At 38.8% G+C, this 288,358-nt stretch overlaps 5 protein-coding genes, 1 long non-coding RNA gene and 1 other non-coding gene across 18 annotated transcripts in view; 3 read left to right on the top strand and 4 right to left on the bottom strand.

The window, feature by feature from the left end:
* ARID4A (AT-rich interaction domain 4A) overlaps positions 1-31,412 on the bottom strand; it is a 57,325-nt gene extending 25,913 nt beyond the window's left edge. Inside the window, exons 1-12 of the mRNA XM_059914314.1 lie at positions 31,264-31,412; positions 30,115-30,171; positions 28,207-28,317; positions 26,076-26,141; positions 24,963-25,053; positions 17,211-17,290; positions 17,027-17,121; positions 15,650-15,782; positions 12,349-12,428; positions 10,638-10,714; positions 10,085-10,251; positions 1-16 (exon numbers count right to left, since the gene is read on the bottom strand). The exon at positions 1-16 is cut by the window's left edge and continues 57 nt beyond it. Of these exons, the coding sequence (XP_059770297.1) occupies positions 1-16; positions 10,085-10,251; positions 10,638-10,714; positions 12,349-12,428; positions 15,650-15,782; positions 17,027-17,121; positions 17,211-17,290; positions 24,963-25,053; positions 26,076-26,141; positions 28,207-28,317; positions 30,115-30,120 (922 nt within the window). The 5' untranslated portion in view covers positions 30,121-30,171; positions 31,264-31,412. The remainder of the gene's footprint in view (positions 17-10,084; positions 10,252-10,637; positions 10,715-12,348; positions 12,429-15,649; positions 15,783-17,026; positions 17,122-17,210; positions 17,291-24,962; positions 25,054-26,075; positions 26,142-28,206; positions 28,318-30,114; positions 30,172-31,263) is intronic.
* Positions 31,413-49,548: 18,136 nt separating this feature from the next.
* Positions 49,549-72,349, bottom strand: PSMA3 (proteasome 20S subunit alpha 3). Its single transcript, XM_059914312.1, has 11 exons — positions 72,228-72,349; positions 69,013-69,095; positions 62,568-62,691; positions 59,786-59,887; positions 59,635-59,708; positions 57,522-57,594; positions 56,103-56,168; positions 53,158-53,204; positions 51,263-51,330; positions 50,093-50,157; positions 49,549-49,687 (listed from the first exon to the last, which is right to left on the bottom strand). Exons 1-11 carry the CDS (start codon positions 72,246-72,248, stop codon positions 49,643-49,645), a joined length of 768 nt encoding a protein of 255 aa, XP_059770295.1. The 5' UTR covers positions 72,249-72,349; the 3' UTR covers positions 49,549-49,642.
* LOC132359755 (uncharacterized) lies at positions 56,240-68,138 on the top strand. 3 transcript variants are annotated; one of them, XR_009500925.1, is made up of 3 exons: positions 56,240-59,948; positions 64,709-64,761; positions 67,813-68,138. It is a non-coding gene; the product is annotated as an uncharacterized LOC132359755 (long non-coding RNA). The 3 variants fall into 3 exon arrangements; XR_009500926.1 differs by lacking the exon at positions 67,813-68,138 and adding an exon at positions 66,888-66,975; XR_009500927.1 differs by lacking the exon at positions 67,813-68,138 and adding an exon at positions 65,191-65,321.
* Positions 72,350-76,079: 3,730 nt separating the features above from the next.
* Positions 76,080-76,152, top strand: TRNAK-CUU (transfer RNA lysine (anticodon CUU)). Its single transcript has one exon. It is a non-coding gene; the product is annotated as a tRNA-Lys (tRNA).
* A 3,755-nt stretch (positions 76,153-79,907) lies between these two features.
* ACTR10 (actin related protein 10) lies at positions 79,908-104,674 on the bottom strand. The gene is made up of 13 exons (XM_059914311.1): positions 104,504-104,674; positions 102,293-102,365; positions 100,299-100,381; positions 98,933-99,041; positions 97,179-97,286; positions 95,038-95,105; positions 94,685-94,764; positions 90,646-90,681; positions 87,242-87,321; positions 87,089-87,162; positions 84,440-84,521; positions 82,778-82,979; positions 79,908-81,474 (listed from the first exon to the last, which is right to left on the bottom strand). The coding sequence occupies exons 1-13, from the start codon at positions 104,578-104,580 to the stop codon at positions 81,293-81,295; spliced, it is 1,254 nt and encodes a 417-aa protein (XP_059770294.1). The 5' UTR covers positions 104,581-104,674; the 3' UTR covers positions 79,908-81,292.
* Positions 104,675-118,393: 13,719 nt separating this feature from the next.
* LOC132359752 (small ribosomal subunit protein uS5-like) lies at positions 118,394-130,736 on the bottom strand. Of its 9 annotated transcripts, XR_009500919.1 has the most exons (6): positions 130,489-130,735; positions 129,699-129,740; positions 128,429-128,469; positions 121,089-121,144; positions 119,759-119,988; positions 118,394-119,653 (listed from the first exon to the last, which is right to left on the bottom strand). XR_009500919.1 is itself a non-coding variant. In XM_059914309.1 (3 exons), exons 1-3 carry the CDS (start codon positions 130,493-130,495, stop codon positions 119,393-119,395), a joined length of 324 nt encoding a protein of 107 aa, XP_059770292.1. In that variant the 5' UTR covers positions 130,496-130,693; the 3' UTR covers positions 118,394-119,392. The 9 variants fall into 9 exon arrangements, 1 of the variants encoding a protein (XP_059770292.1); XR_009500922.1 differs by lacking the exon at positions 128,429-128,469 and having other exon boundaries at positions 130,489-130,736; XR_009500921.1 differs by lacking the exon at positions 119,759-119,988 and having other exon boundaries at positions 129,699-129,736; positions 130,489-130,733.
* A 3,647-nt stretch (positions 130,737-134,383) lies between these two features.
* ARMH4 (armadillo like helical domain containing 4) lies at positions 134,384-286,721 on the top strand. Of its 2 annotated transcripts, none has more exons than XM_059914307.1 (8): positions 134,384-134,479; positions 155,416-156,808; positions 165,787-166,041; positions 168,476-168,688; positions 195,933-196,163; positions 278,195-278,226; positions 285,044-285,178; positions 285,422-286,721. In XM_059914307.1, exons 1-8 carry the CDS (start codon positions 134,477-134,479, stop codon positions 285,488-285,490), a joined length of 2,331 nt encoding a protein of 776 aa, XP_059770290.1. In that variant the 5' UTR covers positions 134,384-134,476; the 3' UTR covers positions 285,491-286,721. The 2 variants fall into 2 exon arrangements, with proteins under 2 accessions (XP_059770290.1, XP_059770291.1); XM_059914308.1 differs by lacking the exon at positions 134,384-134,479 and adding an exon at positions 146,913-147,028.
* The last annotated feature ends 1,637 nt before the right edge of the window (positions 286,722-288,358 follow it).

Here is a 288,358-nt window from a genome sequence, read left to right as displayed (position 1 = left end):
CAGGTTCTTCCTCAGGCTGTAAAGATAAAATATATAAATATACAGAACAATGAATAGGAGACACACTGTCTTCTTTGTTTTTCGTTTTGGGAACCCAAGGTAAGGGGATAAGATTTTAATGAAGCCAGAAAATATGAATTTTTCTCAAAATCCTACAACACCATATTTTAATTCATATTTTGATAGAGCTGGTTTGATGCGATTGTCAAGATATACAATCTCTACTCTCCACTCCATTTATCACTCGAACCTTCCCGTTAATTATCACTGTGGGGACGAAGATTAGCCATGAGGAAAAGCTTTAGGAATGGGGTGAGTGTTTTCACCTCATCTGGTGTTTTTTAAAAAATCCTCAAAATACCATGTGGCCCATAGGAATATACTGATAGATGAGTGTAATAATTACAAATGTATTTATTATTTTAAAATAATTCACATACCAATATTAAAATGTTGTTACTGTTGAATGAATATAAACCAGAGGCTGCGAAGTCGCATGGCAAAGGTTTTTTGTTTGGATAGCACAATGTTTTAAAGAAATTTAAATGCATGTAAATGAGCCATATAAATTTTATTTTATCCCAGACTCCACCAGCCCCTCTTGCATCATAGTAGCCTGCTTTTCTCATTTGCCTTTCTTGCAGGGCCTCTGTAGTTTGACTTTGCAACCCCTTAAAATAGAACAATGAAAATTATTTCTTAGGGAAGGAAACTAGATACATAACTACAATTTAGTTCTATGGAAAAAAAAAAAACTAATGGAAACATTCATACAGAAACAACTATTCCTACAAATACCTATTTGTGTGTTACATTTTACTAATTATATAAACCTAATGATTTTTTCTTAGGCAAACAAATGGATTTTGGGTTTTTTTTTTGTTTGTTTTGTTTTTTTGTTTTGTTTTGTTTTTAATTTTTTATTATTTATTTATTATTTATTTTTCACTGTGTTGGGTCTTCGTTTCTGTGCGAGGGCTTTCTCTAGTTGAGGAGAGCGGGGGCCACTCTTCATCGCGGTGCGCGGGCCTCTCACTCTCGCGGCCTCTCTTGTTGCGGAGCACGGGCTCCAGACGCGCAGGCTCAGTAATTGTGGCTCACGGGCTTAGTTGCTCCTCGGCATGTGGGATCTTCCCAGACCAGGGCTCGAACCCGTGTCCCCCGCATTGGCAGGCAGATTCTCAACCACTGCACCACCAGGGAAGCCCGGATTTTGGGTTTTAATAAAATATTTCCTTTTCTAATAGACTACTTATAAATTAATATTTGGGAAAATTCTTAAAGTTTAACAATACTATGGAGAGACAAAGAAAACACTGATATATTTCTTTCATATAAATTATCATAATTTAATTTCAGAGTACTACTTTTTTTTTTTAATAGATTTATTTATTTATTTATTTATTTATTTATTGGCTGTGTTGGGTCTTCGTTGCTGCCCACGGGCTTTCTCTAGTTGCAGCGAGCAGGGGCTGCTCTTCGTTGCAGTGCGTGGGCTTCTCATTGTGGTGGCCTCTCTTGTTGCGGAGCACGGGCTCTAGGCGCACGGGCTTCAGTAGTTGTGGCGCGTGGGCTCAGTAGTTGTGGCTCGTATGCTCTGGAGCGCAGGCTAAGTAGTTGTGGCACACGGGCTCAGTTGCTCCACGGCATGTGGGATCTTCCCAGACCAGGGCTCGAACCCGTGTCCCCTGCATTGGCAGGCAGATTCTTAACCACTGCACCACCAGGGAAGACCCAGAGTACTACTATTTTTCCATGTTCCAAAACAAGAATTCAGACTTTTGTCTTGCAAAGCCATATTCAAAGCAAAGGCAACTGTCAAGCAATAAATATTGAGTGCTCACAAATCCAGAGAGCAAAAAAATTTTTTTAAGTTTTTAACAGCTAATAATATAGCCAAGATCAATAAACATGTAGTTAATTAAAATATATTAAAAAAAATGAGGCAATCAAGGTCGATTAAAATATATAATAAAAAAAGCATGAGGCAATCAAGGGAAAAGTCTTTCCCTCAGTACAGTCTTTTTTTTTTCTTTCAGTACATTCATTAAGAATGAGTTATAGGGCTTCCCTGGTGGCGCAGTGGTTGAGAGTCTGCCTGCCGATGCAGGGGACACGGGTTCGAGCCCTGGTCTGGGAAGATCCCACATGCCGCCGAGCAACTAGGCCCGTGAGCCACAATTACTGAGCCTGCGCGTCTGGAGCCTGTGCTCCGCAACAAGAGAGGCCGCGATAGTGAGAGGCCCGCGCACCGCGATGAGGAGGGGCCCCCGCTTGCCACAACTAGAGAAAGCCCTCGCACAGAAACGAAGACCCAACACAGCCATAAATTAATTAATTAATTAATTTAAAAAAAAAAAAAAAAGAATGACTTATAGCATCGGAGTACTTTCAGTTTAACAAAATATAAAGAAACTTAAGTCGAAGTTCTAGTAAGCCTCAAAAGTTAGCAATATACAGACTTAATAGTTAGCAATATACATACAGACTTAATAATCACTACAGAGTTAATAGAGGTCTTTACTAAATACTCAGATCAAGAGATGGCAATTTTTTCCCCAAGTGAATTAAAAAATTTTGCTTTTACAAGGTTGTGAAAACAACTGCCAATGAGTTAACTCAAGAAAGGAGTAATCTGGTAGTCTAAGAATCATTTCAGATACTAATTTTAAGGACTTCTGGTATGGGGAAAAAAACAAAAACAACTTATACCAGACTGGCTCTATGCTTTGCCTGTCCCTCATAATCACAATAGTCTCTCCTCAGACTAACACCTCATTTTTAGTATTTATGATCTTACAGAATTCAAAGAAGACTGTTGTATCCAGTATATGTAAAAGCAATTTTTTTTAAAAAGCACTAGTTTGAAATCAAAGTTTCTTCCTAAAGCAAGTAAACAAAATGAACCCATCAATTGCAAATTAGGTATTTATTAAGGTTTTACCAAACATTTGATAAATTCTTAATGATTAAGAATATAGTTTTATAGATAAAAATTGGTAGTTTAAATTCACTGGAATTAAGTTAGTGGATGTCAAGAGTGTTTTAAGTACCATGAGAAATTATGGCCATAAAATTTTAAGTTCAGAATGCAGTTATCAGGTGTGAAAACAAGATATAAATGAATAAAGAATTCTACTTAAAAACAACTGCCTGCTTGAAAGGAAATTTATTTTGATTAAAAATTTTAAAAAGATGACGCTATAAACAAAGTTTTAAATTTACCTGATGGTCTTCGCAAAACTCAAAATTGCTTTATCTCTTACAATAAGTAATTCTTCACAATCATTTTATTTTTTAAAATAGCTCTCTTGTTAGTCACCTTAGAGTAAAATTGCACATGGTAGAAAATGCCTCCAACTAGAAGACTCTGCCTTTATGACTTTTGTATGGGGGCTGTGCTTGCTATCACAATACCTGCAGGGTCTCTTCTCCTGGTTGGGAGCCAAGAGAGTTTTTCATCCCTCAAGGGTTTTGAAGTGGGAGAGGGCTATAATAATGGGAGGTAGAGCCCACTAGACTGCTGATGAGCCTTCTTTCCTTCGTTTAGTCAAGGATGTGAAGAGTAACTATGCACCCAGTAAAATGCCAGGGCAGGGAAGGGGGCTAAGGATATAGAAGAGGCATGAATATGATCATAATTTTAAGAAACTTACAATTTTAGTTAGCAGGAGTATAACTTCCTAATATTATAGTAGTTGTATACCTATCTACTACTAGATTATGTATTTTCTGACTTTGGACACTATGTCTTCAAATACAGCTCAAACATTTTTGATAGTTACCACGAATCACAGACTTTTGCAAAAGTATTGCAATTCAAATCAGAAGACGCTTTTGGCCCTCAAGTCTGGCAGGAGGTGTAGAAATGTAAAACCAGCCAATTCGACAAAATGTGCTAAGTGTTGTAAAATACATAAAAGAATACAGGAGCAAGGTGAGGGGATGAATGGTTCTGCTGGGGGTGCGGTGATGGTGGTAATAGTAGGGAAAGCCTCAGAATGTGAAGAGCATACAGCCCGGGAACAAGAGCAAACAGCATAAACATGAGGCTGGCAAAGGCAGGCTGTGATCAGGAAAGGACTTTGGAATGATATGTTAGAGAATCAGAACTGGACACTCTGGGTAGATGTGAGGTTTGAGAGAGCTAGAGAGGAATTAGGTCAGATTTGTATTTTTAAAAGTTCTCTGAGTTTGATGGATTGGAAGGGAAAGGGGAGCTACTGCCACAGTCCACAAAGAGAGGATCAATGCCTGAATTAGTCTTGCCACCTGATGATGGAAAGATGACCCCTCCCCCTGAAGGAGAGAGAAAGAGAGCATGGGAGAGTGAGAGAGAGGTGTTAATGCTGAGTTTTTTTTTTAGTTTAGGTTATTCATGTTTGTAGTCCTCAAAGTTTCAACATGTTATAAGTGCTCAATAAGTTCCATGAAGTTAAAGACACGCTGATTTTAGTCACAGTTTTATCGTCAATGACTGGATTTTTATTTTTATTTCTGTGCCCTAAAATTAATTTATTCCAAGAGGAATCTCGTTTTTATATTTCTAGTTTTAAAAAACCTACTTCGATGCAGTACAGAGGAACAGACTGGAGTAGCGAAAGCATGGACATGGAAAGAACAAGTTGCTACTGCACCAGTCTAGCTAGGTGAAAGAGAAGAGTGGCTTGAACTAAGGTGACAGAGAGTAGAAAGTGAGGGAAGTGGGCAAATTTGAGAGCTATAAAGTAAGTAGAAGAGACAGGATCTGATGTCTCATTGGATAGGGAGGCAAGAGTGAGAGGATTATCTCATTTATCTCATTTATCTAGCTTGAGGAATTGGGTGGATGGTGCTTCTATTCAAGTGAATTAGGAACAAACAGGGAAAGGACAGGTTTGGGGGAAAAGATGAGTGCAGTCTTGCCCATATAGAGTTTGAGGACTTACAAAATATGAAGAAATCCTAATTGGAAGTTTAATATAAATGTCTGGAGTTAACAAGAGACATAAGAGACATCTTTGATGCACATATAGATTTGGAGTCATTACATCATTTAGTTAGGAAGTAAACCAGAAAAAATGTAATGTCATGTATGTCAGGTGATTTAAGAAGGTAGGCATGTCAAAGATACTGAATACCTACTAAGGAGACAAATGAAATCATGACAAAAATTTGTTGGACTTAGCACAAAAATTTGTTGGAGGTCACTGGTGACCTTAGTAGTTTTAGGTGTGGTGGAAGTACAAGATGCACTACAGTGAATTAAGAGTGAACGGGGGGCAGGGTGGTGGTGTCTGGAAATAGAACGGTGTATATACCTCTGAGCAATCTGGCCATAAGGTGGAGGGGTTGGTGGAAGGAATCTGGACAGGTTGCCAGAAGGTTGGAAGAGATGTAAGCATGTTTTTAAAAGCTGATAAGAAGGATACAACAGAAAGGAATAGATTAAAGATGCTGGAAAGAAAAGAGATACTTCACAGTCTAAGACAAGAAAGAAGGGAATGAGATCCAGAGCCTAAAAAGAGGGACTCATCTTACAGAAGAGGACAACATACTATTAATTGTACATTAAGGGAAGGAGAGCAGGCAGGTGGGGTTTAGAGCTGGCTCCCAATTTGAAGCTCCTAGTTTCTTTCCAAAGTGAGTGGAGTGGGGGTAGGGTTGTTGGCTTAATGGAGGAGATAATGATTAGATTGTAGTAACTGAGAACCGACCAATAGTACTGAAGGCCCAGTGAAATTTGTTAATCATAAAATTTAGAGTGGTACCATTCTTACCTGTTGTGTACACTTAAACAGAAAATTTCAGAAACCACATGTCATGCCTAATATATTCATTATGTGGTAAGACACTGTTTTATAATTTCACAAAACAGTTTACAAACAACCTGCCTATAACAAATTAGTAATTCCCCCCCCACTATTTTAAAAGGTACACACATCTTACTTTCAGTCATCAAGCTGTGGTTCACATGCTATCAAATCTAAGGTTTTAAAATCAGTCTTACTACCACAACTATAAAATACCTTTTTCTATAAATACATAAAAATGTAGGTGTTATTTGTGTGTACAGATGTGCAATCCTCATTAATCTGATTAGGTGATCCTAATTTGGTTAGAGCCTTGTGCTAACACTGTGAAGAAAGGTTTTGCTAAAGACATTAGGACATTTTTGCTTGCTTATTTAACAGGCTACACTTTAAGACCTTAGCAGATAAGTTATCACATTTGAATGCAAGCTAAAGTCTCAGTTATTCATTGAAGGTTGCCTTTATAGGGTCTGCTTAGAAACACCTGATTGGCAGCTGGAGTTATTAGATATACCTAAAATACTAACATTACCTTAAATTTTTCTGTAAATGTTATTGACTTAACATGATTTTCCTGAGTTATCAAGCATTTACTATAGGTTTATACCCAAAGTGATCTTGAATGATCACTAACAAATGCCTTTATGGTTGATCTACAAAAAGTCATAAATACACAAAAATAACACTTGATTTAAACATTAAAAAAAATTCACATTTCGATGAATTAAAAAGTTCAAGCACTTATGATTTTTATAATAGGGGAATGTAATCCTAGGAATTAAATGTAACAGTGATCCCTAGAAATTCAACGACTGGAGAAAAGGCTGTCAATACTTCTAAACAAAAAAGAGCATTTCTTATAAAAATTCACTAAATTCTAATTTTCATTACTAAATATGAAATTAGAGGAGATTTTTGAAAGGGCCCAACATATAAGCCTACCTATAGCAAACCAAAAGGATAAAAGAACTAAGACTAGTCAAATTCCCACCTGATATTCAGTCTTCTAAACATTCACCTATTTATTTTACCCTTAGACAACTCTCCTACATTCATCCAAAGTGAATATAAGTCAGGAGTAAATGAATACCTGACATCATTGTTTATGTTTACATGAACTTTTCAAACAATTTCAAAGCTAAAAAGGAAATTCAGTAATATCTTTTCTAATATAAAAATGTCCTAACAAAAGACATTTAAGTAATACCCACAAAAATATTCTCCAGAACCTTTTTCAATATAATTGTCAATGACTTAAAATGTAGAGTCATCAATATAGGTAGGACCTACTTCCTGTCAGACTCTCAAGTCTCTTCCTACCCAGTAATAGTATGAAATATATTTCTTGTACTCAAATCCTGAACTACCAATGCTTAGGAATTCAAAATAATATTAAGTATAAAAGATGCTCCTCCACAGTAAATCTCAAATCTCCTTATTAAGGCTATGTTAGGGTACTCAAAGTATCAAATATAAAAACAATGTACACTGCCCATTAGTACTGCAGGAGTATCTAACACTTGTATGATTCTACTGCATAAAATTTACAAACACCAAATGGCTGGCTAAAGTATTGTTACAGTGGTTTACAGAATATTATAAAAGATCTTTTTGATCATTGTCAAGCAACATTAAATCCTCACGGAAAGCATAGCATAATTACATTTTGGGAAGAATATGATCTGTAATGTAAATACAACAGCTTAGCTTCACTTATATAGTAAAGGCCTGTAATGACTAAGCCAGGTAGGCCCTGGCTTATCAGATTTTAATTCATTTTATACCATATCCATTTTTTTCCTTTGCTAAATATAGATTAAACTGCTTTTCAGTTTTACAATATATCAAATTTTTTAAAATTACTATCCAAGACAGGTTAGAATGATTCAGCATCTAAATCTTAAATCCAAGAGCAAGAAATGCAGCTAATTTTTTTTTTCTAAAGCAACCAAATCTCACTCAAGAAAATCTACTTGTACAGCCAGAGAAAAAGAGGAAATTAGTTTCTATTAGGTAATTCAATAAAGTATATGCATGAAAATGAATATCTGAAAAATAGTTTTAAATAATCTTATAATCAGTGACTACATTTTGCGATTGTGCTTTTTTTTTCTTTAGTAGATGAAAAGCATCTTGGTTCACTTAATTTTAACAGTTCATAATTTAAGTAATACATTTTAAGAAGATACTATCCTTACAAAGGTCCTTCCCTTTTTAAATTTCTTTACTTACTACCTGCAAACAATAGGTAAAAGAGCTTGCCTCTGCTCTTCATTCTTTTTTACTAACATTTACTCACAGCTTAAATAAAACATTATGACTTTTACAAAATTAATAGCTATAATAAGACCACTATTTACTACTTACTATTTTACAGGCATCCTCTCTAACCTTACTACACAGCCTTTTTAACCCTCTTTGTTTAAAATTTCAGGTTTTTTTGGGGGGGTGGGGATCAGGGAAAATGCATTTTGAAAGGGATACAAATTAAAAGTATTAGCAAAAATTAAGAGACTATGTGTTTCAGTATTTGGCAATATAAGATCCTAACTTCAATGTTAATTTAAAAAAAAAAAAAAAGAAGCAAAACCAGACTGCAACAGTTCACACCCTGAAAATGTGGCCTATTTACCCTGAAAACATATAATCTATAAATAAATACAGATAAAATACAAAAATCACATTTAATATTTAGACTTTAAATCCCAAATTTTTCCAAAGTGTCATTATCATTTTCATTTCAAAATCTATCTTATGTTTCAGAAAAATAGCCTTCATCCTCTGATATTCTAAAAATAGACTCCTACTGTCTCTTTTACATGAAACAATTACGCTTGGTTACGAGTCCTACCATATCAGCCAAATCATCAATACCTAAAATTCTTATTTAACCTCATTTTTGGCAATCAAAATGGTAATATATAGAAAAAATCTTACCTATATGCTGCATTTTCTTTCACATGTAAAATGGTTAGATTCCCCTTCTACTTAATCAGTACAGTATCTGAACATTTTTCGGTCTGACTTGCAATATTTGCTTTCCCTCTTAGGGCACAGCATCCGCAGGGTTATACAGCACTACTTACATTCTCTTCCACATAAAAATCAGACATTACATGAAAGGAAAAGAAAGACAGCCCATTTCAAAGCATCTGGCAAACCTCCATTGGCAACCCGCCAAGCCTCTGCAAAACCTTCCTGTCTTTCCGAGCATGCTCACTTAAAACCAACAGCACGTTACTATGGCAACTCTGTAGGCAGCCTGTAAGTATGAACCGCCATTCTGATTTCAGAGTGCAAAAAGCCAAATACTGCAGGGGAAGTAAAAGGGAAGAAATACCCTATGCCCTATATCACATACAAGTACACTCATTTTGTTTCAAGAATTCTTATTTGTGTATGTAAAACGGAAACAAACATTCCACATTTTCCAAGCAAATATTTTTCATGCTCAAATAGGTCTTTTTCAGTAAACTCATTCTCTTTGTCTGCCCTGAAGCCCCTTTACCTCATAACAACCAAAACTATACTGGACAGTTTATCTCACTTGACAAAACACTGCTGAAAAAATAGACAGCAATATTCAAGTAAGCAATTATGCGGTACTTCATGAATGATTTCCTACAATTACATATACATTCTTAACAACACAGTGGTATTACAAAGAAAACCATTAGCACTTATAAAATACAATCTAAATCTTTTCTATGATTTATCCAACTACCAAATGAAATATTCTTCCATTTAGATAGGATTTTTTTAATCCTCATTATCCTTGAGATACTGTGAAATGTCTTTTAAAAGAGGTGAGATTTCAAAGTTAAGACAGACCAGACCTGGGTTCAAATTCCTGCTCTCCACATTTGAGCTGTGTCATCTTTGGAAAGTTATTTAACCTTTCTGACCCTCACTTTTCTCTTTAAAGTAGAATAATAACAATTACTCCATCTGGCAATAATTTAAATGAGTTAACACATGTAATATACCTAAAAGTTACATTTCCTTCCTCCTTGGTTATTTGGAAAAGATGTTAAAAAAAAAAAAAAAGTTTGCACTTGCTGCTCATTTAACCTGAAAAGTTCTTCTTTGTAATCTCTTACCCACTAAAAATTAGTTCTGATTTGCCCACTAAGCTAAAAGCCAGAAAGCTCCCCCTTCCCCAAATAAAGCTGAGCTAGAAAAAGACAGCAACAAATAATATAAAGAATCTAAACACAGGGAAAATATATGAAGGTATTATTTTTAGAGTATTAAAATGTTTTCATATGTTACAAACATGAAATTTCACCTACCATCTCTTCTTCTTCCTTTTTGGCCTCCTTTTCCTTCTCTTCATCATTTTCTTCAGCTGGGCCAACTTCATCATCACTACTGGATGACTCAAGGATTTCACTTATATCCATTTTCCAATTATCAGGAACAACTCTAGTTTTTAAGAAGATGCTTGCTTTCTGCAGCCCTAAAAGTAAAAATGTACTTCAGCAGTTGTTATGGAATTAGCACCATAGAATAATACAAAGCCACGACATTCAGAGTCAGAAGATCTGGATTCAAATTCAGCTGTCATTTCTACAATGATACAGTAAATTTGAACATATAAGTTATAATATTATATTAATGTTTATTTTTCTCTAGGGAATACTGTCAGAAATGTTAGTGATAAAACACACAAAGAATTAAGGTCAAATACTTTATCTAGATATTAAAAAAAGGCATTAAAGAAGAGTGGATATCAACTCTAAACAGTTAAAATGGCACCAGAAAATATTCAGTCTTGCTTTTGCCACTAAATTTGCCATTTAGAGTCACATCATGAAATAATGGATTGATTCATCCTTATTTTACCTGGTTTAGCAGAGAGCTCAGATTCAGGTAGATCGAGAATGTCTACTTCCTTGATATCCTTTCTTGCTATAGAATAACTAATTATAGAGAAGAATAAATAGGAGGGAAACCATTATTAAATAAGAATTATCACTTAAAGAGTCATGTTAACACACAGAAAATACAAATCTCAAAATCAAAATTATTTTACCTATAAATTGTTTTAAAAAGACCATGTATATCCTAATCCTTAATAAAGGGTAAGAGGTAATATAGGCAAAGCTAATATCTTAATTCTAAAGATTCACATACTCAAAGCACACTAATTTGAGAGCCTCACATTTGTAATATTTCAATTTATGCAACCCTCTTACCTACAATATGGGGTAGTTTATATCAGCATAGTGTTTTCCTTATAGTGTCTATTTTGATCTTTCATATTTCTCAAATTTACTATTCAGTTCAGTATGAAAAATTTAATAGATGGTAACATTAAAATATTTTTATCATTGTAAGATATACTATGGTATCAAATTTTTCACAGAGAATCACAACTCAATAAATACATAATTTTACAGTTTTTGGAAACAAAGCAAAGTTGAAGTGAAGGAAGGTTTCTAAAACTCTGACCTTTTTTTAAATTAATTTTTATTGGAGTTCAAAATCTGACTTTTAATCAGAAAAAAAGTCAAAATAATTATTCTAGTAATATAAATTCTATTAAAAGTAAATTTCATGTTTTTTAATATGAAATAGTACACATAATAAAAATAAAGAAGTCTTACAATTAGGGCTTCCTTGGTGGCTCAGTGGTTAAGAATCTGCCTGCCAATGCAGGGGACACGGGTTCGAGCCCTGGTCCGGGAAGATCCCACATGCCATGGAGCAATTAAGCCCGTGCACCACAACTACTGAGCCTGGTCTCTAGAGCCCGTGAGCCACAACTGCTGAAGCCTGCACACCTAGAGCCCTTGCTCCGCAACAAGAGAAGCAACCGCAATGAGAAGCCCACGCACCGCAAAGATGAGTAGCCCCTGCTCGCCACAACTAGAAAGCCCGCACGCAGCAACAAAGACCCAACGCAGCCAAAAATAAATAAATAAATAAAATAAATGAAAAGAAAAAAAGAATTCTTACAATTAAAGAGAAAATCAATACTATGCTTTATTTTAAAACTTTTTAAATATTATTCTCACATATTGTTGTTCAGTTTTTATATAAAAATTTTAGGGACTTCCCTGGTGGCGCAGTGGCTAAGAATCTGCCTGCCAATGCAGGGGACACGGGTTCAAGCCCGGGTCCGGGAAGATCCCATGTGCCGCAGAGCAACTAAGCCCATGAGCCACAGCAACTGAGCCTGCACTCTAGAGCCCGCGAGCCACAGCTACTGAGCCCACGTGCTGCAACTACTGACGCCTGTGTGCCTAGAGCCCGTGCTCCGCAACAAGAGAAGCCACTGGAATGAGAAGCCCGCGCACGACAATGAAGAGTAGCCCCCACTCGCCGCAACTGGAGAAAGCCCACGCACAGCAACTGAAGACCCAATGCAGCCAAAAATAAAATAAATAAATTTATTAAAAAAAAAATTTTTTTTAATAACCTATATTACAAAAAGTCAAAACATATTAGGTAACAACTTCTCAGTTCATGAAATGATTAAACTTCAAAAAATAAAGCCTTGATTTCCATTTTTTTCTCCCAATGTAACACTATTAAGTGATTCATTACTCACAATTTAGAATCGATAAATGACCGAATTAAACATTGGTCTTTTTTCACTGTGATATCATCATTACAACTGGGAGATACTACCTGAAATATAAAATAAAAGCAGATTGATTACTACTTTCCCTACTCAAAGAAAGAATATATTTTTTATAATAACAATTCTGGATCCCCTAACTTCTTGAAATGATTATATTTGAAAAGAAACAGGTTCATTGTCAACAGCTTCCATACCATAATAAATTACTTACAAAAGATTGCCTTCTAATTTTTCTTTAGCATATTGGCTTTCTAGATATTTAATATACGCAGTCATTAGATAATAAAATGAATAATTAATGAAATATAAACCATAATGTGACCACTTTAAAAATATTAGGATTTATTCTAAGCCAAATAATAATAACTCATTTACTGTCCAAAAAAAATGTATGATCTATGATGAAAATATGCCATATTATAATTTTTTTTAAATGCACTTAAATCAGGATCAATTTTGAAATCTGCCTATTTGATTAAAATAAGCACTTAAGTTCCCATTCTTACCAAGGCATGTACAATTTTTAGTAATTAAACAAATCAGAGAAAATCTGAGTGAAGAACTTTTAAATTTCTTAACTTTTAAAAATAACAAATGTCTTAACATTAGTAACTAACCAATCTCTGTATATTCTTTACAGAATTTAATATTTAAAAAACATTAAAGGCTACTAATAAATTGCTGAACTGTACCTGCTCAACATTAGCCCCTCTGTGGTAATCTAGCACCAACCACAGAACTTTATGCAATGATGGAAATGTTCTCTGTCGGCACTGACCAATATAGCAGCAATGAATCACATGGGGCTGAGCATCTGAAATGTGGCCAGTTCAACTGAGAGACTGAATTTTTAATTCTATTTAATATTAATTAAGTTACAATTTAAACTTAAATAGCCACACATGGTCATGACTATCATATTAAACAGCATTATGTCCAGACAATCAAAAATTCTTGGCAGTTGTATCAGCTGTCTTAACATCAGATGGTATTAAATGTTTTTTTGTTTGTTTGTTTGTTAGGTGCTGGTAATTACTAGACTAATAATATAGTTGTGTCTGCCCTCAAGAAGCTAACACTGAAATGGAAAGGTAAGTACAAAAAGATATACAAAAAGAACATAACGAAGGAAAAGTACAGTGATACCAACTAGGCATAAGATAAAGTATCAATAAAAACACCTAGGAAGAAGATTTAACCAAACCTGGGAAGGGAAAATGTGTGGCAGCTAAGGCTTAAGGTAAGTCTTAAAGGATGAGTAGACAGAACCCAGGGCTTAATTACCTCACCTGTGAACCACTCTAATGGCCTCCAAATTGATTCCTATCACCTCCACTGCTTTCAACAACAATCCATCCACCATACCACTGTGTCATTAACATTCCTAAATATGCTGCTCAAATAATATCACTCTTCTGCAAAATTCTATGCAGAATTATGTCCAGATTCTTTAGATGAAATTTTAAAGACCCTTCTGCCCTTGATCCAAATTATCTTCCCAGTCTTCTTTCCTATTATGCCTCTATTCACATCTAATATTTAGCCAAAATGGATTCCCACAGCACACAGTTTCATGAACAAACCCCCTTCTTTCCTATTACTTATTCTGTTTCTTCTAAGAAAGTTCTCTAGTGAAGCTCTGCTAACTAACTTTAAATCCTTCAAGGCTCAGCTCAAAAGCTTCATGAAGGCTTTTTCTTTATTTTTCTTTTTGGATTTCCTTCAAATAAATGCAAGGTCTCAGGACAAGAAGTCCTAATATTGAATGTATACTATTTTATATTACAGTTACTTGGATTATTCTCTGCAGTACACTAAAATCATCAAATGTAAGATTGATTCTTACACTGACTCTTACTCATCTTTTATCACCTGGGAAATGATAAACCTGTTGAGTAAATAAAGGCATTTTTTTTTTTTTAATCTCTTGACAAATTATGACCTGAGTATTCTGAATCCAAACCCATTTACTTGTTGGCCTATACAGCTGAAAGGTTCAAAGGATTTTCAGACTTTTCCTATGTAAAGTAAATCTACTACATAGGAATTGAGTAATGTATTTATATGCACACAGAAACCTAAAAAAAAAAAAAAAAAAAAAAAGGCCTCAGTTCTTTAAAGGAGTCTAACCTAATTTGGGAGGTATTTTGTGCCAAAATTATTATTAGAGATATAAGTGATATCAAAACTCAGAGAAGAAGGGGCATACTTATGTTAAAGTGGTTAGGGGAGAATCTGCAGGAAAGGTAGGACCTGAGCTGAGCCTTAAGACATATTTAAGAGGAGAGGAGTAGGAAGAAGAGAAAGGGGAGATAGGTATTACCAAGTACTATTGATTCCTCTTGTGAAGTAATTCTCTTGCCCATACCTTCTCATTCCTTTCCCAAGTAAGCAAAGGTTAGTTTTCTCTACCAACCTACCCAAGATTTGCCATTTCTAAAGCCTAGGTATACCCTTCCTTTCCCTAAAACTCTTTGTCCTATTCCAGTGTCTGCACCAAACGTTTTTTAAATTACTATATAATTTTTAACTACTACACCGTCTTTGAGATGTGTATAGTAAACTCCTTGAGGGCAATGTGTTATGTCTCATACCTCTTTCTTTTCTTAAGGAGCTTAGAGCAAAGCTGAAGTCACTGCAAATCCTTAGTAAATACTAATTGATTTAAGGGGTAAAGGACTGGAGGAGTGAAGTGTCTTACACAGGGAGCAGTTAAGAAAGAGCCTAAGTAGACAGCTTACACTGAAAATGAGAAACAAACTAAGAGCTAGGGATGACCACAGATATCAGCTAAAAATGCAGAATTGACTCATTAGGCAGAGTCAGTGCAGGTTTTTTTTTTTTTTGAGAATGGGACTATCATGATTAAATCAATGTTTTAAAATTTCTCTATAAAAGTTACTTCTAGAAAATAAGTCTGAATTTAGTAAAGAAAGCATTCAGGCATCAAGTTAAGAGAAGTTGTTGGTAGGTGCTATATATCAGGTGAAAAAAGGTGATGGGAACAGAGTAAAAACAGACCACTGGACACATTTTGAAGGAAAAACTGAAAGATCTCAATAAATACTTGGTTACAGAGAAGTAAAGAAAGGAAATAACAAAAGAAGACAGTGAAGTATGCGGGACCTGAGTAGGATTGCTCAATTTTGCAATAAAGTCCAAACTAAATTTGCGTAACACTCTCAAAATATTTTAAATGCTTTCTTAAAATCCATGTTAAACAAATACTTTAAATGGTTAATTAACTCTGCAAAGAAACTATACTTACCAAAGCAGGATACCATTCACTCTTCTCAGATGTAGATACCACACTTACAACTTTTCCTAATAATTCATCATTGAGACGTCGCTTATCTTCATCTTCCTCTTCACTACTTTCTTCTTCTTTTTCATCTTCGTTACTAAAAGTTAGAATAACTTTATCATGATCTTAACATCAACCATTTTTGATACAGTCATTTACCCCAGGGTAGTAGCCTCTTCATTCAAGTTGGAATTGAAGAAACAGATACTTCCCTAGCCCCAAAGAAGTAGTCCTGCGCTGTCCATGGTAACCCTGAGTGCACTTCACTAGATCAGTGAGGACCTGGACTTAGACTCTCATGCCAACCACTGGCTGGGAGAGAAAAGCTATATCACCAGGAAGTACTCACTGTGCCAAATACAGTTTAAGAGACTGCCCTTCCACTTTTTATGAAGGCCAGGTTCCAGATAATGTAACTCTAATTCTCCAACAGGTTAGGAAAAGATCTCACCAAACACATCAGGAGGTTTATTTAGATAACCTATCTGGATAACTAAACAATCAAACAAGGCCACAATGAGGAAAAATCTACAAAACAATTGGCCTGTACTCTTCAAAAATGTCACTGTCATGAAGACAAAAAAAGGCTGAGGAACTTTTCTAGATTAAAGGAGACTTAAGAACCACATAAACTAAATGCAATGCATGATCTTGGATTGAATCCTGGAATCAGGCGATGGTATAAAGGCTATTATTGGGACAACTGGCAAAATCTGAAATATGTATTATATATTATCAGATAATAGCATTCTATCAGTGTTATATGTTCTGAATTTGATAACCATACTTTGATTATATAAGAGAATGTCCTTGTTCTTACATAAACTATTTAGGGATAAGAAGTCATGATGCTTGCAACTTCCTCTTAAATGGTTCAGCCAATTAAAATTATTATTAAATAAAAAATAATTATAATATATGTATATAAAGACAGGAAATGATAAAGCAAATGTGTTCAAAAGTTTTAATAATTTAGTGAATCTGGATGAGTATATGAAAGTTTATTGTATTCTTCTTACAATTTTTAAACTTGAAATGTTTTTGAAATAAAAAGGCTAAAAAAACACATATATGCACATAACATAGCAAAATAATCCTATCAATTAAGGAATTTGGCAAAGTAACTCAAAAAAAAAAATAGCCTTTTTTAAAAAGGGGTTGAGATCATTATTCCTATTACTTTGTCCAAGAATTAAGAACAAAGTCTACTCAGGGTAAAATGTCTAAAACAAGGATACAAGATGCTGTGGAAAGGCCACCCAAACAAATTTCGCCACCGTAGAAAAACCACTTATTTAATGTTGTGATAATTGTAATGTTACTGTACATGAAAACACTCACACAGGCAGAGAGGACCTCCTTCCTCTGTTCGTCTTCTTTGCAATTACTGGAGTTCCAAAATGCTCTGGATTTGTTAATGGAAGCTGGTCAAGAGTCTGGATAAGAAACAGACAAATTAAATCACTTTTTGCCTCTACATTAGTAGCTGTTGTTCAATTTAAAAAGTCCATCCATGCTACCCTACCTCACTCTCAGCAAAATGTCTCTCTCCTTTCAGGCATAGTGAGGTACGTCTCAGTGTTCTCTCATCACCATCATCGAACACTGCAATAGGCAAAAGATATCAGAGAATTTATGCACACTTATTGCTATTTACCTGGGGCTTAAGAACCATTATTTGTTAGTTACGCTTCAAAACCTTTTAAAATATACACACAGTTTTCATTCTATAGATACCAAACAAACACAGGTTAATGGCTGCCCCAAACTGCTTAAGTGTCTCCATTCACTTTTTCAATCTCTAACACTACAGAATGACCTTCTTAAACCATTAGCAACCTAGTCAAAGCACAGATATTAAATTACCTTTAATCTTAGAAGAACGAGCAAAAACCTGGTTTAAAAAAAAGAAGTATTATGGGTTTTTTCACAACAGTTATCAATGGAGCATCTCTAATGTCCAGAAACTGTCTGACTGCTCGTAATGCTGTTGGTTCACTCTACTGCTTCTACTTATTTGCATGATAACCTAATACAACAGAAGTACTGGCTGCCAAATTCTAAAGTCGTAAGATTCAACTTGTTTCTTTTGCTAGAGAAGGATGCAAGAAGTTTAGAAATAAAAGTTGAAACACCAGAAAGAAGAAAATTTTTTTAATTCTAAAAAATAAGTCGTAATTGCACAGAAGCTTTCTCAAGTTTTTATTTCTACTACATTTAAAAGAAATCAGGGCTTCCCTGGTGGCGCAGTGGTTGAGAATCTGCCTGCTAATGCAGAGGACACGGGTTCGAGCCCTGGTCTGGGAAGATCCCACATGCCACGGAGCAACTGGGCCCGTGAGCCACAACTGCTGAGCCTGCGCGTCTGGAGCCTGCGCTCCGCGGCGGGAGAGGCCGCGATAGTGAGAGGCCCGTGCACCGCGATGAAGAGTGGCCCCCACTTGCCGCAACTGGAGAAAGCCCTCGCACAGAAACGAAGACCCAACACAGCCAAAATAAATAAATAAATAAATAAATAAACCTTATAAATAAATCTGTCCAATCTTAGCCAGCTTTAAAAAAAAAGAAAAAAAAAAGAAATCATACTACTTGGAAACTATGTGTAAAATATTTCAAGAAAATGCGGGCAAGGAATTTAACAATTTACCACCAATGCTCTTCATATATCTAGCTATATATATTATTTTGATAATTTTATAGGTTTAATTTTCTAGAAAGGTACTCTGATTTTACCATCTAATATTCACAAAGAAAATGTTCTCAGAAGATACCTGATGCCCAGCATTATGAAAAAATAAAATACAAGAAGATAGAATCCTTACCTCTGATACTTAAAACACGTATACACATCAACAAATGTTTATATATATTATGGAAAAAGCACATACACAGGAAAGCATACATAAACAAAAGTGATTATTATTTTAAGATTTAATCCTAGTTTTTATAATTCTACATGTTTTTCAATTTTTTAATGTTTTTCCAATTTAACAGAATAGATTAATGTTAAAGGAAAATTCTACATTATCTTGATTTAATATCTTAAAATCTTTACCTTGTTATCTATATAATTACAATCATGAATTTTTTTTAAAGGGCTGCTTTATTAGCAAAAACTTTGCCTTTGAATCACAAACATTTTTCATGGTAGAAACTTAACTATGTAAGAGTACTCAACTTCTTCAATATTTATCCACCTCAGTCAGTTCCTTCTCTTAGACTAAAGACACCTAGTTTAGATTCTCTTACATGCAGGAGACAATGCAGAGAATATTAAAAGCTCCTGACGCACATATTTAAAGAACCATAATAATTCTGCAAAATCATCTGTTATACACTGTCAATGATGCAGAAATTAATGACCACCTGCAGACACAATGACAGGATAAAACACAATATCCTCCAACAATTATATCACTAATCTACACTTGATTAACACTAGTTTAAATATTTGTATCACAATTATGATTTATATGGTGTCATCGAGTCTGATAAATAAACCACTGCTCTTTGAAAAATTCAAAATCATGAAATTATCATACCAAACTTAAAATAATTTTCATGTTATTATTAATGTCCATAAGTATGCTAAAGAATAAAACTTAAAAGTTCCAATTTTCCTTAATGCCTACAATACCAAAGATGGTGACACTGGACACACACATATACACTATATACACCACATTTAAGTGGTGGAGATGTGAGGAAGGAAAATGAGAATATAAGACAAATCACTAATATCAAATTTATGAAACAAAATCTTTTCCACAATGTTTTATTATTAATCAATGGCAGCCCCAAATCAAAATGCTCTGATGAGAAATTTCAACAATTTAACATTCTGAGTTCTTGTTCTTGTTTTTTTAAAATATTCACCTTGAAATATATCAGATTTTTGAAGGAAAAAATTAATCTCACTTCAACACAATTTTACCATGGTTAGAAATAAGGTAAGGACCAAAGTCAATTGTGGTACAAATAACCCATTTACATTTTTTACAGGAACCGAACCCCTTCCAACTTCAAGTGAACAAAGAGAAACAGAATTTTCTCTGTTTCTCTTAAAAAATACTTTTAAGAATTTTTTTTAATTCATAAAACTATATAAAGGTATGTATTTGAGTACTTTATACAAGTTTGTTGAGCCATATAACTTCTCAAGACTTTCTGAAAGACAAACAGAAAACTTAACAACATAGTGGACCTATTTAATCATGACATCCCTGATTATCAAAATCATTAAGAAGTTCCATCTAGGGCTTCCCTGGTGGCGCAGTGGTTAAGAATCCGCCTGCCAATGCAGGGGACACTGAATCGAGCCCTGGGCCGGGAAGATCCCACATGCCGCGTAGCGACTAAGCCCGTGCGCCACAACTACTGAGCCTGTGCTCTAGAGCCCACGAGCCACAACTACTGAAACCCGTGCGCCTAGAGCCCGTGCTTCGCAACAAGAGAAGCCACTGCAATGAGAAACCCGCGCACCACAACAGAGAGTAGCCCCCGCTCGCCACAACTAGAGAAAGCCCGCGCACAGCAAGGAAGACCCAACGCAGCCAAAAATAAGTAAATAAAATTTATTTTAAAAAAGTTTCCTCTAGGGAATTCCCTGGCAGTCCAGTGGTTAGGACTCTGCACTCTCACTGCCAAGGGCCCAGGTTCAATCCCAGGTTGGGGATCTATCCCACAAGCCACGCGGTGCGGCCAAAAAAAAAAGTTTCCTCTATAACTTCCATGTTAGAAATATCATCTTAAAGAACACATAATTTGAAGGCATTGAACACTGACTCTGGCATTTTGATAAGAGTGAAATAATTAACTGGTGTGTGTATAGTATATTAAGCTTATTTTTGGTTCAAGGTGTATACTACAGCACGCCAAGAGAAAAAAAGTCAGAGTATAAGGATCTAGTAATTATAAGATATGAAATGTCTTATACTTGCCAAAAATGGCATTTGAATAGATCATTCACTGAGTGCAAGAGAACAGATACTACTAAAATTGTATCCCTGTTAGTATATTACATATAAATTCTAAAACCGAATTTGAGGACAATGATGAAGCTAAGACTCTCTCTATAACATTAATCACACGAGACAAAATAATGCTAATGCAAACAAATACACAAAGCCTGACCCTAAACTGTTAGAATTCAAAGAAACAAAAGTAACAGGGATCTAATCTAACTACTAAATACAAAAGATTTACCTGTTATCATAGCACTGTTAGATGCTGGAGAATAATAAGATAATAACAACAGTAAACTAACTTTATCCAAAGATACAATTGGCTATTACTTATTAAGCTTCTACTATGCCCTAATCCTCACAGCAGCCTCTACAGGGTCGGAATCACTATCTTCCTTTTATAGATAAAGAAATTGAGAATTAGAAGGTTCATCTATGAGCTACAATTTAGTCAAGGGGGGATCAAAATGAATTAAGAAACAGGTAAGAAACAGAGGCATAAAATGAACACTGGGAAGAGAGTTAAGAATTCTGACTTGATAAACAACAAGGTCCTACTGTATAGAACAGGGAACTATATTCAATATCCTGTGATAAACCATAATAGAAAAGAATATGAAAAAGAATATATACATATGTATAACTGAATCACTTTGCTATACAGCAGAAATTAACACAACACTGTAAAGCAACTATATTTCAATAATAAAAATTAATTTTTTTAAAACCCTCAAACTTTATCTTGTTAATAAACAAAAAATAAACAAAAAAAAGAATTCTGACTTAGTGAAAATAAGTATTATTGTTATATCTGTTTATACCGGTAACAACAAAACATTTCACGTGATACAGTAAAAACTTTAAAATTAAAAATATATGCATACCCTAGGTAAAACCAATAGTTCTGTTGCTCATAAAATTATCTGTGATAACTATAGAAGCCCCTCAGCAGCTAAGATCAAAAACTTCAGGACTCTGGAAATTTAAGAAATTAACATTCAAATGTATAATTATGTTAACAAAATATCATGAGAATGTTAAGTCTTACAGAAGGCTATTTCAACAATGGGTTAAAGCCTATCACAGGACTAAATAGATTTGTTACTTAGTACTTTTTTTCTTAGTATTTTTTTTCTTACTGAATGATTTTCTAGTCAGGGGAATAACCACTTGGCTTTGAAAACATTTTGTGGTTGATTCTGGTTACAACAACATTCGTCATAAGCTGTTCTAATCAAATTAAAAGCCTTATAAGCCTACAGCACATTCTACAAAAGTCAGTCCATTCACCAGGTTAATGTAACCCTCCTCTACTCCTTTAACTTAGAATTTCCATGAGATCTGATATAACTGATGTGCAAAATAATAAGAAGGTATGAAAAAATCCAGAAACTTAAAAAGCATTTGTCACAAAAATATATCAATGATCGAAAAGATTTTAGTGTTAAACTTGATATATGATGTATGTGTTTACGTACATTTATATATAAATTATTTAAATTAAAAGCAACTTTCTCCTTTACATTTTTCTTATTTTTCAAATACAATGTGTTATTTTTATATTCTAACAAAGCAAAAGAAGAACAGTTTTAGAATGTCTTACTGACAGTTATATCTGTCAGGAATTAAAGGCAACATTCAAGTGGAGATATGAATTCTAATCCCAATTTTGGTATCTTCTGAATGGCTGGACAGATAACAATACACTTCCATACATTACAGATTCCTTATCTTTAATGCAAGGAAAAGAACTGCCAAATGAATAAACTGCTAGGAAGCACTGTTTTATGATAGGAAGGGGAAATATTTCAAAGTCTCAAAAAACATAAAAATCCATGAACTGGTGCTATTTATTGTTCAACATTGGAGGTCAAGGTATTATTAGATTTTTTTTAATTGAGTTATGTTAGATCCATAATCTTTTTCAAAATTGGTCATTCAGCTGTAATATGAAAAATTAATACCTATATTATAAAAGGAGTTAATAACAGTTTCTCAGATAACTTTTGATCACTGATAATTATAACTCCTATTTAATCCAAATCAGCAGTGTGGTATCCCCTTTTGTTTCATTTTTAATAGCCTGACATAATTTCAAGTTCTTTTAAAATCTAAAAACATCATTGAGACCATTAACAATACTTTGAATACTTTCTGATTCTACCTATATAACACTTTGCTAGGAATTAGAAATCAAGAAAAATTCCAGAAAAGAGCAATTAAGTAGTCACTCAATTAAAGAAAATTATAGAAAGTTCGTGACCTGTGAGAGATCACACATTTTATTTTGCCATCTTTTAATAAGGATCATTCTTTATGTGGCCTACATCCTTCAATACCTAAACATTCTTTATCGCAGAATGCTATACTGAGTATACTTAAGAGAATACTGCCTCTTAACATCTTAAAATTTTTTGGTCACTGTCTCTCATTACACAGATGCAAAAATCTTAAATATTTTGGATTCTTCTCCCCTAATTATTCTCTGTTTCTACAAATGTGGTCTGTTTTTCTAAGTGTGTACTAACTGCATTAGATTCAGCCAATGTGCTTATAAAAAAGAAAGACTCTTGGGTTGCCATCCCAGACCTACTAAATTAGAGAGATTTGGGGTCCTCAAATCCTTGTTTTTTCAAATGAGCACCAAGTGATTCTTATGTACACTAATGCTTAATATATGAACCATATGCAATTAAGATTCTAAGCTCTTTGAGAACAAGAATTATACAATTTTTTCTGTTATTATCTATCAAAGAAACTCACCACAGAGAATGCTCAGTAGCAACTAGTTTTCATCAATACTGAAGTGCCATTCATGTAAAGGACAGAGATTGCTATTAATAATTGAAGGATTATTCTGGGGTGCAGAAAATCCAAAATGTGAAAACCTGAAAAGTATTGCTGCTGCAGAAGTATAAGCATTACATCAGTAAAACTTCACAAGTATTGTGAATGTAACCTTGATATTGGGCACCAAATAGGATGCATATTAGTATTCAAACATGCATCATATTATTTCCCATGATTCTGCACACATCAACTCCTGTAATTTTTACCACTGCTTTGTTTAATATAGCAAAATTGTATCCACTTAAAATCTAAGAGTTAATTTTAAGCTTAGTTTTTAAATCTCTAACAACTATCAACAGTCACAATTAAGCCTCCTAAAAATATATAGTTCAGAATAATAGCACCATTGTGAACCAACACCAACTTGCAGGAGGTCTAAGAATAAAAATGGTTAGAAAATATTAGGTACATACAGCACATTGCTACTACTAATAGAAGCCACAGAGTAAGACACAGGAAGCACAATTTTCAACCAAAGCATGTTCTTCACAGCTTTGAGCATCAACTACAGATGAGTGATGTTTACCCAAAGCAACAAATCAAGTAAACTAAAAATAAACCTAAAGGGTCATTTCTTTACCTTCTGCAAGGAAACCACAACACTATAATTACATCTTTTATACCAAGACATAAATGTAAAAGCCAAATAATGCTATAGATGTTCAGTGTAAAGCCAACGATTGGATGTTATCCACAAGACTGTGTAGTCTGAAAGTAATGAGAGGAGACTTGGAAATCTTAATTATTGCTATTCTCATCAACATAATGACAGCAACTATATAGGTACTACATTTAGGTTTTCATTTACATGCACTGTGACACTTGTTGCTACTCACTAAAGTTTTTTAAAGCCAGTATAAGCTTATGCATGAAATGTTAAGAATGAATTCACATTAGCAGCATATATATCTTTCGTGAAAGGTGTTACTAAGAGAGTCCTGACTGCACTGAAAATCAAAAATTAAGCTATGATCACCTAGGCTTGAATCTACTCTGGCCCGAATTTTTTTAGTCTGAAAATTCTGTGGTAACATCTATAGTGCCCTTATATAAAATAGGCAGCAATACAATAAAAGACTGCAACTATGCAATTTTAATTGTAATTCCAGAAAAAGTTTAAAAGTCTGATGACTTACAATACTAAGTTGTATTGACTTTTCTAACGGAAGAAAAATAACCATATAATTTAACTTTCTTGAAGGGAAATAGCAAGATAACCTAAAAAAGAAGTACATTCTTGGATGAAATAGCCATAAGTGGCCAAGTTACTATAAGGAGATAATTGGTTTTTTTTTTTTACCATCAGGGTGTCATTAAAGTTTTAGCTGTCTATATCAAGTAAATTGACAGGAAAGAATACATATTTCTCTGCCAAGGTAATGATTCAATGTATTTACAAAACAGAGAGATAGATATGAAACCCACAAATTAAATCCTCTATATTAAATTACCTAACTACCTACCCACAGTATACCAACTAGCATCTGTCAACTTGCTGATAACAGCTTCCTGAAAGGATCCATCAGATGTCCTTGTTTCTACAATGGCTCCAACCTAAAACAAAAAATCGAAATTTCATCATCAAATGTAAACAAACAAACCAAATCACTCGTACCAACTATATGACCTGGGTTAAAAAAAATATATCTATTTATGGTAATTCTACCTTACATTGGCTTAGATCTTTATCATTTATAGTGTTCATACATTTACCATGCAATTCAAGTCTCAAAATGCTTAGGCTTAAGTAAGATAGCTATTATTACCCCTATTTTACATGTTGAAAATTGTGGTTCAGGAAGAGAGAATAATTTGCAAAGAGTCCAGGATGAGAACCCAGTCTTTTAAGTCTCATTTCAGAGCTTTTTTTACTACATGATACTGCCTTCAAGAAAATTGTGGAATGTTAAGAACCAAAAAAACCATAGGACAGCAAAAACAGCTTCAATTTTCTTTCATGTAAATATTGAATATTGGATTCAGCATTTGTATTTAAGGGACCTTTTAGATAAAGGTTCACCTGGAGAGAGAGGGATGGACCAGGTGACCTTCTTTCAGCTTCCAGACCTTTGTATATCAGATATTAACCGAAGTGGTACTCTGACAGAACAAAGATTTATAACATAAACAAATGGCCAGAAATGGATGGAAAACATAATGTAGGTATTCATTAAATTGAACTATTAAGTCAACATAGTTTACTTGGTAAGTTAGAAAAACAGAAGATTCAGACTTATGATACTGGTATATTACACTTATCAAGCTAAACATCTGTGGCAACAATATGAAAAACAAAATGTAGTATTCAGTCCAAGGATTCAAAACAAAAGGTAGCTGAAACTCATGTTCACATATATTAAATTACCCTTCTGTAAGATGTTTAACATTCTTAAACTAAGGATACAGCCATTGTAATATTGTAATTTATCCTAACTCTACAACACCTTATTTGTATTTTTGTTTTGATTAACATTTTTTAACATTTTAAAAGCGTATCTACAAATATAAAATCCAATAAATCACTGTATGAATTTACGATTCATCATGTCAGATTGTAAACTGTACAAAATACGTACTCTTAAAGGACCCTTTACTTGGTCATCTTGCACCAATTGTGTAGTATTATCCTGTTTCAGGAGTACCTAAAAAACATTTTTGCACAATAGTTTGCATGTTACTTTTAAAACAGTACATTTATGGTAACACTGTAACAAAAATGTCTTTATACTTTCTTAGCATCCTGTGGTTACCTCTGGTATAATACTTACTCCATTGTATTTATGTTTATTGTCTCTCTCATTAACTGTGAGCTCCTTGAGTGCTAGAGTCCTTCTCACTATACCCCCAGCAGTTAGCAAGTGTCAATACATATTACAGGCACTTAATAAATGTTTGCTGAATTAACTATAGAAGGTTTATAATCTGTAGTGATTATTGTAAAACCTTAAAATTGCCTTCATTGCTTTTTATCAACTAGTCATAAAGGTTCTGCTGCCAAGTGTATTTAAAAAAAAAAAAAAAAGAACAGCATCAAACTTTACTGCTTACACGCAAGGTAAACAAATTAAAACCAGAAGTCTTCTGGTCCTTTATAAAGTAAACCTAAAAAATAATCTGAGATGGAATTCAGTCACAAATAAGTGCTCCCTTCCACTACAGATCTTCCCGCATATATAAGGTAACCTGCTCTATTAAGAGAGAGGGAGAATGGGAGAGGGAGACGGAAAGGGAGCATGTACCCAAATAAGGGGAAACTTCAAATTCTAGATAATTTATGTATAAGACCTCCCCAGACAATCATTGTATTGATTTTAAATTAAATAAATTAATCTACAAAGAGCCACAATACTAACAAAAAGTTAAAATTCTCAAAGAATTCCAAGTAAATATTTAGTAAGGAAATCCTGTATAGCTGACATAGTAAAAAGGCTATAGGAAACACAGAAGAAATGAATGTCAAATGATATCCTAAGAATACTCGAAGAAAAGTTTCACCAGCAGATGAAAATTTAAACAGAAAGTTTGTAATAATCATAGATAAATCTATTTGTCTACCACACAAATCACACTCCTCTAGTTCAATGGTTCTCAAACTTCAACATGCATCAGAACCACCTGAAGGGCTTGTTATAACACAATCATAGCACCCCATCCTCAGCGTTTCTGATTCAGTTTGTCTGGGGTGGGGGCCTGAGAATTTGCATTTTAAACAAGTTCTCAGGTGAGACTGATGCTGCTGGTCCTGGGTCCACTGTTCACTTATTCATTCAACACATTCTGAGCACCCCCTGTTTATAAGGCACTGCTCTAGGTACTGCGAACAGAACAAGGCAAACATTTCCTCTTTCCGGGGTGCTTAATTTTTGCAGGAAAGGATCACATATATAAGTGAAAAGCAAATTGCAAAACTGAAAGTACAGAATGATCCAATGATAATAATAACATCAACAGTGTTACTGAAAGGCACAGCACAAAATTTGGTAGAACACATCAAGGTTCTTTGGAGTAATATCACAGAGGACCTCCATGAACTTTATTATACAGTTCTACAATATTAAAAAGTTCATACTAAGCATGGATTACCTCTGTAGTCTAAGTAACTAAGATTATTAAAAGCATTTATGTAGAAAAATTACTAGGAGGAAACACAAAATGATAATAGTAGTATTTCTGAAGTCAACTATGGCTTTTAATCCTTCAGTACTTTTCTGTACTTCCAAATATTGTATAACAATAAATAACTTTTTTTCTGGTCACAAAAGCATCTTAAAATTTTCTTAAGATAAAATTCTTAAGTCATTTTTATCGCTGTCTTGAAATGATAATTTCCACTGTTTTGTTTTTAGTAATTTATTTTTTTTCTAATCACTTGAAATCGTTGCTACCTGAATATGAAAGGAGAGAAAACAGATTATAGCCTAAGTAAGCATGCTACCGCAAACAGGAAAGATCCAAATGATGGGAAGTATCATGAGTATGGTATTTCATGGAAGCAGGTGCAATAATTTCTCATCTTGAGTTCTTTATTTCCCAATTCTTAATGTGCTTTTCCTATAGTTTTGTATATAACAGTGCTTTCACAGAGTAATGATTCACGAAGTGAACTAACAGTTCAATAAATAAAATGTTGATTTGCAGTCTCCTAATTCCATCACTAATTCTCTTCAATCAAGTTAACAAAGCTGTGGCATTAAAAAAAAAAATTACCTTAACTTTTACCAGCCTTTTCACAGTCTTAATTTTTGCCTCACAGAAGGCACCTCGGTACTTGGCACTGACATCAGTTCCCACTGTCAGGTAGGCAGGCTCATCCGCCGCCTGATGAAAGGAACATACGATATGAATGTCACTACTATTTTCCCTACTCCAATCCCAAGTCTCATCAAAAGGTTCTGTATTTCAAGTAATAAGAACGTTAACATTATTTGCTTATTAATATCATCGATATTTTGAAAAACACCCCTAAAGCAAACACTTTATTAGCAATCCTTTACTTTATAAACTACATCCTGATAACATAAAACAATTTAAATTGTAACTAGAAAGTATCAGTAGGAAAAATAATGTTTTTTCATTCAGGTACAAAATGATTCAACAATTTTATAATATATTTAAGAAATGAAAAAACTTAAAAATCCAGAAAAGGTATATTTAAGTGTCTCATAAAACTTTAAGTTAGCCAGTTATGGCCTCCTGAAATTTTGTTTTCAAATTAAAAGAAATATTGCTATTACAATTAACACTAACAAATACATAATTAAATGTTTATTAATATAGCTACGTAAATGCAACATTTTTTTGGATACACAATAACTGTACAGATAATAAATGAAGCCAACCCTTTTGATAAGGAGAGTATTATTTAGAAAAATCATTGGCTAAATATTGCATTTTAAAGCTTTAAATCTAAATTAACTGATGAATGCAGAGATGTGAACTGATGGTGGCCGTACCTAGTTTATCAACACTAATCTTCTTGGTATATTTAAAAAAAAAAGTTTCACAAAGAAATATCTACTTTTAGCAAATGGACGTGATCAGAATGATACATGGAAAGATGTGAAAAATTTCACTCCACCATTCATTTTAATCTTGACAGGAACAGAATGATTGCTATCTCAATCTGTCATTTTACGAATGTTTTCCAAAAGTTAAGTGTATTCATACAAGCTCAACTCAACAATGCTAAGTGCAAAGGTGACAGTGTATACTTTGGAGAAATACTTTCAAGTAGAAAATGATTTTTCATTAAGTTTTCCCAACTAACATTAAAGAAGGTACACTGTCACTTCAAGGAGATAGGAAAGCAAGAGGAAGTTTGGGAAAATCCTGTATTTCAGAGCTTAATACACTGAAACAGTAAATGAGTAAGGAATCAAGTTTAAGGTTAGTGCATTTACGAATAACGCAAATTGAAGAGAAATACTTTTTACAAATAAATATCTGACCTGAAACATTCAATGCCACAGAACTGCAGGATGCTCCTTCCTTTCCCTTTAAACATCACATACGATGTTTGCAATATTAGTTGTCTTCAGGAGAATTTTTTTTAGGTCGGATATACATTTAAAATATTTACTATAAGGACTGAACTAAAATTAAGTATTATTAGTTATAATAACAATATATAATAATACTTAGTTTTAATTCACCTTCAAATATTTTACCCACAAAATTTCACTTTATCCCCAGAAGAAATGGTATCTCCCTTACACAATCCACACATTCCTTCCTTAGAAAATCGCATTGGCACTGGGGAAGAAAAAAAAAAAAATCAAAAAATCCCCCAAAGAACCAAAGCAGGACAAAAGCTTTACTTCTGCAAAGGTCGCTGCCAACACAGGAAGTGTTTAAAAATACTAGCCCAATGGACAACAATGGAAAGGCTGCAGCAGCCTTTCCAAAGTGCTAACTGCTTCGGAGAGGGGCCCAACTGACCGCATTTAGACACAATGATCATCTCTCACCCATTCAACACGTCCTCATTTTCAGAAAGCGCTGCTTAGCAGACGAATCAATTTTGAGTAGCAAAAAAAAAATGACATTCCATAGCACTGGCCTCACGACAGTCAGTGTCCAGGGCACGAGGTTCCGAGCAGCGTCGACTCTACTTACCTTCATTTTCACTGGTGATCTGTGGGGTTCCAGCTCAACGAGCTATCTTCTCCGTCGCTGGAACCAAGGGGAGGGGAAAGACAGGCACAGAATCAGTCAACGAGGGGAGCGACCCGGGGAAAGAAAGTAAACAAACGCCAGCGGGGAGGGGCAGAACCCTCACCAGGGAAGGGATAAGATCCCCTCCGAGGGCAGCCAGGACGCAGGAGCCGAGGGGGTGGCAAGAACCCCACGGGCGCCAACGGGCAGTGGGTTCCGCCGCGGAGTTCGCCAGCGGCCCACCGCGCCCCCGCCTCGCTCGCCACTTTGACCCGGAATGCTCAACTCAGAGCCCCAGGACGGGTCGCTCTGGAGAAGGGCAGAGCGCCGTTTGGGCTTCCCCGGGCCCCCCACAGGCGCGGTCGCCGAGCCTTGGCTCAGCCGCCCCCCGGATACCCCGACTTCGGCCCGCGCCCCGCCTCCGCCGATCGGCCCCCTCCGCCCGCCCCGGGCCCGCGGTGGCGGCAGCGGAGTGTCACGGCGCCATTGCTCTCCTTCCTCCGCTCTGCACCATATCAGAAAGGAGAAGCACTTCTTCACCCGAAGGGGCAGGGGCCGTGGCCTTCAGCCCCGAGGCGCGCGAGGGAGGGAAGACCCCCGAGGGGAAGAAGGCTGGGGGGGCGGAGAGAAGGAGGGGAGGTGGCCCGGACAGGGTGTGGGAGGGGAGGGGAGCCGCACAGCGGCAGCCGCCGCCTCCTCCCCGCGCCCGCCTCAACTTTTTGTACAGCCCAGAGCGGTACCAGCCCCCAGTCCCTCGGGTCCAACCACGGACTCCACGGGGGAGGACGCGCCGCGGAGTTGGGGGCCGGCTGCCCCAAGCAGCCCGCTCCTCGCCTCGCGGAAGCAAACTTAAGCGGCGCGGCCAGCCCACAGCCATTTTCCCGGGGAACCCGGGGAAGCGGCCGAGGAGGCAGCTGCGACGGCTGTTCCCGCAGTTGCTGCCGCTGCTCCACGACTTGCCCCTTCTCCTGCGCTCGCCGCCCCGCTTGCCAAGCATCCCCCCTCCCCACCTCCAAAGCTTCCAACTGCACCGGGACCCCGGGCAGCAGCACCAGCTGCTAGTGCCGCTTCGTCCATTCAGTATCCCCTGCTTCTCTTCTCCCCACCTACCAACTGCGAGTGAAGTGCGCGCTGTCAGCCCCCGAGTCCTCCGCCCCACTGACCCCCGTGGGCCCCAGTCCGGGCAGCACCACTCCCGGCCGCGGCGGCAGTTCCTGCGCCCGGTTCCCCACTCGCCCGATTTACTGCCACAATCCACCAAATAACAAGCTGTTGAGCAGACTCGCTTCTACACGAACTCCTATTGGCTGCTCATGACGCCGAAGAGTTTCGGATTGGAGCTCGCTACCTGCCGTCCTCATTGGATGCAGCTCTGAAACTTCACGGATTGGTGCGAAAAACAGCAGGTAGGACATCTGCCACTTATGATTGGCTGCCTCCGAAGACTAACGTTACTGGAGAATCAGGTATTGAGTAAGCAAGTCCTGAAAAATGATTGGTAAAGACGACTCCGGATGTACTTAACTGAGCACTGATTGGTCAATTGAGGGGTCAGGAAGAGCAGTTCGGCACGAGGATTGGCGGTGGGGTGTCCCATGGAAACCGAACCCGGAGCTGTGGCCAGGACTTGCACGGGGGCGGGGCAGGGTCTTTCCAAAGCGCCTGCGCCGAACCAGTTTCTCGGCGCCATTTTGTCTGGGCAGTGGTGGACGCAGGTCTACCGCATTTTATGTTTCTGGCGAGAGGAGAGCGGAATCTTCATCCCGTGGATTCATTTAACTGCGGCAACCATCCACCGTTCCCTCCAGGACAGCACCTAGTGAAGATCGGAAGAGTAGCGATCTGTCAGAAAGGTCAGTTGGAAGCGGTAGTTGTCCGGTGGACTGGGGGATGGCGCAGCTCTAGCGGCACCGGCACCGGAAGTGAGGGGGCCGCGCGGCAGCCATGGCCGAGTAAGTTCTCCCTGCGGCTGGGTGGGGAGCTGGGGGCGGGCTGAGAGGGGGCGAGGCTTCTTCTCTCGCGGCCCCAGAGAAAGAGGCGGAGGGGACGTGCACGTCTCTTTTCTCCGGGCTGATCCTTTGGACTTCTCTCGGGAGTGTGAGAGATGTTCGGGATGCCGCTCCTCTTAGAGCAGTGCTTCCTCCCTTTGGAAGTGGATTTCGGCAGCTTGTCACGTTCTGCGACCAAGGCCACCGGCTGTGGGCTCCTCCTTAATTAAGGCAGGGAGGGCAGGGTTCTGAGGCAAACCGGTCCTGCGTGGGGAGGGGTTTCCGCGTGCTGCTCATGCGTTTAAGCAGTGAGGAAACTGAAGGAAACAGTGGGCTTGGGGTGCTGAGGAATTCCCTTGCTAGCACAGACGCTGCCGCTCTGGCCTTAGACAAGTAGCTGTGCCACGCTGCACGAGGCTTAGGCTGCTTTTTGAAAGGAGCGAGCAGTGGTTTTTCAGGGACGGAAAACACCTTAGGTAAAAATAAAAAAGGACTTCCCCGATAGGATTTTGTTCAGGGCAGCCATTGATCTCGTTCCATTAGCACGATCTTGTGTTCTGTTAAAGAAAACAAAACCACATTTGAAATGGTGGAAATAGAGTATTGATTGGCAAGTTGTTTTAAAGAATGAAATAATTAAGAAAATGTAAAATATCGACGGTGATCCACGTTGACTAAACTTATTCTTTAAGAGGACATCTTAACTAAGGCTGCAGCGATTTTTCATTCGTAACAGTGATTTTTTCAGCATTGTTAAGAAAATGAAATGCATGTTAGTATTTCTGCTGAGTGACCTAGTCACACTGATCTGAATAGCTGCTTAAAATTATCCTCATAATACTTATGTTTTGAACCCTATTGCTGTATTGGTGGGGCTGCAGACTAGAAAATGATCGAGTGATTTAATGATTTGTTGGGGTTTTTTTTGGCAGTTGGTCTGAAGAAAACAGGACAGTTAAGTGACAAACATCCGGAAGTATTACTGAGGTGAGTTCTAATGTCTGTAAAAATCTTTAGAATTGGGGAGACCAGTAAGTAGAGCCATAAATAGCAAGATGGAAGAATGGTAGTTGAAAGGTCTTTGGTCAAGGGTTCAAATGAGTCTGTAATTAGCTTCCTGATATGATACTTTAGAATGAAGTCTCAAAATTAGGACATACTTACAAATTTGTTTACCCATTCATGCTGGTCCCATTTCTAGATTTTTAAGTACTTAATGTTTTTATCAAGGAATAATATGGACATTTTCATGATTTTTTTCTCAATATTTAAAAATGTGGGATGTAGAAAAGATATTTCAGTAAGAGTTTAGAAGTTAAACGATTTGTTTCTTCTTCAGGAAATTATAGGACATGTAATACTACTTAACTTCCCGGGGCTGGGGGGTGGGTAATCACCTATAATTCCACTACCCGACTTAAAACTGTTATTATCTGATCCAAATAATGTATGTCAGTGGGCATTTGGAAATTACCAAAAAGCCAAAAGAAGAAAACAAAATCTCTTGTATCACCACCACCAAAAGGTGATTGCAGTTTGTACTGTACCTATACGTTATTCAGAGGGGTTTCTCTTTCGCTGGTTTTGTTTTACAAAATAGAGATCATTCTAGTCATGCTCATTTTGTCACTCAGGTTTTTTTCCTTTTTGGAAAATATTGGGAACATGCTGCACGTTTTTCATGGCTGCATAGTGTCCTGTAGGATAGATGTACCGTATTTTATGTAACCAGATCTCTTAATTTTTATAATGGCAGTAATATGTCTGAATATCCTTGTGCATGGTTTACAAAAGATTTTCTCTCAGAACTGACATCTATGCCTAAAATTTCTAGGCATCTTGATATTCCCTCACATGCCTGATTACTTCTCTAGAATAAATTTCTAGAAGTAGAAATACAAGGCCAAACAATACCATTGTTCATCAGAAAGCTTTTGCTCTTACTTTTTTTGTTATCCTTTTTCCTTTTATTACTCTCCTCCCCCCTCCACCCCCATTTTTAAAATTTAATTTAGCTTTATTTTTGAGCTTTTTCTCCTGGGTCTCTGTTTATTCAGGTAAAATTATCAGTCTTTCAATTCACACATATAGTAAAATAAACTTGAGAATTTTTTTGGACCTTAAGAGTAATTTCTTAAAATTAATTTATTTTTTGATCTAGAATAATCAGGCGTTTGTACAGTGAAACATTTTGCTATGCAGAAGTGACACTTAGAGGATACTAAAAACAAATTGTTTTTATGGTAGAGTTAGTTGAGTTTAACTATTGTTTCCTTGTAGCCTGGCTTAAAGTTTTCCATCTTTATGTGCATTCTCAAGGTGCTTTTGTACTCTCATAGGACCCTTTACATGCCTCTCTTCATCACATTTACTTTGCATTTGTTTGGCTCTTCCCCAGTTTGAGACTTTACTCCCAGAGGGTAGCAATTGCTGTTTTACTCACTCTTATGTTTCCTTACCTGATACATGGTATGTGCTCTGTCACTGTTTCTTATGAATCCTTATGTACTTTTATATACAAAATATGTGAAATAAGCTAACTTATGTTTTCTTTAACAGCAGTTCTCTTCTGAAAATTCATGATATTCCACAAATGCTGTCTTAACTTTGAAATTTTTTTTAGTGTTCCAAATAACTTGATTTAATACTGAGTTGATTTCTTTCTTTTTTTTTTTTTTGAAGGGAGCAAAGTTGGTTTTTTTTTATTTTGGCTGCATTGGGTCTTCGTTGCTACACGCAGGCTTTCTCTAGTTGTGGCGAGCAGGGGCCACTCTTCATTGCAGTGTGTGGGCTTCTCATTGCGGTGGCTTCTCTTGTTGTGGAGCATGGGCTCTAGGCTCAAGGGCTTCAGTAGTTGTAGCACGAGGGCTCCAGAGCGCAGGCTCAGTAGTTGTGGAACACGGGCTCAGTTGCTCCACAGCATGTGGAATCCTCCCAGACCAGGGATTGAACCCGTGTCCCCTGCCTTGGCAGGCAGACTCTTCAACAACTGCGCCACCAGGGAAGTCCCAATGCTGACTTGATTTCTAATTGCTATTATAATGTGGGTTTAGAGAACTCATTGAGAATAGTTATTCTTGACTTTTTTCCTCAATTCTTTTTTTTTTTTTTTAAGATTTTATGATACCTTAGTGGAAGGCAACTATAGATGAATATTAATTGAACACTTATTAAATCATCTCTTAGGAATAAATGAATGAAAATTAATTTTGATAAAATTGATTTTTGTAACCTATTTTAACGAGCCCAAACTAGTAGAATAATGTTTCTACAAAATCAAAATTGTCAAATTTTTACTAATGTTTTTATGAAAAAAAGCTATTTTGAAAGCAGAATGTTTTATTTATTTGGTCAAGGATTCAAATGAGGGCATGAAATTAGCTTCCCGTCATGGTATCTTAGACTGAAATCTCAAAATTAGAACATCCCTATGAATTTTTTTTACCCATTCATATGGTTCCCACTTTTGGATTTTTAATCACAGAACACCGTGAACATTTTCATGATTTTTTTTTTCTTTAACCCATGGTAAAATACTTGACATATAAAGATCTCATCAGAAAAGTGTTTAGAAGTGAAGCAGAACTGTCTGTTCTGAGTGCAGGCTATATAACATACTCAAAACTTTAAAAAGTCTTTGTCTTCTAGAGGAAGCCTCGCTTTGTGGAAATATGAAGGAAAGTGTTCCAGTTTTTAAATGACTTGGATCTGCTCTCTGTTGAAATTGTATTTCTGGTATGCAATTTTACTTAACTATTCTGTAGTAATCGAGATTGGCCATGTTGCCATTACATGTACATCTCTTTTAAAAAATGATAGAATTTGTTCCACTGTACAGTTATTTCTGTAAATGTCTGTGTATGTTGAAAAGCAGAACAGATTGTTGTGTTGAATGTAGCTGCTTTCCTGATGGTTTTGTTTTTTTGGAAAGTGACTAAATTTGCTTATTTGCAACCAAAGCAACCTTTGTAATCTCTGTATGGTCTTTTGCCCTCGTAGATGTCACTGCTTATTTTATGGCCACATGGAGTCATAGATAACTGGTTTTCCTTCATATATAATGCAAACAAGAGCGTAATTTTAGGATTTGGTAGGTTACCTAGTGGTATTCCTACTAGGATCTGTCCTCAAAAGCTTACTGTCAATAAAAAGAAAACCATAATTAAACATGTGGATATTAATATAGTTATTTCAAAAGATTCCATCAGTTTAGATTGGTTTAACTTTTTAAAGATTTAAATCATGGCACACGAGAAAAACAGATTTGTCAAAGTTCAGTGTACAGTTGGATCTAATTGTTTTTAAAAACAAATTGTTTTGTAATACAGAACAAAAAGAAATTTATTTAGCCATCATTGAAGGCTTTTCAAGGTTAATGATATGTAATATGTAAAATTAGAAGAAGGGAAGTCATTCTAAGTGGATGTAGGTTGTGAGCAAGGATGCAGTTATTTGGGTTGGCCAAAAAGTTTGTTCGGTTAGTGAATACATTATTCAATAAAATTCTTGGCGAAAATGAAAAATGTGTCTTTTATTGTTACTTAAAACTGAAGGAACTTCTTGGCCAACCCAATATATAAGAAAAGCTATGTTTGGGACAGTAAGTAAACCAGTTTGGAGAGGATGACTGATTAAAGATTACATTGGGAAAGTTGTGTGAAGCCAGCTTGTCAAGGTTTCTAGAATTAGCTGCACATCAGAATTATGTAGAGTGCTTGTCTTTTATAGGTTTGGGAGCTTCCAGAGGGCCTTGAAAGCTGGGATATGAGCAGAAAATGAAGGTTATTTTTTGTTTTGTTTTCAAATTTTACAAATCAAAATGGAATTAAACAAACAAAAACTTACTTCTAATCCCACCCTAACATTGGATTTTTAAAATTTTCTTTTTCCTTAGAGAAATTTTTATTTTTCTTTGTTACTTAACGTTGTAATAGGCATTCAATGTGACTGCATGGTCTCCACAGTAATTTTTTATATATATATAAATTTATTTATTTATATTTTTGGCTGCATTCGGTCTTCATTGCTGTGCGCAGGCTCTCTAGTTGCGGCGAGCAGGGGCTATTCTTTGTTGCAGTGCACGGGCTTCTCATTGCGGTGGCTTTTCTTGTTGCGGAACACGGGCTCTAGGTACGCGGGCTCAGTAGTTGTGGCTCACGGGCTCTAGAGCACAGGCTCTGTAGTTGTGGCACACGGGCTTAGTTGCTCTGCGGCATGTGGGATCTTCCCAGCCCAGAGCTCGAACCCATGTCCCCTGCATTGACAGGTGGATTCTTAACCACTGTGCCACCAGGGAAGTCCTCCACAGTAATTTTAATGTCTGAAAATATTCCATCAAACTGTGTTATCTCTGACTTTATTTTCCTATTGCTTGACCATTTAGGTTTCTAGTTCTTAAATATTGTGCTGTAATTATCATCTATGTACATACAGTATTTTCTGTTTTTTTGCACTGTTCTTTTAGGATTGATTTAAAAGGTCATTGTATGAACATTTTTATGACTCTTTGAAATGTTGCCATGTTGTTTTCCAAAAGAGTTATGATTTACACTACCTTCCCTGTGAGTTTAGTTACCAACATTGGGTAGCCTGTAATTATAATTTTTGCCAAGTTACTAGGTACAAAATATGTTGAGCTCTCTTTTTCTTTGTAATATTTTTGTTAACTTGTGAAGTGGAACCTCTTTCCATAATTTAAGTTACTGATTCTTAGTAGTAGACAAGTTGTCTATTCAAGACTTTTGTCCATTTATATATTAGAGTTTTGATATTCCTTAATTTTTTGAGCTTATTATATAATATTTAGTAGTAATTTGCTGCAGATATTTTTCCATAAAGACTTCCCTTTTGATTTTCTTTTTTTTTTTTTTTTTTTTTTAAGATTTAATTCTTTTTTTTTTTTAATTATTTATTTATTTATTTATTTATTTATGGCTGTGTTGGGTCTTCGTTTCTGTGCGAGGGCTTTCTCTAGTTGCGGCGAGCGGGGGCCACTCTTCATCGCGGTGCGCGGGCCTCTCACTGTCGCGGCCTCTCTTGTTGCGGAGCACAGGCTCCAGACGCACAGGATCGGTAGTTGTGGCTCACGGGCCCAGTTGCTCCGCGGCACGTGGGATCTTCCCAGACCAGGGCTCGAACCCGTGTGCCCTGCATTGGCAGGCAGATTCTAAACCACTGCGCCACCAGGGAAGCCCAATTTTCATTATTTTTGTTGAGGGTTTTTTTTTTTTTTTTTTTTTTTTATAGCTACTTTATTTATTTATTTTATTTTATTTTTGGCTGTGTTGGGTCTTCGGTTCATGCGAGGGCTTTCTCTAGTTGAGGCAAGTGGGGGCCACTCTTCATTGCGGTGCAGGGACCGCTCTTCATCGCGGTGCGCGGGCCTTTCACTATCGCGGCCCCTCCCGTCGCGGGGCACAGACTCCAGACGCGCAGGCTCAGTAGTTGTGGCTCACGGGCCCAGCTGCTCCGTGGCATGTGGGATCTTCCCAGACCAGGGCTCGAACCCGTGTCCCCTGCATTAGCAGGCAGATTCTCAACCACTGCGCCACCAGGGAAGCCCCTGTTGAGGGTTTTTGAATAGACAAAATGTATTCCTGGAAGATTACTTGGAAACAGTGTCCAGTATGACTGAAGAAGTGACAGGAATTGGAGGTGGGGAGACAATTAAGATACTCTTGCAGTGGTGTCAGCATGAGGTGAAACTAGAGTGAGTAAGGCCTGGAGGGAGGGGAAGGAAGGATAGGTGAGCAAGAGACTGTGAGAAAAAAAGAGTTGATAGCATTTGATTTCTAATTGATTATAGATGTAAAGAAGAAAGAAAACTCAGGATTTTAAAAAATGGGAAATAGATCATGCCATTAATCAACTTGGAAAGTCAGGAGAGGCTACTGGTTGGTAAGGAAAGTGAAATCAGTTTTAAACATGCTAGTTAGAGCTTGAAATGTCCGGTAAGCATCTGTTCTTACTTTTGTGAAAATGCCTATAAGGTCCCTAACTGGGTTAAGGCATATGCTGGACTGTATACTGTTTTCTGTATTCCAACTTTTGTGGCTGCGTGGCGTGGCATGTGGGATCTTAGTTCCCCGACCAGAGATCGAACCCAGGCCCTTGGCAGTGAAAGCGTGGAGTACTAACCACTGGACTGCCAGGGAATTCCTTGCATTCTGACTTTTTTTTTTTTTTCTTTTTCTTTTTTTTTTTTTTAAATTTTATTTATTTATTTATTTATTCATGGCTGTGTTGGGTCTTCGTTTCTGTGCGAGGGCTTTCTCTAGTTGCGGCAAGCGGGGGCCACTCTTCATCGCGGTGCGTGGGCCTCTCACTATCGCGGCCTCTCTTGTTGCGGAGCACAGGCTCCAGACGCGCAGGCTCAGCAATTGTGGCTCACGGGCCCAGCCGCTCCGCGGCATGTGGGATCCTCCCAGACCAGGGCTCGAACCCGTGTCCCCTGCATTGGCAGGCAGATTCTCAACCACTGCGCCACCAGGGAAGCCCCATTCTGACTTTTAATTCCATTCTTCCATTAGACTTTTTGGTGCTTCTTTAGGGCTTTCTTATTTCTGATTTTAACTTGAAAAGTTAAAGTGGATTATTAAGTAAAATAAATGCAGGAAAACCAGATGATTCCTGAACTAAGTTAAAGAAAGTTTAGTTTTTCATTCTTTTTTTTCTTCCAGTTTTATTGAGATATTAACATATAGTAGTGTATAAGTTTGTGTACAGCATAGTGATTTGACATACATCATGAAATGATGACCACAGTTTAGTGAATATCCAGGGAATTACTCAGGGATAGCAAAGAAGATACTTAAGCTTTAGAATGTGTGGGTGTGGCCAGGCTTTTTGTGGGGATGGGTGGCTTAGGGCAGATTTAATCTCTGCCTCATCTGTAAAATAGGGATAGTAATAGAACTGACCTGGTTAGGATTAGTATTAGATGAATTAATATATGTAAAGTGCTTAGAATGATTCCAGATATTATGTGGTGGTGTTAGTATGTGTCGTGCTGTTTCATAATATCTGTCATTCAAGAGAGTTTTAAGGAAATGTTATATTTATATACAGAAATAAAGCATCTAGACTCTTTGCCTCTCCCTTCCTGAAGGTCATATCGACCTCTCTCCAAACTAATTTCATACTTCTTCTCTTCGGGTATTATTTGCTGCAGTCACACTAAAACTATCATGGCTCCACCGCACAAGCTCTGTATTTTCCCAGTTCTTTGTTTTTATTCATACTTTTCCCACCATCTGGATTGTTGCCCTATTGCCACATATTCAAAAGCTGCTTTTTAAGTGATGCTTTCCTTGATACCTCTGCAACTATAGGTAATCTGTCCGTATGAATTTCATATATTTCCTTTTATGTGATTTCTACCACTTTCTGTATTGCATTTTAGCTTTTTGTCCACTAATATGTCCTTCACTAAGTTATGACATCTTACAGAGAACTGTACCTTATTCACTTTTGTAGGTTTAGAACCTGTCACAGGCCTTGGCACTTACTACGCACTCATTTGTAGAGTGACAGTTTATAAAAGGTATAGCAAGCTAAAAGGTGACATTTAATGGACAAATGCATGCCAGTAAAAACGTGCTTTGTCAGTTTTTGTACAAGAGGAACGTCTTGCCTGATGAGTTGCTTAAAATGAGATCGCTTGAGGTTTAGGAATTGGGTCAGATTCCAGAATGTGTAGTGGGGTAGGTCACTCTGGGGACTATCCACAGGTCAGGAATTTTCATTAGAATGATTTCCTATTGTTTTATAAAGGCTAGTATGTCTAATTAACCACCAGAGGGATTGTTTTTCTGACAGCTGATTTTTCACAGATCTGCCCGCGCACCAATCTTCTCATCCTCAGTGGTCCAAATTTGTGAAAAGTTGGGCCAGTACTAAGGGTACATCTGCCAATAACAGAATCTACAAACCACCTGGCTCGATTGGTTATTGAACCCATAATCTCACTCTGTACATACATTTTTCTTTTCACAATACCATAATGCCTCTAGGCATGAAAATAGGAGTAGGCTGAAAATAGGAACTGGGTGAGACATTTCATGAGGACACTTACTTGATCTTTAGTTACTGTAAGATTGACGGGGTCTATGCCTCTAGATTTAGAGGAAATGGAAATGTTGGGAAATGGGGAGATAAGTTAAAAAATCAGGCTCATAGTAGGCATTTTTAGAGCTAAAGCAGCAATTATGTACTCTTAGCTCGAAAATTCTCAGACTTTTTACAATAGTTCAATGGGATGTTGGTTTGAGTAAGTATCCTACTGTAGAAACACTGGATTTGAAGACCAGGTGTTCTGTGTTCTGATCATAAGCCTGTTCTCATTGGTTGGGATACATTACTCTACATGAGTGTTTGCTTTTAAAGTATAAGGGACATGGGGCTAGGTATTTACAGCTCTTAACACTTAACGGTTCTAATCCAGCACCATATTTTTCTAATAAGAATTCCTAAGCATATTTCTAATATTTATGTATCCCTGAAAGGTTAAATGATACTTAACCTCTGAAAATCAGAAGTATCAGACACTGACTTGATAATTTTAGCACTTACGGAAGTTGCTGCTATTATCAAATTGACAGAAGCTTTAATGTCCTTACCTACCTCACTGTTTTATATAACAAGTGTTCTAGTAAAACAGATATTTGAAATAATAGCTAAGCAAGGTCATTGATTAATTTCTTTATAGTGAAGTTTCTATTCTGTGTATGTGTGTATACTGCTCATACACACAACAAATGAAAGTACGGTGCCCTCCAGTATTTTCTCCTGTAGTTCACTTTTTAAAAAAATCTGTTGTGACCCACAAATTGATTTTATGACTTACTGTGGGTCTGAACCTGCTTTTGAGGGGTAGGAAAATGGACTAGATAACAATGCTTTACATTTGTTTGGTAGTTTTTAACATTTACTGGGCACTTTGATATACTGCTGTACCCTTAAGTGTGATAGCTTAAAAGTGAAGATACAAACTAACTGTTACCTGAAAATGCTTCTAGTTGTTTCAACAACAGTAGAATTGGGGCTGGGGGTGGCAGCTGGAAGGAGTCATGGGGAAGGGATTCTTTTTTCCTTAGTATGTTTGCTAGTGTGTTATTGACTCTGCTAATCCTAACATCCCATTTAAGGGTGTATATTTATATTTGTATTTATTTGTAGTTAGGATACTGTATTTATACTCAGATCCTTTGGCAAGCATAGACCAAAGATTTTCCCCAAGTAGGTTCTCTCAAACGAAACCAGAAATCTTTGTTTTGTTTTGTTTTGAATCTTTGTGTTTCTTAGTTTTTATATACAGTCACAAAACTCTTTTCAGTGTTTGTATAATTTTGGTGGCTTACATCTTGGTCAGACAGGGTAGGGAGAGGGATTCTTATATGAAGTACCATAACAAAAAGAAAAGCCATCTTCCTGTTTCTTACTCCTCTATGTATCATGTGATACTATCTTTTTAAGGCCTTTAAATTGCCAAGGGAAGCTTGGTAACCAAGGCAAGTTTTTGCTGTTTTCTTCTCAAGTTTGTAGTTCTGCATTTTATTACACAGTCATGAAGAACTTAGTCTGTTACCAGTAAATACTTAAGCTGCAAGACTTGCTTCTCTATCCTGCCAAGTACTTCCTGTTTTGTCAGATTTCCATTTAGGGAAAAGAATGGATTTAGAGTAGACAAGCTTGAGTTTCATGTTTAAAGCATCTCTTCTGAAATTCTTTTTGGAAGCTGTCCAAATACCTAGATTGGGGGATGGGGGTGGCACGTCATGTCTACACATGAAGTCATCTGTCAGAAAGTTTCATTTGGCTTCATATCATGAAAGCCAGGGTTGCCGACAAGGAAGAAAAACTTAGTTGTCAGAAATAATTACTAATGTATGACTTGCCAACATTGGTGGCTTGCCTTTTAGACTTTCCATGTCAAACGTGTTTCAGTTTGTGAATGAATCATTGTATTGCCTCTGAAGGAAGTGTTATCTGTGTTTACTTCTAGTAGACCTTTCCTCTAGAAATACATAAGAACTGCATTCAGCCACATTTACTCCGTTTTCAGTAGGGCCAGGTGAAAGGTCAAATGGTGATTAGAATAGAAATGGGCTACCTTGTGAATATTGAATATCTTTGGGGGAAAGTTTGCAGTAAAATGATGTTAACTCTTTTGTTAGTAAAATAGTGAGTAAATACAACATTTATCTAAACAATGAATTATCTGTCACGTATTTTTATCCTATGAAATGAACTTCGAATTAGGTGTTAGTAGAACGTGTCAGTAGAAGATACTTTCAGTGTAAACCTGAATCCCTTCATATTGCTGGTAAGGGAATCTTGTGTTAAGGTTCTTTTGCAGTGGCAGAACTGAGCCCTTAACATAAAATTTTCTTTGGCCATACTGACCTGGCCTGTCTTAAGTCAGAGCTATTTTTCTCTCTTGACCTGTCAGTAAAATATAAAAGATGCTTTTTAATCTCTGAATTCATATGCATTTTCTTCTTTATCAGCTCCCTGGCTCTTTGTCCACCCTCATGTTGGAAATGGTGAGAGAACTGATGCTGAATCATAAGGTATTAGAAACCATCTATTATAAAGTTTCTACCAGATACTTCTCTTTTTATCATCTAGTTATGTGCTCCGATTTCTGAGACATGTATTTCTTTGAAAATCCAATGGAAAAAAAAGTTTTCCCAAGTACCCATCATGCCCTACAGCTTCATCCTCCATTTTGCTATATATCAGAAATCTCTTCTCTTGAAACCCTTCAATAAACATTCTGTTGCCATATTCTCCTTTTAATAAGCTGTGTCCAAATCAGTGATTCTCAAATTTTAGTGTATTCATAAGCATTACATCGGGTGTTTGTTCAAAATATAGATTCCTGGGCGTCACTTTACATCTGGTGAATTAAAATCCATGGAGAATTCTTATGCGGGTGGTCTCTGAACAAGATGGAGAAACAGTTATCTACTTAACGTGCACGCCCATCTAAATTCTGTTCTTCATATTCTTATATGGATTAGTCTTTTTACTTTGTTTCAATTATTGACATCTCAGATTTTTTCCTATTAATTATTGTCATCCTTAGTTTTTCATCCAGTTCACTGAATTGGAGAGCTTATGCACCGGATATCCAGGAAACTGTCCAAAATTCCTTATTTGTCAGGATTTATCTCCTCCCCTGCTCCCCCCTTCTCAGAGTACACATTTGTAGGTCAGTATATACATACAGGCTATGTATACATAATAATACATGAACATGTATTTCTTTTTTTTTAATGGATAAGAAATATAGTATTTTCTAAAATTTTATTATTTATATCGGTTGTGCCAGGTCTTAGTTGCAGCCGGCAGGCCCCTTAGTTGTGGCATGCGAACTCTTAGTTGCAGCATGCATGTGGGATCTAGTTCCCTGACCAGGGATCAAACCCACGTCTCCTGCATTGAAAGGCAAATTCTTAACCACTGTGCCACCAGGGAAGTCCCCATGTATTTCTAATATACTTTCCTAGTGATTTTTTTTTTTTTTTAATATTTTATTTATTTATTTATTTATTTATGGCTGTCTTGGGTCTTCGTTTCTGTGTGAGGGCTTTCTCCATTTGCGCCAAGTGGGGGCCATTCTTCATCGCAGTGCGCGGGCCTCTCACTATCGCGGCCTCTCTTGTGGAGCACAGGCTCCAGACGCGCAGGCTCAGTAATTGTGGCTCACGGGCCCAGTCACTCCGCGGCATGTGGGATCTTCCCAGACCAGGGTTCGAACCCGTGTCCCCTGCATTGGCAGGCAGATTCTCAACCACTGCGCCACCAGGGAAGCCCTCCTAGTGATTTTTAAATGTGTCTGTTTTTCCCACTGGGAAAAGAATTGCATATTATTTAACTTTTTTTTTTTAATCTTTCCTGGCAGTATGATCCATTGTAGACATCTAAATTTTTGCATTGAATCTTTACTATCACTTGGTTGCTGCTGACTCTTAAACCAGTCGGTCTACTAAAGGTAGGTTATCATCTTTATATGTCAAATTCTCCCATATTATATCAGTCTTGAAGCCTATTGGCTTTTCCTAAAAAAATTAAAAAGTTTTAATAAATCCCATATGGATCATATAGTTAAACTTCTTATTTAAATGACTTTTTCCTAAAATTCCACTTCATGGTTCCACAGAGTAAAAATCAAATCTAATTCCAAATCATACACTTCAAACACAGACTCAAGGTGTGTGAGGACCCTTGCTCTTCAACATCTTTATAGTTACACCAGCATTTACTCTTTTAAAGAATTGTTATTTATTGGCTGGAAGGATATACATAATATGGTGATTACCTCTTGCAGGGTTAGGATGGTTAAGGAAGGAACATTAGTTTTATTTGTAATGTGAATTTTCTGAGTCTTTTGCCCATTTTTAAATATTGGGTTGTTGAATTTTGAGAGTTCTTTATACATTCTGGACAAATATCCTTTGTCAAATATGTGATTTGCAAATATTTTGTCTAGAGTTTTTTTCCATTCTCTTAAAGGAGAGCAGAAGCTTTTAATTTTGGTGAAATTCACTGTCAGTTTTTTTCACTTATGTATCATGCTTTTGGTGTAGTATCTGAGAGCTCTTTTTTAAACCAGGGTCACAGAGGTTTTCTGTTTTCATCCAAAGTTTAGACTTTGAGGTACATTTTGACTTACCACTTTGAGTTAATTTTTGTATATGGTACAAGGTATGGTTTGGTGTTTGGTGTTGGTTTCTCTTTTTGTATACACACGTTCAGTTGTTCAAGCACCATTTGTGGAAAAACACTATCTTTGTGCATTGATTTGCCTTTTCACCTTTGTCAGTCAATTAACCATATACTTCTATTTCTATTTCTAGACTATTCTTTTCCATTAATAGTATTACATTAATTTTATAGTAAGTCTTGAAATCAGATGGCATAGGCCTTGTAACTATTTCTCTTGAAATTGTTTTGGCTATTCTAATTTCTTTTCCCAAATAAATTTTAGAAATAGCTTGTTGATTTCTTTCCACAAACACACCCCTCCCCCCCCCAAAAAAAACCTCTTGCAAATTTGATTGGGTTTTACATTGAATCTATAAATCAGTTTAAGGAGAACTGACAACAATACTGAGTCTTCTGATCAGTTTGTTTATTTAGTTCATTTTCTCACCAACATTTTATAATTTTCAACACAAAATATTATACAAATTTAAATTTATATCTAAGTATTCCTGTTTTTGATGTCATTTTAAGTGGTGTATAATCCTCATTTTATAGACCAGGGAATAAGTAACTTGCCCAAGGTGACACAATTATTAAGTGACAAAGCCAGTATGAAACCTACGTTAGCTTATAAACCACTATCCTGGTTTTAATTATGATGCTGGTTTTCTTATTCTGAAATTGTGGTTACAATGGTGACAGAGAGGAAGCCCTAACTTTTTTTAACAAGAAAAATCCCGTTATCATGATGGTATAAAAGAATTGATTTCCCCCAAGTATATTTCCTGAGCTTAGGTTTTCCAGATCTGTTCGAATCATAAACCACGCTTGTCTTAATTTAGAAGCCTCTGGATCAATACAGTAGTGAACCAGTGTTTTTAAATATATTGAATATCTCACCCTGTAGTTAACTAGTATGAGTTATTTTAGTTTTAAAAATACATACCTTTAGCATTTGATTACATACTGTGTGCTCACCAGTAGAGATAAAGATGATTTCTTGAACAACTCCCAAGGGAGGGTGGGGGAGGAGGAATACATTTATATTATTATAGTAGATTTTACTATAGTAAACACTGTAATAGATATGTACACATGGTCAATGGTGGAACAAAAGCTTCTACTTGGTTGGGGTTAAGAGTAGGCTGCACTCATTTCATATTTCGGAGTTCCTTTAAAAAAAAAAGTTTGAAAACTATGAAGTGGGAAACGTGTAAAGGGCTTTGAGAGGGAGAAATCTGTCAATCATTTCAGAAGGCTTGCTTTTGCAGGTGGTGGGAGTCCTTCAGAAAGACCAGTTAAGAGATAGCCTAGGCACGGTAAATACAATATGGATGTGGCAGAGCGCAGGAAAGTAAAAGGTTCAGCCTGGGTTTCATTTCCAAGGTGAGGAACAGCATTAGAATTGTTTTAAATTAAGACTTCATTTTTTTCATTTGTGGATTTCTTCTGATTTCTTAGTAGCATTTTGATAGTTTTTTTTTAATGAGAAATAATTTGTAATCTTAATTTGCTTTTCAAATCTTAATTTGAAGAGTATTTTAATGTTTCAATCAGTTTAAACATATTGAGGACCTACAACTTTATTTTTCTCATTTATTTTTCAGGTTCCTTTGAGAATGACAGAAATGAAAGCAAATGGATAGTCTTATCAGATAAGTGCTTTTTTATCTGAAGGTATTCGGTTTTTTCCATAAGATGGCTTTAGTAGCACTTAGTTGTCTTTAACTTCATTCGAAACAATTTTGTTAGATTGTATTGTGACAGCTGTCATATCAGCGTGCATTTTTAAAAAAAAACATCAAAATTGGTGAATTTTTGTGTAGCCATTTTAATATTGAAGATGGAAGGAAAAAAAGCAACAACATATTATGCTTTATTATTTCAAGAAAGGTAAAAACACAACTGAAAGGCAAAAAAAGATTTGTGCAGTGTATGGAAAAGGTGCTGTGACTGAATGTGTCAAAAGTGGTTTGCAAAGTTTTGTGGTAGAGATTTCTGGCTGGGCGATGCTCCATGGTTGGGGAGACCAGTTCAAGTTGATAGCAGTCAAATCGAGACATAAATTTCAAAACAGTCAACATTATACCACGCAGGAGATAAGCCGACACAATCAAAATCTCCAAATCAGGTGTTGAAAATCATTTGCACCAGCTTGGTTATGTTAATCGCTTTGATGTTTGGGTTCCACGTAAGTTAAGCGAAAGAAACCTTCTTGACCATATTTCCGCATTGCGATTCTCTACTTAAACATAACGAAAACATTCCGTTTTTAAAAACAAATTGTGACGGGCAATGAAAATTGGATACTGTACAATAATGTGGAATAGAAGAGATGTTACAGAAGAACCCGAACAAACATTTTTGGCCAACCCAATATTATTTGTAATGTCTAAACCAAAATTCTATTCTTTAAAACGTTTGTAATTTTTTTTCCTAGGTACCAGTATCGAGGTTTACAGTAATAAGGTATTAAGTCTTTGCTGAAAATAAATTTGTAATCTTGTCAAAGTAAAATGTGCCAGCCATTTTTTTCCCCCAGAGGCTAATCATGCCTCAGTGGTGCAGTTACAAAGTGCCCCTACAGTTGAACCTAGATTATTTATTAATTCTTTGTATAGTATGTATGAAAATCAATTGCTTTTCTTTTATAATAGCTGAAAAGTTTAGTTTTAGATTTATCTGATATATGTTTTTGAGGTGGCTTAGCTGCTCAGATTTAAGTTTGTTTAGAACCATTGTCTGTTCTTTTAAAGAGGATTATTAGCTATTCCAATGTGAATTTAAGAACAGATGTACTCACAGTACAATGAAAACAGAAGATTCATGTGCCATTCATACTTTGGAAGTTGGAAAAGTATAGAATGGTCAGACTGGCTTAGGGATACTCAGCTTATTATCCATCCAGCTTAAGTTGTTTAGGTGTCTGCCCAAGGCCACTGGTGTCTGAGTTAAATATATGAGTTGTAAGATGTAGCAGGTAATTTTACATAAAAGCAGCCATGGTAATGAGATACTGGTTTTGAGTTGTTTGTATAGTAGTTAAGTATTCTGGTATAATGATTTGCTGTTTAAACTATAATGATTTGCTGTTTAAACTATACAGATGCTCAAAGTCCGGCAACACCCTGCTGCTAAACTCAGTGACCTCAGGAAAGCATGACAGTTGAATGGAGTGATACTGGCATGAGGCCAATAAAGGGTGTGTGTATACCTGGCATGCTTGGCCTGAGTTCACACTGTTTCTTCCAATACTCATTCTTCCACTCACTAATTTATGTTTAAGCATAAAAGGTGGGTATTTTTATTTCAACTTTACAGATCAAGAAATTCTTTAAGTGACAGGACAGGGACTTTGTGAATCCTTAAATCCACTCCTCAGAGTAAAAAACAAAATTCTAAAGGTTAACAGTGGCTGATGATCAACAGTCATCTCACTAAATACAAAACTGGGCAGTGGCATCAATCGCCTATGAAGTTGGTAGGTACTTTTTACACAACAGCCCAGCAGGATATGATCTTTAGGTTATAGATGAGTGAAGAAATGGAGTTTTGCATTTATCTGATTCCAAAGCATCTGTCTGCAGTATTTTAATAAGGAATTTTACAACAGGCATAAAGCAACATCCTAATGCTGAATAAATATGTGCTCAGCTACCCCCACCAATTTTGTCAAGCAGATATTAACCAAACTTCAGTCGTTACAAGACAAAGATTTAATGAAAGTTGGTCAGTGGGTATGTATTAATCCGAAGGGCTAAATAGTTAAATAGAAGTAAATGAAGTAAATGTTACATGTTATCATCATCTGATTCGTCTTCTTCCTTCAAAGATTCCTGTTAAAGAGAAAAGTGTTTAAAATCAATTTTTAGCATTGCTGTAACAGCCTGAATCTAATTAAGCACCTGTCATTAAAATTCTTTGTAAGTGAAAATGAACACTGGTTTAGAATAAGACATTCAAGTAAAGAAAAGGGTAACTAAGTACATCTTGCTGTAACAATCAATGTCTATATTCTTGATAGGATACACACAATATGAAAGCATTAAATGTCCTGAAAAAACTTTGCCATTTTCACATGCACAAAAAAAATTTTTTTGGAACCAGGGCAACTTTATCCCCATTGAGGATAACCTAGAAAGTTTTCATCCTTTAGTTCAGCTCAATGCTTAAGGGTTATTTAATAGAATTCAACGTATCTCCATATCTTCAGCTAGAATCGTTTTCATGCTGTGGCTTACCTTGGCATATTTCTCTGCCTCTTCCCTTATATCTTTTGGAACAATTTCATGTCTTCCGTTAGTTACTGTAAATTAAGCCATATATTTAAGTGAATTAAAAACGAGGACTGTAATTGTGATTTGCAACTACCATATAATCTAGCCAATCTACAAGTGTAATACCAGATTCTTTGAACTCATCTTTGTGTGTTTTCCCTACATAAGATATTAAATCTGCCCAAATTTAGCTCTTATAAAGAACACATTATGCTAAGATTTATCCTGATGCTGTAAGTCCTGAGCATTCATTCACAGCATGGTTAGATTTTAAAACCTGTCCTTGAAGCCCTACAGTTGCCATGCTAGAAAGAAAAAAGGTGATTTCCCAGTAATTCTTTTTTAAAATATGCAATGGATGTTTCAAAAAAAGTAAACAAACTACTCACAACTTTAGTCAATTATTAAGCAGAGCTTTTCCTTCAAAAAGAGAGTACCTCCTAAATTTGTTCTGCCTCTGTTTGTATTAGAAGGGCACCCAGTGGTCAGAACACATTGTGGCCAATATTGCAGTTGAATGTGTGCATATTTCATGACCCAGCAATTCCACTCTTAACATATATTTCTAAAATGCTACTACATATGTGTACCACAGTAGATGTACAAGATGTCCACAGCTGCACTGTTCATTTTACAGTAAACAAACACTGGAAAGTGCCTAACGAACGGTGTAACAATAGAAGAGGAGATGAATAAAGTGTTATTTTCAGACAACAGAACACTGTACAGCAAGTCAAATGAACAAAAATACTACTGTATGTAACAACACAACTGACTTACACAAATATAATTTTGTGAAAAGAAATGAACAAAAGAATCCATAATGTCTAATTCCATTTATATAAAATTCAACAACAGGCCAAGAACTATGGTGTTTTCAGGATAGTGGTTACCTCTGGGGAGAAGCCTAAGGGGTGATCTGGGGGGCTGGTCTACTTGTTGACCAAAGCAGTATTTACAAGAATGTATCCATGTTGTGACAGTTATCAATTCATTTGTTATTTGTGTACTCTTATATGTGTATACACCATTACTAATTTTTTTTTTTTTTAAAGAAAAAATAAGGCACCCAGTAGTAAATTAGGTTTGGTACAGATGACTCTGAGAGCAAATAAATGTAGAAAAATAACTTACTTTCACCAACCCAGCTGAGCTCTAGTTCAAAAGCTTTATCCTTAACTTCATCATGTACTATGTAAATTCTAGAACAGAAAGAGGACATTAACATTCATTTGGTCTACATACATAGTTCATGCACCCAGCTCAGCAAATTAGAACAGCCATCCCTAATATAAGTATCTATAAAATTATACACACATTATAGTCTATATTATGAAAATTACACTAGGACTGATAAAAAAATTAAACACTCACTACAAAGGATTCAATATACCTTACACCTTTACAACCCAAGTTGTTTATTTTGATACATTCTTTTAGAGACATACCTGAAAAAGATACCTCCTAAGGAACATATATTCAAATGGGAAAAGGCCATCATTCCCTGTGCGCCTTTTCAGTATATTTTTTTCCATTCATTAACTTGATTTTTTTAAAAAACAAACTAATCCATTAGTTTACAATTAGTGGTCTCTTCGTTCTGCACCTTCTTGGCAGGAATATTTTTAAACCCCTTAAGGTATGTCCCTTAACCTGGCCTCCAAACAGCACACGACAAATTGCCGCCAACAAGGAGGCACTGTCACACAACATATTAAAGTAGAAGTAAAAACAAAGTATCAGAGCAAAGCTTTCTTATTTTATACTTTCCACCATCTTACACAACAAAGTAACACAAGTAATTTGGAGAGTATTCCTAAAGCCTTGCTTTGAGAAAGCACCTTAAAATTGCTAGAACTAAGTAAAAGAAGCATAGTGCTCCGTTTTATTAAATGATAAAGGGATGGCTTTCCTACACGGAACAAATTAGTCTAGTGTTACATCTAAACATAAAAGGTGCGGGAAGAACTGATTTCCAGAAGACTTCTCAGCGAAGGAAATTGAGTTATCGTGTTAAACTGCTGTGCAATTCAATGAGGATTATTTACTTTTTAACTAGTTGTATTATATGTTAGTTGCCAGTGTCCCCTAGGTTGTTATTAACTGACAGTCATAGAATGGAATGGATTCTGCTTCTTCACAACTGGAATGGGGGGAAGGGTCTCATGGTAAAGGGGGGGTGGGGAGTGAGGGTAGCAGGAGTGGTGGAAGGTTAGTACAAAATTATAAAACACTTGTGATTTTAATACTTTGCTACAACCATCAGTATTGAGATTAAGGGTACCATTCAAATAGTGTATTTATTATTATATAATAGAGCCCTCCAAGACTTTTTTTTCCTTGCATGTGTTATTAGATGTAAAACCTGAGACGTGCACAAAATGCTGACTAGACCGTGTTCATGTAGTTCTAATGTGGAATAGTTAGAATTCTCTGGAATATTACATTTATTACTTTTAACTCTGAAAAGCTGGCTGCAACACCATCATTTTATTAGATTTTTTGAAATACCAAATGCCTGCATTCTTTGATGTAAAAAAAATCATGGACTTTGAAGCACGGTCACTGAGCTTTACTGGCTTTGTTGTTGCTTACTGTTACTGTAATATGAACTACTTCAGGCTTTCTTCAGCTATTTCTAGATGTTTTGAAATACTGCTCTTCTCATCTTGTTACAACTTTAGCTGTAGACCTTAAAGTTGTAAGCTAAGGTTAATATTATTGGGACTTCTGAGACTTAAGAAGTCGGGAGCTATCAAATGAAGTCCCTAGAGGTTCACTATATCCTCCTATTCTGGAATTCTGCCACCTGAACAGGAGTATATTTGTCAGAAGCTATTTTTCCCCATCCTATTCACTGTCACCTGAAATATGGATATTCTCCTTAATGAGCCTTCTGAGAATGTTGGATTCACCTTCTAAAACTTACGCAACAAGTTATTTCCAAACAAAATGGCCTCTTAGGATTAATGTATAAGGTAAGGTCAAGTGAAATATTTTTGTCAATGCTAAGGAAAATTTCAACTTACATTTTTGCAACTTCTTTAACAACATCACGGCAGGTCATTTCTTTCATCTACAGAAAATAAAATATATATTCATTATGTTATGATTCAAAGAAGAACGCTTTCCACTTGTGTTAACTTTTCAGATTCTTTCTACAACTTTTATCAGTAACCCCATGCTCCTGAGATAGATTCTCAGATATAAAACCAAGGAAAATAACCTGAAATACAAAAAGACCAGAACCAAAGTTTTTTATTCACAGTGTAATGTTTTTTAATGATCATGCCAAAACATATTCTGGACAACCCTTGGGCACCACTAATTTTGTGAAAAATATTAAAGTTTATAAAAATCTAGATTCCTTTATGAATTTATTCACAGGCAGACCCTGACATTTAAAACATTAGCAAAGAAATGTTTTTTCTTTTCTTCTTTATAGCCAATTCAGGATAATAAAATGCAAACAAACCACGAATACCTTCTATATTCTAGAGGGGGGTGAAGGAGTGAAATAAATTGTCCCTCATGAAACTGTTCAAGACAGAAATACAAAATGTCAGGGAAAGCTTTGAAGAACCAAGATCTGAGTGGAGTCTTAGAACATAGTTGGATTTGATTTGATTTTGAGGAAGATAAATGAACTGCACAAAGCAAAAGTGAACATTTTGGAAATCAGGGTAGAAAAACAGCCCTTAAATGCCCAGCAGAAAAGTCTGCTGTACTACAGGTACTGGAAGTAACCAATGCAAAATTTATTTTAGGTATATGTGTTTCTGAACACAATTGACAAAATCAAACAAAGAGCAAACTGGTGTTCATATTCTGGATATGTGGAGGAGAATGGAAAATGGCAAAAAATAATGAATAGTCATACAGCAGTCCAGACTTCAGGTGATTCAATTACTGTGTATCTAGGCTTTTTTTTTTTTTTTTTAGTATTTTTTTTATATTTAGAAATCTTGATGCCCCAGCTCATACAAATAGGTAAAATATTGGAAAATAACAACTGTTCACTCAATCTAGATGGAGATATTTTGTTGTACTTTTGCCCTTACAAGTTAAGTTCTATATTTAGTATATTAATTGTAACACACAAAGACAAACTTAAACAAACTTGAAAAGATACATCTTAAATGTCAAAAATATTTTACATATGTTGGTAAAGTTTATTTCATAAAATTATATTCTTGGTAAACAGAACACAAGCAGAAAAGCAGACCAGAGTAATGCAGGGGTTGGCAAACTCTTTTTGTAAAGAGCCAAGTAGTAAATATTTTATTAGACTTATTGGGATATGGTCTTTGGTCCCCATCACCAACTAAACTCCACTGTTGTACTAGGGCAAAAGCCAGAGACTGAATGTGGCTGGGTTTCAATAAAACTTTAAAAAGCACTGCAACTAGAGATTATCAAAGTGAAGTTAAGTCAGAGAAAGACAAATAACCATATGACATCACTTATATGTGCAATCTAAAATATGACACAAATGAACTTATCTATGAAACAAAAACAGACTCAGACACAGAGAACAGAGTTGTGGTTGCCAAGGGGGAGGGGACTGGGGGAGGGATGGAGTGGGAGGTTGGGGTTGGCAGATGTAACTATTATATACAGAATGGATAAACAAGGTTCTGCTGTACAGCACAAGGAACTATATTCAATATCCTATGATAAACCATAATAGAAAAGAATATAAAAAAAGAATGTATGTATTTGTATAACTGAATCACTTTGCTGTACAGCAGAAATTAGCACAACATTGTAAATCAACTATACTTCACTTTAAAAAAAAAAAAATGCAGGCAGTGGGCCAGTTTGCTAACCTCTGATTTAGAGCATATGTTTTCATCATTAAGTGTATATGTTCCTCAATAGAAGTAATCGTTCTCAATTCTTAGGTACGATTTGTTAGTATTCCCATTCCTTGCTAGGATTTAACCACAGACAAAAGGATAATTGTACTAAACACTCTATTTTCAAATTTCCACATAATACTAAGGAGAGATGAAAGCAAAAGAGAAGAGAGTAGAAGACAGGAACTTAGCACAAACCAGGGAGTGTATGATGGAAAAGAACAATGGTCTAAGAGTTATTAGGTCTGTGAATTGTTCATAAGCAATATTCTATGACTCTAGCCAGTGTGTTTAACCCAGGGCTGGACTTGGGCTAAGTGATCCCAAGGTCCTTTTGTCAATTTTATCAATACTAAAATACCAAACATAAATTAGGCTTTTATAGGTCTAGAACTTGGCATTAAATTCCAAGCACTAAAAAAATGTTTTCTAGGACCTAGCCTTAAATAAGCTGAATAAGTTAATTAGTTGAGCAAGGCTCCAGTACAGCATTAATATTTAAATGTATATAAAATTTTTTCTCACTGTGGTTTACCAAAATGCTGATGAATCATACGCCTGTCTTTTAGGGAAGTTTCTGATAAGCAATGAAGAGTTGGTACTGTTTCAATATTAAGTTGATCAATTTATGGCTAAAAGGAAAGCCAGCAAATTTTTAAGAAACCTTTTTCACACTAGTAGATGATGGGTTCCCATGCCCTATTTAGCTAGGAACAAAAAGGAAAGAGAAGCAAAGGAGCACAGACTCTTAATGTGTAAGACTTCCATAGACAAAAGCTGTTTTCCAGATGGAAGAAATGATACAGTAAAAGAGCAGAGTTCTCAGCCTAAGGGTCACAGGGCTCCACGAATGGGCTTCAAGGATTTTGTGACATGACATGAAAATTTGTTAGCATTTTTTTTGGATTAAGCCAAAATCATAAAGGGATCCATGACCCAACTGTACAGGTAATATGCTAGCAGCTTTCCTACTCAGCCACCTAGCAGCTTCAGAAAGCTCTACTCAAAACGGCAAACCAGACTTGGAGTAAAAGGTTTAGTTTGTGGCGATAAAACTTCACCACATGAGGATAATGCTGTAGCAAAATTTCAAGCAGTAAATATGTATGTATTACCTGAAGCTTTTCAATTTCTGTCTTTGCAGCTTGTCTGGCTTTGCCAATGGCACAGCCCCAATAACCCTATTTAAAAAGAACATACACCAGAAATACATATGTAGTATTAAATTAATATACTATCATAAGTCATTAATGACTACTGTTTTTATTTAAAGGTTAATGAAATGAAAGGTTGTTAAATGACATTCAAAAGCACATCTGGAGAAATATAGTCAAAAGACATTCTAATGACCACCAAGGGACTCAAAAAAATTAAAATATCTAACTTAAATCTAGAATAATCTGTATTATTTTCAAGAAGTATATCCAAAGAGAAACAAATTATGTCATTTTATATATATACACTTCATGAACCAGAAGCATTTCTGAGGACAGGAATAGAAAAAATTTTAGCATTCTGACAATGGAAATGAAGTTATTTCTGAGAGAAAGAAATAATTCCTAAGAGTTAAATAAGCCTTTTTTAAATTGATATATACATATGAATTGTGTGTGTGTGTGTGTGTATATATATATATATATATACTTTTTTTTTTTTTTTTTTTTTGCCACACCAGCACGACTTGTGGGATTTTAGTTTCCCAACGAGGGACTGAACCTGGGGCCTCAGCAGTGAGAGCACGGAGTCCTTAACCATTGGACAGCCAGGGAATCCCCTAATTTATACTGTAAAGGTTTTTTTAACTTGTGTAACCTGTGTATAATGACAAAACATAAAGAGCCTTCATTTTTTTTAATGAGTATAATAAAAACCATAAAAATCTCAGAAGACACTTAAGAAAAGGTAATTAGAGAAAGGTCCAAGAAATCCCACTTGAAATCCTTTTTTAAAAGGGAATTGGGGAATTCCCTGGTGGCGCAGCGGTTAGGACATAGGCTTTCACTGCCATGGACCTGGGTTAGATCCCTGGGTGGGAAACTTAAGATCCCACAAGCCACGTGGCACAGCCAAAAAAAACCAACAAAAACAAAACTTTAAAAGGGACGGCATTACATTCACTTTTACATTCATTTTTAAGATACTGCTAATATTTGTAATAAAGGAAATGGCACATATTCAAAATTTTATGTTCACTATGCAGTTTCTATAATAGCGTATTAAAAGCCACAAATCTGGGACTTCCCTGATGGTCCAGTGGTTAAGACTCCACACTCCCAATGCAGGGGGCGATCCCTGCTGGGTGAACTAAGATCCTGCATGTGGCATGGCTCGGCCAGAAAACAAACAAAAAAGCCACAGATCTTTCCTCTGCCTCATATCCATAGGTTATTGTCATTAATGTTAAAACAAGAAAAATTGTTACCTTCCTTGAATGAATATTAAAGAAACCTCATATAAGCCAAATATATGATTTAAGTGCTAATGAGAGACCATTAAACTAGAAATAGAATTTCAGATGACTCAAAACTACTCACATATGAAACACCCGATGGGTCAATCATGTAGAGTTGTGCACCATCATTCACACTGTAAGACCCTAACATGAAACTACATAAAAGTAAATTAGTAATTTTAAACCATGGTTCTTAATACCAGAAAAGTATTAAAAAGTACAGTGATAAGGCTTCTCTGGTGGCACAGTGGTTAAGAATCTGCCTGCCAATGCAGGAGACCCGGGTTCGAGCCCTGGTCCGGGAAGATCCCACATGCCACGGAGCAACTAAGCAACTAAGCCCATGTGCCACAACTACTGAGCCTGCGCTCTAGAGCCCGCAAGCCACAACTACTTAAGCCCACGCGCCTAGAGCCCATGCTCTGCAGCAATAGAAGCCACCGCAGTAAGAAGCCCGCGCTCTGCAACACAGAGCAGCCCCCGCTCGCCGCAACTACAGAAAGCCCGCGCGCAGCAACGAAGACCCAATGCAGCCAAAAATAAATAAATTTATTAAAAAATAAATAAAATTTAAAAAATAAAAAGTACTGTGATAAAAATGCAATTGTACTTTCTAAGACAAACATTTACTAATACCCATATAACTCATAGTAAGCACTTTGATAATGTAATTTGGATAAAAACTAGTATATACTTTAAAATGTTCAAAATTCATGTGCCTTTGCTTAGTATTAAACCTTCTGATGAAACTTTCCTGAGAGGATAGCAGTGGAGAGAAAGGAGTACTGATAGATGGACAAGTAATAAGGGGGCCCAAAAGCTAAAGGAATAAACATGAAAAAGCCAAGGGGACAAAATTCCTGATGTGAATACACTGAAACTACCTAAAACTCTTGTTCCACCCTTCATTCTTTTCTGGCTATTCCCCGGTACTCCTCCATTTATTTTCCTGCAATAAAAATTGCAGGAAAATTGGTTCAATGAATTTTTTTATGCTCAACAAATTAAAATTAGGGTATTAAAAAATCATATGAATTACTGATTTTTTTGAAATTACAAGTAGAAAAGAAACCAGCCTTATCATTTCATGTGCAGAATACTGTAACAGCCACATCCCATTTAAGAACATCTGACCTACTGCTTAAAGTGTATTAGATGGAAACTAATGAGAAAACTGAAGTGTCAGTATAATTGGCTACTAAATAGTAACAACATGGAATATATTTAAAATCAGTTTGCCATTTCCTGAAAATGTTTGCGTTTAGTTCCAGAGAATTTTTTCCCCCAGTTTTATTGGGAAATAATTGACATACATCACTATATAAATGTAAGGTGCACAGCATGATGGTCTGATTTACATACACTGTGAAATGATTAGCACAATAGGTTTAGTTAACATGCATCATCTCATATAGATACAATTAAAAGAAAAAGAACTCCCTCCTTTTGTTGAGAACTCTAAGGGATCTACTATATTAAAAATTTTCCTTTTTATCACACATCAGTGTTAACTATAGTCATCATGTTATACATTACATCCCTAGTACTTACTTATCTTAAACTAAAAGTTTATATACCTTTTGGGACTTACCTGGTGGGACAGTGGTTGGGAATCCGCCTGCCAATGCAGGGGACACGGGTTTGAGCCCTGTCCTGGAAGATCCCACATGCCACGGAGCAGCAACTAAGCCCGTGCGGCACAACTACTGAGCCTGCACTCTAGAGCCCGCGAGCCACAACTACTGAGCCCACGCACCGCAACTACTAAAGCCCACGTGCCTAGAGCCCGTGCTCCACAACAAAGAGAAGCCACCGCAATGAGAAGCCCATGCACTGCAACGAAGAGTAGCCCCCTCTCGCTGCATCTAGAGAAAGCCCGTGCACAGCAACGAAGACCCAACGCAGCCAAAAATAATTTTAAAAAAAGTTTATATACCTTTTGACCACCTTCCTCCAGAGAATTTATTATAATTAGATTAAAATATTACTATGAGTTCTGTGTTTTATCCTGTCCAAATCTGCATAGTCGTTCATTTTTCAAAGTTTTTATTTTTATGTACATCATTTTATTTAATCACTGCCCTAATACTTCTTGATGATACTTCATTTTTTAAGGGTATAAAAGGCTAATTTGATTCTGAGAAAACAAATACCTACAGTACAGATATCACTGAATATCTCAGTAAATTTCATACCTGCAGCCAAAAGGTCTAACAGCACTGTAGAGTGTATAGGCATGTACATACATGGCCACTCTGTCTGCAAGATGCTGTGGGGAAAACAGAAAAGCTTATTAATACTCCTCTCTTTCTGTTCCAAAGGCTCTTCAACATGTTATCAGCTTACTTTTAGTGGAATGTTATATCCAAAGTTAGATCTAAAGTTGGAAGCCTCTTCTCTCGCAATGTCTGCTAAAGAACGAGCATCTGCCAACAAACCTGCTACTGCCTGAAAAAAAAAAAAAAAGTACCAATTCAGTAGATAACATTCCTATCACAAATCAAGGAAAGTATGTAATTATTACAGGCTTATTTGATATTTTTAACAAGTATCACCATTAGAATAAATCTGTTTGGCTTAAAGGTCTTTCTTTACAAGGCATTCTGGCATTTTGATGCTTGAGTACGGGATTACAGTTTGGAAATTTCCCAAGTGTGACTACATTGTTTTGTCCATTGATCACATTCAGAAAAACCTCCATGTCTCCCCATTCGCCACTTCATTATAAAGAACAAAACAACAACAAAAAAGAATAAAACCATTCATTTTGGTTAGAACTGATCCTTTATTTAAAGCCATTCTGTGTTCAAAAAGTTATTAAAAGTTTTCATCTAAAAGGCACAAGCTCAAATTCCTTTTTCAGCTTACTAATAAATTGTAATGCCAAACCAAAACATGACAAACCACAAATCTGGTGGCTTAGAACTGCAATTACCAACCCACGTGCTGAGACATCCCAGGGCACTATAGTGAACTCAGAGTTGTGGGGCATTTTAAGTTTGGGGGAAACATATGTTGAAGTAGTTAACGGTTTCAACATTAGATCATTCTACATTCCTTTTACTGCCATCCGCTCGTTGAAAAGCTGGGTTGCCGTGATATAAAATAAGTACTGTGCAAAAAACAATGCGGAACAGGAAATGGGGTGGAGGTGGGGGGCGGCATCTAATCTAATTCCAAAGTTTAAGAAGTTGTGCAGTACACATTAGTTAACTGTGATTGTTTAAAAATAAAAATATTTTTATTTTGCTGTATGTGGTGAGTTTGTTTTTGTTTTGTTTTTACAGCTACTAAGTTTTTAGGACACAACCACTTAGTTGTTAGACCTACATATATAATAAACAGAACCACTGGGTATTTCTTTTGGTCTAGGGAAGCCATGAAAACAGAAAAAACTACTCAAACACTTATGGGTACTTGGAATCAGTGGCACAGAAGATTTGCAGAATTTAAAAATAAGTACTATCAAAAATTTTAATAGCCTTTTTTCTACTACTACCTAGTAATAGTAATAATGATGAAAATCCTTAACATATTATTGATCATTCATTACATGCTAAGCATTTTACATAATTATACATGAAAGTAGGTACTATTACCACCATAGTTTTGCAGGTTAGAAAACTGTTGTTTAGAATAACTTCCACAAGGATACCCAGGTAGTAATTTTCACCATTTAAACAATCTTCCATTGCTTTGGATAAAACCCACTGTGAAGTCTAAAAATTTATCAAATCACGTGGAGACAGAGCATTAACCCTTCATTTTCTCCAGCCCTGTTCAATGTCTAATGTTTTGCCAATTTCCAGCTATAACGAATGCCATCAGTTTCCTGGCTTTAAATAACAAATGGGACAAATGTGAAAATTCTAGGATGATAAAATTCTTTCCATCACTAAAGTGCTTATAAGCATATATGATTTTTTTCCAAAATATACCTATCTAAAGTTTTTTTCAGTGAAAGAAAGCAGGATTCACTACCTCATACCAGCTAGGTTACAATCTGGCAAGTTTCAAGAAAACATACCAGTTTCACTGGCAATAATAAATTTGTTCAGGAGAGAAAACAAGTTCAGAAAAAAATATCTGAAGAAGCAAAAAAAAAAAAAAAAAAAATTTATCTGTAGCTTCATAGTTTACTGGCTATATTTTGCTAGTCCTTTTTGTGTTTGTAACACATCTCATTTAGAAATAACAAAGCTACTGGTATTTCAGCAGAATGAGTGGATCCTATAGGATCTCACCCTGCAGAATGGGCTCTAGAGTAACACATAGACCATGCAGACCCAAGTATGAATCCCAGCATATTTCTTTACCACCTGTGAGTCTTTTTCTCATCTGTAAAAATGGGATTAATATTACTTGCACTGGGTTGTCAGGATTAAATGAGATAATTTATGTAAAGAACTAGCATAGTACCTAGCACACAGGTGTTCTCTTTTCTTCCTTGACTTTTCAGTAAGCAAAGTTAAAAATCATTTCTTTTCTTTTTTTTGGATTGTTGTTCTTACTGAAGAAAGTCTGACATCTATATAGGATGACTTCAGTATATACCAGTAATGTATCTGTCTTGGCCTGCAACTGTGCAAAGCAGTCACTCAAGATACCAGCTGCATGAAATAAATACAGTGATGCTTATGAAGCTACTAAAAAGCATGTGTTCACTTTTCCCTTCATCAGACATCCTTTCCTGATGCTCCACCTTACTATAAAGGTCTTCTCTTTCTGATAACATCTTCAGTGTAACACTGATCCCCAGAAAGGATACAAAAAGCCAAAGATTCATTGCCTCTCAAGCATGTACCTTCATTGATCTATGCTGCCAAGATTTCTTTTTTACCCATACTTCTCACCCCATCCCCCCTCCCCTCCTTTTCTTAAGGCAACTTGGTTTTTCATATCTATCTCCTATCAGGTTATACAATAAGAATGCTACCTTCCTTTTAGACAGTGAGCTGTTCACAAACCAGTAACTTTCTGATTACTTCTGTAGCTGCTCTCTGCTGTTTCTGCCTCAATGCTAAAGTATTAAATGGGTTCTTAACAATCACATTTTAATATATTCCAATTAGTTACTTCACAAGAAACTGGACAAGGCAAAAAGGAACATTTTTAAATGTAACCTTACCATTCCGACATGCCGATCAACATTAAAAAGTCGTTTGTTAGAACCTTCTTCATAAAGTTTAGAAAGGACTAATTTTTCTACCCCAAAGACAACGCCATCTTTACATCTGATTCCAATAGCTGTACTGAAACAAGCAGAAGAAAATCAATTTTTTTAACTGAAAATAAAAGAAACTTTGTAAACCCAAGTTTTAAAAAAAAAACCCACAAAAACAGGCAAATTTGTTTCTTAAAGCATATCAAGTCTTTAAAATAAATACATTTGAAAACTAGAAAGGGCAAACAGCCTAAAATGTGATGAATTAGATCCATATAAATAATCATGTGACCAAAAAAAATCTCATATCATGACATGGAAAGATATTAATACGTAAATGAAAAAAGATGTCAACAAAATATGTACCAAATGGCACAGTGTCTAGCATGTATTAGCCATCTTATAACAAATGCCGACTAAAGTCATGTGCATTAAAAATGGTATGTAAGGGCTTCCCTGGTGGCGCAGTGGCTAAGAATCCTCCTGCCAATGCAGGGGACATGGGTTCGAGCCCTGGGTGGGGAAGATCCTGCATGCCGCGGAGCAACTAAGCCCGTGTGCCACAACTACTGAGCCTGCGCTCTAGGGCTCGCAAGCCACAACTACTGAGCCCATGTGCCACAACTTGAAACCCATGTGCCTAGAGCCCGTGCTCCACAACAAAGAGAAGCCACGGCAATGAGAAGCCTGCGCACCGCAACAAAGAGTAGCCCCCGCTGACCACACTAGAGAAAGCCTGCATGCAGCAACGAAGACCCAACGCAGCCAAAAAAATAAATTTATTAAAAAAAAAAAAATGGTGCATAATATGCATACAAAAGACGGGCTACATACAAACTAAAAAGTTACCAGTGACTAATCTTGGTGGAAAGATTATAATTCTTTTTCTTTCTTTTGCTTTTTCTGCAATAACCATGTGTTGCTTACAATAAGTTTAAAAGAATAAACATTTTGTACAACTGTTTAAAACAAAGTAAATCAAAAAATAATCTGAAGTAAAATGTGGAGAAATTATACATTGCCATTTCAAGATGAAAATACATGAATTACTTTAATCTTCTAATTCTTTTAACAAAGAGAAACAACCAGAAAAATGAGCTGAGCCACAAGCACAAATATGTAAAGAATTTCAGACACTCCTTCCCCCACACTTCAGGTATCTTTTCAAGTTTAAACTCCTTGGCCCAGCTTTCAGAACTCCCCAAGAATCTGCAAAGCCCATCTAGCGAATTCAGTTTCCTGTTATAGAGGTCTTGTGCTCTACCAAATTCAACCTCACTGTCACCCCTCAAACACCTTAATGTTCAAATTTGCTTTTCTGTCTTTACTGCGGTTATCCTGGGTACTAGAATACACTTCCTCCTCACCACTGCCCATTTAAATAAATTTCCAAAAACTTTTGCAAATTCACGTGAATAGCCTCAGGTAGCCGTTCCCAGTTATTCCAACTCATCATCTTCCTCACCTTTCAGAATCTAAAACATTTTTTCTAAACTAAAAGTTCTAAAAGTGTGGTTTGTGAGGTCAAAATTATTTTCATAAAAATACAAAGACGGGACCTTCCCGGCAGTCCAGTGGTTAAGATTCCACGCTTCCACTGCAGGGGGCACAGGTTCGATCCCTAGTCAGGGAAGTATAAGATCCCACATGCCACAGCCAAAAAATTAAAAAAAATATATATATATATAAAGACATCATTTGCCTTTTTCCACTGTGTGGATGTTTGCACCAATGGTACAGAAGCACTGGTGGGTAAAACCGCTGGCACTTTAACACAAATAGGGCAGTAACAGCAAATGGCAGCAGTAAACTACTAATCATTGTATTTTTCATTGCTACGCTCTCACAGTTTAAAAAAAAGCCATTTTTAGTTAAGAATGTCCTGATAAAGCAGTAATTAATTTTATTGGGTATCAATCCTTGAGTACCTGTCTTTTTATTATCCTAACGAAATGCAAGGTAGTCAAAGTACTTCTGCTGTACATCAAAATACAATGGTTGCCTAAAGGAGTAAGCACTGATAAAACTGTTTTGAGTTGTGAATTTTTTCATGGAACATCTGTTTTTATCATCAAAGAATAATAACTATGGTTATTTCCACTTAGGTGTGTGGCAGACTTTTTTTCTAAAATGAACAAAGTGAGCCTGTTGCTTCAAGGTAAACAAATGACAAAATTTTCTTGCCAGTGATAAAATTTGAGTTTTCAAGCATAAATTGGAATTTTAGAAAACATATTCACCACTGTGAGCTTGTCTGCTTCCCAAAACTTTAATAAACAGATTGGTGGTGATATTAACAATTGTGATGCTTCTGATAGTTTATAATGAAATATGTCTAATTTGGAAGCTCTGTTATAACTCAGTGAACCAGTATTTTCCAAATGACCAACTCACAATGCTGAGGGGTAAAACATGCAAAGTGTAAGACAGCCCAACAGATTTTAATGTAAAAGTAGAAAAAGTTCATTGTTATGTTTTCAGACTCCACTCTGCAACTAATCTTTAAGAAACTAACATTTGTCCAGTTTTGGTATAGTATCAAAAAACAACATGCATAATGCTATTAAAATACTCCTCACTTTTCCAGCTACTATCCAAATGAAGCCTGTTTGTTTCACAAGCTCCAACAAAAGTAACAACATATTGAAGCAGAAGGAGATATGAGACTCTCTTTTATTAAGATTCAATTAATTATTGAGATTTACAAAAATGTAAAACAATGCCACTCTTCTCACTACATTTTTTTCTATGTTTTGGGAAAGTAATTTGCATTAAAAATGTTATTAATGTTACTCAAATATTTTAATAAATGTTAATTTAAATTATTTGTTAACATGCAACTGTGCTTATTACTGTTACTTAAATGAATTTATAAGTATTTTTAATTTTTCAGTTTTAATTTCTAATATGGTAAATATTGATGAACCTGCATAAATAAATGCTCTTTGGGGTGATGTTAAATATTGATAGAACCTACAGCCTACATAATTAAATGTTCTTCAAGGTCCTCAGTGATTTTTTTCCCCAAGTATAAAGGGGTCCTAAGGCCAAAATTTTGTGTACATTTTTGTTCCAAACAATCTAGGCTTTCAATTATGTTGCACAATCTTCCTTTCATATATTGTCTCCTCAATGAGGCTAAAGGGAAATATTATAATTTTACCCCTTTTTTTCCTTTTGCATATTACCTTCTAGGAGCGTACTTTTATAAAATAGTTTTGATCATGATATATATATATTTTTTTTAATAAAATGTTTTTAAGTATTCACTTATATGTCAATTATTTGTTTTGGTAGTTCCTATGCTTAACGTAACAGGTACTCAAAAGTATTTGCCTTCTAAATTCCTGAGATTGAATTTCTACCTCCAGGACTTCCCTGGCAGTCCAGTGGTTAAGACTCCACGCTTCCATTGTAGGGGGCACGGGTTTGATCCCTGGTTAGAGAACTAAGATCTGACATGCTGTACAGGCATGGCCAAAAAATAATAATAATAAAATAAATAAATAAATTTTTTAAAAGAATTTATCTCTTTTTAATGCAGGAATATAATCATATCAAATTATTTGGTTAAATGTTTTCTAACCATCAGTTTATATGCCAGACTCGTAAGAAAATTCATATGTAATTTTTCTATTTTCTACTTTCTGTGCCCACAAAACAAACATTTTCAAATTTCATTCTTATAGTAAGGTATGTGAGGTAGTTAGGTTAGATGTCCACATCCCAATTTTACAGACAGAAAAGTAACATTCAGAGGACTGAATAGTGGAAACCTATATAATATTACCATTAGGCAGCAGCTAGGAGAAAAATTCACATCTTCTGATCCTCATCCAGTATTCCATCATACCAAGTTACACAGATCCCTTTAAAAGAGGAACTTTCCTAGTAATTTTTCTTTATGCAGAAAAAAATACATTCATTTTTAATGTTTCCATTTTTTAAAATTATATTTCTTCAAGTTTGCTTAAATGTAACTGTTTTAAACCATATTTAGAAATACTTTATAGAAAACAAATTGCTAAGATACACAGATCCTCACAGCCTAGTCTCAATTTTCTGGGTTACAGATGACTTCAAAATGTATCTCCAGTTTTTCTCTTAGTCAAGACATCTCCCACCAGTTTTTTACACCAATGAAAATGCAAGAATGCAAAGGAGGAAGAGAAAAACAATGACTTCCTCAAGTCTTTCTCCAGCTCCTTGGCCTATGAGCCTGTCTTCTTTTACCAACAGGAAAAAAAATGTGTCAACTTATTTTTTTCTTTTTTTTTCTTTTAGGTCTTTAATCCATTTTGAGTTTACTTTTGTGCCTGGTGTGAAAAAATGTTTTAATTTCACTCTCTTACATGTAGCTGTCCAGTTTTCCCAGCACACTTATTTGCTTTCATTTTTTTTTTAATTTTTAAATTTTTTTATTGTCAACTTTTTTCTTGAATTTGACTCTCTTCTGAACTCTTTCAGGCCTTGTACACAACGACAAATACAGTGCAGCCTAAAATTCTTAACAGCCTTACTTCTATTATATTATCAGATACTGACAGTTTGTAAGTAACAATATCTATAATAATACATTTAAACACAGAATCTACTAGCTTCATTAACAAATCCTGTAAGAAGACTTAAAATATATTTTTGCTCAAAAACTTTAAAATACTATTTCATAAACCATTAGAAATCCACATACCTTCTTTCTACCACCCAGAAAATGGAACAAAAAATGAACATTTATTTATTCAGTAACTACTGAGGGCTACGTGCTAGCACATGCAAAGCCCAGTTACAGTCTCTACCCTCATGAAACTTCCATAATCAAATATCGAAGATACTAGTAGAAAGTGAAAAAACTACATCTACATGTGGACTTTTCTAAAATTCTGGAAACATTTCCCTACTACACAGGTTTTCATTATAATGAAAACACCGAGCCCAAACACCAACACCATTTGTTTAGTAGGCCTAAAAAAAATTTTTTGAGAGATCTGAATGAGATGTCATGAACAAAATTTTTTAAGTCCTTTATTTCATCCCAAAGCTGCTTTAGAATCAAAAATACAATGATTATTTATATATATATATATAACTGAATCACTGAGCTGTACACTTGAAACTAACACAACATTGTAAATTAACTATACCTCAATAAAAAAAAATTAAAGGGGCTTCCCTGATGGCTCAGTGGTTAAGAATCTGCCTGCCAATGCAGGGGACACGGGTTCGAGCCCTGGCGCGGGAAGATCCCACATGCCACAGAGCAACTAAGCAACTCAGCCCATGCACCACAACTACTGAGCCTGTGCTCTAGAGCCCGTGAGCAACAGCTACTGAAGCCCCCATGCCACAACTACTGAAGCCTGCACGCCTAGAGCCTGTGCTCCACAACAAGAGAAGCCACCGCAACAAGAAGCCCAGGCACCGCAATGAAGAGTTGCTCCCGCTCGCCACAACTAGAGAAAGCCTGTGCGCAGCAACGAAGACCCAATGCAGCCATAAATAAATAAATAAACCCTATTAAAAAAATTAAAAATGAAACCAGTTTGTGCAGACTATGTTCAATTAGAAATGATTTTTTTTTAAATGATCATATATGAGAAACAGATGTAGAGAACAAACGTATGGACACCAAGGGAGGAAAGCGGCGGAGGGTGGGCGTGGTGGTGTGATGGATTGGGAGATTGGGATTGACATGTATACACTGATGTGTATAAAATGGATGACTAGTAAGAACCTGCTGTATAAAAAAATTAAAAATTTTTTTTAAAAATGATCATATAAGTATAACTGATTGCAAATATTCTTCAATATAAGACTCAGAGAATTTGTCAATAAGCCAGTAATTCAACTAAGATGTTATAGTGGTGGCAAGGGATCATTTTAGTGAATTACTCTAAACAAAAAAAGACAGAGTGAAGGAAGTAAGTCCAACAGGAAAATATCTTAGTGATCCTACACCTTTTGGAGTATGGCAGCAGAAGAGAAAAATAAAAAACATCCCTGCTGAGATGATCATATGACCACCTGCACAGGACATTTAAAACACAAGGAAATAAAAGATCAGACAGTAAAGTCACAATCCTAATGGCCAAGGAAAACAATGATATATATCAGGAATTTGAAAAAGGAAAAAAGGGCTAGCAAAGATGATGAATTTGGTTTTATGCACTTCATTTGAGACTTGGCAGAATGTCTAAGTGGATAATTCTGGAGTCAACTGGAAATACAGGCACATGGAAAGATCTGACCTAAAGAGAGATCTGGAAATGACTAATAAATGGAGATTATTTTAGGGCATATATTATTCTGTGCCAAAGTAACATAACAAACCCTAATTACCAAAAATACAGAAAAGAAGACATTTAATACTTGGTTAAAACATGCTAATTTCAAGTAAAACAATGTTTCTTACCTACTATTTTCCACAGCCTTCATAGCATACTCAACTTGAAAAACTCTTCCATCAGGAGAGAATGTAGAGGCTGACAGGTCATACTAGGAGGAAAAGGCAATAATAAGCTTATAATGATGTATCTTTGGCAGTAATAACCTTACACTTTTTTTCCTAAATGGCTTACACATCAGAAATGTGTGTTAAATCTCAACAAAGATTTTGCTTTAAAGAGAAAGGGGAAGCATGTCAGAGCAGCAACAGAAGCTAAGACAAAGTTATACACTTTAGATTTCTGCTAGAAAAGCAATGGATACAAGTCCTGCATCAACTCAGAACTTTTCCTACACAGAACATGGCTCATTTCTGAAAAAACTGCTATGGTAGAAACAGCATTGGAGCATTTTAATTCATAGCTGTGGCACTAAGAAACTGAGGGACCTTGGACACATCATTTAGCATTTAGACATTTAATAAGCATCTATTATATGTTAGTCACTATAAGGAAATACAAAGACTACTCATTCTAGAAGTCCTTCATCTTCAAAAATCAGACCATGAACAAATCTAGGAGCTGAAGGCACAGCAGTAAATCAGAAAAGGTACTATGATGAAAATAAGACAGGGTGAAGTGATAGTCTCAGGGACTACCACAGACTACCTGATCAAGTAAGGCATTGCGGGGGCAATTATATTAAGTTATTTAGGCTAAGCTAGAATTAATAACAAGTAATTAGTCATTTAGGATATGGAGGAGGAGCGTCCTGGTATTTGGCATAAAAGACCTTAGGGTACCTAAGTGTACATCATCAGATGAATGGATAAAGAAGATGTGGCACATATATACAATGGAATATTACTCAGCCATAAAAAGAAACGAAATTGAGTTATTTGTAGTGAGGTGGATGGAGTTAGAGTCTGTCATACAGAGTGAAGTAAGTCAGAAAGAGAAAAAAAAATACAGTATGCTAACACATATATATGGAATCTAAGGGAAAAAAAAAAAGTCAGGAAGAACCTAGTGGTAAGACGGGAATAAAGACACAGACCCACTAGAGAATGGACTTGAGGATATGGGGAGGGGGAAGGGTAAGCTGTGACAAAGTGAGAGAGTGGCATGGACATATATACACTACCAAACGTAAAATAGCTAGTGGGAAGCAGCCGCATAGCACAGGGAGATCAGCTCGGTGCTTTGCGACCACCTAGAGGGGTGGGATAGGGAGGGTGGGAGGGAGGGAGATGCAAGAGGGAAGAGATATGGGAACATATGTATAACTGATTCACTTCGTTATAAAGCAGAAACTAACACAACATTGTAAAGCAATTATACTGCAATAAAGATGTTTAAAAAAAAAAAAAAAAGACCTTAGGGTAGAAATAAGCTGAGCACAATAAGAAAAAGAAATAAGGCCACTGTATATTGAGCACCATAAGTGGTAAACAGAAGAGTAAACTATATCAGAGGCATATAAGGGCCAAGCTATGTTAAGTCTTTTAGGCTGGAGCAGGAAGTTTACATTTCTTTTCCAAATCCAACAGAAAGTCATTGGAGTTTGGGGGGAAGAGGGGAGAGGTTATGTCTAATTTTTTTAAAACGTTGTTCATCTGGAAAATTAATTATAGAGGGAACAAGAGTGGAAGCAGAGATTAAGTATTCCAAAGGTAGTGTCTTAGACTAGAGAAAAAGAGGTGGAAGGTGTTCTCGTTGGAGGGTACAATCAAAAAAACCTTGCTAATGGATTGGCTCTAGTAGAGTAAAAAAGAAATTAAAAGTGCATCATAGATTTTTTTTCATTTGCGCAACTAGAACTGGCCCATTCACCGAAATGAAAATTGTAGGAGATGCAAAAAGGCAAGGGAAAAAGAAAACCCAGAGATCTACTTTGGACATGTCATTTGAAATGGCTATTAATCAAGTGGAGAGAAATGTCAAGAAGACAGGTCTTCATATCCGGAGTTCTTGGGACAAGTAAAGACAGGAGATAAGTCTTCAACAGTGGTGCTTCCTGGTCTCAGTTTGTTATTTGTTAAATGAAGATCCTTAACTCTACCACTGTAATACCGAAATATCTCACCTGGTTATATTATCAAATATTTTTAAAGGGTTTGTAGAACCCTTTAGAACACTATTAATCTAAGATAATATTAATGTAGTTGCAAAGTCAATTTGCTACAACAGGCATTACTGAGCATCAACTAATCCAAAAACGGTATGACAATCTTAGCATCTCATAACCGAATGGATTAAACCATTCCAAGTATAAGTTGCGTATTATCAAACTCGGAAAACCAGTATTTGGGCCTAATGGTGAGTATAAAAGTCTTGTGCACAGTAGGAGTATAAAATGAACTGAGAAACCCATTATTCAATGCCTCCAGTGGAAACCACCAATAAATATTTCTAAACAAAAACTGTATTTTCTACATGGAGAAATACATAAAAGGAGTAAGCAGAAGATTGCATATATGCAGTACGTTTGACAAAGGAAAGTAGTAGGCCGAAAAAGTTAACAAATCCAACTCCAAAATCCTGAACTGTCTGTCCCTTCAAAGTCAGAAGCGGTTAAGCCTGCAGCTAACCATTTAAAGGCTTAACGGTATTGACAACTCATAGTGCTGTTAAGTAATTTGTACAGGAAAAGCTGAGACAAAGGAAAAATGGAAAGGATTCTTCCGATTCCGCTTTTTAGACTGTGTTTCTTATCAGTTCTGAGAAGGCTCCAGGGACTCATACAGAGCGGTCCATCACCACACTCGAAGGAAAGACAGAGAATCCCCGTGAGGCAGCAGCACCCCAGGAACTGCAAAGGGGTTCCCTGGAAAGCGGCGTCTCAGATCCTGGACTCTCAAGCCGCCTTGCCTCAGTGGTTCTCAAGAGGCTGTCGCCCGAACCCTTCACTCACACAATTTCAGGCCCCACGAGTTTCCACTTTCGGTTTCCCTAAGCGACTAAAGAAAGTGACTCAGCAACCCAAAGCGGCTCCAAATCTAACTGCTGCGCGGCAAGCCCGCCACACCTGAGCTGAGAAGCTTCAAGCCACGGTCACTGCAGACGCGGGCCTAGCAATCAGCGTCGGAAAGACCGCCGGTCCACCGCGCAACTGGAAGCGGCCCACCTGCCTCCAGGAAGTACCAGCGCACCCCGAGTCGGCGCACCCCTCGCGGTCCATCCGCGTTCCCTTCCCACGCTAATCCTTATGCTAGACTATCACGCCGAGAGACAACGAACTCACCCCGGTGCCGATTGAGCTCATCGTGCTTAAAACCACTGGGACGCCTAGGTCTTCAGGGTCTAAAGCGATTCCCCCTACACCGCAGCACGCAGACTAGTAACAGGCTCTCTCATTGGCTGTTCTTTCCACCAATAGCCTTCTCTGTGGCTCGTTCCTGTGGCCTCAGCCCAGGAACAGAGGATTGTGGGAAAAGGAAGGGGATGCGAGTCTGGGGCAACGCGCATGTGCAGAAGCATTAGAAGTGGGGTTAGGTAGGATACTGCTTCTTACTTCTTCTGACAGTCAGGTTTCGATCCTGAGTGTCGTTGAGAAACTAAGTTTTCGGGTGGCTTGAGGAGCGGCGCCATTCCTTTTCCTAGGAATTATTGTTTATCTTTTATCCCTCTCTTTCGCTGCCTAATTCTTTCTTAGAGCAAAGCAGAGAGATGTTCTTATACTCTTACAAAGACCAGAGAAAACGGTAGGGGAGAGGGTTTCCCTCCACCCTTGGCGGCCTGGTTCTAAACCAGTATATTGATGGCATCCCCTTCATCCACCTATTCTAACAAAAAAGAAGGAACTTGCGCTCTAAGGGTTTCACCTTTAAGCTCAGGTCGGAATTTTACAGAAGCATTAGTACTCTTTTTGAGTGTGACTCTATTTACTGGAATTAAGGATAAGACTGATTAACTATTATTTGTTGAGCTCTATATGTCCCAAGTACTCAGTTAAATACTGCTGGCTGATAAAGCGGTGAAGGAGACATTTACATTCAGTGGGAAGAAATAGGCAACAAAGAGTAAATAGGCAAATAGTTGCATCTTGTGGTAAAAAAGAAGAGACAATGGAAGTTTGAACTTTAGACCTATTATTGATACTTGAGGAATGACTTTCTGAATGGGTGATATTTAAACTGAAACTTGGGATTGTTATCGGAATATAAACTTGGCTTGTTATAGGAACTGTCAGATCAGTGTGACCTGTCATAGAGATTAAGTGGGGGAGAGTGACAGGAAGTGAAATCAGAGAGGTGGACGTGGGATCAGAACTTGTAGTGGTTTGGATTTTAATCTGATTTTAAATGGAAAGCCATCAGCGTTTTTTTTTTTTTTTAACTGCTAAATACTTCAGTGTGTATTTCCCCAAAATCAAGAACATCATTTTACATATCCATAGTAAAACTATGAAAATCAGAAAATTAACAATACTTTTTTCTGATCTGCAGACTTCATTTAGATTTTGGCAAATCTCTCAGTAATACCCTTCATAGCAAAAGAAAATCCAAGATCACACATTGCATTCAGTTGTCATGTCTCTAGTCTCCTTTAATCTGGAAAATTGTTTCTTAATATTTCTTTAGGTTTCATGGCATTAACACTTTTGAAGAATACAAAACATTTACTTTGTAGAATATTCTGCAGTTTAGGTTTGTGTGACTTTTTTCATGATTAGATTCGGGTGATGAATTTTTTGTCAGGAATGCCACAAAAGTTACCTTGTATTCATATTAGAATCTTATATTAGGAGGCACATGATGTCAGTTTGTTCCACTACAGATGATGTTAACTTTGATCACTTACTTAAGATTTCTCCACTATAGTTTCAATTTTGCCCTTTGTAATTAATAAATATCTTGTGAAGAAACACCTTGAAACTATGTAAATATCCTGCAACTCCTTCACCTTTCACCCACTAATTATAGTATCCCATGATTCATATTTGAATCAATTATTATGATAATGGTTGCCAAATGGTGATTTTCTAATTCCGTCATTCCTTCCACAGTTAATGATTGGCTTTCTACCATGAGGTCATCAGCAGTTTTTTAAGCAGAATGATATGATCTAATTTATTAAATGATCTCTCTTGCTTCTGTGTGAAGAATGATAAATACACGGAAGAACAGAAGCACAGAGACTAGTTGGAAAGCTATTGCAGTCCGGTGGGCAAGCAGTAATGGAGAATGAGCAGAGTGGCAGCAGTGGAGGTGGAAATACGTGGATGGATTTTAGAAGTGTAGGGCTTGCTGAAAAATTAGATGTAGAAAGTGAGAGAGAAAGAGGAAATTCAATTGCTTCTTTCTGCTAATGAAGCATTATAATTAAAGGTTAGTTTTTATTCTTGAACAAATGGATAAAGAAAGGATTTGGATATACTTGGAAGAGTAGCCATTTAATTTGCCTAACCCTCACTGAAATATTCTAGTTGCAATTTTTTCATGAAGGGTCCTGAGTTAGACCAGGGTAGGCCAAGAAAGTGCTGAAGAAAGCTGAAGAGTATAGTCCTAGGAGGGTTCACCTTGAAAGTAAACTACAAGTACTCCAAACTTGTTTAGGGATCCAGTTAAACTCTTAATTAACTTTCCTGCTTGTGTGTGATAAATACAATTTGAATGTCTAACGCCTACTGTGTATTCATTAATAATTATGAATTTGGAGCTCTTTCTGAACTCGATGAACTGCCTATTTTGGGGCTGGATTGTTGATATATCTCGTGTCTTGGAAGAATACATTGAATTGTGGTCTAAGGTTCGTGATTGTTTGCCTGATTCATTAGAAGACTTAAAAGGTGTGAGTATGGATGTGTTTGTTTTAATTACTTTAAATTACTTTGGAAGTAGTGCATATAAAATTGGTATGTAATCTACACGTTTTTCTTATAGGGTGATAAGGTTTTTCTGGTTAACAGAGTCTGGTTTATACTTCCATCTATTAGAATACATAACACAGTGCTTTGCACATGATAGGTACTTATTAAATGTGTTGAAAATGCAAATAAATACAAATTCACTTCCCAGTTACGTTCTGCCAAGTTATAAAATAGTCAAAATAAGCCAGAATTTGCAGCTGCAGGAAAAAATTGTTGGTGAATAATTGCATTAATATTTCAAGCTTGGAAATTTTAAATATTCTACTTAAATCCTAGGTGCACTTTGAGGAATCTAAACATATTTTTGCCATAGCTTATTATTATGTGTTAATTAAGTAGCTCGGAAATGTGATGCCCAATGTGTTTAACTTCTAAATACTGTGTTTTAGGGTTTCAGGGATAGTATCCTAAGGATTCTGTTACTCCCAGGTTTACAATTAGGCTTTAGCGTGCTGTTCTGAGCAGTAGGATAGACACCACTCCCATCACAGAAATCTGCAGAGTGCCTTATCTAGAGAACTTCACTAGTATCTCAGAATATATGTATTTCCATAAAAGATTATTCCATTGTCTCAGCTTGTCATAATTTGGTCAGAATCAGTTCTTCTCCTTTTCTCTTAGAATTAACTTTCTTTGCCATAAGACTCACAAGTCTCTACAATCCTTTCCTCTCAGCTTGTCTCTTGAGATGGATGGTAATGCCAACCTCTCAGGGTCCTATCTTTCAATTGTCAGGCAGTTACCGGAAAGAGGAGTTATTTTAACTGAACCAGTATCCCATTCCTCAATTTAACTTTCCTTGACTAGATCCTATTAAAGGAAAATTGCTAAACTCCAATTTTCTTCAGTGTGTGTAACTAACTTCATTAAAAACTTTGTTTTTTAACGCCGCGCCCAAAATTGTAGGAATCCATTATGCCATTTGATAGAAAGTGAACAGTCTTGATACATGTTTATGTAAAGAAGATAACGTATTGGGCAGTAAATATTTTAAAACACTTCAGAAAAAGAGATTCAGTGATTCTGTAATGAGAAACGCGTGTTTTCAGTGCCTTTGGGATACACACACACTAAAAATTATTAAATCTAAGTACAATTAAAGACCTGTTTCAAAGAATTTAAGAAACTAATTTGGAGGTTATAGTATGACAAAGAATTAAAGGAAAACAAAATCGAATATATTGAACACTTGAAGGGAAGAGAAAAGAAACATGCTATCGAAGTGCCCGGCTAGCTCAGTCGGTAGAGCATGGGACTCTTAATCCCAGGGTCGTGGGTTCGAGCCCCACGTTGGGCGCAGCACACTTTTTGTTACAGCACTTCATTTGCCTTGAATATTTTGAGGTCTCTCCACAGCAGTATAATTGAGAAGGGTTTGGTGTTTTTTTTTTAACCGGATTAATTTAGATACTGTCGATATTAACCAGATCTTCGGAAAAAAGACCAGTTTGCAAACGAAACAGTTCTCAAACGGCGCTTGCGCACTTAAAAGCACAAGTTTTTCTTCCTTTCCCGGATCCCTCGCCTACCTCCTCCGTAAAGCACAGAAGAAACTGAAAAGGCCACTGTTTAAAGTTGAATTTGATTTTCTGTGTTACTGTGCATACCTGCATGATTGCTGATAGAGGGCAGTGTTTTATTTTATCGGAACAAAATTATGAGCCTCAATATTGGCAGCTTTTCTAAAACAAGCGATCCTATGTAAAAGCAGTTAGAGAGTCGGAGGACTTCGAAGAAAGTGCTTTCTTGTTTATTTTACTTTTTTTCTTTTCAATATAGGGCTTGTCCTGGGGTGGAGGTGGGGGAATGTCTTGTGGAGAAATACACAGTGAGAAATGTTTCATTCTGTTGTGAGATCTAGACAACCAGGGCACAATCAGGTTTTCTCCCGTTGTTCGTGGGACTGTTTGGAATCTAACCATCCAATTGGATAGATATTAGGGAAATTAATATTCCGGTAGAGGGGAGGCTCTTTGAAACAGAAGCACAAAACAACTGAGACGTGAAATTTCGAATAGGCAATTAGATATTGTGGGAGGCAGGACTTCCGCCTTTTTCGCCTCTTCACGGAGAACTTTGAAGTAATCAGGAAGAGAATGTCCACATCACAGCCAGGCACGTTCCAGGATCTCACTCACCTGACCCTGCAGGTGAACGACGCATGCTCCTACCTAAAGCACTAGTTCCTGTACTCGGCGTGTTACCCACTAGCTTTTCTCCTACTAAACGACCCATTTGTCTCTCCTCGGTTTTTCCCTTCAACGTACAAACATGCTGTTAATTCTCTATCTTAAAACAAAACGAAAACTTTGACCTAGTTTCCCTGCAGGCTACCGTTCTACTGTATTTCTCTGTTCCTCTTTGGGGCAAGTTACCCCACAGTCGCCTAAGGTCACATTCCTCTCCTCCCATCTCTTAAACCTGACAATGCCCTTCAGCCAAAAAAAAAAAAAAATCCTTGCAGCGAGGGAGACCTGTGGGGTGTCTCAGTAAGAGGGAGTTAGAAAGAACCTATTATAGGATTGGGGCTATAGTTGTGGAATTTTGCGGAGGGTTCCTTCTGGATTGGGTGTTCTCAGAAAGCAAGGGCAATTCTATCATCTAAATAAATCTTACCTATAGGGAAAGCCGACTAAAGGATGGATAAAGCTGAAACTGGTAAAGTCACTCATTTAGCAGGAGAGGATGATGTTTGGTGTTTTGAGTTGGACAGGGACCAACTTGTCTAAAGTGAATGGTTCTGTGAGATGCCAATTCCAAGTCCAGGCCTCCCCACTTGTGACAAACCCACTATAAATCAGGGGTTCCCACAATCTCTCCTGAGGTTTGTTAATTTCCTAGAATAGCTCACAGAACTCCGGAAAACAGTTTACTTATTCCTGGTTTATTATAAAGGATACAACTCAGGAGCAGCCAAATGGGAGAGATGCATAGGGCAAGGTATGGGGAAGGAGCGTGGAACTCCCACATCCTCTCCTTGGCATGGCACTCTCCCAGCACCTGAATATGTTCCCCATCCTGGAAGCTCTGTGAACCCTGTATTTTAAGGATTTTTATGGAGGCTTAATCACACAGGCATGATCAGTTATTGATCAATTTCCAAGTTCTGTTTCTAATCATGACTTAGACTTTCTGGCGACCAGACCTCATCCAGAAGTCATCCAGGAGCCCTCCAAGAGTTGCCTCATTAGAACAAGACACTCCTACTACCCAGGAAACTCCAAGGGATTTAGAATCTCTAAGATGCTCCTAACACCCCCATCACGCAGTAATTGACAAGGATTTTAGGAGCTCTGTGTCAGAAACTAGGGGCAGACACCAAATATATATTTCTTATTATGTCACACTTGCCTAATTTGTCTTTGAGTCACTATAAGCCCAACCACAATCACCCTGACAACTACCCCACCATCGACTTTATCCTACACTATTTTTTCTATAGAAGGTATCATCTTCTTTTATTATTACCTCTCTTCACTTTCACCCACACGCTTGGAATGTTGGTCCACAAAGGCAGGATTTTTGTCTTCGCTCACGAATGTATCTCAAGCACCTAAATTAGTGTCTGGCAGATGTCCAGTAAGTATGTGTTGAATTAGTGAATTAAGAAGGGTGTATTAGTTTCCTAGGGCTGCCATAAACAAAGTACCCCAAACTGAGTTACTTAAAAGAAATGTATTGTCTCACAATTCTGGAGGCTAGAAGCTTGAAATCAAGGTGTAGGCAGAGTCATGCTCTCAAAGGCTGTCTTGAAAAACCTGTTCTTTGCTTCTTTCTGTTAGCTTTCTGCTGTCATCAGCAACCCTTGGTATTCCTTGGTTTGCAGGTGCCTAACTCCAATCTCTGCCTCCGTTGTTACATGCTTTCTCTTTGTGTTTCTGTCTCACATGGCATTTTCCTTTTCGTATAAGGACACCAGTCATAGTGCCTGATTAGGGCTCACCCTAATAACCCCATCTTAATTTGATTACATCTGCAAAGACTTTATTTCCAAGTAAGGCCACGTTCACAGGTTAGGAGTTAGGACTTCAACATACCTCTCTGGGGCACACAATTCAACCCTTAAAAGAGGGCTCCATTCCTTAACCTCAGCCACTGGGTGTCTGCCACTTTATAGCTTTCTATAAAGCTATTATTTCAGCTTATATTTTGTATTATTCAATAATGACAATCTTTAATAAATAATTCAAATTCTACAAAAGACAATTTTATGTTTACTATAAGAGATAATGTTAATAACATACTGAATCCATAAAACTGACAATGAGTACACCTATTCCTGGCCATCCCACTGGTTGGTTTCAAAGTTAAGAAATGGAGCTTTGTTCTTACGGAACTTATATTCCAGAAAGGAAGATAAAACCTGTATAGAAACAAATACAAGGTGAAATTTTAAGTGCCTCAGTTACAGATAATGTGCTTATGGGAAAGATCACTACCTTGGGGGAAAGGGTGCTGTGGAAAGCAGTAAGTCCCAGAGGACAGAGGGGTCTCACTTTAGGAATGAATATATTGGGAAACTGAATGGTAAAACTGAATTTTCATAGTTTTATTCACTGGTTTAATATGGCTTTCAAGTTCTTTGTGATTTAATCCTAAATTATAATTTGCAATGCCTCATCTCAATGCAATGCTTTAAGATTTTGTGTCGAGAATTCAGTTCACATAGCCTGGAGTAACCCCCAGTTATTGAAATTCTCCTCATCTTTCAGGAACAAGGTCAAAAGCCTCCTCTATGAAGGCTTCCTTGGCTCCCTGGTCAGAACTAACTACATCAGCAATAAGCAATTGATCCCTTTATGGCACACACCACACTGTTTTGTATTGTCACTTGTGTACACATCCACTTCTGCTAACCTGTAACCCCTCTAAGGGCAAAGGTCCATGTCTTCCTGTTGCAGCATTTATAGAATCTAAAACTATACTAGGTACACAGCAGAGAGTCAATAAATACTGAATGAATCTTAGTTTGGGGCTACTAAAGTAGTATTACATGGTGACAAAGTAGAGCTAGAAGTATTTTAAAAAGTAATACACACACACACAAATGAATCCTTTCCTATTCTTTCTTTTTTTTTAATATATTTATTTTTGGCTGCGTTGGGTCTTCGTTACTGCACACAGGCTTTCTCTAGTTGTGGCGAGCGGGGGCTACTCTTTGTTGTGGTGCCTGGGCTTCTCATTGCAGTGGCTTCTCTTGTTGCGGAGCACAGGCTCTAGGTGCACAGGCTTCAGCAGTTGTGGCTCGCGGGTTCTAGAGCGCAGGCTCAGTAGTTGTGGCGCACAGGCTTAGCTATTCTGCAGCATGTGGGATCTTCCCAGACCAGGGCTCGAACCCGTGTCCCCTGCATTGGCAGGCGGATTCTCAACCACTGCGCCACCAGGGAAGCCCCAATCCTTTCCTATTCTTAATGCCAGGAACCAGCTCTTTCAACTGTGACTTGGTGTTGGTATCTTCATACATAAAGCATATAGCAAAAGTAGGAAGGATCCAGAAAAAGGACAATCAAAATGATTAAACTATGAGTAAAAATGGACTTGGGATATATAGTCTAGAAAATGTATAAATTCATACTCGGTCTTCAGGACTATGAGCATACATATGCATATACTTCCCATCTTCACAGGTACTTAGAAAGAATGAAACCAGCAAAATTCTAGTAAGAGGCAGTTCATTAGAAACAAAGGAAGAAAAACAAACAAAAATAAAAATTAAATAATGACTGAGTACATATTTCAAACAACCCCTGCCTTAGAAGATAAAAAGCACAAAAGAGAAGATTAAAGACATTATGAATACATGTTTATAAAGCAGTTTCATAAAAATGCATAAAATGAGTATCTCCGCATAAAAATGAAATACCTTTTTTCTTAGAAATTCATAAAATAAACTGTAAAGTTAAAAAGTGAACATTTCCCCATTTTCCTTACCAAATGCTTAACTATGCTACCCAACATTCTCAGCCCAAAAGTAGCATTATTATAACATGGACACAAACATCAAAGCAAAAGGATTTTGAGACACAGACCCATGTTAATATTTGAAATAACTGGAAATGGTAACATTATTCTTTAAATAAAATAATTGTTGAACACAATGAAATTAATGAAGTCTCCAATGCCCAGGACAGATTATGTGAATTGTGGAGGGACAATGTTTTTATTCTTTTTGAAAAATGAACTATGTAACAAACTTCCAAAATTAACTGCTTTACTATATTTTATTGATATAAATACAACTAATTTCAATAAGCATCAGCTACCATTCTACCATTACACCAAAGGCAAAATGATTAAATACTAATGTGAAGTATAATTACAGAAACGCTTTCACTTCTACTAAAGTCGTCTCTAACACCATCCTATATACTTTGTACAGTTTGCTTGTAATTGATGAGATATTTGAAATGAAGCAAAGTTGAATTTTAATCAAACTTTCATTTCTCAGTGGAAAATGCTCTCTTCATCAGAGGTGGTTGAGCCTTCCCGACATCAAACATCATTTCCAAAGGTGGGTTATTAAGAGAACACCAATCAGGTATACGGCCTGTCTGGTTATAATATTCCTTTGAGACTGAACGGCTCCCAAGTATGTCTTGCAGTGCTCCAAAAATAGCTCCTGTGTGGTAAACATATTTTTATAGCTGATATGGAAACTTTTACTGGAACATTTTATGTACACATACATCCACTTCATTATATGACAAGAGAGAATAGGTAAAATTCAGTAATGCATATTCACAGTCTTCAAATTAATTCCGGTTAAGTTGTTCTATATCCTGTATTTTGAAAAACAGGGTAAGCCATAACTCCTATGTTGAAAATAACTTAAATGGCTTAAACTACATTATAGTGAAAATGATAAGTATTAATGTGTTTAAATGCAGGGAGAGTGAGGTTGAATAAGGTGGAAAGTATTTTCAACTCTGTGTAAACACAATAAATAACAATCTTAGTTTTCTTTGCCACACTCTAAGATTATATGTCAGTAAAAAAACAGCAGTGCAAAACTCAATAAGCCAACCATAATATCCTAAGAGTCTATGCTGAAGACCTTATAAAGACCCACAAGGCAGTTTCAAAAAAAATAACTTAGTGACTAAATCCATTCTTCCTAGATCAAAATTACATTTTGACCAAATTCTACTTTACAAGAAATATAATACGTATCAATTTAAAATCTCAAGACTTGGTTTTTCTCTCTAAATGATCCTGATACCTATGAGCTGTAACTGCATCATAAGACACATATCAGAACTTACAGATATACACATCCATGATTGTTCTCTCTTCAAAGTAGTCTCTTTATTTGGCTATTGCCTTATTTCAATAAAACTATCATTTCCTAAAACATTCAATAAACTCAGTCACAAAATATAGTGTAATTATAAAACAAAGAGATCAATTTTCATATATGGCTCACAAATTAGCTTTGTAAGGAATTAAAACAAGTGTTTTAAGCAATGGTTGCATAATTAAAATAAATGCATAGCTATCACTATCATTATGCGGGATGACTTTAATTGAACAGAGTTCACTAAAAAAAAATATAAGTGCAAATGATAAGAGAAATAAGTATACAATTCTGAAAACTAATAATTTAAGGAAAAGTAAATGTTCAAAGAAAATTATTTAATAATTCTATTAGTTTACTATGTACACAATTTCAAACAATGAATCGTCTATTCTAATATAACCATTAGTAATGTCATTCAGGAACCAATTACTATATAATCATTATTTTTAAAAGTGAAATTCTTGGGAATTCCCTGGCAGTCCAGTGGTTAGGACTCCACACTTCCACTGCTGGGGTGCGTGGATTCGATCCCTGGTTGGGGAACTAAGATCCCGCAAGCCACGTGGTATGGACAAAAAAAAAAACAAAAACACAAAAACAAAAAAGAAAAAACAGAAATTCTTACCTCCCAACCAGGCTACACAATTAGCCTTTGCAGGTGGAGTATGAATTCGGAATGTCTTGGTGCCAAGTGTTTTTTTATATTTTGGTTTTTCTACCAAATACCTTATTTCTGCAAGTAGTCTGTGGAGGAATCCTGGCAACATAGACGTGCCACCTATGACTACCAAATTCTCTGCTAGTTGCTTCCTGGTGTCTATTGGGCACTGTTATTAAAGAGAAAGAAAAAAAGAATTAACTATAAATAATGCTTGATTGAATTTAAGAAAACATACAGATTATTAGGTGATCATTTGTATTACAAAAAAGGGCCACAGCAAGGTTTCTTTTTTTAAATTAATTAATTTATCTATTTATCTATCTATCTATCTATCTTCGGCTGCATTGGGACCTCGCTGCTGTGTGTGGGCTTTCTCTAGTTGTGGCGAGCGGGGGTTACTCTTCATTGCAGTGTGTGGTCTTCTCATTGCAGTGGCTTCTCTTGCTGCAGAGCACGGGCTCTAGGCGCGTGGGCTTCAGTAGTTGTGGCACGCAGGCTCAGTAGTTGTGACGCATGGGCTTAGTTGCTCCACTGCATGTGGGATCTTCCCAGACCAGGGCTCGAACCCGTGTCCTCTGCATTGGCAGGAGGATTCTTAACCACTGCGCCACCAGGGAAGCCCTTTTATTTTTTTTCTTTTTGTTTTTTTAATTGGGGTATAATTGTTGTACAATGTTGTGTTAGTTTCCACTGTACAGCTAAGTGGAGTTCCCTGTGCTATACAGCAGGTTCTTATTAGTTATCTATTTTATAATATTAGTGTATATATGTCAATCCCAATCTCCTAATTCATCCCACCCTCCAAAAAGGGCCACAGCAAGGTTTCTTTAACAAGAGAGTTTTTCAGGTGGCAAATAAACCCCATGATGATATTACCACGTACTTATATAAATCCTTAAAGATTTAAAAAGCTAATATTGTAGACTTTTAAATTCCACAGGGAATATAGTAGTAATATGGGAGTATTCTCATTTTCAGGGTAGAATGACTGAGCTGAGCAAAGAACATGAGAAGAAATAACTTTTCGTTTCTTTTTTAGTAAGGAAAACATGTGGAAACCTAATTTTTCTAAGGTACTATATCCACTATATCCAGAGCCAGTTATCAAGTGGGAAGATAACATTCTTAGAAAAATTATGTTTCCACATCAGTTCTCTCTAAGCATCAGGAATGTTACAGTCCTTCAATGATGTTATGTTTTTCATAAAGTCCCCAAGTAGAGCCATAGAGGTAGACAATATCTCCCAAAGTGATAGTATTTTACAGGAGTTCTATGGTCCCACAGTCATTAAACAAGAGAGACATATACCTTGTGGAATGAAAAACTTAATACTACACAAACCTGCATTTGAAGAAACTACAAGCCATACTAGGTACAAAATAAAAATGTTATTGTTGTCAGGGAAAAAATGCATGATGTGTTTATAGAACATATTACCCCGGGTTTGAAATGTTGTGGGTACCATATATAAGTGCCAAAGTAAAACTCATTAACCATAAAACTTCATATAAAAGCTAAAAAATGTAACTAATGGCTAAAATTAAAAATACAGACAATATGATTTTAAAATTTTCTCTATAAAGGGCTGTATTCATAAATTGAAACCTTTTACAAAATAAAAGTACCTGCATAAGGGAATCCAATATTAAAGTGGCAACTGATTTCTCTTCATTATCTTGTTCAAAAAGGATTTCCACAACTGAATCTCTAATGAGATTAAAAACAGAGAGTGTTTTGTTGGCATCACATAATATGACATAGTACATACCATTAGTTCTACTGACATATTTTTAGGTACCAGTACTATATTAATGTAGAGTAATGGTTAAAACACAAGGTGTTTGCATTTGTAAATGAGAAAAATAATAGCACTTGCCTCACAGGTGTTGCGATAGAGATTCAATGAGTTAATAGAACAGTGCCTGGCACATAGGAGGTACTCCCTAAGTACTAGCTATAATTATTATTATGTATAGATTTACAAATATTTTGTCCACCTTAAACCTAATAACAGAAAAGGAGCAGAATTCTGTAATAGTCGGTAGAATTCAACAAGCAGATCAGTAGTGATACAACAGATTTAAAACCAAACAAGACCCTCCCCCACCCAGCCCACAGTATTTCTTTGTTTTTAAAAACAATACATGGCAAAGATGGCTAGTTGCCTAATAAAATATTCATGTGCCTGTTCATTTTCAAATTAAAAGATATAGAACTATTAGGGTTATTTTTGGTAGCACAAGGAAGATCTTTGTTGTGATGGAATAGTTCTATATCTTGATTGTGGTGGTGCTGATTATGGAAAGCTACATGTGATACAATTACACAGAACAATATATACACATTGCACCAATGCCAATTTACTGGTTTTGATATTGTACTATAGTTACATAAGATGTATCCATTGGGAGAAACTGGGTGAAGAGTACATGGGACCTCTCTATATTATCTTAGCAACTTCCTGCGAATCTGTAATTATTTGAAAATAAAAAAAAGATAAAACTCCTATAAGCTGGATACAATGCCCCTCCCCAGTTGAAACACTGTATTTATCAGCCTCCCTTGCAGCTAGATGTAGCTAAGTACCAGACAATGAGATGGAGGCAAAAGTAGTATGTGGGACTGCTAGAAAGTCTCCTTTAAAAGGAGAGGAAGCATTTTTCTCTTTTCCTTCCCAGGATTGCATGCTTGAAACACGGATGGAGTAGCTAACTCCACCAACCACCCTGGACCCCAAGGACAAGGGCTACACCTCAAAGATGATAGATGGAAGGAAGCTTGGGTCACTGGTGGCAGTTATCATACCATCCTTGGACTATCTACCTCTGAACTTCTTTTAAATGATAGATAAATTCTATCTTGTTGAAGCCACTATTTTCAGGTTTGTATAACTGGTAACCAAACTGAACCCTAACCAATGCAATATAAAACTATACATATAAATATACATACACATACAATATCTTTTAAAATAAAACTGGGACCATACTATGCATACTACTTTAAAGTTTTTTTGAATCTTTTTCAAAACATAAAATTCTCTTCCTGATATTCAACCTACTTGTGCTAAGTGTCGATTTCATTAGTACAGTATACTGAGGTCTACAGTATGCTGAACACTCACTCACTCATAGTTAGTTAGCCACTTGCCTCTATGCCTGTGTACTTCTCCTTCTACCAGTTGAGCTAAATACTCACAAAGCATCAGTTTTCTTTTTCCAAATCTTTGTCAGTTAATTTGATATTGAAATGACATAATTTAACAATTATCACTTAAGCAATGAAACATTACGGTAGAAAATAAACACTTATTTTCTTCTTCTCTTATTCTGGGCTCCACTAAACAATCAGGAGAAATTTTTAAGTAGTAAATTAGTGAATATAACTTAAATAAAAGGTAAAACGATAAAAACTTACTACCAAAAAGTGTTACATTCTTACTTTTTTGTTTCCCCAACCTACTATCTTTAACATCTGTATATTTATGTTAATCCTTCTAGTATCTCAACCTCTACATTAATTATCTCAAAATCTAACAGGATCTTCTATATTTATATAATTCTTTTCTGTTCATCTTCTGATCTAATATTTTACAGATGAAACTTTTATAATACAAATTTTATATAGCTTGGGTATAAACAAAAATTATATTGTTACCAATATAATCATGTAAGTCCTTGACAACTTATATTGCATCATCAGACCGAATAATGAATAATAAAAAAGTGAATTACTAACTGGTCCTAAAGATTTAGTATATTTGGAAGAATGCATTCTTTCTAACAAGACAATGTTTTAAAGCAGGAGTCAGCAAACTATGGCCTGCAAGCCAAATCCAGCCCACTGTCTGTTTTTGCAAATAAAGTTTTATTGGAACACAAGTCATGCTCACTCATTTACACATTGCCTATGGCTGATTCTGCACTCCAACTGTAGAGCTGAGTAGCTGCAACAGAGACCATATGGCCCACCAAGCCTAAGGTATTTACCATTTGGTCCTTTACAGAAAAAGTTTGATGAATCCTGTTTTAAAGTATCATACTTTATTCTCCATCTCAAAGAATGGTTGATTCTGAATTACTTTGAAGAACAGAAAAAAAAATTTTTTTAAGTTTTAAAACATTAAAAAGTTGAATGATAAAAATAATCATGAATGATGAGGCTTAATGAAAAACACATAATTATTAAATCAATAATACTAAAGGTTTATACAAATATTAAGGCCAAAAATTTATTTTAGTTCATTATTTTGCTCATAAAAATTAAGGTCTAACCTGATTGATCCAAGGACATGTAAAATCTTCTCTCCATCTAATGGGTAGTCAACATTTGGTGGTGGTGAGGGACGCTGAAATATAAATATCATAAGCATAAGTATACAAATTACAACCTCTGAAAAAAAAAATATACATTTATTTTTAGCTTACCTCAGTATTCCCATCAATATTAAATTTTGCTTCTTGGATTTTTAGTCCACGCTTCAGATCACTAACAAAGCAAGTGCGCACTTAAAAGAAAAGGAGACATTGTTACGGTTTGTGATTGAATCAATGTCCCAGTTAAAACAATTCTATTCAAGTGGACATGTTAATCATCTGTTCCTTCCGATTTTATAAACTATCTCCGTCTTTAGTTAGCTTATGACAATTTATACACATATAAAAAACTTTTCATTCACTGAGGAATCATAAGACATGTTCCATGTTCGTCTTCCACAAAGCCACATTAAAAAAAAACAAAACCACATTTGAGGAAACTTATGTTCTTTGATATTCCTTGTATAAAGAGTACCATAATAAAAATAAATTTTAGCATCATGAAAATGTAGCCATTCTAACTGAACAGCATATCTCTTTGAACCAGACTGATTTATATCTAATCTTATTTATCTATCTTATTCTTTTTTAAAAATGTTGGTTGGTCAGAACACAAAGCTAAATTTTGGTCTTAGTTACAGTAACACTCCTTAGTTTAGGGTTTTCTGGCATGATTATTTTCTCCCTCTTGCACACTATATCTTTTTTCTCACTTTGAACATTTATTCTTTTAAAGATTATTTCTGTTGCAAAATATCTTTTATAATAAGCGGGTGCAAATTATTTTCAGAAATAGGTAAGGAATAAAAAATTTTTTCAAGTAGAGACAAAATTGATGTTGAGGGACTTCCCTGGTGGCTCAGTGGTTAAGAATCTGCCTGCCATTGCAGGGGACATGGGTTCCAGCCGTGGTCCGGGAAGATCCCACATGCCACGGAGCAACTAAGCCCGTGCACCACAACTACTGGGCCTGCGCTCTAGAGTCCGCGTGCCACAACTACTGAAGCCCGTGCACCTAGAGCCCGTGCTCCACAACAAGAGAAGGCATTGCAATGAGAAGCCAGTGCACTGCAACGAAGAGTAGCCCTCGCTCGCCGCAAATAGAGAAAGCCCATGCGCAGCAATGAAGACCCAACGCAGCCAAATAAATAAAATAAATATATTAATTAATTAAAAAAATTGATGTTGAGAGCAAGAAATCTAATGATTTGATTAATGACTTGCAAAACATGCTGACATAAACTTATATATCATACAAAATTCTTTTCATTTACTAATTCAAAATATATTTGTTAAGAATCTACAATATGCCAAAAACTGTATAGCGCAGGAAACTATATTCAATAAAATCTTGTAATAACCTATAATGGAAAAGATTCTGAAAAAGAATATATATAACTGGGGACTTCCCTGGCAGTCCAGTGGTTAAGACTCTGTGCTCCAGCGCATGGGTTTGATCCCTGGTTGGGGAACTAAGATCCCATAGACCGCATGGCACAGCCAATTAAAAAAAAAAAAAAAAAGAGTATATATAACTGAATCAGTTTGCTGTACCCTAAGACACTGTAAATCAACTATACTTCAATTTAAAAAAAAAGAGTTTACAATATGCTAATATGCTAGACAGTAAGCTATGTGCTCGTTACTTACATATTTTATACTTTAAGTCCTCATAACTAAGCAACGTAAATACTTAGACTTCAACATCTTACATACTTGGCATATGAAGGTGTTCTTTAAGGAAACCAAATTCACTGAATTAAAAATCCAAGAACAGATAAATTACACTTAAGGATTTTAAAATAATTGAAAAAAATGTAGGTACTACATAAGTAACTAATATAAATGAGCGTGCAAGAGTATGTGTACGTATTGCATATTTGTTTTTAATAGAAACGGGTTCCTACTGTACATATTATTCAGCAACATGCTTTTTCCCTTAATACATTATGGATACCCTTCCAAATCAATACATCTAGCTCCTCCTTTTAAAAAGCTATATGGTGGGACTTCCCTGGTGGTCCAGTGGTTAAGAATCCACCTTGCAATGCAGGGGCAACTAAGCCTGTGCACCACAACTAGAGAGAACCCACGCGCCGCAACAAAAGATCCTGTGTGCCGCAACTAAGATCCGATGCAGCCAAAAATTAAATAAATAAATATTTTAAAAAACAAATAAATAAAAGCTATATGATATTCCTTATTATGAAGTCACCAAACTTCATTCAACATACCCTCTTAGATAGGATGCACACTTTTCAATTTTTATATATATGCCAGAATGCTTTCCAAAAAGGTTAGTTTTCAATTCTTACTAATAGCAACATATTAATTTTCCCATAATTTCACGAATACTAAAGGTCTATCTTTCAAATTTTTGCCAATCTGACGTCTCCCTGGGTAATGGGAAAGTTAAACATCTTTTCACAAGATGGAAGCTATATGGAAAGAAACATTCCAAGGAATTATCAACTGTTACATCATGGGGGATAGGACTGGAAGAACGAAAGGGAAACTATTTCACTTGAGGTATTTCTGTATTATTTGAGCTTTTGCAATAAGCGTGTACAAATGACTGAAATTTTATAATAACTGAAGAGATTTTAGGTAATTATACAACATAAGTTAGCAATATAATGAAGAACAAGATCCATTTTGCAGCCCTAGGTCTAACCCCACCTATTGTGTGACACTGAACAAATCATTTAATATTTCAGGGACCCAATTGTACCAGATTATCTCCAGGTCCCATTTAACTCTAAAATCCATTATTGTCTAATTCTCTATTAAATATTCTAGAGTATTAATTTTACATGACACTTTCAGTAATGAAGAACTTTACATTACAGTTTAACTGCTTTTCCTTTTAGTGAATCGAAATACCAGAAAACTCAATTTAAACATTATCATAAAAATACACTCTAGCAAAGGAGAAGTAATATATCTTATTAAAGTGAATCTAATATACTTTACCCAACTGTAGAATTTCTGAAGTCAGTAAAATGACTGACCTTATAAAAATGACCTTTAAAATACTAGAGCTTAAAAAAATGCTAAACAACATAAAATCAGTGGCTTTCATAAGCAATGTAACTGTTAATTCATACTGTGAAAACTACTAATTCCTTAGTAACTCTCTATACTCTATCTATCATTGAGAAGTTTCTTCAATAATACATCAAAAGTAATGCCAAAAGGGAATTCTCTGGTGGTCGAGTGGTTAGGACTCCGTACTTTCACTGCCGAGGGCCTGGGTTCAATTCCTGGTCGGGGAACTAAGATCTCACAAGCCGCATGGTGTGGCCAAAAAAAAAAAAAGGAATACCAAAAGCTTCCATAAATCTGATGAAATACCAAAATTTTATTTACGTTATTCCATAGCCTAAATGTTAAATATTTTTAGGATATTACATTATGAATTTAATATATTTTATATCTGTGTAAATACTTAGAAACACTTGCCCTCCAAATGAATACTTAATGATGAAGGGGACAAAAATGGGAACTTAGTTTACCTTTAATGTCCTCCAAGATACCTTCTGGAATTGAACCTAAAACAGAAACTTTATTTAGAACTACAGAACTTTATAAGCAGAAACAGTCTGTAAAATTGCATTCACATTTCCATTTTCCATTTCAGCAAACTAAAAAAAATTAAAAGGTACCATAATTTTTTAAAAGCCAAATAAAAAAATCAACTTTGCTTTTAGGGAAGAAACTTCAGCATTCGAAGCCAAGCCAAAGCACGGAAGTTGAAGCCAGATGTGCACAAGGTGCTGAAGAATGTCACTAATACTCATAAATTTGATAAAAATAAGACCTTAAAAATATCATAGAATAATGGGCACTAGATAGGAATTGACCAAGAAAATATTTTCTACCATAAAAAGATTTGCTGGTTATCTGTGTTAAAGTACTTAGAAGAAATGGTAGGGCTTAAACATGAGCTATTTACTTTTCTTTTACAAAAAGTGAAGTTTCAAGTTTGCTTATCTTTTCTGTGATAATAAATGACTGTCAGTGACATGCTAACCTAATACATATTTGTAAAAAGGATCACACACAGACTTTTAATTTTTTTCAAGGTAAACATGACATTTTAAAAAATGAGTGAGAAAGTACCTATTCAAAGAAACCTATATAATACAGGAAGACTTTAGAAGATAATATTTGCATATGTTACCACTGTTATGTGATTTTGTTGCCAATAAATCTAGTTTTCCAAGTCAGACTCAGAAACAACGTTTTCTAAGTTTAGAATCTTCTAAACTCAGAATTTTTAACTCATTGTTAAGTATGTAAAAATATTCTGATTGATCTGTAAGAACAAATTATTTATATCAATGAAGACAGAAATTTATAGCTACAAAAGGAATCATGATTTAATAAGGGTAATCAAGCACTTCTTCCATCTGGAGCTACATATCTTGTTAGCTACATCTTTACGTTATGACAGCTGCTGAAACTAAGAATTAAGATAAAGTTAATACCACACTTTCAAAATGTTAAGCCATAACCTTTAAAAAGTAATAAACAATATTTAATCACATGGCTTTTCTGAGAGGGAGCAAAACAAATTTACCATTAGTAAGTATGGCTTTAGAATTATTATTTTACCTTTATTATATTTTTCTTTCTAAATTCTTACCTTTGTGTTTTGTAATACAGTAATAATGATACATATAGTTTATAAATAAATATAGACATAAATATGTATTGCAGGTACATGCTCAAAATTTTTTACTGATGTGGCCAGTGTGTGATCAAAAAGTTTGAAGATTCCTATTGTTAAATGTTAAAATTTATCTCACAGGGGGATAAAGATTTCCAAAATGATTTAAACCTGGCTATGAACAGATAAATGTAACTAGATTATAAGAACCTACAAATTTAAGAATAAGTGCTAAAAACCATAACATTTCACATGTGCTAACCTCTCTCTAGGAATATTCAAATAAATTCCAACATGTGCCAGAGACATTTGGTAATATGAAAAACAGTTTTCTTTAGGCAACATGGAAGGCAGGCTTCAAAATAAAGGGCTTATTTTAGCTGGGCATAGATGGTGCTTTGGGAAGGGGCTTTTCAATCTTAGGGAATAATCACAGCCATTTAAACTTTGCAAATGAGGAGTAGAAATAAGAGGCATTCACTGGCTCTGGTTTTGAAAAACCATATTTAAATTTCAGCTAATTTAGGAGAATAAGAAGTATAATATTTTATATATAATTTACTTTTCAACTGTACACTTTTCAAATCAATGTACTTAGGTTAGTCTCTGTAAGTTTTAAGTTAGTATATTCATTCTTTTTTGAACTAGGTTCTAAATACTAAATGAAAGCGGCTCATTCAAAGTTCACTTAAGGATATCCGAGTATATGTAAGACTTATATCTAATCTTTGCTAAGGACCTCGACAAGAGATATTTAAAATACATTTGCATTTCTGATCCTCCTAAGTGGATCCTTCAGCAAACAGTGATATGATTTAATTCCTCAATTATCAGGATTGCAGACTCAAGATTTTTGGGGCGTATGAGAGGGAAAGATTAGAATCAGAGTCCAAGACAGTTGGTTAAAGAAAGGGATGTCCAAGAACATACAGTTTAGAATTTTAAGGAAATGTCATAGTTTTAGTGAAGAGCTTTATTAAAAACATCTGGGAGACTTCCCCGGCGGTCCAGTGGTTAAGACTCTGCACTTCCATTGCAGGGGGCATGGGTTCGATCCCTGGTCGGGGAACTAAGATCCCGCATGCCGTGGCATGGCCACAAAAAAAAAAAAAAAAGAAAACAAACTTGGGATGCTACACTAAACTTATTATCTTTGGATATCTTTTATTAACTAACTGTCATCATGATATACTAAAAAGGTAACAAAGTTTATCTGGAATAGAAAAATAATAATCTGATCTACAAAATGAAGAATGTGCTATTATCTTAACTACCTAAAGAACAACAGGAAAACAATATATGCAAGGATAAATGTCCTAACAACCCACCTTTCTCTTTCCAACATTTATTCAGTGCCCAGGCACTTGAAAAATAAATAAGACAGGGATTCTCAGTCTATTGAGGGAAACAGTTATCAGGTAAATGAGGCTGTTATATGTACTATAATAAATACTGCTGAGGGTGTAACAGAGAGGGGAGCAATTTATTCTGCTTAGGGAAAATGAGGAAGGTTTCACAATTAAGATGACCTTTCAGCTGAGTCATGTAGGGGGATCAAAAACCCAAATAGGTAAAGAAAAACATCCCAGGTAAAGAAATAGTATAAATGAAGGCACAGGGTTGTTGAAGAACAATGGTGCCAGGAAGATGTATGAAATTTACTGTAGCTGAAATAAGGTGCAAAGGGTTGAGTTTAGTAGTTAAAGCTAAGAGGTAGAATAAAGTTGGATTGTGAAGAAACATGCATATCAAACAGATAATCTGGATTTTAACCTGTGGGGGCCAGCAAAAATTCTCAAGCAAAAGAGCAATGTAATAGGATTAATTTTGTGAAAGTTATTCCTGCCAACAGTGTGAAATAGACTAAATGGGTCCAAAAAGTAGGTTCCTGTAATAATCCAAGCAAGAAGCAATGAGGGCCTAGTTGACAACGTCTTTGTTTTCAGATGTTCTGTGTTGTGGAGGACAGAAAAAAAGAGATGAAAAAGAGATTTCTGAGGGAGAATTCAAAGGACTGATAAACTCTGTTATCTAAAATGGGAGCTCAGTAAGATGTTATCTTTATCTAACCATGATTTGTTAAAATGAATTTAGGGAAAGAGATAATGTATTTACTTCTGGAAGTCTTAAGTTTGAGGTGTCAAGAGGGATGCGTAGTTTATATCCAGTAATCAATTGGAAATATGAATATGAAGTTTAGAAGAAGGGTTGGGCCCAGTGATACACTTAAGAATCAACAGCATACTGATGTAGCTGAAGTTATGGGAACACAAGAGATCACTTTTAAAAAGACAGCAGGAGGAAAAAAAGGAACAAAAAATAAATCCCTAGAAGAATATCAGCAGAGAAAGCAAGAGCAGAGGAAATTAAGAAGGAATACTTGGAGAAATAATAAGAGAAAACCATAAAAGAAGAAAAGTCCTGAAAGCCAAGGGAAGAGATAATATCAAGAGTATACGATAATCCAGATGCGAACTATTATATATAGGATGGATAAACAACAAGGTCCTACTGTATAGCACAGGGAACTACATTCAATATCCTGTGATAAATCATAATGGAAAAGAATACGAAAAAAGTATATATATGTATAACTGAGTCACTTTGCTATGCAGCAGAAATTAACAACATTGTAATTCAACTATACTTCAATACAATTTTTAAAAAAAGAGTATATGATAATCCATAATGTCAAAAGTTCTGGAAAGAATGAATAAAATTCAACTACTGGATTTGGTGATTAACAGCTCAATGATGACCTTATAATTGGAGCCATGTCATCAGAGTGATGTGAGAAAAAGAGAATAACTATGCAATGGGGGGAAAAAAATGAGTTGAACAAAAAGGGAATGTAAACCACTCAAAGTTTATAATGATTTTACCCATCACAGAGGGAAGGCTCTGTTCTTTAGCAGCACCTGTGTCAACAGTACATTGTTCCAATAGTTGAGTTTCCAACTCCCTGAAGATTAAAAAAAAAAAAAAAAAGTCACTGGAATTACAATAATGCAACTGATACCCTTTTCTTATTTAATACTTTTACTTCATAACAGATCATGATGCTTTAAATAAAAGTGGTTTTACCCTTAAAAGATGAATATACTCAAGGCTAGTAAAGAATGGAATAAATAACATTAAATGTCCATATTACAAGTCCTCTATTGATCACTGTAAAAAAATTTGCATTTTTTTTTGGCACAGGTGAAGCAAATGTGCTAAATGCCAAGAAACTTACTTGTGAAGAGCTTTTCCTCCTAGGGGGAGTGCTCCCCAACAATTTAGTACTGGGATTCCTTCATATATCTATAAGGTAGTCAAGGGTATTACTATTTTAGGAGGTAAAATGTGTTTCCCTCAGTATTTTCCTCACCTCTGCATTATTGTTCTAAATCAGCTTGGCTGGCAAATTCTTATTTCTTTTTTTAAAAAGAGTTACAGAAAAATCAAAGAGTCTTTTTCCTTCTCCAAAGAAAACAGTTAAACATATACGTACACACATATATACACACATACACAGAATTCATTTGTTAGAGCTTGGGTGTCCAACAATGTAGCCACTGACCACATGTGGCTATTGAGCACTTGAAATATGGCTGGTCCGAACTGAGATGTGCTGTAAGAATAACCTCCACAGTAAACACAGAAAACTTAGTAATTAAAAAAAAAAAACCTGTAAAATATCTCATTATAATTTATTATATTGACTATATATTGAAATGATAGTATTTTAAATACATTGGGCTAAATAAAATACACTACTAATTTCATCTCTTTCATTTGAACTTTTAAAATTTGTAGCTCTTAGAAAAATTTTAAATTACATATGTCTCACACTGTATTTCTATCAGAGCTGAGAGGACAGTGGACAATACTGTACTGCGGGTTTGCTACCTTATTTTACATATTGTTTTTGCTGATGTTTCATAAGTACATTATTTATGAAAAAGAAAAAAGTATATTGGTAAGAGCACTGGCTTTGGAGACAAACATGGGTTTATATCTTGGCTATACACTTCTATTAACTTGGGTCAACTACCATCACAACTTTCAATCATCTTATTCATATATTGAAGAGAATAATACTTTTGTTGCAGGGTTGTTATGAGACTAACACACAAAATACTTTATATTTAAAAAAGCTATTGCCTAATTTAGTTCTTTAGGAGCTAATGATTCTTGATTTCCTTCCCATGAGTACTTCTTCTAATAAATACACACATAGGTCTCAAAATTGCAAGAGTCTTGCATTTATGTACTTCAAACTCCTTTTCAAATGTAGCAAATGTCTACTGTAACATTTCTAAGAGATGTTTACCTATACTCTACTTAAATTCTTCTAATGATGGGGAATGGACCAGTTTATAGTCAGTAATTTCATTTTGGAACAGCTTAAATTATTAGGGAGTTCCTCCCAATGGCAAATGATATAAAAACTACAGCACTTACTGTGCAATTTATGTGCTAGGTCTTATGCTAAATATTTCACATACATTATCTCACTCAAGTCACACAATGCCCCTATGAGGTGGAATTATTATAATTCCCATTTTACAGATGAGGAAACTAAGCCCAAAAGAGATTAAGCTACTTGACCAAAATCATACAACTAGAAAGAAGCTTAGCTGTCATACTGCCCCCATCATAGCCTCAGGAAATAGAAGAAAAAATCTATTTACTTTTCCACAGTGAGCCCTTCAGCTATTTGAAGGCAGATTTCACGTTGCCATTTAAGTTTTATCTTTTCTTGATTTAACTTTCTCATTTATTTTTTTAAATTTTTAACTTTTTATTTATTTTTCATTCCCCTATTCTACACTCCCTCTAGCCCCTGGTAACCACTAATCTACATCTGCCTTTTTTTTTTTTTTTTTTTTGATGTGGACCATTTTTAAAGTCTTTATTGAATGTTACAATATTGCTTCTGTTTTATGTTTTGGCTTTTTGGCCGTGAGGCATGTCAGATCTTAGCTCCCCAACCAGGGATAGAACCCGCACCCTCTGCACTGGAAGGCAAAGTCTCAACCACTGGACTGCCAGGGAAGTCCCTAACTTTCTCATTTCTGTTTCCAGTTATTCTTCATATGATCTTTTCTTAGAACTTGACTATCCTACCCATCTTCTAATTAGCTGATGTTCCTCTTAAAAACTGAACATAATAGGTCTGATCTCTGGAGTTTATACTGGGACCAAGTCATAATGACAATTTCTACAAAAAGTAAATTTAAGTCTCACAATCCTGTGAATTTTTTCCACACATGTCATATTTGTACATGATAACCCAAAATAGCTTGATGCAATAAAAACAATTTGTAGTAAGCCTAATTATTCTAAAGTAGAGTAAAAACTGCAAAATTAGCTGGTTTACAAAAAAGATACAGGTAACACCAGGCTTTCCCTATATCCACAATCCAGGACCATGGCAGAGTTTATCCCAAGTGTAAGAAGAGCCATTAGATGACTTGGAGCAAGCAAGACAGATGGAACCTAGAAAACAACAAATCCAAAACAACAACAACAAAACCAGAATGAATGTCAGTAGTTGAAGGTGTTTCCCTTACATTTCAAATATATTTGAAAAAATTCATAATTATGATACCTACTCAACCATTTTACAGCACTAAATTAAGAATTAGTTGATTTATTTGAATTTACACAATAAACAAAATACACTGTAATAAATAGAAACACTCTTTAAGTTCTCTAAGTCTTTTCATTCTGAAATGACAATTATGAAGCATTTTTATTAATTCAGTTCTCTCTCTTTTGGAGGGAAAACTGAAAAGGATAAAAGAAGAGGTCCAGAAACATACATTCAAAGGAAGATGCTAAATTTAAAAAATAAAGAGATGCCTTTATCATCAAAATAGAAATAGAGAAAAAGAATTCTTGATTGTCCTCATTCACAAAGTTCACAATATGAACTATATTCTAAAAATATTATAATATAGCGGTTAAAATTAAATTGAAGAACTACAAAAATCCTTAGCTCTAAGTGACATTTTTCAGTGAAAATTTGCCAGATCTGGTGACATCCCAAATATCAGGTAAATATTCAATCAAAATATGGAAGTCCATAATAACCAAGCGGCAAACAAAATAATGGCTGTATTTCCTTTATCTAAGTACAGCAGGTATTCTGGTTATATACCAGATAAGGATACTAACATAAATATAACTAAAATGCTAAGTTCAAGTAAAAATACAGAAAATCATCTATTTTATTCAGATAAGAGCTAAAGTGACTTCCTGCTGTGTTTTGTGTTCTCCCTATTGCAAACCAAATTCCTGAATTAGTGACATCAGTAAGTACAGGAGGGTATGTAACCTGTTTCTCTGTGCCTGTCTTACTAAATTATAACTTAGAAATATTAACTGCCCTTATCTCATAAATACATTGTGATTTTTGATATATTTTGTGTGCAGTAGAATGTATGAAAATTACATTTACATGTGCTTAATTTCTTATATACTATACACATTTTATACACTCTTCTAAAATTGCTGAAAAACTCTAAATTCCTAAGGCAGAGATTTTTTTAAAAAGTTAAATAATAAAGATTCTGGCCTACTATGAAACGTAATCATTTAAGTCATAATTTTGGTCTTTAAAATAATCTTGACTCCTATAAAATGAAAGCTACAAGTAATATAACTAATATCAAGATGTAAGAGTCACTCCTGGCATTGCCCACTTACTCTATGGGAGACATTATTTGAATACTCCATTTAATGGGAATTTAAAGCCTAAAATGAAAGAATTGGAGAATTTAGAACAGTCAGCATAACTAAGCAATGAAAACTAGAAAGACCTGGAAGAAAAACATCATTAACTTCACAGCACAGAATATAACTTTTAATTTCAGAAAAAAGTCCCAAAACTTAAAACCTGTACTAAAATAAACAAACAAGGGAAACAGCAATAAAAATAAACCTTCAATTATCTAAGTATTAGATGAAATGCTTAATACGCATGAAATAACCACACAAAAAAAGAAAATAAACGGTCAATTTGTAGAGAATTCAGTTTATTTTATCATCCAATTCCTCTTTCCAATGAAGGAAATAAAATGAGGACCTTTTAGTTTAAGCTTTGAGTACCTACTAAAAACAACAACATAAAAAACAGGTACCTCAAAATACTTGAAAAGAACACGAGTGAGTGTCTCTCTGAAGTGGGAAGGACATAATACCGACTCAATAACCACAACTCTGCGGTCTCTGGGATTCACCAATAGATGCCTGAAAAGTGATAGTTTTGTTTTTAAAAGTAAATAAAAGTTTGTATTTATTTTGGTACATAATGCAGTTTGTTAAGATTAGAGAAATTGTACCACCTTCACTTAAGAAGCTTTACAACAAAAAGACATCTTCATTTTATTATCCGTGAAAGATAACGTTTTCATTTTTTAAATTTTTAAATGTTTTTAAATTTTTTATTCAATTTTGAAAGGGTATTTTCTATTTACAGTTATTACAAAATATTGGCTCTATCCCTGTGTTGTACAATACAGCCCCGAGCCTATCGTACACCCAGTAGTTTGTGCCTCCCACTCCCTCACCCCTATGTTGCCCCCGGTAGCCCTTAGTTTGCTCTCTATATCTGTGAGTCTGCTTCTTCTTTGTTATATTCACTAGTTTGTAGTATTTTTTAGATTCCACAAAGAAGTGATATCATATAGTGTTTGTCCGTCTCTGTCTGACTTGTTTCACTTAGCATAATGCCCTCCAAATCCATCCATGTTGCTGCAAATGGCAAAATTTCTGGTTTTTTTTAATGGCTGAGTAGTATTCCATGGTATATATCAATATATATGCCACAGAAAGATAACATTTTTGACCTCTTACTACGTGCCATGCACTGTCTCAGGAAATTTACATCTATTAACTCATTTATCTCAGAAAACAAAAACTATAGCCTATTATGAATACTAACTTGAGCCATTAAAAAGATATTTTCTTTTTTTAAGCTACAAAAGTAGTATATGCTCACAAGGCTCCAAATATTATAGAAGCTTATAACTTGGAAAGTACAAAAATACCATATACCTCTACTACCCAGAAACTTCCACTTACAGCAGTTTATAGATTTTCATTATTGTGTATGTATATGCATATATTTTAACAGAAATATTCATTCCATAGATGTTGTTCTGCAACATGCTTTTTTCAATTATCAGAATATCTAAGACATCTTTCTGTATCAGTACATAAAGATACAGAACTTTTTAAATGACAATATAGTGTTTCACTATATGGATGTACAATAATTAAATTATCCAATCCCCTTTATTAATGGACATTTGACTTATTTTCAATATTTCCTTATGCTTGCTAGTTTCCTAGTCTTCAAATATATTTTTGAAAAGATTGAAAATAAGAAAGTTAAAATGGCAATGGAAATTAACCTTTTTTTTGCATTAGAAATAATACAACCAAATATCAGTATGACGAGCACTAGGAAAAGCTGGGGGAGGGGAAAACACAATTGCATTTTACCTGAAATACAGTATGTGGATGAATTCCTTTAGGTAGGAATATAATTCTTCTGTATTGATATTATATTGTACAACTTGAATAGGCTATAAAAAATTAAAATGATTTATTAATTTATAATCATAAAATAATCTCAAACTAAAACATGCTTATTTATTTTTCTAATGGATTTTCTGGTAATAAGTCAAAAGCAATTTGTATTGAGAATAGATACAAACATCAAAAATAGATTAATCACTTAAATTAGAAATGTTTAAGAACTGGCATGTCCAAGATGACAAAATGTTTTGGTTTATGCAATGAAAATCTGTGTCCACAGTAAGTAAAGAGCTGTGCTCATCACATTTTTCTTCCATCTGACATTATTTTGGCATCACCGATAAAAAGCAGCATCAATTAAAAGGCATCAAAGGCTTCCTCAAATACTCCAGGCTTGGTTCAGTCCCTGTTATTTACTCCCAAAGCATTGACACTTTGCCTTTTGTAATATCACCCCACTTAATTACTTGTAAAATGTCTACCTTCCCATTAGACTACAAACTCCATGGGGCAAGAACTACTTCTGGCTTGCTTATGATATATCCTCCTTCAACTGATACAGTGCCAGGAACAAAGTAAACAGCTCATAAATATGTGTGGCAAAAATGAAAACATGCACCATTAGCACTAAAGTAAACACTACCAAACCATGGGTGCTAAGTCAACACTAACACATCACAAGGGCTCCATTTACTGTATCCTGCTCCAACATGTGCTTTTATGAAAACAAATATGTTCGTATTTGTTAAATAAGGGAATAATGTCTATATAATATGAAGGTTGTACAGTTCATATTAGGCAAGAGGAGCTGAAATGATGATAGCAGAGTTATAACCTTCATCAAGGTAAAGAAAGTCATCAACTCAGTGGTCACACAAATCAGCATTCTTTCAGATCTATTTTTAAAAAGTTTAAATGATCCCATGCACCAGGGACTCCCGTACCAGAGTGGACCCTTTCAAGACTCTTTATTGGGCTGCATTTCTTCCTGGTCCCCCCTTAACAATAGCCAGAGAGGCTCAGAGCTCACTTTTATATCTGCATTGTCTCAGCACCCACCAACCAACAGTTTCAATTATTTCATTTTATTTTAAATATCCCCAAGAGAGCTTCCAGCCACACTCAATCGCAACTCAAAGCTATTCCAATTTTTTCCTGAGGTATTAATTTTTGTTTTTGCTGATGCTCGGATTACAAAGTTCCATGGGTTTTAAATAATCTACCCCAACCTATTTTTCCCCAAAACCTGTTTTTGTTTGCTATCAAGGAGAGGTTTTTCAGGAATGCAAATACTAAGTTATGGTAGAAAAATCTGTGTTTGATTTTAACAGGCAAATTTTATGGCATGTAAAATTATTCTTTCTATTGTTCTACAATTCCTACTCTGCAAAATTAACTTTGGCAAGACTTTCTTTTTAAAAATGTGTTTTTCACAGGTCTTTTGAATTACAGATAAAGAAATGAGGACCTGGCTCATATTCTGAACAGGGTAAGAATAAAATGATTCTATAATTACATTACAAGGCTCAGGCAATTATTTTATTGAGCTCAAAAACTTTCTCTTAATGTTATATAATTTCATTTATATAAATTAAATAGAAAAAGCAAATCTATAAAGACAAAGAACATCCGTGGTGGGCTCGGGGTGGGAATGGGGATTAACGATAAGCAGGCATTAGCGATCTTACTGGAATGACAAAAATGTTCTAAAACTGAACTGTGGTGATGGCTGCACAACTTGATATATTTACTAAAAATCACTGAATCGCACACTTAAAATAGGTGAATTTTGTGGTATGAAAAATTAAACCTAAATAAAGAATCAAAAAAGTTTTCTTGGAATACAGTCTAAGCTATACATTTAGCACTGTTCTAATCAGTCCTACTTAAAGTCACATTTAAAAATATTTTACAGTACAGCATTTATTTTGCTAATTTGTTATAAAAAAAAAAATTACCTTAGGCATGCCAGCTTTTTTTATCACACTAGGAATTATGCATCTTGGACCAGTTTCTCCAGCAAATCCACACCTACAAATAAATAGAAAATTGAAACAATTCAACTTATTTTAACATTCTTTTTATATATTTGTCACAGAAACAAGTTTTTCTGTATTTTTTTCAAAGCAGTGGTCACAAAAACATCTAGAAACATCTCTGATGTATTCAAAGGGACAAAAAAACTAAGGAAAAGTTAATACCATCTATTCATAATTATGTATTAAAGGTAAAAAATAAAATTGTTTCAAATTAGTGACAGTGAAATAAACCAGTGTATTATTTTAGGGTAGCACTTACTTTTCTTTCTGTTTTTAATTTTACTTGAATTTTAGGTAACACATCTCTACAGTCCTGAATCTGTACTCCATTATCTGACTTCATGCCTATAATTCATGTTACTCATAATTCCATCATTCTAATATTAGCTTCCATACTGATGCACTTCCTTTGGTCTAGTTTTTAAACTATGCATATGTGACATAATTATAATCACACTGTTCGCACATCATGAATTCATAAGATTCTGCCCATATTGTTAGTCTTCACTGCTATCATTTTTTAAATTGCATAAAATATTTCATCCTTTTTAAAAAACTATTCTCCTTTCTAGAGTATTTAAGTATTTCCATTTCTGTTTCACGTAAAACAAAACTTTGCTAAAAATGTTGTTAAAAAGGATTGCCATGTAAGTTTAGTCTTAATATTATCTTTTCTTGTCCTGTCTGGTTTTCAGTACTGCTCTCCTCCTATTCCTAAATAGCTCTCTCCATCTTCTTTTAGTCACATCCCCATGTTTATTTGACTTGTACCAGTGCTCCTGAAATTCCCCAGGATGCATAAACTCATCTTATCACCCTCCTGTTGTCTCTGTCAATAACCATCCTCCTATATAGTAGTTCCATTTCTCATTTCCGCAACATACCTAAAATAATTATCTTTGGGTGTCAGCCTCAAGGTACTTACTATGGTATTTAAATAAACCTTTAAAAATAAATAAAAAATATAATTATGGGAGGATCTTGCTTAGAACAGTAAGAGAATATCATGAACTAAGGACTATGTTTAACCCAATTCTGGAGCACCTGAAGCCCAATTTTCCTGTTTTTTTTTTTTTGTTTGTTTTCTTTGGCAGCACTGGGCGTCTTGTGGGATCTTAGTTCCCCAGCCAGGGATTGAACCTGGCCCTCGGCAGTGAAAATGCCCAGTCATAACCACTGGAGAGCCAGGGAATTCCCTCCAATTCTTAAATAGGCTCTTTTGACCACTTGTTCAACAAATAGTTATTAAATACATACTACATGTCATGCACTGTTCAGAGATATACAAAGTTTTTTCAAATGTTTCCATTTCAGATAGAAGATGCAATTCTGGCTGTCACGTTCCTTTTTCTTGAGCGCAGTATAAGGGCTCTCAATCTGGAATCCAAGGACCACTGCGATGGTCCACCAACCCCTGAAATTGTGTGCAAATATTTTAAGGTTTGTGTATTTGTGGCTTTCTTTCGGTCGTCAAAGGGATCTATGCCATCCAAAAGGTTGAGAACCACTGCTCTAGTGTTTACAAGTTGCCTTTTAAAATGTTAAATTTCCTAATCTAAGAGTTGGTGGGTGGGAGCAACGAAGACTCTCTAGAGAATTATCTATAGGGTTTCAGTTTTTCATGCATTCAGCCTTCCTAATTCGACTTCCTACTCTTGGGAAGCAGTAGCCCTGTCTTAAACATATTTGAATTTCCAACACCAATAGCATCTCTTTTCAATAAATGCTTAATAACGGAGGTCGTCATCAAGCATTACAGTTCGGTTGCCACCTCCCTAAGCAGATAAAGCCAGATAAGCGGGGCCTAGGTCATCGCTGTCATCCCCTGCATAGATGACCCCAAAGGGTCCGTTCAGTTTGGGGTGACGACCGGGGCGGCAATGAAGGCAATTTTCCCGAAGCCTCCTGGGCCTCTCTAGGAGTCAGAACCTGACCGCTCCACCGGATTCCCGGGATCTGCATCGCCCACCGTGCAAGTAACAAGGGCTGTCATTTGAGGAGGTCCTGGGGGAAGAACTGGAGACGGAACAAGCCGCCTCTGGAGCCTGCGACGAGGACCCGGGCTGGGCCTGGGGCTCGGCTACCCGCCCTCCCCTCGGGACAACGGCAGCTGGCGCCGCGGCCACTCACTTGGTAAAAGCCTCTCCCAGGTCTATCACGACCGCCGTTTTCTCTCCGCCGCTCCCCAGGCCCTCGTACAGCGGCATGGTAGCAAACAAGCCGGTAAGGAGATGGGCACGGACAGACCTCGGCTGCCGACAGCCCTCGGCTCTCGGGGGGCGGGGCCGGGGCGACGGCGCGCGGGCGGTGGCGACGGCGGGGGCCTCGCGTGGCCGCGGCGCACGGGGCCCGGGCTGTCCCTGGCTGTGCCTCACTCCGCGTAGGGCCTTGAACCCTCGCAGGACCCCGCGTCCCGGGGACTAGGAAGGTACGGGTGCAGGCAGCTGCTGATCTGGATGCGGGGGACGCTGAGGACCGAGGCGATCAGGCGCGCCGGGTGCCCCGAGTTGGGGCGGGGCCAACCCCCGGGTCCTTCCCTCCGGACACGCCCTCAAGTGGCGCCGGGGCTGGGGTCCTTTTTAGAGCTTCGGTGGTTAGATGTCTGAGCCTTTCCATTGCAGGCGACGGTGAGAGGAGACACAACCCCAAAAGCTTTGATTCCTGCAGTCTTGGGACAAAATTTGCTGTGCCAGGTGTTTTGCCTATCATTTATTCTTCGCAAGAAATACCGGAAGTAGGTGTTACCTCCTTACGTGTTTGAACCGAAGTAATGTTCCCAGTGCCCCACCGCCAAGCCAGGATTGGACCCCAAGACTTTCTGATTTCAAAGCCTGTACTACTGATGCCTTAGAGAAGAACACGTACAGACAAATTTTTATTTCGTGGTCATTCTGCTGAAAGTTAATTTTAATCTAAAAGAAAGCAGTTAGTAGCATCTACAGATCTGTCTGTGGAGGAACAATCAAGGTGGTTTAATGGAAGGATCATTGAATCGGGTTCCTGTTTACTCTAAAACTGAGGAACTGTGTAACCTGAGAAAAGTTAAGTTAGGTCTATTTTCTTTCTGCTGAAATTGCCCGTGAAAACTGGAGTCAGTGGCGTAGGTTGCTGCCTTGTCTCTATGACTGTAGAAAGGGGAATGACCTGTTTTTCCCCAGTGCGTCTTTCTTACCTACTGTACGTGCCTGAACCTCCCCACCGAAGGATAAGGTCCGTCTGTAATAAGAGTTAAAGCTATACAATGCATAAGCTTGGAAAATGTGACGTTAGTAGAATTCACTGATCAGTGGTCTTCCTGAAATTGAGTTGCCGGAGGTAAGAGGATGATGTTGGAGTTGTGATGGGGAAGGAAACTTCAAAAAGGTTGAGAAAGGATGAAGCATTTTGCTAACTAGGATCAGTGTTTGAACAGGACTCATCTCTCAAATTCTGTTTCTGCCACGTTCTGTCAAGTCTCTGATACTTTTGATCATCCATTTACTTATCTATAAACTGCCCTGCTACTTCTCAAGGTAGTTGTGAGGATCAATTGACATTGTATTTTGAAACTATAAAGTATTATTATCCATTCTGTGTTTTCCCTGACTGCTCACCAGCTATATTAGTTTCCTAGGGATGCCATAACCAAGTACCACAAACAGAGTGGCTGAAAGCAATAGAAATGTATCCTCTCATAGTTGTGGCGGCTAGAAGTTTGAGATTAAGGTGTCAGCAAGGTCATGCTCTCTGTGAAGGCTCTAGGGGGATACTTCCTTTCTTCTTTCTAGCTTCTGGTAGTTGCTGGCAACCCTTGGTCTTCCTTTGTTTGTGGATGCATCACTCCAATCTCTTGTCTCTGTTGTCACCTGGTCTTGTGTCTCTGTGCCTTCATATGACGTTCTCTTCCCAGCGTTTTCACAACATTTTCTTTCTGCGTAGCTCTCTGTGTCCAAATTTCCCTCTTACAAGAAAACCAGGACTTCCTTGGTGGTCCAGTGGTTAAGACTCCGTCTTCCACTGCAGGGGGCATGGGTTCAATCCCTGGTTGGGGAAGTTCCGCATGCTGAGCCGTGCGGCCAAAAAAGAAAAGAAAACCAGTCATTGGATTAGGGCCCCAATCCTAATCCACTATGATCTCATTTTAACTTGATTATATCTACAAAGACTCTATTTCCAAAAAAGATCATATTTTAAGGTTCCCAGTGGACAAGAAATGGGGGGAATACTGTGCAACCCAGCACAACAGCTAAATGTTGTTCTCCACAGCCCTGCCCTCAGACCTCTTTTCTTCTTACTGTATACCCTCTCCTTTAATAATCTCTTTCACTCCCCTGCATATACCTAGAGCTAATATTTGTTGAGTTCTGTTTGCTAGCTGTTTGCTGTATATAATCCCATTCATTTCTCACAATAACTTTATGAGCTAATTATCTCCATCTTACAAATGAGGATACTGAAGGCGAAAGAGATTAAATCATGTGCCCAAGCCCTCTCAAAAGGTTGAGTGGCAGAGCAGGAATTCGAACCCAGACAGTCTGACTCCAGGACCAAAACTATACTGCATGGTTATAATGTAGTTATGTATTAATTCAAGTAATTATATCTTATCATAGAATTTTACAATCTTAGTATATGAAGTGATATAAGAGTTTTTCAAGTCTAAACTCCAGCCTAATACAAGACTTCCCTGTTCATCTCTGATGAGAATTATCTCCTCAAATGGTTCCAGTGATGAACAGAGAACTCATGACTGGTTGGGATCTACAAGATACTGAAAATGCATTTGCTAATACACCTAGAGGTTTAAAAAAAAGAAAAGAAAAGAAAAAAAGAAAATGCTGTAAGGCTGAGAATCACTTTTTTATTTCCTTAGGCCACGCTGTGCGGCATGTGGGATCTTAGTTCCCAGATCTTTTAGAACCCTCACCCCCTGCATTGGAAGGGTGGAGTCTTAACCACTGGACCGCCGGGGAAGTCCCAAGGATAAGAACCACTTTAAAGAAACCCAACTTCCAGCAGCTTGGTATATGAACCTGAGTTTAAGTCCTAAGTCTGTTAGTCAGCCTCCTGACCTCAGACAACTCCATTAAACTCTCTGGGCTTCAGTTTCCTCCTTTGTTTTTTGTTTGTTTGTTTTTGTGCCCTGGTGGTTGCTGATTCTCCTTTGGATGGAATGATGCCTTCTTCGCCAATCAGTCAGCCTGAGTAGATAATTGTAACTAGTATCAAGATTTATCCTGGTTCCTTAGGAAACCTGAATCTTTTTTTCCTCTCCAGTTTTATTGAGAAATAATTGACGCATATCGCTGTATAAATTTAAGGTAAGCAGCATGATGGATTGACTTACATATATTGTGAAAAGATTACCACAATAGGTTTAGTTAACATCCATCATTTCATATGGATACAAGGAAAGAAGAGAAAGAAAATTCTCCTTGTGATGAGAACTCTCAGGATTTACTCTTTTTTGTTTTGTTTTTTTAATTTATCTAATTTTAATTTATTTATTTTTGGCTGCGTTGGGTCTTCGTTGCTGCGTGCAGGCTTTCTCTAGTTGCGGCGAGCAGGGACTGCTCTTCGTTGTGGTGCGCGAGCTTCTCATTGCGGTGGCTTCTCTTATTGCGGAGCATGGGCTCTAGGCACGTGGGCTTCAGTAGTTGTGGCACATGGGCTCAGTAGTTGTGGCTCGCGGGCTCCAGAGCGCAGGCTCAGTAGCTGTGGCGCATGGGCTTAGTTGCTCCGTGGCATGTGGGATCTTCCCGGACCAGGGCTCGAACCTGTGTCCCCTGCATTGGCAGGCAGATTCTTAACCACTGCACCACCAGGGAAGTCCCAGGATTTACTCTTTTAACAACTTCCCTGTATATCTTACAGCAGTGTTAACTACAGTCATCATGTTGTACATTACATCCCTAGTACTTACGTATCTTATAACTGGAAGTTTATACCTTTTAACTATCTTCCTCCAATCCCCCCCGCCCCCCACCCTGCCTCTTTTTCTTTGAGTTTGGTGTTTTTGTTTTGTTTTCTTACATTCCACATATAAGTGAGATCATAAAGTATTTGTCTTTCCCTGTCTGACTTATTTCACTTAACATAATGCCTTCTTCACTTGCAAAATGAGGTAGATGTATAAGCACTAATAACCTAAACTAAGTTGAACTGGAATCTTCATCCCTTTGGCTAATACTGAGTATTCTTCCCTGCTCTTCCTACCTTTTTTTCCCCCAAAGCTAGTCATTCCTATTCCTCTCTATCCCTCATTTTCATGGTTTTCAGGCCACTTACGAGCCCATTTACCTACTTCTGGAGTTTCTCTATTCTGGTATGGGCCCATAAATTACACAATATCGAAGATATGTCTGAAGAACTCATGGTATGACAGGGCTCAACTCTCTTGCTCCAGCTGCATTCTCTACTAATATGTAGCAGTAGGTTTCTTTGTTTTATTTTCAGTCATATCATACTGCTGATTCAGTTCTCTCTCACCTGGCAAATGAAAACCTAATGTCTGCCTAAATTTGGAGCTTTAGACCTCTCTCTGTTAAATTGTTTTTTTCCCTTTGGCTGTGCTGCATGCCATTCAGGGTATCAGTTCCCCAACTAGGGATCGAACTCGTGCCCCCTGCAGTGGAAGTGTGGAGTCTTAACCGCTGGACCGCCAGGGAAGTCCCCTCTTTCTGTTAAATTTAATCCAGCAAGTTTTGTTTCATCTTTCCAGCCATTCCATATCATATTTTTAAAATCCAGTTTTTTTTTTAACATATATTTGCTTTATTAATCCTCATTAGAAAAAACATGCTGATTTGGTTTATTTAACAAATAATGTGAACAAAGGTTCGGAAGGAATGATATCACAAAATTACATGGTTAGACAATGCCACAGCTGTAGTACAAATTTTGCTTTGTTTTCCAACTTAACATTTCTAAAAATGGGATACATACCACACTTAGGTTTCACCATGAATGTGACCTATAAAATCAATAATCAGAGACCACATCCAGCAACCACAACATTGTCTACTTCCAGCTCATTCACAGGATCACTCCCCATGTATAAGCTCTCCTATCACATGGGACTCTGATATTCCATTGTCCCCACTTTCCATCCATCAGCCCCTAGCATTCCTCATTCTTACTGCCTAATTTAATCCCCATTTACTCTTTTAAACCTATTTTAATAAGACAAATGATTCTTAAGTTTATCTGACCTCTTACCATATCTCCTGATCAAGATACCAATCCCAGTGACTCAAAATTCTTCCCTATTCAGTGGCTGCTTCAGATGAAGCACATTATTAGAGTATTGATCCTCATCTAAACACAGAATCACAAATCCCAGTAACTTTCTAATATATCTGGCAATCCAACTATACCTTGGTAACTATTCTTCTGTGCTCCATAAACATGTTCATCCTTTTCTGAATCTTTTCCATCTCACACGTACTCTTACTTTCACTTTCCACAAATGGGATTGACGCCTACTAATTGACAGATCACCTGAGTTCACTGTTGTTGGGCTGCACTCCACAGGCCTGCAGGCCCTGTACTTACCCAGCCTCAAGACCAAAGAAAGAGCCCAAGTCAGCAATGGAGACATCGATGGTGTAATGGATGGGGGGGATCTTACATGTCTGAAGCAAGGTACTGGAGCAACACCCCACCGTGTGCAGCAGACTGCAATGGGCAGGACATGCAAGACATGGCAGCAGTCTTTGCTCCCTGGGGTGGGGAAGGGGTGTTTACCAGTTTTAGGGGAAATTGACGTCAGGTCGGCTCATCGGTTACCAGGGAAACCAGCAGAGGAGCATGCCCCTCACCACCCCTTTGATAAGTTATCTTGGTGGAGATGTTCTGATCTAAAGATTAGAACAATCACTAGCTGGGGCTAGGGGCAAGTACATAGGCATTTACTGATGAGGCTCTATGATTAAGAGGGAAGGTCAGTCAGGGGAGTAGGGTGTAGGTGAAGCAGGGACTGGTCAAGCAGGGGATGTACAGAGAGCAAGAGAACAACCATTTCGGCGGGCCTGACCATACCCTCCACCCTTACATACCCTGCACGACCCTGACAGTCTTGGTCCACCCCTCTTCCGAGATATCCCTGGGTCAGCTATATAGAGGGGCACCAGATACCACAGATAGAATGCAGACAGCAGCAGCCAAGGGCTATCAAGAGTAAGATATCCAGTATGCTGAGAACAGTCATTTGCCAGGATATAGGCAAATCTTGGAGCCAATTGCTTACCAGGTCAATGGAGAGTCAATGGCAGCAGTGTCCTGTCCAGTTATAAGGAAGGTAAGTCCACCCCCGGTTTCCACAAACCCGGAGGCACCTCCACGGAGAGGGGAAGGTCCAGCTTTAAAAGAAACATTCTGGCGGCCTAGGCAGAAGTCAGCAGTCACAGTACAGGTCTGGCACCCCATGTTATTTTGGGTGCTATTAGGGGTGGACCAATTATATGACTTTCCAAACAAAAAACAGTTAATCCTGCTAGTTGGACTTGCATGTCCAAAAGCCAGCCTATTCCATTCCACACAACATAGCCTGGGGTGGGGGTGAGGGTGGGGGGCTCGTGAGCAGTAACCTTGGCAAAGTGTGTGATGTGTACTGTAATGTTTACCGATGGGGGTTCTTTTGACATACTGGCTTGCGGGACAGGAAGGTGGTTTGTCTTTTCCCCCCATCGTCAGTCATCCGCACATGGTCGCGTTACCTGGGTCAGTTTTCCATGGACGTCCAGAGGAGGATGACAACAGCATCTCACTGTAGACCCCACAGTTAGATTCATCTTGCAGTGAGGCCATTGTTGCTTCCCAGTCCTCAAAGCGATTTCCTTCGCTCAGGCTAGGGATGAAATGTAAGACATATGTCTGAAGCAAGGTCCTGGAGCAACACCCCACTTTGCGGCAGACATGGCAGCAGTCTTCCCTCAATCCAAACATTTTTGAATCAAGAGTCTGGCATTAAACATATTAAATATAGTGCAACCCACAAGTTTGAGGAGCATGCTTTCAAGGTTTTCGTTCTTTTAATAAATACCTACTGAGGGCCTATTACATGCTTTGTTCAGAAACTCTAAGAATAAAGAATGGTCTCAGCTCATAGACTGTATTGGGGAGATAGACATATAAAGTAATAAGTACTGTACCGTACTGGCGATAATATGGTAAGTATTAAAGGAAGACAGAGGAAGGGACAAGTCAACTGCCTAGGGAATGGTGAAGGGCAGCTTCAGGGAGGAGATGTTCATTTATCCATCCTTGAATTCAAGCAGATGCTCTGTTAGGCACTGGAGGTACAAATGTAGAACAAAATTACTAGCCTCAGGGGCTTATAGTCACATTTACAGACAAAAAAACAAACTTTTAAAACTATTGATAAAAGCTAATGCTTGGATGAACATGGTAACGTTAGAGGCAGAGACCAGGGAGCAACTTGAAATTTTTTCGGGAGAGGTGGGAATGGGCATACATAATGGAGGACATAATACGTGAACTCTCTAGATGCTTAGTGGCAGTTTTCCAATCTCGAGCTACAGGGAGGGCATTCCAGGTTGAGATAACTGCACATGGCATGAGTCTAAGAAAGTTGGTGAGGCATAGTAATATGCTGTCTATTGACAAGAAATGATGGGTCCAAATCATTAAGCCCTTTACTAATATGCTGGGGAGTTTGGGCTTTATAGTTATTAGTCACCATTCAAAATATGTAAGGGAAATACAATGTCAGGTTTGTGTTCAGTTTGATCAGTTTGTGTTCACTTATTCTGAAGTGGGATAGACCAGGGTGAAATGGAGGGGACAGAGAACTGTGGTGAGAAACCAATTTGCAAGCTATTGCAAGAGTCCATGAGAGAAATGATGACCGTTAATTAGGGAATAATAACGTATATGTGACAAATTACCTTTAAAATGCTATCCATATGGGAAAAGATGTAATTTTATATTTAATGACAGTAAAATTGTAGTAAGGCATTGATCACAGTTTAGAGCTGTTTTCTCAAGCACTGTGCTAGAAAAATAATACTCCGATTTAGTCAACTAAAGTTACATGGTCAGAGAGGCTTTATAGTTCCAATTTTATTAGTGCCTTCTAATTAATCCTTTCTAAAGTACAAGATGTAATCATAAGTGCAGCTCTCATAATGTAGCTTTATTATTTTTTCTAAATTTATTTATTTATTTTTGGCTGCGTTGGGTCTTTGTTGCTGCGCGCGGGCTTTCTCTAGTTATGGTGAACGGGGGCTACTCTTCGTTGTGGTGGGCTGGCTTCTCATTGCGTTGGCTTCTCTTGTTGCGGAGCATGGGCTCTAGGCGTGTAGGCTTCAGTACTTGTGGCTTGTGGGCTCTGGAGCGCAGGCTCAGTAGTTGTGGCCCATGGGCTTAGTTGCTCCATGGCAAGTGGGATCTTCCCGGACCAGGGCTCGAACTTGTGTCCCCTGCCCTGGCAGGCGGATTCCCAAGCACTGTGCCACCAGGGAAGTCCCTGTAGCTTTATTTTTAACCTCTTTTTCAACTACCTCTGCAGGTTATGTCACCAAAATGAAAATGATAACTAGCTCTTGAACCCATGTTAACAAACTGTTCATTCTTAGTCATCAAAGCCCTCCTCAAAACTAACAGTCACTTATGTCTCCAGGAATAACTCACCTTCTTTAACTCAGAAACCAATTCTGGGTCCAGAGTGGCTGGGAAGGTGACCTAATCTTAGGCTTCTTGAGTGCACTATACAAGCTGTCCAGTTTTTAGTTGATGAAGAAGGGTTTTCATCAGCACCAATGACTCAAGTAGTAGCATTTATAGCCAGAAACCTAGAAGTCTCCTAGGCCCCTCTCATTCAGTCTTTTACTATCCTAATCAGTTGCAAAGTCCTGTTATAAGTTTAGTATAAACCTTGTCTTCTCCATTCCTACTCTGCAATCAGGATTATGACACCAGCTGCTTAATTGGTCTCTCCATCCTCTCCACAGTCCATTTTCTGTATTGCAGGCAGAGTGAGCACTCTCACATGCAAATACAATCATGACACTCTTTGCTTAGTCTTTCAATGATATTCTGCTGTTCTCAGATAAGGCAGCAGCTATATCAGCCTGCCAGTGGTTTCCCAAATGTATCCTGCTACTTCACACCTCCCATAATGTGCCTAGAACGCCTGCTTTATCTAGTGTCTTTTCTTCTTTATCTTTTCAAACTCTGCTGAAGTATCACCTCCTCTGAAAAGCTTTCCCTGACCCCTGTGCTATTAGTCTATTTAGATCCTCTTATCTTGGTCTCCATGGCATCCTGTGCACATTACAGCACATTAAAATATTTTTGTCTGCTTAGTTTACTGTTGTTTCCCTAGTGGCCTAACAGAGCACCTGGTATATAGTAGGTTCTTGGTAAATATTTGATAAGTGACTAACACTTATTACTGTAAAGTGATTGCTTATTTACTGTGCCTTCACCCGGAGAGCAGGGCCTCTGTAGACCAGCACCTGGCATAGGACTGATTATGGAGTAGGCACTCACTAGTTTTTTAAATGGGTGACAATGACATGGAAAAGTGGCCAGCTGAACTGCTCCCAGCTCACTTTGTAGCTGGTTGGCAAATGACAATAGAAAACTGCTTTAAACTCAGTATGTAGCTATCCATCTACATGATTGACCACAACAGTGCTTTTGAAGCTGACCTCTCAAAGAATATTTCATGCCACATTTCGTGAATGCTCATGACACATTGTAATAAAACTTCAAGTAATGAATCAGAGCTTACAATGAGCTGGAATTACAGTGGTGTGTCCCCTTTTACTAAAGGGAGGTAATTCACTAGAGAATAGTACCAGGAACTGTGTTAAGGTCAGGACACATTTGGGCTGATTTATTACACTCTTCATTTCTGAGGAACTACATAATGAAGATTTATTGCTAACTATGAGGTATGGCAAGATCCTAAACCATCAATCACAGAATCAGTTACCCACAGCATATTTAAGCTTGTAAAAGCAGAGAAAATTGACTTAAACATTTAATACGGATTTTCATAAACCATACATTGAGCATAGAAGTATTTGTTTGCTGAACTAGCAACCTATTTCATTAATATTCTACTATAAATGATTTTCATTCTATGCCTACAAGTGGATGGGCAAAAATGGAAGTTTTCTGGTTTCCTCACACGCATACTTCAGGCCAGGGACAGGTTTGGAATAGAACCTAAGGATGTAGATTTTTTGATATTGTCTCTAAGATGAGAGAATTAGACTTTTTTGGTCTTTCCCATTATTTTTGTGTTAGTTTCAAACAGAAAAGTTTGATATTTTATTCTGAGAGGATAGAATAGATAAAGATGGTTGAATTGACCTAATTTTAAAAAATAGATTCAAAATAGAATGATTTAAGAGAGTGTCTATCAGCTACAGTTCTATTACTCTAAGCTCTTGTTAACATTCGAGGCAATGTAAATTATTTCTTGGCTGTCTGATCCATGCATAGTAACATTATGGTTTTGTTGAAGAACCAGTAAGAAATAATACTGCTAAAGAAAAACTATCATACGGGAACTTTTGATAAATTATACATTTTTATTACAGAAAATTCCTCTTTTTTAACAATAGCTATGATTTCTTGATGCAGGCATAATCCTAAATTCATTATCTCATTTAATCCTCAAAAATCCTTATTGGCCAACAAATGGAAAAAAAAAATCTTGCTCAGAGAGCTTAAGTAACTTGTATAAGATCATACTGCTCCTATGTGACAAGTTGGAATTGCTTTTCCTATTGCCCCACACAACCTTTTGAGAAAAATGACAGCTAAGTTATAAATGCGGACATCAGGCACGCCTAAAGGAAAAAAAAAATCCAGAGCCAAAATATTTAAATAAATGTGTCAAGATATATCTAAAATTAAACAGCGTATTGAAGGGTGTGATTTGTTCTGCTACAGAGAAACTATTCCCAGACAGTCTAGATTATGTCTCTAATCAATATGCTCAGTGAGGGAAAGATTCCGTTTTCTGAAAAAGAGCCCACACATTTTAGCTGCAAATAGTTAATTAGTCATTTCATACCCAAAAGAGGAGAGTAATTCTTTAATGTCCATATGGCATATGTTTTCCAAGCTTATTTTTTGCATTCCCTTCTGTCCTTTAAAACCCAGCCCGACAAGATCACTTGGCAATGTGAAGAAATGTTACCATGTGTATTCTATCAAGACGTGCATGGAGCCCCTCTTCTCCAAGTCTTTATCTGATAGAGGTTGTTTTGCCATCTAGGCTTGTTGCTTTAAGTTATAAATTCACATTACAGGAACAATGACTGGAAAATTTATGTTAAGCAATTATTATTATAATATTTTAGATGTGATCATGGTATTGTGGTTATGTTATTCCAAAAAAATTCTCCTGTAGAGTTGCATGATGAAATATTTATGGATAAAATTATATGATGCCTGAGATTTGCTGTAAAATAATATGGGGGGGCAGAATTAATTTGTGGATGGGGCAGATTTGCCATGGTTTGGTGGTTGTTGGGCCTGGGTGATAGCTACTCAGGGACTTTTTTATACTGGTTTGTATACTTCTGTGTATTAAAAAGTAGAAGTTAAAAAAAAAACTAAAAAATACAAAATGATTGAATCACTTCTTGGGATATGTATTCATTTAGTGATAATTCTTACCTTCAAGTGCACCATTTAGGCTGTACATACAGCTCTCAAAGTATGTTCTGAGAAGGTTGCTTATTGTCCACAGACATCAGTGCATATAGGACAATGTTTATATTAGGACAACATTTTTATTCCTATTTTGGCATAACTGATGTAATTTTTCTCGTTGGATTCCCCCCAAATAGCATCATTCTTCCCATTATTTCCTGGGAGGTTTTATTGTGGTGGCCATCACTGTTATTGTCATTATTGTTTTGTGCTGTTGTATTGTAATGGCAGCAGTTTCGGAGTGTGTGAGGTATCCTTTTGTGGATCGTGGCAGGTATACATCCTGTCACAATTGTCTGTGGTTTGGAAATATTTGTAAGGCATTGGTCTAATCATAATGTCCTTATCCTCACCAATTCCCAAAAAATCGCTTTATCCTTCACCAAAAAATTGGCAAAGCCTAGCTTCACACCCTTAGGAAACTTGATATGCCACACTCTCTAAAATTGTGAATAGGCATATTGAAAGAACGAAGAGAAAACTGTCAGCCTATGCCCTGTCATTCAGGGGCAAAGGGGGAAGCAAAAGCAAAGCAGCCAATGTTCAGCTGGTGAATAGATAAACAAAATGTGGTATGGCCACAGAAAGGAATACTACTCAGCAATAAAAAGGAATGAACTGCTGATACATGCTACAACATGGATGAGCCTAAAAGTCAATTAAGCTGAGTGAAAGAAGCCAGCCAAAAAACCACATATTGTATGATTTATATGAAATGTCCAGAAAAGGCAAATCTACAGACATGAAAAATAGATTTGTAGTTGCCTAGGGCTGGGGTGGGAATGGGGATTAGCGGAAAATGGGCATTAGGGATTTTACTGGGGTGATGGAAATATTATAACACTGGATTATGGTGATGTAACCAAGCAGGATTCTATGGCACCTTCCCAGGACAAGCCCCCGCCCCCCACGTCCTCTGCCTGCCTCTTGTTTGTAGAAAAGCTTTAGTTTCCCAGGCCTCCCCTGAGTCACAAAAGGCTGGCTCAAGAGTTAATGATTAGAAGAGTGTGAACATGTAGTAACGAAAGATAGCAGTTGGGCCAGAAGAACTGGTAACAATTTGAACAATAGATCAGCCATACAGTAGAGTCACAGAATCTTTAGTTCCTCCCTGAAGGACATAGATAACAGTGTCTGACACACATTCCTGAGTTGTTTTACAGATACTAAAGCCCCCACCAGATGGAAGAAGCTAACTGCCTGTTGACCATGAACACATAGCCCCCAGATTGGCTGGAGCCTATGATGATGTTAATCCCTGTGACATCACCCTGTTACCTCACCATCAACCAGTCAGAGAATTGTGCATGAGTTGATTGTGCATCCTGCAGCTCTCTCCCTCACCTTGCCTTTAAAAACCCTTCCCTAAAATCCATTGGAGAGTTTGGGTCTTTTGATCATTAGCTGTCCATACTCCTTGGTTGGTCTTGCAATAAACAAGGCACTTTCCTTCACCACAATCTGATGTCAGTAGATTGGCTTTACTGTGTGTGGGCAAGCAGACCCAAATTTGGTTTGGTAACAGTGATGCTTGCATAATTTGGTAAATTTACTAAAAATCATTTAAGTGTACACTTAAAACTGGTGAATTTTATGGTATGTAAATTATACCTCAACTAAGCAGCACTAAGGACTTGGTTTTCACTCTACTTTTGACATTACTGAACATGTGAGGTGCGGCAGTTATCAAAGCTGTGGAATGGGGTGACCCAGGGAGAGGGTTTGCTTGTCACCTCTTACAACATTGTAAATGCCTACTCTCCATCTGATTTGGAACTCCAGCACCAAGAAGCTTTGTATCAAAAAATTTTGGTGGGTGGTGGATGTCTCTTAGAAATATATCTGCATGGCTTTCTTCTTATCACAAGGGAAGAGGCTTCCCTTCTTTTATCCAAAGCTAATCCCTCCAGTTGGGCTCTAGACCTCATTCCCCGACCTATTCAGTGGCCATGCATCCTCAATTACCTGCCTCCTTCTCTTTCCCATCAGCATCTTTCCAAAAAAGAAAACCCTCCCTCAACCTATCTTCTTCTCTAGCAACAACCTTATACCTTCTTTTCCCTTCCCTTTCTTAACTCATTGCATTCTAGATTTTTCCACTTGACCAAGATTGCTATTGCTTAACACATCGGTGACTTCTTTGGTTGCTAAATCCAATGGACACATCTCAATTTTTAACCTATTATACATAACTTCTCTGCAAGTTTTCAAACTGTTTTTGTTTTTTTTTTTTTTGGAATTGACTTTGGCATTTTATTGTGTATTCAAAATTCTGTTAATACTTTTAAGACTTAAGATTTCCCTCCATTTATAATTTATATAAACATGTACAGAATGCACAAATATAAACATGTGTAATTTATTAGTTTATCAATAAACAGAATTTATCAATTAAAAAGCGAGTCTATGTAGGCTCCTGTTTTTCCCAGAACACATTCTTGGGAACTGCATCAAAAAATGGATCATTATAAAGCCAAGGGTGCTTTCCATAGAAACAAATTAGAATCAGGGGTCCTAGGGAATTCCGTGGTGTTCCAGTGGTTAGAACTCGGCGCTTTCACTGCTGAGGGCCCAGGTTCAACTCCTGGTCGGAGAACAACTAAGATCCTGCAAGCCAGTGGAGTGGCCAAAAAACAGAAACAAAAACAAAAGAATCGGGGGTCCTGTTACTTCAAAGCTTTAGCTTCAAATAAATCATAGGCACAACTAACAATTCTTCTTGAAACTTTCTCTTCTCTTAGCTTCTACATTGATGCCCTGTTTTGGTTTTTAACATATTTTATGGGTATTTCTTTGGAGTCTTCTGCTATTCTATCTACTTCTTAATACATATTCTCTACCATTTGGCTAGAGAATCGTTATCTTTGGCTCACTTCTCTTCTCACCTCTACACACTCTCCCTGAGTCATCTCATTCTCCTCCACAGCTTCATTTACCATCTTATACTCATGTCCACCCACCCCACCCACTCTCTGACTATCTGTACCTTCAGCCCAGTTCTGTTGCCTGAATTTAAAAGCTGTAGTATCCAACTACCTACTGATCTTTGTGGATGTCCCTCAACCATCTTAAATTCTGTATGTCCAAAAACTTAACTATGTGTAATCCCTTGAAAAGTGGCCCCATATCCTACTTTTCTTATCATTCTGAAAGACCTTTCAGGAGCCAAAGCCCAAAGGAGTCATTTTCAACTTCTCCCTCCCTCTTACTTCCCACCTTCACTCAGTCATGAAGTCCTCTGATTTCTCCTTCTTGTATATGTCAGTCTTGCCTCCTCTCTGTCACTACTACTACTACCAGTAGTTCAGATTACTCAGATCTCCGTCATCTCTCTCTCACTCTTTACTCTTGCTGGTGCTGTAAGAACCGGACACGGTAGCCACAGAAGGGTTCTATGGGTTCTTTGCACTGTCGTGGAGTCTTTATGATCAGTAAATCTCTGAGAGGTAAACTTGATGAATATGGTCTCTTTGCAGAGTTCAGGGTCTGATAGCTGCAGGACTTGGAGATGGCATCAAAGATGGCTTTAGCAAAGTTGCCCATAGAAGTGCAGCTCTTAGCAGAGGTACAGCAGTTATCCACATCAGCCGTTAGCAGCAGTGTCTTAGGCACAAGAGCAGAGAGATAGTGTCAGTTATTTTAGGAACAAGAACAAGATGCACCCCTAATGAGACCCCGCACCCTGTCACCTTGCAAAGAGAAGGTCACCTGGCAAGAACAAAGTGCTTATTGATTTTGTTCTCCCTTCAGTTGCCTCATCCCACAGGAATTAAGGTGGCTTGGTCAGAGTGATGGTACCATGGATGATCGTTTGGCTTTCTTGGGGCATTTGGACTGCCAGATTAACCCAATGGATGCAAATTCCTTCAGCCTCAGTCATTTACTGCCCTGGGTCTGTTTCAGAATGGACAAGATCTTCAGGACCTTGAGGGATTTCCCTGGGAAGGAGTAAAAAAAATCTCAGACTCTTTGGTGGGCAGAGAGAAGAAATGTCCTCCAGGGTAGTAACCTCCATGGCCTTAACCGAGTGGCCCACCTTGTGTAACAAGTACCACTCCTTGTCTTAGGCCTTGCCTCCAAAGGCCTGACCATCACTGTCAAACGCTTCCATAAACTGCCTCAGCACTGTCCTCCAGAGTTCTTCCCAGGGCCTCAGGGTCCAACCAGAGGACTGGTGTCCTCATCTGTCATTTGGTATGTTCTTTAAAGACCAAAAGCACTCATCATCTCTTTCCTATGTTACTGCAAGTTTTCTATCTTAAACATTGTCCTGCTCCTTCACATTACTCACACTGCTGCCCAAGAGATCTTTCTAAAACCCAACCCTGATCATGTCATCCTCCTGCTTAAAACCCATAACCATTAGGACAAATTCTAGATTTCTCATATGGTGAACACAATCCTTCAGGACCTGACCCCAGCTCACCAATCCCTGGCCTTGTCTTCCCACCATTCCCCTCTTAGAACTCTAATAACCATCCTGAACTATGAGCACTTCCCTAAATGTGCTGTATTTTTTTCAATTCACTGCTGTGGCTGTACACTGCTCCCTCTTCTCTGGATGGTCTTCATCCTTCAGGACTTAGTTCAAACATCCTTTTTGCTGGGAAGTCTTCCCTGGGTCTTCGGTGCCCCTACTTGGGGTTCCATTTCTGTACGAACCTTTTATTATGTTGTTTTCTAATTTTCTCTTTCTCTTTTTTATCCACCTTTAGTATCTACTTTGAGTCTAGGGATGGTTTTTTCTTTGGCTGTGCCAAGCAGCTTGATCTTAGTTCCCCAACCGGGGATTGAACCCAGGCCCTTGGCAGTGAAAGCCCGGAGTACTAACCACTGGACCACTAGGGAATTCCCCAGGAATGGCTTTTTAACTTTGTATTCCCAGAACTGAACATACAATGTATTAGATAAATGTTTTTTTAAATAAATCGATGATACATAGAACAATGAATGAGTGAAGGATATAATGAATTAATAAAACAGAGCCTGTAATTTTTTCCCTTCATTTATAATAGCTCAAGAAGGCAAGCCAACTTACCTTCAGAGGAGAGGTCCAGACCTGTTGCTCTAAATTACTCCTGCACAGTAAAATGCCTACAAAGAAGGAAATTACTAAGAGGTTTATCCTAGTAAACTCTAAGGGAGCAAGTTCTCTTGATCCTTTCTTCGTTCTGACCTTTGTTCTGACCTCTGCTGCCAGCTGGTTTATAAACACAATCAGTATCTAGTTTCAGACTTCCCAGAGATAAATACTTTGATTTTTGGATTATTATCCCCTCTTGCATATGAGAGAAGGCAGTGGGGAAGAAAACTAATTAGAAGTGGGTTATTTCAGTGGGTATCATGTTGCTTAACCCTACACACTTCTTTCCGGCTGTAGTCTTCTTTTGCATTTACACATCAACGTACACCACAGTGCAAATACCTCATTAAGCATATCATTCTGGGGTAGCACTTCTTTCTAATTATATCTTAATTATGATTCAGTGTTTGTTTCTAGTTTGGTAAGCAGGACATGAAAAAAATGTCAAACTAAATACAGTTGGCAGATGTTTTGCTTTAAACACATAAACAACTGTTTCCCCCCCCCCCCCAATTGTAATTTAATTCTTCTGGAAAAATACAAATATGCTTTGTAGTTTTTGACAATATTCAACCACTTTAAGTCCATAGGATAAAAACATCTTTTATTAACATTTTTTCTTGGCAAATATTCATTGTACAGAAATATATCAAGCAAAATGTGCCCTTTCCCCCCACATATGTGTGGATATATACACATTGTTTTATACAAATGTGATCATTGGTTCTAAAACTTATTTTTCACATAATATACCTTAGAAATCTAATTAAGTCTGTAATATACTCTTATCTCTCTCTTTTTAATAACTGTAGTTTAATAGTTTTTCATGGATTTTTTTTTTTTTTTTTTGCAGAGCCCTTTTGGTGACATTTAGGTTATTTTTAGTTTTCCACTATTATTAAAAGCTACAATGAACATCCTTGAAAATAAATATATAATGTTTGTGAACATGGACAAGTATATCTATAGGATAAATTTCTATAAGTGGAATTGCTCAAGGTCCGTATCAATATATGTCTATACAGATAGATATATCCTTTATGTATCTGTAATGCATCTCCAAAAGTTGTACCAATTACACTCCCACCAATTGTAAGGAAGATTGCCCATTCACCTTTTCAAGCACAAGGTATAATCTGTCTTTTTAGTCTTTGCCTATTTGATAGATAGAAAATGGTATCGCATGATTATTTTAATGTAATTTTCTATAACAGTGATTGGTATTGAAGACCTTCTCATGTGGTTATTTTATATTGCCTATTTATGTTCTTTGCCCATTATTCTACTGAGTCGATATCTTCTTACTAGTGGCAACACCAGAATTTCTATATAGGAAGAGCTTAAGTTAAGCAACCTTGTTGGAAAGGTTAAAGCTAAGGACCTTGCCTTGCAATTGTGATGGCACAGTACTTTACATAAGATTGAGAAAAAGTCAATTGTCCTTATCAAAGAATAGAGGACAGGTAATGGAAATAGCCTACGCATCTCCCAGTTCCTCCTTGATTTCATCACTGCTTTTATTTTTATAAGAGCTCTTTGTTTATTAAATAAATCCGTCCTTTTTATGTTTGCTGCAAATATATTTCTTAGTTTTTCTTTCAACTCTATTTAAAGTAATTTTCACCCTTAAGAATTGTAATTTTTATATGAACTATTTTATCATTTTTTATGGCTTCTGGAATAACTAATATTTAGAAAATACTCCCATAATACATTTAGGGTGTCACACACTTATATTTAAATTTCTGATCCACCTGGGATATATATTTTTGAAAAGAAAGAATACAGAGATCCAGATTTTTAAAAGAATGGTTAGCTGGCTAACTTGGAAGATAAACACATGAGCTTCCTTTTGTTGCGATTACTCAAAACTGGTTTCTGTTGCTTTGTAATATTTCAGTGAGGACACTATTTATCCAATATTTATTCTGGTTCAGAATACACCTTAAGACAAATTAAAGGCTTTTAAAATAAAGTTATCTCAGGGGAGAGTAAAATACAAAATGGCTAGATGCCTACCTGCAGTGTAGTGCAACATGAAGTTGAATTTATTGCCACCAATACAAGACAATTCTTTGTGAGCCAGTTTCTATTATTTTGTGTGTGTGTCACTCAGCAAACTTGCCCAAAATATTCTATTATGTAACTGATAGGATGATATGATATATTTAGGTGATTTCTTTTTGTTCTCTTTTTAAAAATAAAAAAAATTGTTTATTAGAGTATATGATTCTTAAAGTCAGGGAGTACGTTTTATTCAGCACCATAGTGATACTAAATAATTTTTGAATAAATAGATGAATGTCAAGCTGTAGAGTATATATCTTAAAAGGTAAATTTGTGATCATTAAATTTGGGATTTAGAATTTTAAAAAGTGAGGTAGTTTTCAACCTGTGATTGGGGGTTTTCTTCTATAATTTTTTCTTTTATTAAAGAAGAAGAAAAACCTAGGTCACATTCATGTCCAGAGTTTATACACTGAGCATAGTTTAGTTCAAAATATATCAAGAGTCAAAAAAGATAACATTGTACTTGGATACAAAAGAACCCTGTCAGAAGAATGTCCTCATTTATTAAAAGGATCACCAGTAAGATAGATCAATCAAGCCACCCTCTCCTCTGCTGAGTCTGGGGAATTAACAACCCAGGATATTAACAGATAAGGCTCTGCTTCTTGCACCAATGCCCTTGAGGCTGAGCGACCATGACAATGGTGTACAGCAGTGGGAGAAATGAGTTGGGAGACAGCAGTATAAAAGCATATAAAAGGTCTGAGCCCTGATCATCTGAAGCTTCTGAGCGTGGCATTTGATATTCCTCATAGGATGATGACCTAAGACTTTACCTGACTCCTCTGGCCCTCTCTTGAACTGGAGAGATGGGGCAAATCCATGCCTTGGTTTAGGGCGCTTCATCAACATCACTTCTGTTTTAAGCCACTAATAACCCTGGGGAAAGCATGACTTGGTGGTCTTTCTACTCTGGGACCAGAAGCAGGAAATTGAGTACTGGCTTTATTGGTGTCATTTTTATACTTCCCTTTTCATCTATACATATCCTAAATGAAACTTTTCTCTCTTTTTTAAAAAAAATTATTTATTTATTTTTGGCTGTGTTGGGTCTTCGCTGCTGCGCGCAGGCCCTCCCTAGCTGCAGAGGGAGCGAGTGGGGGCCACTCCTCGTCGCTGGGCGCAAACCTCCCATTGCGGTGGCGTCTTTTTTTGTTGCGGAGCACGGGCTCCAGGCACGCGGGCCCCAGCAGCCGCAGCGCACGGGCCCCAGCAGCCGCAGCGCACGGGCCCGGCTGCTCCGTGGCATGCGGGATCCTCCAGGACCAGGGCTCGAACCCGTGTCCCCTGCACCGGCAGGCAGCCTCCCAACCACTGCGCCACCAGGGAAGTCCCTCTCTCTTTTAAGTGCTGGATTTTAATGAGTGCTTAATTCAGTTTGATCATGTGGGTGGGCTAAGGAAACTACAACAGGCAGTAATTTTTTTTTTCTTTGTCAGCCCATAGAAGTCATCCTTAACAAAAACAACCTTGGCTTCGGCAAAATGTAGGCAGTAGTATTAAAATGTAGGCTTTTTGCTTAAATTATTAAGAGAGTTTCTTTGATTTTCCTTACCAATGGGGCATTGGCCAGGGAGAACAACGTGGTAAGATTTTTGACCTCTCAGTTTCTGAAGAAAAGCTTCTCAGGGACATAAAAAGCTTTCTCATTAAGTACCAACAGTTGTTTATATGTTCACATCTATTTGTTGATTTTTATGTATTTATGTAAGATATATATTTTTCTTTATTTAAAAAATATCTTTTATTACCACCCCCTCCCTATTATCATACAATGGAGAAGTGTTCCTCGGTCATTAATTTTTTTTTTTAAACATTCACATGACTCGCTTTTTTTTTTTTTTTTTTTTAAATATTTTTGGCTGTGTTGGGTCTTCGTTGCTGCGCACGGGCTTTCTCTAGTTGTGGCGAGCGGGGGCTACTCTTCTTTGTGGTGCGTGGGCTTCTCATTGCGGTGGCTTCTCTTGTTGCGGAGCACGGGCTCTAGGTGCACGTGAGCTTCAGTAGTTGTGGCTTGCGGGCTCTAGAGCACAGGCTCAGTAATTGTGGCACACAGTCTTACTTGCTCTGCAGCATATGGGATCTTTCTGGACCAGGGCTCGAACCCTTGTCCCCTGCACTGGCAGGCGGATTCTTAACCACTGCACCACCAGGGTTAAAAAGCCAAAAATCCCTCAATCATTAATTATTACCCCCCAGGGTTCTTTTTGATGTCTTCTGTGGTTTTATTTTTAATTATAAAATTAATACATGCTCTTGATAAAATATTCAAACAATACAGAAAGGTATAAACTAAATTTAAATCCTCCTTTTCTCAACCCATTTCTACTCTTCAGTAGTAGTCACTGATAGGTAGTTTGGTGTCTTTTCAGACATTTTTTATGTGTATAAAAACATTTTAAACAAAAATTGTTCTTTTTTTTTCAGAACCCGGTTTGTATTATAGAGAAGAGAGACATCATTACTTTGGGGGGGGGATTTTTTAAAAATTAATTTCAGACTTGTAAGAGAGTTGCAAGAATAGTACAAAAGCTCTTCTACACCCTTCACTGTGATTCTCCACCTGTTAGCATTTTACCACTTTTACTTTATGATTTTCTCTCTATCTATATACAAACATATTATTTTTTCTGAACCATTTGAAAGTAAGTTGCATTCATGGTGCCCCCTTTCCCCTAAATACTTCACTGTGTACCTCCTAAGAACATTCTCTCTCTCAACATAGTACAAGTATCAAAATCAGGAAATTAACATTGATAAAAATACTATTATCTACTCTACAGCTTTTATTCTATGTCTCACTTTTAAAATGCATTATCTTTTTTTGAAAGGAATACATCAACAGATAATGTGCCTCAAAATTTTTTTTACACTTGTTCAAATGAGCAAGCTGGTTGACTAACCACAGGTGAGTGAGGCATGTCTACCTCCCTTTTAGCCCCATGTTTCTTCACCTCTCCTGCCACACACAACCCTCAGTAACCAGGCTTAGCATTTCCTGACCTTGCCTTGCCTCATGCTGTGATTCACATTCTCTTCCCCAAATGTTGTCCTCCTCCTTTCCCTTTTCTGGCTGGCAAAATTCCACTTCACATTCAAAGCCTCTATCTGAAACCTCTCCTAACTCAACCCCCCTCTGCAGAACCCCTAGTTCTGCTTCATTTATATTCCCTCAGCTTTCTGTCCAAGGCTGCTTTATAGTATTTCCCATTATACCATCAGTGTTTGCATTTCAACCTGATACTCATACTATTTTAAATTTATGGAAACCAGCACCTAGTTCAGGGCTCAAAATAGAATTGTCAATAAATGCTCGTTTAATACTGAGTGATCTATAAGTCTTTTCTTCTCATGGGTGGGTGTGAACAAAATGAAGGAAATACTGACTGCCTTCCTGTAAGTTTTATTCCTTTCTTATTTGATCTAAAGAGTGTCATACTGAAGCAAGGGAAGAAAAACTTTATAGTTTAAGAACCTACCCAAACTGGAAACTACAAAATATTGCTGAAAGAAAGAAGAAGACCTGAATAAATGGAAAGACATTCTGTATTCGTGGATTAGAAAACTTAATATTGTTAAGATGGTAATATCCCTATTTACAGGTTCAATACAATCCCCATCAAAATTCCAAAAGTGTTGTTTGCGGAAATGGAAAAGATGGTCCTTAGATTCATATGCAATTGCAAGGGACCCAAAAAGCCAAAATAATTCTGAAAAAGAAGAACAAAATTGGAGTAGTTCACATGTTCCAATTTCAAAGCTTATTAAAAGTGAGAGTAATCAAAACAGTGTGCTCTTGGCATAAGGATAGATAGACTAGTGGGGTAGAATTGAGAGTTCAGAAAAAAACCCATTCATCTATGGCCAATTGATTTTTAAAAATTGTAGTAAAATATATGTAATATAAAATGTATCATCTTAACCATTTTAAGTATTCAGTTCAGTGACATTAAGTACATTCACATTGTTGGGCAACCGTCACCACCATCCACCTTTAGAACTCTTTTCATCTAGCAAATCTGAAACTCTATACCCATTAAACAGTAATAATATGACCAATTAATCTTTGACAAATGTGCCAAGTCTATTCAATAGGGAAAGAATAGTATCTTCAATAAACGATTCTGGGTCAGCTGGATTTCTACACGCAAAAGAACGAGGTTGAACCACCCCACCTCATACCATATGTAAAAATTAATGCAAATTGGATCAATAACCTAAATATAAGGGCAAAGCCTATAAAACTCTTAGAAGAAAACATAGAGATAAACCTTCATGACCTTGGATTTGGCAATGAATTCTTAATTTGACACCAAAAGCACAAGCAACAACAATAAAAAGTAGATACATTGCACTTCATCAAAATTGAAAACTTTTGTGCATCAAAAGACATCAAGAGGACTTCCCTCGTGGTGCAGTGGTTAAGAATCCGCCTGCCAATGCAGGAGATACGGGTTCAACTCCTGGTCCGGGAAGATCCCACATGCCACGGAGCAACTGAGCCTGTGCGCCACAACTACTGAGCCTGCACTCTAGAGCCCACGAGCCACAACTACTGAAGCCCACGTGCCTGGAACCTGTGCTCCACAACGAGAGAAGCCACCGCAATGAGAGGCCCACCACTGCAGCGAAGAGTGGCCCCCGCTCGCCACAACTGGAGAAAGCCCACACACAGCAATGAAGATCCAGTGCAGCCAAAAATAAATAAATTTAAAAAGAAAATCAAGAAAGTGAAAAAGACAACCTACAGAATTTGAGAAAATATTTGCAAATCGTATATCTGATAAGGGTTTAAAATCCAGAATATATAAACAACTCCTACAACTCAACAACAAAATGACAAACAACCCAATTTAAAAATGGGCAAAGGAGTTGCATAAACGTTTCCCTTGAGAAGGTATACAAATGGCTAGTAAACACATGAAAAGATGTCAACATCATTAGTCACTACGGAAATGCAAATAAAAACTACGATGAGATACAACTGCACACCTACTATGATGATTATAATTTAAAAAATGGAAAACGGCAAATGTCATTGAGGATGTGGAGAAAGTGGAACCATAGTACATTGTTAGTGGGAATGTAAAATGGTGCAGCTTCTGTGGAAAACAGTTTGGCAGTTCCTCAAAACTTTAAACACAGAATTAGCATATAACCCAGCAATTCCACTCCTTGGTATATACTCAAAATTACTGAAAAGAGTGACTCAAACAGATACTTACATGCTAATGTTCATTGAGGAATTATTCACAGTAGCCGCCACCTAGAGGGGTGGGATAGGGAAGGTGGGAGGGAGACGCAAGAGGGAGGGGATATGGGGATATACGTATGCATATAGCTGATTCACTTTGTTATACAGCAGAAACTAACACAACATTGTAAAGCAATTGTACTCCAGTAAAGATGTTAAAAAAAAAGAGATACATACACCCCAATGTTCATTGCAGCACTATTTACAATAGCCAAGACATGGAAGCAACCTAAATGCCCATCGACAGATGAATGGATAAAGAAGATGTGGTGTATATATATATACAATGGAATATTACTCAGCCATAAAAAAGAATGAACTAATGCCATTCTCAGCAACATGGGTGGACCTAGAGATTATCATACTAAGTGAAGTAAGTCAGAGAAAGACAAATACCATATGACATCACTTATATGTAGAATCTAAAATAGGACACCAATGAACTTATCTATGAAACAGAAACAGACTCACAGACATAGAGAACAGACTTGTGGTTGCCAAGGGGGAGGGGAGTGGGGGAGGGATGGATTGTGAGTTTGGGATTAGCAAATGCAAACTACTATATACAGAATGGATAAACAACAAGGTCCTGCTGTATAGCACAGGGAACTATATTCAATATGCTGTGATAAACCATAATGGAAAAGAATACGAAAAAGAATGTACATATATATATGTATAACTGAATCACTTTGCTGTACAGCAGAAATTAACACAACATTGTAAATCAACTATACTTCAATAAAATAAAATTAAAAAAAAAGAATTATTCACAGTAGCCAAAAGGTGGAAACAACCCAGGTGTCCATCAACAGATGAATGAGTAAACAAAATGTGGTATGTACATATTATACAATGGAATATTATTCAGCCATAGAAAGAAATGAAGTTCTGATACATATTACAACACGGATGAACCTTGAAAACATTATGCCAAGTGAGTGAAGCCAGATACAAATACTGTATGATTCCACTTACATGAAATATCTAGAATAGGCAAAACTGTGGAGGCAGAAAGTGGATAAGAGTCACCAGAGCTGAGTTGGGGGCAGGGGAAAATGGGGAGTCATTGCTTAATGAGTACAGTGTTTCTGTTAGGAGTGATGAAAAAGAAAATAAATAGTGGTGATGGTTGCACAGAATAATTGATACTACTGAATTTTACACTTAAAAATGGTTAAAATGGCATATTTTATGTTATATATATTTTACCACACCAAAAAGAACCTATTTGAACCTACCTCAGTCTGAACTGCATATGGTTATTAGAAGCTGGTTACTTTCTAGAGACAGTGAGGGGAGAGACAAATACAAAAATTCAGAATCAAGGTAAGGAAGATTGTCCTCCTAAAGTTTAGAATCTAAACCTCTGGGTTTCCAACTTTAGTGTGCATCAGATTCACCCGATCCAGTTGATTTGTCCCTACCAATAAAGATCCTAATTCGTTAAGTCTGAGGAGGGCTGACCACCAGCATTTTAAACAGGTTCCCCCCAGGTGAGTGAGAAGCAAAAACAGTGAAAAGAATTTGGCATTTTCTATTGCCTGGAGAGAACCTGACTGCAACATTCTACCGAATCTCTGCCCTTTTAGTACCAAGCTCAGGTTCCTGCTCTCACAGTCTGTCCCGGCTCACAGCAAGGGTTCTGGACTCCCATCTGTGCCCCCAAGCCTGGGGACCAATCAGAGGGTCTGTCTTACGCTGACTCAGCACCAGGTCACAGTGACAGCACCAGGTCTCAACTCTTCCTCCTGATCTGATCTTGTAACCCAGCTCTAACCTTGCTCCCATTTTCTATCCCAGTTTGATAACCGGGTCTTTGTTCTGTCACCAAACCCCTGTCCTTTTCTTGCCAGTTTTCTCAGGGGAGACTGTCTCTGAATCTTGGTCTCAGGACAAAGGTTTTCTTACCTTGGCTCAGATTTTAGTTTTTTGTTTTTTTAATTGAAAACACTCACCTTCAGCACTTTGTAAGCCCCACTCTATTCCCCAATCCCTCCTCACTCCCATTCCCTCCCTCCACACACATACTTTCCATTTAAATTCCCTTTCTTTTCCACGCCATCTCCAGGTGTTTGGTGCCTTCCCTGGGGCCCACTTCTGACTTCATTCACCTTCCCATGAACATCCGTGAACAGACTCTGCAGGTCGATCCCAGCAAGCTGTATGCCAGCTGTGGAGGTGTGTCCCTAACATACTGGCACCCAGCCCCAGCTTTATTCTCCAGGACTTGCCTTGTCTTGGATTCCCTGGTCCTGGGCCCTGGAAAATCCCATTACCTCCACTGTTTCCTTCCTGCTGCCCACTGAGGGGAAGAGAAAAGGAACTAACAGTTATGGGCCTCTTCAGTGTTTTGGGTGCTTTGCTAAGAGGTATTTTGCAGATGGCATTTAATGTAACACATTATTTTAACTTTTTTCGGGGGCAGGATAAGAATATGACACAGAGAGGTACGGTAACTTGTCCACAGAAAATGCAGCTGGTAGATGGCAAGACTAGGATTCAACTGAGCTGTCTCTAGAGTTTCTGCTTTCTGGCTTTATCATGCAGGTCTGGACTGTCCTGCAGGTTGCTGGGGGGAGAGGCATGACAGCTGCAGGTCTCCACTGCTCCCTTTCCTCTCAGTTCACTCTCCTGTGCAGTATTGGAGCACACCTGGCTCCTCTCCTGGTTTGTTGAGTATTCACAGTGTGTCCCAGCGCCAGCAAGAGGTATTTTTTCTCACATTCTTTCCGTTCTTGTTTACTGCTAATTCACTCTGTGCATGAAAACGTATGTCTTTTAAATTGCGTGTTCATTGCAACTAAACTCCTAAAAACAGTGAAGTATCTAAAAACTCCTAAAAACACTGAAGTATCTTTTCCTTTTTTTGTTCCATAATTAGTTTATTATTATATTATAAAAAATGTATTTTGGTGTGGGGAAATTTTCAATTTAGTTGAACATTTTATCTGCACATAATCTCTAAATAGAATTAGATAATGAGATAAAGACCACCAACTCCCCCCGCAACCAAAAAACCCTTCTTATCTTTCAAAATGCCTTATGTAAATCTCCTTAAGATTGAGTTTCCTCAATGCTGTCTTCTTTTTAAAGAGGTATTGAGCTACTTTGTACAGGGCTTGTACATCTCCTACACTTTCCTTCTCATTTCTACCCTTTCTCTGATCCACTCCAAATACATAAGTCCCTGCACCTGGATGCATATCTGCCTCAATGGACATATTCAAATTACATATGAAAACTTCTGTGGGGTGACATTCTCAGAAATTCTAAAATCCTATTAGTCCCTTGATGAGTTAAGTTCAACAAACTTTTTTTTTTTTTTCACACTCATACTATGTCATAATATTGACATTCAGTCCAGTAATCCTCCACTGTAACAGCTCCTTTACTTTGCAGTGAAAATTGATTTGTATATTTTTTGCCTCTGAGTCCTTGTGGGATTTTTTTTTTTTAATTCAAACAGAAAGTCACAAAAATTATAATCATCCCCATCAGTTCACTCAGTCCCATGTAATTTTTTTTTCATCTTGATCTTTTGTTAGCACTTTTATGAGCTCATCAGTTTTCCATTAGAGTTCTGAAAATGCTTATTCATTCAGTTCAACAGTATAGTCAGTTACCAGAAACCTGTACTTGTCAGAGTCTTTTCCATGAATTTCTTGAAGATGAAACCCTTTTATAGGAACATATTTGCAAAAGCCTCAGAGTACACCCAGAACTGTCTGTAAATGACAAAAGACTTAAAAATGACCACGGTTAAAGATTTGATGAAAGTTCATAATAATGCAATTGACAAGGAAATTTAGTTATTTCTGAGATATACATTTTAAAGTAATAACTAGAATTATGACTTATAACATTATACCAGAACATATAAGATTTTTAGAACTTTCATGTAATGTCTGAAACATTTATATTAACAGATTTCCATACAAATAACCCAAAGAAAGTTTAGTATTAGTTGTTTTGTTTGTTTGCTTGTTTGTTCTTTTATACTGCAGGTTATTAGTCATCAATTTTATACACATGAGTGTATACATGTCAATGCCAATCACCCAATTCAGCACACCACCATCCCCACCCCACCGCGGTTTTCCCCCCTTGGTGTCCATATGTTTGTTCTCTACATCTGTGTCTCAACTTCTGCCCTGCAAACTGGTTCATCTGTACAACACTGAAGTATCTTTAAAAAGCTGGAGAGTGTACAGTAATGACCTGCAATCTGTACCTGTTGACCAGCAATATTTTCTATACCCTCAAATTAGACCTGCTTTGATCTCATGGTCAACAGAAACCCACTTCTCACCAGCTGGATATACATACAGAGCAAGAAAGAAACCCCTAGAACTGAATTCCTCAGTCATTCTGTTTAGGCGATACTACCCCGGAAGGCAACTGGGTCATTGCCAAAATGCCCATAGCGTAGCTGGAGTTTTTGAATTTTTCTATAAGGAAAGGAGCATCTACAGGATTCTGATGATACTGTTAATTCCTCATATTTGTCTGGTCCTATACAAAATTTTCCTGGATTGCTTTATGGAGAGGGCAAATGCAACTTCCATCCCAGCAGAATTTAAAGACCAATCATATGTGTAACTATTATAAGGAAGCACATTTCAATTCCAAATAGAATTTAATCAATTTCTATTACTAAAACTAAAATTATTCTAGACACCCAAGCACTAAACCTTGGAAAAATTTTTAAATTCTTTTCATCGCCCAAGTCCAGTCAGTCACCATATTCAGCTGCCCCTCCCTTCTCACGAATCGCTTGCTTAGAATCCTTCCCTTTTGCCTTGTAATTAAGGCCAGATTCCTTGGCTTGACATTCAATGCAGCGACAACCCTGTCTCCAGCTTTATTTCCCACGATTTCCCTATGCAAATTATGGTACCAGAAAATGCATGTTCTCACTCCTATGCCTAGTTCATTCCATTCCCCCGACTTGGAACACCCTACCCTTGTAACCCTGAGTCCTAATTTTCCTGTCATGCTAGCTCAAGCCCCACTTTCTCTGTGGAAAATTTCCCTATGACTTCAGCACACAGTTCATGCTAGCTCAAGCCCCACTTTCTCTGTGGAAAATTTCCCTATGACTTCAGCACACAGTTCATGCTAGCTCAAGCCCCACTTTCTCTGTGGAAAATTTCCCTATCACTTCAGCACACAGTTCTCTCTGCTTTCTCTCCTTCTCCTTTGTCACATAAATTGTGCACACACTCTATTTAGCACAGTGATCCTGACACCTAGTAAGTGTTCAGTGGAGCAGGCAAGAGGATGGGCTCTGGAGCCAGACTTCCTAAGTTGGTATCTCAGCTCTGCTGCTTGCTTTGCTGTGTGATCTTTGACAACTTACTTAACCTCTCTGAGCCTCAATTTCCTCATCTGTGAAATAAGAGTATAACTGTATGTCATAGGGTTATTATATATAAAGGTATTTATCCTTTTATGCTGATATTCCATCTTCTTCACCTAATGTTTGCTTTTTGAAGGTAAGTATTAGCAACTTATGCCACTCATCCCACCACCTCAGAGAGAGTTCTGGTTTAGGTACAAGGATATATTATGGAGGAATACATGACTGAGAAAAGCACCATCTTGCAAATGTAAGTTGTGGGATAGCACAAATGGAAAAAAAGTCCAGAAGGAGAGGAAACAATGCTTGGCCCTGGAACAGAGGTGGGAAATGCAGGGAAAGAAGGAATGTCAGCAATACTCCTGAAGGAAAGGGATTTTCAGATCCTTAGAGAGGAGGGATGAAAGGATTTTGGCCAGTGGATTTGAGGCCCAGTTCATTTCCTTTGGAAATGGAGTACCTTTGGCTACCTGTAGGGGCCCTCCGATTCTAGAGTGCTGGAGAAACTAGTGCAGGGCTCAGAGTTTAGGAAGTGGGGCCGAGAGTCTACTCACGACTGGCTTGAGACTCAAGGGAGCAAAGGAGGAGAGACTACAGTTTTGCTTTTGGGATGCCCAGCCCTGCTCACTGGTCTTGGAAAGGAGACAAAATCTCTATATGGTAATGTGGACCGTGGATTTGACTGGTGTGTTCCTTGGGCTGAATCATAGGAATCGGTGCTGGCAGTGACACCAGCGTGTGTGTGTGTGTGTGTGTGTGTGTGTGTGTGTGTGTGTGTCTGCATTGATGAGGGCGCTGCATGTGACAGGCTGTGTGTATGTGGGCGGGGAGCATTCAGGCTGGGGAATGGCACCAGCTGGGAGTAACGCAGGCCAGGGGGATCCCTGCTGGGGCAGGGGTGCAAAACAGGCTGCAGAATGATTCAAGCTGGGGAGGTACATCCTGGGGAGATTCAGGCTTGGGAGGTATAGGCTGAGGGGATACACACTGGGGAGATAGAGGCAGGGCTTGGTTGTGTTAGTTTTCTATGGCTGTGTACCAAATTATCACAAATTTAGTGGCTTAAAGCAACACCCATTTATTAGAGGTCCAGTCATGGTGAGGCTGAGTTCTCCACTCGGGGTATCACAATGTTAAAATCAAGGTGTCGACTGGGCCGTATTCCTTTCTGGAGCTCAGGGGCCTCTTTCAAGCTCGCATGGTTGTTGGAAGAATTCAGTTCCTTGTGGCTGTAAAACAGAGGCCCCCCTATTCTTGCTGGCTGTTGGCGGAGGCCACTCTCAGCAACTGGAAGACACCCATAGATCCTTGCCATCAGGCCCCCTCCACATGCCCTCCCATGCTTCACATCTCTCATTTCTCTGTCTCCAACCTTTAGACTCAGATTTAAGGGGCTCATGTGATTAGATCAGGCCTACCCAGATAATCTCTCTATTTTAAAGTCAACTAATTTGGGACCTTAATTACATTTGCAAAATCCCCTTACAGCAGCACCTAAATTAGAGTTTGATTGAATAACTGGGAGAAGGTGTGTGCATATCAGGGACCAGACATCTTTGGAGCTGTTTTGTTTTTTTTTTTTAATTTATTTATTTATTTTTGGCTGTGTTGGGTCTTCGTTTCTGTGCGAGGGCTTTCTCCAGTTGTGGCAAGCGGGGGGCCACTCTTCATCGCGGTGCGCGGGCCTCTCACTATCGCGGCCTCTCTTGTTGCGGAGCACAGGCTCCAGACGCGCAGGCTCAGTAGTTGTGGCTCACGGGCCTAGTTGCTCCGCGGCATGTGGGATCTTCCCAGACCAGGGCTCGAACCCGTGTCCCCTGCACTGGCAGGCAGACTCTCAACTACTGCGCCACCAGGGAAGCCCTGGAGCTGTTTTATTGATAGAATTCTTCCTTTCACAGGGGGATATAGGCTGGAGGGATATAGTGATACGATACAGTCTGGTGGGGAAAGACGCAAGCTAGGGCACATTCAGGTGGGAGGGGATGCAAGCTGGGAGGGATACAGGCTGGGATGACTACTAGTTGACAGGGGAATATGTTGAGGGTATGTAGGTTGGGAAGGATATAGGCTGGGAGGACAAAAGCTGAGAGACATGCAGGTTGGGGAGTGGTACAAACTGAGGGGGAATATAGGCAAGGGCATGATACAGGGTAAGGGGAGAATACAACCTGGAAAGTGATAGAGGCTGGAGTGGGATGCAGGAAGCAGACTTTGCACAGCACCAATGCAGAGACTGGGTGCCTGAGAAGTAGCTATTCTGAACCTGAGTGCTACGACAGAGGTGTGCCCAGGTATGACGGGGGCCTGAAGAGGGGCATTTAGCCCAGCCTGGGTTATCAGAGACAGCTTCCTGGAGGCGATGCTCCAGTTGAGTCCTGAAGAAGCGTAACATCCTTAGTCAGCTAAAGAAGAAATGTGACACAAGTGTTCAAGTCAGAGGAAAGAACAGGAGCCCAGGCACAGAGGTGTCAACGTATATTATGATGCTTCACTGTAAAGCTAAATCTTTGATTAAGCCATTAAACATGTTTCTCCCACTTTGAAACAGGACCATGCCACTAAAGATAGCCTGTATAGGGGAGGAAGAGCCCTGGGCTACAAATCCAGAGGCGAGGATTCCTGCATGGGCTTTCCCCTGGTATCGGGCAACCTCTTGCAGTTTCAGTGTCTCATTTGATAAATAAGGAATTTGGAGCAGAAATATACCTCCATAACTATAAAGTGTTTTGAGATCCCTAAATAAGGTAAATATACTGAATGTCTGTAATAGGCCAGATACTATTACAGTTCCAACCTATTTTCAGCTGTGTAAGTGATGTAATTGGTTCTAGTTAAGTGCATTTTCATAAAATGCCAAATCATTTTAAATAATAGCATAATCTCAGGAAATTAAAAAACGTTTTCTCCCTATTTAAGAATATTTCTGTTTGGGGAAAAAATTTGTGTTAATGGGAAGCCCCTGGTGGACATAGTCCAAATTCCTTAGTTAAATTTGAGAACTTTATTAATTTGTTTGGTGAAATTCCAAGAAAATGCTACAGAATTATATCAAACCTATCACTCTAAAATCTATACCCAGAAAATTATTCCTTCCACCAAAACGTGAAATTTAAATAGGGGGATATCAACAGGTTTACTTCTTTTTTTTGGCTGCGTTGGACCTTCCTTGCTGCACACGGCCTTTCCCTAGTTGCAGCGAGAGAGGGCTACTCTTTGTTGCAGTGCGTGGGCTTCTCATTGCGGTGGCTTGTCTTTGTTGTGGAGCATGGGCTCTCGGCACGCAGACTTCAGTTGTTGCGGCACGTGGGCTCAGTAGTTGTGGCGCACAGGCTTAGTTGCTCCATGGCATGTGGGATCTTCCCGGACCAGGGCTCGAACCCATGTCCCCTACATTGACAGGCGGATTCTTAACCACTGTGCCACCAGGGAAGTCCCAACAGGTTTACTTCTGCTCTCAGAAAGTTCCTCAAAGAAAAAAAAAATCCATTAGCCATCAACTCAGGACACACCTTCTTTTATACCTAAAAATCAATACTTCATCAAATGGGTCTGCACTCTGTTTCAAACAATGGTATTTATTGAACATGTAATGTGCATTAAGGATAGTGTGCTAAGTACTTTCTACACTATCTCATTTAATCCAGCAATCCTAGGTTAGCAAAACTATTATTATCCTATTTTGAAGCTAAATGCACACTCTTGGTTCCTAAGCAATACTTCTTCTTAGATTCTAGAACACTTGTTTGTTCTTTTATCCTAGAAGGCCAAAAATCCCCAGGCGACCTATGCAGCGAGTTCTGCTTCAGTCTATTACACAGGCAGAACCCACCATTAGGGAGGGCCACTTTGTAACAAAGATGCCACTTGTGGACTATCTAGTCTGGGGAGACGGTCTTTCTCATACTCCCTCTCTAAGGACGTCACTGTTCTGCTTTAACCAGGAAGCTACTCAAAATACCTCGAATGGCATGAGCACGACACTAACCAATCAGAAATGACCTCCGACTGTGCCAGGCATTACCTGTGCCCCACCTTTTACTTTGGGATGACAGGGAGGAGGTGGAGGAGTTGGGGCTGCTGAGGGGAGGGCTTGGAGGAACAGCTTGGGATAATGGCTTCTCACCAACTGATAAGGAAGTACTTCATTATTTTAACAAGCAGTGTGACCGTCCCAGTGTGTATAAAGTTAAACTCCACGATGGCCCAACCCCACTGAGCTTTCCTGAGGAAAGGGCACCTCTCAGGCATATCACTTCCAGTCCTAAACTGTACCTCCTCAGTGTCTGCCCTCAAGGTTACTCTTAAAGAAGGCTAGAATTGGGAAAGCAGCAGCCTAAGAGTCCCCTCTGTATCCCCTAACTCAAGTGCCTTGTTCCTCATTTCTCCAGCCAGAAGTCTACCTCCTGGGCCTGGAGGCAGGAATGGAGAAGGAGGAAGAAGGTGGCAGAGGTCATCGTCTTTGCCTTTGTTTCTTTTTTTTGTGATGGGGAAAATGTTTCCAGCTACTAGTACTTTTATTTCTCCCATATCTTTTTTTTTTTTTTTATCATCTGCTTATGATGCCCTTCCTGCCACATTTCCTCCTCCCACGTAGAGCCAATTGCTGAGATTGTGCCTTGGGCAAAGGAATGGGTCTGTAAAACTCCTCCTGAATGAATAGGGCATTGCATCACCTGGGATTTGGTTCTAGTCCTCGAGGCTGCCTCAAACGCAGCAGTAAACTGGAATTCAAGACTCTGACATAAAAAAGGATCGGGCCAAAGTGCCCAGGCTTGTATCTTTGAAACAAGGAACAATATACGCACTGGAGAAGACAATAAATTTCAAAAGCAGCAGCGTGGAATCTAGGAAACAAGCAGAGAGGTATGATAAAAGAAGACCAGAGAAATAGAATTTACAGGAATAATGAAGTCTGACAGGGAAAAAAAAGAAGTTTTATATTTTTGATGAACTAAGCAGAATATGGTCTGAGTGAAAAGTGCTCATCTATGGAAGATGACTGCTGAGAAAAATGTCATAAAATGAACATTAGCTGGCAATGGTAAGTGCCTTAAAATGCCTTTTACAAAGAGAGAAATGGAAGGAAAACAAAACATGTCACTAGGCCTGAAAACCACTTATAGAAAGCTCCTAAAAGTGAAAAGAGAAAAGAAAAAGCATCACGTGATCATCCCATTTATCTTTACTGGGAATCTTTTGGGGACCAATTTATTTCTTCTTTTGTGGTGATGCCTCACACTTTAGACCAGTACAAAAGTAAATAATTTTTTCTGTGTGCGACATATTTTCAATCACTCTGATTCTGAAGAAAATTTTTTTCCCTTTGGCTATTTTTGTACACCAGTTATGGAGGAATTGCTTTGAACTCATTCTGCAAAATGCATCTTTTATGTCTCCTTTATATAATAGGTCATAACAAAGAATAAATAAAACAAAACCTACTGCTCTGGCTATTTCAAGGGATTTGGGCCTGGATAGAATATGAGTTCTAGATTCAGCTTGAAGCAGTTTTTTCTTTTTTTTAATCTTATTCTCAGGGTATATCTTGTTTTCATGTGCAACTTCTCTTTAAATGAATATGAACTTTACCAATGAAAAGGATTGCAGACTTGTAGTAGGAAGGGGACTTGATATATCAATTGGCCTAGTTCTCTGGTTTCAGACAAGACATATACAGGCATGGAATAACCCTTCCACATGGAATGTAAAAAATAATTATATCCTAAGTCTCAAAGCCACTTACAATGGAATATATCTTCCCAATTTGTATGAGATTAATATATTTCATTCTGAAGCTGGTCAAACTTCCTTTTTGGTTAGTAGTATTTAGTTCATGCTTCATAGTTGTAAAATAATGGGCGTTACCCTGTTTATTTTGGTAATGGGCTTATGGCCATAATTAAATAGTCAACAAATACTTTTTGAATAGCAAGGCACTGCCGTAGGTGTTTGGGGACATGTGAGACTATATAAAACACACTGTCACTGTCTTAATTCAGAGGACTTACAATTTTGGGGGGAGAAGGGAAATGGTTACATAACACATGTACTAACTGTATCAGGACATGGACTTTCCATGTAGGCTCAGATAGTTCCTCTCTGTAGTGGTATCATGAAAGAAGATGATAAAAAATCAGTGCCACTTTTAGAAGCATATGAGGAACTTTTATATTATGTATTATTCATAATGTTGTGTGTATAAACTTTTTCTCTCAGCTAAACTGAAGATCTGTGAGGAAAGTGAAGTCCAATTTAGATAACTTCACATAAACCACATTCTTTTCATAAAACAAAAACCCTTGTTGATTGATTAACCATGGAGCTAAACTCAATGCCAAAATAAATGCATAGCCCACATTAAGTGATGTGCTGCTCATTGCTTAATGACCATGAGACACAGACTCAATTCTGCTGCTTCTTAGACAGTTTAGCCAGAAGAATTAGCCAAAATGTATAAGGGCAAGGAATTTAGCCTGAGGTTGAGTGCTATACTGAAGGAAAGTCTTTTTTTTTTTTTTTCCGCACTGATGTCCATGCCATATTTAAACCTTAGTAAACCAGTGTTCAAAATGTTCAAATTGTTGGTATTATTCTGATTATGAGTCTCAAGAACATCTTCATTGTAATGGTATTGATACCCCCTTCATCATATCCTGTTCTCTGCTTTTGCTGTCAGTGTGCTGCAGATTGATATAATGTATCCTGAGTGTGATATTGATACCCAAATCATATTTTTAAAATGTAAAATAAGCAACATTTGTTGGAAAGCAGATAGTAAACAACAATGTAGTTAGCCATAGTTAATATATTTGGTAGTTTTCCCACACTTAAAACGATCCCGGGCTTCCCTGGTGGCGCAGTGGTTGAGAATCTGCCTGTCAATGCAGGGGACACGGGTTCGAGCCCTGGTCTGGGAAGATCCCACATGCCGCGGAGCAACTAGGCCCGTGAGCCACAATTACTGAGCCTGCGCGTCTGGAGCCTGTGCTCCGCAACGAGAGAGGCCGCGATAGTGAGAGGCCCGCGCACCGCGATGAAGAGTGGCCCCCGCTTGCCACAACTGGAGAAAGCCCTCGCACAGAAACGAAGACCCAACACAGCCAAAAATAAATAAATAAATAAATTTATTAAAAAAAAAAAAAGACTCCCTGTTTCATTAAAAAAAAAAAAAACTATCCCTGTAATTTCCTTGTTGAGTGAGCTAACCGTGTTTCGCCAGAAACCCCCAACCCAGCCAGCATAAAATTCATCCTTTTTAAGAAACCTAGAACAAAAGGGAATATATAACCTCTTTCACTAATCTATTCCCATCTCTAAGAACTTTCTCTGGCAAGAGTGGTTCCTTGGACCTGAGCTTTGCCGTTCCTGGTAATGCCATTTTCTTTAATTCTGTCCTTGGTAGAGGCAGAAAGGAGTAAATTTTTCTTTTCAACGTAGGCAGTAGGTATATACACCATATGTCAATAATAAATATCTCATGCTTATTATTTAATATTAGGAATCTATTAACGTCATCGATTTATTTACCATTAGGCATGTAAAAAAAGAGACACGGACGGAGCTAAACTCTTTTGTCTGACATTGTAAAAGGCAATTCATATCTTTTCTAGAGTTATAGATGCCATTTTTTTTTAAAGATTTATTTATTGATTGATTGATTGATTGCTATGTTGGGTCTTCGTTTCTGTGCTAGGACTTTCTCTAGTTGCGGCGAGCGGGGGCCACTCTTCATCGCGGTGCGCGGGCCTCTCACTGTCGCGGCCTCTCTTGTTGCAGCGCACAGGCTCCAGACGCGCAGGCTCAGTAATTGTGGCTCACGGGCCCAGCTGCTCCGCGGCATGTGGGATCTTCCCTGACCAGGGCTCGAACCCGTGTCCCCTGCATTGGCAGGCAGATTCTCAACCACTGCGCCACCAGGGAAGCCCATAGACGCCATTTTGAATAGAGTTATTCATGATGACCAATTCATTTAGGATTAAAGGGTATACTCCACAGGGAACATTAGACCTTTGATGTTCAAATCTCTTAAATTTTTTTTTTTACCAACAGTCTCACAGGACATGATTTATGGCTGAAAAAGAGAGAGAGACAGAGACAGCGAGACAAGATTTCTTTTTTGTAAATGTTTTCAGCCTTGACTTTATCTAAAAAGTTTCTTTTCAAATGGCTGTACTGTTAGAAATTTTCTTTTTGTACCTGCATCAGTAGCTCTTTACTCTCTTATCCTGCTTTGTCAAGGCAACAGACAAAATTCCACTTGTTAGAACAGAATCAGAGAGTTCAAGGCCTAAAGAAACCTGACACTTAATATGGGAATATAGAAAATAACAGATTTTAAAAAGAAGGGACTATAAAGCATATAATATTCTGCTTCCACAATTATAGTAGGTTTCTTGGGGGAAAGAAGAGAAGCAAGAAGATTCATCCGGGTGTTTGCATAATAAGAGTTAAATAATAAAGGTAGGTAAATATTGTGGCCTTTGTGTTGACAGTTAAAAGCAACTACAGTGTATAAAAATTTGCTGTTCCAGAAACAGACTGACAGACGTAGAAAACAAACTTATGTTTACCAAAGGGGAAAGGGGGTGGGAGAAGGATAAATTAGGAGTCTGGGATTAGCAGATACAAACTACTATATATAAAATAGATAAACAACAAGGTCCTACTGTATAGCACAGGGAACTATGTTCCTTATCTTGTGATAAACCATAATGGAAAAGAATATGAGTATATATATGTAAAACTGAATCACTTTGCTGTACACCAGAAACTTGCGCAACATTGTAAATCAACTATACTTCAAAAAAAATTCTGCTGTTCCAAAAGTTTGCTTAAAGAAAACCATTTTATTATTGGATTTATTCTACCTACTTGTCTTCCCAGTAAATGGCATACTAAAGACATAATTTAGTATAAGGTAAAAATCTAAGCTCATTAGTACTGAAATAAGTCCTGTCAAGTTGGTTTTTAAAAAATTAATTAATTAATTAATATTTATTTATTTTTGGCTGTGTTGGGTCTTCGTTGCTGCGTGCGGGCTTTCTCTAGTTGCGACGAGCCGTGTGCAGGCTTCTCATTGTGGTGGCTTCTCTTGTTGCAGAGCACGGGCTCCAGGCGCGCAGGCTTCAGTAGTTGTGGCACGTGGGCTCAGTAGTTGTGGCTCACGGGCTTAGTTGCTCCGCAGCATGTGGGATATTCCCGGACCAGGGCTCGAACCCGTGTCCCTTGCATTGGCAGGCGGATTCTTAACCACTGCGCCATCAGGGAAGTTCCCTCTTTGAGGGTTTTGAATGCAATGAAAACATGTATCAGAATTTAAACAGCTTATTCTAACATCATTACCATTATTTACTACATCATCATCACCACAACCATCAAATATTTATTGAATACCCAGAGTGAGTAGAGTATACTTAGCAATACTGTTTTATACTGAAGTCTACTTCTAGGAATTTCAACTTAAAAAATTAAAAGCAAACAGAAAGTCCTCAACAGAGAAGTAGAGTCAGGGAGCACCTGGGCAGAGAATATTGGGAGATGCTGCAAAGCTCGTATTCATAAACTTTTAGGAAGGCCAGGAAAATAAGACAGTCTTCTGTAGTGAGAACCAAAATATCCAATATGCAAATGACCACTACTTTAGCAGCTCCTGTCCTTCTTCCATGGATGGACCTCTTTGTTGGGTGCCTTGGGAGCTTATAAGAACAACAAAATCCAAGGAAGGAGTTTTAAAGTGTTCAAAAATAAAGGGAGGGAAAATCACTGAAAGAAAGGAACTTTCAGAAAGTTGAGGGAAATGTTTTGAGGAGATTCCAGGGAAACTCAGCCTTCCAAGAAGAATTTTTTCTCGTGTGCCTCTTTCACTTCATTTTGTTCTATTGCCTCACATGCTTGTTGCTGGTATAGTTTCAAACGAAAACAAAACAAAACAAACAAACAAAAAACATCCTCAGGAAACAGCGGTGCAGAGTCTGGGGAAGTCTTGCCAGCTGGTTTTCAAGAGTCCTTAATGTGAGCCCTTAAGTGGTACTTACCTTGGTGATGTTACCTTGGTTGCAAACAGACACACACAATCCAGCTCACATACAGATAGATTACTTGGTACTTGGTAAAGAAAGTTAGTTGATGTACTGTAGAGCATTTCTACCCAATTTAGTGATAGCCTTACCAAGGACACCACAATGCTCAGGTCCTCATTACCAAGACTCTCTCTTCTGAGTGGTATTTGCAGGGATGTTGTCCACTCCTGGCTCTTTGGCTGGTTATCCAGTTCTTCATGTGACCAAAACGTTTCAGACAAAAAGGTTTTTACCAACCAGGACCAGGTAATGACCTAATACTGCAAAGGTTATCAGATAAAATACAGTCAAATTCGAATTTCGGATAAACAATAATTTTTAGCATAAGAATGTCCCAAATACTGAATGGAAATTCTCTATTTTAATTTACTAAATCTGGCAACCCCAAAACTGCCTTCCTGAGCTTCCTTCCTTGTTACATTGATTGGAGTTTTGGGTGTTCCCAAATTCTCTTAATGTACACATACAATTTCTTGCTTTACCCATAAAAGGCTAATAACATTCATAGTGTGTGGATTTACTGATTAGAGTGTAACTTTTCCTGATTTATAGTTTGTGTGTATGCTGTGGTGGAAGAATGGATCTTATTATCACTGCCACATACCAACAGCAGCTGTTGAGATAAATTGCATTCATCAGAGTTGTTTAAAGCAATACAAACAATTTAAAGCAATACAAACCACTGGGGGAAGGATAAAGGACTAGTATAAATGAGTTCCAATAAGATCACTTTAACTGCAAGCTGAAATAATTTGTATCAAGGAAAAGGGAAATAGGAATTCTACTATGGGAGAAAGGTAATTTTGGAGAATGGAAAACTTTGAGAATAAGGCAGTCTGGGAAGTGGAGTTCTATAGTTGGGACTTAAGAGTATTACGGTCTCTAAGAAAAACACTAGGATGTTTGAGAGAGATGCAGAATGGGAGCCAGGAAGATGTCAAAGAAACTGAATATTTCAAGTTTGTGTGCAGGGCTGGCTCTAGATGCATGGAGAGCTGGAATCCCTTTCTCCTGCTGGCTTCTCCTATTCTGCCTGGTCCTTTGGTCCACCTGATTGATTTTGTTGTTTTTATTAGTACTATTATTTAACTGCATTGGGGTCAAATAGAATCAATTTTGCAGTCGAGCTGGGAATCTCACTATACTATATAACATTATTTTTATGAGATACGGTCTGAATTTCAAACAACTGACATGAAAATAAAATGTTTTTTTTTCATATAAGAAATCTCACCTTTAATTCTGATCAAGCTTAAAGTGGCACCTACATAAGTGAACATGCTTCTGAGTGAAAATCCAATAGCTGCTAGCCCATTTTTCTTAAACAATGTTTTCTAAACAATCCACCAGGCCATCAATAACCAAAAGCCCAAATCCTGGATGTATATATTGCTATATTCATTATATAGAATATTTACTATCTTTCAATGTGAACCCACACCCACACACACCTTCTTGTTGTTTAACAAAAGTCATGTCTCATGGCCAGAAAACGTTATTACATTTTACATCTTTCACTTGCAGTGGCCTTAAGAAGTAGATGGGAAGCTTCAGACTTCTGAACCCCCGGGTCCACGTCCCTGCCTTCCCAGGCACGAGGGCAACTCCTGGGACTCATCACAAGGCCCCTCCAGCCCTGGCCCAGCTGGAGTGTGGGCAGCGGAGGTAAGGAGGGTGGAGGAGGCTCTGCAGCTCCCTGTGCAAAGGGAACAGCCAGCGGGGCTGAGGGACTCCAGGCTCTGCACTGAACCACAAGCGCTGGCCTCCCAGCCCCCGGGGAGGGGGGCACAGAAGCAGCAGAAGCAGAAAATAAAATGTTGAAACACATCTTGGTTCGGCTGGATGTGTGGCTTATCCATCGGGTGGGTCTTGAATCCATGTAGAAGGCCTGGTCACAGTACAGTGTATTATATTGTATTACACTGAATACACATCAAAAACAGATCTTACAGATTCAGTTCAATCACATGCATTTGACACCTATTTGACTACCTTTCTGGAAATACAAACATAATATATTTTAAAGAGAGGTGGAGTAGGAAAGATAGTGCATAGTTGTGCATTGTGTTAGATGTGGAGGTCCAAGGTGAACAAGACTTTGCTCTGACTTCAAGATGTTTACAAATAGCTACAAAGCGGACTAAGCTATTATAAAGAAGGGAGTTAATAAGTACAAGAGATGATGTATGTGGAAAGTGCATTGCAAATGTAAAGTGCTGTGGGGTTCTTCTAGAATGGGCCTTTAGATTCTATCCAAAATTAGGAGGATCAGATAAAGGAAATTGAGTCCTTGAGAGACTCAAGAACGAAGGTCATGAATTCCCGGTGGCCACCTTAGCCATAAAACCTTGGGCAACTTGCACAGCCTTCAACCTCAACTTCCTCCTTTGTTAAATTGAGCGGATTACCAATATCTATATTTGAGGGTTGTTGAGTAGATTAAAAGCAGGTAATGAGTGAAGCACCTAGCGTTGTGCCCGGCAGGAGTAAGGGCTCAAGAAACAGTCCTTCTTATTACTCCTTATTTTCGACTTCTTCGCTGATTGAGAAGGGAACACTTTGTGTAGGGCTACTTTACCGGGTCCTACTTAGGGGCACGGCTGAGGGCTAAGCCGTACAGTTTTCACAAGGAACAACCGGCGGCCTCCAACTTAACGCCCCTCGCCCCAGTCACGGACCAGAGAAATTAGGGCTCTTCTGGAGAAAACGGTGCCCTGGTCTCTTCTCTGTAGGCACTAAGGGAGAGCTGCCGCAGAAGCCCAGGTTTCGAAGCGGGGCAGGAGGGCAGGGAGGCTCCGAAAGGGTCGCGGGAGCCCGGACGCTGGGAGGACCCGCGCGGCCCCGCGCCTCGTCCCCATCGCGGGAGCGGAGGCGGGGAAGTGGGCGCTGAGGGGCGCGGGGCGACGGCCCTCTTGTCCATGCTCGCCGAGCCGGGGCGGGCACATCTTCCCGCCGCCCAATCCCCAGCCTTAGCCGCGGCCTCATGAATAAGCAACAAAGCGAAGCGCCCTCCCCCTGGCGTCCCAGACCGCGGAGGGAGCCGCCACCGCTGCAGGGGCCGCCGCGGGGATGCCGAACGCGGGCACCACAGCTCTCCTCTGCGCGCTGCGCGGCTGAAGGCGCACAGGTGAGGACGGGCCAGGCTTCTGCCACTCGAGCGACCGCGGCTGCAGACAGTGCGCCCGGGCAGAGACGGAGCCGGAGCCCCTGGTGGCTCGGGGCCGCCCCGGGGGATGTGCAGCCCGGGGAGCGCGGCAGCCCGGGGCGCGCCAGGTGTGCGCCCTGCGCCCCCGCCGGAACGCGGTGCCCCGGCGCGGGGGGCTCGGGGGCAGCTCCGGGAGCGTGGGGCGAGGCGCGCAGGCCTCGGAGGACTGGCCTCTCTCCTCGCTCCAGCCCAGCCTCACGGCTCCACACCAGCGAGCGGGCCTTTGTGCTGGCGGAGCTTGCAGGGCTGGCTGCTTTTGTGTGGGCTTTTCTTTCTTCTCTCCCTCCCCTCTCAGTCTCACAGCGGTGGTAGAGAAGTTCCCGAAGACTAAGATTTGCTCCTTTCAAAGCATCGATTGCAATGACCCCGATGCCAGTCAGTGCGAGCAGCCGAGGAGCTAATGGGGGCTGTGGTGGCCACCGAAATGTGTTGTGTTACTTTGCAGAAAACAAACAGTTGAGTGTTTAGCGCAAGGATGTCACGGAACCTCCTTGCTCAGACCCTGACCGGTCCCCCACGACACGGCAGGAGCATGCTCCTTGGAAAGGTCACTTAATTGGAAAGAGGGCCTGCGGGTTAGACTCCAGAATGGTTGCAAGGTGATACCTGGAGGTGCCCAGATGTCGCATGTGCGTCCTGGTCACTGACAGAACCCGACCTGTGTACATTCCCAACATGCAGAGCCTGGCTGGCGAAAAATCGGCCGGGCGCACAAAATATAGGACCTTCAAGAGTTTGGAGTTCTCAAAGATAAGAAATCTTTGCCTTCCCAAGCTGATGCCGAGGATCTGCCAGGCTCTTGGCACCTCATTTCAGTGTAGAGCTGCTGTGGAGGAGAGGAGAGAGGCTGCTTTAAAGAGTCTGCTTTCTTTCTATGGAAGTTTTAGTTTGAAACTTAAGGGGAAGAGGGAGTGGCTCCCAAAACCATCCATAGAACTCTGAAGGATTTTTTTTCCTTAGGGAGCAAAATGTGTGGCCAGAATTTGCATTTCTCCCCTCCTTTTTGTGAATTTCCTTCATCACAAGTGATGCTGTTGGGCTCCAAGGAGTGTTGTTTAAACACCTACAGAGTCAGTCACTGACCCACTTTCTGCTCACTTGCAGGCAGAATCCCACTGTAGCATCTACTGAAAGAAACTCAAAAGTGGGTGAAATTTCACAGTATCAGAACACGGACACACAGTAGATTTAAGGGTAGCCTGACTTACTCTTATGAATAAGGTAGAGTTGTTACATTTGTCATATTATGAATCAAGCACTTATGAAGCAGACTTGATATTGGTTGTCTTTATTCACAAAACTCCCAAGACTCAGCAAGTCTAAGGTAGCTACAGCAACAGAGCCAATTAGGGAGATGTGGATGTCTTTGTTTTCATGGGAGGCTTCTTAACATTATATTCAGCATTTCCTGCTAGACCTTTCAATATCATAATTTGGTTTTATGGAAATGGTTTGATGCTAAATATAAGTATAGGATCAAAATGCGGACGAAGGGCTCACCTGCTATGGAAAATTTCTACTCGTCCACTAAAGTTGTATTTCACTTTTTATTCAGCAGGTGTTTGCCTGAAAACTTGTGTAACGAATTGTATTTTTGTTCATTGAATTTGTTTATTCTCACATAGGGAAGCTGGCTATTCAGAGAGAACCTGAGTTTAATCTCTGTAAAATGAAAGCTCACTCTCTAATTAAGATGTGTAGTCAGTCCTGTTTTTTCATATTGTGTTTACTTGGTGTTTATAAGAAAAGTATCTGAATCAAGTTTCAGCTTGAAATGTTAGAGATTATGCTTATTCCGTGAAATGTCTACCTGGGGTTTACTTTCTCCTTAAATGCCAGCTAGTTTTAGAGATTTTGTCAAGCAAATGAGGTTTGTGAACTACAGAGAACAGAAATGAAGTGTCCCATTGGGTCATTGAAAAGAACTGTATGATGGATGGACAGGAGCTTGTTGACCAAGATTGATTAGGATGGAATTCTGCAAACATCAGACAATTCCCAGGTCATTTGGTCTACATGAAAAGCTGAAAGGGGAAGCTCCATGGAAATAGCTTAGGAGAAAAAGGATGTTATGGATGTTTCAGACTGCTCATATTTCTGTATTTTGAGGGGAATGAATGGCAGTACCACAATAATATGTCTTAAATTGTATGATGCTTAAACATTTTTTTCTTCAAATCATTTTTATGTCTATTTTCACTTTTGTTGGTCTTTCACCTTTGAAGAAAACAGAATGAGCATTATTATCTCCATTTTGCAAAGAAGAAACTGAGTTTCAGTGATTTGCGCAAGGTAGAGTTGGAACTCGAAGCCAGCTTTAAAGCTTCAAGTCCAGCTTCTTTTACCAGGGATAGGATTATCCACTGGGAGTGATAAACACAGATATCTTCATTTGTCTCCATCACTAAATTGTAGAGAATAAAGCTTGTGGGCTTGATACGTAGAATTTAGTTGTGGTCTGCAGGAATGGTAAAGCCCTTTGCTGGCAGTTGCCAGAGTAATCGTCTTGACCCCAGCCTACTTATCGTCTTCCTGTCAGCACGATGCCACTTTTCTCCTGAGGGACTATGATTTTTCTTTGTGGTTACTCTATTCTCCCTCCTTCCACTGTGGTTGAACATGCTACTGAGAGGATCATCTGTCATTCCAGCCACTTAATTTATAGTGAAGGATGACTGAGATCAGTCATCTTAAAGCCAATATATCAGGCCAAGTAACAGTAGTCAATAGCAGTGAATAGTAGTGAATCACAAATGGGGTACCTTAATGCTGTGTGCCACAGCTGGGTTAATAGGGTCAGAGTCTTGCTAAGCTCTGCTTCAGACAAATGAAATAGGCTTGGCAATGAGAGCCTTAAGGATTAAAAAAAGAAAAGGTAAGACAATGGCGAAATTATCATTGAGGATCAGGAAAAACACAAAATGGAAAGATTATTAAGACACAAACAAAGAAGACAAAGAGTTTTCTTTTCCCATTATCAATTAAAGAATTACTAACTGGATTTTGAAAGGTGAAGGGGAATTGGGAAGCAAGTTAACCTGAAGCTCTGAAACTTGTCCCTTGTTCCTGGTGACCTCTCTCTCTCTCTCTTTTTTTTTTTTTAAATGAAATACACTCTGAAAACTTAAAATATAACAGAAATGAGAATACAGAAATTATTACTATTATTAAAATCACACACTGGATAAGTAGCCAAAATTGACTAGGTGATGAACAAAACGTACAGTTAAACATGGATAGACCGTGAAATGTCATTGAACATCGTATAGTATAAAATAGAGATTCTGAACATTCTTTTTCACATTTTTAAATGGTTATTTATATTCACTTTACACCACTGAATATTTATCGAACACCTCTCCTATGTGTCTACCATTATTAGCAATTATATGGTAAAGGAAGCTGAAAGACTAGTGTTTGCATGCAAAAAACATATTTTATTTGAGGTGGTAAGGCTTACAGACATGACGATTTGCGCTGGAGAAGCTAGGAGAAGGGTGGGAAGAGAACGGGCCAGGCAGTTTTGTGACAGCAGTTAGTAAACAGGACGTGACCTGTGGGACCAGGGTTTGGGTATCTGGGGTAGGGAAGAAGGAGGGAGCATTCTGGCTAGTGTAATGGCATGAGCAAAACTTGGGAAGCTGAAATGAGTAAGGCACGTAAGAGGGCAATATACCCAACTGGCGATGGTGTTTGTACCGGGCACTGGTGGTGTGGGGTTGCATTATAGATGTGGAGTTTGGCAATTGTATGTTTGGGGTCATTAGATGATGTGTTTTGGGAAGGCAGAGGGTTGCAGTGGCAAAGGCAGGAAACTTGATGTCCGACAGACACGATCACACAGGCAAGTTAATTAACCTCTGTGAGATGGTAGTTTTCTCACCAAAAAAAAAAAGAAAAAAAAAAAAAGGAAAGGATAATGGTAGTACCTATCTCATTAGGTTGTTGTAAAGGATTAAATAACATAATTTACATAAGACACTTAAAACACGTGGCATCCCCTGAATGGTAGCCATTTTTGATTGATTATTGTCATTTTTTTTCTTAAGAGTAAACCATCTGGACCGTATAAAATGGATTGGAGAGGAGAGAGTCTGATCAAGATCATCAGTTAGAGGCAGTTAAAATAATGACAATCCAGTGTCCCCAAGAAGGGACAATTCCAAGAGATATTATGAGGGAAGGATCCACAGAAGTTGTGAATCTGGAATATATAGGAGAGAAGAGTTCAAGATGACACCACAGTTTACATGAAGATGGTGTGTTTGAAGTGGCATCCAAGTAACATCCAGTAGACAAAGAAAATCTAAGGCAGCTTTCTTCCCAAAGCTCCACATCAGCTATTTATGGTATTTGTGTTTATCCCCCCAAAAGGAAAATATCAGGCAGATTGTCACTAGTTTTTTGGCATACTCTACAGGCCTCCTGTGTCTTGAGTACCCTTAGGGCAATGCTCATGTTCCTTATATATTATACATGAAACTCAACTTGCTTTGAAAAAAGCAGCTTTGTCACTGATGAGAAGTGATTGAACACACTGTTTCCCTTTTGTGTCTGCATTTTGGTAACACACTGAACAAGGGCAGCATACATTTTAGTTGGAAAAATATTGACCAAGTGTTTGAAAAAAACCTGATTATTAAGTCTAACAAGACGGCTAAGGCTGTATTTTTTTATGTTGCCTTTCATTTGTCTTTGAAACTTGAATATGCCTAGACTTGACAAAGAAACAGATTCTGGACTGTATCTATTTAAGATTGTCGAAGATAAGGCTTGACAGAACAGCTTATCTGCTCACTGGTGGCAGAAAGGCAGTAAATTGTTCAGAGGACTGCCAAGCCATTAGGATACCTTGATAGCGAATGACATAGTGCTTTGACTTGCTCAGAAAGAGATGCTTTTTAAGCTATTAGAAGCGAATGTCCACTATCAGTTAGCAACTGGGTGAGAGTTCATTTATCTGAATTAATTTGCACTGACGGATATAGTGAAAAGAAAGGAGCCTCCAAAGTCACAGTGTAAAGGAGAAGTTAGAGAAATGTTTTGTTTGTTAAATATTCTGATATTTGAGTTAATTTAAGATAATTAAGACCCAATTTCTAATAAGCAATGAAATCTCCCCTCCCTCCCCCTCCAGCAAAGCAGGGCTGTAGACATCAGCCAGTATTTACTAAACATTTCCTCTGTGCCAGGCACTTTGTCAGGGACAGGAGACAATGTTGAGGAAAAAAGGAAAGGCCTAGAGCCTTCAAAATGTGATTGCAGATGGTTATTGAGGCTAAAATATTGTCATTGAATTGACAAGTGTCAGTCTTTCCTTATTTATTCTCTAACATCATGCAACTCCCAGCGAAGGACACCAAACTCACGGGAGTGGCTATGTGAACCTGCGCTGTGCTTGGAAAGACAGAGAAAGACCTGGAACTTGAAGGTCATCTACCAGTTTATCTGAGTTGCAGATGTGTTCCCTGCTGCCGTTCCTACAGGCTGTCTTTTCTGCTTCTTTTAAAGTTCAGGCGTCGCTTTGAATAGTGGGGAGAAGGAGCATATGGCTGGAATATGCAGACATAGAATAGGCTTGCAATTCACCCCACTTTTTCTGTCGTAATTGGATTTAGAAAGCAGGTGGCTGACACTTAATTCCAGAAGGGAAGTCTTTTAGAGCAATGGCAGAATTCCCTTCACCCCCAAATTCTAAAGCTCAAGATGTAGATGAAAATGAAACCTTGAAGGAAAAATCTGTTTTGGAAAGGCAGTAGAGGCTATATTACATCTTTATTGTTTGTCCCCACTACCCTCCAAATCTGATTTGTTCATAAAATTCTCCTCTCAGCTCACATGACTCCAGAACATATAAATAAAATGTGAGGCATTCGTGCAATCATTTGGGTGCCTTGATGGCAAAATTGTGGGAAAATTGTGGGAAAATGAAAACATTTGTATTTTTATTTTGTGTTCTATAGATAAAATATGAAAATGGAATCATGGAGATAGAAAGGAGTTCAAAGATTATTTTGTTTAACTCCTCATTCTGTCAAAGGAGAAACTGCGGCTGTTTGTCCAGTATCACATAGCATGTTTTAACAACAATAAAGCTAGGATTCATTTTTCTCATGCCTGTCTATGCCCCTCTAAACTCTACTGCCACTCATGATGGCCTGTTTTTTTCAGGTTTTTATCCAGAAGCGTGGGGTCATGGAAACTCAACTTTTAGGCCACACCCTCCATCTCCTGGGGTGTTTAGTAAGATTTCACTGAATGGGAGAAATATTTGTATAGGAAAGGGTAGATCTCTGAACAGATCAGAAATGAACCAGAGAGTTCTATAGCTTTTATGTATCTTTGACTATATAGTTTATAGTTCAGCTTGTATTTTCAGAAATCAAAGGTGTAGTTTCATCAACTGTGAGCACTCTTGCTTTACAGCTATCATATGTTTTTGTTTTAAGGAAGGAAAATAGAGGTAGCAGGCCAAATACTGCTACTAATTCTGTTACCTGGGTATGAACTGGGATGCTTTATGGCTCATCCAAAGTATGGGGATAACTAATGTCCAGAATGTGCACATGCTATTCCCTCTTTTTCAAATATCTTTCTCATATTCTCTCCTTTTAAAATAATGCTAGCTACCTGTATGTAATTTAATATTTAAATACAATTGCTTCAACCTCTCATCCTACATGTGAGGAAATTTAGCACTGCTTTCACCATCTCTGAGGATTCTTGGGTGGGGTGGCTTACATTTCTCCTAGTCATCTCTGGCTTCAGTTTTCTTCTGCTTCTAAATTTATGATCCCTGATATGCTGTTCCTTTTCTGCACATGGCGTCTCATGACATCTTCCCATTCCTGTATTCTCCCAAAGAACTGTGGATTCAGGATTCCTGTGTAAAAAATTACCCCCGACTTGGTGGCAATAAATATTTATTATTTCATCCCATGTCTGTGTATTAGGAATTTGGGAGTAGCTTAGCTGGGTTGTTCTGACTCAAGGTCTCTCAAGAAGTTGCAGTCAAGATAGCAGCTGGGGTTGCAGTCATCTGAAGGCCTGACTGGGGCTGGAGGAGCTGCTTCCAAGATAATTCAATCATGTGGTGCTGGTAGTTGAGCAAGATGCCTCAGCTCCGAATTCATGGATTCCTCTTTCCTCATGTAGAAAAATTCAACCTTCTTTTTCTCTTCAGCTGTCTACATTATGCCCTGAGCATGTGACCTTTTCTCTATCTCAAAAGGACCTGTAAGACTGAATGGGGTAACATGTGGAAGCTTCAGACTCCTTAAGGGGAGAAGACCCTATGAAAATGTCAGTTTTTGTATTTGATGTGTGCACATCACATGCTTAACCCAGATAGGTTAATGATCAGACATGGAAGAAAGGAAAAGTATAACTTTTATAAAGATAAGGTCTTTATATTTAGATTTAGAATTTTCATTCCTAGGTTTAATTTTCTAGAAAACCCGCAGTATCTAAGAACTTTCTGATGATGGGATAGATAAGACCTAAAACCCTTAAGTTTGGGGGGAAATTAGCAGTTTTAATATAAGTTTAGTTGTCATGAGAGTGTGAGCAGTTTGTAAAAAAATACAATAAATCTTAATCTTACAATAATGTGCATTCAGTAAAGACTGCTAACTTAAAATGTGTTTTGGTTCTCTTAAAAAAGTTTTTTTCAAAAAACGCACTTGTTTACATTGTTTAACGATTTTACCTTTTCTAATCTTTTTTTTGAGACATGAGGGTTTTGCCTATAATTTTTATAGTTGTTGCAGAGAAAACAATTTAAGTATTTTAAAGATAAATTTTAATTGAAAGTCATTTATATACTTTAAAAACTCTTGAATGAAACTGGTATTCAGTATTTTATGATGATATTTAATAAGTTTTGAAACATACTTAAAAGGTTCTGTGAAAGTAATATAAGTAAATGTTAAGATTTACTTTTTATTTCCTGGATGTGTTGCTATTTCTGTAGTCATTTGACTTCATGGTTAATAGAAGAATTGGGGAGAATATTACAAATGTGACTTCAAGGGTAGTTTATTTCAAGTAGGTATTTAAAAAACAACGAACTTAGGAACTATGTGTACCCTTTGCTAGAGAGCTTCAAGTTAAATCAGCTGAAAATTCAGCAGGGAAAAATGAACTGGGTTATCCACGTCTCAAAGGTACAAAGAAATAGAACATTCCTCTTCTATGTACTGTCTCTGAGCTGGGAGTCAAGGAGATTATTTTACTTCTGGTTTAATTTAAAGGGGCTTATTTACAACATATATTTATATGACAGTTTGATATGCTTTATTTTTCTGCAGGACTCAATTACTGGAATTGTCAGCTCTACCAATTTATGTGCACGTTTTTCTTCCACTATGAGCAGACTAGTTGTATTGCACATTTGTCTGGCTTTCTGTAGCCTTCTACTTCTCAGCTTTGCCACACAATGTCTAGCCTTCCCCAACGTGGAAAGAAGGGAGATAGCACCTGTTCATGAAGATAAAGGGCAGTCTGAGAGGCTGAACATAGATGACCTAGAAAATAACTCCATTACTTCAAAGTACATTCTGGTCTCTGAAGAACCAATGATAGTGTTAGCAGGACCATCAACAATGTCATTAAATAAAGTATTCCCTAGTAACAAAGAAGCCCCTCCTATAGGAGCTGGGCTCACGCAGCCTGATAGCCCTGGCATGTACCCTGCTACTGAGCCAGTGATCTCAGCAGGGGAAGAGGTGTTTGGTTCCAGCCAGCCAGAGAGAATGCCTCCCGAAAGCCGACTTTCCAAGGCCATGTTAACCAACCCTATCACTCCAACTGCTTCTTTGAATATTGATGACAAGGAGGAACCCTCCCGTAGTACCATCATTCAGCCCATTGTGGAAGGGACCACCGAAGCAACACAAGGTTTTCTGCACTACGTGGATGATCAATTGTTTGCAACTGAAAATCAGGCAGGAGTTAGTCTGGGACATTCACCTTTATCCTATGTGAATGCTAAAGAGTTGCTAACCACCCGTCCGAGGACTGAGAAATTTGAAGCAGACCCAGAGCATAAGACAACTTCTTTTCCTGGTGCTGAGCCCACAGCAGGCGCTGAGCGTTCCCAGATGACAGCTGATAATACCCAGGCTGCTGCCACCGAGCACTGGCTCGCAACCTCCGAGTCCACCCTGAGTGTTGAGCCAGAAACCGACAGCCTGCTGGGAGCCCCAGAAGTCACAGTGAGTGTCAGCACAGCTGTTCCAGCTGTCTCTGTCGTAAGTGTTGAGTGGGATGACACCAAATTAGAGAGTGTAAGCCAGATAAAGACCCCAAAGCTTGGAGACAATACAGAGACTCAGGTGAGCATGGAAACGTCTCAGACAACCCAAGCAACCAGTGATGGTATGGAAGGCGTGGAAGGGGGCGAAACTTTGACAGAGGCTGCAGATGTGGCTCTGAGGCTGCCTGAAGGGGAAGCACACAGGGGAACAGCCCTGCTAATAGCACGTGGAGATGAGAGATCATCTGCCTTCACCGATCAAAGTTCCTTTACTCCCACAAGTCCAGTGGAAGGTATGAAAGTCTCTGTGGAAAACCTGGTCCAAAATACTGCAGACTTCATGGAATCCGCCAAGGAGAACAATGCCAGGCTGTTCTTAGAGACAACTGTTTCCATCTCAGAATATGAGTCTGAGGCATATCAGCCATTGGGAAATACATTTAAAGGTAAAAGAAAGAAAGAAAAATAAGCTTTCTTTAACTTGGAATGTTTCTGTTTGGTTTTATTATTTTTTAATTGACATATAGTTGACACATAACGTTGTAATGTTTTAGATGTTTTATGTTTTGTTTTTTTTAAATTTATTTTTATTTATTTATTTTTGGCCGTGTTGGGTCTTTGTTTCTGTGCGAGGGCTTTCTCTAGTTGTGGCAAGCGGGGGAAACTCTTCATCGTGGTGCGCAGGCCTCTCTTGTTGCGGAGCACAGGCTCCAGACGCGCAGGCTCAGTAGCTGTGGCTCACGGGCCTAGTTGCTCCATGGCATGTGGGATCTTCCCAGACCAGGGCTCGAACCGGTGTCCCCTGAATTAGCAGGCAGATTCTCAACCACTGCGCCACCAGGGAAGCCATTATGTTTTTTTTTTAAAGTGACAATTTAGAAGTAAGTTATCTAAGTTTTAATGAAAAACAAAAGTAAATAAAAAATGCATTTTTCATAAAAATTACATCCAAATATAACCCCTGCATATAGACCTGTGGTATTCAAATGGGAATAATTTGCGTCATGCCTTCTGCCCGCCCCCGCGCCACTCATTTGGCAATGTTTGGAGACATTTTTTCCAGTTTTATTGAAATGTAATTGACATATGGCACTGTGTAAGTTTAAGTTGTGTGGCATAATGATTTGACCTATATATATCATGAAATGATTATCACAGTAAATTTAGTGAACTTCCATCAACTCATATAGATACAAACTTAAAGAAATTGGAAAACATTTTTTTTCTTGTAATGAGAACTCTTAGGATTTACTCTCTTAACTTTCATATATAACATATGGCAGTGTTAATTATATTTATCATATTGTACATCACTAGTACTTATTTATCTTACACCTGGAAGTTTGTACCTTTTGACTGCCTTCATCCAGTTTCCCCTCCCCCCATCCCCTGCCTCTAGTAACCACAAATCTGATCTCTTTTTCTATGAGTTTGTTTGTTTTTGAAATAGAATTGGCCTAAAACACTGTGTTAGTTCCTAGTTAGTTGCACAACATGGTGATTTTGGTATTTCTATACATTACAAAATGTTCACCATGATAAGTCTAGTTACCAGCTGTCACCATACAAAGACGTTACATATTTATTGACTGTATTCCCCACACTGTACATTTCATACCTGTGACTCATTTATTTTGCAGCTGGAAGTTTGTACCTCTTAATCTCCATTACCTGTTTCTGGAGACATTTTTGGTCGTCACAGTAGAGAGCATCTAGGGGGTAGAGGTCAAGATGCTGCTACACATCCTACAGTGCACAGCAATATATCTGAGCCAAAATATATATATGTGTGTGTATATATATATATCTGAAAAACCCTGATATAGATTAATATTTTTCAAACCTTTTATTATGAAAATGTGTATATTTACAGGAAAATGTGAAAAAATTAGCTATATGTTTAAATGATATAATCAACAATGTTGGATACTTATTTATACATTGTTGTAAAAAATACTCACATTCCTGATATTTCTTACCAAAAAGCCTTAGGTAAATATTTATCTCATAGTATTAACCATATGAGTTCTTTGACTTTGTTTTCCTAAAAAGAAATTCTTCTAGAAATAAGGGGGAAAAAATACCAGTACAGATAAATCCTCTCTGCTGGCTTGATTCTGTACTTTCTACTTCCTCTTGACTTCTACATCTGTGAATGCTATGAGCTGACAATCCTTGCGTTTGTTGCTGATGGATGATGTTTTTCTTTTATTGTGTGTAGTTGGTCAGATAACAGAATGGGAAGGGAAAGACTTAGTGTAATGTGCATATGCTCATTCCAAATTGTTTTGGAATATGTACAGCTGTTACTCCAGCTAATGGAAAATAGCAAGTGTTATGGAGATTGAATTAAAATGATAAAAGATTGAATTTTACATGTCCAATTCATTTTTTAAAGACTGTAAGACTTAGTATACTGGAAGTTTTCATAGAAGCTTCCAGAAAATGTTTTGTAAGTTGGGTCCACCTGACAATGAAAATAGTAAATATGACCAAACAAGAAGTATATTTCAGTTCTCCATTACACTTTAAGATATTCCTGGAGCATTAAATCATGTAGTTCCAGATTATTCACTGCACAGTTGAATCCATGATTCTTATGTGCTAGACTTGCATTAGCTTCCATTAATACAGCCTAAAAAAGTAAAATGAATTTGGTAATTGATTATTTTTTTTGATTATTGAATATGCTCCTTACTTAGTCATAATTGCCTCACTTAACTACAGTCTTTTAACAGGCAACTTCTTTTAATTCCCAGCACATAGCACAATATATGGCACATAGTAGGTGCTCAGAAAATATCTGTTCATTGAATGACTAAATGAAGATAGAGAACCATTCAGACTAGAATTATCTAATCCGATTGCCTGCATTGTCCAAATTAATCAAAAAGCTTCTAAATATTCTTGGTAGAGAGAGGAATGGTCAAATAATTCCTTTCAACTTTACTTTTTTTGTTGTTTTGTAGAGTTAAAAATAATGTGAAAAATTGAGATTACTGACAGCAGTAGTAAGAGAATAGCCAAAAAGCTTTTCTACCCATTTTCTGGTGATTACAAGTATTTCTGAGAAGTAAACTACTCAATCCCACACAATCTAGTTTTAAGAAAGGTCACTTTTGCAGAACAGGTTTGGATTTCCTCCTTGAGTCTCCTTCTCAAGATCACTAAGTGACCTCAAAGTCCCTGCCCAGGACAAATGCTGATCCTAGTGACCTCAAGGAGGGAGGGATATGTGACAGCTACGGTCTGTGGAGCCCCCAGGAGGGCAATAACTTTCACCTTTTCTCCACCCAGAGAGTGACATTGTCAAAAGAGTGCTTCAGAAATATCCTGGATTGTGTCTCATCCCAGGAGCTTCTGAAGGAGCTGGAGAAACTGCAGAGTCATTAGTTTCTGAATGAAGCCAGTGGCACCTGGTTGCATTGGCAGAGGGACTTTGGAACTGTTCTGCCCAATAAGACATTTTAATCAATCGAGAAGGTTTAGTCACACTGATGTGGTCAGCTGGTTTCACAACTGAGCTTGATTAAAATTTTTCCAATATGTTGGCCTCAGTTTCTCCATCTGGAAATGGGGAAGGCAAAATTAAATCTAAGGGCCTTCCTTCCTTATTTGTCTAAGAGGGGTGTCTAAGGTCTAGGCTCACCCCCTGCAGGGCTGGTAAATGTGACTGATGAACTGTCATGACCAAGCCATTGCATTATCCTACCACGTTCTTGAAGTCAACTTTCAGCAAACCTACTGGCTGTGTTCAGATTTGTTGACTCCTGCAGGTTAGGCTCTAGAGAAATTTTATACAGGAGTTCTGTAAATGTGATGGGGGTGCAGGTTGTGTGTTTTACTCATCATCGGAAAAGAAAGAGGGAATAGGGGTGGGTATATGTGAATAGCTGATGATGGAAATTCAGCCAAGGAACTGGGGGTAGCTTCCAATACTTGGAAGATGGACTTTTATCCCTGGGTGTCCTGAATTTTTACTCTTAATTTTTACTCCATTAAAATGCCTTAAATTTCAAAAAAAAAAAAAAAAGAAGTAAACACCTCAAATGCCAATCATTTTAGGGCCCAGGGACTACTTAAGGCATTCTCTTCTTCAGGGAATGCAATAATTTCTTGGCATTTTTGGGTATTATGAACAGATGAGGATCCTGAGATTATAGTCAGTTCTCTGATTCAGCTGGTTCTTCAGCTGGTTCACTTGAAGATCAGGTTTTAAAAGCAATCTATAATAATTAGGTATTTTTTCTCTACAGGAATTGGGAAGAATGAGAGATGTGGAGAAATTCTGAATGTTATTTTAAAAATTCCCATTACTATTTCTAGCTCTCACTCTTCTTTCTCTAACAGCAGTCACTTATTCAAAGTATTATACCATGCCCATTTTTGAAAAAAATTATTTGTTTTATTTATTTATTTTTGGCTGCATTGGGTCTTTGTTGCTGCGTGCGGGCTTTCTCTAGTTGCGGTGAGCGGGGGCTACTCTTCACTGCGGTGCGTGGGCTTCTTATTGCAGTGGCTTCTCTTGTTGTGGAGCGCGGGCTTCAGTAGTTGTGGCACATGGGCTCAGTAGTTGTGGCTCGCAGGCTCTAGAGCGCAGGCTCTGTAGTTGTGGTGCATGGGCTTAGTTGATCTGTGACATGTGGGATCTTCCTGGACCAGGGCTCAAACCCGGGCTCGAACCCATTTCGCCTGCATTGGCAGGAGGATTCTTAACCACTGTCCTACCAGGGAAGGCCATACCATGCCCTTTTGATATTTCTTGCTGTTTCATGAAACTATGACCATAGAGTGAACATTTATTTTGACATATTTTTTCTCAAAAGTGTTCATTATGCTTTCAAAAATGAGGGCAACATGGAGAATGCATACTGCTTAAAATGATAAAACTATATATTATCTTTTTATGGCAAACATAGCATTGTCTTAGGTGCTAAAGATACAAAAAGGGCAATGGATCCTATCTCTCAAGAGATGTGTGATCTTATTTCAGAAAAAAAACTTAATGGCACAAAGAGCAAATATGAATATGAAGCACAAGTAAGGTTGTCTTATAACCAGGTATATCAATCCATCAAATGTAAAAATCTCCAGTTGAAAGAAAAAATAGTCCAAACTGATTGGGGACCAAGAAATGGAACTGCTTTTACTAAAAAACATCCAAACACTGTTTTAAAGCAAAAAAATTGATTCTGAGGAAAAATATTTTTAGTAATAGGAAGAACAATGATGTCATTAATAAAAACTTTGAGAAAACCTTTTCACCTATTTCTAGAATGTTATTTCTCATTGCATAATTTACTGGACTTGGTAATGTGCTAAGTATCTAGGATTAGTATTTAAAAAAAGAGAGATAATAGAGTCTTCTAGAAATTAAATTTTCACAGTGGCTCAGTATTTGAAATTTCCAGCATAGCCCCTCCCTAAGAGGGGGGCAAATATTAACCCTTATAGATAGTCTTTAATAATGTATTTGAGTGGATTATAATGTTGTAAAGAAAGTGGACCTCTGATAGATACGTCATACCCCACAGGTCTGTTTCATTCTGTTTTATGATTTAAAAGCAAGTGCAGATCTTCTACAGAGGCTACTCCAAGTTGTTCCTTAGGCAATGGCAGGATTTCCTTTCTCATGGCTGAATAATATTCCTCTGTGTGTGTGTGTGTGTCTGTGTGTGTATGTTTATCCATTCATCTGTTGATGGGATAAGCACAGTTAGCACAGTGGTTAAGAGCCCTAACTATGTAACCTTAGTCAGGTTCCTTAGCCTCTCTACACCTAAGTTGTTTGTAAAATGAGGTAATAATAGCTGATATTTATTGAATACTTATGAAGCACTGGGCGTGTACTATTTTACATGTGTTATCTAATTTAATCTTTGTAAAAATGCTATGAGATAGATACTCTTATTATTTCCATTTTACCACTGAGGAAGCTCAAAGCCCAAAGAAATTAAGTAATTCGTTCAAGGTCATGCAGATAGTAGGTGGCTGAGTCTGAATTGCGACCCAGGCAAATTGGGTCTAGAGCCTGCGTTCTTGGCCACTATGATATATGGCTTCCATAGAATATTAGTACCTACCTCCCCTTAGTACACATGGGAGGATAAAATAAGATAATGCCCGAGAAGCAAGAAGAACTACAATCCTGCAGCCTGTGGAACAAAAACCACATTCACAGAAAGATAGACAAGATGAAAAGGCAGAGGGCTATGTACCAGATGAAGGAACAAGATAAAACCCCAGAAAAACAACTAAATGAAGTGGAGATAGGCAACCTTCCAGAAAAAGAATTCAGAATAATGATAGTGAAGATGATCCAGGACCTCGGAAAAAGAATGGAGGCAAAGATCGAGAAGATGCAAGAAATGTTTAACAAAGACCTAGAAGAATTAAAGAACAAACAAACAGAGATGAACACTACAGTAAGTGAAATGAAAACTACACTAGAAGGAATCAATAGCAGAATAACTGAGGCAGAAGAACGGATAAGTGACCTGGAAGACAGAATGGTGGAATTCACTGCTGCGGAACAGAATAAAGAAAAAAGAATGAAAAGAAATGAAGACAGCCTAAGAGACCTCTGAGACAACATTAAATGCAACAACATTCGCTTTATAGGGGTCCCAGAAGGAGAAGAGAGAGGGAAAGGACCAGAGGAAATATTTGAAGAGATTATAGTCAAAAACTTCCCTAACATGGGAAAGGAAATAGCCACCCAAGTCCAGGAAGCGCAGCGAGTCCCATATAGGATAAACCCAAGGAGAAACATGCTGAGACACACAGTAATCAAATTGGCAAAAATTAAAGACAGAGAAAAATTATTGAAAGCAGCAGGGAAAAATGACAAACAACACACAAGGGAACTCCCATAAGGTTAACAGCTGATTTCTCAGCAGAAACTCTACAAGCCAGAAAGGAGTGGCATGATATACTTAAAGTGATGAAAGGGAAGAACCTACAACCAAGATTACTCTACCCAGCAAGGATCTCATTCAGATTCGATGGAGAAATGAAAAGCTTTACAGACAAGCAAAAGCTAAGAGAATTCAGCACCACCAAACCAGCTCTACAACAAATGCTAAAGGAACTTCTCTAAGTGGGAAACACAAGAGAAGAAAAGGATCTACAAAAACAAACCCAAAATAATTACAAAAATGGTCATAGGAACATACATATTGATAATTACCTTAAACATGAATGGATTAAATGCTCCAACCAAAACACACAGGCTTGCTGAATGGATACAAAAACAAGACCCATCTATATGCTGTCTACAAGAGATCCACTTCAGACCTAGGGACACATACAGACGGAAAGTGAGGGGATGGAAAAAGATATTCCATGAAAATGGAAATCAAAAGAAAGCTGGAGTAGCAATACTCATATCAGATAAAATAGACTTTAAAATAAAGAATGTTACAAGAGACAAGGAAGGACACTACATAATGATCAAGGGATCAATCCAAGAAGAAGATATAACAATTATAAATATATATGCACCCAACATAGGAGCACCTCAATACATAAGGCAACTGCTAACAACTATAAAAGAGGAAATCGACAGTAACACAATAATAGTGGGGGACTTTAACACCTCACTTACACCAATGGACAGATCATCCAAAATGAAAATAAGTAAGGAAACAGAAGCTTTAAATGACACAGTAGACCAGAGAGATTTAATTGATATTTATAGGACATTCCATCCAAAAACAGCAGATTACACTTTCTTCTCAAGTGCGCACAGAACATTCTCCAGGATAGATCACATCTTGGGTCACAAATCAAGCCTCAGTAAATTTAAGAAAATTGAAATCATATCAAGCATCTGTTCTGACTACAATGCTATGAGATTAGAAATGAGTTACATGGAAAAAAACGTAAAAAACACAAACACGGGCTTCCCTGGTGGCGCAGTGGTTGAGAGTCTGCCTGCCAATGCAGGGGACACGTGTTCGAGCCCTGGTCTGGGAAGATCCCACATGCCGCAGAGCGGCTAGGCCCATGAGCCACGACTACTGAGCCTGCGCATCTGGAGCCCGTGCTCCGCAACAAGAGAGGCTGTGACAGTGAGAGACCCGCGCACCGCGATGAAGAGTGGACCCCGCTCGCTGGAAGTGGAGAAAGCCCTCACACAGATACGAAGACCCAACACACCCAAAAATAAATAAATTAATTAATTAAAAAGGAAAGGAGGGGGGAAATTGATAAATGAAGATTAGTGTTACTATACGTATACAAATACATATTAAAAAAAAAACACAAACACATGGAGGCTAAACAATACATTACTAAATAACCAAGAGATCACTGAATAAATCAAAGAGGAAATCAAAAAATACCTAGAGACAAATGACAATAAAAACATGACGACCCAAAACCTATGGAATGCAGCAAAAGCAGTTCTAAGAGGGAAATTTATAGCTATACAAGCCTACCTCAAGAAACAAGAAAAATCTCAAATAAACAATCTAACCTTACACCTAAAGGAACTAGGGAAAGAAGAACAAACAAAACCCAAAGTTAGCAGAAGGAAAGACATCATAAAGATCAGAGCAGAAATAAGTGAAAAAAAAAAAAAGATAATGCCCATCATGCACTTAATAGGAACTCAGTAAACATTAGTTATTGTAATTAGTATTCCTTTAATTCAAAATGTCAACTTCCTGTTCCCCTTCAGGAATGCAAATGTGAAAATTAATATATACAAGTGCTTCTGAGATTTTTTTTTTTTAATTTATTTTTATTTATTTATTTATTTTTGGCTGCGTTGGGTCTTCGTTGCTGTGCATAGGCTTTCTCTAGTTGCGGCGAGTGGGGGCTACTCTTCGTTGCGGTGGGTGGGCTTCTCATTGTGGTGGCTTCTCCTGTTGTGGAGCATGGGCTCTAGGTGCGTGGGCTTCAGTAGTTGTGGCATGCGGGCTCAGTAGTTGTGGCTCGCGGGCTCTAGAGCACAGGCTCAGTAGCTGTGGCTCATGGGCTTAGTTGCTCCGCGGCGTGTGGGATCTTCCCGGACCAGGACTCGAACCCGTGTCCCCTGCATTGGCAGGTGGATTCTTAACCACTGTGCCACCAGGGAAGTCCCTGCTTTAGATAATTTTTGAACTTAGTTTTGTATAATTTGTTTCTGAACAAATTGATTATGTTGATATTCAAAAAAGGGAGCTTAGCTGTTGATTTTCCTGTTTTTTTTTAAATGTTATTCTTTTTTTTATTAACATCTTTATCTCTGTCTTAGATTGATTCATGACTCCTGAAAACAGCAACACTGAAAACATTTATTTACTGTCAGTTTGTTTCTCTCCCTTCTCATTCCCTGAAATGGCTGTCTGCTTTTTTTAAAAAAATTATTAATTATATAGTGACTTCTTCAGGTATAGGGATTTAGTGTATTTAAAAATGTTGTTTCCTCCCTTTTAAGACATCATCACTCAAGAGATGACAACAGCTGTTCAAGAAGCAGAAGCCACTTTATCTTCAGTGATGCAAGGGCAGCAGGTTTCTACCCTCGCAGTTACCAGAGGAGATGTCGAGACTGAGGGAGGGAAAGAGTTGCCCTCTGCCACAGCTGATGCTCCTGGTGTTACTCAGCTGTCGAGAAGATGGGAGCCTCTGGCCACTGTGGTTTCAACGACACCTGTCCCTCTGTCTTTCGAAGTTACTCCCGCTGGAGAAGGTCTGTAAGGGAGAGAATTGTACTCAGCGTTTTGGGGGTGGATCGTTTCTGAGTTGATAAGGAGTAGAATGAGTGAGGCAGATGGCCTTGTCAGCAGGGCACACACACACACACACATACACATATACACACACACATACACACACATACACACACATACATACCCCCCCCACACATACACATACACACATACACACATACCCACACACATACCCCCCACACACACATACACACACAGACACACACATATACACACATACACACACACATACACACACACATAGACACACATACACACATATCCACACACATACCCACACACATACACACACATACACACACACATACACACACACATACACACACATACATACCCCCCACACATACACACACATACACACACACATACACACACACATACACACACATACATACCCCCCCACATACACATACACACATACCCACACACATACCCACACACACACACACACATACACACACAGACACACACACATAGACACACATACACACATACCCACACACATACACACACATACACACACATACACACACACACACACACACACACACACACCCCTCACCTGGAGGTATATTTTTTCAGCAGGAAAGGTAGGTGAACTCTTTCTTGTTTGGAGAGGTGTGGCACAGCTAAAGGACAAGGGGTTAGTTCCCAAGTAAAATCTCCTGGTGGCTCATCTCTGAGGCCCACGAAGGCCAAGCCTCCTGAGAACTCTCTCCTAGTTTGACACTTCTGGCTGCTAGGTGCCAGAGTGGTGAAACCAGCAAGGACCTGGGGGTGAAACCAACAAAGACCTGGGTTTGAATCACAGCTTTGGCCCTCACTAGCATTGTGGCTTCAGGAAAGTTTCTTAATGTCTCCAAGCCTTGGTTTGTTCCTCTTTAAATAATGCCTACCTGTCTTATGGGTTATTTTAAGGATTTCAAATAATGTGTAAGAAGTACTTTCTATGTAGAAGGCCCTCAGATGCTCTAATACCTTAAGGACTGTGAAGTTTTCGAATCTGGGTGGTCATCAGAATCACGTGAGAATTACAAAAATTATTATTTAGTTATTATTTTTGGACTTCATGTCTCTGTCTCATCATTGGTCTAAGTAAATCCTACTTCTATTTATTAACTGAGTTATCTTTAACAATGTAATAAATACCTTCTAATCCTGCCTGCCTCCCCTGCAAAAAAAACCCTTAGGATCTTGTCAGTAACCTACAGGTAACCCCATGACCCTTCCCATCTAAACCCCATCCTCCTCTGTTAACCATTAACCTGAATCTTGTGTTCATCATTTCCTTGACTTCCTTTTCTTTTAGTTTTATCGTGTCTGTATGTACTCCTGATATTATACATTTAAAACTTTTAGATTTTTTTACTTTATCAAAACAGTATTGTGCTGTGGATAGCCTTTTTGGGACTTATTTTTTTTTTACTTAATATTCTAAGGCCTATATTTACTTACCGCGGTTCTTTTGCTTTGACTGCTTGCAATATTCCATTATGAAAATGTATCACAGTTTATTTACCCAATCTTCATCCAGTCTTTTCTAGTGATTTGCATTTGGGTCATTTCCAGGTTTGGCTATTGTGAACACGGCTGCCATGAATATTCTTTTACATATTCTCCATTGCACGTGTGTAGGAGATTCTCTTGGGTATATACCTAGGAACTGACTTGCTGGACAATAGGGCATATGAATATTTGACTTTAGGAGGCAATGCCTAACTGCTTTCCAAAGTGGTTGCTTCCATTTATACTGCAAACAGCAATGTATATGAGAATCTGTGGATCCATATCCTGGGAACTTTCACAAATAGTTTCTCAGGCTTCATCACCAAGGAGGTTCTGATTCGATAAGTTGGGATATGTAGAAAGCATGAAAACTGACATTTAAAAAATTACCTCAAGAGATTCTGATGATCCACCAAGCTTGCAAAATACTACTATTCCAGAGTTTCTAGATTTGGGAATATCTGGGGCTAAGTTTGGCTGCTTTAAAATTGAGCATATTGCAGACACAGATCTAAGCTTTTACTCTTTGACTTGATTTTTAAAAGTCATCCTTGGGGTGTATGTAAACAAATTTTTGTTAAATTTTCTACCTTTGGTAATAGGTTATATAAAATCCCACAAAATCTATAATATTGTTAATAGAATAAATGGGAGATTAACATTTGAAAACAAAGTTCTGATTTGAGATAATATATTTTCCTGGAAGATAAAGTGTTTGCCTCGGGTGGCTGGATTGGTGCAATGTGGGAAGGAAGAGCTGGTCTAAGTGCCAGACTTACTGTATATAAGATACTGGCTTCATTCGTCATTTCTTGCTTAAGAAGTAAAAGCATATGTATATATTCCCCTTACTGATCAACTTTGGGTCATGTCTCTTGTGTTTGGCAGACCTAATGGACACAGTCACAGGGCCAAACGAGGAGTTGTTCACACCAATTGTGGGTTCTCCAGTGACGCCCCCTGGGATGATGGAGGAAGCACCTAGCACTTCCCCAGCGCTTGCTGACCCTGAGGCATCTTCCGAGAGAAGAACAGCTGCTCCATCCATTAGCTATGTTAATACAGCTGCCTCCTATGGTCTGGACCAACTCGAATCTGAAGGTATCCATGCTTTGAAGGGGATCTTTTTCTAGGACAGATTCAGTGAGTCACTGAGCAACTGTTGTCTTTGAGAAAAGATCCAGGATAAGTATATTCTGTGTGTAGTGTAGATGAGGGGTCAGTAGACCATGGCCCAGCCAGATCCAGCCTGCCGTCTGTTTTTGTATGGCAAGCTAAAATTGGTCTTTACATTTTCAAATGATTGAAAAAAATCAAAAGAAGAATAGTATTTCGTGACATGTAGAAGTTTTTATAAAATCCACATTTCAGTGTTCCTAATTAACAGCCACACTTGTTCATTTGTGTATTGTCTGTGGCTACTTTTGTGCCAGAGCAGCAGAGTTGAGTAGTTGTGACAGAGACTAACTGCCCACAGAGCCTAAAATATTTATGAGATGGCCCTTTACCGAAAAAGCTTGCTGACCCCTGCTCTACATCAGTAGTTCTCAATTACAGTTGAACATTAGAATCACCTTGGGGAGCTTTTAAAGTATCCTAATGACCGAGTCCTTCTCCCAGCGATTCTGATTCAGTTGGGATGGAATCTGGCATCAACATTTTTCAAGAGTTGCTTGAGATGATTTCAGTGTTCAGGCTGAATTGAGAAAACTGGTTTAATGGTAAACTTGAGTTTCCCCATCAGATTTTCTTGGGTGGAAGTTTTAATGTGGATTGTATTTTCGTAACACTGCTCTGGTTGTTAATGCTGGGTCATTCTCCCTTAATTACGTCTCTGGGTTAGATGTTCCACTTTTTGGAGATAGTCTCCTCACCTGTTAAGGCTGAGAAATTCTTGCCCGATTTTACTTTCCAAGACATTGGCTTTGAGCATGAAAAAAGATGCTTGGAGCACAGCTGTACATCCACAAATGAGAAGTCGGGAAATATAACGAAAGGTCGTTTAATTAATCAGCATTTTGGCATGTGAACAGCTCCTGGCTGGATTGCAAAATGCCCAGAGATTTGTAGTGCTGTTTCTTAAACTAATCTGGAAGACAGGTAAGCTTTTGGGCACTATATTAGCCATGTGTTTGATGCAGTAAAGACATAGGATGTGCTGTTATTTTATATTTTGTCTACTCTGTAACAGAGAAGGTGGTTCAGCCAGGTTTGCAGCAGGCTGTATTGCAGACTTTCAGGGTAATACTGGTAGTTTTCTGGCGGAGAAATGTGACATTTTAGGAGGAATGTGAATTCCATGGAGTGCTGGTTTAGGAAATGGATCAAAGCGAGCTCAGAGGCCAACAGCTCTTGCTCTCCACATTAAGATAAAAACTTGGAATGTAGTCTCATATTAGCTGTCTGCTCTCCTTGATGCCATCTGGAAAGACCAGGTTTCCCCAAATTAACCTGAGTTAGAGATGACAGCTTTACCCGGCAGGGCTCATTTAATCAGACGAAAAAAATTGTGTTTGTGAATAATCCATACTTGTGAAACTGCAATACTTTTCTAAATTTAGTAGATGATGGCAGTTATATTGAGATGTGTGAGAATTTTCTTAACTTGCCTAAGATGTCCTAGAGTTTTAGTGCTTTTCTTCTACACAGCTCAATTCCAGCTTCTTTTTGAGAATATATTTTGTCAGTTTTGATCTAAGTTATGATCCTTGTCAAGGCTTATGAAAGACATTTTTGGTTTAAAAATATTCTTTCTGCTACGTTGTTGGGCTTAAGACAAGATTTTGAATGAGCACACCTTTTCTCCTAAATACCAGGGAGTACAATTTATATTTAATTAGTATATGTTAGTAATGTCACAATTAGTTTTATGCTGGTCTATCTAGTCCTCTTAAAGCAGGAGTGACTACACTTATTTAAATCGATAGATTCCTGGATGTATTGGAGGCCTCCATTTTCAGTGCATGTTTTTCTACTTTGTCCAGGAATATAAGTGCAGCCTGAGGCTTTGACTGGATGAAACATTTTAATTCTTCCATAGCATTGGACGCAGGGGAAGATAGTTTATTCTTACTTAGAACGAGGCTGTGTGATGTCAAGTTATCTACCTTTCAAGTTTGAATCTCTGTGATGTGTTGATAAATGTCAATTCTCCAGTTAAGGTGTGTGTTTATTTAATTATATTATTAAACTCCCTATATGTTATTTGAATATCTTCCTTCCCACTCAGGGGCAGGAGCACTTCTCCAGAGAATGGGGTATTTGTCTCAGTGAGATATGGACAAGAGACCTGCCCCTTTTACACACCACACACCCAAGGAGCAAGAACCTTTGTGGAAATTTCTGAATGTTTATTCTTTTTTAATTTTTATTTATTTACTTATTTATTTATTTTTGGCTGTGTTAGGTCTTCGTTGCTGCACACGGGCTTTCTCTAGTTGTGGCAAGCGGGGGCCACTCTTCATCGCGGTGCGCGGGTCTCTCACTGTCGCGGCCTCTCCTGTTGCGGAGCACAGGCTCCAGATGCGCGGGCTCAGTAATTGTGGCTCACGGGCCCAGCCGCTCCACGGCATGTGGGATCTTCCCAGGCCAGGGCTCGAACCCGTGTCCCCTGCATTGGCAGGCAGATTCTCAACCACTGCGCCCCCAGGGAAGCCCCCTGAATGTTTATTCTTTAAGGGATAGTCAATGTCCCAGATGAGCCTAAAATTTGTATCTGCGTGGTACCCTGTCTTGTTGTCTTCTCCTTCACATCTCTACAACATAATGATTAAGAGAGTGTATTAGTTTTCTAGGACTGCCATAACAAAGTCTCACAAACTGGGTGATTTAAAACAGCAGAGATTTGTTCTCTTGCAATTTTAGAGCCTAGAAGTCTGAAATCAAGTTGTAGGCAGGGCCGCGCTCCCTGCAAAGCCTCTGGGTGAGGATCGTCCCTCGCCTCTTCCAGCTTCTGGTGCCTCAGGCATTCCTTGGCTTGTGGCAGCATCACTGCAGTCTCTTCCTCCACCTTCACCTCTTCCCTCTTTGTGTCTCTGTGCCCAAATTTCCCTTGTCTTATGAGGACATCAGCCATTGGATTAGGACTCACCCCGATAATTACATCTGAGCTTGATTACACCTGCCGGAATTCTATTTCCAAATAAGGTCAGATTCACAAGTTCTGTGGTTTAGGACTTAAACATATTTTCTGGGGGAACACAATTCAACTTGTAATAGGAGGTCTGCTTCTGAGGAGTTTTCCAGCTGGCTCTGAAGGCAGACTTGGTCTGCTTCTGGAACGCCCACTTGAGAGATGTGCGTTGGTAGAGTGGGAGAAGTTTGGTGTGGTTTACATTTCTCAGGCATTGAAGAAAGGCTGCTTCTATAAGTGCGTACTGCCCTGTGCCTATTTCAGTACGCCTTTTACCTTGTCAGCAAAAATGCACTTTGATTTTTGAAGGGATAATGGTTTATCTGTCACCTTGCCTGATATACTTTACTCCTCTGTATTTTTTTTTTTTAGGGAATAAATGCTTTCAGGATGATAAAAAATGCATTATACTTATCTCAGGCATAACTCTACTAGGGCTTTGTTCAGCATCTTTGAAATATAAACATGACAAAGTGTTCTAACTTTTAATTCAAAAGTTGGATAATGGCAAAGTACATGTATATGTATATATGTGTATATATATACAGGTACATATATATGTACATAAACTAATTTTTGTTTTTTAAAATTAATTTTTATTGGAGTATAGTTGATTAACAGTGTTGCATAATCTTATTTTTGGATGTGATCTTTGTTTAGGTTAATGTCCTTTTTGGTTGAATGTTAGTATCTTCCTCTGCTCCAAAACGGCAACTTAAAATTTCTGATTGCTTATGCAAACTTACTTGGAGTTTTTTCATTTGGGTTAACTGTCTTTAAAATATTTTAATACTAATATCAAATGGACTAAGGCCTTCAATATTTCCTACTGAATGTAATTCTGCTTTCTGAATTTTAGAAGCGCAAATGAAGATATCTTTTTTTTTTTAATAGCATCTTTTTTTATTTTTTAAATTTATTTATTTATTTATTTTTGGCTGTGTTGGGTCTTCGTTTCTGTGCGAGGGCTTTCTCTAGTTGAGGCGAGCAGGGGCCACTCTTCATCGCGGTGCGCGGGCCTCTCACTATCGCGGCCTCTCCTGTTGCGGAGCACAGGCTCCAGACGCGCAGGCTCAGTAGTTGTGGCGCACGGGCCCAGTTGCTCCGCGGCATGTGGGATCTTCCCAGACCAGGGCTCGAACCCGTGTCTCCTGCATTGGCAGGCAGATTCTCAACCACTGCACCACCGGGGAAGCCCCTGAAGATATCTATTTACTCTAAACAAATCAGACTTATTTTGGCCTTTCCTATATTTCCACAGAACATGGAAATTCATCTGTGTTGTAAAATTGTAGCAGTAATTCTGTAGGGTGGAAGGTTATGGCTTTAACAGTTCAATACTCAGACAAAAAATCTACTGTGGGTCTATTTGTACCAGGTATAGGTTTCTAAGAATGTGTGAGAGGTAAGAGAACAAAAACGTAGGTGTCTCAGATCTTGTGATTAAGGTGCTGGTAATCCTTCTTCACATCCCCAGCACTTTCTCCCTTAAAGTCTGGAAGTCAATAGCCGGGCCTTCCAGCTGTGAGAGGTGGGAAACCACTTGGTGCTCCCCGTGGTGCTGACCGGACAGACTTGGGAACAGGGTGAATTTGCTTGGACTCTCTCAAGATGCGCCTGGGTTAACCTATTGCTTTTCTGCAAGAGAAGAAGAAACACCAGTGTCTTTGGTCTGGAGAATGTGAATTCTCCATCTGACTGGTCCTATTTAAGGTGTTTCTATAGGCATAATAGACTGAGTGGTGGGGCTGTAAAATCCCATGCCGTTATTCCAGACAATTCCCATTTCCTCATCTGTTTCAAAGTGCCTATATACTACAGGGTTTATTACAGGGTTATTGACATGCCGGGGAATTACCTTTTTTTTTTTTTTTTTTACATACGACACATTATATATAAACATATAGCATATTACCTTTTTTAACATATAAAGAGGTTTTTAATTCTTAGTATCCAACAGGAAAGTCATGTTTAATTTTTTAATATCTTGATTTTTAAAAAATAAGACCAAATATATCATTTGACTTCAATTTTCTCTCTTCTGGCCATTTTTTCCTTGTTTTTCAAAGACCATTTTGGATGTCCTTACATTTAGGTTTCGAAAGATTGTATTTTTGACATCTTTTCCCAGCGAGGCAGCACACATGGGGCAGAAAGCTGTCATTTTTCTGTCATTTGTTGTTTAATCTACTTCAGTGACGTCAATTTTCCTACCTTCGTGAGTGTGTGTGTGCACATCTGTGTGTGTGTGTTTAATTTCATGGATGTTTTTTCCACAGTCCTCTGAGAGCATGTCCTATATACACTTTCAGCATCTCTTAATTTCCTCTGCTGAAAGACAGTGATGTTATCTCTCCTTTCTTATCTGGAATTCTCAGTTCTGTCTCTGTTCTAGGATTCTCTCTACAATAACAGGAATTTCAATAGCATAGGGATTTCAGGAGAAAGCCCTGTTTGAAAGTATGCCTTTGTTCAGATGACTGAGTGATATTTTTTGGCTGTGTGATCTCCTAATTGGTACTGAAAAAAAGATGCTTAGTTTCTGTCTTTTATTGGTCAATCAGAAATGAATTGGGAAATGCATTCTTTAAGTGGCTTTGTGGAGAAGCCTCAGAGATATTCTTCTTTAAGAGTTTCATTGAGGATTCTTAAGAGCTCATGTAATTTTTATGAGAGAAGTGTTTGCTCTTCAACTGCACTTTAATTCACAAAATCAGTTTTTTTTGGTCTTCCCAATATGCACTCCTTTTCAGAGAATATTTTCTTATTATTTTCTCAATTCTCATATAATGTTTCAACTCAGAAGGCAGCTAGAATGGATGAATGAGAAAGTGTAGTCAAAGATCTCATCTCAAGTCCATGTTTATGAAGCCAAGTTTATGTGACTCACCTTTGGGAGCTGCTATGTGGACATAATATTAAAGATCCAGTAGAGTGTTGTAAATTTGAACTGTCCACTGTTACTTATGATACTGTAGTATGAAGTTAAGGATGTTCACTCTAATTTTTACTCTGAGTATGTTAAGAATGGATACAAGTTTTGGCTTTTGTTCTTGAAAATGCTTTGGATTTAATTTTGCCTCAGTAACAGAGGCAATGATTTCAGTCATTGATTACCCCTTATGGTAAGTCACTTTGTTGGCTTGTCCTGAAATCATCATACTTTCTCTGGCATTTATGATAGGTCTCTGTTCTTAAATACCTGTATGTTCTATAGGCCAGTACAGTAAATTACTCAGCTCTCGGAGTGGTCATCACATGTCTGTTGCTAATGCTCGCATAGTCAGTGGTATTTCAAAAATATTTAGAATCAATATTATGATGTATTACCATAAAGCTTTGCTACAAATTCTGCTGTTGAAGAAAGATAACTGACATTCACTCTAAGTTTTCTGGTGTGCTTTCTTATCATAGGGAATTTATTTATTGGTGTAGTCACAATTAAGTAAGCATTGTTATAGAGTTGATTCTTCCCATTTTTTTTTCTGCATCTTTGTTGCCCAGCACCAGAAAGTTACACTGCTTAGTAAAGCTCACTCCTAGACACTTAGGAAATTTTATATAACGGCTCATGGTGACAAAAGGATTTAGCTTTGTACATATTCAGTGGTTTTGTATATTCATTCATTTATGTGTACACTTAGCAAGTATTTGGTCATTCAGATAATAAAAAGAAGTGAGAGTAGATCTTATGTAAATTTTAGTAGAAGTTATGATAAATACATAAATAACAGACACACAAGGTAGAAGGTGGGAAAGTATCACAAAACAATTACAGAAAAAGGACTGTGAGAGATAGGAGAGAGAACTTAGCCCCAGCTTAGAGAAATAAAAAATTGATATTTATGCTGGGGAGTCTTTTTTTTAAATAAATTTGTTTATTTTATTTATTTATTTTTGGCTGCATTGGGTCTTCATTGCTGCGCACGGGCTTTCTCTAGTTGCGACGAGCGGGGGCTACTCTTCATAGCGGTGCTCGGGTTTCTCATTGCGGTGGCTTCTCTTGTTGCGAAGCATGGGCTCTAGGCACGTGGGCTCAGTAGTTGTGGCTCACGGGCTCTAGAGCGCAGGCTTGGTAGTTGGGGTGCACAGGTCTAGTTGCTCCGTGGCATGTGGGATCTTCCCAGACCAGGAATCGAACCCGTGTGCCCTACATTGGCAGGCGATTCCTAACCACTGCCCCACCAGGGGAACCCCTTCTTGGGAGTCGTATGTGTGTGTGTGTTGTTCTTTTGATATTTATAAAAAAATAAGTCATAGGATATCGAAAAGTATGGAAAACATTTTAAAGCTTGGTGAAACATCCTTTAGATATCACACATACCACACTACCATTCAATTATTTTATAGGCATGTGATCAAGCATGTTTCTATAATTTTAGCTTTTTGGTTAGATGAATTCTTTCTTTTTTATTCTTCCAGTTTTATTGGGATATTTTAAGGTGTACAGGATGATGATTTGACTTACATATACCATGAAATGATTACCACAATAAGTTTAGTGAGCATCCATCATCTTACGTAGATACAAAATAAAAGAAAAAAATTTTTTTCCTTGTGACGAGAACTCTTGGGATTTACTCTCTTAACAACTTCCATGTATAACATATGGCAGTGCTAATTATATTAATTATATTGTACATTACATCCTTACTACTTACTTATCTTATAACTGGAAGTTTGCATCTTTTGTCAGCCTTCATCCAGTTTTCTATCCTCTTACCTTCTGCCTCTGGTAACCACAAATCTGATCTGTTTTTCTATGAGTTTGTTTGTTCGTTTCTTTTTGAAGTATAATTGACCGGCTAGGTTAGTTCCTAGTGCACAACATAGGGATTTGATATTTCTATACATTTCAGAATTATCGCCATGATAAGCCTGGTTACCGTATGTCACCATGCAAAGGTACTATATTATTATTATTTTTTAAAATAAATTTATTTATTTATTTTTGGCTGCGTTGGGTCTTCGTTGCTGCACACAGACTTTCTCTAGTTGTGGCGAGCGGGGGCTACTCTTCGTTATGGTGCACGGGCTTCTCATTGCGGTGGCTTCTCTTGTTGTGGAGCACGGGCTCTAGGCGTGTGGACTTCAGTAGTTGTGGCACGTGGGCTCAGTAGCTGTGGCTTGTGGGCTGTAGAGCACAGGCTCAGTAGTTGTGGTGCACAGGCTTAGTTGCTCCGCCGCATGTGGGATCTGCCTGCACCAGGGCTCGAACCCGTGTCCCCTGCACTGTCAGGCAGATTCTTAACCATTGTGCTGCCAGGGAAGTCCCACTACATTATTACTGAGGTAAATTATTTCTTAAGAATAGTTTTTAGATGCAACAACCATGTGCTCAGCCTCAGGCCAAACAAATACATGATTTATAGGAAACTGTACCAGGTCTCTCTTTAGGGGATTGTTCAGAATCCTAGGCAAAATGATTGGTTCTGAGTGTTTCATCTGGGCTCATACTCCAGGACTGACAATCCCTGTGAGGAGTGGTCCAAGCAGGGCTTTCCATGTGTGGTGGTTTTTGCAGTTGTCAAAGCAGGCATGCAGCTTGCAACTGCACAATAGGATGTGGAGATTTCAAAGACATTTTAGATGTTTGCAGAAAATCAAGGCATTTTTAAAAGCATGATTTTTCAAACATGATTTTTCAGTATGAGGCTAGACATAACTATCCTTTTACTGGTATAATCATTGAGAATTTTATTGCATCGGAGTACAAATAATTAAAAACCTTAACAATGTATAAAATAATGTAAGAATATTACCAACTGCACTTTATCAGGCTGTGTTCATAACCATGAAATTGTTTTGGCATCAGGCTACCTTTTATTATTAAAGTGCATACATATCCCCAAAGGAAAAGATTAGAAGAAAAATATAATACATCAATTTGAATGGCCTTACAAGATTTTAAAAATGTTCACACTTGGAAATATTAAATTTGTCTTGAAAGATTTACATTGATTCTGCCTACATTTTCCTGTGTTTTTTCTTCTTTAGCCATTCTACCTCCTTCTAATTGTTCTTTTTAAAAAAAATTAATTAATTAATTTATTTATTTTGGCTGTGTTGGGTCTTCGGTGCTGCACGCGGGCTTTCTCTAGTTGTGGTGAGCGGGGGCTACTCTTTGCTGCAGTGCGTGGGCTTCTTACTGCGGTGGCTTCTCTTGTTATGGAGCACAGCTCTAGGTGCGTGGGCTTCAGTAGTTGCGGCACTTGGGCTCAGTAGTTGTGGCTCGAGGGTTGTAGAGCTAAGGCTCAGTAGTTGTGGCACACGGGCTTAGTTGCTCCGTAGCATTTGGGATCTTCCCGGACCAGAGCTCGAACCCATGTCCCCTGCATTGGCAGGCGGATTCTTAACCACTGCGCCACCAGGGAAGTCCCCTTCTAATTGTTTGATATCTCCAGACAAAATATTCTGTGGAAACTTCTTCTATAAAAAACAGTATAAAGAGGGACTTCCCTGGCAGTCCAGTATTAAGACTCCGGACGTCCACAGCAAGGGACAGGGGTTGGGGAACTAAGATCTTGCATGCTGCGCAGTGCAGCCCAAAAAAAAAAAAGTATAAAGACTCTCCAAGGTTTTATCACAAGAAGTAGATTCTCCAGGTGGCCAGAGGGGCCGACATTGCTCCCTCTGGGTTTTCTCAAGGTATCTGCCTCACGTGCTCTCTGAGGAGCCCTACTTCCTGTTAAAACTCCAGCTCAAGCATAGATGAAAACCCTCTCATTTGTTTCAACTAAAATTAGTGGAAATTTAAAAAATACTTGGCTCCAACCTAAGGGAACACAAAGCAAATGGACCAAGAAAATAAAAGAAACATAAAATGAATTAGGCTTACGAGGTACACATTTCTCTCTGATTGTACCTTAGCTAAGGAGCTTCCAGGGCTCCCAGGCCTCGACTCATTCCATGGTCTGAGAAGGTTTTTAATATTCGGTACCCAAAGCTCTGGAACAGTTTTTCAGGAACCTTGCTAAGCTTTCTGGCTTCACAACTCTTGGCTTGTTTCCTGTTCTGAGGATAACTTATTTTCTCCTTCCCATCCCTGCCCCCATGGGGAAGAGCCAAGACAAAGATGTAAATTTCCTCTAGGGCCCACCACCAAGTAGGGAATCCCCAACTCCACTTACATATTGTCTGTCCTGCTTTCCAGGTTGAAGGACACACCTCCAATCCCTAGGCAACTGACAGCCAGATAACCATCATGATTGACACCATGTACATCCCACTCTTTAGAGGAAATCCCATTTCTGTTAAAAGCCTGTCACGATTCATGTCTGGGCAATATCACACTGTTCTCACTATACAAGAAATACACCTGTATAGAGTCATTCTGTCATATTCTATAGCAAATAATACTCAGTGCTGTGTTACTCCATAAACAGAGGGCTATGAAGTTCAAGTTAAAAGAGGACAGGAAGGAGAGACAGAAACCTTTCAGCTCAAAGTCATCTTTCTTTCCTTTTACTTTCTTTCTTTCTTTCTTTCTTTCTTTCTTTCTTTCTTTCTTTCTTTCTTTCTTTCTTTCTTTCTTTCTTCCTTCCTTTCTTTCTTTCTTTTCTTTCTTTCCTTCCTTCCTTCCTTTCTTCTTTCTGTTTTATATTGAAGTATAGTTGATTTACAATGTTGTGTTACTTTCAGGTGTACAGCAAAGTGATTCAGTTATACATATACATATATCTATTCTTTTTCAGACTCTTTTCTCATATAGGTTATTACAGAGTACTGAGTAGAGCTCTCTGTGCTATACAGTAGGTCCTTGCTGATTATCTATTTTATATATAGAGTGTGTATATGTTAATCCCAACCTCCTAATTTATCCCTCCCACCTTTCCCCTTTGGTAACCATAAGTTTGTTTTCTAAGTCTTTGAGTTTGTTTCTGTTTTGTAAATAAGTTCATTTGTATCATTTTTTAAGATTCCACATATAAGTGATATCATATGATATCAGTCTTTCTCTGTCTGACTTACTTCACTTAGTATGATAATCTCTAGGTCCATCCATGTTGCTGCAAATGGCATTATTTCATTATTTTTTATGGCTGAGTAATATTCCATTGTATATATGTATCACATCTTCTTTATCCATTCATCTGTCTATGGACATTTAGGTTGCTTCCATGACCTGGCTATTGTAAATAGTGCTGCAGTGAACACTGAGGTGCATGTATCTTTCCGAATTATGGTTTTCTCTGGATATATGCCCAGGAGTGGGGTTGCTGGATCATATAGTAGCTCTATTTTTAGTTTTTTAAGGAATCTCCATACTGTTCTTCATAGTGACTGCACCAATTTACATTCCCACCAACAGTGTAGGAGGGTTCCCTTTTCTCACACCCTCTCCAGCATTTATTATTTGTAGACTTTTTGATGATGGCCATTCTGACCGGTGTGAGGTGATACCTCATTGTAGTTTTGATTTGTATTTCTCTAACAAGTAGCGACGTTGAGCATATTTTCATGTGCTTTTTGGTCTTCTGTATATCTCTTCTTTATGAAGCTTCTCAGACCACCCAGCCTGCATTGATGAGTAGTACAGTAAAAAAATAGCTCTGGTTATGGTCTCAAATGGACATGCCTGAGTTTAAGTGTTAGCTTCATCATGAATAAGCACTGTGATATTGACCAAAGTATTTAATTTCTTTAGACTTCAGTTTTTCCATCTGTGTAAAGCAGAGATATTGGTGTTCCTGTCTCCTATTATGAGGTTAAATGAGAGCTTGTGTATAGTAAATAATGCATGACATAAAGTAAATACATAATAAATATGAACTTTTTATATCATTTATCAATTAAAATTATGTATTGTGATCAAGTACTATTATGTATTAATTGTTATAGTGAAATATTCACATCCTCTTCATGCAACCAGTGGGTCAGGTGCCAGGCAGATAGTGTAAGTGAGCAAAGAGGAAGGTGCCTAAGACAGTAGGGAGTGGTGTGTTTCAATAGAGAGCACACACTCCCTCTGATCCAGACAGATTCTGCTCCTATGGTTGCCAGGAGGAGAATGTGAGTTCAGTGATGCTAGATCTCAGATTTTTTCCAAGGTAAGCTGAAAATTCCCAATTTTATATGAAATATTCTGATTTTTTTAAAGTTTCAGAAATCAGTTCTAGTGTTTACCTATCCTATTTCATTTTTATTAGTATCACAACCAAAATGAATCTGTCTTCCCAGCCATTGATCATCAGTTTGTGCTCTTAACTGAATTCTCCAAACCTCTTTAAGTGCAGGGTCAGAGCTTTCTGCCCTTGTGTCCCTAGTGTCTGTAGGTACCAGGTGTTGGGCAAGTGATGATCAGCGATGTAGTGGATGGTTTTAGGACCATTATCTTCTTTAATTGATATGTTTTGATTTGACTCGCTCTACTTGTTATTGTTTTAAATCCAGTGCTTATTTTGGGCCTGAAGTTGAGCACTTTTTATGTGAACAAAGCAGTGGCTCCCAATTACCTTCTGCTAGAAATCTATTTCTAGTAGGAATTTGCTTAGATTTTTTGCATCCCGCTGTGGGGTTGAACATTATTTCATTTCCTTCTTATTGGAATCCATACTGATACCTGCACTTAGTCAGGTAAGGCAACTCAGTAAACTTAAATTATTCTTTAAACCCACTTTGAGAAGCCAGAGTGGGAGGGAAGGAAGAAAAGCTAAGGGGGGAGGAGGGAGATCCTTCTCTAGAAACGTTATTGGAGTTAATTTGTACAAAGATCATTTCCCCCTGTGGGCCACCCCTCTCCCCAGGGTGACAAAAGCATGTAGGTGGATTTTCCTTAAAAAGTTGATATCATACTCATTTGAAGTGAATACATAATATAAATTAATAAAAGTTATATTGGAGTCCTATAAAGGCATTACTACTTATTTTGAGGAGGAAGATAATGAATTAAAGTTCTGTTCAGTTTATTTCTGTTCAATCACCATATATTGAGGGCTTATTTTTTGCAAAGCACAATGCTTGATCCTGGGGGGTAGGGCACAAAGAAGAATAAGACAGGATCTCTGGTTTCAAGAAGGTAAATATACACAGGTATGATAAAACAAACACATTTCCACTAATTAATATGTAAACCTCATTTTGAATTACTTGAGTCATGTTTTAAAGGGGATATCTACTTTCATAGGTATTTTTGCAAAATCAATAATCAGCCTAACCAACCCATGATTTATCTTTTGAGTGTATGTGGATTCTTATACACAAGTTTTGCATATGTTTGCTTAAAGCAAATATTCCTTTAAGACTACTAAGTTACTGCAGAGAAAGGCTTTATTCTGGATGGCTCAGAATTTATAGATACAATAATAATAAAGCTTTTATGTTTCTCTTTACAGCACCCTTGAGAAATAGAGCAATATTGCTGTAGTCTCATTTTCCAAAGGGAAATACATAAGAGTCTGTCATCTGAATCCAAAGTGAGTTGTTTAATGAACAGGAGCTAGACTTGAGAACTTATAATTATTGCTCTAGGGCTCTCTCTATTAAGATAGCTCAGTTTAATTTGGGGCAGGATTTATAGAAGATAATGGAGAACACTAATTATATGAGGTCAAGGCTGAAAAGGGATTATGTAATGACCAGTAAATGTGAGGTTAGTTATGTAGACTGATATTTTTAGCTTGCTAACAAGATATAGGAGATTACATTATCAAGAGCAGAATCCTCTAATTTAAAGAAAGTAATATTAAATTAAACAAAAATTTTAAACATCTATCTGAAATGTGGGTTGAATCCAAAATATCTTTCAAGGGGTGTTCGAAGTGTGCAGATTATCTTGTCTCAAGCTTTTAAATTTTCTCACGTATGTACCTTTTGAATATTGTTAAGGATAGAATGGAGGAAGTTTCTAATGATTATATTTACTATTATAGAGTTATTGGGAAGTTTGAACTTTAGTAAAATGTTTTCAAGAAATTTGTATAGATTAATATAGGAGGTTTTAAAAAAATCACTGTGAGGAGATTTTGAAAAGAGAATTAAAGAAACAAATGTTTAAAGCAGAATATTTAATAAACAATAACATTTGAGATTTTATCTAATTTAAAAATGCACCCCAGATTACAGATGCTCTTATGAGTGTTTGAAATTTGGAATTTGAAAATGGTGTTTGAAAAGCCAATAAACGCTCTCACTCAACTTATTGGACAAATGTAGATGATATGGATGCTTTTGGAAGGCCCATTGTTTGGATTTCAGCTTCTGATGAAGACTGTGACAGACCCAGCCATAGCGAAATGCCTAGATCTTGGGTGAAACACATGCTTTAGTACATTAATGAAATTGCAAGCAGTCAGAAAAAATCTCCAAAGACTGTACTTTTTAGCTCAATCCATCCCAAAGTGAGCTGAAACCCAACAAGTGAGCTGTAAGGAGAAAGCAAATTGGAAAGGTAAAGGCACCCTAGGACAGTAGTAATATCAGGAGTCTACATTTGGACTTGTAGCAAGAAGAGGGACCCAGATTGAAATTTCCACATTAAGTCTGTATCTTTAAAAGGGGAATAAAGTAGTTCCAGGTTTGTGTCACAACCTGACTGCCTACAAAAGCAGATGTAAATGCTCTCTGGAAAAGAGCATACCCAACTGAGATGCATAGTTTACCCACAGATTAAAATCAGGCAAATATGGTATCATAATAAAAGGTCAATAAACTAACAAGGAAACAAACAGCCATGATTGAGAGAGTCAGCAGAAAAGTCAAACAGTTGATTGGCATACTCCTTATACAGGACCTTAGATACTAAAATGATCAGAGTAGAATATAAAATAACCATGGTATAAAAGGTTGAAGGAAAGAAAAGATGAAGTCACAAAAATGAGCAAGTAATAAGAAACTAACAAAAATGACTCAGCAGATTTTTTGAAAGAACCAAATAGGGCTTCCCTGGTGGCGCAGTGGTTAAGAATCCGCCTGCCAATGCAGGGCACATGGGTTTGAGCCCTGGTCCGGGAAGATCCCACAGGCCGTGGAGCAACTAAGCCCATGCGCCACAACTACTTAGCCTGCGCTCTGGAGCCCGTGAGCCACAACTACTGAGCCCGTGTGCCACAACCACTGAAGCCCACGCACCTAGAGTTCATGCTCCACAACAAGAGAAGCCACCGCAATGAGAAGCCCGTGCACCGCAACGAAGAGTAGCCCCTGCTCACCACAACTAGAGAAAGCCTGTGGGCAGCGACGAAGACCCAATGCAGCCAAAAATGAAAAAAAAAAAAAAAAAAAAGGAACCAAATAAAACATTTAGAAATAAAAATAGAATTGTTGGGGAAAAACCTTTGATAATTAAATGGTTAAATATGCAATAAGAGAGAGTTAGTGAACAGGAAGATCAGTTTGAAGACATTATAGAGAGTGTAGCATCAAGAGACAGCAAGTGAGACAACAAGAAGGAAAAGAATAGAAAAAGTGGGAATGAATAAAGGAACAAATTCAAATATATCAATAATGACACTAAATACAAGGGAACCAAATATGGTGTTAGCTGTGGGATTTTTATAGATGTCCTCTTTCAGGTTGAGAAAGTTTCTGCCTTTTTCTAGTTTGCTGAAACTTCTTCGTTTTGTTTTGTTTTTTGGTCATTAATGGATATTGGATTTTGTCACATGGTTTTTCCGAATCAGTGTTTCGAATTGAGATGATGATATGGTTTTTCTGTTAATATGGTGAATTATACTAATTGATTTTTTTATTGTTGGAGTATAGTTGCTTTACACTATACTGATTGATTTTTTTTTAAATTTTTTTTTTTTTTTTTTTTTAATTACTTATTTATTTATTTATTCATGGCTGTGTTGGGTCTTCGTTTCTGTGTGAGGGCTTTCTCTAGTTGCAGCAAGTGGGGGCCACTCTTCATCGCGGTGTGTGGGCCTCTCATTATCGAGGCCTCTCTTGTTGCGGAGCACAGGCTCCAGACGCGCAGGCTCAGTAATTGTGGCTCACGGGCCCAGTTGCTCAGCGGCATGTGGGATCTTCCCAGACCAGGGCTCGAACCCGTGTCCCCTGCATTGGCAGGCAGATTCTCAACCACTGTGCCACCAGGGAAGCCCCTTTTTTAAAAATTTTATTTATTTATTTATGTATTTATTTATGGCTGTGTTGGGTCTTCGTTTCTGTGCGAGGGCTTTCTCTAGTTGTGGCAAGTGGGGGCCACTCTTCATCGCGGTGCGCGGGCCTCTCACTATCGCGGCCTCTCTTATTGCGGAGCACAGGCTCCAGACGCGCAGGCTCAGTAATTGTGGCTCACGGGCCCAGCCGCTCCGCAGCATGTGGGATCTTCCCAGACCAGGGCTCGAACCCGTGTCCCCTGCATTGGCAGGCAGATTCTCAACCACTGCGCCACCAGGGAAGCCCTGATTGATTTTTGAATGCTAAGACAACTTTGTAGTTTTGGGATAAGCCCAACTGTATCATCCTTTTTATGTGTTGGTTTCAGTTTGCTAAAATTTTCAAACAAAATAAAATTTAATACAAAATGCACTAATGGACATATAAAAAATAGTGTACCAAACTATTAGAGAATACACATTATCTTAAAGCACACATGAAATATTTACAAAGACTGACCATATGCTAGTCCATAAAGCAATCCTGACAGATTTCAAAGAACTGGTACCATGCAGGCCAATTCCCTGATGTCTGTTCAATTTAGTTAGACATTTAAAATAGAAAGATAAATTGTCCTGTACCTTTGAAAATTAAAAAAACACACTTCTAAATAACTTATGCATCAAAGAAAAATTATAGTATAAAATAAGAATAATTAAAACAGAATCATTGTGAAATATTATATCAAAACTTGTAAGATGAAGGTTAAACGAATATTTAAAAGGAAATATTTAGCCGTTAAAGCTTCTATTAGAAAAGAAGAAAATCTGAAAATTAATGACCCAAGCAGCCTCCACCTTAAGCTATAAAAACAGAAGAACCCCAAAGAAAATAGAAAGAATGAAGGAATAAAAATAAGATTTCATTATTATATTTTTCCATTTCATTAATCCATGACAGTTTGACTAACTTATTGTAAAAATTTGTATTGAAGAACAAAAGCCCAAGAAGTAATTGCCAGTGCACTGCTGAAGAAGAGGAATAAATTGGAGGAGCCCAAGAAGTAATTGCCAGTGCACTACTGAAGAAGAGGAATAAATTGGAGTCTTTATATTAAGACTTATAAAGCTCTTATTATATCTTTATATATTCAGACAATGTGGTCATGGACAGGGATAGTTAAAATAACTAATGGAACAGAATAGAGAGCATTGAAACAGACACACTCCTGTAGGGGTTCTTAATGTAGGATAGAGATGGCACTACAGAGTTGTGGGGAAAGCATTTTTTTTTCCCAATAAAAGTTTTGGGACAATTGGTTGTCCGTTTGGAAAAAAATTAAATCAGATTGAATGTACCCTGATACACAAAACCCAATTCCATATGGTTTAAAAACAGATGTAAAAGATGAAACAAAAATCTGAGAAAAATTATAAAATATCTTTCTGAACTAAGGATACAGAAGGATTTTTAAAATCATGACACAAAAATTGCTTACCACAAAGGAAAATATTGATAAATTCAGCTATATTAAAACTGAAAACTTTTCTAAAAATATACTAGAAAGGCAGTGAATGTACAACTTCTAAAATTAGGGAAGGTATTTGTAATACATATCACTGATGAAGGATTGTGTCCAGAATAGAAAGAACTCCAAAAAATCAATAGGAAATGACAGACAACTTAAAAGAAAAAGGAGCAAACATGTGAATAGGCATTTCACAGAGATACACAAACTTATGATAAGATACACAACCTCATAAATAATTAGGGAAATGCAAATTACCTCTACAGTGACCCATCATTTTATACACACTAGATTGAAAAGAAAAAGTTTGACAATAGCAAAGGTTGGTAAGGATGTGGAGCTAAGGAAATATATCTAGACATCATTTAGCATGTTGAACACCTCTATTCCTTTTGACCGAGCGAGTCCACTTTTAGGAATATGCCTTAGAGAAACCAGTGAGTAGATCCACTAGAGATCATATATGAATGTTCATAACAGTACTATGCATAACAGCAAAAAAAATTGGCAACAACTAAATAACCCAAAAGTTTATTCACATGAAGCTAAATAAATAAATTGTGACATGCTTGCAAAATGGAATACCATAAATTGGTGAAATTAACAAACCAGTGTTTTGTTAGATGTGTGAAACCTAAAGTCATAATTTTGAGTGGAAAAAAACGTCCCAGAATATAACATTCAGTAACTCTTTCTCCATTACATGCTTCTAATTGAAGTATAGTTGATTTACAATGTTTCAGCTGTACAGCAAAGTGATTCATCGTTCAGTAACTTTTTATGGCGTTCAGGGGAAGTAGGTGGTTAAGATGATAGAGGAATATGCAAATAGATGCCACAGTAGTAATATTCCAGTTCTTTAGCTGAATGGTGAGTTCTCTGGAGGTGATTTCATTATTATGCTTAATAACAGAAACATTATATACATTTTCTCTTGTATATATCTAATATTACATGATAAAAATGAAGAAGCACTTAGTTGGCAGAAATATTTAAGATTTAAGAAATGTAATGAAATTTAACATTGTGAGCTGCTGAATTTTGTGGTCATTATTTCAGTAGTTTCTGGGGTTTCTCAATCCCTTTCAATCTCAGGGAGCCATCTGCTGGAGAATTGCTTCATCTCCTCAAAACAAGTTTAATCTTTTTTTTCTCTGGCCTTTAAGTTTTGCATCCCATTTGAAGCCAAAGTTAAAAATAAATCTGGAAAATTAAGGCAGTACCATCCCTAGTACTTCAGTCGCTCTTTATGTGTGGAAACCATTTTGCTACAGTGGCTCTTGATTATATTGTATAGGGGTTCCCAGGAAAACACTTGCCAACAAGTGTTTCTTCTTTTAAAAGTCTGCCACTTGGATGTGTCACAGCCATTCTGTTTACAGGGGAAATGGGAGAAAGACTCATGCTTAGCCTCTTCCCAGAGAATTCACCCTGTTTCTTTTCATGGTATCCTTCCTCTTCTTCACGTGTGCTAATTTGTGTACCTTAGATTTAATTTTAAACTTTGTAAAGGAAAGAAAAAGAGAGGTTTGACCCTGAAACCTAATGAATAGATAGGCAAAAGACAAGGATTCAAATTAATCATTGCTATTCTAAACAGACAGAAAGTACAGGCAGGAGCCTATTTTTCCTATAAGTCAAGGATAGAGAGGTCATGTTGGGGAACAAGTGTTAACAGGTGGGGTTCTTCCTACTCCTATTGTTGGGGTGACATTCTCAACCAAGGGTTCCCCTTGGACTCATTAACAATACTCTGGGAATGCTAGCTATGTCTCTATCTTCTGGAAATCTTAAAATGTCTAAACTGTGATAAAAATAGATTGAGAGAAACTGAGCATCTTTGGTGGGAACTGCCTATTAAATGGTAACTGGACTTTGTAGCAGAACCAGATTACTCGGGCCCAGACCACAGGGCAAACTTTCTTCCATATCTTCTATTGATTTTGTTGGGAAGATCATGGCCCTGGTTCCGAACAAAATGAAAACTCTTGGTTTTGGTAACCTTAGGCAGAAATGTTTGCAGTAAATAAAGAAAACAGGCCTGACCTGGAGAGTCAAAATTTGGGGTTTAACAAACCCATTTGAGGCTCTGTTGTGATATTTGAGCACCCGAGGCAGTTATATCACCAGCGAAGTAGGCTGTAAGTAATACAGAGCTTATAAAACTTGCTCTCCTTAGCCAACTGTGTACATTTGGAGAATAATGCCTGCAAAGCATTTTGACTTCCTCAGAAGAAAAGCCCCATGTAAGTACAAGGTATTGTTATGGGTTATGAAACAGCTGTGAAGAGATTCTGTCAGAGAGTGGCCAGACACATGAAATTGGCTTAGAGATGGTACTGTCTAGACATATTTTTTTTTCTTCCTGCCACTTGCAACAGGCCATTTCTCTGTTTGAGCTGTTGCCACACTACTTAATATGATCAAGCACCTCTTGGCCATGTGGCACGTAACCTGGCATCTCTGTTTAAGGTTTTACAGTTTTAATTTTAACTGTTTCATTTCACCTCAAGCCCATCAATCAGAAATCAAACCATGTTCTAGACCCTGTTGCAGACTGAGCTGCCTAATGTCCAAACACCTGTGTAGGCGCTTTGGCTGACACCTAAGTCGGTTTTCTCACTATTGTTAGGTGTCGGAATTCTTGACATTGGACATGCTAGCCAGTGACTTGATCTTGGTAAGAGTACTACGGAAAAATCCATTAGCTCCACAGCAAGTAGCCTTAGTCATTGCCTGACTGTGCATCCTGAATTCAGTGGGACGCCTTGAGCAGATGCTGGTTCAGCACGAGTGACCAGGGAATTTTATGTAATCCATGTCAGGTGTTTGGGAGTGGGAGCGGTGCGAAGTGGTGGGAGGATTTTGCCTCTCACGGGAGATGGTTACTCGGAAACCATCATGACTGCCCCTTTGATTGCTGTTAGCATCAGCGTTATTGTTTGGTTTTATGAAGTAATCGGTGTCCAGTCAACCTGGGGAAAAGAAGCATCAGTTACGAGGATGCACTTTCCACTCCAGGGGACATGACTAGAAGAAACTTCTTAGGCTGAACTCTCTGAACCTTCACTTCCTGGGTTGCAGTGTTCTTTAGGGATTCTCAGGACAAATATAACTTCAGTCTCTGGTCACTGTCGCCAGATGTTGATATATGAGGTGTATCTGTTATAAATGGTAAACCAAGAGCATTTTTAAAGGTTCATTTTTTCTTTTTCTGTGCTATCTTTATATGGAATAATTGTGCGTGTGTGTTTTATGTTGATCCACGTGCTTATTTGGGATTCAGATAAATGAAAATAAAATTTGGGTTTATCTTAACCCCAAATTACAAAATTCAGAAAGCATTACCCTATAGCCTTTAACATATAACCTGGTAGTGTTATTTGAATGAGTTCTTCGTTTAGTTTCAGTTCTTTGAGTCGGGGATCCTGTTATTGTTTTTGGCACAGTTTTATTTGCTGAATGATTATTTCATGTGATTATCCTTTGTGCTCAGAGGTGTTCATAACATTATTATTTCTCTTAGATGCAACTATTGAAAGACTGGCTAAATACAGATGACTTTCTTTTCAGTTTTTATTAGTGCAAGAAGCATGCATACAACTCTGGGTTCTTTTGTACCTGTCCATTTGATATGTTGCCTTTGTGCTTGTCGCAAGATTACTCAGAGGAATGTGTTACTAATTGCTTATTAAATGCTATTCTGTGTTTCCTTAGATCTAGTTGTTTTGGATCTAGCTCACTGACTGTGCATTCCTCCATCAATCAATTCATTCAGCAAATACTGAGTGCTGCAGACTGCCAGGCACTGGGTTGGTCACTGGTGATACAGCAGAGGACAAGATTGTCCTTCCTTTATCCAATAGTTTTTCACCTTTCTGGGCCAAGCTGCTGTAAAATACATTATTTTGCTAATATTAGAAAGGTTATCATACCTGTTTTTGTTACTGATCTGTAATAGTAGTCAACATTCCACTGGAAATTGCAGCAGGGTACAGGTGACATTCTACTAAAGATGTTTAACAGCTACAAAATGGTTGTAGCCTCCTAATAAATAAGAAAATTCCCTGGCAGAAAAAGATAATGAGGGAATAAAGCTAGACTAAAAGAGAACTCTCACTCCTGTAAGGCTTGTCTCCCTCCTATTTTCTCTGCACAGTTTCTGAAACTTCCTTTTTCTATAGCTGTCTCCCCAGGCTTGCTCAGGTATTAAAAGTGACAACTAGTAAACCTTATACAGTCCTTTGTGTTGAAGGTCAGTATTGCTGGGACAAGGAGAAGACTTTCCTCTTTCACCCCACACATCAGACAGGGTCCTTCCTTTCCCTTTCTCAATATACAATTGAATAATTGTATATTACTCAATCATGTGTTTCTGGAGAGAGTATTCCTCAGTTTTATTGTCTGGCTTGGAGTTAGACATCTCATGTCGGGCATTTCAGGGCAGGGAGGAGAAGGAAGGCTTTACCATGGGGGGTGAGTGTGGGAGAGATTGTGAGACATGAGACACGTTGACCTGAGCAAGGTCCTCCAAATCCCATCGTGAAGGGAGCAAACATTTTGTTTGCGTAGACTTGCATAGATGCTGCCCTCTCCTCAGGATGCAAAAGGATGGAGGAAGATGACTTTTGAGGTCCCGTTCATTATTTTTATAGCTCTGTATTCCTCCCCTCAGCTTTACTGAGGTATAATTGACAAATTAAATTGTAAGATATTTAACGTGTATGCTGGTGAGTTGATACACACATACACTGTGAAAGGATTTCCACCATCAGATTAACACATTCATTGTCTCACATATTTACCTTTTTTATTTTTGGTGAGAACATTTAAGTTCTGTTCTCACAGCAAATTTCAATTGTACAATATGGTGTTTTCAGCTGTAGTCACCATGTTATACATTAGATCCTCAAACTTTATTCATCTTATAACTGAAAGTTTGTATCCTTTTGCCAACTTCTCCCTATTTCCACCTGTAACGGCAGACCCTGGCAATCACTTTTCTAGTCTTTGTATGAGTTAGACTTTTTTTTTTTTTGATTCCGCGTATAAGTGATACCATGTAGTATTTGTCTTTCTCTGTCTGGTTTATTTCACTTAGCATAATGCCCTCCAGGTTCATCCATGTTGCAAATGACAGGATTTCTTTTTTTTTTTTAAAGGCTGAATAATATTCCATTTATGTTATAATATATTTATATTATATTACACCTATCTATGGGTATAATATAAATTATATAATATGAATAATACATATAAGTATTTATAAATATATACCACATCTTTATCCATTCATCTATTGATGGCCACTTAGGTTGTTTCCATACCTTGGCTATTGTGAATAATGCTGCTGTGAATGTGGGGCTGCAGATGTTCCTTCAGGGCAATGATTTCATTTCCTTTAGATATATACTCAGAAGTGGGATTGCTGGATCAGATAGTTAGCTCTATATTTTAAAGAAGAGGAACTGACTGAACACGCTGAGGACCAAATAGAAGTTGTCCTTGGTGGTTGGTGGTGGTCAGAGTAGGGGTCCCCAACCCCAGGGCCGTGGACCGGTACCGGGCCGTGGCCTGTTAGGAACCGGGCCGCACGGCAGGAAGTGAGCAGCGGGTGAGCGAGCCAAACTTCATCTGCCACTTCCCGTTGCTCCCCATCGCTCGCATTACTGCCTGAACCATCCCCCGTCAACCCCCGCGGTCTGTGGAAATATTGTCTTCCACGAAACTGGTCCCTGGTGCCAAAAAGGTTGGGGACTGCTGGGTCAGAGGACAACGGTTCAATGATGAGAGCTGGAAATCCATGGCTCAGAGCTCTGGCTTCGCCTTTGCGGTTCTTAGGGGATCAGTATCATATTGTCACAATTATTCCATCTAGTACAACCCTCTTAGGTTTGTGGAGAGGAAACGTAACTAAAAGTGATTTTATAACATTTTAAAAATAATGAAGTGTTCTTTTTAGCCTATGACAAATTTCTGTCTATAGGAGGAAGGTCAGCAAAATTGTCAAATAGTCTTGATGATCCCTGGTAGTTTTCTCCATAATCCAGTGACCCTGTTACTTTTTCTCTATCCACTGTCCTTCTCAACTTCTCTTTAGCTAGAGTCCCTGGTCCATCTTTTTTACCCCCCCAGCTTTATGGAGATTTTATTGACATATAACATATGTAAGTTTAAGGTGATGATTTGATACACACACACACACACACACACACACGGTAATCATTTTGCAATATATATATATATATATATATATATATATATATAAATATATATATATATAATATATATATATATATATATATATATATATATATATTGCAAAATGATTACCACTGTAAGGTTAGTTAACACTTCCATCCCCTCACATAATTACCATTTTTTTTGGTATGGTGATAACATTTAAGATCTCCTGTCTTAATAACTTTCAAGTATATGATACTGTGTTGTTAATCATAGTCACCATGCTGTACGTTAGATGCCCAGACACAATCAACTGCTTCTTCGTCCCCCCCTCCCCAATTGAGCTCTCCTAGCAAAACTTGGCTCTGGTTAAATGTCTCTGCCTACTCTACTCCTCCACCCATTCCTGCACCCAAGCAGCTGAATGTGGCTGAAGAAAAACACACGATCATCTTAACACGCCTTACTTTAAATTTATGACATCACATCTCATGTGGACTCATAGGGTTGCCTGGCGGTCCTACCTCATTTTCCCCAAGAATTCACTCACACACTCTTCAAGATGACTATTTCACACTTTTTCCTGTTGCCTCAAACCACCAACATTTCTCTTCTCCTTTCCAGTTTTTTATTTGACTAAGTAAAGAGATATGATAACTTTCACGTATTCCCACCACCAAATCTACCCACCCGCTGGCACCTGTGCCTGCTATGGCAGAGGATGTAGTTGAGCTGGCCGTGCACTGGGCCCCCTCCCCTCTCTGTAATAGCAAAGAAGCCAACCTTATATGGTGGCCACTACGTGCCAGGCTTAGTTCTAAGTACCTGATATATTAACTAATGTAATCCTTACAACGGCCCTGTGAGGTAGGACTCATACCAGTTTTACAGTGAGAGAGCTGAGGCACACCAAAATTCAGTAACTTGTCCAAAATCACGCAGCCGTAAAAAGTTTGTGTGGCTCCAGGGTCCATGTGTGTAACCTGTCCATTATACCTCATCTCTTGGGACATTCCTCTAGCCGCTCTCTGCTCTCTCCTGCGTCATCAATTTCCCCCTGTCTACCAGATATTACTCATCAATTACAAGCAAATTCTAGTAGCTCCTATTTTAAGAACCTACCCTTGACCCCATATCTCCTTCCAGCTACCCCCTAATGTCCCTGTTCTCTTTTTCAAATTTCTTGTGTTTTCTCTATTTGCTGTGTCTACTTCCATTTTCCTAATTTTCTTTGGAAGCACTTCAGTCTGACTTTTGTCCCTACCATTCCAGGGAAACAAGTTTTGTCAAGGTCACTAATGACTTCCCAAATGTCAAAGCCAGAGTCTCAGTTTGTTACTCAGTCCCTCAATCTTAGTTTTTCTCCCACCTGTGGTCATTTTTCTGTCTCCTTTGCTGGATCTCCCTCTGCTGGCCAACCTCTAAATGTTCGATTGTCCAGGGCTTGGGCTGGACCACTTCGCTTTCATCCACTCTCATTCTCTTGGTGATCTCAGCCAGTCTCAAGGCTTTAAATATAATTTATAAGTCGATGATTCCTAGGTTTTTATTTCTAGCTTTGACCTTCCTTAGACTTCCAACATTTCCATTTGTATGTCATAGGCACAAGGCACCACACAATTAATATATCTCAAATAAAATTCTTGATTTTGCTCTTTATTCTTTAGTTCCCATTTTCAGTAAAGTGGGGTCTTCCTCCCACATCGCACATTGTAATTATCAGCAAGGCTCTACCTTCAAATTACATCCCAGATTTGACCACTGCTCTCCCTTTCCCCTGGGTTTTGAAATAGCCTCCTATTGGGTCTCCCTGCTTTGTCTCTTGCTCTGATATAGCCTATACTCCGCCCTGCAGCAGAGTCATTCTTTATAAATATATGTTAGATGTGGCCCCTGCCTACCCCTTCCCCCTCATTTCCTGTATTCTCTCTGTCCCTCCCGCCCCCCAGCCAAGTCTTCTTTGCCATTCTTAGAACACAGCAAGCAGACATCTGCCTCAAGGTTTTGGTCTTGCTGTTCCCTCTGTTCTCCTCTGCTTGGAATCTTTAATGACCTAAATGAAACAAGAGAATTCATTATTTTGGTATGATCTCTGTTCAAACTTTACCTTATCAGAAAAACTTTCCTTGATCTCTCCATCTATAATAGTAGTACCGGGCATTTTCTATCTTCTTGCTGGTTTTAATCAGAGTGTAATGTATTGTATATCTATTTGTATATCTCTTTGTTTGCTGTACATGTCCTGAGGGACATATCAGCTCCATGAAAGCAGAAACATCATTGCTCTATCCCTAGTGCCTGGAACTAGGTGTTTGATAAATATTTGTTGAAATTTTGGAACAGTGACAGGTATTAAGGCCCACAAAGTTAAAGGATATATAAGAATGAGAAAGATTAGAGGTAATGTTTTTTTTAAGTTAAGAAAACCTGTAAATGATAGATGAAAAGGGATATATGTGGAGAAAATTGTCTGGAAGAAGAAAAGGAAAGTCTCAGAATTCTTGGGTGGCTTTACTCCTCCCTCTCCTCTTTACCATCTAAAAAGCGTTCCCTGTTGCAGTCACCACTGTGTTCGAAGACAAGGGGGAGACCAAGGAAAAGGCCTTCAGTGGATTTTGTGGGTCCTTGTCCGGGGCTTCAGGGGTGCCTTCAGGATGTGGGTGGGGGCTCAAAGTATTCCTAGAAAATTAAAATTAATGAAATAAAATGAAATTGGGGGCCTTATGTTTCCTAAACCAACAGTTTTTGAAGCACCACAGATGACACATTGTGAATTTAACTCTTATGATGATGGTAATGATAATGATTTTTTTCATGTGTTGCTTTTCTGACTGTCCTTGATCAATATTTCATTTCCCAGTCCCCTTTAGAATTGTATGGAGAATGTTGATGTAATGGTTTCCCGTCTCTTGGGTCACTCCTCTGTAAGGAACACAGATACAGGAGTGGATTTATGGACCTCTCACTTAACACTGTTGTGAGTTCTACTCACTAATGTGGAAGAAGAACAGAAAGAAAACTGTGCCAACATAATGAATTCTCTTGTTTAGTATTATGAGATAGAAAGAGATTGGAACACTCCTTTTAAATTCTGTTAGTATTTCAGTGTGCTTTCTAACAGATAAATCTTTAATGATCTCCAGAAAACAGGAAGAGGATGTTTCCTACCCTTGTAAGTATAAATATGGCTTTAACAAAAATCCGTATTACCTGAACTTTGACTCCCAATAAACATGACGCATGATAATCATCTGACATAGCTGTGGTTTTGAAAGTTTAAAATGTGAGTATACGGTGGGCCTGTAATCCCGCAAAGCTCATATTGCTCAACTTTGGCTATAAAATTTGTTTTGAAAGGCCAATCATGATTGTTTTGTAGTGTTTGGGTCATTTCAAAAGATTCATTTGTATGCACTCACTGTATTTCTTCATGTTCCCTTTGCTTTCTTCTTGCCTAGAGGGAGAAGAAGATGAGGATGAAGAAGATGAGGAGGAGGAAGATGAGGAGGATAAAGATGCAGACTCCCTGGATGAGACCTTGGGTGGTGACACCGAGCTGCCTGGGTTTACTCTCCCTGGCATCACGTCTCAGGAACCTGGCTTAGAGCAGGGAAACGTGGTCTCTTTGGAAGGAGCCACTTACCAGGTGCCGGACACCATCGAGTGGGAACAGCAGAGTCAGGGCCTGGGTAAGAGTCATGTGTGTTTCTTTCCCTCCTCTCTCCCCTCATTTTAGTTTTCTTAGGTGACAGCTTTCCTTCATTGGCATAGATTATGGAACAAAATGATCTTCTGTTTACGGGTGTTTCGGCTGGGAAAAAGTTCTCAGTTCTTTCTTCACTATGTTTATATTTATGCTCTTCAATAGTCAGGCTCCAAACAGTCTCCATCTGCCCACGAAGAGCACGGTTACCTAATTTTTGGAAGGAATTCCATCTTTCCTTCCCAGCTGGAGGACAGCTGTCGGCTATGGGAGGACTTCCAAATGGGGAGGAATTGTGTGTAACCAGTCAACTGCACAAGCAGTGTGAATGGACTGGAGTCAGAAAACAAATGTATTTTGTCATCCTCTGTCCTTTTAGAATTTCCTCCCTGGGGAAATTCTTCCTTCACTTCTGGGTGAGCTTGCAGCCGTCCCATGACTTTTCTGCTCATTCTCGTGGTTGCATTTCATCATCAAATACAATGTTGTTTCAGCAGTTAGTGTCCAGACAACTCCAAGCTTACCTTCTCTTGTGCCCAGCCTAGATTTTCGGTGAGAGTTTCCGCTGATGCAGGCTGACCCCGACTCTGACACTCTCTTCCTGTCAGCAGGGACGTTCCTCTGTCTCTCTCCTCTTACCTTTTTCTGGAGAGATGCTATTAAGCTCTGGGTGATTCTTTGAGGCCTCACTCTCTTGACCTGAGGGGAAGTGACCTCTTCTCCAAAGAAATCTCCCTGAAACTCTTTTAGTCTTTAAAAGACCCGTTTATACCTTAAGTACAGCAGAGGTTAGATTTAAGAGTCATATAACCAGCGTTTGGAGTATTTCATTGAAAATTTGGATGTTGGTCTTGGACTTCGCTCTGGAATATCATACTAGTGTATCCTGGTGCCTCGGTTGAAACTTCCAATTTAGAATCTTATTACATATGATTTCTTAAAGATTGTTCTCCTCTCCTTCCATGAAAACTCTTTCAGATTAGTGATGAGGAGGGGTAAGTGCATTAAAATAAGTATGGAGTGGGAAGGTCGCATCATCTGTTTATCACACGATTGTGTAGTTTAAAACAAGCTCTCTCGCTTTTTTCAAAGCTCAGACTGAAGTTGGTAAACCTTTAAAGGTTTGCAGTCAAAGGAGGAATCCTTTTCATAATCTCTAAAACTAAGGAAACATGCATAAGGATCTTTAATCTTCTCTTCCATTATAGAATTCTTTCATGAGCTGTCCTTTAGATTTGGTTAATTAATTTATCCAAAAAATGGAACACCTACTATGTTCCTTTGCAAGGCATTGGAAACAGAGAAAAATAAGGCAGTGCCTTTTCTTGATTAGAGCAGAGCCCACTCGTAAAGGCTTCAGTGCCGGGTGGGTGAATTCTATAATAAAAGTAGGGTTATAGGAGGTCAGAGCAGAAATGTAGAAGGGGGCCATTTAGAGTAGCTTGGAGAGTTCAGAGCTGTCGCTTGAAGGATATATAAGTAGGAGATAGCTTGCAGGAGAAAGAGGTCAAAGACAGAACATACACAGAGGCATTGGAGGGATGAAAGAGCATGGCATAATACAGATGGGTTGGCAAAGAACGCAGTAAGTGTGTAAAAAGAAGCTCTAGGAGATATAACAGCAGACAGGGCTGGAAAGGTAAGGTAAGCAAGGATGCATCACGAAGATCTGTGACTGCCAAGAGATTTTCCCTCGTCCTTTATGAAAACCATTCTAGTGATAGTGCAGTGGAGGAACAGGTTAGGAGCGTGAGACTGGGGAGAGAGAAAGGCCACTTATGAGACCAATGAAATGTACATGTGAGAAACGAAGGCATGAACTAAGGCAGAGGAAGTGGGATGAAGAAAAAGGAGCCAACCTGAGAGCTTTTTGTCACGGGTACTAACTGATTTGGGGGGATGAGGAAAAATAGAAAGAGAGTTGAGGATGATTTCTAGGTTTTTAGACTGGGCGAACAGGTGGAGAGTGATGTCTCTGATGAAGAGAGGGAATAGAGGGAGCGACTTGAACTTGGCATATTGGGGAGATGATCAGCTAATTCTGGGCACATTGAATATGAGGAGCCTGTGGGGTGTCCAGGATGGACTTCGATTTTGAGTCTTGAATTCAGGGAAGAAGTCTGGGACTGAGAAATTATTCTGGGATTATCACCCTCTAGGTTGGCATAAAGGTTGTAGTTGAAATGTACCTGGGATTTCCTGTGGAATATGCTTATGGTAAGCAGAGGAGGTGATAAAGGATGGACTTCCACTGGACAGGCAGAAGGTATCATACATGTGCATACAATGCTGTATTTACTAAATTATTTCCTGAACAAATCCGGCATGTAATTGGGCAGTAATTACTTTAAAAACATCAAATGAAACTGCTAAAAGCTTATAAATATATCAAAATATTATAAAACAAACACAAACACTGGCCTGGGAACATGTGAATAAATATTTAGTCTGAAATGCACCGGTTCTACATGAACTGGTTGAGATCAATAAAATAAAATACAAAATACCAATGTAACTTATTACAGAGGTTAAACACAAAGACAAAAATCTACACATCAAGTGACTCCTCAGGTAGTGGATTTATAATATGGAAGGATCATGGACAGTTGAACAGTCTTTTAAGTATGGATTGGGTGAATATTTAGGGACTGTACCCCTTTACTGGAGAGAGGGTTGCTTTTGTACAGAGGTACTCTATGGAGGCCATATGGCATCTATTCCTGGACTGTGGTCCAGGAAGCCAATTTTCCCCACTTAGGAAGTTGGCTTACCATCTATGATAATTATAAGCAATCGGAGAGGCTATGAATCTTAGAAAAATCTGTAGCGGTTACAATTCAAGGGTAGCATGATCATTTGGGCTCTACCCTTTTTCAACACAAATTTACCATTGAAGAAGAGTCAAATTTTTAAAAAATCAACTTTATTGAGGTATAAATTATATACGATAAACTGCACTCAGAGTATGCAATTCGACGAGTCTTGACGGTTGTCAAGATGGAGGCTACATTCATGTGGCCTCCATCTCACTGAAAATGCAGAATATTTCCATCACTTCCCTTTTGTCCCCCCAATGATTCCTCATGCCCTTTGCAGTCTGTCTCTCTCTCAGTCCCCAATCCCAGGTAACTACCGATCTACTTATATTACTACAGATTAGAGTGCATTTTCTAGAATTTTATATAAGCAGAATCATATAATACATACCTTTATGTACCTGGCTTCTCTCACTTAGCATAATGATTTTGAGATTCAACCATGTTGTGGTCTGTATCAGTAATTTGTTCCCTTTTTATAGCTGGGTAGTATTCAATTGTATGGATATACCACATTTTGTTTATCTAGTCACCTGTTGATGAACATTTGGGTTTTCCCCAGTTTTTGGCTAATAGCAGTTACATTTTAAGGTGTGTAGGGCATGAGGCACAGGACAAATAGCCCTATTGTCCCCCTGTCCTGATTCCAGCCTCCATGCATGGCTAAGGTTTCTTAAATTAGTGATACCAATTTAGTGATCTGCTATGCTTTTAAAAGTGATTTCCCCAAGTCCTGAATTTTTATTTCATATCAGATTTTTCCTTTTAATAAAATTTACCATTTTCCTGGTTGTCTCCTACCTTTTACTGCCACTTCTTTTTCTGATATCTTCAGTTTGCCAACATGTTTTTAGCATTGTAGTTTTCATGGGAACCAAAATAAGGAACAAATCTTTCAAGCCCTTCCTTTTTTTCCACTGTGGGAAGACTGGGTTAGAGTAGTAGTGTCCAGGTCTAGGATTTTATTAGCTCACCAACTTTTTCTTGGAGGGACAGGAGTATTTCCTATTAACTCAAAATGAGTGACAACTTCTGGATCAATGTTAATTGATACAGTTTCCTAAATGTTCTCAGGTCATGTGAAATAGAGGGAAACCTCCCCTATTTGTGATGGATTTTGTGGTACCAAGAATAACGGCTCCCCAAAGATGTTGACATCCTAATCTTTGGAACCTGTGACTATGTTATCTTACATGGCAAAAGGACTTTGCTGATGTGATTAGGTTAAGGATCTTGAGAGGGAGAGGTTATCCTGGATTTTCTGCAAAGGCCCAGTGTGATCACGAGTGTCCTTATAAGCGAGAAGTATCAAGTCAGAGTCGGAGAAGGAGATGTGATGACAGAAGCAGAGGTCAGAGTGATGTGGCCATGAGCAAGGAATTCTGGCAGCTTCCAGAAGCTGGAAAAGGCAAGGAGATGGATTCTCCCCTTGAGCCTCTAGAAGGAACACAACCCAGCTGACACCTTGATTTTTAGTCCCTCAAGACCCATTTTAGACTTTTAACCTCCAGAACTGTAAGGTAATAAATTTGTGTTGTTTTGAGTCCCTAAGTTTGTGGTAATTTGTTATAGTAGAAATAGGAAACTAATACAGATTTCAATAAGTATTTCATGAGCAGCTTCATTTTAGAAGTAGAGCTTGCGTGACAGCTGTAGTCTGAGTGTGAGTGTTATAAACTTAACTATAGTTTTTTCTTAATGAATCACTAAAAATGCAAAGATTGAGACCTTTAAAAAGTAATCCAATTTAATATAATCATACTTTAATTGGCCATCTTATTCATTCCTATCTTTAAGTGGGTTATTTTTATTTATAGACTATCACATCCTATCTTACAATATGAATGGTATTCCAAAGCAAATGCTAAAACCCATAGAAACCTTTAAAAATGAACAGATTGAAGTGGGTAGTTGGGATTGGCTAAAAATAATACATACTCTTTGAATAGATTATCGTTTCATTTTCTGTGAAGTAACAGGAGCAGAAAACTTAGACGACTTTCTGAGGCAAAGCAGTAGATCCATGGCTTAATTCTGTGCACTTCTGTTTTCTGTATTGTCACATACACATTGCCTGTAAAGCTTTGGAGAGAGAGAGCCCTATTTCTTGATCTTGCTGTTGGGAGGTGTGATTGTGGACTGAACTATAGAGGACAGAGAATCAGGAGTGAAAGTTCCATGTTATGACTGAGGTGCATTGATTGGTAAAATGCTAGTAGCATATAGGAAGCTCTTTATTTACATATGCAGAATCAATTTCTTTTCTGATCTAACAAGTTTATTTTCAAATTTATTGGTAAGAACCTGTACAGAGAGCAGATACTGTGACCCACACTACTTCTTATCCTTTCACTATAATAAATCACACGATTATTCTTTTAAAAGTATAAAATCAATATGGGCAAAGTTGAGTCAACATATCCATTTTAATGTTTAAACATGTGCAATGTAATTAATGTCTGGTGATTCTTTCCTCTGTGCATTCTGTATCTGCTAGGATGCCTTTAGCTACACGTAGCAGAAACCTTAAATTGACTTAAAGAGTAAAGAAATATATTTTCTCTGAAAACAAGAAGTCCAGAGATGGAGCTCCTGGGTCAGTTGACTCAGTAGCTCAGCTGTCATTGGTGACTCATGTTTTTCCAACTTGCTGCACTGTCCTCCTTGGGATGTTCACTTTGGCCCCAGGCTGGCCTCCTTACAGTTGCAGTGGCTGCAGCAGTTTCAGATATCACACCTAGACAAGACATTGCTCAGACAAAGAAGAGGACTGTCTTTTTACTGTGTTCCTTCCTCAGGAGAGAGGAAGACTTTCCAAGAATCCCCCAGTAGAATTCTCACCTCTGATTGGCTGGGATTAGGTCACATGCTCATTTCTAAACAATCATTGACAAGGGGAATGTGATCACATGACTGGTGGAACGGATGGGGGCATGTGTCAATCACTATACCTATCTATGATTTCTGTGTTTTCTGTTTACTTCTCTTGTGGCTGATTCTTATCCATGTTTCTTTTCTCTTCCAAGAAGCCTGTGACTAATCTTGTTAAACTAATATATTTATCTTAAATATGTTTTGAATTCATGAGTTCTGGATGAGGGCCTGAGGGTGGTGGTATTGTTCCAAGAAGAGACCATTTTTTTGGCCACTTTATGGTTTGGTTGATGTTCTGAATAGATAAGGCTTCCAAAAGCCATCAGTTAGTTAAGTGCAGAATTACTATAGCTGTCTTCACGTTTTTTTCAAAAGCCTGCATCTAACATTGGGATGGACTCCTGATTTAGGAATTGGAATATTTTCCTCTGGAGGTCTTTAAAAAACATGATAAATATTCAATTAACAGTATAGAGATGTTTGTGGAAAGCAGAAGAATGAAGAGCATTCATGTTTCTAGTTTTTCACCAGACATTCATAGAGCACATACTAAGTGTGTGCTATGTGTTGTGGAAAGAGTGAGAGGTTGACCTGTAAAGAGGTAAATTACCATGGGGCAGAGAATGGTTCTATAGATGTGAGGCCAGTGGCTGAGCGATTACGCAGTGGGGAATTGAATCATCATTTACAACCAGGGGTTTCTTTGAGCAGGCAGCCATCTGTGGGGGTGTGACTTCGGGAGTGCTTGTGTGATCTCTAATTTATATCCCCCTCCCCATTTTAACATGGTGCCTACTCTTCAATATTAAGAGCCTTCCTTTGGATTGCAATAATATACCTTGAGAAGGCCTTACAAAAATGTAGATCTGCTGTCTGGATAGGATAACCCATAAGATGTTATCATGGATTTATTATTATTTATCAGGTTCATTACCTGGTGATTTAGGATGATTTTAATATGAAAGAAAGAGAAAGTGTTTTGAATTGGTAGAAAGGTAGAATGAACTGCAGGCAAAGGGTGAGGGGGTTCGGCCTTAGAGAAACTGAGCATTGGTCTGTGAGAAAGTCAGAGCCTTCGTCCTCAAACGTGTCAGCTCTTCTCTTTCTTCTCCCCATCATCCTTCTTGTTCTTTTAGAACACTTAACATGTAGCTAAGACTGAACACTTAAATATAGTGCAACACGGGCTGTGACAGCAAGAAAAAGATGCTCCGTAAAAGATAGTGGGAAGTGTGAGATTTCAAACAACTCTTCACTGCAACAAATGTCAGTGTATTTTGGCATATAACATGTTAAGCTGTGTATTACGAGGTTGCTCAGGAAGTTGCCGGGCTAACGTGGTTAAATATGTGTAAGGAAGGAGAAGGAAAGAAACCTTAATCCAACGTAACCAGCGCAATGTGAGTGGCAGATTGGCTAAAGCCCCCGCACCAGTGGTTGTCACTCTTGGCTGAAACCCCCTGGAGAGCGACAAAAAGTACTGATACCTGGGTCCCACCCATGGAGCACAGCTGTCCTAGACTGGGTCTGCTGGTTGTTCCCTTGGCATGAGGCAGCTTCTGTTTGTGAAGGGGATGGCGAAAGAGGATTATCAGAAGTGTTCTGTGCTCTATGAATTGAATCTCCATTAGTAAAGATTTACGTTGCTTGTAATGATCTTTTGTGTATTGGATTAGTGTGCCTTAAAAAAAAACCCCCAGCTTTTTACAGTCACATTGAGATTAAAGTCAATATCCATGCTTTAGTTTTCCCAGAAAGCCCATGGTCACATTGATTTCGGATGCACGCAGCAGTTAAGTGGCAGCTTGCAGCATGCAGCGCGAGTAGTAGCTGGAAGCAAGATCTTAGTTCCCGGACCGGGAGTCCTAACCACTAGACCACAGGGGGCAGGGGCTGGGGCCTGGATCCCTTGTTCTTGCCTGCCTTGTCAAGAATGAATTCAGGTGAGGCGGCAAAAGGTAAAGAGAAAAGTAAAAAGTTTATTGGAAAAGCAAAGTACATGCGGAAAGATGCACGGGTGAACTCAGAGAGAGAGTCGCGCCTTTGGGAAATACTTAAATTCTTTATAAAAGGGCAGTTTTCCAGGTCTTTGTCTTCCTTCTGGCCAATCATCTTGTTTTGTCCCCCCTGGCTAATTTGTCTCAGGACCCTCCCCTTAGGTGCGCACGCACCTTTCAGCCAAGATGGATCTTGACGTGAAGGCGTCTGGGAGAAGCAAGACTCAGTGTGGCCTGGCATTGTCCCCTGACTTTTGACCTGCAAGGAGCCTTTCTGCGCATGTGTAGTGTCTCCCTTGCCCCAAGGATGGGAAGTTTATGGCCTCTTGATCCTTTACTCAGACAAGGTCTAGCTCCTCTCTGCTCCTGCCACAACTGTTATCTTAAGGTGTCCACAGGAGACAAAGCCTGGCTTTTTACCCTGTTTCAGTTGTTACTTCCGTTTTGGAGTGCAAACAGGAGGCTGACTGTAAATGCCTAACCTGGAGCCCACCTATCTCCTATCTCAGGAAATGTAAACAGGAGGCTAGTTGTGAATGTCTGGCCTGAAGCCCACTTTTTCCTGCTTCATGAGATGTAAATGGGAGGCCAGCTGTAAATGTCTTACCTAGGGCCTGTCTGCCTCCTGCCTCAACATGACAGACTTCTAAATCTGTCCCATGGAGGTCTGTACCCTGACTTCTGCATCTGGAATGAGTGAGCATCTCTGGATGTGAGTTTCCTTGAGTAGGTACCTGCCAGTTACTTGGAGTTCCTTCCTGTCCTCAGACGGTACCCAGGGTTTCTGGATTTAAGAGTAATGCCATTTACTCTTTCTTTGGAAAGAACTGAATTATTTTTCTGAGACAAGAGGAGCAGAACTTGGGTGTAGACCTCCTTTTTCCACATTAGGCAGGACACACTAGTGCCAAAGTTTAAATTAGAGATTGTGATCCCTGCCTCTACCCACCTCAGGAGAATGAGTGCTTAAGGGATGTTAGGTCTGCAGAGCAGGATGCCTTCCAAGTCCAAGAAATCATTTCTTCATAGATCTTTCCATCTGAGCCATTGGTTACTTGCAGATTATTAGTAGTTGGGGATTTCTAGGGGAGAAAATCTGTCCCCATGCCTGTGGTGAAAAATCTGACAAACTCAGGATTTTAGGTTTTAAATGCATTTATTTCCTGAGTTTTCCACTTATTTATTTATTTATTTATTTATTTATTTATTTATTTATTTATTTTTTCTAAAGGAGAGTGTATTAGAGAGAGAACCATTACTTTAAACATAATTAATTCTAGGGCTTTCTTTCTTTTCTTTTCTTTTTTTTTTTAATGCTATTCTTGTCTGCTTACATTCTTTTTTTTTTTTTTAATGTATGTATGTATGTATGTATGTATGGCTGTGTTGGGTCTTCGTTTCTGTGCGAGGGCCTTCTCCAGCTGCGGCAAGCGGGGGCCACTCTTCATCGCGGTGCGGGGGCCACTCTTCGTCGCGGTGCGCGGGCCTCTCATTGCCAAGCACAGGCTCCAGACACGCAGGCTCAGCAATTGTGGCTCACGGGCCGAGTTGCTCCGCGGCATGTGGGATCTTCCCAGACCAGGGCTCGAACCCGCATCCCCTGCACTGGCAGGCAGACTCCCAACCACTGCGCCACCAGGGAAGCCCCACTTATTTATTTTTAACCTGTTATATTGTAGGTATTTTTATTAGAAGGTGTAAATCCTCTTTTTAGCATGGAGTAGGTTATAAATAGGTTAAATACATAAAAGTGAATAGACTTCCTTCCTGCTGCCCACTTCTAACCGTGCTCACAGGTATGTTCTGAGGACACCCGTCTTGAACCAAAAATCAAAAAGATAGCTGGCCAAGGCTAAACAAAACCAGGTTCTGGCCTAAAAAGAATGTAATGTATTCTGGGTTTTTTTCTTTCATTTTGGTGTTCATGACACTTCTGATGAGCAGTTATGTATAATGGCTACAGTCAAACTCTTATGTTCCTTCAACATAGGAAATGTTACGTCATTTGGAACGAGGAAAGGATTGATGGCATGGATGATTTTGTGGGTTGTGTTAAATTTTCTTTTTAGGACTGACACTTAATGATTTTTCGCAGCTCTATGTAGGACTTTTGCACCAAGAATTTCAGGCACACTGGAATTGAGGCTTTGAAATTCATTAATTCCAAGAGTGGTAGAACTCAGACCATTAACACACACACACAAACACACACAGAGTTCCCTTTGCCCAAGTCAGCTGTGGGACACTGCAAATTCCCTTATTCTCCTCCAAAGATTTCTTTTGAGAAAACTAGTGAGGAGTCAACTCTAAGTCTCAAACGCTAATGAGGGAAACTCGTAGAATAGAGTTAGTGGAGAGCACAGTGGCAGCCCCAGCCCCGTCTGCAGCTAGCTCCCCTGTGCATAAAGCTTCCCTGGGGATGTTCCTGTGTGGAGGAAGGGAAATCAGTCTTGGTTGTTAAAACATTGATCTTTGTGCAGCTGGGTCTCTCCAGTACTGTAGTAGTAGGTTCTGTGTGATCTCAAAGAACTGCCAACCTCTCGAACTGGCCTCAGGAAGCCAGAGCTATTTTTGAAATTCAGAGGATTGGTGGTGCGAATTAAAAATACACCGCAGCAGAAGTGAAGGAGAGATTGAATATAAAATCAAGGAATCAGAGATTTCCATCAGGTAACTCAGGGATTCAACAGTTCATGGGTAGGAAGCATTTCTTATAAGTGTATTTGTTTCTTTTATACACCCCTGATATATTCAAGGACCTCCAGGATCTGTCTGGGGTCTCTCTTCCTTCCTCGTTTCTCTCGACTGCTTTGTCCAAGACCTCTGCCTTCATCGGGCTGTAATCACTGTCACCAGAACATGCATCAGACGTTTCCGGATCCCGCATTTTTTTTCTACCACCATTATTCTTTTTTCCTGGGATGGTCTTCTCCATTTTCTGTCTGTCTGCCCACCCCGCGCCGGCTCTCGCTGAAGCCTTTCCCGGGAACCCTAACTCCCACTCAGTCCTCCCCTGTGAAACTCCCCCAGCCGTTCTTGGCAGTAGGGCTCATTCCCAACTCCACTATCTCATTTTGCTTAGGACTTTTTTGGAAGTGCACAGTATCTAGTACTCAGCATTGAGTACTGTTGATTGATTAAAAGGGGGTTCTCTTCCAGCTGGTAGCCATGCTGGACCTGAAACTGTCCAGCACAGTTGGGAGGAGGGATGGGGATGCTTTATTGCGCCCTGACAATTAAACAGTAGTCCCTTATTTAACTATCCTGGACAGCACTGTGGGGGACGGGAGGGGGCGTGTTAAACGGAGTTAGTTGGATTTGTGGAAAAGATGGTAACTGATCAGTACTGAGGGTTCTCCGTAATGCTTATAACTGAGATTAAGCTTAAATATCACATGACAGGTAGAACTTCATGTGATCTTAACTTTCTCTGGTTCTCTCTACTTACTTCAAAATAGTTTTTACATCTACAAAGCCCTTAGTAATGAACTAATTATAGCATGCCTTCAGGTCATCAACCATAGATAACATTTTGAGGCTAGGTTTTTTTCCGGAACATAATCTAATGTTTTATATTTTTTCCAGCTGTATTGAGATATGATTAACATAACATTGTGTGCAACGTGTTTATTTGATACGCTTATATACTGCAAAATGATTACCATCATAGCATTAGCTAACACCTGCCCTGTGTTGAGTAACTACCTTTTCTTTTTTGTGGGCAGCAATCTAACATTTTAGAATGAGCTTGGAGTGATTCTACGCCGTTTAATGATCAGACCTTGAAAATGTTGGGCCAGCTACCTTCATTACCTTGGAATCTGAATCAGATGAGAATCAGATGATTGCATTCTCATAGTGATCAATCATTTAAAAATTTTCCAAATAGCTAATTAGGTGGCTTAACGGTGATAAGGCCTTTGATAGCTTCTACCAAAGAATAAAAACAGCCATAGCATCACCTACATGGAAGTGAGAAATTTATTAAACCTGATTCGCTTTGCCACTGGATCATTGCTTCTCCAAGTCAGAGAACTGAGTTGTCTTTTTGTATCTCACTTCTGGCTGGAACAAACTTATAATATAGTATTTTAAATGTTTTAGGGTTCTGGTTTGAACAAAATTGTTCTCTTTTCATGTCTTTAAGGCCCTTTAAAAGGCCCTGGATAATAGGTTCTTGTATCAAAGGTTTAAAAAAAGAAGTAAATTTGGACTTGTTGATTTAGGAAGAGCCTTCTGGAACTAAACCCAAATATCTCAGCTTCACATTATTCATCTTTATTTCTGTTAATGATCTGTGTGAGATAAGAGACTTAATGCTTTCCAGAAGTTGAAGCCCTTATCTGTATTTTCATGATTAAACTATATTGAATTAGAGAATTGGAAAAAAAATCACATTTCATTCATTAAGAGTGAATTTCTTATGTGAAAATTCAGCAGTCACTTTTCCTTTAGAGAGCTAAAAAAGGATTCTTGGAACTAAGCCAGAAAATAATCTCTTCATCAGCTACAGTTAATAAAAACATTAATAAGGCACATACATTATATCTGAGGAGAGTGCTTTGAACTAATTTCTTTGTAATCAGAATGCACTCATAGGCTCAGTTGGGGAATTATTAACATATGAAAACATCTAGTAGGCTCTTCTGGGAATTAAACAAGAAATACAGAGAGGACTGAAAAAAATTTCGGAAATGAAGAAACTGAGTATAAATTGTCCTCTTTGAAAAATACAGAGGAAAGTAAACAAAGATGATGTTAAAAAGCTTCCAATTATGTTAAAACAAAATTGAGAAAGTAGTGAAAACAGTGTCCTTATCTCTTGATTTGAAGTTACATGATGCTAAATTAAGGTGAATTAATCGAATGTTATAGTTCCGCTGTGTTAAGAATCTGGAATATTTGTAGTCTCCCCAGTTTTATTTGTCTTCCTTAATTTGGATCAGAGAAAGAATGCACTTAACTTTTGCATTTCAGAAAATAGAGCAATTCAGTAATTTCCCCCTCTCTCTACTGAGATCATAAAAAGAAGATGCTAAATCCTCAAAGCTTAGCTTAGTGATCAGCTGAGGTTGAAGTCAGCCAGTTCATTTCATTTCAGCATTTGAGAATTAATAACCATGGGGTTCTGATTTTCCAACTAAGAACTTTTCTGATTTTCTGTTGGACAGAAAGATTTTTTCACAGAATCTGGCACAAAATATAGATATGTGTCCAACAAGGAATGCCCAGTTTCAATTCATGTGAAGAATCTTTAAAATAAACTTTACAAACATCCAGATTATCAAGACCCAGGGAAGGAATTTAAAACAGAGGAGTGTTTACAGCTGAAGGATTTTTTTTTTTTTTAATTTACCATGTTAGCTATTTTTTTTTTAAGAATTTCACTTTTAAAATTAATTAATTAATTAATTAATTTTTGGCTGTGTTGGGTCTTCGTTTCTGTGCGAGGGCTTTCTCTAGTTGCAGCGAGCGGGGGCCACTCTTCATCGCGGTGCGCGGGCCTCTCACTATCGCGGCCTCTCTTGTTGCGGGGCACAGGCTCCAGACGCGCAGGCTCAGTAGTTGTGGCACACGGGCTTAGTTGCTCCGCGGCATGTGGGATCTTCCCAGACCAGGGCTCGAACCCGTGTCCCCTGGCAGGCAGATTCTCAACCACTGCGTCACCAGGGAAGCCCCCAGCTGAGGGAATTTTGATCTACGCTTTCCACCTCTAAGTTTTCCTGCAGGGCTGAAATCTTTCTGAAATAATGGGATTTGAATTTCAAGCTGCTCCTCTTGAGACAGGACAGCAACTGTTTGGAACAGGATGGCTTTGATGAATCCTTGGGGATAAATGCTCCAAGTAATGTTGGCAGCTTCCAACGGCATAAGGTTTGATATGAAATCAGCCACAGGCACCAGGGGAACTACCACCTAGGTTTGTTTATCACAAGCTTGATAAAGTATTGCACATCCTGCAGGACCACGGCCTTGGGCTTCTGAGCCCTGCCATGTGGGAAGCAGGTGGGTGATGGAGACCATGCACACAGAACTAAAGTGAAGAGTTGTTGCTAGGTAGGCCTTACTATTCAGGGCTGAGCCACAGAAACCACAGATAGTTCTAAAAACAACTCATTTACTTAATCCACTAATGAAAAGGAGGTAGGGGAAAACCATGGGAAAAATCATGATGCGGGGGAAGTTTGTTGTGTTCTCTTTTCTTCCTCCTTCTCCTTGGTCATCATCCTTATCATCCTCGCTTTCCACCCTTCCTTTCAGCACTGGTAGTGGCCACCCAGGACTGCCCTGGGATCCAAAGAGGCTTCAGTCTTTTCTTAATCCCTTTCACTATATCAGAACACTCTTTCTTTAAGAACTTTGTTTAAAGACTTTGAGGGACCGTCAATAATTCATAGTTGTTAAAAGCTATATTTTTATTTTATTTATTTATTTATTTTTAAATAAATTCATTATTTATTTATTTTATTTTTGGCTGCGTTGGGTCTTTGTTGCTTTGTGTGGGCTTTCTTTAGTTGCAGTGAGCGGGGGCTACTCTTTGTTGTGGTGCGCAGGCTTCTCATTGCGGTGGATTCTCTTGTTGCAGAGCACAGGCTGTAGGCGTGCAGACTCAGTAGCTGTGGCTTGCAGGCTCTAGAGCGCAGGCTCAGTAGTTGTGGCGCATGGGCTTAGCTGCTCTGCGGCATATGGAATCTTCCCGGACCAGGGCTCAAATCCATGTCCCCTGCATTGGCAGGCGGATTCTTAACCACTGCGCCACCAGGGAAGCCCCCAAAAAAATATTTTTAAAGAAGATATAATTATGATTCTTGATATAAAATGAACATGTGTCAAAGATTTTAAAAAGTTCATTAATTAATAAAGGAACCAGGTGCATGCCACAACTGGTTCAAAGGAAAGATCAAAGAATCACAAATTTACGTGGAGTCAAGGACTGTTTCAAATTTGGCTCCAACTAAACCATAAAATTTGCAAATCACTTGTGTATTGTCAAATAAACTCTAACTTTTAAACAACAACAACAAAAAACAGACTGTTAAAATTAATTTACAAATGGATGCAGGACAGACTTTTTCCGAGGGATGAGGGCTGTTTCTCCACTGGACAATTAATTTTCTTGTCTAGAGAAGAATTATTTGTATGGCTATCAGTTATCTGCCGTTTAAAGAGTTGTGAAAGAGTCCAAAGGTGATTCAGAGCCCTAAAGGGAATCAGATAATTCTCAGGGGCTCCAACACTCCATTAAAGGAATATTCAGTAATGTCTTCCTTATCTCAAAGAATACCTTGTAGCCCTAATTTGTATGGAAGCATTTGTATTGTAAAAGAATACATGTTAACTAAAAGAACTGAGTGGTAGACTTTGGATAAATGGGGATGTATCTGTCAGGGAAGGTCAGTTGCTGTAACAAACAATTCCAGTCTCAGTGGCTTAACACAGTAGATTTATTACTTCCCCTCTTCACAGTTCCACTGTCACTAGTTACACTTCCACCAAGTGTCCCCACTATCTTCTTGGGCCTATGCGACCTCAGTGGATCCTCTGCATCCAGCCAGGAGGCAGGAAAAAGAGAGAACTTAGGGAAGGCTGCTCGTAATTCCTCAGCCTGGAATGGACTCATTTTCCTTCCACTTAGATTCTATTGGTGAAAACTAGTCATGTGACCCCACCCCACCCGGATGAAGGTGGGGCAGATGGTGGTGGTGGTGGTCATGGTGGTTATTGCAGCTTAGCTGAAGCAAAACCAGCTTGGTGACCACTTGCATTTTCAGGGGTATGCTTCCAGGGGCACTTCCTCTAGGAAGGCAAACCCCAGAGAACTGAGGAAAACCCAGTTTTCTATTTATAAATTATTACTAGATCCTTAGTGATGAGCGGAACACAGTGTCTGCTCTCCAGGAGCATATGAGTCATGGGGATGAAAACTCTATAATGTGAGACAGGAAGTGACATATGCTGTGGAAAAAAATGCTCTGATAGTACAGAAGGGTGAAATAGTAATTTTATTTATTTATTTATTTAGGCTTCATTGGGTTTTCATTGCTGGGTGTGGACTTTCTCTAGTTGTGGCGAGCAGGGGCTACTCTTCGTTGCAGTGCACAGGCTTCTCATTGCGGTGGCTTCTCTTGTTGCGGAGCACGGGCTCTAGGCGCGTGGGCTTCAGTAGCTGTGGCTCACAGGCTCAGTAGTTGTGGCTCGCGGGGGTCTAGAGCTCAGGCTCAGTAGTTGTGACACGTGGGCTTAGTTGCTCTGCGGCATCTGGGATCTTCCCGGACCAGGGCTCAAACCCGTGTCCCCTGCACTGGCAGGCGGATTCTTAACCACTGCACCACCAGGGAAGTCCTGAAATAGTAGTTTCAACCAAGGGGAACCATGGAAAGCATTAGAGGCAACATGCAGGACGGTAGTTGAAAGCCTAGAATTTGGAGTCAGGACATCTTGAATTCAAGTCTTCTCTTTGCCGCCATTGACCCTGGACAAATCTTTTACTTCTCTGAGCCTTGGTTTTCCTAACTCTAAAAAAGGGCATCATAACTGTTAGCTCATAAGGTTGTTGTAACTTTACATATATAGGTATATACATGCAAAGTGAAGCAGAAGCTCATTTGTATGAGATTTTGAAGGTTAGGTCGACTTCAACAGGCAGAGAAGGCAAGGGACCTGGTAAGAAAGACTCCTGGGTTCTGTCCTTTGTCCGTATTTTCTCAAGGAGCTTGTATACATTGGGAGTTCCCAGTAAGACTATTTGTAAGAAGAGGGAATCCACTGCCCAGCACAAATTTGAAGACCTAGATGCTCTTGAGAGTGCAATCGTTGAATTATTTAAAAATCTGACAAGGATTTCTAGTGGCTTTTGCTGATTCATTCTTTTTTTTTTTTTCAAGCATGACCCAGTGGTTGTCCACCCAACACTCCATTAACCATTCAGTTTAATGAGTGTAGTGTGAGGAGATTTAAAGTGATTGCCTGTCTTAGAGACAGCACAAATAATTGATCAGAGTTTTTCACTTTCCAGATATTAACTTCTTCAAGCTGTAGGTAAGGTTTCTGTGTCTTTCCTATATTTTTACCTCTAAGGGTTATTTTTCCCCAGGTTAATTATATATTCTAATTTTTGGAACATGTAGGACAATTATAGAATGCCATTAGGAAAGAAAAACTCACAACATGACTATTTTCAGGACATTTAGTATAAAGGCAGTAGCATTAAGATGTGAACTTGGAAATTGCGAGTGTTTTGTACTGCTTAGTAGCCTCATGCAATTTTATATTCCAACTTCTCTGCATCATGAATGTCTTAACAATAATTTTATACAGCTGAGTATAATCCTTAGGAAAAAGCAGATACAGTGCTTCTTGAATATTAAGGTGCATCCAGATCACCTGGGGATCCTGATAAAATGTGGGTTCTAATTCAGTAGGTCTGAGGAGGGGCCTCAGATGCTGCATTGCTCCCAGGAGATATCGATGCTGCTGGTCTGTGGACCACACTGTGAGGGGCAAGGGACCAATGGGCATACTTTTTATCTGGGAAGTTGAGGAAGCCTTACTTGGGAGATTAAAGGGTCTAGAGGTCTTTTAAAAAAGGAGTTAGAATTTTATAGTATCTGCTTTTATTAAAGCTGCAGTTGGCTGGTCCTCTCCGTCCTCCATTAAGGACAGAATTCTCTAGATTCTTAGACTAGTTAGTTTTGGCTCTGCTTTAAAGTTTTTACTTATTTAATTTATTATTATTATTTTTTTACTCTTAATGATAGTGACAAGGGCATTTCATCTCTCTCTGCCTTAGTATCCTGAAAAGTAAAACCACCTGGCTGTTACCTGCTGCAGAGGAGGAGTGGGGATGGACTCTGCCACTCTTGGCTAGTGTGTGTAATCTTACTGACAGATCTTCTTACCATGAATCCAGCTACTCAGATCATTTCCGTGGTTATTATTTGTGCTGATAAGAAGTTTGGAATTTTAGGACTTCCCTGTGGCTCGTAAGAGCAAAGTGCCAAGGAAGCCACCCCCCAGCTCCCTTCAGGTAAGGATCACAGGCTGAATCCTAAAAAAGAGCCACATGAATGTGCCATTTATCACGGGAGAGTCCCAGTCAGAGCAGATTAGAACAGGGCAAATCCAGCCTTGCTCTTGGGAGAAAAAACATCAAAGTACATACTTCTTCAAAGTTTTTATTGAACACCTACCTTTTACATAGCGTTTTTATGGGCACATAAATGTAGAGTAAAATTACCAGTAGTTGCTGGGTGCTTGCTCTGTACTCATACTGCAAAGCACTTGATTTACTTTGCATCATTTAGCTTTCATAGGTAGATATCATTGTTCCCTGTTCACACTTAGGGGAACATCTGGGTGTCCCACAGGTCAGAATGGCTCCCAAATTTCCATGGTCTCAAAGTGGCTGTGACATTTCCAGGTATCACATCCTGATGTGATTATGGCCAGCAGAAAAGAGGGATCATCTCTTCCTTATTATCTTTTAAAAGAAGGAAGACTCCTAAAAGCTGCTCAAAGATCTTCCTTCATCTCTCATTGTCTGTAGTTATATCATATGCTCATGTCTAAACCAATCGCTAGCAAAAGAAATAGAACTACAGTGGTCCCATTGCATTAGTCTAAGGGTCAAGAGAGTACACCTCAAATTCATCCTGATGCCTGTTCTTTAAATAAAGTTTTATTAGAACACAGCCCCACCCATTTTTTTTAACCTGTGGCCTGTGGTTGCTTTCACCCTACAACAGGGGTCCCCAACCCCCAGGTCGCAGACCAGTACCAGTCCGGCCTGTTAGGAACCGGGCCACACAGCAGGAGGTGAGTGGCGGGCGAGCGAGTGAAGCTTCATTTGCTGCTCCCCATCGCTGACATTACTGCCTGAACCATCCCCTGCTCCCCCCACCCCCATCCATGGAAAAATCATCTTCCACGAAACCGATCCCTGGTGCCAAAAAGGTTGGGGACCACTGCCCTACAACATCAGAGTTGAGTAGTTGCAACAGAGACCTTATGGCCTGCAAAGCCAGAAATATTTACTGTCTGGCGCTTTACAGAAAAGGTTTGCTTACTATTGCCTTAGATGAGTCAGAATCCACATCCTGCACCAAGGAGGGGATATTTGGATAGAGTTGGGGTTCTATCAACAAAGAAGGAGTGAGTGGCCTTGGATAGGCCACCAGCAGTGCCTGCTACAGAAGGGCATCTTTCTTCCAATGAAGCAGATGTGCTTTGAAGGACATTTGTCTAGGAAGGTAGCTGTAACCTCAGTGACAGTACAGGGTCCTAGGTTGAGGCTAGGTATAGAGTATTAAATGGGAATAAAAATAGAAAGAAGCAGAAGTGATGTCTCCTAGGTCTTGGCGTGTGGAAGATGTGAACAATCCTTTCAAAATTCAGACCACTGGGAATTCCCTGGTGGTCCAGTGATTAGGACTCAGTGCTCTCACTGCTATGGGCCTGGGTTTGATCCCTGGTCAGGGAACTAAGATCCCACAAGCCAGCAGCGTGGCCAAAAAAAAAAAAAAAAAAATATTCAGACCGCTAAACAAGTGCCAGGTCCCATGTAGTTCCCAGTGGTCACATGAAGTTGTGACAGGGAGCAGGGCAGCTCCTAAGCTTTTGTCTTGCTCTGGTGATGGTTTTAATGTCTGAAGATGAAGGAGACAAGAGGAACTGCAAATCCAAACAAGGCAGAACTGATAGCTGAAATGTAAGAGGCAATGTCCATTTCATCTTACAGTAGGAGGGATTGCTGGGCTTATTTAACCATACTCTGGACTTCAGCAAAGCAAATGTCAGGAAGCTAAGAAAGTAGTCTTATCTCTGTTCATTAACTCTAAATGGTACACAACTCAAGATTGGTATGATTGGTAGTAGTTACTAAAAATTTCTGTTAACTAAAATGATAGTACAACTAAAAATGAACCTGATGAAGAAGAAAAGGGTGGAATTTTAAAGACCAGTATGGTTTCAAGAGGAATTTGGATTTCAGAAGATGTGTGTATGTGAGCAGTAGAGTCATAAAGAGGAGATATGGAGATATGTATATGTATAGCTGATTCACTTTGTTATACAGCAGAAACTAACACACCATTGTAAAGCAATTATACTCCAATAAAGGTGTTAAAAAAAAAAAAGATGTGGATTTAAATCCTGGTTGTATCACTTACTAACTCCGCGAACTTGAGAGCATTATTTGACCTCTCTCAGCCTCAGTTTCTCCATTGGTAAGTTAGGATATAATTTTTAGCCATACAGAGTATTCTTGGAGGCCAGTGTATCCACTTTTGCTCTTGACCTAATTTTTTTCACCTTGAGACATTGTTGCATCAGTTGTCACTCTTGAAAATCTTTGGATCTTACTTATCCTTATAGGGAACAAAACCTTTTATAACTAGTGTGTCATTAATGGCTAAGAGTGGGTTAGCTCAGGGGCCGTTAGGTTGTTTCCTTCAGCCTCCCCACCCCCTGCGCTGTGTGCCTACCAAATACACACTACCACGTGCTCTGTGGGCCCCTCGTGGGGCTTAAGAATGGTCTGGGGCATTGGCCATGGTGTGGAGAGCTCACAGGGTATTCAGAGGGGACTAAGCAAGGTGACGGCTTGGACAGACATCACTGCTGTTGGCCAGTCAGGCTGAGGCCTTGGTGCAGACAAAACAAAGTCCTGGTAGGTGGCCCTGACAGGAGGGTCAAGCGGCTCAAGCCTGGGTTCAGCGGTGTGTTCTTGGCAGGGCAGCCGGTCTGCAGGCAGGTGGCAGTCACTCTCACGTGACTCCTGGGCACTCAGGTGATGCTCTTTCAAGTTCCCCTTTCCCAAGTCTCCTCTTATCAGGTGGTGGCTCTCTTGCCCTCTTGGTCAGCTTCCCTAGGACCAACTTTCAATCCTCCCAGGTAGCATATTTTTTCTTTTCATTTTTAATCCAAGTAACATTGGTTTATAACATTACATAAGTTGCATGTGTACAACATTGTATTTATACTTCTTTACACCCTACAGCATGCTCACCATCAGAAATTTATTTCCCATGCATCACCATACAGTTCATCCTCTTTACCCACTTTGCCTTCCCCCCAACTCCTTCCCCTCTGGTAACCACTGCTCTGTTCTCTATATCTACTTGTTTGTTTTTATTTGGTTTGTTCATTTATTTTGTTTGTTTTTTGCTTTTTAAAAAAATTTTTAAAAAAATTTATTTATTTAATTCATTTATTTTTGGCTGTGTTGGGTCTTCGTTGCTGTGTGAGGACTTTCTCTAGTTACGGCAAGTGGGGGCTACTCTTCATTGAGGTGCGCAGGCTTCTCGTTGCAGTGGCTTCTCTTGTTGAGGAGCACGGGTTTTAGGCGCATGGGCTTCAGTAGTTGTGGCATGCAGTTTCAGTAGTTGTGTCTCGCGGGCTCTAGAGCACAGGCTAAGTAGCTGTGGAGCATGAACTTAGCTGCCCCGCGGCATGTGGGCTCTTCCTGGACCAGGGCTCAAACCTGTGTCCCCTGCATTGGCAGGCGGATTCTTAGCCACTGCGCCACCAGGGAAGCCCTGTTTGTTTGCTTTTTATACTCCTCATATGAGTGAAATCAAACAATATTTGTCTTTCTCCATCTGACTTATTTCACTTAGGATAATACCCTCAAGGTCCATCCCTGTTGTCACAAATGGCAAGATTTCATCTTTTTTATGTCTAATATTCCATTGTATATCTATACATCACATCTTTTTTATCCCTTTATGTGTTGGTGGACACTTAGGTTGTTTCCATATCTTGGCTATTATAAATAATGCAATATAGCTTTCAAATTAGTGTTTTTGTATTCTTTGGATAAATATGCAGAAGTGGGATAGCTGGATCATATGGTAGTTCTATTCTTAATTTTTTGAAGAATATCCGTACTGTGTTCCATAGCAGTTGCACCAATTTCCATTCCTGCCAACAGTGTATGAGTGTTCCAGGTCTCACTTGTTAACTCTCCTCCTTTCCAGCTTCTCTTGCTTTATTAGCTCCTACGCCCATTTTTATCCCTCTTCTATTTTCCAAAGCTTTGTTCTCTCTTTCTTTCCAAAGAAATAAATATCTGGGTTGAAGTGAAAATAAACTTAGTCTTTTAATATCACTGAGCTACTTGTATAGGGAAGAAAAGATTGGACTTTCTTTCTTTGTTTCTTTCTTTCTCTCTCTCTCTTTCTTTCTCTTCCTTCCTTCCTTAGTTCCTCTCTTCCTCCTCCCTCCCCCCTCTTTCATTCTTTCTTTCTTCCTTCCTTCCTTTCTTCCTTCCTTTCTTCCTTCCTTTCTTTCTTACTTTTCTTTCTTTCTTTCTTTCTTTCTTTCTTTCTTTCTTTCTTTCCTTCTTTCTTTCTTTCCTTCTTTCCTTTCTTTCTTTCTTTCTTTCTTTCTTTCTCCTTTTCTTTTCTTTTCTTTCAGTAACACTAGATAGCAGTGATTCTTAGGAAAAGAAAGGATAATGATTTGAAGACTTCGTGGGTCACTCGTCCCTGGCTTCATTCCCACAGTGATTTCCATATGGATATCTCTTCCATTTCCATAAACTTTCAGAGAAGAGGATTTGATCATCTTCCCTGGAAACTGATTACATTGCTTAATGATGAGAAAATTCTTCAACAACAAAAATAACATACACTTCTTGCATGTTTCATATGTACCAGGTATTGGCTATGATGCTAACATAGAAAAAAATCTATTTTATTTATTTATTATTTTTAATTGACATATAGTTGATTTACAATATTATATTAATTTCAGGTGTACAACCTAGTGATTTAGTATTTTTATAGATTATACTCCATTTTACGTTATTATAAAATAATGGCTATGTTTCCCTGTGCTCTACAATATATCCTTGTAGCTTATTTATTTTACACATAGTAGTTTGTACCTCTTAATCCCCTACCCCTATCTTGCCCCTCTCCCTTCTCTCTCCTCAGTAGTAACCACTAGTTTGTTCTCTATATCTGTATGTTTCTGTTTTGTTATATTCATTCATTTGTTTTATTTTTTAGATAACACTTATAAGTAATAACATGGTATTTGTCTTTCTGTGTCTGACTTATTTCACTAAGCCTACTACCCTCTAGGTCTAAGCATGTTGTTGCAAACAGCAGACTTTCATTCTTTTTTATGACTGAATAATATCCCATTATTATATATCAATATATACCACATCTTCTTTATCCATTCATCTGTTGATGGGAATTTAGGTTGCTTCCATATCTTGGCTATTGTAAATAATGCTGCTATGAACATTGGGGTGCGTGTTTTCATTTTCTATGTATATACCCAGGAGTGGAATTGCTGGATCACATGGTAGCTCTATTTTTAGTTTTCTGAGGAATCTCCATACTGTTTTCTACAGTGGATGAACCAATTTACATTCCCACCAATAATGTACAAGAGTTCCTTTTTCTCCTCATCCTCACCAATATTTGTTAGTTGTAGACTTTTTGATGATAGCCATTCTGACAGGTGTGAGGTGATATCTCATGGTTTTGATTTGCATATCTCTGATGATTAGTGATGTTGAACATCTTTTCATGCGCTTATTGGCCATCTGTACGTCTTCCTTAGAAAAATGTCTATTCAGGTCTCCTGCCCATTTTTTAACTGGGTTGTTTATTTTTTTGAATGTTGTATGAGCTGTTTATATATTTTGGAAATTGTCTCCTTATTGGTCATATAATTTGCAAATATTTTCTCCCATTCAGTAGGTTGTTTTTTTGTTTTGTCAGTGGTTTCCTTTGCTGTGCAAAGCTTTTAAGTTTAATTAGGTCCCATTTGTTTATTTTTACTTTTGTTTCCTTTGCCTTAGGAGACAAATCCGAAAATATTTTGCTACAATTTATGTCAAAGAGTGTTCTGCCTGTGTTTCCTTCTAGGAGTTTTATGGTATGCAATCTTATATTTAGGTCTTTAATCCATTTTGAATTTATTTTTGTATATGGCCTGAGAAAATGCTCTAATTTAATTGTTTTACAGAAAACCTGATTTAATCCTCCCAGTAACCCTAAGAGACAGTAATGTTTTCTCCATTTTAACTATGAAGAAATTTAAGATCAAGTTCATACATTCAACAAGTGACAGAGCCAAGAATTAAACCCACATCTGTATTTGGTTGTGAAAATGCTGCTCTTTTTAAAAATTGAATTATAGTTGATTTACAATATTGTGTTAGTTTCAGGTATACAGCAAAGTGATTCAGATATATATGTATTTTTCAGATTATTTTCCATTATAGGTTTTTATAAGGTATTGAATATAGTTCCCTGTGTTTTACAGTAAATCCTTTTTGTTTATTTCATATACAGTAGTTTGTAGCTGTTAGTCCTATACTGCTAGCTTATCCACCCCCCCCACCGCCCCCAATCCCTTTCCCCTTTGGTAACCATAAGCTTGTCTTCTGTGTCTGTGAGTCTGTTTCTGTTTTGTACATAGATTCATTTGTATTATTTTTTAGATTCCACATATAAGTGATATCATATAATATTTGTCTTTCTCTGTCTGACTGGCTTTACTTAGTATGATATTCTCTGGGTCCATCCATGTTGCTGCAAATGGCAATGTTTCATTCTTTTTTATGGCTGAATAGTATTCCATTGTATATATATATATCCCACCTTCTTAAACCAATCATCTGTTGATGGGCATTTGGGTTGCTTCCATGTCTTGGCTATTATAAATAGTGCAGCTATGAACATTGGGGTGCATGTATCTTTTCAAAATAGAGTTTTTGTCTTTTCTGGATATATGCCCAGGGGTGGGATTGCTGGATCATATGGTTGCTCTATGAAAATGCTGCTCTTACTGTATGAAGCCAAATCCCTCTCACAGTTTTGGGAGCCCCATGCTGGAGCTAGCACTTACTGAATTGCAAGAGCCAATTGTTAAAGTTTCAGGAATTTTGTAAACCAATTGTTAAATCCAGCCATTATTTAAAATCAAATTATTATTATATAAATTAAACTTACCTTTAAATAAATTTAATTTAGTTAATAAGGTAAAATTAAACTTAAATGAATTATATTAAAAATAGAAGTAAACATACTCAAAACTTTTCATTTCCTAATTATTCTACTACATTTTAGTTCTCTCTGTGCTCTTGAGATTATTTACATCTATTGTGTCTGTATGGTGGAAGTGCTATATAATGGTGGGCTGCTGTGTCTCTTTTCCCAACTCTGCATTCAGTGATGTCATATTGATAGCTTAGAATTGGCTATGGTGGGAATAATTATACCATAGAAATGGGCAAATGCTACAAATCAGGGCTTGATTTACTGTTCTGTTGATTGTCTAGAATTAAAGTGATGGAGAAAAACCTTAATAATGCAGATAAAAAGTGTGTTGTGTCTAGTGCCAAAGCTGAGAGTGGCTTCAGTTTAATGAATATAATTTGTATCAGGATGAAGAATAGCTGAACAATAGATTACACATCAGATTTAATGACAGTAAATGTATTGAGAAAAGAGTTAGTGGGATGGGGTGCAACTCCACTTGTCAAATCATAGATGAATTGCAACCGTAGGTTACTTACAGCTAGAAAAGTTTGGCAGAAACTAATGAAAGGGTGGAACCAGAGAGTTGGCACCGCACACAACACCTTTGGCATTTATGCCTTGTGTCTTTTTCACACCTTAATTCACTGGCAAGCATCCCTCGTACCAAGTTGAGCTGTGTGGCTGACAGGGTCTTGGTGCTCCGGCCGGGTGTCAGGCCTGAGCCTCTGAGGTGGGAGAGCCGAGTTCAGGACACTGATCCACCAGAGACCTCCCGGCTCCATGTAATATCAAATGGCAAAAGCTCTCCCAGAGATCTCCATCTCAATGCTAAGACCCAGCTCCACTCAACGACCAGCAAGCTACAGTGCTGGACACCCCATGCCAAACAACTAGCAAGACAGGAACACAACCCCACCCATTAGCAGAGAGGCTGCCTAAAATCATAATAAGATTACACACCGCAAAACATACCACCGGACTCGGTCCTGCCCACCAGAAAGACAAGATCCAGACTCATCCACCAGAACACAGGCACCAGTCCCCTCCACCAGGAAGCCTACACAACCCACAGAACCAACCTTAGCCACTGGGGGCAGACACCAAAAACAACGGTAACTACAAACCTGCAGCCTGCGAAAAGGAGACCCCAAACACAGTACGTTAAGCAAGATGAGAAGACAGAGAAACACACAGCAGATGAAGGAGCAAGGTAAAAACCCACCAGACCAAAGAAATGAAGAGGAAATAGGCAGTCTACCTGAAAAAAAATTCAGAGTAATGATAGTAAAGATGATCCAAAATCTTGGAAATAGAATGGAGAAAATACAAGAAACATTTAACAAGGACCTAGAAGAACTAAAGAGCAAACAAAAAATGATGAACAACATAATAAATTAAAGAAATTAAAAATTCTCCAGAAGGAATCAATAGCAGAATAACTGAGGCAGAAGAACAGATAAGTGACCTGGACGTTAAAATAGTGGAAATAACTACTGCAGAGCAGAATAAAGAGAAAAGAATGGGGACTTCCCTGGTGGCGCAGTGGTTAAGAATCTGCCTGCCAATGCAGGGGACACGGGTTCGATCCCTGGACCAGGAGGATCCCACATGCCATGGAGTGGCTGAGCCCGTGCGCCACAACTACTGAGCCTGTGTGCCTACAGCCTGTGCTCTACAACAGGAGAGTCCGCCGCAATGAGAAGCCCGCTCACCACAGCGAAGAGTAGCCCCCACTTGCCTCAACTAGAGAAAGCCCGAGCACAGCAATGAAGACCCAATGCAGCCCAAAATAAATAAATAAATAAATAAATAAATAAATAAATAAATTTAAGAAAAAAGAATGAAAAGAATTGAGGACAGTCTTAGCGACCTCTGGGACAACATTAAACGTACCAACATTCAAATTATAGGGGTCCCAGAAGAAGAAGAGAAAAAGAAAGGGACTGAGAAAATATTTGAAGAGATTACAGTTGAAAACTTACCTAATATGGGAAAGGAAATAGTCAGTCAAGCCCAGGAAGCACAGAGAATCCCATACAGGATATATCCAAGGAGAAACACGCTAAGACACATATTAATCAAACTATCAAAAATTAAATACAAAGAAAAAATATTAAAAGCAGCAAGGAAAAACAACAAATAACATACAAGGGAATCCCCATAAGCTTAACAGCTGATCTTTCAGCAGAAACTTTGCAAGCCAGAATAGAGTGGCAGGACATATTTAAAGTGATGAAAGGGAAAAACCTACAACCAAGATTACTCTACCCAGCAAAGGATCTCATTCAGATTTGATGGAGAAATTAAAACCTTTATAGACAAGCAAAAGTTAAGAGAATTCAGCACCACCAAACCAGCTTTACAACAAATGCTAAAGGAACTTCCCTAGGCAGGAAACACTAGAGAATGAAAATACCTGCAGTAACAAACCCGAAACAATTAAGAAAATGGTAATAGGAACATACATATTGATAATTATCTTAAATGTAAATAAATTAAATGCTCCAACCAAAAGACATAGACTGGCTGAATGGGTACAAAAACAAGACCCGTATATATGCTGTCTACAAGAGACCCACTTCAGACCTAGGGACACATACAGACTGAAAGTGAGGGGATGGAAAACGATATTCCATGCAAATGGAAATCAAAAGAAAGTTGGAGTAGCAATTCTCAAATCAGACAAAATAGACTTTAAAATAAAGAGTATTACAAGAGACAAAGAAGGACACTACAAAATGATCAAGTGATCAATCCAAGAAGAAGATATGACAATTGTAAATCTTTATGCACCCAATATAGGAGCACCTCAATACATAAGGCAAATGCTAACAGCCATAAAAGGAGAAAGCAACAGTAGCACAATCATAGTAGGGGATGTTAACACCCCACTTTCACCAATGGACAAATCATCCAAAATGAAAATAAATAAGGAAACACAAGCTTTAAATGATCCATTAAACAAGATGGACTTAATTGATATTTATAGGACATTCCATCCAAAAACAACAGGATACACTTTCTTCTCAAGTGCTCATGGAACATTCTCCAGGATAGATCATATCTTGGGTCACAGATCAAGCCTTGGTAACTTTAAGAAAATTGAAATCATATCAAGTATCTTTTCTGACCACTATGCTATGAGACTAGATATCAATTACAGGAAAAAATCTGTAAAACATACAAACACATGGAGGCTAAACAATACACTACTTAATAACGAAGTGATCACTGAAGAAATCAAAGAGGAAATCAAAATATACCTAGAACAAATGTCAATGAAAACACGATGACCCACAACCTATGGGATGCAGCAAAGGCAGTTCTAAGAGGGAAGTGTATAGCAATACAATTCTACCTCAAGAAACAAGAAGCATCTCAAATAAACAACCTAACCTTACACCTATGGCAATTAGAGAAAGAAGCACAAAAAACCCCCAAAGCTAGCAGAAGGAAAGAAATCATAAAGATCAGATCAGAAATAAATGAAAAAGAAATGAAGGAAACAGTAGCAAAGATCAACAAAACTGAAAGCTGGTTCTTTGAGAAGATAAACAAAATTGATAAACCATTAGCCAGACTCATCAAGAAAAAAAGGGAGAAGACTCAAATCAATAGAATTAGAAATGAAAAAGGAGAAGTAACCACTGACACTGCAGAAATACAAAGGATCATGAGAGATTACTACAAGCAACTGTATGCCAATAAAATGGACAACCTGGAAGAAATGGACAAATTCTTAGAAAAGCACAACCTTCCGAGACTGAACCAGGAAGAAATAGAAAATATAAACAGACCAATCACAAGCACTGAAATTGAGACTGTGATTAAAAATCTTCCAACAAACAAAAGCCCAGGACCAGATGGCTTCACAGGCGAATTCTATCAAACATTTAGAGAAGAGGTAACACCTATCCTTCTCAAACTCTTCCAAAATATAACAGAGGAAAGAACACTCCCAAACTCATTCTACGAGGCCACCATCACTCTGATACCAAAACCAGACAAAGATGTCACAAAGAAAGAAAACTACAGGCCAATATCACTGATGAACATAGATGCAAAAATCCTCAACAAAATACTAGCAAACAGAATCCAACAGCACATTAAAAGGATCATACACCATGATCAAGTGGGGTTTATCCCAGGAATGCAAGGATTCTTCAATATACGCAAATCAATCAATGTGATAAACCACATTAACAAACTGAAGGAGAAAAACCATATGATCATCTCAATAGATGCAGAAAAAGCTTTCAACAAAATTCAACACCCATTTATGATAAAAACCTTTCAGAAAGTAGGCGTAGAGGGAACTTACCTCAACATAATAAAGGCCATATATGACAGACCCATAGCCAACATCATTCTCAATGGTGAAAAACTGAAACCATTTCCTCTAAGATCAGGAACAAGACAAGGTTGTCCACTCTCACCACTATTATTCAACATAGTTTTGGAAGTTTTAGCCACAGCAATCAGAGAAGAAAAAGAAATAAAAGGAATCCAAATCAGAAAAGAAGAAGTAAAGCTGTCACTGTTTGCAGATGACATGATACTATACATAGAGAATCCTAAAGATGCTACCAGGAAACTACTAGAGCTAATCAATGAATTTGGCAAAGTAGCAGGATACAAAATTAATGCACAGAAATCTCTTGCATTCCTATACACTAATGATGAAAAATCTGAAAGAGAAGTTAAGGAAACACTCCCATTTACCATTGCAACAAAAAGAATAAAATACCTAGGAATAAACCTACCTAAGGAGACAAAAGACCTGTATGCAGAAAACTATAAGACACTGATGAAAGAAATTAAAGATGACACAAACAGATGGAGAGATATACCATGTTCCTAGATTGGAAGAATCAACATTGTGAAAATGACTATACTAACCAAAGCAATCTACAGATTCAATGCAATCCCTATCAAACTATCATTGGCATTTTTCAAAGAACTAGAACAAAAAATTTCACAATTTGTATGGAAACATAAAAGACTCTGAATAGCCAAAGCAATCTTGAGAAGGAAAAACAGAGCTGGAGGAATCAGGCTCCTGGATTTCAAACTAAACTACAAAGCTACAGTAATCAAGACAGTATGGTACTGGCACAAAAACAGAAATACAGATCAATGGAACAGGATAGAAAGCCCAGAGATAAACCCATGCACCTATGGTCAACTAATGTGAAAAGGAGGCATGGATATACAATGGAGAAAAGACAGTCTCTTCAATAAGTGGTGCTGGGAAAACTGGACAGCTACATGTAAAAGAATGAAATGAGAGCACTCCCTAACACCAGACACAAAAATAATTTCAAAATGGATTAAAGACCTAAATGTAAGGCCAGACACTATAAAATTCTTAGAGGAAAACATAGGCAGAACACTCTATGACATAAATCACAGCAAGATCCTTTTTGACCCACCTCCTAGAGAAATGGAAATAAAAAGAAAAATAAACAAATGGGACCTAATGAAACTTAAAACCTTTTGCACAGCAAAGGAAAACATAAGCAAGACGAAAAGACAAGCTCAGAATGGGAGAAAATATTTACAAGTGAAACAACTGGCAAAGGATTAATCTCCAAAATTTGCAAGTAGCTCATGCAGCTCAATATCAAAAAAACAAACAATCAATCCAAAAATGGACAGAAGACCTAAATAGACATTTCTCCAAAGAAGGTATACAGATTGCCAACAAACACATGAAAGAATGCTCAACATCATTAATCATTAGAGAAATGCAAATCCAAACTACAATGAGATATCACCTCACACCAGTCAGAATGGCCATCATCAAAAATCTACAAACAATAAATGCTGGAGAGGGTGTGGAGAAAGGGGAACCCTCTTGCACTGTTGGTGGGAATGTAAATTGATACAGCCACTATGAAGAACAGTATGGAGGTTCCTTTAAAAACTAAAAATGGAAGTACCATACGACCCAGTAATCCCTCTACTGGGCGTATACCCTGAGAAAACCATAATTCAAGAAGAGTCATGTACCACAGTGTTCATTGCAGCTGTATTTACAATAGCCAGGACATGGAAGCAGCCTAAGTGTCCATCGACAGATGAATGGATAAAGAAGATGTGGCACATATATACAATGGAATATTACTCAGCCATAAAAGTAAACGAAATTGAGTTACTTGTAGTGAGATGGATGGACCTAGAGGCTGTCATGCAGAATGAAGTAAGTCAGAAAGAGAAAAACAAATACCGTATTTTAACACATATATATGGAATCTAAAAAAAAAAAGGTTCTGAAGAACCTAGGGGCAGGACAGGAATAAAGACTTAAACATAGAGAATGGACTTGAGGACATGGGGAAGGGGAAGGGTAAGCTGGGACGAAGTGAGAGAGTGGCATGGACTTATATATACTACCAAATGTAAAATAGCTAGCTAGTGGGAAGCAGCCGCATAGCACAGGGAGATCAGCTTGGTGCTTTGTGACCCCCTAGAGGGATGGGATAAGGAGGGTGGGAGGGAGATGCAAGAGGGAGGAGATATGGGGATATGTGTATATGTATAGCTGATTCACTCTGTTATGTAAAGCAGAAACTAACATACCATTGTAAAGCAATTATACTCCAATAAAGATGTTAAAAAAAAAACTAATGAAAGCATTCTGTAAGAATCAATTGGCTGTATGAGATAAAGAATATTATGTCTCTTATGGCTATTTGTACATTGTGTGCTACATATCCTTTATATCAATAAAATTTATAAACACACACACACACACACACACACACACACACACACACACACACCCTTTTCTCAGGAGAACTGGTTAAGCATTTACCAGTATATTGCTGCCATCCCCACTTGTTTGGTCCTCAGTGGAAATGAAGAACATTTGCAACCATGCTACTTATGGAGTTCTTCCACAGCTTTCTCTTCTCTAAGTGGAATAATCTGTGATTCATTGATCTTTCCCTATAGGTTTTATTTTCCAAGTTTCCTCTGAGTGGTCTGGAATCAGGTAGGAACCCTTCTTTACCTGAGGGGTGCAGAACAGAACACATGACAATATTCTAGAGAGGAGACGATCCATGCTGGGTGGGATGGGAGACCTGCCTCGCTGGGGACCGCCGAGGACGGTGCCTGGAAGGAGCATGAGCTGGCAGTTAGGAGACCTGGGTTACTGCCCTGCAGGAGGTTGTCCTTATGAGTTATCCCCTCAGTTATTTCATCTTAAGCAAAATTTGAATTAAGGTAAATTTCAGAGTCCTCTGCAATCTTAAATTCTGCAGTCCTCTTGTTTATCAAGGTATATGAAAGTATAATAGAACCTCCTCAGTCATTCAATTTGAAGCTTTAAGAGATAACACTTCCTTAAATTTGTGTGGCCCTCTTAGAGTTTACTAAACGTTTTAACACACTTTGTCCTAACAATGATATAAACAGAGAGTCATTAATATCCCCACTTTACTGCTGAGAAAACTGAGGCTCAGGGTCGTTCATAACTTGTTCCAAGTGCAGAGCTAGTTGGCATAGAAGCTAGATCTGGGGTTTCCAGGTCACTTTCTCCGTCTCCAATGTCCTTTACCTTTGATCTGCTGAAACAGAAAATCCCACATAGTATTCGTCACATTATCTTATGTCTTCTAAGCACAAGTTGAAGAAAAAAGTCTGTTTAAAGGTAGATTGCAGCTTTAGAAAGATGATTTTTTTTCTGGTTAAGTCAATAAGTTCATCCTTTCTGAGATCAAGCAAGGAGGCTAAGAGGAAGCAACAGTGGATTGCTTGCTAGGATAATATGTGCTTTAGAGCTCAAAGGCATTGAGCATGAATGTGCACACACCAGACTGAGCATCAGAGGACAGAATGACCTGATGAGGAGACAGCAGCTCGGGGTGGGTGGTGTTTGACTTTTTACTTTATTTCAGACAACATAGTCCTGTGTGAGATTTGGAATTTTGTAAGCATATGAGTGTATAACTTGGAATATGTTTGGCTGTAATCACAAGCAATGCTATCTCTAGTATTTTTTTTTCTTTATATAGCATAAGCAGCAGATTGGCTTTAGTGATGAGCTAACACAGAGTGACTTCCTTTTTTTAAAAGAAAATATTTATTTATTTATTTATTTTGGCTGCTCCGGGTCTTAGTTGTGGCACGTGGGATCTTAGTTGTGGCATGCGGACTCTTAGTTGCGGCCTGCATGCGAGATCTAGTTCCCCGACGAGGGATCAAACCCAGGCCCTCTGCGTTGGGAGTGTGGAATCTTACCCACTGGGCCACCAGGGAAGTCCCCAGAGTGACTTCTTAAGTGAACAAGAGGCACTAGAAAAATAACGGGGTTATATTAGTTTTGCAAAATGGCATAAAGATGTTTCCTTTTACTACTCTAGGTTTCCTGATTTTTTTCCTCACCATTCATTTAGTTTGGACTTGCCACATTTTTATGGGGCAAATTCTCAAAAGGGTGGGAATTTCTTGAAGACAAATATAGACATAGAGGTAGTTTTCAGATACAGAGGAGCTACGCTAGCCGTTCGTTTCCTCTAGGGAGGCATTTATTTGACAATCGTCTCCCTCCTCATTCAGCAAGGCTGCATTGAGGGGTGTTGTAGCCAGGAGTCGTTATTGAGGGCTCTGTCCCTGGTTTGCTGTGGGATATGTGAATGAAATATGCACTCAAGTCTTCTATCTGTAAAATGGAGATAACATTCTTTAAGAATCATTATGCAGGATGACAGGGTGACACCTGAGTGAATGCCCTGGGGTCTAGTCTCAGGCACCACCTGCGACCAGCATGTGAAAAGATGGCTCTTCCTCTGACTTGTCAGTAGGTGTCACTGCAGTCAACTAAAACTCCAGGAAAGTGCTGGCCAGAAGGATTCTATTAGAGGAAAAAGGAAAGGAGTACTAGTAGCTTTTAAAATTAACTGAACATGTAGCTTTCTTCTCCACCTCAAACTCAAATCCTTTACAATATATTACTGTTTATTATTTTTAATAACATGTGTCCAGCTATGGGCAAATCTTTTCAGAAAAAAAGTTGATTCAGCAAACCATTCCATTCCATCTTTCTTTCGTTTACCAATTCATTCATTCAAGAAATACTAGGTGCCTATGGTGTTTGAGGTACTTGCCAGGCTCTGGACTTACCATGATGAACAGTACAGACAGTCTGGCTTCCTGTCGGGTGGGAAAGACAGGCAATTAAAGAGGCAATACCAAAAAAAAAAAAAAAGAAGTATAGCGAGATTAGTGTAATCACAGGGCAACTACTAGATGAAAAGAAGTAGACGACAAGGGGACCTGACTGAGTGGAGGGGTCAGGGATGGTCTCTGAGATAAAATGGTGTTTCAGAAGGTGCCCATATTATACATCAAGGTACAAATTAGAAAGCCAGCACCTGGATTCCTTCACTCTAAGATTCTCACGGGTTCTTGTGGTTCATTTTATCTCCTTTGTTATCAGTACCATCTGAAATACATAGAAAAATGTCTTCCGTCCTGATTTTATGGTACTTAGATAATTTGACAGATCTAAAAAATTAATTTTAAAAAATTAATTAATTAATGTCATTACCTCTCCCTTGAGATATTGAAAACTTTGTGCCTTTTATATGTCAGATACTTTGACAGATACTCTTGATTATTTTCTTGGTGTGTGATACTTGGAAGGTAAAACTGAATGTTGACGTGGTCTGTCTTGCCCTTGTTTCTACATTCACTCCACACTGGGGTGTGTGGATTAAATGAAAAGCTTCACATCCCATTAGGGTTTGAAGTCAGCCTAAAGCACGACTGGGAGCTACTTTGGTAAGAGTTATGTGACCCGGCTGGAGGAAAGCACTGAGCATGCATTAGATCTCGAACATTTTAAGCAGATAATAAAGAAAGAAATATTGACAAGGAACATGAAGTTACTCTGTTCAATATTTGCTGTATCTCCAGTGACTCATGAATTACATTTTGAAACTCTAAATTCAATTTATTAAGAATCCCAGATAATGACTTTTGCATGAATAAAAACAAGTGAGTAAATCTGAATGCCTCCTTTTAAAGAGACTCAAAAATTTGTATTGCAAAGACAGCGGAAATGTGTTCTGGTGAATCAGTAACAACTTTTCTTGCCTTTCTTTCAGTTAAGAAATTGCAAAACTAAGCTTTTTTTTTTTTTTTTTTTTAAGAAACTTAACTCTGGGGTCTGCACTCATCTGTATGTAATTCATTCAAAAACGTTTATTTGTCACATTAGAAAAACCATGGCCTCAAGGCTAGTATGACTATATCTATTGATCTTTCCAACTATTTTCCTTGGAATAAAGGAAACAAATGTTCCAGTGTACAGTTCGTAAAACAGATTGCCAAGAGCTGAGCAGAACAGTGAAAGGCATAGCTGTACACAAGTTCTCTTAATTTACTTACATGTGCCCTCTTCCATTTCCATACTCAGGAAGTTAAAGTGTTTGATATTATGTTAATTTGTGAAAGGAAACATTGTAATATCATGGGAGGAGCCCTGGGGAAACTTCTTATATTGCTCTGGCTTTGCTTCTAAAGTATGGTGTGGTCTTGGGTGTCCTTTAATTGCTCTGAGCTTCAGTTTTTTTCATCTACCTAAAGGGGCTTTGAATGGATCTGAGGTCACTACATAGAAGCCCTTTTAATATATATATATATTTTAATATTTATTTGGCTGTGCTGTGTCTTAGTTGCGGCATACAGGATCTAGTTCCCTGAGCAGGAATCGAACCCAGGGCCCCTGCACTGGGAGAGCGGAGTCTTAACCACTGGACCACCAGGGAAGGCCAGCCCCTTTAATTTTCCTCTGTCCTCACTTCCAGTGTATCGGGTCTGCCTTCCTTTTTGACTCAAAGGAAGAGGTGATCCACCCCCTGTTCAAATCTAACCCTTCCACCTGTGATCTGGATCCTGTTGACTTCTTCCTCCTCTTTGAGCTGATAGGGATAACAAGCCATTTGGGAACACTCATTGTCTAAGTTAGAAATCAAGGTGTCATCTCTGATTCCTCTCTGTTCACTCAATTCCCACATCCAGTTGGTAGCAAAGTCCCATTAATTCTTTCTCCTAGGTGGCTATTGGACACATCCTTTCTTGCCATCCCGCCTTTGTTAGGCTGTCATCCTCTCTTGCCCAGACCATTGCAGGAGCCTCTTTACTGATCTCCTTCCTTGCAGTCTCTTCCACTTCTACACTGTTTTCAGTGAAATATTTCTAAAACACAAGACCGATGATGTCTGTTGTAGCAGCAGCAACCCCACTGAACAGATACTTATATTCTGAGAGGGTGTTAGGCCAGGTCTGAGAAACAGTCAATTTGAATAAGGCAGCATAGTCCCATTGAAATGAAAACCTTGTGTTGGCTACCTCATTTACCTATGAGATAATACGAGTCTCTTTTGCATGGCCTTTAAGGCTGTGCACATTTTGGCCTCAAACCTGCCATCCTATAACCTTACCTTCTGCTACCTCTGCTCCTGCCTTGTGTACTTCACATCCCTGCCGCACTGAACGCTTCTTAACCTGAGCGTGCTGTGGTCTGTCATGTGTCTGAGATTTTGCATATCCAGGCCTCTCTGTCTGGAATTCCTTTCTCCCCTTCTCCTCTTTTGGTCTGTGGAATGCTTACTCATTCTGCAATACCTGATGCAGATATCATCTTATTGGGGAGAATTATCATGAGTTGATTACTTCCTTGTTTATACTTGTACTTCTCTTTGCTGTTAGTGTTATATTGTATTTGTTAATGTCTGTCTTCCTTATAAGATTGTGAGCTACTTGAAGGCAAGGAATCTTGCCTCATTCATCTTTGTATTCCTAAGACCTATCAGAGTATATAGCACATTTTAGCAGCTCAGTAAGTGGTTCTTGATTGACTGAAATAAATGAATGAATGTACGTGCATCCATGCATGGATAGAAGTGGTAACTACAGTATTTCTCATCTCAGTGGAAATGTCAGTAACTGTGGAAAGAAGAAACTTGGAAGTTACAGCTGGCTTGATCTTCTGGGGAAGGCTTTGACATCTGCAGGTAGATTCTGACCTGATGGCCGGGGAATCTTTGGACTAGATCTTTAGAGTCCCCTTAAGCTGTAAGAGTTGATAACTTTATTTTGGCTGTATGACTTCAAATCCAAGAGTTGGAACACTTGCCTTGTAACACTTTTACCAGCTGGCTGAGAAACAAGGGTAGTTTGCTCAACACAACTTGTCATTGCCTCTTGTCTTGGTTCTCTGAAATCTACTTCTGTGTCGGTCAATGACAGATCATTAGGCTCATTCCCAAATGAATTGGTTGTCAGGTAGGCATCATTAAAACTGGTGAAACGTCTTAGTTTCCAGCTGAGGAAGGCAAATATGATGCTATCTGATCATGACAGGCATGGTGATGTGATGTTCCGAGAAGCGAGGAACATCTTTCAAGACTACTGCCTACCTCAGTGTAGGCAATTACTACAGTCAGTGAGTAGTGATCAATATGCAAAGCTTAAGGTAGAAACATTAATCCATCCTTTAATGCAAAAACATCAGCAGCTGAAGGTTTTCTTGGAGGGGGAGGAGTGAACTGATAATCCATCACGTCGTTTCCAAACGTGGAAAGTTGATTTTTATAATGAATTTGCAGACATATCCATTTTCAGATATGTGAATAATAGAAAGAACTAAAAGCTTTCACAAGATCTTTTTTCAGTATCTGCTTGTCTCACAGTCTTGCTTCCTTTTAGTCCTCTAGCCCCTATGCCACATCCATTATCATCCTGAAAACAAAAATAATTCAGACCACTTAAATGATGTTTCAATGACACACAATCCATTAGCATTCAGAAAAAGCCAGAACTTTCCAAAGAGAAATGTGACACTCTCTTTCACTTATTCTTTCTCTCTTGTTTCTTTACTTGAGGTGAAATTTCAGCTTAATAAAATAAGAGAAGTTTCAGCTTCTCTTATTATCTTATAAGAAAATAAGAAATTTTCATAAGGTGGTTATTTTTGCAGATAATGACCTGACCCCTTCTAAAACCACCTGCTTGGTTGGTTAAAAGGAGTAAGGTAGCAGTTAATAGTAGTCCATTTCATTCATTTTTGTTTGTTTACTGTGATTGTGAAGCAGTATATGCTCAAAGCAAAAATTTTGGATAAAATATACAATCCTGGCATTATGCCCAGGAACAGCTGGGCAGGCTTCTGGCTCTGTACACCAAAGAACCTTTATTTAGAGCAGACCACAAAATAATTGGACGCCAGAGAACGGTGCAGACATTTTGCTACCATTTCCTTTGGGTTGCCATTCAGGCAGTGCTGACGCTTCTCGCATGACTGGTCAGAAGTCCCTCTTTTTTGGTCTCCTACCCCTTCCTCTTTATCACTCTCCTGCTGGGGCTCCAGTTGTACCCTATGGTCGTGGTTGGAAGTTCCATAGTCAAGAGGCTTTTTGTATTCACAGTCATCTCCCTGGTGTCTAGAATAATGCCTACCGTGTAATAGACCCTCGATATATTTTTGTTGACTAAATGAAGTTTTCAGAGGAAAATATTGACCTAGATAAACCACCCTCTCTATTGCCATCACTTTCCCCTCTCAATGCATAACGTTGCTACCTGAGGCTAGAAGGCCCTCTTCCTACCTGGGGAAGATGGGAAGGCACAAAGACGATGAAAGGGAAGGAAACCCTATCTTGCCACATTTCAGAAGTGTTTGAAGAAGATGGGAAAACTCATCCACAATCCCTCTACTCAGAGGAAGCAAATGACCTATTATCTTCCAGTCTTTTTTTCTATGCATTTTTTTCCCATAGTTGACATTATAGTTAAAAAATTTTTTTATCAGTGTATTCTAAATTACATTGCAAATTGGTCCAGTAAAATGTATCTGCTTAGATTAGTAGCAACCATGTTTAATTTATTTGTGATAGTATTTCCCTTTGATTCTAATACCAATGATTTTTGCATTTTAATGCTTCTAAAATCATGGATAAGTCTTGCAGTCAATGTGTATTTTTTTTTAAAATAAATTTATTTATTTATTTTTGGCTGCGTTGGGTCTTTGTTACTGCACGTGGGCTTTCTCTAGTTGCGGCGAGCGGGGGCTACTCTTTGTTGCGGTGCATGGGCTTCTCATTGTGGTGGCTTCTCTTGTTGCGGAGCACAGGCTCTAGGCGCGCGGGCTTCAGTAATTGTGGCACGTGGGCTCAGTAGTTGTGGCTCGAGGGCTCTAGAGCACAGGCTCAGTAGTTGTGGTGCAAAGGCTTAGTTGTACCGTGACATGTGGGATCTTCCCAGACCAGGGCTCAAACCCGTTTCCCCTGCATTGGCAGGTGGATTCTTAACCACTGAACCACCAGGGAAGCCCTGAATGTGTATTTTTAATGTTGATGGTAAATCTTATCATCAATGACCTCTTAGAGTCCATGAGTATAGTATTTAGAAATAGTATAGAGTACAGTTGCTTTTGATTTTTTCCTCATGGAAAAGTGACTGGACTGACCTGCCTTTGTTTTTATTTTTATTATTTATTTATTTATTTATTTACTTATTTGGTTGCACCAGATCTTAGTTGTGGCAGGCGGCATCCTTAGTTGTGGCTCGCCAGCTCCTGAGTTGCAGCACGTGGGCTCCTTAGTGGTGGCATGCAAACTCTTAGTTGCGGCATGCATGTGGGATGTAGTTCCCTGACCAGGGATCGAACCCAGGCCCCCTGCATTGGGAGCATGGATTCTTATCCACTGTGCCACCAGGGAAGTCCCTGGAGTGACCTGCCTTTACACTTCAAAAAATATTTCTCTGAACCTTTCATAGCCTTCTTGGCCCCTACTTCTCCCTGTTTACTTTTTTTTTTTTTTACATAAACATATTTTTATGTGGTAAAATTCACATAACATAAAATAACCATTAACCACTTTAAAGCATCCAATTCAGTGGCATTTAATACATTCACAATGTTGTGCAACCATTACCTCTATCTAGTTCCAAGACATTTTAATCACCCCAAAAGAAGACCCATTAAACAGTTACTCCCCATTCCTCTTTTCCCCTAGCCCTGGAAACCACTAGATTGTTTTCTGTCTTTATGGATTTACCTTTTTTGGATTCCCTGTTTATTCCCGAAGGTAACTCTGAAGGACAGGCCTTCTCACCTGACCTGTGAAGGCAGAGAATGCACGGGCCTGGCTGTGGCATATTATAACATGTTTATATGTGCTAAGATACCAGTATCAGGATTGGCCACTAAACATATATGCTGTTGGCAGTTGTAGAACTGTCCTGGGAATGTTTACAAATTACTGGTCATTTTATGTGAAGTCAATGAACAAGCAAGACTACTAACATGGTGAGAAAGCTTGTAGAGATGAAGTAATGTTAAGAGCAAGGCACAGCTCAGGTCTTCTGCTTCAGGATCTTAGCTTTAAGGTAGCAGCTGAGGCTGTGGTCTCATCTCAAGGCCCAACTGGAGAAGGTCTGCCTCCAAGGTCACATGGTTGTTGGCAGATTTCAATTTCTTGTGGGTGGTATGGCTGAGGGCTTCAGGTTTTTGTTGGCTATTGGCTTGGGGAATGCCCTCAGTTCCTTGCCACATGGGTCTCACCATAGCTCACAGCCTAGCAGCTTGCTTCATTGAAGCCAACAAGGGAGAAGGTCTTTGGGCAAGACATACATGACAGTTTTATGTAACATAGTCACAGATATGACATCCCTCACTGTTAACCATATTCTTGGTTAGAAGCAAATCACAGGTTCTGCCCGTGCTCAAGAGGAGTATCAGGACACTCAAGGACATGAGTGTTAGGAGGCGGGGGTAACACGGAATCATATTGCTATATAAATGGGTCATCCAGTCACTCAGATCTGTCTGCAGAGCTGGCTCATTTCTTTTTTTAATATATATTTTTATTGGAGTATAGTTGATTTACAATGTTGTGTTAGTTTCAGGTGTACAGCAAAGTGAATCAGTTATACATATACATATATCTACTGTTTTTTTAGACTCTTTTCCCATATAGGCCATTACAGAGTATTGAGTAGAGTTCCCTGTGCTATACAGTAGGTTCTTACTAGTTATCTGTTTTATACATAGTAGTGGGTATATGTCAATCCAATCTCCCAATTTATCCCTCCCCCCACCCCCCTTATCCCCTGGTAACCATAAGCTTGTTTTCTAAGTCTATGAGTCTGTTTCTGTTTTGTAAATAAGTTCATTTGTATCATTTTTTAAGATTCCACATATAAGTGATATATGATATTTGTCTTTCTGTGTCTGACTTACTTCACTCAATATAACAATCTCTAGGTCCATCCATATTGCTGCAAATGGCATTATTTTGTTCTTTTTTATGGCTGAGTAATATTCCATTGTATATATGTACCTCATCTTCCTTATCCATTCCTCTGTTGATGGATATTTAGGTAGCTTTCATGTCCTGACTACTGTAAATAGTGCTGCAGTGAACTTTGGGGTGCATGTATCCTTTCGAATTGTGGTCTTCTCCGGATATATGCCCAGGAGTGGGATTGCTGGATCATATGGTAACTGTATTTTTCGTTTTTTAAGGAACCTCTGTACTGTTCTCCATAGTGGCTGTATCAATTTACATTCCCACCAACAGTGTAGGAGGGTTCCCTTTTCTCCACACCCTCTCCAGCATTTATTGTTTGTAGATTTTTTGATGATGGCCCTTCTGACCGGTGTGAGGTGATACCTCATTGTAGTTTTGATTTGCATTTCTCTAGAGCTAGTTCATTTCCACCCTGCATTGAAGAGTAAATTAGGTAAAGAAACAGGCTCATTCTGAAGGACAGTGGGGGTATGAGGAGAACTGTGTAGAGCATGCTGAATACTTGCAGTGCTGCCTAGAAACCACAGCGACGCACCATTTGGTTTGATCTCTCAAGGGAAACTGGGAAAAATGACAGTCTTTGAGGAAGATACTAAATGGTGATGCTGCCTGATGGGATCAACCTAAATGCTTGATGGGAGGTGTTTCCTGGAGCCTTGAGGGAACAGAATGGCTGCGATCACAAATAAGGCAATGCAGATAGATTCTCTTAAATCAGTGGCATTGTTGGTTAAAAATTCATCCTCCAAGGTCCAGTGTCAGCCAGACTTAGTCTGAAGAAATTCCAGAACCATTGAGGGGTTCTACTGGATGCATAAAGAGCGAACTATACTCTGGCTAGCAACATACTTTTTGTGAAACATTTTTTGATCCCAAATGACATGACCCTGCTTGATCAACAATATCGTTTGTCTGAGTTTTCTCTGAATTGCTCCTGAATCTTTCAAAATCTATGACACCTAGCACAGTATCACATACATGGTAGGCACTGTATAAGAATTTTCTAAATTAATAAATGAATTCAAAAGAATATTTTACATACTCTGGTGGTAATCATAGGAAAGGATTCCCTCAAAAAGTAATTTTGAGTAATAATTGGTATTACTGGAAGAAATGGTAGCCTTTGAGTTGCTTATTTGAATAGGGCAGTATCCATGTGTATAAATAGTCATGTGTCTGTTTTAAGAGCACTCTTGCCCTTTGATAATGTTGATGTCTGCTTCCTCAGTTGGGAGTCGTCATTCTTTTTTTTTAAATTAATTTATTTTATTTATTCATTTTTGGCTGCGTTGGGTCTTTGTTGCTGTGAGCAGGCTTTCTCTAGTTGCAGTGAGCGGGGGCTACTCTTCGTTGTGGTGCGCGGGCTTCTCATTGCGATGGCTTCTCTTGTTGCGGAGCTCGGAGCTCTAGGTGCGTGGGCTTCAGTAGTTGTAGCGCACGGGCTCAGTAGTTGTAGTTCGCGGGCTCCAGAGCGCAGGCTCAGTAGCTCCACAGCATGTGGGATCTTCCCTGACCAGGGCTCGAACCCTTGTCCCCTGAATTGGCAGGTGGATTCTTAACCACTGTGCCACCAGGGAAGCCCGGAGTCGTCGTTCTTTGCTTCCAGGTACTGTAGTGAATACAGTGGTTGTGAATTTAAAGGGCAAAGATGGTGAGAATCAGAGGTGTCTCTTGGTATTATAAACCCTTTGACAGCTACTACCTGCTTATTCTTTGTAGGTGTTTTTAATTAGAGTTTAGCTAAATTTTCATGCTTAAGATATTATGCTAAACTAGTCAGGGAGGAGTGAGTAATAATTAAACAAAAGTTTTGGGAAAAGTTAATGCATGCATAAATGTTATGAGTGGCAATTTCTTTATAGATAACTAATCCTGTTCTGGAATTGTTTAAAGCAAAATTTTAATGCCAATATTGTGATGGTTGGAGCAACCTACTATTGCTATTTTAAGTATAGCTAATCTCTGGTTAAAAGTGTATGGATTATCTACACGGACCATTTGCTCCCAGATTGGCTTCCTTTTGCTAATCTAGCTATTGCCAGGCTACTTCCTTGGACTTCTACTTCCATTTGATATACACTGAGGGATTATGAACTAATTTTTTAAATTGCCTAAGAAAAATGTCAATTAAAAAACCGACCAAATTCCAGCCAGGTGGAAGGTTTCTGTTTGTTAGTTTAATGTTTATACAACTGCTTGCCTCTGTCAGTCTGTGTGACTGAGAGTTAACCGTGCAGCTTGACATGGACATCAATTCTGCATTCTTATTGATCAGGGGAGACGTGAGCTGGGGAGGTTGTGATAGATGGCTCGTACCAGAATGTTCCTGGCAAAAGCTATGAGGCTGTGTCCTTCTCCAACTCATTAAATTAAAGGAGAATACTAAAAATGATATGCCAGGCATGGCAAGCCTTTCTTGGGATGCAGATAATCAGATTTTCTGCTCGTTTGGAAAGAGCCATGACCTACCTACTGATCTTTAATAAAATGTTATTTTGAAAGACCGCATACATCATCTTTCCCATCTTTATCTTTAAAAATCCTCCCCTTGGACCCATGGCTCTTGTTATGGGTTGAATTGTATCCTCCCCCCTAAAAAAAGGGATATGTTGAAGTCCTAACCCCCAACACCTGTGAACATGACCTTATTTGGAAATAGGGTCTTCACAGATTTAATCAAGTTAAGATGAGGTCATTGGGATGGATCTTAATCCAATGTGACTGATGTCTCTATAGAAGAGGGAAATTTGGGCACAGACACAGCCACACAAGGATGCCACGTGGAGACACAGAGCCACAGACACACAGGGAAGGAGCCATGCGAAGACTGAGGCAGAGATTGGGGTGATGCTACCACAAGCCGAGGAACAGCTAGGTCTACCAGAAACTGGCAGAGGCAAGGAAAGGTCCTCCCCTTGAGGCCCTGGAGGGAATATGGTCCTATCAACACCTTGATTTTGGATTTGTAGCCTCCAGAATGGAGAGATAGATAAATTCCTGTTGTTTTAAGCCACTTGGTTTGCGGTGCTTTGTTGTGGCAGCCCTAGGAAATGAACACATTCCCCCTTGAGCTCCTGCTTTCTTTGCCTCCTTCCTTTCATAGCCAAATTGCAAATTGGCTGGATTACACCCCCCTCCCAAAATTGTTCTTGCTGAGGTCTTCAGGAACCTCCCAGGAGGGGCTAAGCCTACAGACCCTGGAGCCCACTTGACTGGGTTCAAGTCCAAACTCCACTCCCTTCTCGCTGTATGAACTTGGGCAAATTATTTAAACTTTCTGTGTCTTAGTTTGTGTTTATCAATAAAATGAGCCTATCCTGGGGGCTGTTGTAAGGCTTAAAAGAGTTAATACAGCCAAAGCATTTAGCATAGTTCCTAGCACATAACTATCACTTAATGTGCATTTATTTCCATTAATACCATTTGCCACATATGTCGTCCCTTTTCAGATCTTACACTGCCTTTCTGCAGCATTGGGCTCTACTGGCCTCTTTCTCCTCTTGACTCTGTCTTCCATTGCCTTCTGGTCATCCTTCCTGCCTCTGGCTGAGCTTCTCCTAGGAAGACAGTGTAGCTGGTGGGTACAGCCCAAGGGTTAGAATCTAACAGATCTGGGCTCAGTGCTCAGCTTTGTACTTATTAAAGTGACTTTGGACAGGTTAACCTTTCTGAGCCCTAATGTTTGTTTGTTTGTTTTTTTAATAAAATGTGGCTAGTCTGACCTCACTGGGCATTTGTGAGGAGTAAATGAGATAATATAAGCAGAGGGCCCAGTGTAAGCTGGATTCTTCTGACTTGGACCTCCACCCCTGGCTCATCCTCCAACCCCCTAGTTTAAAGCTGCCATGTAAGGCCCTGCAGTTGGGGTCCTCCACAGCGCCAAGGGGAGTCACGTACTTGAAGTAAAAATGGAATGCAGCAGCCCTGCCCGCCTCCACCCTCCAACTTTTGTTGTAGAGATAGATCTGTGGAATATTCTTAAGGAGCTGGGGAAAGTCCTACCATATTGAAACTGGTCATATTTGCCGTTTTAATCTCACTAGCCTCTACATTCAGTGGTTACCAGGTGCCATGGCTTTGCTTTCTTTTGCATCTCTTAGAAGCATTCTCCTTTTGAAGAAACCAGACTCTGGCTCTGGAGGGGATAGCAGGGGAACCAGACTTGATGTCTGATGGAAATCAACAGTTTCAGCCTGATTTCAGAAATGATTGATTCTAAGGCAGCCAGTATGGGGAATCCAGAAGTGGTTCATGTGTGGTGTTACACAGAAAGGTGGGCTACAGGTATGAGAATTGGATTCTGGGAGGTAAGATGTCAGGAATCAGCCTTGGAGGAGGAACTGACATAAACCAGGCAGGATTTTAGGGCCTGGCCAGTGAGCTGGGGCTTGGGGAAGGTCTCTGGTCCCAGACTGGGCAATCAATCAGAATTGAGAATTTGGATCCTCTGGACTGAGCCAGCACAGGGCTAGGGAGTAAGGGCTGCGAGGGATGAGCTAGATTCTTTCTTCTCTAAGCCTGCCCTGGGCCAGGCTAGTCATGGAGGAAACTCTCCGGGTGGGAGTACAGCCTGGAATTTGGAATGTAAATTAATTCTAAGCCTCATCAAATAGGGCGGAGGGCCTCAAGCATGGGCTCTTGGTGCAGGCTGTCTCTGCCACCGTTACCTTGGGAACTGAGGTAGGCCAAGGCTGCAACAATGCTCCCAGCTGGGAAGACCAGGAGAGAGAGAGCCAGGGAAAATAAAGCTAACAGATGCATGTCCATTATTGCTTGTGACCATTAGAAAAACACACGGAGGGCTTCCCTGGTGGCGCAGTGGTTGAGAATCTGCCTGCCAATGCAGGGGACACGGGTTCGAGCCCTGGTCTGGGAAGATCCCACATGCCGCGGAGCAACTAGGCCCATGAGCCACAATTACTGAGCCTGCGCGTCTGGAGCCTGTGCTCCGCAACAAGAGAGGCCGCGATAGTGAGAGGCCCGCACACCGCGATGAAGAGTGGCCCCCGCTTGCCGCAACTGGAGAAAGCCCTCGTACAGAAACGAAGACCCCACACAGCCAAAAATAAATAAATAAATAAAACCCAAAAAAGTTAAAAAAAAAAGAAAAACACACGGAGGAAGTCCGGGAATCTGGGAACTCTGAAAACATCTTCCCTTTGTACATTTGCTGTACATGCTCTGTGAAAAGTCCCTTGACAGCCCCAAATGCCCTAGAGATACCTTTCTCCCTGGTCTTCATTGCTCTGAAGAGCAGTCACCTTTTTCTGCCAGAAAGGTATTTTGAAAATGATATCCTGACTCAGAAATGCTCCTTGTGGTTGCCTTATTTTCACATCTCTTAATACAGATTTACCGGACACAGTTCTATGGGGATATCTACAAGATCAATGTCATAGTTGTCCAGTTATTCCTTGTTAGCAATATCTGGATCTAAGACTCACAAATGCTGCAGTTTCTAGTGATCAAACCACAGTTTTGGAGGACTATTAGTTATTAAAAAGAAAAGATATTTTCAAAAGCTTTATACCTCTACCAGACCTTCACCAGTCTTTGCTGATGGCAGTCAATTTTTCTCTTAGAATTAGGACCAAATTGCCTTCCATGAGCTTGATGGAGTTAAAATAAAGAGGCAAATTTGTGCAGCGGGGGGTACAAAGCCAAGAACAAGCTATTCCCTATTAGTGACAAAGAGTTATGAGGAAATAACTGCAAAGCTGACTCATCAATGCTGCTTTTACTACCCTGTTTAGGAGGCTCTAGAGATGAATTACTCAGTCTTTTCAGTGTAGGCAGACGAGTGAAAGAGTGAATGCGATATAGCTCAGGAAAAGTTGAAGATTCAAAACCGAATTCAATATTGCTTAAAATGGGCTATAATCCAATGAACTTAATACGAAGACGTTGAAAGCATTTTTTCCTTTTTGCAGATTCTAGGACCATTTTATGTTTCAGTTGGTCTGAATCTTACTTTGTTTTCTGTGTGTTGACAACATGGCTTAAACTGTAAATATCCTCCTGACAGATCCTGTTATTTAGCTTTCCAGTTGCTTGAAATCTGGAGCTGTGGTCACAAGGGAGTCCACCAGGCTGTTCATAAATACCAGAGAACTCACACATAATGCAGCTTCCGGGGTTTTATATTCTACACACATCGAAGGATGCTACCTTTGGAAAAATCAAGAGAGTGTAAAATTTTTTCTATGAGTTAATAGCTTCCGGTTCTAGTCAAAGTCTATAGACTCCAGTTGGTCATTAATTCCCCATAAACGCCTTACGCAGAGAGAGTTATTGCTTCAGAGGGTTTTCAGTGGCATATTTTTGGTGAGTGAATTGGCATTTACAGGGTACTTTTGAGATGATTAGTGTTCTAAACATTAGTTGAGTCATTTCCAGCAGACTATTTGGAGTCCTCTCCACAGGCAGCAGCTGAAGAGACATTTTGAATCTCCATTCCCTAGACCTTGGGAAGGCATACTTAATGTAAAAGCCTGGCCATAAATGTTGACTTTAAAATTAGAGCTCACCCTGCGATGAGATTGAACATCCTTGCCATGGCGCTTCTGAAATCTTGCCCCCCTTTCTACAGTGACCTTGCTGTCTAGGGTGGGACAAAGTGTTTGGTAAAGTGGCCTAGTGTCATTCAGCGGGTCCACCAAGAGCGCGACCTCCCAGATTTATACGTACCCTGGGAAACCTGAGATGCTAGAAAGGCCATTTAAATATTTTATGCAGCCTTCTCCTGTTGCTGAAGACTCCCAGCCTTAACCTGTGCTAATGCAGCTCTCTTGTTTTGATCACTTATATCCCACAAAGCCTTCTCTTTGTGTCTCGACGATGGGTTATGTGCTCCACTTTAAACTGTCTGCTCTTTCTACCTCTGTCCACCGCGTTACTCAGCATTTAAAGATTCCTCCTATAGGAATCAGTCACCACTTTCCTGAGTCCTTAGGGCTTATCCCTAAGACTCTTCCCAGTTCTTCTCTTTAAATGCTATGGCCTATGATAGAGTATTCCTATGCTTACTTCTTTAATTTACTGCTTTAAAAAAATTGAAGTATAGCTAATTTACAATGACATGTCAGTTTCAAGTGCATAGCAAAGCGATTCAATTTACTGCTTTTTGAGCAAGGCTGCAATGAAAAACAATGGTAGAAAAGAGCTGATTTTCCTACCTTTTCATTCTGGGACAGTTATTAGTACTGTCTTCCTTTTCTGAAGAAAAGTGAAGAACCCGATTTAAACAGGAGATAGGGCAATGACCTGTGACACTCTGAAACTCCACGCATTTGAGTTTATGGGTATACCGTGGTTGTTTTATATTTCTTATTTAAACTTTTGTATGATCCTGTGCTTTCAGACCTGCTCAACCCTTATTTCTCCAGCAAGGTGTTCTGCTCGGTTCAGATTTGAGAGTGAAAGAGTGTTCACATAGGTGGTAGTGCGTGAATGATAGCTGGGTCTTTGTACATCTGCTGCAGACTGCTAGAGTTGTTTCTTTAAAGATCATCTGGTTCAGGTAACACATTTAACGCTAGAGGACACTTAGGCCCTGAGAAGCTAAATAGCTTGGCCAGAGCTATAACTTGTAAAAATCCAGCTCTCTTGTCTCTTGATCCAGTGTTTCTGGTCGCCACATCTAGCTGCCACACTTATTTTATTCGCTTGATCCCTGTCTATCAACACACACACACACACACACACACACGGAATATAGCATTTTAGGAAACAGCACCAGCTGTAGAGTCAGTCATACTTAGGTCTGAATTCTACTCAGCACTAACTAGTTATAGACTTAATTAATTCATCCCTTTAAGCCGCATTTTTTTCTCATGTGTAAATCAAAGATAATAAGAGTACCAGGCTCAGAGGGTTGTAGTGAAGATTAATCTAATGTGCACGTAAGTTGTTTAACAAATTGTCTGGTACCTGGTAAGTGCCCAATAACATGTCTGTCTGCCCAATAAAATCTCTTTCTGTATCTCCATCCATGTATACCAGGAACTGAGCTAATGCAAAACAATACTTTTTTGTTTTTAAAATTTTTTATTGAAGTATAGCTGATTTACAATGTTGTGTTAGTTTCTGGTGTATAGCAAAGTGATTCAGATACACACACACACACACACACACACACACACATACACATATGTATATATTCATTCTTATCCATTATGGTTTATTACAGGACATTGAATATAATTCCCTGTGCTATGCAGTAGGTCCTAGTTGTTCATCTATTTAATATATAGTAGTTTGTATCTGCTAATCCCAAGCTCCCAATTTATCCCTCCCTCACCCCCATTCCCCTTTGGTAACCATAAGAAACTTCTTATTAAAGTAGGAAAGTATCAGACTTCTTATTACAGCTTTTATACCATTTCATTGAACCCTCCTTTGGTTATATTATATCAGTTATAGACTATATTGCTTAGGGTAAGTCTGGACTGTTATAGCAAAAACATCCGCAAATACTTCAGTGGTTTAAAAAAGAGAGAAGTTTATTGCTTTTTCACATGGAGTCCACAGTGAGCATTCCAGGTTGGCAGGCTGTTCTGCTCCATGGATGATTCAGGGATGCAGGTTCCTTTCTAAGTTGCTACACTGGCATCCACTAGGGTGCTGTCAGTGTTGGGGATGCAGTTGGTGGGAAGGAGAAGGAGAGTGTGAAGGAGGCACTTCCGGGCCCCAAAGTCACACATGTCACTTTCACTGACATTTCACTGGCAACAACTTAGTCACAGGGCCAGCTCTAACTGCAAAAGAACAGAAAATTAGGGCAGCTGGGCAGCACATGCCAGATACGGTTCTGTGGCTATAAAAGAAGGGGAGGATGGATTTTGGTGGACAGCCAGCAGACTTTGCCTTCGAGCTTGATTCTAGGGAGCCAACAGTGCCGAGGGGCTGTGTGGCACGGTGGAAGGAGTTGTTGGTCAGGAGCCTGGGCTTCTCACTCTGCTTCTTCTAGAGACTTGCATCATGACTTTGGCTAAAGCACCTAACCCCTTGCACTTCAGTTTCCTTAGTAGGAAGAAAGACCTGGGATTGATGAGTTCTAAGGTTCCTTCCAGCGCTGTGAAGCCCTCCCTGACCCCTTATCTCAAGGGATCTCTTTCTCCTCTAAGCATCTCTTCACTGTGCATCTCATGGCACATAACTCATGGCAACTTTGTTAGGAGCTTTTATTCCATCTCATGAAACTATGAGCTTTGTAAGGGAACAAGTATATCTTTCTGTCCCTACAGCACTTTGCAGGTATCAGAAGATCAAAAAATATTTATGGGTTGGCTGATTGGTTGGTTGACAAATGTAAACCACTGGGAGCTCATTGGAAAAAGAAACTGTAGATATGAAGTACTGCAGACTGATTTTCTCTGGGAATGAAGCAGAGCTGAGAGAATAACCTCTAAGGTTGTTTTTTTTTTTTTTTTTTTCTATGCTCACAGTTTATGATTCTGTGACTCAGCAGCTCTGAAGTTGGGAGGAATCCCATCTCAGTTCCCTCCAGTGACATTCCCTCTAGAAGTTTTTTTATCATCAGGTTGAATATCTGGACAAAAGTTTCCATCTCCTCCAGTGGCTTCTGCAAGGTCAGCCTCATACATATGAAGCTTTAAAAGAAAATATTCTCACCTCTCTGAATAGAGCTATATTTTTAAATCCTTTAGTGTTTCAGGCAAGGGTCTGAGTACTCACAGGATATTAAAATGCAGGGCCATACAGTGTGCTAAGCTTTTGAATCACATTTTGTACATTTAAATTCTAAAACAAAGCCCTCCGAGATTCACTTTAAAAATAGTGAGTTAAGCATTTATTCTATAAAAATCTGAGTCCCTGTTTTGAAGTCGGCTACCATCAAGTGGTTACTGGCGGACAGTGATTGAATGCCAAATAATGTAAAGCAGTGCTTCTCCAAACTTTATGGAGCATTTGAATCATCGGGCATCTGATTAAAGTGCAGATTCTGATGCAGTAGGTGTGCGGTGGCTCCTGCGATTCTGCATTTTTGACAAGCTCCCACAGGGTGCTGGGATGCTGGCCCGTGGCTCAAGCTTTGAGCAAGGATGTAAAGAATATTTCCTATTAACATGACACTTTCAAGATGCTCTGCCACTAGTTAATTAAATATGAGGTAATTATATTGCCTCATAATCAAGTTATTTGCATATATGATCCCTTTAAGACGGTAAGATCCTGAAACCCAGGGAAGAGCCCTATTTATTTCACCTCACTTTCTCCTATGAATTTAGCACACTATCATGTATTTCATAAGCCCTTAAACTATTTTTTAAATAAATGATTGACAAGTTTAACTGGCTGCTTGTTTTGTTCCAAGTAGTAAGTATATCTGTTTGACCTGGGACATATTTTGTTGCTTTCTCTATCAGAATTAATGTATGAGAGGAAACATGGCCCCATAGAGGATCACACTGGAAATATTTTTTCATAGTGCTTTATTTTCTTCTCCGTTGATGTATGCATTAGCACACGGCCTGAGCACCCTCAGGGCTCCGGGAAGACACAGTCACCATTTTGATTGAAGTCACGCAGGCTTCCATCACTTTTTCCATTTAGCAGTGGCAGCGTGGTCTGTGCATTTCTTGAAATCCAGGTCCAAGGGAGAGGGTGCCTCCATGGACTGACCCAGGACAGATGGGAAGTAATGAGTGTGTTTGGTTGTCCTGAACAAAACCCAAATGAAATCAAAGGACGTAAGTGGTGAAGCATGAATAATTATATTTTTATCTAAATTTTCAGTGTGGTATTTTTGTGTTCAAACCATCACAAACACACTGTATGTAATACTGCAGGCCTTGGTAGCTTGACTGGCAAGTGACATTCCCAAATTCTTTTTTTTAAAAAAAAAAAGAATGTCCTTGGATGGTATGTCGTCGGGAAGCCATATAGATATTAACCTGGTAGGTAGCTAACTCTTCATTGCACATTTCAGTATGGTTTCAAAGCCTTTCTCATCACTCAGTTGGCCAACATAGACACTGAGAGGAGTGGAAACTGGCCTTGATAATGCTTCAGAATCTATGTGCCGCCAGTCTCCACGTGAGAAGTGAAATGGGTTATGTAATCATTCACACCAAACCTGCTTGGCTCCATCCTCCACTTTACAGGTAGAGTCACAGCCTAGCTTTGCCATCACTCACGTGCTCTGCCAGACCATGAGCTCTGGGCTGACAGATCAGGGTTTGATTCCTGGCTCCACCACTTACTGAGTGTCCTCGTCTGAGGTATTTTGCTTTTTTATGTCTTGGTTTCCTTAACTGTAAAATGGGGTTAGTAGAATCCCTGGTGGTCCAGTGGTAAAGAATCCGCCTTCCAATGCAGGGGACGTGGGTTTGATCCCTGGTTGGGGAACTAAGATCCCACATGCCGCAGGGCAACTAAGCCCGCCAGCCTCAACTAGAGAGCCCGTGTGCCTCAAACTACAGAGTCTACCTGCTCTAGAGCCCAAGCATCACAACTAAAGAGAGAAAACCCTCACGCTACAACTAGAGAGAAGCCCATGCACCACAGCAAATAGCCCGCGCAATGCAACAAAAGTTACTGAGTGTCCTCGTCTGAGGTATTTTGCTTTTTAATGCCTCGGTTTCCTTAACTGTAAAATGGGGATAGTAGGATAAACATTCTTTGAGAAGTACTGAGGGCATTAAGTCTCGGTATTAATTTCTCAGCATCCCAGCTCTAAGAAGCTAAACCTTTATGACTCTCTAGAGCTTACAGTCTAGGATATGATAACATCTTTATAACCGTGTATGCATAGAAAAATGAAAACCATTACATGAAGACACATGCATGGTTGTCACATCAGGATGGTGACTGATGTGACCTGTGAAACATATCAACATTCTTAACTAACCAAAGTTATGGAAACCTAGGTAAGAATCCTGCAGTGCTAGAGACAACATAGCATACTCCCAGACACAGTGACTGCCCTCGTGACACCTACATTTCAGTGCGGGGAAGGGAACAGACATTAATCAAGCAATCACCAGTCTTTAAGTTACTATTATGATTAGTACCATAAAGGAGTTTAGGTAGCCAGAGATCTTATAGCAGGGGTCCTGACCTGAGGGGGATCAGAGAAGGCTTCCTGGGGCGATGTATTTGTGAATTCAGGTGCATAGGAAAGGGGGAGCAGGGGCTGAGAAAGGAGCATTTCAGGCAAAGGGAACTGAATTGTAATGGCTGGAGGCAGGAAGAAGTATCTGAGGACCTGAAAGAAAGCAGGTGTGCCTAGAGTTAAGAGGAAGTACAGGGAGGCTAGTGAACCTAATAGGGACCAAACTCTGCAAGACCTTGCTTCCCAGGGTAAGGATGTGGGATTTCATCCTGTGAGAAGTGGGATGCTGTGGAAGGGTTCTAATGTGCTATTTGAATTCTAAAGGTGTTGCTCTGGCTGCAGGATGGGTAGGGGACGCTACGGAGAGAGTGACAATGTAGTAGAGAGAGGGAGCAAGAGCAGATGAGGGAAGCCAGTGAGTAGCTTGTTGCAATCGACTGGGCAAGAGGAAAGCTGGCTTTTGCTGGGATAGGGAGGAAAATGGATGGATTCAGAGTGAGTTAAGAGGTAGAATCAAAAGGTCTTCATGGTGATTGGATCTTGGGAGGGACGGATGGAAAGTGTAAGGGTGACCCATATGTTTCTGGCTGATGCAGTTGGGTGGGTAGTGGTGTCATTACTGAGATGGGGAAGACCAGGGTATGACCCGAGTTAGGGGCAGAGTAAGTGTGGGGAGAGGGAGAGATTACTGGTTAAATTTCAGGTACATGAAAAGCACTTGAACGAGAGATATGTCTGGAGCTTAGAGGAGAAGCTGAGCTGGAGCTGTCCGTTTTGTAGTCCTCAGTATTGGATGGTAACTGATGCCATGGGAGTAGATGATATTGCCTAGGGAGCAAGTTTAGAGGGAGAAGGATGGTGACCTGGAATGGGACCTGGGGAAGCTTTAGTAATTCAGAGATGAGATAGAGTAGGTCAAACCCCCAAAGGAGGCTAAGGAGGAGTAAACTGAAAGGCGAGGGGAAGCGTGGTGTCATAGAAGCCAAAGGAAAGGCCTGTTTCAAGATAGAGGAGTGGTTGGCTGTGAAAATGCAGCTGAGAGGCAGGTGAACCAACCAACAACAGGTCTGAAAATGCTTGGATGCAAAGCTCTGAAATCAAGAGACAGTTCACATTAAGTATTTGTAGAATGCCCCCAGGAACCTAGCACTTCCTCAGCTCCCTCCTTTGCGAAATGGGCATGGCAGTAGAGTTGTTTTAAGAATTGCATGGCATATGTGCAAAATATTTAGCACAGGGCTGGAAACCAGTAAGCATACAGTAGGTGTTAGTTGGTATAAGAATGACCGAAAGTGTTATGGAGGAAATGAGAGTTAGAGAAGCTGGGGACAGGGTTGTAGATGATATAGGGCCTGCTCTGGCTGGAGCTTGGTTTGTATCTGGGAGGGTGGAAAAGTGCAGGTGGGTCCAAATGAAGGAGGGCCTTGGATGCTGGAAGTAATCTGAGTGGGAGATGACCAAGGCCTGGGATAAGGTCAGGGCAGTTGGGGGAGCAGACAACTTTTAGATAGTATATCAGAACTTTGATAGTGGGCTGGACTAAAATAGAGAAGTTGAAAATAGTTTTGAACATTCAAGCTTAGAATATGCTAGAATTTTCTCTTTCTTTTAGTGTGTTTAATTTTGAGTTGTTAACTATGTAGTCAAGCCTAGGATGTCTTTTAAAGAATGCTGTATGAAACTCAGGTGGAAGCAATAGGCCAGTGTCACCTTGTCTCCTGATGTAGAGTGAAGGAAGGCTGAAGGCCAACGGTGGAGCCCAGAAGGACCTCCAGAGGCCAAAGGAGGAAGTTCATATAGACCTTTTTTTTTTTTTAAATTTTTATTGGAGTATGGTTGCTTTACAATGTTGTGTTAGCTTCCACTGCACAACAAAATGAATCAGCCATACACATACAGATATCCCCTCCCTTTTGGACTTCCCTCCCATTTAGGTTACCACAGTGCATTAGGTAGAGTTCCCTGTGCTATACAGTATGTTCCCATCAGTTTCATATAGACCTTTTGAATTCAGAGAAAGAGCATTTAAATCCAGAGTGGTGATGCCCTGGACTGAAAAGGACATGGATTATTTGCTGTAACAAACGATGACCCATTTTATCAAAAGTTGTGGAGAGGCTAAAGAGTCTTCTCTATTCCATAAATGTTATCTATATGAATGTATTGGCAATGAAAGTCTACTTATTTGTTTTCTTTGGCGGAACTGTTAACTTTATAATCTTAGCTGAGCTGGATGTTGCATCAATTGAACACTTAGTAGTCTTGGCCTGGACCAGTGGCGTGCTAGGATGTGCGGACAGTAGAATGAGTGCAGCCCTCTTGTAAGGGTGGTTCTATGTCAAAGTTTTGTGGCATCTGTCACCTTCCTGGCCAGGCCTATCCCAGGGAGGCTGAAGCTGCTGAGAATATATGACTTTCTTTTTTTCTTTCTCTCTCTCTCTTTTTTTTACTGTGGAGGGGCTGTTTGATTAATTTGGTGTTTTCTGAAGTTATCGATTGGCTCTAGACAAGGATTTGGTTAGTTTTAGCATCATCTTTTAGTGCTGATCTTCAAACTGCATTATTTGTTTGCTGAGCTGCCACAGATTTTGCATTGCTGTAGATCACTGGCAGGAGCGTAGGAATAAATATTATTAGATTCAAGAACCTTGGATCCTTTATGGGTGTCTGATTAGCCAAAGCTGCATTCCTGAAAGAGATGCTGCCTGACTTTATGGTATACACAGAACAGCAAATCAGGAATCTTTCCTTTATTTGTAAAATTATCCTTAATTAATGTCCTTTATTCCTATTTCATTGCTGTTCGTGACATGATGTCACATAATATTGATATTATTATGAAGTGGAAGAGCTTAATGCCACTCTACCCAGCTCTGTTCCCTCCTTTTAAGTAAACTTACCTTATAATTTAAAAACAAGAGCAGGTGGATGCTAGGAGCTGAGGGAGAAGAAAATGGGGAGTTGTTTAATGGATATAGCTTTCAGTTTTGGAAGATGAAAAAGTTCTGGAGATCCATTGCACAACAATCTGGATATGTGGAACACGATTGAACTGTACTTTTAAAAAAGGTTAAGGTGGTAAGTTTTATGTTCTGTGTGTGTGTGTGTGTTTTTAATCACAATTTTAAAAAAGCAACAGTGAAACAAAAACAAAAGAAAGAAGCAAACTCAACACAAAGCAAGACCGGGGAAACAGCTGGACTCTTCTTTCTCTGGTTACTCAGCTGGGCAGCTTGTTCCCTTGCCCCCAGGACTGTTGCCCAGGAGTAACCGCAGGTCTCAGTGTCTGTGCCTGGTCTCCTTATGTTCTTCCCTTGATCGGTTGCTCACTGTGGGAGAGTGCACTCACATGGTTGATTTGTTTGCCACTGGCTCAACCCAGGTCCAATGCGGAGAGAGAGAGAGAGGAAGGCACAGGTTTGAGTACTATAAGACAGGCCTTTGAGGAATATGGTCCTTCTTGGACTTGCTTAGACTGAACTTAATGCAAGTAAAGCAGCCAAGAGCTGTATTTCAGCCTCCACAGACTTCGGAGAAGGGTCTGTTTTGTCTCCCTCCTCCCCATGTTACTTCATCTGCAGGGTTGGACAGTGTTATACTAATGGCAGTTACTTTGCCAGTTGAAAAATCAAAACAGAGAGGAAAACCATCTGGAAAATGCTGCACTTGAAGCCAACAGTTAGAAAGTGAATGTCATGCTGTGGGACCTGAGATGTAGACAAATTACTGCGAAATCCAGGTTCGAATTGGTTGTTTTGATGCTCTATGTGAGAACCTAGATGGATACAAAAGCCTTTACCAGAAATACCTCTGGGTAGAATCATTCACTCTCTGAGCCATGGGAACTTTGAATCATAAGGGGATCAAACTCAGATTCAGGATCAGGGTTGAGACTTAAAATAAGTGTTGTTCTTCTTTAGAGCTACAGTGAAGGTGCTTATGCTGTTGGAAGGGTGAGCTTACTCTGTGGCACCTCGTGTTACTAAGTCATCATCCTTGAAAATCCTCAGGGGAACTGAGCTCTCTCCCTGAGCTTCTGCAGTAGTAAAAACACTCCTTAATTAATGCCTTCATTCATTATTTGTGACAGCCAGTTTTGCCATCATGGGGGCTTAACCACTTGTGTTATTCATCCTCACGAGGTCGTCCCTGTGAGATATAAGCTCTCTGAAGGCAGGGACTGTGTCTTAGTTATCTCTTTATTCATCCTCCAGCAAGTGCCTGGTCACAGAAAAATCTTAATAAATTGTTAAATTGAGTCAAAACAGAGAATCTAGGTAGGCTTATCAGATTAAAAACATTTGGTTCTTCTGGGTCTACATCTTTGCTTCTACTTTGTACCATAAAATAAATGCTACTTTTGATGTGAAACCATCATACCTAAAACTTACTGCTGACACAGACGGGGAGAGAGGCTCTTTGAAAAAAATGTGAAATGTGAGTGTCTATGATTATGACATTTTTTGTAGTTCAGAAATGAGTACGTATATGTTGCAGCAGTAAAAGATCATCTATTCTCTGTGGCACAGTTTTTCTTTGATTTTCCTTAAGTTTCTTTCTCTCTCATCAGTGAGGCTTATTAATGCTATTCTAAAGTCCAGTGGGTTGATTTTCTTATTTATGAAGTAAAAGGTTTAATTATGGGCACAAAGCATTTCCAAATTGCATTTGAATGACTTTCTCTCTTCTTACTCAATGTCAATCAGCCACTTAAGAAGGCTACTTTGCTCTCCCTTCTCTAGCTTTCATATGTCATATGTCTCTCTCCTGTTTCTCCTCTTGCTTATTAGGCTTTCACATTCTTTTTACTTTCTTTCAGTTCTTCTCATTTCCAACATTTTCCTTGTGATTTTTTTGGTTGTTGTGCCCTTCTATTAGAAGAAGCGCCAAGATCTCTCCAGGAGCAGACAGGCATAAAATGCTGACTGCCAAGGTGAACGTGCAGATAATTTGAAGGGCAGGAAAAAGCCATATTGGTCAGTATGACAAGGATATCTTTTATCATCACCACACAAACCCAGTTTTCCTTTAAGGCAGCCTCCTATTAATTATGTCCAGATAAGGTTTTTGAAAAGCATGCTATTTAATTTTCTTGCTTCATCTGTCATTGACTCCGTAGCAACTTGATATAGCCTGATGTCTTTATATTTTTAGAATGTGAGAAGTAAGTATTAGTTAGCAAAGTTCATTTAAACACCTGGCAGATGACAAGATAAAAGATGCAGTTGCTTTGAGGAGGGAGCCTTGGGTTTTTCCTGCTGTGAGCTTTCATGACAACTCTCCAGAGATCCCAGTGTCACCTTTACCTCTCTTGTGAGGGGTCCTCCTGGGCAACATGTATAAGTTCATACTCAGCTGACTGGGGTTCTTTTTTGCAGGATTCCACTGCAGCTAAATTGGCAACTTTAACATCTTCCTGTCACACTCAAGGCTGCAGACGTTTCCCTTTTCTGCTTAGAGAATATTTCTAAATTCTGTTTCGTTCTGCTTCAGACCTGCTCACTCATCTGGTTTCCTTGGTTTCTGTCCTATTGTTATTCACCCAGATATTCCTACTTTAGCCAGCTTTTCTGGATGGATGCCTGTTTGGGGAGGGTTTGCTGGGCTTTTTTACCCAGTGAGTCCCTGAGGCCCTTTGTTTCTATCTCTATGCAGTGCAACCTCCCACCTCTCACCCAAGTTCCTAGTCAGTGCAACTCATGCAAACTGGAACCAATGCCTCAGATTCCTACTTGTTGGGAGTAGAGAGAAGTCAGACTCTACTATTAATCTTGGAATATGAATACCTTACTTGAAAGTATATGTAATTAGTGGTAAAGAGCACAGGCTCTGGAGCCAGACCTCCTGGGTTCAAATCCCAGTCTGGCCCTTACGAACTGGGTGATCTTGGGCAAATTACTTACTCTTTCTTGCCCAGTTCTCTCATCTGCACAGTGGCGGTAATGGTTCTACCTGCCTTACATGGTTGATATGAGGAGTAAACAAGTTAGTTCATGTAAAAGGCTTAGAACAGTGTGTCTGCTGCAGAGTGAGCACAATATAGTGTTAACTGTTACTAAGAAATTGAAACCCACATCCACTGAATTCTGACTCTGCCGGAAGGAGGGCGGATGGAGTAGATCAATGTTTATCAAAGGGAAGTCCACAAGTTTACTATGAGAAACTTTAAATCTTGTGCTTGCGTTTGGATGAGAATGTGAATCCATTAGGATAAGCATATTTTGGATTGTTTGGATGATTCCTTAGAGCTGAGTGTGCCGTGTGATTGCATTTTGTTTATGATGACGTTCTCATGCAGTGAAGGCCGCGGCATTGAGGCAGGCAGGCAGGCAGGCCCGGCCACGGTTCTTGGAGAGAAGAGGGGAGGGGATGGAGTCTCCTACAGCATGTGTGGCCTGAGTCTGCTATGCTGTCAGGGACCAGTCCTGCAGCAGTGAGCGCAGTAGCCATAGAGCGACTGGTGGTGTCAATTTGGATTTTTTTTGGGATTCTGTTTACTTTATGAATTTGTTTTGGTTTTACAGTCATATAAAAGAGCTATCAGGATTAGAGGTTTATATCTAGTCTTGGGGTTGTGGTTATTTAAGTAACATTAGAATAAAAATAATTTGTTAGCACTGCCATATATTCCTCAAACCTGAGAAAGACAAGACCAGTCTGTGTGTCCCAAATGCCAGTTCACAAATCGTGCTAGTCAGGTTATTAAAAAAAAATTCCTGGGCTTCCCTGGTGGCGCAGTGGTTGAGAGTCTGCCTGCCAATGCAGGGGACACGGGTTCGAGCCCTGGTCTGGGAAGATCCCACATGCCGCAGAGCATCTAGGCCCGTGAGCCACAACTACTGAACCTGCACGTCTGGAGCCTGTGCTCCGCAACAAGAGAGGCCGCGATAGTGAGAGGCCCGCGCACCGCGATGAAGAGTGGCCCCCGCTTGCCACAACTAGAGAAAGCCCTTGCACAGAAATGAAGACCCAACACAGCCATAAAAATAAATAAATTAATTAAAAAATAAAAATAAAAAAGGAGCAGGAGAGAGGGGAGGATTATCCTATTAAAAAAAAAAATTCCTTGAGGAACTTGTTAGAAATACAGACTCTTGGGGAATTCCCTGGTGGTCCAGTAGTTAGGACTCTGAGCTCTCACTGCCGAGGGCGTGGGCTCAATCCCTGGTCAGGGAACTAAGACTCCACAAGCCGTGTGGAGCTGAAAAAAAGAAAAGTACAGACTACTCTTGGGCTGTGTCCTGGAGCTGCTGAGCTGGGCATCTATCTTTGCTGAGTTGCTCAGGTGATTCTGCTAAGCAACAGGTTTGGACCTCTCAATACTCTTCATAGTCTTATGAAGAGCATTCATAAGGATTCAGTGGATTCAGTGTCTTCATCTTCAAAATGGAGATAATGCTACTTGTTCCTTTCTTACTGCACAAGGGAGTAGGGAGAATTCAGGAGGCAATTTTCATAAGTATTCTGGAAGAAAAGTACAATTTAAGTGTAATGTATTGAGGCCAGAATTGAACTAGATCATCTCAGCATGCAAATCGTTCCCTAGGAACAAAGAGGCGACTCGGGTCTATAGAGAGCATCGACAGGCTGAGTTTGCCACCAGGGTTCCAGTTTCCAAGAGCGTTGGTCCACCTTTGGCATGGACTCAAACCCTGTGGAACCTGGTACATTACTGTGAGATTTACAGACCAGGAAGTTGGTGGTGACAGAGGCAGGCAGGCTGGACGGGGAGGTCTAGTTTCCTTGGGCTGCCATAACAAAGAACCATACACTGGGTGGCGTAAAACAAGAGAAACGCACACAGTTCTGGGGACTAGAAGTTGAAAGCAGTGTCAGCAGGGTTGGCTCCTTCTTGAGGCTGTAAGGGAGAGTCTGTTCCGTGCTTCTCTCCTAGCTTCTGGTGTTCTGGGGGATCCTTGGTGTTCCTTGACTTGGAGATGCTCACTCCAATCGCTGCCTTCATCATTACATGGCCATCTTTTCCCTGTTGGTCTCTGTGTTTTCCCATGGCATTCTCCTCTCTCTGTGTCTCTCTCTTCTTCTTATAGGGACACCAGTCATATTGGATTAAGGGCCCATCCTGCTCTAGTGTGACTTATTTTAATTTAACTGATTATATCTGCAAGCATCCTATTTACAATTAAGTCACATTCTGAGATACTGGAAGTAAGGACATCAACATGTCTTTTGCAGGGGACACAATTCAACCCATAGCACCATTTTTTCTGTTTACGTAAGCTAACACGAGATATTTCTGAGTGAATTCTTTTCCCCAAATTGATTTGAAACGCAGAGGGCATTACCCCTTAGAAACCATGTTGTGTGTCGTGGTGAGGTCCTTGGAGCAACCATAACTGCAGGTTTAGCTCACAACGTACTGGCAGCAGAATTTCTTCTAAGGGTCCTACAGAATCTAACCAATGCACCAGAAAAGGTTTCAGTGAGAAAATGTGTTCCAGGTTTCAACGTTGGGTGCTAAGAACCTATTTCTCCCCATCAGCTCTTAGAAACTTCATTCTTAGGTTTATTTCTCTCATCTTGATTTTTCTGTGCTTGTTTACATTTCTCTTTTTTTGGTGTGTTCTTCTCTATTTTGGTTCTGATATTACCTTTCATGTCGTTATCACACCTGAAATCCTTTGTGGAAGGAGTGGAGCATGGGGAAGAGAAATGCTCTGTGCCATTAAGTCTTTTTCTCACTTCTGCATTAAAATTTGCTTTTCACAATCCTATTTTCTCAGCATCTTCCCTGCAATTCTAACTATACCTAGCCATCCAGTACATGAACTTCTCTCTTGTGTACGTGGAGTTCTGGTGCGTTCCCAAGTACTGAGTCAGAGGGGCTCTCAAAAATGAGAAGTAGCATATTCTGATGGGTTGACATTGTGTTTACTTCAGATTATATTGTTTAAAAAAGTCTTCGTGCTGGCTGCAGGCCTCAGCCCTTTTCCTCCTGTTCCAGGCTTCTTAATGATCTGTTGTCATCTGTTCAGGGAGGCTAGTCCTTGGCCTTAACCCGATATGGCCCTTCCTTTAGAGGTTGAAGAGTTCATGGGAAATGGTTTAAAATTTTTCTATAAAGCCCTTTTCTGAAATCAGGTAGTAGATATTGGTAAAGTGTTATAAAAGCAATGTGTCCAAATATCTTCAGAATAATCAGATCTGAATAAAATCAGTTAAATAGGCTTTTCTTTTTTTCTTAGATTAAAAGGGATGGTTAGTTCAGGTCCTCTGAGAAGCAGAGTCAGGATGGGATTATGTGTACAAGAGATTTACTGGGAGTCCACCTGGGAAGGATAAAGGGAAGGGAGCAGGAGTGGGCTGGGAGAGCTTTCAGATTGCAGTGCAGGTCTGACTTCTGTGAAGGGAGAGGTGGAAGGAAGGAGGACTGGTAGGAAAGGATGCAGATGACAGCTCAGTTCTGAGACTGTTTTGGCCAGGCTGATTGTGAGTTCTTGAGCCCAAGTTGCCCATTAGAGGACCCCTCTGCCCCACAGGCCTGGGCCTGCACCAGTACCCACCCCATGCCCAGCCAATGTCTGAGAGCAGCCCAGGGGACACATGCCCACTGCACACTGTGGTGGTGGATCCAGAAGTGGGTGGCGGGTAACCCGTACTTCCCTGTAGCAGGAGAGCTAAGCATGCAATTCCATGGCTTTCATGAGGATCTCTAGGGGTCCGTGAACTTGGACGGTAAAAATTACATCCTTATTTTCACTAACTGAACTTTAGTATTTTGTCTAATCATGAGTAGAGCCAGTAGCCATAGTAGTATTAGCAGTAACTGTGTCTTTCTCACCAATAAATATTACAGATAGTTTTATATCAACATTATGGTTGTCACAGATATCTTAATATGTCATTTATGCTCATCATTACTTTGAAAGTATGGTGGTTATTAGACCCATCCCTTGATCTTCTTATTGAATGAGAGAGTAAAAAGGCATATTTACTGTTGTGTCACAAATTTAAAAACTAATTTGATAATGGAATTTAAATATAATTGTTTCTTGAGAGTTTTATACATCTTATTTTATGTATTATAAACATGATTCCAAGCAGGGGTCTATAGTCTTCTCTGACAGACAGAGGAGTCCATTGCACAAAAGTGGTTAAGAACCCCTCCTGCAGATAGTATTCAGTAGAACCCTTTTATTTTATTTTTAAAAATATTTGTTTACTTATCTATTTATTTATTTTGGCTGCACCGGGTCTTAGTTGGCGGCATGTGGACTTCTTAGTTGCGGCATACATGTGGGATCTAGTTCCCCGACCAGGGATTGAACCCAGGCCCCCTGCATTGGGAGCGTGGAGTCTTATCCACTGGACCGCCAGGGAAGTACCAGTAGAACCATTTTAATTGTATTATCCCAATTATCCTTTACCTCACTCCAAGTGTATGAGAACAGTAGCCCCAGTCCTCATGAGAATATGTTACTGTGGAAGATGATTCATTAATTCAACAGTGTCCCTCGCGTGCCAGGTGCTGTGTGGTGCTGAAGCTGCAGCAGTGAGAAACACAGGCACGCCCTCCCTCAGAGAGTTTAATCGACTAACAGGAAGGACAGCCATTAAGCAAGAACAGTTATGGTTATATTACCGTGTGCCATGTGATGGTAACAGTATGGGAGCCACAGGATGCTCTGGCTGCCCCAGGAGAGGGACCTGTGTAGGTGTCAGAACAGATCTCCCTGAAAAGTGCCCTTTAAGCTGAGCCTGAAGAATGAAAGGAGTGAGTTGGGAAAAGAGGAGGTGGAGACAGAGGTTAAAGTGTGAAGATTTGACCGTGAGACACACTTAACTCTTAAGAGCTGAAATCACTCAGACCTTGTAAACTGTGTGAAGGCGTTTAGACTTTTCCCCAAAGGCAAGAGGAAACTTTGAAGGGATTTTAAACAGGGAGTGATGTGATCAGTTTCCTTTCAAGAATATTACTTGGAAAGAAACAAGGGAGGCTCTTGTGGCACTAAGATGAAAAAAGATGGCAGCCTTCTAGGAAGTACATGGTGGGAGAAAACAACGTCAAGTAAGACAATCAAGTTATTCTTGTTTGATTTCTTTTTGGCTCTGTGTGAATGAGTGGGTCTTGAATCTCTATTTGTTAATCTATCACAGACTGCCTTACAATTGTGGAAACATCTTTCTTAGAGTTAAGATGTTCATAGTAGCTGCAGTTCTCTCCAAAGTCTATTGCAGATGCCTCTGTGTGAACATAAAACCTCACACAAATCTTGGAAAACTATTTCCCTATAATGTTGGACCACGGAGAAAGTAGATGTTGTTTGGTTAGGTTCTCTTAGAGCACATTTGTTACTTGCTGCAGCGTTGATGGCCTTTAGACTTCTACATTAAGAAGAAAATAAGCATCATCAATAATGTAGATGCTTATCTTGCCAAATAAACGAAAGGTTTCTGGCTGCTGCTTCATAAGAAACTTGTAAATGGGTTCCAGGTTTGTTTGTTACTAGGTAAAAACACATCCATTTTGGTTGGTGGCTAATTCAGGACCATGTGTATTTAGGCAACTCATAAAAGTGTTTGTATGGAAACAAGTCTCCGAGATAATCAGATTTTATTTCTAGTGTCTAATTGATACTCAGAGCTTTGGGATTTAATTATGTCTGTTGAAAAAATACAGTTCAATTTCTCTTCCTCCCTTTTAAACATAACTGCAGACTTAACTGTAATTCATAAATATACAAGGCTTTATAGATGTTTTCTGACAAAGTACCTGGTACCTATTAGATACTCAGTAAATGTTGGCTTCTTCTCCTAATTGAAAGAAAACATATCAAATAAAAAACCTACCTAAGACTTTGCTTCTGATTCCTGTATTTCTTGCCTAGCAGTTGACTTGGTACATTTTGTGATTACTCCAGAGAAGTAAATAATTTAAGCGGAAAATTGTTTTGAGAGGAGACTGCTGTTTTCTAGTCATTTAGGTAGGCTGGCTTGAGCGTAATGTTGGGCGTTTGCTCTAGTAGGGAGTGTAGCCGGTGGTTATCCTGTGGGGTCTGAGGCATGATGAGTTGAGTATGTGTGGATGGAATATAAGTTCTACCTTTTCCTTTCTCTGTGGCACCTACCCAGCTTCCAGGAGGACCCACATAGCTTCTTTACCTCATCTTCCATCACTTAGTGTGTCCATCTTCTTTCACTCAGCACAATGTTTTCAAAGTTCATCTGTGTTGTAGCAAGTATCAGTATTTCATTTATTTTTATGGCTGAGTAATATTCCACTGCATGTATATACCACACTTTGTTTATGCATTCATCAGCTGATGGGCATTTGGATTGTTTCCGTCTTTCGGCTATTGTGAATAGTGCTGTTATGAACATTAGTGGACAAATATTTGTTTGAGGGCCTGTTTTCAGTTCTTTTGGAAATTTATATATGAGTGGAACTACTGAGTCATATGGTAATTTTATGTTTAATTTTTTGAGGAACTGATGAATTGTTTTACCCAGTGGCTGCATACTTTCCATTTCTACCAGCAGTGTGTGAGGTTCCAGTTTCTCCACATTCTTGCCAACACTGTTATTCTCTCTTTTAATTTTTGTTTTGTTTTGTTTTCAGTATGCCTTCCTAGTGGTGTGAAGTGGTGTCTTACTGTGACTTCGATTTGCATTTCCCTAATGACTAATGATGTTCAGCATCTTTTCATGTGCTTCTTGGCCATTAGTATACATGCTACAACCTGGTTGAACCTTGAAAACATTACGCTAAGTGAAAGAAGCCAAACACAAAAGGTCACATATGGTATGATTCCATTTACATGAAATATCTAAAATAGGTAAATCCATAAACACAGGAAGCAGATTAGTAGTTGCCAGGGGCTGGGGGAGGGGAGAATGGAGAGTGACTGCTTAAGGGCATGTGGTTTCCTTTTGGGTTGATAAAACACATTTTGGGATGAGATAGAGGTGATGGTTATGAAACATTGGGAATGTGCTAAATTCACTGAATTATACACCTTAAAATGGTCATTTGTAGGTTTTGTGAGTTCCACCTCAATAAATAAAAAAGCGAAAACGCCTGGTTAGAAGTTGAGTCTCGACTTCCAGTTCCAGTAGCCGACTTCCAGTTCCAGCAGCATGGTGGACTGAGTGTAGATTTCCACCTCCTGTTGCAAACTGAGAAATTCTGCCTAAAGCAAAACAAAAATGTAAAATATGCAAGTGGGCCTGAAGGGAAAGCTGTTGTTGCCAGGGGCGGAAGCTTAAGGCTGGAGCAGTTGCCTCCTGAGCTGAGGCTGTGGCGTCTAAGGGGGGACTAGACCACCTATAGATGCTGGGATGAGGGGTGGAGTTGAACACCAATGTTGGGCCAAGAGACATGACCTTGGGCTGGGGTAGGGCAGGGAGCAGGAACTAAAACCCCTGGGTAAGAAGACATTCTGGGAAAGCTGCCTCCTTGGTGAAAAGGGGTATAGAAGAATACCCGCCTCAAGTCAGGGAAACCGAAAGGGGCTCTGGTGGGAGAGAAACAGGAGAGCCCCAGGCCTACCTTCATCATGCGAGAACCCACAACTCAGAAGTGAACGCACAGCACTGTTCCGGGTGGGTGAGCCTCCCGGTGTTCAGCACAGGCAAACAGAAACTGCTTATCTGTAGTGACACGTCTGCAATGCGGGCTGCCCAAGACTCCTAGGGGGAAACCAGTGTCCACTGAAAAATCCGTCCCCGTGAGAGACTACAGATCACACAAGGAAACACCCCAGCATGAGGGAAAGTAAGTAGACATAACGGACGGTTAGCATCTCAAGAACTTGGCAAAATAGAAGTATGTTTGAAATGATTAAAGACTAAGGACACTGAGATTGACTCCACTGTTTTAATAACATGTTTCCCCATTTAATAAAATGTTGAACAGCTGCTCCCAGGGAGTGTGTGCAAAGTTTGCATAAGGAATTTAGAAGGGGAAAGGTGGGGACGGAGGTCGTTCTCCTGCCGTCTTATAGTGGTCTGACGAGGCCTTTAGGTTTTTTCCTGAGGATCAAGAGCTCAGGGAAACTTTTATATTAACTGCGATACTCAGGTGCTCTTAGCCAAAGATTTGCCTCCATTTCTCTTGAGAGTGCACCTTGGTATTTGCCCATCATTGTGAGGTGTGTTGCATTGTGAACTGGTAAATGGAACTTTTGGAAACAAACCCCAAAGCTACCTTGAAAGCCACTTTAGTACTCATTCAGCGCTCCACTTCTAATTGATTTGATCTGTTGGCTGAGCCACGGCACTAGGAAATCAGTGAGCTTCATGGTGATTAAGTAGAATCATGTCAGAAAGTTTACATATAAGGGTCATCAGCAAACGTGAGACTTCAGAGTTACCTGGTCACTAAGCCAACCTTCCCTTTGCCTCATCCTATGATCAAGCCATGGCTTTTATCAGTGGAAGTCCCAAAAATTATATAAAGAGGAGGAGTGCCTGGGGATCTCGTCTTGAAGCTGAAGCAGTCTGTCACTTTACATAACATTGAAAATAGATGGGACTGCAGATGCAGGCCTGATGGACTTCATGGCTGTGACAGCCTCACCGACACCTTGAGATGGCAAATGTTAGTTTCAGTGCATCTGGCCAGCAACACACACAGACTTGACTTTGCGCTGGAAGCCGGATGATGCTGTACTTTGGGAAGCAGTAAAGTTTCTATTAAAAATAAAGTATGGGGACTTCCCTGGCAGTCTAGTGGTTAAAACTCTGCGCTTCCAGTGCAGGGGGCGTGGGTTCGATCCCTGGTTGGGGAGCTAAGATCCCACATGCCGTGAGACGTGGACAAAAAAAAAAAAAAGTATGAAGACCAAACTCTTCTTTTTCACCAAGGGATTGAAAATTGGATAGTGCAGGTGTGAAGAGAGAGCTGTAAGAGTGAGCTGGGGAGAATTTCAGGTCCCCTGAGTGTGGCCTTGTTGCTGCTGAGTAGTTAAACCATAGATCAGAAACCTCAGTGCTCAGGAGAATTTTCAAGGGTGTCTTAGGCAAAGTGCAGTGTTTTTGTTTTTTTTCCCTCGCAATCGGGTGTAGAGGAGGGGCCTAGACAAGTTGTATTTTCCCTTCGTGAGCAATGTCATATATCATGCTTGCCTTTTTGGGAAGAGAAAGAAGCACACATGGAGGGATAGTTTCTTCTTCATTAATGCACCATGTACTTCATGTGGTTGAAGTTCGTGACAGCCTTCTCATCATACAGTTGATACATGCAGTTTATGGTTTGTCCGTATGGTTACCATTAATAAATGACCCCAAGAAGATGTGCAGTTGATTACAAGATGTTTTCTTTGCAGCTCCCCAGTAGGTATCTAGTGTCATTCCTAAGTTTGCTGTCAACTAAAGACGTCCTTAATATTACTTGAAAGTAGAGATTAGGGTATCTGGGCCCTTTGCACCCTTCTCTGTAAATATCGGGCAGAGCCTTCAGAATTAATTGCTTCTTGGATGCACCATTACTGCTCAGTTAGCCCTATGCAAAGAAGTAGGTCATTCTATTCATCAGAATCTTGCTGTTCTGTAATTATGTGAGGAGCAAATAATTATAGATATGGTTTCTGTGTAATTTTAAAGCAGGTAAATATAGCATCATTAGAGCATAATCTATAGCTGGAAAAACTCAAGTTTCTTTAAAAAACATGCAGACAACCTTTAAACCTTGGTAAGTTTTATTATTCTCAAATGTGTTATGTAAGTTGGAAAAAATCTTTGTTTCTTGGGCTGGAAGAGGCACTTATGATTAAATATCAAGGAAGAAAAAGAACTGGTCTCCATTTCTTTCTTTCTTTCTTTCTTTTTTTAATATTTATTTATTTATTTGGCTGCATCAGGTCTTACTTGCGACATGTGGGATCTTTCGTTGTGTGCGCGGGCCTGGTTGCCCCACGGCATGTGGGATCTTAGTTCCCCGACCAGGGATCGAACCCACGTTCCCTGTATTGGAAGGTGGATCCTTAACCACTGGACCACCAGGGGAGTCCCTTCCATTTATTTCTTGACACTATAGAAACACCATAATTGAAATTTAGTCACATATGCTTTGAACAAAGGACTATGTACTGATGTTTCATTTTTTATAGGTGGAACATACATTTCTCTTTTCATTGATTAAGATAAAAATCAGGTTTCCCACTTTACTGAAAGATGTAAATGATGTTGAAAATTTGATTATTACAGAGACTGTGTCTATAACCCTTTCAAAATTGAATGTAAGTGGAACTAGCCATAAACTACACCTTGCACAGTGCTATATGGAAGGGGTATATTTTTTAAATTCAGGCAGCCTGAAGTCCTTCGATTAGAATTAATTTACATGAATGGAGATGGCTTCTTCCTTGAACTTGGCCAGCTCGCCTGTCTTCCTTGCTTTTTTACTTCTGTTTATTCCGAGAGTTTGTTTTAATGTACAAAATGAATAAAATTGGTATGCCAAAGTGCAGGCCTGCCTATATGGTTGGCAGAATTAGACTAGTGTCTTAGTTTGCATTCTCCCTAAGAGCAAGACGGTGACTTCAGGAAGCGCGGCGAGGGAGTAGGAAGTGAGATGGGGAGGGTGGGGAGCCAGTGAAGCGGGTGGTGCTCATGACTGGATTGTTGCAGGGCCTCCTTGCTGCTGGGGACTCTTGAGAAGCTGTGTGGAACACACCTCGGGGGTGAGGAAAATGAAGGGATTTACCCGATGTGATAGGCAGAATAATGGTTCTTCCAAAGAGGTCTACATCCTAATCCGTGGAACCCGTGAATATGTTACCTTACAAAGAGAACTTTGCTGATGTGAATGAGTTAAGGACCTAGAGAGGGGGAGATTATCATAATAATCTTCTTATAAGAGATACTTCTCCTTATAAGACAGAAGTAGCAGGCTCAGAGCCAGGGAAGAAAATACAACAAAGGAAGCAGAGTTTAGAGAGAAATTTGAGGGGCTATGCTCTTGGCTTTGAAGATAGATGAAGGAGCCATGAGCCAAGGGGCCACAGTCTCCAGGAGCTGGAAGAGGCAAGGAAACATATTCTCCTCTAGAACTTCCAGAAGGAACCGACCCTGCTGACATCTTGACTTTAGCCCATGAGACTGATTTTGGACTTCTGACCTCCAGAAATATGAGATCAGAAATCTGTGTTGTTTTAAGCCGTTAAATTTGGGGTAGCAGCAATAGGAAACTAATATATCCACCAACTCACAGGCCTCATTGATTGAGGATGGCCTCTAGGACAATATTTCCTTGGTGCTTCTAAATTTATTTATTTTATTTACTTATTTTTGGCTGTGTCATGTCTTCATTGCTGCGCGGGCTTTCTCTAGTTGCGGCGAGCGGGGGCTACTCTTCGATGCGGTGCGTGGGCTTCTCGTTGCGGTGGCTTCTCTTGTTGCGGAGCACGGGCTCTAGGTGTGCGGGCTTCAGTAGTTGTGCTGCGTGGGCTCAGTAGTTGTGGCTCTAGGGCTCTAGAGCACAGGCTCAGTAGTTGTGGCGCACGGGCTTAGTTGCTCAGCGGCATGTGGGATCTTCCCGGACCAGGGCTCGAACCTGTGTCCCCTGCATCGGTAGGCGGATTCTTAACCACTGCGCCACCAGGGAAGTCCCTCCTTGGTGCTTCTAGCCACCCCCATGCAGGCTCCTATGACGGATGGACACCCTCAGGCAGAGAAACCCTCAGCCTGCACAGGATGGGAGTGGTCTGCAGGGCACCTCTGCAGTGGGCCGGGGCACCAGTGGGCTTGGCTGTACCTGGACAAAGGATTTGATCAACAGAATGTGTAAACGTCCTCATAACCACTTGGAACTAGGTCTGTTGGGTTGTTTCATATGAACAGTCCAGGTTTCTGAGCCCCTCTGACCATTCCTTTGCTGTCTCTTCTCCTGGCCCATTCTCTTCTGCCTGACCTTTAAATGTTGGGATTCCTAGGCATTATGCCCTTGGTCTTGTCCAGTTTACTCTGTGATGGTTAATTTTATGTGTCAACTTGACTGGGCCATGTGCTGTCCAGACACTTGGTCATTTTTCTGGGTGTACTTGTAAGAGTGTTTTTGGATGAGATTAACACTTGAATTGGTAGACAGAGTAGAGCATATTGCCTTCCCTAATGTGAATGGCCCTCATTCAGTCAGTTGAAGACCTGACTAGCATAAAAAGGTTCACCCTCCCCTGAGCAAGAGAGAATTCCTCCTGCCTGACTGCCTTTGAGCTGGGCCACTGGTTTTTTTCCTGCGTTTGGACTTGAACTGAAACATCAGCTTTCTTGGGTCTCTAGGTTGCCAATTCACCCTGCAGATCCTGGACTTGTCAGCTTCCATAATTGCATGAGCCAATTCCTTATGATAAATCCCTTTATATATATATATCTTGTATTGGTTTTGTTTTTCTGGAGAACCCTGTCTAATATACACTCCATACTCCAGGGGGATTTTCTCTGCTCTTGACTTCAGCTTCTATCAATAGGCTGGTCAATCCCAAACCTTGGTCTTCAGCCTGGGTTTCTCCATATCCCAATTTTAAACTGCCAACAGAAACATCCCCATGGATATTGTATAGATACTTTAAACTCCACATATTCAGAGTGAAACTCATCATCATCCCCCTAGGAATCTGCTCCTGCTTTCTGTATTCTGTCTTTTTCCATTACGTCACCGTGTACTCTGATCCCATAGTCAGTATCATCAGCATTGCTCATTCTGAGTTTTAAACTTTCAGGATTTCTGCCATTTAGCTCTGTTGTTCCCCAATGGAGAGCAACCCTGGCACACAGGACTGAGTTGGAAAAATCCTACGGCTAAGAAGGAACTAGGAGATCTAGTTTATCCTCATACAGAGACACACACACACACACAAACACAAACACACTGGGCAGGTTGAGGAAGAGAAAAAGACAGCTACATACAGAAAGCAACAGAGCCATACAGATAAGCAGACAGACAGAGTCTGACAAGGAGGGGAAAAAAGGGAGGAAAAGAAAGAGAGATACAGACTACAATGTGATATAAAGAGGCATAGAGTGAGAGATAGTGGGAGACCCATGTAGAGGCAGAGAGAGAACATTTGTCAGACAGGGAGGAGAATGTAGAGAAAGCAGGAGCCAGACTAACAGAGGTGAGCAGATACACACTGTGCCCCAGAACTTGAAAAAGCCCTACTGTGTGCTGTTATGGTCACCTGGCCCACCTGCCCACACCCCTCCCCAAAGTGACCCACTGGCCTGCTGAACAGGTATATGCTTTAGATCTATAGGGCCTGGGTTCAAATTCCAGCTCAGCCACTGTTTAGCTACATGGCTTTCAGCACTTTACTTAAGCTTCATTTTCTTCATCTATAAAATGGGGATAGTAATACCTACCTTGCAAGCTTTTTTGTCAGTTGCTCAATAATTATTAGCTCTGCCAAATCCTGATATCCTCTGGCTCCCATCCATTCCCCCTTTTTTTTTGAATTTTTGAATTTTTTTTTATACACCCCCCCCTTTTTTTAATGTTTTTTTTCTTTTTTAACATCTTTATTGGAGTAATATTGCTTTAGAATGTTGTGCTAGTTTCTGCTGTACAATAAAGTGAATCAGCTAAACATATACATATATCCCCATATCTCCTCCCTCTTGCATCTCCCTACCACCCTCCCTATCCCACCCCTCTAGGTGGTCACAAAGCACTGAGCTGATCTCCCTGTGCTATGCAGCTGCTTCCACTAGCTATCTATTTTACATTTGGTAGTATGTATTAGTCCATGCCACTCTCTCACTTCGTCCCAGCTTACCTTTCCCCCTCCTTGTGTCCTCAAGTCCATTCTCTACATCTGCGTCTTTATTCCTGTCCTGCCCCTAGGTTCTTCAGAACCATTTTTTTTTTTTTTTAGGTTCCATGTATATGTGTTAGCATATGGTATTTGTTTTTCTCTTTCTGACTTACTTCACTCTGTATGACAGACTCTAGGTCCATCCACCTCACTACAAATAACTCAGTTTCGTTTCTTTTTATGGCTGAGTAATATTTCATTGTATATATGTGCCACATCTTTATCCATTCAACTATCGATGGACACTTAGGTTGCATCCATGTCCTGGCTATTGTAAATAGAGCTACAATGAACATTTTGGTACATGACTCTTGTTGAATTATGGTTTTCTCAGAGTATATGCCCAGTAGTGGGATTGCTGGGTCGTATGGTAGTTCTATTTTCAGTTTTTTAAGAAACCTCCATACTGTTCTCCATAGTGGCTGTATCAATTTACATTCCCACCAACAGTGCAAGAGAGTTCCCCTTTCTCCACACCCTCTCCAGCATTTATTGTTTGTAGATTTTTTGATGATGGCCATTCTGACTGGTGTGAGGTGATACCTCATTGTAGTTTTGATTTGCATTTCTCTAATGATTAGTGTTGTTGAGCATCCTTTCATGTGTTTGTTGGCAATCTGTATATCTTCTTTGGAGAAATGTCTATTTAGGTCGTCTGCCCATTTTTGGATTGGGTTGTTTGTTTTTTTGATATTGAGCTGCATGAGCTGCTTGTAAATTTTGGAGATTAATCCTTTGTCTGTTGCTTCATTTGCAAAAATTTTCTCCCATTCTGAGGTTGTCTTTTCATCTTGTTTATGGTATCCTTTGCCGTGCAAAAGCTTTTAAGTTTCATTAGGTCCCATTTGTTTATTTTTCTTTTTATTCCCATTTCTCTAGCAGGTGGGTCAAAAAGGATCTCTCTGTGATTTATGTCATAGAGTGTTCTGCCTGTGTTTTCCTCTAAGAGTTTTATAGTGTCTGGCCTTACATTTAGGTCTTTAATCCATTTTGAGTTTATTTTTGTGTATGGTGTTAGGGAGTGTTCTAATTTCATTCTTTTACATGTAGCTGTCCAGTTTTCCCAGCACCACTTATTGAAGAGGCTGTCTTTTCTCCACTGTATATGCTTGCTTCCTTTATCAAAAATAAGGTGATCATATGTGTGTGGGTTTATCTCTGGGCTTTCTATCCTGTTCCATTGATCTGTATTTCTGTTTTTGTGCCAGTACCATACTGTCTTGATTTCTGTAGCTTTGTAGTATAGTTTGAAGTGCGGGAGCCTGATTCCTCCAACTCTGTTCTTCTTTCTCAAGATTGCTTTGGCTATTCGGGGTCTTTTGTGTTTCCATGCAAATTGTGAAATTTTTCGTGCTAGTTCTGTGAAAAATGCCATTGGTAGTTTGAAAGGGATTGCATTGAATCTGTAGATTGCTTTGGGTAGTATAGTCATTTTCACAATGTTGATTCTTCCGATCTAGGAACATGGTATATCTCTCCATCTGTTTGTGTCATCTTTAATTTCTTTTGTCAGTGTCTTATAGTTTTCTCCATACAGGTCTTTTGTCTCCTTAGGTAGGTTTATTCTTAGGTATTTTATTCTTTTTGTTGCAATGGTAAATGGGAGTGTTTCCTTAATTTCTCTTTCAGATATTTCATCATTACTGTATAAGAATGCAAGTGACTCCTGTGCATTAATTTTGTATCCTGCTACTTTACCAAATTCATTGATTAGCTCTAGTAGTTTTCTGGTAGCATCTTTAGGATTCTCTATGTATAATATCATGTCATCTGCAAGCAGTGACAGCTTTACTTTTCTGATTTGGATTCCTTTTATCTCTTTTTCTTCTCTGATTGCTATGGTGAAAACTTCCAAAACTATGTTGAATAATAGTGGTAAGAGTGGGCAACCTTGTCTTGTTGCTGATCTTAGTGAAAACGGTTTCAGTTTTTCACCATTGAGAATGTTGTTGGCTGTGGGTTTGTCATATATGACCTTTATCATGTTGAGGTAAGTTCCCTCTATGCCTACTTTCTGGAGTGTTTTTATCATAAATGGGTGTTGAATTTTGTCAAAAGTTTTTTCTGCATCTATTGAGATGATCATATGGTTTTTCTCTTTCAATTTGTTAATTTGGTGTATCACATTGATTTGCGTATATTGAAGAACCTTGCATTCCTGGGATAAACTCCACTTGATCATGGTGTATGATCCTTTTAATGTGCTGTTGGATTCTGTTTGCTAGTATTTTGTTGAGGATTTTTACATCTATGTTCATCAGTGATATTGGCCTGTAGTTTTTTTTCTTTGTGACATCTTTGTCTGGTTTTGGTATCAGGGTGATGGTGGCCTCATAGAATGAGTATGGGAGTCTTCCTCCCTCTGGTATATTTTGGAAGAGTTTGAGGATAGGTGTTAGCTCTTCTGTAAATGTTTGATAGAATTCTCCTGTGAAGCCATCAGGTCCTGGGCTTTTGTTTGTTGGAAGATTTTTAATCACAGTCTCAATTTCATTACTTGTGATTTTTCTGTTTATATTTTCCATTTCTTCCTGGTTCAGTCTTGGAAGGTTGTGCTTTTCTAAGAATTTTTCCATTTCTTCCAGGTGGTCCATTTTATTGGCATATAGTTGCTTGTAGTAATCTCTCATGATCCTTTGTACTTCTGCAGTGTCAGTGGTTACTTCTCCTTTTTCATTTCTAATTCTATTGATTTGAGTCTTCTCCCTTTTTTTCTTGATGAGTCTGGCTAATGGTTTATCAATTTTGTTTATCTTCTCAAAGAACCAGCTTTTAGTTTTATTGATCTTTGCTACTGTTTCCTTCATTTCTTTTTCATTTATTTCCGATCTGATCTTTATGATTTCTTTCCTCCTGCTAACTTTGGGGTTTTTTTGTTCTTCTTTCTCTAATTGCTTTAGGTGTAAGATTAGGTTGTTTATTTGAGATGTTCCTTGTTTCTTGAGGTAGGATTCTTGCTATAAACTTCCCTCTTAGAACTGCTTTTGCTGCATCCCATAGGTTTTGGGTCATCGTGTTTTCACTGTCATTTGTTTCTGGGTATTTTTTGATTTCCTCTTTGATTTCTTCAGTGATCTCTTGGTTATTTAGTAGTGTATTGTTTAGCCTCCATGTGTTTGTATGTTTTACAGATTTTTTCCTGTAATTGATATCTAGTCTCATAGCGTTGTTACTTGATACGATTTCAATTTTCTTAAATTTACCAAGGCTTGATTTGTGACCCAAGATATGATCTATCCTGGAGAATGTTCCATGAGCACTTGAGAAGAAAGTGTATTCTGTTGTTTTTGGATGGAATGTCCTATAAATATCAATTAAGTCCGTCTTGTTTAATGTATCATTTAAAGCTTGTGTTTCCTTATTTATTTTCATTTTGGGTGATCTGTCCATTGGTGCAAGTGGGGTGTTAAAGTCCCCTGCTATGATTGTGTTACTGTCGCTTTCCCGTTTTGTGGCTGTTAGCATTTGCCTTATGTATTGAGGTGCTCCTATATTGGGTGCATAAATATTTACAATTGTTATGTCTTCTTCCTGGATTGATTCCTTGATCATTATGTAGTGTCCTTCTTTGTCTCTTGTAATAGTCTTTATTTTAAAGTCTATTTTGTCTGATATGAGAATTGCTACTCCTGCTTTCTTTTGATTTCCATTTGTATGGAATATCTTTTTCCATCCCCTCACTTTCAGTCTGTATGTGTCCCTAGGTCTGAAGTGGGTCTCTTGTAGACAGCATATATACGGGTCTTGTTTTTGTATCCATTCAGCCAGTCTATGTCTTTTGGTTGGAGCATTTAATCCATTTACATTTAAGGTAATTATCGATATGTATGTTCCTATTACCATTTTCTTAATTGTTTCGGGTTTGTTATTGTATGTCTCTTCCTTCTCTTGTGTTTCCTGCCTAGAGAAGCTCCTTTAGCATTTCCTTTAGTAAAGCTGGTTTGGTGGTGCTGAATTCTCTTAGCTTTTGCTTGTCTGTAAAGGTTTTAATTTCTCTGTTGAATCTGAATGAGATTCTTGCTGGGTAGAGTAATCTTGGTTGTAGGTTTTTCCCTTTCATCACTTTAAATATGTCCTGCCACTCCCTTCTGGCTTGCAGTTTCTGCTGAAAGATCAGCTATTAACCTTATGGGGATTCCCTTGTATGTTACTTGTTGTTTTTCCCTTGCTGCTTTTAATATTTTTTCTTTGTATTTAATCTTTGTTAGCTTGATTAATATGTGTCTTGGCATGTTTCTCCTTGGATTTATCCTGTATGGGACTCTCTGCACTTCCTGGACTTGATTGACTATTTCCTTTCCCATATTCGGGAAATTTTCAACTATAATCTCTTCTAATGTTTTCTCAGTCCCTTTCTTTTTCTCATCTTCTTCTGGGACCCCTATAATTCGAATGATGGTATGTTTAATGTTGTCCCAGAGGTCTCTGAGACTGTCCTCAATACTTTTCATTCTTTTTTCTTTATTCTGCTCTGCAGTAGTTATTTCCACTATTTTATCTTCCAGGTCACTTATCCGTTCTTCTGCTCCAGTTATTCTGCTACTGATTCCTTCTGGAGAATTTTTAATTTCATTTATTCTGTTGTTCATCATTGTTTTTTTGCTCTTTAGTTCTTCTAGGTCCTTGTTAAACATTTCTTGTATTTTCTCCATTCTAGTTGCAAGATTTTGGATCATCTTTACTATCATTACTCTGAATTCTTTTTTAGGTAGACTGCCCATTTCCTCTTCATTTGTTTGGTCTGCTGGGTTTTTACCTTGCTCCTTCATCTGCTGTGTGTTTTTCTGTCTTCTCATTTTGCTTAACTTACAGTGTTTGGGGTCTCCTTTTAGCAGGCTGCAGGTTCGTAGTTCCTGTTGGTTTTGGTGTCTGCCCCCACTGACTAAGGTTGGTTCAGTGGGTTATGTAGGCTTCCTGGTGGAGGGGACTGGTGCCTGTGTTCTGGTGGATGAGGCTTGATCTTGTCCTTCTGGTGGGCAGGACCATGTCCAGTGTACACCGTCCCCCTTTTGTGAAAGGGAATTTATATGTGTCTGGGATAAATATAGCTAATAAAACTTTATTATTGGAAATAAAGGAAAATTAAGAATACCCTTCTAAATTAGCAGTTTGGGAGACTTTTCAGCCACAGTCTATTTAAAAACCAACCATATTTACAATTGACAAGATACATGGAAATGTTCTTTTATCTGCAATTTCTTTTTTACTCTCCCCCTCCTCCCTGTTTTCTAGTAGATAAGCTAGGAGAGGGCAAATTGCTGCTCCTGGAACTCCTGTACACAAGAGGGCACTGGTGAGCACAATGGAGAACTTGCTTTTAATGATCCTTCTCTACTTTTTTTGCTTTTAATAATCCCTGTCTACTTTTTTGCTCACATCTACCTCTCTCTGTACAGAAGGAGACCACAGGCATAATTATATTGCTACGCTTTCAGACTTGCATCAGTAAAATTTCAAGAAAGAAAACAAACCACAACCAGTAGGATTAGAATGAATCTGTAGCTGTGGGCTAAGGAATTAACCAAGTGGAAGGGCCTCACCTTCTCGTGTTCCCAACTATCGCAATCTACCAGTAACCTCCAGTTGCAAATGTTTACAGAATTTTGTAGGGGTTTTGGGGGGTAAGATATGTTTTTTAAATTTTAAAAGTACTAAAAATTAGAAATAATTTGGAAAATCCTAAAAACACTGTGTAGGGAATAAAAGTCATCCATAATTCTACAACCCATTGATGACTTCAGTTAACATTTTGAAGTACATCATTTCAATTACACACATAACATTTTTATCCACAAATGGACTCACATTATACATACTTTATGTTTTTTTATTTGTAATATATAATGCGAACACCATGTCATTATTTTTGTTTAAATAATTTAAATTTTTGTATAATATTTCACTCTGTAGTCATAGCCTAAGGTTTTATTTCCTTTTGAAAGTGTTTAAACCATTCCTGCTGTTCCATTCAGTGAACAGCATTTAAATAAAATTTTTTATGCATATCCATGATTAATTGTTTAAGGTACATTACTTCTACAACTGGAACTTTTGATAAAAAATTTAAACTTTTTAAAAAGCTTTTGATATCAATTACAAATTCTCCATGCAGTTCCAAAAAGTTGTGTCAATTCATACCCCTTTCATCAGTGTGATGTCTCTCTATTAAAAAAAAAGAACTGCAGTTTTTGGCTCTCCTCTTCATAAAGAATCATCTTTTCTTTTTATTAAATATCTTTCCAATATTCGCTCTTCTAGCTTTTGTATTCCCTTATTGATTTCTACTAAGTTTCAAAACCATCATTGTGTTAGATTTATTTTTACACTGCCTTGAACATTTTGCTGAAAACAGTTTATAGAAACTTCATCAAAGAAAATCGTGTTTACTCAAAAGTTGTGAACTCATTTAAAAGCAATATATATTTGCTGAAAGAAGGAAAAAATATTTATTGTCTAATACCGTGTCAAGAACCCTGGTGGATGCCTGAGAAGCACAAGGTGTGATCCTTAGGGGTCGCATGTTCTTAATTGGAGAAACACAGCCAAGCTCACATACTCTGAAGAGCAGTTTTTTCTCAACCTTGTTTAGACCCATGTCCCCCCAAACACTGTCTCATTATCTCTAGTGAATCACCCCTCTCACTAGCCATGAAGAGTTTGCCCAGCTTTCTTTCTGTAGTTCCTATTATAAACTACAGAACTAGATCCATTGAATGTGCTCTTTCAGATTACCTGTGCGCATACGCACATCCCATGCTAATATGCCTTCCCTCCCCCAGTGAAGAATGACTGCCTTAAGAATCACTCAAAGCAGGACTTGGAAATTTACTTTAAGCACCTAAGATCTGGACAGATTGTCAATGAGATCTGGCTCGATAAGGCTTAAGTTAAAACGTTTCTCTTGGCAATGAATTTTCTACAGTTGGAAAGCCTATCAGTGCCTCAGACCTTGGTGCCATCTGTGCCTCCTTTCCCTCTTCTCCAAGCTACCCCTGGGCTGCCATCGACAGGTAGTCAGCCGGCCCCTGCTCACCTCCTCTATGATGTCCTCACACCAGCATTCCTGCTCCCACCTCTCTTTTGCTTTGCTCTTTACGTAATATCCAGCTGATTCCCTGATTTCGGACATCTTGCTTCCGAGGTTGGCGTTCTGCTGTGTGCCCCAGTAATTGGCTCTCCTGCTCTGTCCCTCACTCTCTCAGTCCCTACGTTGCTGCTTGTCATCCATGTGTCATAGACCTGATGTCCTAACCTTTTCTCACTGGAATTAGGTCCCCATATCTTCTACTGATACAGTGTTGAGCACAGTGACTGGCCAACACACTGTGCATTGTAAATATTGTTGAACGAATGAATGAATTGGAAGCATTCTCTTGCTTGACTTTATATCTTGGGCTTAGTTGAGCCATGTTAACACAATACTCGTATTTCACGTGTCTTTCTTTTCCCCTTCCTATCCCAGATTTCTTATTTTGGTTTTCTACACTAAGTTCTGTACTAGACACTTTGCACATGTTGTTTCTAATCTTCACAGCCATCTCGTAAGACAAGTATTACCATCTCCATTTCACATATGAGGAAACTGAGCATCCAAGAGGTTTGCTAGTTTCTCCAAAGCCACTCAGTGAATCAGTGGTTGACCTCACTTCTCCATGGAACCACTCCCAGAATCACTGAGCCATGGCTTAGTTCTTGAGGTGCCTGCACTTTCTTACTTTGCCCTTCCCTTGACTCTTATTTTATTCTGATTGAGCACCACTGTCTTTGCCTGAATCCCAGTTGAGACAGAAGGAGTGATGAGGGGAGGACAAATCTGAGAGGTCTTGCCAAGGTCTTGACATGAGAGATTGAGGCTGGGGACTGAAGGAGATAGAAAAGCCAAAGGTATCTCCACATCTTCAACCTGAGAGAGCAGAACAGCAGTGGTATCGCCAAAAGAAATGGGTAATTGGGAAGTCTTATTCCTGTAGGTTGTTAATCAGATGGTGGTTGGAGTTCCAGTGGCTCTTTCCTCCCTGGTTAACCTGGCAATTCTATTAGTTTTTCTGAGTCTCAGTTTCCTCTTCTTTCCCCTGAGCATCATCTTACCTGACTCTCATGTTTGTCATTGGTTTGCCTATCAAATGATGCAGTACATATGAACATGCTTTGTAAGGGGTAAAGCCGGACACACATTAGCTGTCATCACTGATGTCAGCTATGTTATTACTAAAGTCAGATAGTAAATGGAGACACCAGCTTCTTGAGTAAAATATGTCTATGCCTGGGGTCAACAGGCTGTGACCAAATCTGGCCTGCTGCCTGTTCTTATACGGCACATTGGAATGTTTTCCAATTTTTTATTTGGTTGAAAAAAATCAAAAGAAAAATATTTGTGACATAAAAAAATCACATGAAATTCACATGTTGGTGTCCATACATAAAGTGTATTGGAACAGAGCCAAACCCACTTCCTTATGTGCTACTGTCTATGGCTGCTTTCTCAGTGCAACAGCAGAGTTGAGTAGTTGTGACAGAGATTGTACAGCCTGCAGAGCCTAAAATATTGACTACTTTTAGTAAGAGCTGAGTAGCCCTGGCCTGCCCAGTGCACATTCCTACCTTTGCTCTCTGACACTGATTCAAGTGCAGAATTCCCACTGAACTTAAAAACTGAGAAAGATGAGAAATAAAGGTAAGGAGAAAAATGTGAATTCCCTGGCGGTCCAGTGGTTAGGACTCTGCGCTTTCACTGCCAAGGGCCCAGGGGGTCAAAAAAAAAAATTTAAAAAAAAAAGATAAGGACAAAATGTCAAGTTAGAAGTAAACTTGATATTCTGAAGGTGTTTTCCTCTCTCTTCTCCCAGACCTCCCCCAAAATAATAGAAAATACATTTAGCAAACAAAAATATTCTCTGTTCCTTTAACAATATGTGAGGGATATGTTTTTGCTCTTTTTTTTTTTTTTGTATTTTTAAATGAATGAGAATAAAAATAAGACTATTGCTGTCATTATGTTAATACTGTTGACCCATTCACTGTATTTCATACAATAATACCTTCATTGTATCAAATTAACTTAATATATGAAATATAAGTAAGTTACCAAATGAATTTAACACAATGAACTATAAGTAAAACGATGGCTATTTACATTTTCTTTTCTTATTTTCTGTAGTGAGAAGCTGGATGGAAAAACTAAAAGACAAGGTAAGAGAAGTGTTTTCTTCCTTTGGATTTATCTTAGAGGGCATGGCTTTGTCAAGTAAAAGATCTTGAGAGTAATGGAGCTTTATTTCATTATTCTGATTATGGTAATCTATGCAAAGATACAGGGCCATTTCCAGGTGCCCAGCAAGAAAGGAGGTCTTCCCTTTAAGGTCTGTATAATACAAGGGATGGCTTATTCTTTGGAGTGCCATTCATACTTATGGAATGTAATTCCTGGTATGTACAACTGAGTAACACCCTTTACATATCAAGATGAAGTTCCTTTTAGGGAATTGCAGGAGTGTGATCCCATTCTAGTACGTATTTCATGTCCCAATGCAAGGATCTTTTAAACCTGATCTTCCTATATGAGGAAGAAATACCTTGGATTTTGGAAGGCATTGATTTTTCTGACCCAAGGGCATAAATTGATGGACTTGATTTAGGAATAAAACTTTGTGATGGAAAGGGCATCCTTAAACCATAGTGGGAGGTGGGATTAAAAACACCTGAACACCTAAGCACTCTCCTTAGGCCCACTTTTATGTAGTCTATCATAGTGCCACTGCTAACTGAGTGATAATGAGCTGGCCTATCTGGAATGGCCAACTATAGAGAAATATTTTCCTCTCTTGCATTAATTCTGCCATCAATATCTGTGACTGACAATATTAACTTCCTTCCAGGTTTATATTTTTCATTCTCTTTTAATTTTCAACACTCTCTAAGGTTTCATTTTTGGTACCTTGTAATTTCAATAGGGAATTACTCATAAAAATATTGGTGGAATTCTGAACTCCTTGCTGTAGCCTGTGTCAGATCCCATTACTATAAGCCAGCTCAGATTTCAGTGGGGGTTTAGTTAAATGGAAATCGTTTCAACTGCCAGATAGGAGTTACTTCCAATTCTCCTGTCTTAGAATATACATCTGTTGATGGTATCCCATATCTTGTTTTATTATTTGAGGTCAATTTCCCCCATATTTGAATGATTAATATTTATTTTACTGCAGTTTAATGTTAAAGGATAAAAGAAAACATTCAACTGCAATTAAAATTGTATAATTATATTAATTCTTCTTACTATTATTTTTCTGCTTCTCAGTAAAATTTAGCATATATAGTTTTTGAGAATGAGATTATTTTATGTTCATATATATTAAAAGTGATGTTGAAGAATTTTAAGCCTGTTGACATCAGTGGAGGCCATTTTGGTATCTGTAATGGGTCCAGTTGTCTAAGGGAGGTGTAATCAGAGGACTGAGCAAGATTTGGGGTAAGAGAAGCGCAAAAGTTTAGAACTGAATATATTTACATTGATAGTGCTTCTTGTAATTTTTCAGGGGAAAATATGATGCAATGAAAAGTAAACAGGCTCTGGTAGTTTAATCTAGGAGTCCGTATATCATTGTTTCTATAGAAAATATCCTTCTGAATTACAAAAAAGGACAAAAAATAGACTTAAGAAAACAAACGTTGGCATGTAGCCTGTTTTGAAGTTGGATGTTGCGAAGTTTCTTACCTGTATGTATATATAGCTTCACCACTCCGTTTAGAAATCTGTGTAGCTTTGGAGAAAGGCTGTATTTTCTCTTCTTGCGGACCATTCCTTCTTGTCTCAAAGGCCTGGCACCCTCTCCCTGCTCCATTTCACCAAGAGAAATAATTTTATGTATGGCCTCAGTTTTCTGGACTATTTTGAAGGCTTTCCAGCCCTCTTTTCATTTTATTCTGTAGTATTTTTTCAGTTATGTCTTAGTTTTAAAAAATTGGAAGAAAAATAGTTGAAACTCCCACCGGGTTGACTTGCTTTATGCCTTGTCTTCATTTTTTTTAAAATTTAACCATTTTTTAAATTGTAGTTAATTTACAATGTTGTATTAGTTTCAGGTATACAGCAAAGTGATTCAGTTATACACATATATAGATCTCTATTCTTTTTCAGATTCTTTTCCCATATAGGTTATTACAGAATGCTGAGTAGAGTTCCTTGTGCTATACAGTAGGTTCGTGTTGATTATCTATTTTATATATAGTAGTGTGTATATGTTAATCCCAAACTCCTAATTTATCCTTCCCCCTCCCCCCGCTACCTCCTTTGGTAACTATAAATTTGTTTTCTATGTCTGTGAGTCTATTTCTGTTTTGTAAGTAAGTTCATTTGTATCATTGTTTTAAGATTCCACATGTAAGTGATATCATATGTTATTCGTCTTTCTCTGACTTACTTCACTTAATATGATAATCTCTAGGTCCATCCATGTTGCTGTACTTGCCTTCCATATTTTGATTTTTTCTTGGAGGGACTCAGTCTAATCAGTCCCCTCCCTCTGGGAGTGAAATATTATACACTTACTTGATACATACAATCGTATGTGTACACACATATATGTATATATATATAAAATATATGTATACATATCTTCCTCTCTCTCTCCCTCCTTCCCTTTCTCTTCCTCTCTTCCCCCTCTTCCTCTTTCTCTTCATATGTCTAGCTAGCTAGCTATCATCTATAAAAGTCTCATGAGTCATTATCTTCAGAAACTATTTGAGAGTGAAACTATTGCCATTTTGTTGAAAGTCACAGTGTCCCTTAGAACTGAAAGCTAAACTACATATTTAACTGGCTCTTCAGTCAACCCAGAACATCTTCTCAGTTTAGCTTCATTTAATTGGTCCTGATACTGGTTTCCCTGTTAGTTAGCTGGACTCTAGAAAGGGTGGTAGGTGTTCTAAAAAGTTCTGAATTATTCTTTTTGTTGTTATTGTTTAGTCTTCCTATATTAGTTAGGATTAAGATCAGCTATGAGTGACAGACAACCCCCAATGACAATGACTTAACCAAGAGAGAACTTTGTTTGTCTCTCATTTATGAGTCTGGAGGTAGCAATCAGGGGTTAGTGAGGAGCAACATTGAAGGCTCAGTCTCCTTCTGTTTGATGCTCCATGATTTGTGACCTTTATTCTCAAGGTCATCTCGTGGTCCCGGATGGCAATTAGGTCCATACTCTAGCCAGAAGGAAGGAAGGAAAAGGGAGGCTAAGATATCCCTCCCCCTTTAAAAGGGAAGATAAAGGCACTCTGCCATTCTTAAAGGGGGAGTGTGGGTAAAGGCTCTGCTCCCCCCTTGAAGAGCATGCTCTGGAAGTTGCACGTGTCAGTAATGTATCGTCTCCTTTAGTGAGGCTTATCACATGGTCACATCCAGCTGCATAGAAGGCAGGGAGAAGTAATCGTTATTCTGTGCCCAGCCCAGATGGGAGGTTCTGTTGCTCTAGAAGAAGGGGCGAATGGCTATCGAGGGACAGTCCCTATACTCATTCCATCATTAACCTTCTTCCTGTTTAAAGGTCCAAGGTAGTGATGCTTGTTTGGCAGATCCTTACCTGGCTACCTATTGATGTATTTTTTCAACATCTATATTGTTTCTCAAAATTGAAGATGCATCAAAATTTTAGTTGTATATTACAGACCAGCCCTGTTATTATATCACCAAGATCGTTCTATTTCTTCTGGCTTTAGGAAATAATCCAGAAAATGGATGATCCAGCCTCTACTTCATAACAGCGATTCTCATGTAGAATCTGCACCAGTAGCATTGCATCACCTGGGAGCTTGTTAGAAATACAAAATCTCAGGTCCCTCACTAGACCTACTGAATCAGAAACTCGGGGAAAGGGGTCCAACAATCTGTGTTTTGACAAGTCTTGCAGGTGATTCTGATGCATGTTCAAGTTTGAGAACCACTGTTGAATAGACATCATAAGGGTACTTCTGAATTCAGCAGACTTTAGGCAGTACAGTGTATCATATGGTTTTCTTATCGTTTTCTTGAAAACCAGTGTTTCTGAACAAACACAGTATCCTGAGAAGGAAGGATACCTTTCTCATAAATATAAAACAAAACAAACAAACCAAAACCAAACAAAAACAAAAAACAACTATATCTAGTAAATTTTATCTTAACAATCCATTTTTTTAATTTTCAAACTGTTTATTTGGAAATAATTTCAAATTTACAGAAAAGATACAAGAATAAGGATAGTACAAAGAATACCCCTGTTCCTTTTCTCCAGATGCACTTATTCTTCCCACGTTACCCCATTTCTATCTCTGCTCTTTTTTTCTGAGCCATTTGAGGGAAAGCTGCATACATCATGGTCCTTTTACACCAAATACTTCAGTGCGTATTACCTATGAATAGGAATATTCTGTTAGCAAACCATAATACAGTTATCAGCTTGAGTACATTTAACATTGATATCATACTTTTATCTGTTCTGGCACCTGGATTTCAGTCTTTTGGTTAACATACCCAAAATCTCCTTTATAAATTCATTGTTCTCCTCCGTTACCGGATCTAGTCTAGGGTCATGTAACACATTTAGTTGTCAGGATTCTTTAGTTTTCTTTAATGTGGACCATTTGCATAACCATCTTTTGTCTTTCATGACTCTGATATTTTTTAAAGAATACAGTGCTTTAAAAAAATAGAATATTCAGTTTAGGTTTATTGGACGTTTCCTCATGATTAGATTCAGGTTATGCATTCTCGGTTGGAATATGGACAGATGCAGTTGTGTTCTTCTTGGCAAGTTACGTGTGGAGGGATGTGCACATCCAATAATTCTGAACAGAGAAAAGGTGCTAGGCAGAATTTATAACTTAATATGCACGTGTCTTATTTGTTTTCATTTCTACAGGAAACAAGTCATGGGCAATTCTAAAAACAGAGCTTATTTTCAGTTAGTCAGTTTTGTATGAGGGATGGTTAAATTATATTTGAAGAGGATAGGTTGCTTTATTCCCATCTTGTAATTTACTTGTAATTTCAAAGCACAGGCAGATCACACACACACACACACGAGGGAATAAAGAGAGGAGAGAGAGAGTAATTGAATTTTTGAGAAGTCTACATGATTTAAAGCTCTAGAAACGAGAAGCCTCAATGTGTAAATAAGAAACATGCAAAGAGTGACACATTTTGTAATATTCATATTTTTGGTGGGGGGGTTGAGTTACATAGTGTGAGGAGACCCACTCAGAGGTTGATCAAGTTGAGCTTCCAAAAGTTCAAATATCATCCTTTGAATGTACAGCTCTGTAAAATCTAATCTACTGTGCTTAAAATTATCGTACATCAACATTTATATATATTTCCATGCACTGGGAATGGTGATGTAAAAAGAAATTCCTAGTTCTGGTGAGAGCAATGGAAAATTACAGACTTTTATAAGCCTTTCGTAGATCTAGAAGAAAGTTTGGGTTTCTGTAAAGCATATTAATTTGTTGGAAAATGACTGAGCTTTGTTTCTTGGGGAAAAACACTTAGTATGCTGAGGAACAATGCTATGTTCTCAAATTAATGGAAAAAATTCCACATTCTGCTCTAACTCAAGATCCTGGAAAACAAAACCAGTGAACGAGCTGGCTGTGTACAAGAGGATGCTGCAGTTTTGTAAGGTCTTGTCCCTTTGATTAATTCTAGAAATGTTGGGAAAGCATCATAGCCTGCTTACTTCGGCACTTGTTAGAAAACTTTTATTTTTTGTCCTTCTCTGTTTGGGGCTCATTCTGAAAGATACTGGAAATAGTTTTTGCTATATTAAAATTTTTAGAAATAGTCAAATAAGTGAACAGACTCGTGGTTTTTCCCCCATAAAATAATGTCTATCCAAAGTACTTATTACAGCACTTTTAAAATTGTTAATTGTTTATGTTTTTTTTCTGGGTAGGCTTCTAGAAGGGGCTATCGTGGAAGGTAAACCAGTGTCAGTGTCGTGTTCCTCTATGAAAGGCTCTGGTTATTCATCCACCTCTATCCCTTAGGTGTCTTATTGGCCAAGATGCAGGGAGCACCCTTAGGGTGATGGCCTTACCTTGAACTTGGGTTGGTCCTGAGCTACTTACTCAAGCCCAGGGATGTGTGGAGATCATGCTGCTCTCTTAGGACTGAATTATCCATAGTAACACCTTGGGGATGTTGGAGACCCACATGCATTTGAAACCTCCAGGCTCTTTTGGAAGTACCAACCAGTGTTGTTAGCAATGATCTTTGTGCCCTTCTCTGCCACTTTCTTTCTTTGGAACTGGGGACACTCAGAATTTCCTTCCAACCTTCAACTTTGGCCTTGTCCACTGGGCAGATATTTTCTTTCATATAAACGAATCCAACCACATTATGTGCAACTCTCTCCTCATCCTTGTCTTTTTTGCCTGGGGTCCAACACCTAACATACTTCCTCTTTCCTTTGCAGGTCCTTCTCTTCCCTGCTGTCTCCAGAAACTCTCACTTTTCACTTCCATACAAGCACATTCCTCTTTCCTTTCTTACCGTGATTCAGCTAAGATTGTGAGAGAGGGACCACCAAAGTCAAGGCCCTCCTTCTGCCCTCTAAGAAGCACAGTATTCCATTGGGCACTTCAACTCCCCCTGGAGCTTGACTCAGGCTGCTATTTCCAATTTATAGCATTTTAATAGTCCTGGTATTCTCAGAGGCTTACTTCATCTGTCTTTAATACAAATTATATTTCTGTCACCAAAACCTGGTGTTGACAAATGTGCATAAGCAAGTGGCTGGAGGTGCCACTAGGTCTGGCTGATTTATTCGGTACTTCTTCTACGTATTTGAAATACCCAAAAATCTCTCTCTCTGTTGCCTTCTCTCTAAAAAGTAACTTTATTCCAGGTGCTATTTTATAACAAAGCAGACAGGAGATTTCAAAGTGTCTAAAAACCCGCTGCCCTCCAGGAGAACTGGGAAACCCAGGGCAGCAGTTGTTTAGCATCCTAATGTGTGTTTCTTTTCCTGTGCAGGCTGGCTATATGTCTGGGATGCTGGTGCCCGTAGGCGTTGGGATAGCTGGAGCCTTGTTCATCTTGGGAGCGCTCTACAGCATTAAGGTTATGAATCGCCGAAGGAGAAATGGCTTCAAAAGGCATAAAAGAAAGGTATGGAATCAACAACAGCAAAACCTAATCAGTTCCCGAACATTCTTCACTTTTCTAATTTGCTTAATAAAGCACACGGGGCTTAATGATGCATGAATGGTACTGACGTGCCCAGCGGTTCTGATTAGCTGCTGCAGCTGCTGCCTCGGCTTGGTTTGTTCACGTGTCTTTTAAAGGGGGCCTGTTCCTCAGCTTTGCTCTGCGGCAGAAAGAGTTTAATGCTTTTCTGTTTTCTTTCCCCAGCAGAGAGAATTCAACAGCATGCAAGATCGAGTAATGCTCTTAGCTGACAGCTCTGAAGATGAATTTTGAATTGGACTGGAATTTAATTGGAAGAGTCAACGACCTTATTATTTTATTTTTTATTTGTGTGCAAAAAACAGAGAACAACATTCTGCCATACTGGGGCTGTCAGGCCATCAGTTTCATTATCTGCTGGGTAGTAGATTTTTCTTGTACTGAGCAGAAAAGGCATGCTGTATATGAACTGTAATATGCAGTATTTGTTTTTATTCTGTAGTGAATTTTCCACAACCATGGGCTACAACTCGTAAATATGCAGCATACATGTTGTTCAGTAGGAGTTGCTAGGTTAGGTAAATATTTTGTATTTTTCGACATTGTCTTGTCCTTGGTTTGGATTACATGCGCTGAAGTATAACAATTATTGCTGCCAAGGCACACTTGACTCTGAAATAGAAATCTTAACAAAGAAGAACTTGTGATGACTGTTCTACCTACTTGAATCCCTAGGCTTGTGGGCCATGGCACATACTACATTTGCATCAAAACTAGCAGCAACTCAGAGTGAAATCTTTTTCATCAAGAAGATCTCTCAGCACATTAGGATATATATAGATTTGTTTGTACCTTACATTATGTACTTATCTCCTGGTTTTTATTATTTTTCCCCTTCCCTTTTATTCTTATTCTTGGCAAGGAAAAAATGCACTAGAAATAATGCATTAAATTGACTCTCGGTCTTAATGTAAGCTTGCTTTCTTAAATCGTGTAATTGAGTCCAAAAGACCTATCAATAGATTCTTACAAGTTTATCATTAAGAGACGTCCTTTTTTGGGTATCATTGACTTTGTCAAGAAGAAATAAGGAAGAAATCAAGAGGAAAAGGAGGATAGATAAGCTCCCAGAGCATGTATCTCTGCCATTTGGCTCTGTGCTTGTGTGGCTACCATTCTGAATTATTCAAAATGTTGCTTTTCTGCATCTGTGGTCTTGGCCATGCAATGATTGGGCTGCCATTGGTCCTCATTTGGCTTTATTAGAAAAACACATTCTGTGGTAGGAGCAGACTCAGGGGCTAGAGTCCTGGCACATGACGGAACTTATGATAAACCAGCCTGTCTCAGGGCATCTCACTTTGGGCGATGCTGGACTGTGTTAGATCATTTCTCATTTCCCTTGGAATGTAATTCCTTGCCCTGTCTTTTGCATCTAGGTATTTGGGACTTGCAGGAAGTAGAGTTTTTGGGTAAAGACTTGGCTCGTTTGCGTGGAAGAATAAAGGTTACTAATAATACTGTCCATGGTGCTTTACACTATGGAGAACTTGTTCCCATTTATTGGAACCTGCTCTGCTGTGTTCAGGGCAAGCTGCACAGTTATTTCTAATAGCCACTGTGTGACGTAGGAGGTATGTTTTTATTCTCCCATTTGACTGAAGACAGAGCTGAAGCAGAGAAGTGAAATGATTATCCAAAATTATACCCAGGAAGAATCAGGAGTAGAACCCATGGACTCACAACCACGCACCCCTATCTTCAGCTCAGTGCCCTTTCCACATACTTTGGAGGAACCAATAACATTTCAGAGTCTTTCTTTAAAACCAGGGTTCTAAGGAAATAGCTTCTTGGTCCAAGAACATGTCATACAAGTTTCTGTCCTTGGTAAGTGAACGATGTCTTAGTAATGTCTCTCTTATGCACACAAATTCTTTTCCTCTCCCACATCAGCTGTTTCCTTATAATCACATAAATTTAAGTATCACCTCTAGGGAACTCATAGAGAACTCTTTCTTGAATTCACTCTTGAAGGATAGCTGGCTTACAGGAATGTTTTCATCAAATAATTTTAATTCTTTTTGCCAAGAGATATAAGCAAATGGGTGAAAGTGATCAAGAGAAATGAAAAGCTCTGTACAGTCAAGTAGACATTAGCAATCGACACACAAGCTCAGAGTCAGGTTTTAAAAATAGAACTCAGAATCATGACTCTCCAGAAATTTGTAATTTCATGAGTAGAGACATCGTGATACTGCATAGGGTACGTTTGCCCTTTCCAAGAGCAGCCCCTTGCTGTAAGTGTTTCTAAGGTTAGGAGGTGAGCACAATGTAGCATTACTGCCTTTGTGTTCTTGACAAGCTGTTCGTAGGGAAAACACAATAGGCCGCTTCATGCAGCATCATGTGGGTGATACTGATGGCCACTAACACCTCGGGCTACTCTTAGTCTGTAGTGTTAACTAGACCATGGTTAATAGGCTGAACCTTCAAACTATAGTATAATAAAGTCACCGATGACAGACATAGAGTCAACTCTATTCTAACAACTAAGCCTAATTATTTAAGCTGGCGGTGCTGATAGCTGCAGCTTCAATTGCTAACACCTTCCGCTCTGAACTGAATTGATCCCATCAGAACGGCAGGTGTCCCACTGCAGGGGCAGGGTCTGTGTCTTATTCTCATGGTGGTGGGCAGTATTTCCCAAACTCTGTGGCCCTGAAGCATTGCCTCGGATACTTGTTAAGCATACATATTCCAAGGCTCCTTCTCAGACCCACTGAATCAGAATCTCCAGGGCAGGAGCTTGGGATTCTCCTGTCCAGGCAAGTTTGAGAACACAGCTAGAAGAGCTCTATGCAGAGAACAGCTTTTCCTTATTTAAGGAGACAGGGAGAGCAGGCCCCTGGGGAGAGACCCTTTTCCTAGTCAGCTATCCAATCAATCACACCTGCCATAGTGGAGAAAGGAAAACAAGAGGAAAGAAAAAACGGCAGAAGCTTCTAGAGAAAGGGTGGAATGCTGGGACAGCTAGAGAAGGGTTCCTCCTGTGCCCCTGATGTCTTTCTCTAATCAGAAGACAGTACCTTTCTTTTAAGCCTCTTCAGTTTTTCCTCTCCTGTAAGTTGCTTCTTTCAGTAGCTGCTGGCTTAATTTATATGC

The sequence above is a fragment of the Balaenoptera ricei genome, chromosome 2 (assembly GCF_028023285.1).
Source record: "Balaenoptera ricei isolate mBalRic1 chromosome 2, mBalRic1.hap2, whole genome shotgun sequence".
Lineage (NCBI taxonomy): Eukaryota > Metazoa > Chordata > Mammalia > Artiodactyla > Balaenopteridae > Balaenoptera > Balaenoptera ricei.
This window is presented reverse-complemented; position numbering and strand designations above follow the sequence as displayed.

Bases quoted from the DNA above. Each gene is read 5' to 3' on its own strand.
- ARMH4 (XM_059914307.1), top strand. The intron at 278,227-285,043 runs GTAAGAGAAGTG...TTTCCTGTGCAG, and splicing joins TGGAAAAACTAAAAGACAAG to GCTGGCTATATGTCTGGGAT. The intron at 285,179-285,421 runs GTATGGAATCAA...TTCTTTCCCCAG, and splicing joins TCAAAAGGCATAAAAGAAAG to CAGAGAGAATTCAACAGCAT.
- PSMA3 (XM_059914312.1), bottom strand. From the start codon at position 72,248: ATGAGCTCAATCGGCACCGGG. The intron at 56,169-57,521 runs GTGAGTAGTTTT...CTTTTTAAATAG, and splicing joins ACCCATCGGGTGTTTCATAT to GGTTATTGGGGCTGTGCCAT. The intron at 53,205-56,102 runs GTAATACATACA...TATTTTCTGTAG, and splicing joins CAGAAATTGAAAAGCTTCAG to ATGAAAGAAATGACCTGCCG.
- ACTR10 (XM_059914311.1), bottom strand. From the start codon at position 104,580: ATGCCGCTGTACGAGGGCCTGGGGAGCGGCGGAGAGAAAACGGCGGTC. The intron at 97,287-98,932 runs GTACCTGTTTTT...GTTGTTTTCTAG, and splicing joins TTCTTTTCAAGTATTTTGAG to GTTCCATCTGTCTTGCTTGC. The intron at 81,475-82,777 runs GTAAGAATTTCT...TTTACCACACAG, and splicing joins TTGTGTAGCCTGGTTGGGAG to GAGCTATTTTTGGAGCACTG.
- LOC132359752 (XM_059914309.1), bottom strand. The intron at 119,654-121,088 runs GTAAGTTGGCTT...CTTGTGCCTAAG, and splicing joins TCTGGACCTCTCCTCTGAAG to ACACTGCTGCTAACGGCTGA.